This window comes from Rhinolophus sinicus, linkage group LG07, assembly GCF_036562045.2.
Source record: "Rhinolophus sinicus isolate RSC01 linkage group LG07, ASM3656204v1, whole genome shotgun sequence".
NCBI classification, from domain to species: Eukaryota; Metazoa; Chordata; class Mammalia; order Chiroptera; family Rhinolophidae; genus Rhinolophus; species Rhinolophus sinicus.
In genome coordinates this window covers 48,196,148-48,482,949 of record NC_133757.1, presented here as the reverse complement: position 1 = coordinate 48,482,949, position 286,802 = coordinate 48,196,148, and the positions used below count along the sequence as shown (strand labels likewise).

At 48.5% G+C, this 286,802-nt stretch overlaps 5 protein-coding genes, 1 long non-coding RNA gene and 1 pseudogene across 17 annotated transcripts; 5 read left to right on the top strand and 2 right to left on the bottom strand.

Annotated features, from left to right (window-relative positions):
* Window positions 1-62,425: 62,425 nt before the first annotated feature.
* PCBD1 (pterin-4 alpha-carbinolamine dehydratase 1) lies at window positions 62,426-67,732 on the top strand. 5 transcript variants are annotated; one of them, XM_074339556.1, is made up of 5 exons: window positions 63,385-64,525; window positions 64,616-64,706; window positions 65,400-65,531; window positions 66,068-66,148; window positions 67,131-67,732. In XM_074339556.1, the coding sequence occupies exons 2-5, from the start codon at window positions 64,677-64,679 to the stop codon at window positions 67,254-67,256; spliced, it is 369 nt and encodes a 122-aa protein (XP_074195657.1). In that variant the 5' UTR covers window positions 63,385-64,525; window positions 64,616-64,676; the 3' UTR covers window positions 67,257-67,732. The 5 variants fall into 5 exon arrangements, with proteins under 5 accessions (XP_074195659.1, XP_019568023.1, XP_074195656.1 ...); XM_074339558.1 differs by lacking the exons at window positions 63,385-64,525; window positions 64,616-64,706 and adding an exon at window positions 62,426-62,577; XM_019712464.2 differs by lacking the exons at window positions 63,385-64,525; window positions 64,616-64,706 and adding an exon at window positions 62,427-62,577 and having other exon boundaries at window positions 67,183-67,732.
* Window positions 67,733-69,975: 2,243 nt separating this feature from the next.
* On the bottom strand, window positions 69,976-121,564 carry SGPL1 (sphingosine-1-phosphate lyase 1). Of its 2 annotated transcripts, XM_019712448.2 has the most exons (15): window positions 121,426-121,564; window positions 120,537-120,598; window positions 99,677-99,842; window positions 94,391-94,458; window positions 91,105-91,252; window positions 88,693-88,769; window positions 87,153-87,281; window positions 80,606-80,694; window positions 79,150-79,255; window positions 77,618-77,716; window positions 76,799-76,948; window positions 75,570-75,808; window positions 74,230-74,376; window positions 73,134-73,254; window positions 69,976-72,595 (listed from the first exon to the last, which is right to left on the bottom strand). In XM_019712448.2, the coding sequence occupies exons 2-15, from the start codon at window positions 120,561-120,563 to the stop codon at window positions 72,455-72,457; spliced, it is 1,707 nt and encodes a 568-aa protein (XP_019568007.2). In that variant the 5' UTR covers window positions 120,564-120,598; window positions 121,426-121,564; the 3' UTR covers window positions 69,976-72,454. The 2 variants fall into 2 exon arrangements, with proteins under 2 accessions (XP_019568007.2, XP_019568008.2); XM_019712449.2 differs by lacking the exon at window positions 121,426-121,564 and having other exon boundaries at window positions 120,537-120,694.
* Window positions 121,565-140,980: 19,416 nt separating this feature from the next.
* Window positions 140,981-153,700, top strand: TBATA (thymus, brain and testes associated). Of its 2 annotated transcripts, none has more exons than XM_019712419.2 (10): window positions 140,981-141,027; window positions 142,361-142,596; window positions 144,521-144,676; window positions 145,668-145,747; window positions 146,681-146,686; window positions 147,061-147,237; window positions 149,139-149,220; window positions 150,027-150,171; window positions 151,656-151,708; window positions 152,749-153,700. In XM_019712419.2, the coding sequence occupies exons 1-10, from the start codon at window positions 140,981-140,983 to the stop codon at window positions 152,832-152,834; spliced, it is 1,068 nt and encodes a 355-aa protein (XP_019567978.2). In that variant the 3' UTR covers window positions 152,835-153,700. The 2 variants fall into 2 exon arrangements, with proteins under 2 accessions (XP_019567978.2, XP_019567977.2); XM_019712418.2 differs by lacking the exon at window positions 146,681-146,686 and adding an exon at window positions 146,268-146,276.
* A 3,303-nt stretch (window positions 153,701-157,003) lies between these two features.
* ADAMTS14 (ADAM metallopeptidase with thrombospondin type 1 motif 14) lies at window positions 157,004-240,299 on the bottom strand. Of its 4 annotated transcripts, none has more exons than XM_074339552.1 (22): window positions 239,966-240,299; window positions 237,865-238,307; window positions 212,930-213,086; window positions 206,793-206,983; window positions 190,173-190,256; window positions 189,281-189,437; window positions 187,124-187,229; window positions 185,229-185,372; window positions 184,452-184,584; window positions 183,235-183,348; window positions 180,956-181,104; window positions 178,769-178,944; window positions 176,228-176,361; window positions 175,734-175,857; window positions 174,633-174,713; window positions 170,610-170,773; window positions 168,976-169,144; window positions 168,379-168,511; window positions 166,491-166,698; window positions 163,606-163,735; window positions 163,364-163,471; window positions 157,004-161,283 (listed from the first exon to the last, which is right to left on the bottom strand). In XM_074339552.1, the coding sequence occupies exons 1-22, from the start codon at window positions 240,273-240,275 to the stop codon at window positions 160,787-160,789; spliced, it is 3,912 nt and encodes a 1,303-aa protein (XP_074195653.1). In that variant the 5' UTR covers window positions 240,276-240,299; the 3' UTR covers window positions 157,004-160,786. The 4 variants fall into 4 exon arrangements, with proteins under 4 accessions (XP_074195653.1, XP_019567973.2, XP_074195652.1 ...); XM_019712414.2 differs by having other exon boundaries at window positions 189,290-189,437; XM_074339551.1 differs by having other exon boundaries at window positions 237,865-238,310; window positions 239,966-240,275.
* Window positions 240,160-255,882, top strand: LOC141572940 (uncharacterized). The gene is made up of 4 exons (XR_012498521.1): window positions 240,160-240,300; window positions 240,737-240,855; window positions 243,117-243,217; window positions 252,288-255,882. It is a non-coding gene; the product is annotated as an uncharacterized LOC141572940 (long non-coding RNA).
* A 4,916-nt stretch (window positions 255,883-260,798) lies between these two features.
* Window positions 260,799-265,308, top strand: LOC109434947 (peptidyl-tRNA hydrolase; annotated as a pseudogene).
* A 9,918-nt stretch (window positions 265,309-275,226) lies between these two features.
* PRF1 (perforin 1) lies at window positions 275,227-279,874 on the top strand. 3 transcript variants are annotated; one of them, XM_074339550.1, is made up of 4 exons: window positions 275,240-275,361; window positions 276,607-276,639; window positions 276,796-277,338; window positions 278,230-279,874. In XM_074339550.1, the coding sequence occupies exons 2-4, from the start codon at window positions 276,620-276,622 to the stop codon at window positions 279,359-279,361; spliced, it is 1,695 nt and encodes a 564-aa protein (XP_074195651.1). In that variant the 5' UTR covers window positions 275,240-275,361; window positions 276,607-276,619; the 3' UTR covers window positions 279,362-279,874. The 3 variants fall into 3 exon arrangements, with proteins under 3 accessions (XP_019567976.2, XP_074195650.1, XP_074195651.1); XM_019712417.2 differs by lacking the exon at window positions 276,607-276,639 and having other exon boundaries at window positions 275,227-275,361; XM_074339549.1 differs by lacking the exon at window positions 276,607-276,639 and having other exon boundaries at window positions 275,239-275,361; window positions 276,723-277,338.
* Window positions 279,875-286,802: the final 6,928 nt, after the last annotated feature.

Below are 286,802 nucleotides of genomic sequence, written 5' to 3'. Positions count from 1 at the left end.
GTTATAAGAAGATCCCAGTGTATCTGGGGGAAAGGAAGTGCTCTGTAGCCCTCACCGTCTGTAGGACCTGAGTGCATGGCTCAGGTTTGTGAGCCACAACCAAAGCAGTTAATAAATGTGGCTCTCACTCTTTAAACCACTTCTTGAAAAATGCTCCCCATTTTGGAACTTCTAGTTAGCAGCTATGGCTTCAGGAGCTCTACCAAGCAGTGGGCAGAGGGCAGAGTTGAAGCCAAGGTATGCCTCGGTGTCTGGGCTGATAACAGGCCCAGGAAGGAGAGAAGTTTCTGCCCAAGGATTCTTCTAGGCCCCCAAGAAATGATCCTGCCGTCCCTGCTGAGATAGAGAGGGGACAGGTAACACCCACCTCTGAGCCATTTTGAGTTCCCTATGGGTTTAATAGAGAAAATAAAGTTACCGCCTCCCCCACTTCCTTGTTCACTCCAATAAATGCAGTTCAGAGAGCAGAGGGAGAAGCAACTCATCTGAATTGTAACAATGTGCAGGAAACTCTTCCGTGTCCATTAATAAAATCACGTTGGATCTTCTAAGGTTGAGGTCCAGAGAGAAAGCTCTCCAGAGAGCAGTCTGAGCTCCAAGAGGGTGAGTGGATGGGAAGCTCCCTGAAAGGTCCCTAAAATTGAAGCTGAGGCAGCCAGGTGACTATACAATGTGGGTGTTGGATCAACTCACAGAGGCTCTGAGGAAACAGGGAGATGGAAGCGTATATACCCATCTGGCCTGTCTCAGACACTCCAAAGGGAAGCGAGGCAGGGCTCTGTGTCTACATGAATGTGATGATGGCCACCAATTCCATCATGGAGTGGGAGCCCCAAAAGGATTCCGTCTCAGAGAAGGGGCCACAAGCCTCAGCTCAGCTCCTCTTGAAGTAATTCTTCCTTTACTGATAATCTTGAAAGAGCCAAAAGTGGTTGTATTATAAGAGCTAGATGGGTCAAAATACCACAGTACAATCCCATGTCCCATACATGCAGTCGTGAGAAACTGGCAAGCCACTGAGCCCTGAGTCAGCACCACCCAACCCTGCAAAGACATATAAGACTTAGGCCTGCTCTCAAAACACTGGCACAAGAAGCTGGAATCACACTGAGTATAAAACCATTGTTGTTCAAGGAGGGGCCCAGACAATCAGCTTTCTAAGAGATTAGAAATGAAGAGAGTCAGAGGAGAGTCAGGCAGTGAGAAGGTGGGGGAAAGTCTTAGGGGAGAAAAATAAGAATGTGTCTGGGACTGGAGAGAAGCTTCTTCTGGCTGGATGAGGATAGTGTGAGGAAGTGGAGAGGGATCAGAGGGTCTTCAGGGCCTGGTTAAGGAATTTAGAACTTGATCCTATAAGCAGAGAGAATCTATAAAAGCCTTTTGGTAACAGAAAGGGCTAGAGATGGGAGGGCCCTCAGAGAACATCTAATCCAACGCTTCATGTTGCAGGTGGGAAGCCTGAGACCCAGAAAGGGGAAGGGAAATGCCTAAAGTCATGCAGGGTTTTTAGAATCAGGGTCAGGTACAGTAAATTTAAGCCTCTCTTCACTCCATGGCTGAGTAATTGTGTTCTATGCAGTGGTACTTCTGCTACTCCAGTCCTGGGATCTCTGTTCCCTCTGGGGCCAGTAGATGCTTTCAACTGTACACAGGTTGTGTACAGATCAGAGCCACAAAGCTTCCCGCTTGGAGCCTGAGATAGGGTGTGGTGTCGTGGCTTTCAGCACCACTCAGGTCATGGACAGTTCCTACCTACGCAGCTTCCACTCCAAGGGGGTTTGTAGGTACTTTCAGCACCACACAAGCCAAGGACAGCTCCCGCTACCCAGTTTCCCTGCTGGGAAGCCTTAGGGAGGGGCTGAGGGAGCAACGCGGAGAGGAGTTGGTGTGTTGATTTCTATTATCAGGGGGCCCAGATGTAAAATGAATGCCTGTGATATTTATCCCTGTCATCACTAATAATAAATGGCCTGATTTGTCAAGCAGGGACAGATTCAAAGATGTCAATTAAGAAGAGAAAAAAGCCCAGCTGTACTGTATCTATCTGCTGTACAGATGCTTAGTGGAGGAAAGGACTCCAGAGCTTGGGGTCTCCACTCTGCTCCCAATTTCCATCCACCTCACCTCCCCTGCCTCAGCTTCCTCATCTACCTCCCTCTCTCTCATGTTTTGTCCCCGCCTCTTACTCAGGTATCTCCCTCCTTTCTCTTTTCTGCTCTTCCCTTTCTTTTCTCTTTTTCCTCTTGACTCTCACCTCTCCCTTCCTCCCGCCCGCTGGATGACCCAGCTTTCACTGTCTCTTACCAATACTTTGTTTGCCTCTCCTACTAAATTCCTGAATCTCCTCTCCCAGGTTTCCCTGCCCCCAATCTCTGGCTGTCATGACCTTTGTCTTTCTGAACTTGCCGCCTCAAAATATCTTAGTTAACAAAGCATATTTTGGATTCAGTGAATGTGAGCCATTGAAGGAAAACTGGAAAAGCCAAAAATCTAAAGATTTCTAGTTAAACCACAAACTAAACCAATCCTTTATCAATTAAGTTTTTGCTTTGAAAAATGAAGTGAGGCCCCAGCGAACCAGTTTTACTGGGTCCCAGAAAATAGATTAAAATTGAAACTAGCACTTGAACCTAAACAAGAACTTCTCAATACTGCCTTCCATGGCCCTGAACTAATTTTGTCTGAGACCTGGGATCCCCAGTGAAGGACTTTCCTGGGCAGCTGAAGGGTTCTAAATAGCACTTAAGATCTATATCTTGGATCTCTCCAATCAAGAAGTCACAAAGAAATGCCCCCCAAGGTAGAAACCAGCCCCACAAGGGCCATTGCTTTAAAGGCGGTCCAGGAAGGATGTGGGGATTTGTCCATTTTGGTACATTTTATGGAGCCGAGGGAGCTCACACTGGGTGACAATGGCATTGTGGGAAATTGTTGGCCTCCCTCTTCGAGAAAATACATCCCACCCAGACATCCCAAGCTGGGCTATGCACTCTTTCCTGTCTCTGCCCAATTAGGGCCATGATTTTTCTTCTCTGGGCAACACTGAAAATGGTTCCCTGAGTTAATGAGGTTCCAGATCCAGATCTCTGTTGTGAGCAGAGGTCCCTTTTCCTGGACCTTTTTGCATTGACGAATACCAAGCCCCGTGGGGATGGGATAGGTCTGGATTCACTCTGGCTGGAATCAAGAGCTAGATCCAAACTGATCCTAGAGTGGGTCAGTCTATAGTGAGGGGTAAGTGGAAGCTATATGGCCTCCGCAGACCACTGGTATTGCCAACCTGGTCAGCTTCCCAGGCTTCACCGACTGGATGTGGATAGGTTCTTTAGCTACATGCTTAAATGCCCCTGTATCCATAAGGAAATAAGGAAACCTGTCCCCAACTGGTTAGAATGCTTCTCAGATGACCACCCACCTCCTGGTTTTACATCTGCCAATCCCGTGCTCCTCTGCCTCTGCCTCTGCCTCTGCCACCTCCCAGGAGCCAGCTGAGAACCTCCCTTCCAAGGACCAGAGTTCCCCAGGTACCCTTTCTTCTTCTCAGGCTGCCTACCCCAGAGGCCCAGCTGAGTCATCCTTGATGTGACATAATGACATCTATGGCTTCTCCAGTGGCCACGATTACTTGGACCCTTGGAAAGAGCCATGGGGCCAGGAATCAAGCCACCTGGCTCTAGCCCCGGCTCTTTGCCACTGGTGGAGACTTTGGACGGTGATTTACAGTTTTCAAAGTAGTTCCACATTCATGAAGGTCCCCCCTCCCCCCCATGATTGTATTGGATTCGCAAACAATCCTAGGAGGAGACAGAGATGATGTGGTTGTATCCCCACATTCCATATGAGGAATCTGACGTGCATTCTGGAGCCTGATTTAGAATCCAGAGTCCTTGCCTAGTGTCCCTTCCTCTGCTCCACATCTTCAAAATCTGAATCAGGGACAGTCTGAGGATGGTAAAATAATGACAAGACAATGTCTGAAGCTGATCTTTGAGACCTTGGGGAGACAGGTGTCATAGACAAAGAAGTTATTGTCACAGGCAGTATCTACGCGAAGAGATATATAAAGTCACTTGTCGGTGGTTCGATTTGAGCTCACGAAGTCCAGAAATGTTACCAGTCTGTCCTTTAACTCTCAAGGACACCATGGGCCACTGAAAATTACTCTGGGCTGGTAAGATGTGTGTGTTTTCTGTAAGCCTATGTGTTGCTTCTCTCTTTTGTATATATCACTGGAATAATAATTATACTAAACATTTATTGGGCACATAACATAGTCAAGGCACTGAGCTAAACATTTCCCATGTGTTAGTTTGCTTATTGATAACAACAATCCCACGGTCTAGGTACTATTATTTCCCCTTTTTCAGAGCAGAAGAATGAAGTTCAAGGGTGTTAAGTAATTTGCCCAAGGACAGTTTGTAAGTAGCAATCAGCACTTGACCTCAGATCTGTATTTCCCTCCCTCCCGTCTTGAGGTCCAGCTCCCAGGTTGAGGCACACGGACAGCAGCTGACCCCAGGGTCTGTTCAACCAGGTGGTCGATGATGGAGGCTTAATGGGAACTGACCTCTGCTCTCCTTTCTGGGAAGCTCTTCCTGCTTAGTCACTGCCGCAGACGCTGTCGGTGCTCCGTTCATATCCCCCCACCCTTACCACGAGAGCACCCTGGCCCAACGGCCAGCACCTTCCTTTGTTTGCCTGAGGATTTTTTTCTGACTGCTGGTGTCCCCGTTGCTGACTTTGTAGGGAAGACCAGAAATGCCAATGAATTAACACCTCCTGGGAGCAGCCTTCAACTGAGGGCTAACGGGAGTTGGTGGACAAACACCCTAGCTCCCTCACTCGCGGGTGGTTCAGCACCAGAGCCTATTCTACTCCCGCTCTCAGAGCTCCCAGCAGGGCTCACCCCCTGTGATAACTGGCTTGATAATGGCCCCATTGCCTTTCTTTCCCCACTAGTGTTCCCACACTTACATACATTTCAGGCTCGGCTTCTGGAGGAATCATCCCCCTTTCAGCCGTGTCCTCAGTAGCCCAAGCAGGAAAGCGGCAGGGTGATCCAATCAGGGTGCAAATGCCATTTTCCTGTTCAAATCTCCTGATGGCTCCCCAGTGCCCTCCAGATGATACCCAGAGTCTCTAAGTTGGCGAAAAATGCACCCCTCTTCCCACTGGTCATGTGTGACTCCCTCCAGGGCCACAGTCCCATTGGGCTTCAGTGTAAGGTAGTTTCACACTCCAGGCCCGCCCACACAGCTTCCTCCACCTGCCAGGCCTACAGCACAGGCCCACCCCTCTACCTGGTGAACATCTATAACTCTTTCCAGACTACGCTCAAGGGTCACTTCCCCTGGGGAAGTCCTTCCCGAGCACCTCCTTCAGGGAAGGGACCCCTCCTGCCCAGGGAGCCTCACGGACTGAGCTTGTGCTTCATGGAGGGGCTTCTCTATCTATGAGGCCACCTCTTCCCTAAGTGCTGAGCTCCTTAAGAGTGAGGGCTGGTCTCACTCCTCTTTAGCTGTCAGGCCAGCCTCCTACTAAATGTGTGCTGAATGATGACAGTTGCCTGTGAGAGAAGAGGAGGAAGATCGGGGAGGAGACAGTTCAGGCTGCAGCTTCTGGACCCCCTGGTGCAGGCTGTGGGTGGTTCTGTGATGGTCTTCTAGCGTGTCCCTGCCACTCTCCCGTCGTCCAATAGCTGGGCCCAGTGAGTCATGTGGGGGGCTATGTCCCGCTTCCCTTCTGCCCTGGTCAGTCAGCCAACATCTAAACTACAGTCGCACCTGTACGCTCCCAGCCAGGCGATCTATGGAGAAGGCCTGATGTTCTGGAAAGAGCACCCCCTTAGATTTAGACCCACCTGGGACCTGGAGCAAGGTAGGCAGCCCCTGTTTCCCCATGTGAGCTTCAGTTTTCCCAACTGTAAGTGGGGGAGAAGATGACCAGCTCCCTCCCAGGGGCTCTGCAAGCATTCAATGATAACCACAAAAGAGCCCAGCGCATGCCGTGAATGTAGGTGGTGCTCTCCAGAAGTGATTGTGTGGCCTATGGGAGACACGGAACACACCGGGTGTTAGAGGGGACTTGTGTCTGTCCCCATGGTGGGTCCTTGTGCAGAGTTCACCAAAGGCTCCCCAACCACTACTACAGCCCTGGCAAGCCTCACCCATACCTGGCTGCCCATGCCTGCACATGTGCCCCCACCTTCAGCAGTAAAAGTCTATCCTGTCTCCAGGTGTGGGCTGCAAGGTTGAGGGACCCACGAGGGGCTGGGGGACTGGGGCAGTGTCTCTCCCACAGTCCCCTCCCCGGACCTCAAGGAGACTGGCTGGGGACAGGATAACCCCCCATTCATCCTACAAATGTCTACTGACCTCGCACCATGCCCCAGGCTCTGTGCTAGGTTTTGGGGATCCAGAGCTGACTTAGTCACTCTCTGGACCCCAAGATGCTCAGGGTTGGGAGAAAGGGCCAAGCAAGCAAAGAAAACCCCCCTTGTGTGAGAACAAACACTCCTCAAGGCAGATACTGGGCACGTGGGAACATGGGCTGCTGTGGGGTGGGAATGGGCACTGGTCATGTGGGACTGACTCCTCCCGGAACCACAATCCACACACCTTCTCAGTGTAAGTGTGTCTCCACCAACAGATCTGAACACAATAGGGCCTAGCAGAGAACCCCAGATCCCCAGAGAAGGTCTGCAATGGGATTGACTGCAGAGGGAGCCCACTAATGGAAAAGGAAGTAGGGGACCCTCCTCTCCCCTCTCCCAGCCTTCTCCCTAGCTCCTGCCCTCCCCTTCTAAAATCATCCTATTAATAACTTGTGATACCATTAGCTTTTGCTGTCACCAGCACTGACAACTCAGAAGCCCCCGAGAGCTGTCTGCAAAGACATAATAAATGAGAACTCTTAATTAACACCTTCCTTCACTAAATAAATTAATTTTATGTGGTCATGATGTCAGCCATGTGACTTGCTGATGACTGACGCAACTTGGACAGACTTGGCAATGGCTGCAGGGAAGGCTTGGCTTGGCTTGGAGAGCATCAATGGGCAGGGGTGCCATGGGTGTGTGTGCCTGGGGATGGGGGCACCCAGTACTGGACAGCAGTCAGGCAGCTATGTGGTGGCTCACCAGGTGGGGTCAGAGACTTTTCCCAACTTTGCCTCCTTGCCTCTACCTCCTGCGTGGTCATTGGCAAGCTTTTTAGCTTTCCTGGACCTCTGTTTTCCTCATCTATAAAATGGGCATCATCTCTTGCCATGCCTGTTTATTGATAGGCAGGGGTTTTATGAACTATAAGGTGCTGTACACATGTGAGAAATGAAGATGACACCCCCTTCGGTCACTAGGGAGTCAGCGTTAGCTGGGCATTCTCCTGAACGCCCCCTCACCACACACATAGAGGAAAATGGTCCGTGAGTCTCTTGGCAGCCCTGAGGTTCCTCGAGGACACTTTGGGACAAGGAGGATATCTCTAAGTTCGGCACCCTCAGAAAGCCTCCAGTATCCTCTCAGCTGAGTGGTACTTACAGCAAATGAGGCCAGGACAGCACAGCTGTTCCCACTGACTCCCATCAGAGGAAATTTCCCGGAGCCCCAGGCTGACCCTCACCTGAGGGAGCCTGTGATGCAGCCCTGGGTTGAAGTCCTGGGAGCAGACACATGCCGACCCCACCCCTCATCCTGTCTGAGAACTCGGCCCAGCTCCGCCTGGGCCCTAACCAAGGTTTTCATTCAGGATCCAGTGTGAGCCCCCAGCTATCACCAGAGCCAGCCCCTGACCCCAATCCTTAGCCAAGCCCCCAATCCAGCCCGCTCTGGTACCCTCGGTCTTTGTGCCAGACCTGCGACGTCCTCCTCCCCAGTCCCACAGGACCACCCTGCACCCCTCCCCCCGTGTCAGCGTCTCCTGGGGGGAAGCCGACAAGCCCCCACAGCCCCTGCGGTTCACACTGCAGGCACCTTCCACCAAAGGCAGCACCCTCCTACCCACTCTATCCCTCCCAACACTTGCATGGCATTAGTCATTCTCCCCAGTTAGCGCCATTCCCAGGGATCTAAGCACAGAGACATCAACCAACTCACCAAGGGCCACACAGCCCAGCTGTGGCCGAGCAAGGACTGAGACAGTCTCTCTCCGGGAGGACGAAGAGTTCACTGTCCTCGCTTTCTGAGCCAGGGGAGCAGGAGTTCTAACTTAGTCACTCAGCCATTCATTCACTCACCACATATTTACTGAGTACCCACCACATGCCAGGCCCACTGTGGGGGGTCAAAGCAGACATGGCCCCCGCTCTCCTGGGGATTCCAGGCTGGGCACAGGTAAGAGTTTTTTTCAGGAAACTGCATGAAACATTTCAGTTACTGCTTCATTTCCTCCCCAAACGCGCACGCACACACACGCACACCCCAGGCTGGCAAAGTGATGAAACATCACGAAAGGAGAACGTGGAGTGGGATGGGGGGAAGCTGACCTCAGGGAGCCCTCCTGCAATGGGCACGGGGTGAGGGGAGGCCCCCGGATCTCTCTTTCCGTCTGTGATGCTACGAGGAAAGAGGCCCTTGGTGGCTGTGGGAACAGAGCGCTGCGTTAGTCGTCAGGTGCACGTGGGGAGGGGCTGAGCAACAATGTCATCATGTCCCCAAGTACAAGGTTGCCCCACAGTGACCCTGCTCAGAGACCGCATCTCTAAAGCCATGAAGGAGTAGCTGTGAGCAGAAGCCGGCTGGGAACACAAAGGAACTGCCACCAGCCCACTCCCACCGCAGGGCTCTGAGCCCCAGCAGGACGCCAGGAAGGCCCAGGGCTGCGTCTACCTGGCCTGCTACATCAACGGGGCATAGAAACCTACTGCCTTGCCTCCTTGGCGTCCGGGGTGCCGGAGCTCAGGGTCCCCTTTCCTCAGGGCCCACCCTCCACATACACCCACTCCAGCTCTCCTGACTTCCTAGAAGCCTCCTCAAACGTGAAGCAATTCCAGTCAGAGCCTGGACCCTTCTGCCTGGAAGCAGCAGGACCCATAGTTGCGTCGCAGTTGTGTGTGAGCAGCTCGCAGACCTTGGACGAGTCATCCAACCTTGTGCGCTGCAGGGTCCCTGTCTAGGAAATGGAGTTCATAGTGCCCTCACAAGGCTGAAGTGATGTTAGAGACTGTGCTTGTTCTTGGCTCAGGGCTGGGGACACAGTGGGTGCTCAGCCATTGGTAATTCCCCCAGCTTTCCAGCCCAGAGTCCCTGAGACACAGCCTCCAGAGTGGGAAGTGAATTCAGGGTACCTGACGTTCCTCACCCAAACCCCTCCACAGCCTCCTCTTTAGCTGGTCCTCAACGTCGGCTTGTATGCTTCAAGGGATGGAGCACTACTCCACCCACGGCAGACATCGTGACATGGCTCCATCTGAGGAAGGGTTCTCCTCCCAAGTTGAAATGCGCCTCCTTGGCACATCCATCTGTCCCCAGTCACCTGTACTCGCCTGGTTCCTGGTGACCCCCTCTACCTGCGGCCATCAGCAGGGTCCAGGCCTGAGTGCAGCCTTCTCTGGGCTTTCCATCAGAGCGCCTTGGGAAAGTGAACCAAGGACCCAGTCAGCCGAGGCTGTCGCCCCCCTTGCCCTAGCCCTGGAACTTCCCCTCCTCCCCAGCCCTCACACAGGGCTCCCCTGATGTCCCGAGACCTCCAGTGCCTCCATTCACAGGGAACTGGAACATGACAGCCCTAACAAGTGTCCCTTCTCCTGTGCCTCCATATGGTGGAAGCTGGGATAGTAGACATCCAAAGAAATGACTTCCTAATGGTGGAATTACGAACGTCAGGGCATCTTGGTAGGAGGGAGATCTGGGAATAAGAGCCGTCTTAATAACTAACCCTCCAATCACACTTCCCTTCAGCCCACAGAGGGCCCTGGGCAGGCTTTGGAACCCGAAGCCTATTCTCCAACAAGAGGTTTAGCAAAGCAGCTGGGAGAGCTGCTGCGGCTTTAAGAATAACTCCTGAGTCGGAGCAGGGAAGAAGGGAGGGGAGGGGATTGATTTTTGGGTCCTCCTGGAGACTGCGATCTGAAATCAATCTGGTAATTAACAGGCAAAGTGTGAAATGGCTGCTGGATCTCAGGCTCCCCGAGACCCCCCAGGTTCCCATCTTCCTTTCTGGAGGAGGGGCTCTGTAGCCTCTGTGGTACCTCCCGTCCCCTGTCCTCTGGGGCCCTGCTGACAGTTCCTGAGGAGTTCAACTGGCTGCCCCTCTTCCAGGGTCTTGTCGCCTGGGCAGGACCACAGAGCAGGCTAGGAAGAGCGAGCCCGGCTGGCAGGGCTGGGAGAGGGAGCCGGAGGACCCTCCCCAGGTCACAGCACAGCAGGTAGGACAGCCTGGGCTCCTGGGAACCCTGGCCAGATAAGAGGCAGCCTCCAAGGGTCCTTTCTGCCTCCACCACTTCCACCTCCACAGCCTAGGTAGGAGGAGGATGTGTCAGGGGCTTCTAGGAAGCTGAGTTTCTTGAGGGCCAGCACAGTAGGAGCAGAGACCTGTCTGTCCTACATTCTCAAACTGCCTCCTGACCAAGCCTGGGGGACACTGGCAATTGGCACGATTTAGCTCAGCATCATCCTAACCAACCCCCACCCCACTCTCCCACCTATACTTGGAGAAGAGAGTGGCTCGTGGGGATTGCCTAAAGAGGAAGGGGACGGGGTTTTAGAGAAGTGAGGCTGTCCCAGGAGAGCCATGGCACTGCCTTGAAAAAAAACTCAAGATAGTGGCGGCTCTGTTTGTCCTTCCTGCCCCTCTCCTGTGCTGTGTGAACTTGGATAATTCCCCTCCCCTCTCTGGGCCTCCAGGCCTGGTCTACACCATGAGGGTGGGACCAGCGGCTCTGACTGGGTGGGTGGGGGCAGGGTGTGGGGACACTCAAGGCCTGGCCATGACACCATTTAGGCTTTTCCAAAGTGGGCATGCAAATGCAGCATCCCAGAGGCCCGAGCAGAGGCAGGCTGGGTGCTTGGGCAGGGCCTCTGCAGCCAGGGCCCTGTGGGTGAGAACTCATTTGGGGCCTTGCACCCCAGTTCCTGGGTTCCAGCTCTCTCCTCATCTTCCTAAGCCTGAGCTGAGGTGGGCGCCAGTACCTGGAGGGGCACAGTTCAGCTCTGAGCTGCCTCACACCAAGACCCACGGCCACAGCAGTGTTGGGCTGTGGAGCTTTTGGGGCTTTGGAGCCTGCTGGAGCCACAAGAGCAGGGTGCTTGGGACTTGAGACGACTCTGCCCCCCAGGGCTTCAGGGGCCTCTCCTCTGGGCTGAAGCACAGGATGGTGGCAGCAATCCCCACACAGGCAGCAGCACAGAAGCTCAGAGTTTCAGATGCAGGCCCTACCACCTCTTCTGACTCCAGACGGACTCCCTGAACCATCCCCACCACCACCACCAGATCTGGGGAACCCCTGGCTGAGAGCCCCACCTAAAAGTCTCACAGTTAGGTCCCCTCTTGGCCTCTGCTCCTAGAGCTCAGTCGCCTCCTGGCAAAAGCCAATGGCGAGAGCCAAGGGGCCTTGCCCTGGGAGGGGCAGAAAGGGCGTCTTCTTCATCAGTGACCCAACATCTCAGGTCTGAGCTTGAAGCATCAGATTCCTCTTCTGTTTCTTCCCGTATCTCTTCTGTCTCCCCCTTCTCCTCTTCCTCCACCTTCCCTACCCAGTGAAGGACAAAATTGTTCTACCACATCCACCTATGCCCTTTGCTGGATGACATACAAGTGGTCAGATAGAATAGATCCATCCATCCATCCAACCATCCATTCATCTACCCACCCACGCCGCTTTCCACCACCCACCCAGCCAGCCAGCCAGCATGCCCTCTGCCCATGGTGTCAGATCAGAATGGAATGCATCAGAGCCTCTTTCCTCAGGGAGCCCCAGGCCAGCCCAAGGGAGCAGGCACGGACACGGCCAACTGCCCTGGGGCAGAGCAGGGTGAGCAAGGCCTGGAGGCACCCAAGCACCAGCATCTACTCTTCCCAGACAGACATGGGTGAAGGCAACCAATCATCCTTGGGCTGATTCAGGCAGCCTCTATGCTCACATTCAAGGGGCCACAGAGTGTCTGAGCAGAAGGACACTTGGAGGTCATCTAGGACAAGAGCCCTATTGGAGAGGAGAAAAGTGGCATGCTGGGTGAAGAGAAGTGTGATCGGAGGCCGGGGGTAGGATAAGTTAGTGTATAAGCTAGTCAGGGACAGTGCGTAAGGGCAGGCAGGGGACAGAATGGCCCAGCTAACAGGCCAGCATAGAGAGCCTTCCAGGTGTGGGCAGGAGGTGGTCACCCCCCTTGCTGTCACCTACATTCTATCACCATCTCCTCTCTGCTCTGCATGACTTGTAGGGGTCACCTCAGACCCACTCATCTGCATCTCTTCCTTGCCCTCCATGAGACCCCTCTCCCTGACCAATTGGCTGGCACTCGATAGATGAATTCACAATCTCCATTATATACCACCATTGCCCACATTTCTTTTCCTCGTTTTTCTTGCTAAAAGACAGTTTTTAAAAATGAGTCCCTGAGCTCAGCCTTTTCCAGCCTCGTTAATTTCGTGCCCCACCTCATTTGTTCAGGGGACCTACTTTCCCTCGCCCGCTGCCACCTTCCTCCTGCCAGCTATATTGGGATCTCTGCTCCGTCCTCAGTAACCTTGTGTGCCGCTAAGAGTTCTGCGGGTTTTTCTCTGCCAAGGAACTCTGGACTCGAAGGAATCGCAGAGGTCATTTGTTCACACCCAACCCCTCCTCATACCAAACGCTGGAATCCTTTTTCCTGCACCCCTGCTCAAGGTTATCTGGTCTCAGTTGTATTCCTCCAAGGACAGGCTGCTCGTTGTCCCCGAAACAGCCTGTGCCACTGCAGGGTAGCTTCAACTGGGCCCAAGCTCTTCCAGAAAGGTGGAACTGCCCTAGGACGCCTTGTTCCCATGCCGTAGTTCCCTCTGTGTGCTTTGTTTGAGTCAAGTTTCCCAGATACTACCATCAGCCTCCAAGAGTAGGGATCGTGTCACACATTTGTTGGGAGTCCTTGGGACCATATGTGCTTTGGGTACCTTGGATATGCAAGACCTGTGACAAAGCACCATTTTTTGCTTGCATGACTGCCAGTGAGAGGGCTCTCTCACCTGTCCCTGCACCTCCAACAGCCATGGGGGTCAGCAGTGACCTAGAAACTTCTCCTCATTTGAGCTGAAAGTTGCCACTTGTGCCTCCCCATCTCTGGAGCTAGCTCTGTCTTCAGGAGTCACCCAGGGCAAGTAGAATTGTTCTTTCTAGGGACAGAACTTCAGACATTTAAGAACAACCAGCACATTCCCTCCAAGTCCAACTCCAGAATTCTTTCAGTCACCCTGCCCCTGGCCTGGTTCTTGTGGCCCAGCACCACCCACTCCTCTCCAGGAGACACATGGCAATTTATTGATGCCTGCCCAAGACCATGTCCCTTGGGCCATGGTCTGAGCAGAGTAGGACAGATGTCACCTGTTAACGCAGCGTGACCTTGCACAGAGCTGTGGTAGCAGCTGCTCACATTGTTGGCTCCTGTGTTGCCCCTGCTGCGTCCCCCAGGAGAGCCAGGCTGAGCAGCTCCACTGTCATTCATCGCAGGTACACAAAGCATGCGGGGGTAGGGCCCTTCTCCCCCATGACCCCTCAAAGAAGTCTCAGCCTGCTGTCTCCACACCTCACTTTCCCCTCACTCCTCACCCCTGCAATTGTGCCATGCCCACACACACCACAGAAGCTGCTTGACCAGGCTCACGACCAGCCTCCCATTTGTCACCCTGGGCCCCTTATAGAAGCTGATGTTGCCAGACACCCCTCTTTGCTTTGGGGAAGCACAGTCTATTCCAATCTTCCTTTAACTCCCAAGTGACTCTTCTCCCAGGCGGCAGCTCTGGCTCCCATTCCACTCTTCAGTGCAGACCTCCCGCTGATTTATTTGTACCCTCAACCCCTTCTCACCCTGCACTCACTCTGACGCATGCCATGGTTACAAAGACCCTCTAGGCAGGCCATTCTCCAATCTACATGTCTAGCAACCCCTGAGCCATGAACAGAATGAGCACCGCTCTTTGAAACCCTGTCTCTCCTTCAAGATCAACCCCTGACTGCCCTCTTCCTGGAAGCCTTGCACAATGTCCCCATGTACGGCCGTCACTCAGAGTCCTTGCCAGGCCCATGGCCCATCTAGCTGTAATGGTCCTACCACACCCTCCAGACAGTGCTGATTGGACCAGGATGAACACGTGACCCCCCAGGCAGCCTGGGGCAGAGCATGTGGCCTGGCAGCAAGGGCTCTGCCCAGTGGGGTGGAGGCCGCCAGACAGGCCTCTTTGGGATTTGGACGGAGGACATGGCCAGAACTGGAGCCAGAGTCTAGAGCGAGGAGGATGAGCAGGAAACAGAGGGAGAGGCAGACCCGGGAGACGGTGCAGGGGAGGAAGGCAGGCCCCCTCCCCTGAGCGGCAGGCCCCTGGCTCCACCTGACTTTCCTGCCAGTGAGCCCCTATATCTTATGGCCTTCATGAATAAAATATTCTAGTGCTTCAGGAGGAAGAAAAGCCTTCTTCCTACAGGTTCCTGTGGAACCTTTTTGTGCCATGGCCCTCTGGGGCCCTGAGTGCCTCATGGTGGCTTCCTCCCTCTGTGACCCAGGCCCTCTGTGGGGGAAGAGAACTGAGGAGACAGGCTGCCCAAGGAGACAAGACGGGCATTGGGGGGCCATGCAGCATGGGGACTCTCGGGGAGGGCCAGTCAGGATTACCTTCCGGTCCCCGTACGCAGGAGCCCGCCCAGCCCACACCCAAGTACAACACAGGCGTATGGGCCAGCTGGGGGTGAAGCTGAAGAAATCTCTGGGGGTGTGGGAAAAGGCTGAGAGGCATGGCTCGGCCAGGCTCCATTGTTGGCAAAGGAGGGAACCAAGGCCCAGCGAGGGTGGCTGAGGCCAAGGGTGGAAAGGGCCAGGCAGGGCAGGCACAAAGCCGGCTCCGGATGGAGGCTCGCTGTTTCTAGTGCATCTCACAGCCTCTCTGGGGAGATCTGGTTTCTTCCTGGTTTCTGCGTGACCTTGGGCCAATCACCTCCACTCTCTCCACCTCATTTCCTCCTGCATTTTATACAGGCCGAAAGCTCAGTGTCAGGGATGTGGAGCAGGGAGCACTGAGTCACTACCCAGAACCAAGCTGTGCAGGAGGAGAAGGCAGGTGACTGCCTGGGGCCGAGGCTGGAAGGATCCTCTCAGCTCCTCACCTATAGCACCGGTGCCCAGCTGACCTGCCTCCCCCACCTGCTACTCCCCAAAGTCTCGGAGTCTTGCCAGGGCTCCAGGGCAAGCCTCTCCAGCAATTTTCTGGAAGTAGAGGTGTGTGTACGTGTGTGCTTGAGGATGTGAAGGAATGGGGGGCATGAGGTGCATGGGATGTTTGAAGGTGTGTATGTGTGGATGAAGGTGTGGGGGGGGTGCGTTTGCACATGTGCACACTGGGCTGTAGAAGTCATGAGGAAATGTGTATATTGCTCAGGGAGTATATGAAAAATAGCAAGACTGGAGGCCCGGTCCCTTGGTAAACTGAGCAAGAACTAGCCCTGTGTTAGGGTTTTCATGGGAAGAGTCAGCCCCTGCTTTTGTCTGAGATGTCAGAGCTACACATTCTGCCATCTGAGCCACACAGCAAATGGCAGGAAGGGAGGGCCTGTGAGGTCCCCACGGCTCAGAGAGGGGCTGTGGTTTGCCCAAGGATAGCGGTACGGGTGGAACAGGACCTGAGTTTCCTGGCTCCTAAGCTTGATGCTGTGCCTTCCTTGGGCCATCTGCCCCTCACCCCAGCCCCAGCTCTGCTGAGCGACAGACAGCACCTGAGGCTGAAAACCAACAGTGATGAACCTTGGGAGCCCAGCCCTGCCCCTGTGAGGACCGATGCCTGTGCTTCAAAGGGGTGCAGGGGCTTCCACACTCTGTCTGCCCTTTCACTGTGAAGAGCAGCCTTGAGCAGGACGAGCCTCCCACTTTGGCACACCCCCCTCATCAGCCCTCTCCATCCCTCCGTGCTAAAGAGTGGGGAAGCTGAGGCGGGAAGAAGCACGCGAGGTGACAAAGCACAGCTGGGCCTGGCTGGGGCAGGCAACACGTGGGGAACTGGTGGAGGGCTGTCCCTTTGTCCCTCTGCCTACCCACCCAAGAAAGAGGGCTCTCCTTCCTGCCACCTCTGCCCCCTCCCCACCCTGCCCCCATAAGCAGTAAGAACAGGCTAGAAGCTGGCCTTGTGCCAGGGAGAAGAAAGCAGGGTTGAGGCTTCTATGTCAGAGGCTGGTAGAAAACTATAGGCACGGCCTCTCCAATCACCTATTGCACTCATGTTCCCAGAGAAGGGAAGCAAGTGAGAAAGGCCTCTAGCTGGCCTGGCCTGGCCTAACATCATGAGAATTCCTGGCCCAGGGGCTCCATGTCTGCTTCTCCCAACCAGGCAGGCTACATTCCCAGGGAGGGGGTGCTTCTAGAGCATTTCTGCCAGCCTTGGAGTTCATTGAGAGGACCAGAGCCATATTAGCTTGGGAGGGGTACATTCCTACAAGACACTCTTTAGTAGGACGACCATCTCATCCCAGTTTGCCCAAGACTTTCCTAGTTCTCAAACTGACATCCCACATCCTGGGAAACCCCTTTGTCCGGAGCAAACCAGGACAATTGGGCACCTTACTCTAACCCCCTGGCAGACTCTCCCGGTGGTCTCCTTGGCTGTCGGGGTCAGGCTTGAACCCAAGACGGTGAGGAAAAGTCTTAGAGACCATCCAGCTTCCCTGCCTCCCTCCGCAGCTCATTCTTACCAGCCTCTGCTTGAATGCCCCCACCTCCCGGGAGCTCACCACCACAGTTAGGCAGCTTGTTTGTTATGGAGCACGTCTAAGTGCTAGAAAGTTCTTAGAGCAGGCTGACAGCTGTCTTCCTGCGGCTGCTTCTACCCTGCCCCTTCCTCTGCCTTTATCCCACCCCAAGAGCATCCAGGACATGCAAGCCTCCTCTTTCTTCCAGGTCACTGCTCTTCAGACACTTGAAGACTGAGATCACACTCCCTGGGGCACCTTGGGCATGTCTTCTCCAGCAAGCGATTTCAAGGCCCCTCCTCTTTGTTCAGCCTGGAGGTGCTGATGACAAGCAGACAGTGGCCTGCAGGGTGCATGTCACAGCCCACTACCCTCCGCTGTCCTCACACCCCTCTCTGCTCCACACTCGCCCAGGGCTCCCGGTGACAGCCAGCCTCTCTGTCTGCAAGTCCCCTCACCGCAGCTGCCTCCTTCTGCAATCTCACATGTTAACTGAGCACCTACTGTGTGCTGAGCCTGTTCTGGACGCTGGGATACAGAGCTGCATCAGACAAGTACCATCCGTGACCTCACGGGGCTGCCAGTCTCCTGCACATACAACACAGTGTCACAAACTGCACTTTTGGAGATGAGGGGAGGTCTGGAGGCCGTGAGGCCCTCGTAGCATCTCTGGGCTCAGTGTCTCCCTAAATCAGGTAAAGGGGAAAGAGAGGCCTCAAGGGAAGGGAGAACCATGGGGGCTTGGAGGCAGGGTGGGTGGGGAGAGCACCTTCAAAGCAACAGAAAACTTTGGGGTTTGACAGGACCTGGTTTGGAGGAAAACACTCACTCTGGCCACTGTAGGGGGAAAAAGACAACATGGGGAGGCAGGGATAAAGATAGGGTCAGGGGGGCAACTGCGAGCATCCAGAGAGAGGTCACAGTGCCAAGAGAAGGGTCATGACAGAAGTCATGGAGAGAAGTACAGACTCGAGACTACCTAGGAGGTAAACCCTGTGGGACTTGGCAGTGGATTCAACTTGGGGAAAGAGGAAAAGGAGCTGGTTCCCGACCCCCCCCCCCCCCCCGCCCCCCCGCCCCCCCCCCCCCCCCCGTGCTGCCACACACTCAGCTGACAGCCTTTGATACTGAGCACACTTCTGTGTCTGTCACAATGCACCCAGAGGGCTGAACACACCTCCCTGCCCCCACTGTACCTGGGTCACAGGTGACTCTGGGAGCCAGATGTGTGGGGGTGGCACCCAGACGGCCCCGCAGTCCCCTGTACTCACAGCCCCCTGGGCCACAGCCCCCAGACATCCTCCAGGCTGCCCATCAAGGGCACAGTGGAACCCTCACCAGGCCCCACCCACATCCGGCCTCAGATCCCTGAGGGTCAGGGTGGACAGAGCTTTTGTTCAGAGCACCCTCATCTGTCCTGATGCTCCGTCAGGGTTGAGAACCACTGCCCTAATCCAGCCCTCTTGTAAGAAGGGCCAGCCACTGAGGAAAACCGAGGCCCAGAGCAGGGGAGTAATTTGTCTCAGGTCACACTGCATGTCTGCAGGGAAACCAGGACACAGACAGGGGTTTCTGGCCCCGCTCCTGCGACGCCCCCAGCCCTCAGCGGCCCCAGGTATGGGTAGGTGAGCTTGCATCCCCTGCAAGGAGGGCAGGGCTGTCCTCTGCAGGCTTCACCTGCCAGTCTGTCTTACTCCTGCCTGAGCCCTAGACAGAGGAGCCCTCCCCCTCCTGCCCTGCATCCCAGTCTCCTCCACGCTGTAAACCTGCCTTGTAAAAGCCGAGGAAAGGCCTGGCTGTCAGCCACAAAAACCTTCTTGGGCCTCCTCTCTATCACATGTGGCTCCTGGAGAAAGCAGGAGGGGGGCAAGATGCTGGCACTCAGCTGCTCGGTACATCTATAGGAGATTTTTTTTTTTTTTAATCACTTCCCGACATTCCTCTGTAAAAGCCACTCAGCTGCGTTTACAAATTATAGAATTCATTGGATGGCAGGGTCCTGGCTAATGGCCTGGGTAAATCCAGCAGGAGCAGATGGGGGCCCTCCCAGTTTGGCTCCTGTCTGGCTGTGCAACCTTTGGCGACCCAGCCACGGTGTTTCAGGCTCCCGCCTTCCCTGCCAGGCAGGTGGGATGCCTGGGAATAACATGGGAATGCAGGTGGCTGTGAGGATTAGTAAAATCACAGGTATGTACCCCGGCTCGAGGCCTGGCACAGAGGGAGTGTAGGGACAGAACCCCAAAAAGCAGTTTCCAGGCTCTCGGCCTCACATAGACAGGTGTTGGCTCAGGTAGTAAATGGCCATCAACTGTGATTGCATGGCCATCAGCTGTGGCTAGTTGGCCGTCAGCTGTAACCAGTGAGCCATTGGCCGCTAGTATAACTGCTGTGGCTACGCTAGCAGAGAAGAGGAAGAACGGGGGCTAGCAAGAAGATGGCGGCTGGGCTGGCAAGCGTGGATGGCGGTTTGCGGACAGTGTGGATCCAGCCTCCAGTGAGAGTATAGTGGTATGACTCCCCTACCTATGGCTCCGTGGGTGTTCCTTTTTGGCCTCGCCATGTCCTGCGTTCTTATGTGGGGAGCGGGAGCAGAGACCCCGCCTGACACCCCGCATGACAGGGATGCTCTGGAAACAAGGCTTATGCATCTGTGGTGATTATCGTCTTCCTCCTCCCCCTTCTCCTCCTCTTCCCCCTCCTCTTCCACGTCTCACACAGTAAGCTTTCGATCCTCTCCCCACGTAGAATCCTTGAGCCTTCCAACATCTAGACTGTTCTGGCCCTTAGAATCTCATCTGTTAGAAGTTCAAGACCTCCATGAACTGATTAATTGAGCTTCCCTAGATCTTGGGTTAAGAAGGATCCCGATGCTGCTTCCAGGTGATTAGTGATGTCTGCCATTGGCCTTGGGGAGTGTGGGGTGACCCCAAAGTACGGTCTCATGCTTTGCCATCCTTTCAAATTCTGACCCCCTCATCCTACAGATAAGGAAGCTGATATTCGAAAAGGGGAAGGCTTTGGACGGGGGAGTTATAAAAGGGGGGACGTGCTATTTCTTAAGCACCCACTGTGCGCTGCCTACCAGCCCTTATGTCCATCCATGGACCCTCCCAACAACCCCAGCCATTTGACAAAAGCTCTGAGGTTAGAGCAGTCACCCAGCAAGGTGGCAGCATCACGGCTTCCAGGAGCCATTGCACTGGATTCCAGGGTCTCAAAGGGCAAAGGACAACCAAAGAGCAGATCCTTGGCGCAGAGGGACCTGAAGTGCAGAGGCAATTGCAATGATGCCGTAGAGCCTGCAAGGACCTCACAGAGAGGAGATGAATCATTTCAGGCTGGATGCTTCCTCTGGCAGGAGTTTCTTCTTTATCACTTGAGAAGTAAAACAGAGTAAATTACTAATAGTCCTGGAAATGCTAGTCTTGCTCTGACTTGAGCATTGCCGGGAACTTTTCAGAGAGCTTTCACTTCTATGACATTGTCCGAGTGCTGGGAGGCCCTGGAATGGCGGACAACAGCAGCTCAGCTTGTCCCATTTCATAAAGCAGGAAAGTAAGGCTGAGGGAGGTGACCCGACTGAGGTCACACACCCTCCTCCCTAACTCCTGGTCTAGCACGTGACGCCAGAGGCCTCTGCCTCTAAGGTGGGAAAAATGGGACCCAAAGCTGTCAGGGCCCTTTCCCCATGCTTCTTAGGTTCTTTTCTGGAGAAAGGGAGAGGTCGTGTCTCCCCCAGTTCACTCTTCTCCTCGCTGTCACCTTTTACCCAGACCCACGCCGCGCTGGTGTCGTACCAGGGCTTTACACACACCATCTCACTTCGCCCTCGCAAGAACTATGGGAAGGAGCTCTCATTAGCTCATGTACAGATGAGGAAACAGAGGCTCAGAACAGCTGAGGCTTCAACGCCTAGACAATGACTCCCAAAGCTTGCTCTCCCAGCTACACGCCTCTGCTGCCTTTGCTTTCCTGCCCAGGTCAAGGACGCTTTGGCCAAATGTTGGCACAGAAACCCCCACAGGGCAGAGAAAGTCACAGCTCAGTCTCATCAGCTGACAATGGGAGAGAGAATAAAAGCACCTCCCTCCTAGAATCACGGAGTACAGTGGGGTCGCAGATATGAAACCGATTTTGTTGGGGTGGAGCCTGCAAGAGATGGCTCAGGGTTGGGACCAGATCAGGCTGGATTCCAAGCATCTCAGGGCAGCCCAAGTGGCTCTGCCTCCAAGCGTGGGTCCAGCTCGGCCCCCAGGATCCCATCCCCCGCATTGTCATCTCCTTGATTTGTTAACTCAGTCCATCTTCTGGCTCTTACCAAGCACTGGTAAGGTGCCCACCTCCGAACAGGAGAATGCAGGGCAAGGAAAAGCGTGCAACAGAGCAAAAGACCTGGTATAACCCCAGCTGGGGTGAGTTTCTGGCTGGCTCCCTCTCTTCCCCACACAGGCCCAGCACACAGTGGGCCCAACCATAAAGATTTTGATGAATACATGACTGAGTGAATGAAGCACCCTGGCCTTTGCTCCTTCATCTGTAAAATGGGAGAGTAACAATGACCTCCACACACATACAAGGTTGTTGCAAGGGTCAGAAGCAATGTACACATAACACTTTCCACAGAAGGCATGCTGAGTGCTCAATAAGCAGGAGCTCTTGGTGTAAGGAAAGACCTTTGCCCTCTCAGACATCACAAGTTAATTGCCTCTCTGTGGTCGGCTTTCACCCCCAGCTCCTGGATGAACCATAGGTCAGCCCATAGCCTCCAAAACTCAATAAAGTCCAGGGGCTTTTCGTACGCACATGCATGTTCTCTCTCTCTCTCTCTCTCTCTCTCTCTCTCTCTCTCTCTCTCTCTCTCTCTCTCTCTCGAGCAGATGTTACAAAAAATCAGCCTGACCTGGATTTGAAAAATTCTGAATGTATTTCTGAGTTTTGTTTCAGAAAACGAAGTCATCGTGTGTGACACAAATCAATACAAGTATAAATATCCGCTGGCCTGGCCAGCCTGTGCTGTAAAGGAGGTCACAGTTGTGCCAGCCCGCAGGTAGCACCACCTCACCTGCGTAACCATAGTCCCGCCCACCACAGGAAGATCTGGAGGCCCGGGAACAGAACGTGTCTCCCCCATAGCTTTGGGCCCAGTCTACTCCTGTGGCCCCATGAGAAAGGAGTTGGGGTGAGAGTCCCGATCCTTTCCTGGGGCCAATCTGGCTGCTCCTCTGCTCTGGCAGACACAGAGGGTTGGAGGGTGCGTGTCTCCCCAGGTCTGGGCCATGCTCGGGGACCAGGGACGTGAAGCAGGCCCTCTTGGGAGCGCCACGTCTCCAGTCCCTTCACTGCGGCCCATCATCCTTGTCTGAACTCGATTTTTCATTGAGTGTCTGCTTCCTGCCAGGCAGAGGGACCCAGCCGTGACCCAAAGCTACAGCCCTGACCTGGGCGCTGACAGCCCTGAAGGTGAGTCTGTCCCACCAAGTCACTGCCCAAATCAACTCCAGGAATCGTGCACGGTCCTGGGAGGGCATGGATAGGGACCTGGCCTCATGGGGCAATGTGGTATAAGCTGAGACGAGGGACGACTCCAGGCGATGTAGGGGTGGAGGGAGTCAGGAAACAGCCTGTGCGAAGGCACAGAGGTGGAAAAGAAGAAGACGCATTCAAGAAAAGGAAGGAAAGGCATGTGCTGGTGCAGAGTCATCTGCAGGCGCCACGCTAGGGGACAGGGGCCAAATCTCACTCCAGGTTCTCAGCTCCCAGGATCCCTTTACCCTATCTCTGTCCCCCCACAACCACGCGTGCAATTTCTTCTTCCCATACTCACTCCCCTTGCAGATCAACTCATGCCCATGGGTGCCTGGGACAGCTCCTGGCCTCACCATCCCATACGTGCAGTGCAATGCGGAGGCCCAGTTCAGACTCACCTGGGACCTCCCCATGAGCCTTCCCCGACGACATCCCCTGACTGCCCCCCATGTACACACATCAGCCGCAATCCGAGGGAGCCTGCTGGCCCTATCAGCACCTATGATGCAAAGCAACATGGCACAAACACAGTGACATCTCCAAAGCCACGGGCACTGTGGCAGTGAGCACAGGGTGTAGTTGGAAAGAGTCAAGTCAAGAGCTGAGTCACAGCACCTCCTATTTCACCCCAAAAAGAGATGAGACAGGCACTTGAGGTGTAGGGTTTAGTGCTTAGGAGCCAGAGCAGGGCACGTTACGCTCCAGGCCCAAGCTCTCTGCAGCCTGACCTGAATCCCCGTTGCTGCCTCCCCTGGGCAGGCCACACTCCTGTCCCTGCTCATCCTTGTCCCCATTAGAGGCTGAACTGGGGGCTTCATTAATCCTCAAGGGTTTGGGTGCCTGGATTGACACCACCCTGCACCCAAGGAATCTGGCCCCGGGGAGATTCACAGTGAACAATTCAAAGCCACTATCTCCAATAAGCAATCCCACCTCCCATTGAAATAGAAGGCCTTGCTTCTCTAATTTGAGACCCAGTGAAATACAGAGGGACAGAGAGGGGGAGGCAGAGATAAAAAAAAAATGGGAGAGAGAGAAATAAAAGTGGTATCATTGCTCACCACTTGTCTGTGATCCTAAAAGTCGTCTTGTCTGTCTTGCTCTGCCTGGCACCCAGAATAGAGAGTGACCCAGAGTAGGGGCCAATAAACACCTGAAAATGCAGGAAGGGACAAAACCATAAAGCAAAGGAAGCATAACAGAAAAACCAAGTAGCAGTTCTAGTGGGGAGCTGAGTCTCTGTCTGTCTCTCTCTCTCCCCCGCCCCCTTTCCTTTTGTATTTGTACTTTTTTTTTTGGTGAGCGTGGAGGGAGGGTATGTGACAGGCCTGGTCTTGCTAATCCAGGACATCAGGTGTCTCTGGTGAAAGGAGAAACCTGACGCTGGGTTCCTTCTCTCCCACGCCCCACTCACCCAGGCTACTCCAGCACCCACAGCTCTAGCCAAAGCTCCGCCCAGCCAGGAGTCCCGCCTGAAGACTGGCTCCTCCTCCAAGCCCAGGCAGCAGAGGGCCAGAGTGGCGAGTGGCGAGTGGCGACTGGCTGGCAAGGAGGCCAGAGCAGCGCAGTGGCTCTGCACCGCCCCTGTGCAGAGAAAACAAAGCGTCCACGTGGGCATGTATGACTTATGGCTTTAATCTCCCTGATAGAAGGCCCTTAAAGATTATTTCAGGGATGAAAAAAAATAATCCTGGGTAATGAATCACGGCCTTAAGAAGCTGATAAGCAGCGAGGAAGCTGGCGGGGCCTGAGTTCCTGATTTAATTAAAGTCTTACAGATAACTCCCAGAAACAAAACCCATTGTAGCCATCAAGGTGATAAAAAGACTGCAGGTTCCTTTAAAAGAACTCACCTGCCTCATGAATCTTCTACCTGGAGAAGAGGGCAGATGAGGCCGTATCTTCAGGCCCAGGGCTGTATCAGGCTGCAGCACTGCAGATAGCCCAGTTTAGGACCTGCTGAGGACCCTGCGGGACACGAGGTGCCTCACAGAGCGAAGGCAGACCAGAGCCTGGAGGACACAGGGCAATATGCTCACACAGAGAGTAGAATACTGTGTGTCCTTGGGTCATTCACTGTCACTCTCAGGGGCTCAGTTTCCAAGTCTAGTATCTGGGGAGTTAGAGATGAGGCTAGCTGGTCTCCAGAAGGCATCCCTGAGGTGGCCTTCTGGGTCCTGAGCCCCACGTGCCCTGAGCAGGTGAGGAAAGACGGGTGATGTCTCCACATGGAGAGCCCTCTCCTCTGGACCTTGCCCACAGTGCCGTTCTCTCTCAGCCCTTGTTTCTCTCTTCCTCTTCCCTGCCCTTCCTGCTCCCGCTCATGCAGACAACTACCTGGTAAAGGTGCAATTGCTGACACTCTTGGGGACACTGAGCCACCCTGGCCCTCTGGGCACCCCTGGCCCAGCAAGGGAGTGAGTAGACTGTATGTATCCACCACAAAGCACCATGGTGGGCACAGCCCTCAGAGCAGAAGGAGCTGTGGATTCCATCTGGCTCTCCTACCAGGCTCTGCAAAGGCTCCAGAGAGAAGCCAGGTGAGCTGGACCTGGAAGCATGAGAATGTGAGGACAGTGACTGGTGGTCTCTACAGAGCCTAGCTAGTCCTCAGGGAGTGAATCGGACAGATGGAAGGACGGACGGACGGATGGATGGACGGACAGTGTCCAGGGGAACTGGGTCCAGCCCTCAGCCCCGACAGCCTGGACCCGCACCTTGTGTTCAATGCAGATGTGTGAGGGACTGCTCTTGTCCCCCATGAGGGCAAACACCACAGGGTCAGGGTTGCCAGATAAAATTGAATTTCACATTAATGATGAATAATTGTTAGCATAATTATATCCCAAACGTTATATTTACTGCCATATCTAGTAACCCTACACAGGGTGTCCCCTGTGCCCCATGCCTGGCACAGACCTGTCCCAGAAGGAGGTCCCCACAGAGGCAGTGTGTATGGTGAGTTTCTCATTCATGGCCTCCCTTCTGGGCCCTGAGGCCCCTGAGATCTCTGCCTAGACTGGACCTAGTGGGTGGATAAGGAAAGAAGATTCCACCAAGAAACTGCAGGTTGTGATGGGGCAGCACTGAACCTCGTCCCCTCGTGGGAAATTCTGGAGCCCTGTCTGGGGCTATGGGTAGGGCTGCTGGGGGATGGCTGCCACCTAGCGGCCTGTATTAGAATGGCATCCTGTGGCTCGGAGAGAAGATGGGGCAGGTCAGTGCCCCCACAAAACAGCCTCCTTATGCAAGGTTAGGATTGTTACCCACTTGACAGGATAGGAAACTGAAACCAAAGGGCACCCAAAACCCTAAATCCATGTCTAGACCCCAGCATGGGTGTAGCCTAGTCCCCACCTCCAGGCCCCCTTCTATTCTATTCATAGCCAGGGGGCCCCTGAGGCCCGCCCTGTCATGTCTGTCTTTTGCTCACCAACCTTCAGTAGTTCCCTATTGTCCTGGGATGAAGCAAGTCCTCTCTGTGCTGACGTTCAGAGCCCTCTACCATACAACCCAAATTTCATTTCCCAGACTTTCTTCTGGAACCTTCCAGAACCCTCCTTCCCACCAGGCCCCTCAAGCTCTGGGGCCACTGTGCCTCCTGCCCTTGATCTGCCCTGAGGCTGCTCCCATCTCCTTGTGCCCTGGACTCCTAAAGTCAGTGGGCCTGGGGAGCCGGCCTTGAGAACTGCTTTGCCCACATGCATGGCCCTGATAAGCCCATCTATTTTCAGACCTTTAAATCCCATCTATCTACCACTGACCCCAAAATGTATCCTCTGGCGCAAGTCTCTCCCCTGAACTCCAGGTGCACACCTGCCACAGTCCACCAGACACCTGTACTTGGCGCCATGAGGAGACTCACACTGAAAATGGGTGGATCTGAGACCCCCGGCTGCCCTCCAAAACCTGCTCCTCCCTCACTTCCCAGCTCAGTGGTCTCTCCACCTCTCCATTTGTTCAGGCCAAAAATCTCTTTCTCACACACCCCACATCCAATCCACCAGCATAGACTTTTGGTGCTGCCTTCAATATCAGCCTGAAATTTCACCAATTCTCACAAGCCCCACTGCTGACCCCTAGCCCAAAAAGGGCCAACCATCCATGTTCACCATGTAAGGCCACCCAGCCCATTGCCACCCCACCTGGACAACTACACAGGCCTCCTGGTTGGCCTTCCTGCTTCCACTCTTGTCACCCCTTGCAGTCTCATCTCATTCATTCATTCATTCATTCATTCATTCATTCATGGATAGGCACCTACTGTGGTGTAGCTTCCATGGCAGGGGAGGGGACTGTGTATGGAGGCGGATATTGAACAGCCAACAAGACACCGCTCATTATTTCACTGGAATCAAGATTGCTGCTACACAGCAGAAGTGGAGGGAGTCACAAAAGCAAACAGCAGGTGGAACCAACGTGGTCTGAGGCGCAGAAAAGCCTCCCCTGAGGAAGGGGCATGCAATCAGCGCTCTCAAAGATGTGTCTGGGTTACCTGGATGAAGAGAGGGTGGGGGTGGGAGAGGTGGAGGGAAAAGACTCAGGGAGAGGGCAGTACTGGGAGCAGCCTGGGGGTGCAGGAGGGGCCCACAGGTGGGCGTGCAGTGGGAGCTGAGACTGAAGGGTCAGGCAGGGACAGACCCTTCCATCCTTGCAGCCCTAGGAAGCGGTCAGGGTTTTATCTGAGGTCCCTAGGAGCCCCTCCTCTGGGTGTAGAAGGGACTATGCCAGGCCCATCCTTCAGGACCCTGGGTCCTTCCATACATCTTACCCATCCATCCCGAATTCTGGCCAGACAGGCACAATGAGAGGCATGTGAGACACCAGAAATAGAAACACTAAGTCAGACTGGTGACTTGGGTGCAAAAATCCCAAAGCCCACCCATAAACCCGAGGCTCAGAGTCCCCAAGTGCCACCCCATCCTGTCCACATGGTGGGTATAGAGACCCCTGTGCCAGCCCCGGCCAGCCCAGGCAACACAAGAGAAGGGCTGTTGCTCTGGCCTTGATGGCAGCGCTGGCCTTCCCAGAGGCGGGATGGATCAAAGGCCCCAGCTGTCCTGCTAGGCAGAAGTGGGCCCGTCTCTTACGTGCACTAAAGTGGTCTGGGGTTGCTACAAGGGCACCCAGAGAGTGAGGGAGCAGGTTTCAAGGGGTCTGGGGTGTCCCAGGGGATTATAGGGAATCAGGGAGGACTCCCTGGAAGAGGGGATGGGGAGAGAGTCTTGCACATAGAGAGGATGGCAGGAGTAATGTTTGCCAGGTTCAGGAGGAGCAAGTTGCAGGAAGACAGGGATGCACCTGCCTGGCATGCTCAGCACCTTCCATCAGGAGAGGCTCAGGAACTGGTACTAAAAGACAGATGGAGTGAGTCAGGTTTGACTGCTGGGTGCGGAGCAAGATGGGAAGGCTAGATGTGGCCAGATGGGGAAGGGGCCTGGGGAGTGTCCCTAACTGAGGCTATGGGCAGGACGTTGAGGTCAGCACTGGCCATCTCAGTGGGAATGAGGCTAGTAATGCCACGGCCACTGCATCCATCCATCACGCTGTGGCTGCTCCCACAAGGCACACATTTTGGAGGAAACACTTTCCCCAGCAGGCCTAGCAGATCCCCAAGAAATCAGGCGTCTGGGCAGAGGGGAGGCTACCGGGGGTTAGGAGCAGTGGGAGATACAGTAGCTCTTGCCTCAGTGCGCCCTGGGGAGGCAGCAGATGATGGACCAAGGGCAGAGGAGGGCACTCGGATGGCGATTCTGAGAGCTGACATGGAGTCTGGGAAGCACTGGCATCAGAGCTGGGGTACCAGGGCTTCCATCATGGCCCTTCATCTCTCAGCGCCTCAGTTGCCTCATCTGCAAGCTAGATAGATGATCCTCCATCCCCCAAACACATGGGTGGATGGAGGTGACGTTGGCTGGCACGGGGGTGTGTACGAAGGCCAGGTCTGGTAGGGCTGTGTGTGGAGCCAAATCTTACACAAGCGCCCGCCTCCCTTCTGCAGGAAGAATCAGGAAGGGCAGGGAGCCTTCCTACTGTCTGGGCTCTTCCCCAGAATCCACAGTGACCCCCTTGCCCCTCACCTGCCCAGCCCAGCCCTGCCTGACCCGGGCAAGAGCTGGTTGGGTCCTCCTCCTCCCTGAGCCCAGGAGGAGGCTGGCTGCGAACGCACTGAGACCGTCCGAGGTGCTTGCTCCTGAAGGAGCTCCCAGTTGTCTGGTAGCTTCTGGCTGTTCTCGCTAATCAGAAGGGAACTGAGGGCGTCCTTCCTACCACCTACCACTGAAGAACTAGGAGGGCGCTAAGACCAGAGCTCTCCTCCATGTCCTTCTCTCCTGGGGAGGGGCAGGGGAGCTCCCCAGGTCTTTCAGATCAGCCTAGAACAGGGGCCTAGTGTAGTCTGGAACCTACACATTATCTCAGGATGGGTACATTAGCCCCGGCTAGCCTAGGACTAGCTCAGAGATTAGCCCAGACTCACCCATTAATCCAGAACACACACATTAGCCAAGGTTAGCCCAGAGCCCAGGTAGCCTAGAATACTTAGGTTAACGTGGAATTCCTGTCAGCTCAGGATAGCCCAGATCACAAAGGTAAGGCCGGGTGAGTCCACAAGACATAGGTTTGATGACTTGGTACACTCGAGATAGATTGAAACAAATAGATTGGTCCCAAACAATAATTTTTCAATAATTTTCAAGCAGTAGAACACTCCTTCAAATAAAATCCCCCAAGAACCCAACACATAAAACAGATGAGGTTAAGCTTCTGTGATTGAAGGGGGATGGGACCCAGCCACTGGTGTGCCAGTAAAGATTCAACACTCTGGGTCCAGGGAAAAGCTCTGCTTTGTGGCTTTTTCTGATTTCTGTGGTGTAAATACTCCCACCGGGCAGATTTCAGGCTACCAACTTCCAGTCACTGAACTTAGAGTTGGAAAGAGATGCACATAATTGACTCAATGAGCCAGGTAAGCCAGCTCAGCACCAGAGCTGCCCACTCAGCCTTCTGGGAGCTTCTGGGGACGCCCCAGGACTCCATGCTTGGAGCCCAGGTCCGAGACGCAGACATCAGCCCAAGCACGGGGGTTAACTAGGCAGCTTCAGGCTTCTGAAATATGAAGGGAACCCAGAAAAGTGCTTGCCGCCCCCTGGCCAGCATGGGACAAGTGGGAAGTGAAATCAGTGGGGAGATCTGGCCTCAAGAATTTTCTGCATGACTTTGACGGAGTCCTTTTTTTCTGCCCTCTGGGTGTCAGTTTCCCCATCTGTACCATGAGGGCGCTGAGGAGGCCAGTGTCACCTCTGGAAGTCAGCTCGCTCACTGTCATCACTCCCCACTTTCACCCCCTGCCCAGGCCTAGCACCCACCCCCAGCAAAGCCCCAGGCACTGAGTCACTCTTCCTCCATCCTTTGCACACCTGTCCCCAGCCAGCTGGTCGTGTGTCGTCCTTTGTCAATGCTGAGTCCTCCGTGCAGCCCAGCGTCAGCCCTCCACAGGGCCCAGCCGGATCATACAGGATGCCTGAAGGAGCAACCGGAGGGTGACTCCTCACAGGTAACTGGGAGCATCAGAAGAGCCCAATCTACACTTTTACTTCTTAATTAAAACATGTTAAATTATGAAATATTTTGAACATGCGGAAAAGGACATTTAGCCACCACCCGGGTTTAGCAGATGTTAGCATTCAGCCAGGTTTCCCCCATGGGGACATGCAGCTCCCTCCTCTGAGCATCCTCAGTGCCCCTCTCCCGGGGCCCTCTGTTCTCATACTGGACCTAGCGGGGCAAGTGTGCCTGACTTCTCCCCGACCACCACCCCCACCCCAGGCAGAGGCTCCCCAGTGGACAGGAGTGGCTTCTTTGTGTATCTGCGTCACGCTTCTGTCACATGCTCCTCTGCTATCTCATTTTTCCTTATAACACCTGGTGAGTGAGATGTGGGTGAAGAAAGATTTAGTGTCTCCATTTTACAGAAGAGGAAACTGAGGCATTAGAGAGGAGAGCACAGCATGTTGGAGGCGGGTCAGCCGTGGACCCAGGTCTGTCCCTGAAATGAATGCTCTCTTTCCAATGAGCCCCCTGGCACCCTCTCCTGCTTCCCTCCCCTCAGGGCCTCCAGGAGGGGCTATAAATAGTCATGCTGTGTCAGTAGGTGTAAATTGGGACTCTCCCAAGCAAGCTGGGCCACGCCTCAACCCTACCTTTGAAAATCCACCACAAGAGTGGGTTGAGAACCAGCAGTGTGTGAGGTACAGGGAAGCTGTGACAAAGAAGAGGCCATCTTCCCCAGAGGTGCTTTCAGAAGCCGAGGTGCCCCCTCAGCATACGTTTATTGCACCCAGTGGGCTAGGAGTGCTCTGACACATGCAAGACACACGGAATACTACTAACGCAGCAGGAAGCAGGAGGGAAGGTGGAGTTTGATTTTGGTCTTGAAAAGCAAACCCTGGTGAAATCGAGAAGAGAGGGAGATGCCACCTGCCAGAGGGCACCCCGTGTTCAAAGCCCCAGGGTGGGAAACCTTACTGTCCATTTAGGCAGTGAGAGGGTTGGAAAGTGAGTGATAAAGATTAAACACACACACACACACACACACACACACACACACTACCCATACATCAAGAGATGAATCGAATTCAGAATATGTAAAAAGGGAAAAAAGAAAAACAAACCCAAATCAAGAAGAAAACAGGCAACCCAATAAAAGGCAGTGGCACAAGGCCTGAATGCGCACTCTACGAAAGATGATCTCCAGCTGTCCAATAAGCTTGTGACAAGTTCTCAGCATCACCAGTTGCTATGGAAACAAACGCAAATGAAAACCCCAATGGGATACCATTAGATTCTCACCACAGGACTAAAATCAAGAAGCAATGCCGAGTCCCAGTGTTGACGAGACTGTGGAGCTACCAGCCGTCTCGCACGTTGCTGGTGCGAGTGTTAATTGGTTCAGCCACTTGGGAAACTGTTTCCCAGCATTTACTGAAACTCAACACATGCCTGTGTTGTGAGGCCGACATTCCGCTCACAGGTGTTATCCCACGAGAAATGAAAGCCAATGATCACCAAAGGACATGTACAAAAACGGTCATCACAGCTTTCTTCATAAGAACCCCAAACTGAAAAGAACTCTAATGCCCAGCTACTGTCGAGTGGATAAATAAACCATTCTTTCCATGAAATACTCCACAGCAGTGAAAAATAACAAACGACCGACCCATGCAAATGTGTGGATGATTCTCAAAGACATGATGCTCAATGAACAAAGCAGCAGAAATGAATATACTCGTATGCTGTTTGCCTCCACTTAAATGAAGCTCAAAGGTAGATGAAATTAACTTTGGGAATTAAAGTCTGAAGAGCAGTTACCTCGGGGAGATTATTGACTGGAAAGGGGCACAAGGGAATCTCCTGGACTGTGGGAATTGTTCTGTGTCTTGATCCATGAGGCATTTACATGGGTGGATATCCATGTAGAAATCCATTGAGCTACACACCTAAGATTTCAACACTTTATACTAAGAAATACTTCAACAAATACACGTTTGTAATCCCTTCAGAGAAGATGGAAAATGGAGTGGAGAGGGCAACGGAGGGGCAAGACAACCGCTCACTCGGAGGCTTTGCAACATCCCAGGTGAGCGAGAATGAGCAAACCAGCAGGAAACAGGTGCCAGGTGTGGGCTCAGCCAGTGACGCTGCAGGAAACCAGAGGAACGTGTCAGGGGTGTGGGCACGTGGGGGAGGCTTCGGGGAGGTGAAAGAAGGGGAGGAAGTGACACTCCAAGGTGTCATCTAGAATGGGCACCCCTGCGATTCCGTCCCAACACTGAGCAGCCCCAGAGGGGTGAGCTCCTGAGCCCGGCAGGGTTCAACCAGAATAGGCAGCCCCATTTGTTGAGCCCTCTGTCACCTGTGGAAGGCCCTGTGCCGAAGGATTTCCACGAGCTCGCTCCTCAAGCCTGTGAAGGAGGCCTATTTTTCCAATTTTACAGATGTGCAAACTAAGGCTTTGAGAGCTGAATGATAGTACCAGGACCCCAATCTGTCACCCCACCCTGTTATTAATCATGACACACCAGAGGTGGATGACCATTTAGCAGGGAAATCTTGGAAGGGATGCAGCATGGGTGAAGCCACCTGGGCAGAAGCACGCTGGGAAAATTGGGAATCTATACCTTCTCGGGGCTGCCCAGGAGCCCTGGGCGCATACAGGTTGGGAAGGGGTGGGTTGGATGAGGGTGGCAGTAATTCTGAACATGGGTATGGAACAGAGAGAGATTGGAAGTTGCCAAGCCCTGTCCTAGGCCCTTACTCCCCCCACAATGGTCCTCGAAGGGGACTGGTACTCCCATGTACAGATGAGGGGATGGGTGCTCACAGCGGTCAGCCAGGGATGGCAAAGGCCCAGAGTGCAGACCCTAAGCACAGCCTATCAACAGCCCTGGGTCCTGGGCATGGAGGGTTGGTACTGCCCAGTGGATGGGGCACAGACGACAAATTCTGAGAGTCCCAGAGAACGAGAGAAGGAGGGAAAAGGATCAGTAAGGAGGAGAGAGAGAGAGAGAGAGAGAGAGAGAGAGAGAGAGGTGGGGGTGGGGGCAGGGGCAGGGACAGGCGGAGAGGCAAGTGGTGCGGAAGTGGGCGACAGCAGATGTTTGCCAGCAGCTGTGAACTTACAAGATAGATGCTGCTGACAAGTTTGTGGGGCAGGTCCCTGTCCTCCTGCACCAGAGCAGTTCCACCTGAGTCCAGGCAGCTAGGAGTGTAAAGGGGGGAGGGTCAGCAGAAGGCCAGGCTGGACTCTCCCAGAGAGACCCCCACCCAGACTCTGTGACCCTGGGCCTCAGTGTTCTCATCTGGGCAATGGGCCTCACGGACTTGGCCAGCTCTGTCGGGCACTGAGCCACCAAGGTATGTCCCCTGCACCCAGCCCATCTGCAGTGTTACACCCTCCTCGCCCAGCCTCCTGGCTCCCTGTGGGAAGTGTGGTCAACTCCAGCTCAGCACCACTAACCTGGGCGTCCAATCTCCTCTCCAAAAGATGGGGCCAAAGACTGCCTGTCATCCCTCCAGGTCATCTTCATTACCCTGGAGGCAAACCTTTTCTTTTTTCTTTTTCTTTTTCTTTTTCCTTTTCCTTCCCCCCCACCCCCTCTCTCTGTCTCTCTTTCTTTCTTTCTTTCTTAGCTCTGGGGAGGAGGGAGGTGCCTTGTGGCTGACTGGAGAGGCTGACGTGCTGCTATTGTGGGGAGGAAACCAGAGAACTCCATCAACACCACTGTCAACTCTCCTAGAACCAGCTGGGCTCAAACCAAACTTTGCCACTTAAGAGCTGTGTGACCTGAGGCAGGTCACTCAAATTCTCTGAGTTGCTCATTTCTAAGGTAGAGATGAGATTGCCCTCTTTGCAGAGCTGACGTGAAGCCTGGCTGACCCTAGAGGTGTGAGAATCCCCCCAGCCCAGTGCCTAGCTCTCCATAGCATAAGAACATCTCCCCCCGGGCAGGAGAGGAACCAGCAACCAACTGTGGAACTAGAAGGGAACTTGGTGCTGACCCAACCCTTACTGATATCCAGAAAGACCAGAGAGGGCAGCTGGGAGGCAGGCCACACAGCCCATAGGGTGGTACGTAGCCCAAATCTCTATCTCCCAGGACAGTTCTCCCTGGTCTTGGAGGGGGCAGGGAGTGTGCAGCGATTACCCAAAGTCACCCCTGCCTCTTCTGCAGACACAGCAACTGCCGGCTCCACGATGGCATCTGGAGATGCCAGGCAAGAGTGGGCACGGAGAGCACGCCACAGGCCTCCTCAACTGCGGCTCTGTTGTTAAGGACAAAAGGACAGCCTTCCCTGAGCACCGCGACTTGGGGGGGGCGAGGGGGGCATGCACCTGTAGGAGGAGGTGTTGCTGAGGTGGGTTCCAGGCGAGCAGGGCCAGGTTTCCCTGTGCCCACAGTCCCCTGAAGCCCCCTCTCCTTGGCAGAGGCTCCGGGCTTAATTAAGCTGTCACTGCCACTTGCAATGTCACTTCTGATAGAGTCCAAGAGAGACGGAAGGATGAAGGTCACAGGAACCACAGATCCCTGAAACAGGGGGCCCCCATGTCAGCACCTCCTGGGTCTTTAATGCTAGCCAGCTGCCCTTTGAATGCCCGGCCCAGCCCCTCACACCAAGGAGGGGGCACTGTTCACAGCCCTGGCTTAATTAAATCAATAAACCACCAATGCAAATCTGGCTGAGGGCCAACTCTTTACGGTGCTCCATGCAGAGGGGGCTGAATTAACAGCTGCAGCAGGAAAACAAAAGGAGGGGAGAAGGAGAGACAGAGGGGAAGGAGAGAGAAGAGGAAAGCCAACCTGGCAGGGGCTCCGAAGCAGGCTGGGTGTCCCGACCCCCAGACCTCTCTCTAGACCACACCATGACTCTATCTGCAGCACCCCTGTTGTCCTGTTCCCATCTTCAGGCTCTCCTTCCCGCTTCCTGCCAACATGGCTTCAGGAAATGTTTTACTATCAGTCATTTACACCATAGTGAGAACTTGAAGCTGGACAGACTGTACTGATGCCCTGATCCCACTTCATTTTGGGAAGGAGGCAGCTGGGGCTCAAGGGGAAACTTCCAAGCCTCCCGCATCAGCCTGGAGCTCCTCCTGCAGGTCCCCAGGCCTGTACCAGGGCCCTCACGCTGCACAGCCTCCCACTCCGTGGTCTTGCTTTCCTTCCTCTCACAGGATGGGTGGGAAGTGAAAATGTCTGATTTGGTGGAAAAGAAAGGCATGTGCTAGTGCCATGCTGGCCAGGGCAGGCTACCAGAATAGAAGTCCTGCAGGGTCCCTTTCTTCAGGGTGGGGCCCCACAAGGGCCCAGAAAAGCAGCCCAGCTCACCCTCTGTTCTGCATTTTTTGGGAGACCTGGTTAACCGGAAGCTTGTCCACTGGGTAGGCTGTGTGGCCTGGGGCCAGCCCCTGGCCCTTTCTATGGCCTCTGGATCACAAAAGGCTCAGAATAAATAATGTGTAAGTGACTCTGTAGCTTAGATGCTCTCTGCACCAGGGTCTATAAGGGGAGACCTGACTCTTCGACAAGCCTAGAGCCAGGCCTGAGCTGCGACATCCTATGTTCAGAGCCAGAGATACCTGCTGGGTGAGCCCCAGGATCCCTGAGCTCCCTCCGTTTTCCCATCTGTAAAATGGAGGTAATGACAGATATGGATCCCACGTGTGGGAGGATGATGCATTAATGAATGCTCTCAGAGCCTCAGATGGGAAAACCAGGAGCCTTTGTGGGGCCAGAGGATATAGGGAGGCAGCATAGGGATGCTTGATGCCAGGCTGGATGCTGGCTCTGCTCCTCTGGTCTAAAAAATGCCCTTGAGCAACACAGCCACCTCTAGTCCCCTGGAGAGACCTTCCCAGGACTCACTCCCTCGGGACCTTGAGGAAATGCTTCCCTTTGGGTCCCCCAGTTCCCTCCTCCGTAAATGATTCTGAAGCCCTATGACCCAGGTTCCAAACTCCAGGGAAAGTGACAGCATTTTACCCACTGCCCCTCCATCTGACTAGGCTTCACACATGCCCAGTGTCATGAGGGGCACAGAGGAAACATGGACAGGGTGCCTGTCATCAGGAGGCTATGTCTCCCCTCAGCAGACAAGGGATAAAGAAATGAGAGAAGTTTAGCATCAACCCACATAAAGATGTTAAGATACATGGCCACATAGCCCAGATGCCTCAGCAGGGAAGGCAAACATAAGGCACTACAGTCTCCCCTTCCGTGACCCTGGCAGACATCACTAATCAATCATGCCATTCTTTCCAGCTGAGCTGGATGCAGCCTCCCTGGTCCTTCTGTCACTGTGCTCCAGGTGTCCCCCAGCCTGATCTCTGGAATTAGCAAGCAAAATGGGGCTCCCCTGCCCCCAGAGGTCTCAGGAGGCTTCCTGGGGGACAGAAATCTTCACCTTGGCTTTAAAAGAAGAAACTGGATAGTTGAAGAGAAAGGAGAGGGTGTTTCTGGTGGCAGGAGCAGTGTGAGTAGAGATCTGGAGAGGAAAATCCACACAGCATATTCCAGGACAGTGGGGTCAGCGGCCAGAGGGGAGGGATGTGAAGGGGAGGAGAGGGAGGCAGAGTGGAACGTGGGAGGGGTCCCCAAAGCCAGAGGCTAGCCCCCTCTTCTCCACAAGTTGGTTGATTGAGCCTATAGCCCCGTCGCCTTCTGCATTCTCTCCACAGCCTGGGGAAGACCTGGAGTGGCCTGAGGTGAGCAAGGTGGCTCTGGCCATACCCATTAACCTCCCAGGTGACAAGAAAATCTGCAACCTCGTTCTGCCCATGCTGGGTTGCAGAGTAGGTGCCTGGGATGCATAAACCATCTCTGTCAGCTCAACTTCGTGGGTGATTTATAGCCATGTCCAGCCCAGTCCAGCCACTTGCCCAGGGGTACCCCATGCCACAGAGAGAGGTGTCCTCCATCACTGCACAACAGGGACCAAGTGAAGATCAGCCAGCTCAGACACTGGCCTGTGCCCAGGCTTCGAGAGCTCCAGGATGCAGGAGGCACACAGGCCAAGGACAGGTGCACAATCTAACCCCTTTCTGTGCCCTGGAGTCTCCTCCCTGGAAGGCAATTCTCCACTCACACTTCCCTTCAGAGCCTACTTTAGCTCTCACCTTTACAAGGGAGCCCACCAGGATTTCCCCCCCAAGACCCAAACAGCTGCACAGAATGTCAGGAGACCTGTCTATAGTTCCTACCTAATGATAACCTGCTGAGGGACTCCGGCAAGCCATACCTCTACCCGGGCCTTGGTTTCTCCACTTGTCACCGAGGGAGCTGGACAAGAGAGTCTACAGGCGTCCAGCAATAAGAATTCTCCCATTATCTCCAGATGGAGGAGTCCAGCTGTCTGGCTGGCCTCGGGCCACTGGGTCATCTGGTGTCCATCGGCCTTGTCCTGCTGCCCTCCGAGTCTAGCCCGGGTGCTGATGGGCAACCTGAGGAGGGTCAAAGGCCCAGGACCTCAGACCAACACAGCTGGGGGACACCTCAAGGACCATATGGGCCAAACCTTACCTTTCCCAGATGGGTAATGGAGGCCCAGAGAGGGCAATGACTTACCCAAGGTTGCACAGCAAGCCACTCACAGCCAGGACTCATATCTTAGTTGGGTCTTGCTTGGTGATAAGGCTCATGGGTACAAAGGCTGTATTTACTGTTCCATCCCCGTCACTCATAGGCAAGGTGGGGTTGGGGGGTGTCACTGACCCCTGATTGGGGGTAACACAGAGGAAATGGCCCCCATCTGCCAAGAACCTCCAATTAAGACAAGACAAAGAGATTCTAGTGGGGAATGGGAGGCAGAGAGAGTTCCCTCCCCTCTAAATCTCTTCCTGCCAGCTCCCTGCTGCCTGTCATTCCACCATAAGTGATTTAGATTAAAAACTGCTCTCTTTAGAGAAAGTTATAAAGTAATTTCCTAGCATCTCAGTATGAATGAATTCATCAGAAGTCTCTGGGGAAGTAGGGCCTGAAAGCAAATAAGGGACTCAAAGAGAAACACCTTTACTCCCTTTCAGGGTGCAGAGAAAACTTTCTAGAATTCTCTCCCTACAGGCAACGCTGTGGCCTCACATGTGGCTTACAGCTTACCCCAGCACACGTGTGAGCGCACGTGTACACACACACACACACACACTCACACACACCACGGCCAAGGCCCGAGTGAAAGTGTCAGGCTGGCAAAGACTGAGCAACGGAGCAGACTTTCTCAGGGTGGGGAGCTGCCTGACCCTGGAGGCATCCAAACCAAAGCAGTGACATGATGAGGGGACATCCCAGAGACGCTCAGACATTTGGTCACATACCCTCCTCCTGCTACTTCATTAGCTCAAGGCCTATTGACCTGAATGCAAGTTCACAAATGTCCCTGCCCTGCCCTTCTGGGCCCTGCCACCAGGGCTCCAGCATCTGAGATGTTCTCTGAATGCCAGTGGACACGGCCCCAGCAGGGATGGTCCCCCTCAGGGGCTGGCAGCCCTGCTTGTCATGGAGATCGAGGGTCCTCAGAGCCCCCATAAGTGAGGCCACAGCCCACTCCTCGCCTGCTGGCTGTGAGCTGCAGGTCCTCTTGTCGTCACTCAGGAGGGTGACAAGTGGGCATGGCCTTTGACCAAGCAAACGACAGTCCCAAAGTCCCTCACTCAAAAGTAAGTTTCCCCACTTGCCCTGCAGAGTCACTCAAGTCAGGACACAGGGGGCCTGGCCTGCATACCTCTCACTCTCACTCTCACTCTCTTGCTCTCCCCCCACCCCCATTTCCTAAACTTGCTGTCTACTTCTCTAAACTCTCTGAATTTCCCTCTTTTTGTCTGTTTCATTCTCCATAGTCTCTCCTTCAGGTCTCTTTGTGTATGTCTGATCTCCTCTCCTTCCGTCTCTATCCCTCTTTGTCTCTGTCTTCTTTCCCTCATTCCCCCCACCGCCTCCCCCCTCCTCTCTGCACCCCCAGCCTCCCAGCCCTGCAGAGTTTCCCACTGGGAAGTGAGTGCTGAATCGGTGTTTCTGAGCGCAGTTGTGAGCTGACAAAAACTCTCCCTGTCTCCCCACAGAGACCGCCCAGGCAGCCTCCTCCCACTATTTCCCCACATTTCAACACCTGGGTTTTAAACATCTCCCAGCTGCTCAGCCCTGAGCCAGACTCTCCAGCAAGGAGGGGAGGGCAGAGGCAGCTCAGACGGTCAGTGAAAGCTGCTGATTCATGCATGTCCTGTCCCAGGCACTTTCCATATGTTATCCCAAGTCATCCTTAAATATCCACGGTAGCTTTTAATCATCTCATTTTACATGCAAGGAAACGGAGGCACAGAGAGACTACCCCAGCCAGGCTGCAGTTCAAACCCAAGTCTGCCTGATACCAAAACCCATGGGCTTTTTTATCTCCGTTGCACAGAGCCCAGAAAGCTGGGTGACCTAGGCTAGCAGTGCAGCCCGTGTTGGGAATCCATCCCTCAAGGTGCGTATGAACTAGTCCTGAGGTGGGGACATGCTCCCCAAGACCAAGGGCCACCCCACAACAGGCACCAAACGAGAAGTCAAAGGCGAGGACGAGGTCAGAAGGCAGCCTCGCGGGGTGGAGTCAGGGAAGGCTTTGCAGAGATGGCTGCCCCACCAGCAAGAGGAGAGGGCCCTCCAGGCAGGAGGAAGGGAGTCAAGGTTTGAGGTGGGCCTACGCGAATGGGGAGCATTAGCAGAGCTGGACGGGCAGATTAGGACCAGGCTGGGGAGACCCCAGCAGAGTCGGACAGAGGAGTCTAGAGCCTTGGGTTGGAGAGGTCCCACGGTCCACCCCTGCAGAACTCATGGGCCTTGGAGCCAGAGCTCTTTGATTTGATGTGAGGCCTCAGCCAGGTGAGAAGAACCCAGGAAAGGCCATCACAAAGCCATTGTCCTGGCCTAGCCTGCTTCAAACCTACTTTGTGGCTTCAAGCAAGTTGCTTAACCTCTCTGGGCTTCTCTGTAAGTTTAAATGGTAGAGCCAGAGAATCTCCAAAAGCCCTCCTGCCCTAGCATCCTGTCAATCCCACGAAGGACCAAGAAGTTCAGGGAGGTGAGGATCCAGGAAAACCAAGGTGGAGCTTTGGCCAGCAGAGGTCCCAGGCAGGGGCCCAGACAAGCACACGTTTGCCATTAGGGAAGCTGAGTAGGCCCAGGCTGACGGTGGGCGCTCAGGCTTTCCCAGAATGTCCCCTGGAACCCCCGAAATTCTAGACTAGGAGGTGCTGCTGAGGGCGGTTCCACCCACCTCCAGGCAGCATCTCCCACCACACACACACCTACAAGTGCTCTCTGGGTGGTGCTGGAGCCCCTGGGATCTGGGTCCGCCAAGAAATACCTCTGAAGAATGAAGGGGAGAGAAAATCCGCATGTTGGTAGCCAAAGAAGGTGGAAGGGGGCGGGGCCGACACCCCAGAGCTGCCTGCTTCCGGGGCTTTCACCAGTACCAATGGGAGAGATGGAGGGGCACCACAAAGGCTCGTCTAGAAAGAAGGGAGGAGACCCAGAAGAGGTCCACGTCTCAGACACCAAGAAAAGGTCAGGCTTCCAGAGAAGGGAGTGGTCACTGCGACCACAGAGAGTCCACTAGATTAGCCACCAGTGGTCAAGAAGGACGACTACCACAGAGTGAAACCATTCCGGACAGGGATGGGGGGGGGGCGCAGCACCTAGGAGAGGGCAGCAGTGAGAGAAGGAGACGAGGGACGAGGACAGAGAGCCGCAAGCAGGAAGATGAGAGGAGCAGGGGAGGAAAGGTGGGACAGGAGGGCTGCAGGGTGGGCGGAATGGACTAGCGATTCCCCAGAGGAGGGCCGGCAGAAATAAATGAGACAAAGGAAAAACCAACACCCGGCGCCTGTCCTCCCCTCCCCCAACACCAAAGTTAAAAATAGGTTGTGTGGTGAAAGGGAGACAGAATGAGAGCAGTCGTTTAAAGAGATGGAGGTAAAGGAGCTAGGGGGCAGGAGGACCGTCCCGCAGGCCTCAGCGAGGAGGAGAACAGGGACTGCACAGGGGCGGCTACATCTCTCCCCACCCAGGCAGTGACGCCAGGCTGAGGACCATCCTTCAGGCCGGCCCAGGGCCTGGAACGGCTTCCAGAAAATAACCCCCACCCACGCCATGCTCAGCTGGTTGACTGAGCCTGGGGTCTGGGCACCCGGACCTGGCAGGGTGGGGATTACAGTCCCACTGTACAGGTGAGGAAACTGAGGCTCAGAGTCCCTGACAGGCCTACTGACGACTCCTGGGCACCACAAGGGAATTTCACAACACAGGGGACGCCGTGGGCTTCCCTAGGCTCAGGATTAAAGACACAGGGGCACACTGAGTGCCCCACCTGTGCCAGCACCCAGCATCAAGGACAGCAGGAGGAAAGGGTGGGTGAACAAGCGAACAAGTGTGATCTGGCCACACATCCCATGACACTGCACCACCTTCCTGCACTGGCAGCTCTGGTAGGGAAACTGAGGCCCAAAGAGGGCAAGCTACCTGCCCCCCTGCTCACAGCAGCTGAAGTAGGTGCTGAGAACCAGGAGAGCTTTCTGTTCCCAGCCCAGCCCCACCCCAAACCGGCTGGGTGGCCAGGTAGACCCCCCTTCTCAGCTTCAGTTGTCTCATCACCCCATGTCCTTCCTGCCTACCTCCTGGGCACACCCATGCAGGAACTAATTAGTGGTTGGTTTGCAGAGGCAAAGCCCCATATTAACAAACATGGAGGGTTATTAGCCCTCAGAGCCTGAGAGGAAGCCCAGCTAGGGGCAGCCCCGTGCTGACAGGGCTGGTTTCCCTGCACAAACTTAGGGTGTCATTACTTTTGTTAGTAGGCAGCATGATTATTGGATGTTGTTAATAATCCCTTACGTTTATAGACAGCCTTTCTTCCAAGGATCTTAAAGCTTTTCCATTTAGCTTCCCCTTATTGCAGGAGGTCAATACCACAGCATGGAGAAGCATTTATCTCCATGTTTTTATGAGGCACAGAGAGGTTAGACCACTTGCCCAGGGCCACACAGCAAATCAGCAAGAGATTTGGAGTCAGTAGTCAAGCCTTCTGGGGCCCAGGAAGGACCCACACATGTTCTGGACACTCACTGATTCTCTTGGCCTCTCTCTGGCCATCTCAGGACAGGCCCACTCCTGACACTTGTCCAGTGTTTTCTTTCAGATTTAACCACATTTGACGAAGACGGGACGGATGGAATCGTTACCATTGAGCAGGTGAGGACATGGAGCCTCAGAGAAGTAAAGTGACTTACTCACGATCACACAGTAATGAGCAGGGAGAGAACTCAAATGCAGGTGTCCGGACTCCAGGGCCCCAACCAGGGCAGCACTAGCTAAGCTGTGGAGGCTCCTGTGGGAGAAGCACTGAGGTCGGTCTAATACGACAGAAGGAGGAAGGCCCTGTCCTGTTAGTCCTTCCGGCAGGGGCCAGGGTAGGGGACAGAGCCAGGAGCAGCAGGGGGAGCGTCTCCCTCCCTTGGCTCATGGGCGGTCCTGAAGGAGGGTGAGGAACAACAGGTGACCTGGACTGACAGGAGCTCCTCAGTGACTGAGTGACAGGGCAGATGGTGCCCCTCCCGTACCTCCATTTCCACAATTGCCAGATGAGGATGGGACTGGGCTGGGCGAGCCCTAAGCTTCCCTCTGGTTCTCAGGTTGCTGAGGTCTCTAAGAGCCTGAGGTCTGCCAGCAGGTCCAGCCCAGCAGAGCCCCTCTGGGACCTTTGGGTAAGGGGTGGGGGTGGGGACAGCCCTGCCCAGCCCCTCGCATGTCTAGGTGGCCTTCTGCCCAAGGAAGGACCCAGGGGTAAGGCAGGAAACCAGGGCCCTGGCCCACCATGCCACAGCTGGCAGTGACCTTGGGCAAGACCCTCACCTTGGGTCATCTGTCTACTCATCTGTCGAATAAAGGACTACGCTAATGTCCTCCCTGAAAGTCCCTCTGGCCCCAGGGCAGCCACAACCAAAGCTCCTGAAGGAGCAGCCGCCACCGCTCCAGCTGGTTTTGGTGTACAGGAGCCTGATTCAGACGTCAATAAACATTGATCGCCCAGCCTGCCCAGGTCACTGGGCTACAGAGAGACACCAATTAGGATGTGTTCATCTTCCTTCCAAGCTACTGGTCTCAGAGCTCCAGCCCAGGGTTCCTAGGCCTGGGGAGGCTCAGACGGGGAGGGCAGGCTCCTCCCAGGCCTCAGCTCCAGGCCGTGCTGGCAGCCAAAATCCCTGGTTAATGAAAACGGATGGGCTCACCTCGGAGGCAGCGGAGGCAGGGCAGGCCTGGGACTAGAGGGAACTGTTCCATGGGCGGGGCTGGAGGGGAAGAGTGATTCATTATTGAGAAAGATGAGGAGAGGGAGCTAATGCGGAGAGGAGGACCCCAAAGCCTCCTCCTGAGAAACATGCCCCAGAGGGCCACTATAGAGGATCTCCAGGGGGATGTGGCCCAACGTTGGGGGGAGAAGGAAGAACGGATTTGATCTCAGCCGTGATTCTCCCCATGTCCAGGCACAGCATTTCAGAGCTGCCCAGTGAGTTTGCAAAAAGGATCTCCCTGGAGACTCACAGCCACTCCATGAGGCAGATACTGCCACCTCGTTGCACAGCTGGAGAAACTGGGGCCCAGAAAGAGCCCCAAACCTTTACCACATCACCCAAACTGGGCCTGAGCTGGGCTGTGGGCTCACTGACTCCCAGCCCAGAAGCTCCCTCCTCCATGCCCAGCTCCTGACCTGTAATTTGAACAAGTAGAAGGTCTATGTTACTGGCCTAAACGGCAAACCCTTCCCAGGCCTGCTGCCTGGGAACAGGGAGGCTCCAGTGAGACATGACGAGCACTTGCCAGCCCTCTGTCACCCGTTCTGATTCCTCTGTCACACACAGGAGATTTGGTGGGGTAGGGAGCAGGGAAGTGAAGGATGGGGAAAGTTCAATCAGTTTCTATGGGCATATTACAAGATCAACCAAAAGCAGCTACTGTGTTTCCCCGAAAATAAGACCCAGCAGGACCATCAGCACTAATGTGTCTTTTGGAGCAATTAATATAAGACTTGGTATTGTATTGTATTATAATACAATTATAATACAATACAAGATACAATACAATACAAATATAATACAATACAAATATAATACAATACAATATTATAACACAATATAAGACCGGGTCTTATATTAATTTTTGCTCCAAAAGACGCATTAGAGCTGATGGTCTGGCTGGGTCTTATTTTCGGGGAAACACGGTATGTCTCTCTGAGCAATTCCACCTCGGGGCCAGTCTCAGCTGTAAACAGGGACATAACAAAGCCTCCTTCACAGGACCTTTGTGAGGTTTCATTAAGACGAGGTGTGTCATGTCTGGCACTTGGGAAGCTTTGCTCCTGCCTTCACAGCTCTGCCTTAGCCAAGTTCAAGTTCTGGCTACTCTTCTCCCAAAGCCTGGCCCCTCCATTTCTTCCTCTGCCTAGGTGGCCTTCCTGAAATGCTAATCTGATCCCGACATTCCTGGGCTTAAGAACCTGTCAGTCCTGGATATGGGTTGAAATCAAAGAAGAGCTGCTAACTTTGTTCAGGTGCTCATGCTAATGTGATTGCGTGTGTTTTTAAGAGTCCCTAACTTTTCAAGCTACATCTTAAAATATTTATATATGAACTGACATGTGACTTGCTTCCAAATAATCTGAGGGCGAGAGGAGGGGTCAGGCTGAAGCTGACACAAACTTGGCAAATTGTTCACTGTCGAGCTAAGTGGTGGGTCTGTGAGGGTCATTATATAGCTTCCGACTTGTGTGTGTGTGCGTATGTGCACGTGTGTGTGTGTGAGTGCGTGTATGTGTGCGTGCATGTGTGTGTGTGCGTGTGTGTGTGTGTGTGTGTGTGTGTGTGTGTGTGTGAAATCTGTAATAAGAAGTTTTTAAACTGTAGAGGGAGAATGGGTGAAAACACTGCAGAATCGGGTCATAGCTGGCGGGCACACGGGTTCGTTATACGGCATACTTTGGTGTACATTTGAAAATTTTCAAATGAACAATGAACAGTGTGTTTGGGTTTTTTTCTTTTTAAAGAACTCTGTCTGCTCGTGCTTCCCCAGGATGGAGCTCCTTAGCACCACGGGGTGGGGGGCCTCTGTGAGCCGAGCCCACAGCCCCACCGTACCTCTCACGGTCCCAGCAACCCTACCCTTATACCTGACGCTCGAAATCCGGGACTGCCGTGCAACCAGACTCTCCAGTCAGTGTCACTTCCCAGAGCCCAGCACGAAGCCTGAAGCTCAGGAAATATCCACTGAGTATTACAAGGTCTCACCTAACACAGGACTCCATCTGGCAGCCTAAGTCCCAAAAATGGGTATCGTTTCCTGAGGTTGCCCTGCCCCCTGTTGGTGGAAAGATGCATTGCAGGGAAGGCTGGAAGCAAAACTGGATCCCTCTGGGCATACCTCCATCCAAGTCCACCATTTCCCCATCCTCTCACCCAGGCTATTAGGCAGAGCTCCGAACTAGGCTCACTAGGGGAAGCTTGCCCCAGAAACATGCAGAGCCTGTCATCATCAGCCTCTCCCGACCCCTCCAGGCCCAGCTCTGACAAGGCTGCCATGGCAGCCCACTGAGGTCTTAGGAACAGGCCTCCTCACTCAGGCCACTTGACCTTTGCTCAGACCCCCTCTCTGCCTGGAGTGCTCATACCCCCACACATGCACCCTGTCTCTGTCTGGCCAGCTAGTGAATCTTCAAAGCATACACCAAACATCCCCTCCTTGTGGACACCACTGTCATCTGAATGTAGATTTACTCTGTGTCACACTGTTACAGCCCAGCCACATGCCTCTATGATATCATTTGTCACCTGTATCAGTGGTGTAAAAAATAATAATAATAACAAATGGAGCCACTTTAAAATGCAGCCAGAGCTGCGATCCCAAAGGCATTGCCTTGCATATCTCAAACCTTTGGAATGTCAAAACAGTGCAAAATAACCTTTGAACTGGGCCTAAAGCAACACTGCGTCCTAAACAACTGTTTGCAAGAATAACAAGAAAGCAGATATTATAACAACTGGACTGAGGACTTCCAGACTGAAAATTAAAAACATTCTTTAGAATTAGCATCACTGTGCTAGCTTATCTGCACCAGTAGAAATGCCTTCCTTCTATTGATGTCATTGTTCCCCTTTCCTTTCTCATAAATACCCCTTGCCTTTGTCTCCTCGTCCAAACGCTATTTGGGTTTTTGCCGGAATCAGTGGTTCCCCAATAGCTATTCTTTTTTTTATCTCAAATAAATGCTTGTTGCCTCTCACTTTGAAAGGCCTTTTATTTTTAGGTTAACAGTACTGTGCCCATCTCCTTCCCTAGACTAGAGGGTCCTTGAGAGAAGACATTGGGTCTCGGTATGGCAGAGACCCATTAAGAACTGCACTTGTGTGTTTGGTTTCTTCCACTGTTGCCAAATTTCCCTTCTATCCTTGGGAAGGAAGCCTGACTCATGAGAAAGGTAGAGATGGTCATTTTTGCTCCTCTAAGGAAGAAACTAGAATTTTCTATTTCTAATGTCCAGAGCTCTGCTGTCTGATACGGTAGCCACCCGTCACACGTGGTCTTCAGACAGCTGTATGTGTCTGACCTACCCCTCACCCATCACCTAGAACTTCTGTGCAGATGGCCAGAGCCGTCCCAGAATGCAGTGGACTTAAGGCAGTAAGTGCCCTGTGACTGGAGGCATTCCCCCTCAGGAGATACCTCCTCCTGAAAACCAGTGGCCACCGTCTAGTGTTCTCAGGGCCCTTGAGTGGGTCTTAAGCTGTCTTTCAGGCCTCGTTTCATTCAATAACATTTAGTGAGTGTCTGTCTGAGCCAGGCACTGAGTTAAGCCCCGGGGACGTGATGGTGAAAGACCAACTGTCCCCTGGGGGACAAAATCACTGCCATCACCACCACCCTGGGTGAGAACCACTGCTCCAGACCCTTGGTATCGGTGATCATGGTACTTTTGGAAAAGGCGGGTGGGAAAGAGCCATTTGTGTTGGGAGTGGAGGAGGGAAGCAGCAGTCTGGGATTGGGGGACACGGAAGAGGGCCAGAGGTGGGCAGTTTCACCGCCGGCTCTGGGGCCACGAGCCCTTGGAGACTGCTGCAAGGACCTGGGAGAAGCAGCGTTGGTTGCTGGGGGAAAGGGTCTCTCCTTTGGGGCAGCCTCAGAGAAGGCTGGTTGCTGGAGCAGAAGCATCGGCAGCAGAGCAAAGGCCAGGGCCCAGCAGGGGCACGCTCTGTGGGAAACGTAGGACAGCATCCAGGCGCAGAAGCAGGACTCTTGCCTCACTGAAATGGGAAGCCTTCCTGTGGGACTGTGCAAACTTTGGAGGTTCATGAACTGCCTAGGAAGGTGGGGTGGAGGATGAACCCCCAGAATATATATTGCCCGTCCAGCCATTTTGGGGGGAGGGTCTCTACCACATTCTAATTTAATTTGAGAATATTTTAAGGGACACTATTTCATCCCAAAGATGTGAAGCATTTATACCTGCAACTATCATCTCAATAGCTCTCTTTTCCTGCCTTCCTGGCACTTGGCACAGCACTTGGCATGTGGAAGTTAAACAAGTACAGATGAGGAAGGAAAGGAGGGAAGGGCAGTTGCCCTTGACTACACGCAATTGGGGAGAAAGTGCATGAAAACCGACACAGGAACCAGAATTATGAACTTGTAGAAGCTTCTACTTGGAAGGAATCAAAGGACCATCTGGTCAAAAGCTCAGCCCCACGCAGCAGTCCTACAGCAGGCTTACCGGGGTCGGTGCAATCACCTCCTGCCTCCCAGGGATCGCAGAGCTCCCTGCTTTTGAGGGGGGGCCCATCCTCTGTGGGACAGGCATGGCTGATTCAAAGTTCTTCTAATCCATGGAAAATATTAGAACTGAATAGAGAGTTTATCAACGTGACTGGAGACGAAGTACCATCAAAATTCACACCTCTCCTATATATTCAGCAATAGCCAATTAGAAATGTGATGGGGAAAATATTCCATTCACCATGGCCAACCTAGACTATAAAAGAATCGACTTAATGAGAAATGTCCAGGTCCTGTGTGAGGAACACAATAAACAAAACTTCGCTGAAGGACATAAAGGAGGCCTGAATAAATGGAGTGATATATCATGCCCCACGCTGGGAAGACTCAATAATGCAAAGGTGTCAATTCCTCCCAAATTACATCTATAAATTCAATGCATTCCCAATCAGAATCCTAAAGAGGTTTTTATAGAACTTGACAAGCTGATTTCAAAGCTCACCTGAAAGAGTAAACAAGCAAGAATAGCCAAGAACATTTTGAAAAAGAAGACAAATGAGATGAGACTTGACCTACCAGGTATTAAAACACACTATAAAGCTAGAGTAATTAAAGCAGGGTGGAGTTGATGGATCAAAGGGACAGAACAAAGAACGTAGAAAGCAAGCCATGGGGATTATGGGAATTTGGCGTAATACAAAAGTGGCACTCAGATTGGAGGGGGAAAGATGGACTAGCCAAGGTGTTTTTTAAAGTAGTGTGGGATGACTGTCTATCCACTTGGAAAATAAAATGCCAACTGTTGCTGTTTTATCGCATATGATGTCCAAAAGTAAATTCCAGAGCAAGTAATAATCGGAACTTTTTTACCAACTGTCAAAGTATTAGAAGGCAATAGACACCAATCTTTTTTCACCTTGGGGTGAGGAAGTCCTTTCTAAGCAAGACATGGAATCCGGAAACCATAAAGGAAAAGGCAGACGTATTTGACCATCTATAAATTAAACATGTCCCTATGCCACTAAGCTAAGAGGCAAATGAGATTCAAAGAAAATACTTACACATATGGAATAAATGAGGGGCTATTATCCTATAAATCAACAAGAAAAAGACAGCCTGAATTAAGAAAAATAGAGGAAGATAGCAGACAGGTTAGTGAGAGGAAAGCCAAGAACATGTGTGTTAGTGAGCAAGCCGTCACTGAGAGCAGCGCAGCTGGTCCCCCAGGGCTGGGGGCTGTGTAGAACACTCCAGAATCATTCCACAAGGGGCAAGGAAGCAGATATTTATCCGCTAAGCCCAGCTCTACTGGTTGAGTGTGGACTATTAACTCCCTCTCACTTGCAGTCCGTCTGGAACAGAGCTCATTTCTGTGGGCAGAGACAGCCCTCAGGCAGAGGCGGGCATCAAGTGGGAAGAGAAACTGTGTGCAGGTGACCTTCAGCGTGGGGCTGGAGGTCAAGGTATTAAATAGTATGAAATGATCGTTTATCCACTTGAAAAATAAAATAAGTGTTGTTGTTGTATTTCACCAGATGAGCCAAAGTAAACTCCTGAGAAATGAATAATCTGAACACTTTTTACCAACTGTCAAAATATTAGAAGGCAATAGAGACATGGAAACTCTCCCAAGCACTTAACATGGAACATCTCGTCCTTACATAAACCCTACAAGGCAACTATTATCCCCACTTTACAGTTGAGGAAATTGAGGCTCCAACAGGTTAAGTACCTGGCTCAAGATCCCACAATTAGGCAAGTGGAGCAGCTGGACCTCAGAGCAGCCTGCGTCCCATTCCTGTGGTCATGTCTGTGTGGTGACGAGGTGGCTGCAGACCAGGGTGGGGAAGGCGGTTATTTTAACATTTCGTGCCCAATCATTTCATCCTGCTCTTTGTTGTTGTTGTTATTTTTAACATTATTACTATGAGCATGAGTTCTTTCTATAATTTAGAAAAAGGTGCTTCCTTGTTGTTATTTTTTTGTGCTTTTTTTTTTTTTTTTTTTTTTTTTTTTGCTTTTTTCATTTTAGATCCTTAGCCTAGGATCTGGAAAAAAAAAAAAATGAGTGCTACATAAATGTAAGTCTCAGAGTTGTCACTGTTAGACAGTACTTCTAGAATACAATATATATTTTGTTCAGTAGCCATCTCAGCCACACACACACAAAAAAGAAAGAAAGGAAAAATAAAAAACTCAGTACATGAATTTAGGAAACATTTGCTGAGAGGCTATGAAGTACAGGGCAGAGTGCCAGATGCCCAGGGGATTCAGAGGTGCCATTTTTCATCCTTCAGGATCATGAGAAAGAAGAGAAATGAAGTACTGAGGAAAGAGAAACAGAAAGGGTGGTCAGGAACTGGGTGGGGTCCCTGGCCAGCAATAGGTTAAACCCTTGTCTTATGTCACTCCATCTTTCCCTACGTCACATCCCTCAGGTTGGTTTGTTAGAGTAAATTGTTGGGCAAGTTTGGGGATCAGGCTCCGGGCACGCTGAGTTGGGGATACTTAATTTGGATTTAGAGGGATACATGAACGTGATTCTTGGCCATATCCATGCCTAGGTTAATTATTACTAGCCATGGTGGTTATAAGAATCCCTTCCAGATATAGTTCCACCTCCCTCTGTACTGACTCACCCAGCATTGTGACCTAAAGGTGCAGGGCCAGAAGAAGTTGGAAGGGGTATGACTATGTCTTATGGTCCCTGGCAGAGAAGCAGGTGGGTAATGGAGGAGAAACAAAGCTCGATGTGTACAGAACCCATATCTACTCTGGAAAATTCTTCCAATCATCATATGTGTAATATTTGTAAGCAGACAATTTCATTTTTTTGAAAAAATCATTTTTGGAAAGCTTTTGAGTGTGGCTTTTGTCACTCGGCATGTGCTTTTGAGACTCCTCCATGTTGTTGCATGAGTCAGCAGTTCGTTTCTTTATGTTGCTGGGTATTATTCCAGTGTCTGAATGGACTACCTTTGTTTATTCATTCATCTATTGATGGATATTTTGATTATTTCCAAACACAGCTGTCATACATATTTGCATACAGGTTTTTGTGTGGACATGCTTTCGTTTCTCTTGGAGTGGGCTTGCTGATTCATAAGATAATTGTATGTTTAACTTCAAAAGAAATTGCCAAATTATTTTCCAAGGGGCTGACCCATTCTGTTTTTCCACCAGCAATGTATGAGAGTTCCAGGGATCCCACGTCCTCCTCAGCACATGGTATTGTCAGGTGGAATGTTTTTACAGTCCTTCCATACTCTTGCCCTTCTCTGTTGGTAAAAAGACTGCGATTGTTGCAGCTAAATGCTAGGTTGGAGGTGGTGGAGGGGTGGGCTCTCTGCTGGAGTTTGCTCAGTGCTTCTGCCCATCGCCCAGACTGCCTTCTATCTGTGGGGGGTCTTGTAAGGAGTTTCCCACTCCTCCCCAGAGGTAGCTGGCTTCTAATGATATTGGTATAGGCTCCCTGACCCAGAACTGGTTCCCACACCTCCCCCATGGCAGAGGGATTTTTTGCTCCTACCAGAAAAGATGGGTCTTGATCTGGGCCCTGGGAGTGACAGGTTTTGTTGGCCCTCTCCTAGTGACTTAGGGCTTTTGCTTCTTTAAGACAAGGGTCTAGAGTGGAAGGTGGGGTTTGGCACTTTTCCAGCAGCAGCAGCCAATCCCCGCCTACCCCTTCTTGGCTGAGGGGATCTCATTCCCATCTCTCTCCCTTATCCCACTCTTTTCTTCTGAGCACTCACTGTAGGTCCATAAATAAAAGCTGTTGGTATGTGCAAATGCTCCCAGCCATTCCAGACTGACGTGCCAGCACACACCTGGCTTCCAACAATGTGTTAACAACTTAGATTGCTTCTTACCCGCTCTGTGTGTCTTCCCCCTCCTTCCCTGAGCACTGGTGCAGGTGAACCAGTCTGAACATCTTGTCTCTCTTGGAGAGTCCTCCCTCCCTTCGAATTCAGGCTAGTTGGTTGCCCTGTGACCTCAGCGCATTGGCAAGATGAAGAAAGGTGGTGATTTTGTAGTATATCCAGGCTTTTCTCATTGTCAGTGCGGGAGCAACACTCTGCAGCTTTCTACATCCTGGACTGAAATCCTTCTTACTATGTTAAAACACTTCTGTCTTCTACCAGCTACCCACCACCATTCGCAAGCTAATACTATGTTTTAAGTTGGTCTTAACACTCCACTTCCAGGTACCAATTTTTGTTCAGGAATCTGTTTGTCCTATTATCTATTGCCACATAACAAACCAACTCAAAATGTGGTGGTTTAAAATTAAAGTGTACTGGGGCCAGCCCGGTGCCTCAGGCGGTTAGAGCTCCATGCTCCTAACTCCGAAGGCTGCCAGTTCGATTCCCATATGGGCCAGTGGGCTCTCAACCACAAGGTTGCCAGTTCAATTCCCGGAGTCCCGCAAGGGATGGTGGGCTCTGCCCCCTGAAACTAAGATTGAACACAGCACCTTGAGCTGAGCTGCCTCCCGGATGGCTCAGTTGGTTGGAGCACGTCCTCTCAACCACAAGGTTGCCAGTTTGACTCCTCGAGTTCCGCAAGGGATGGTGGGCAGCTCCCCCTGCAACTAAAATTGAACACGGCACCTTGAGCTGAGCTGCCGCTGAGCTCCTGGATGGCTCAGTTGGTTGGAGCATGTCCTCTCAACCACAAGGTTGCCAGTTCAATTCCTCGAGTCCCGCAAGGGATGGTGGGCTGTGCCCCCTGCAACTAGAAACGGCAACTGGACTTGGAGCTGAGCTGCGCCCTCCACAACTAAGACTGAAAGGACAACAACTTGAAGCTGACCTGCACCCTCCACAACTAAGATTGAAAGGACAACAACTTGACTTGGAAAAAAAGGCCTGAAGTACACACTGTTCCCCAATAAAGTCTTATTCCCCTTCCCCAATAAAATCTTATAAAAAAAAATTAAAGTGTACTATTTCTCAGCATTCCATGGGTTGCCTGGTCTCTGCAGGACTACGTTCTCCAAGAAACCCCACTTCCTTGCCTGGCAGATTAGCAGAAGCCATAACTTGAGTACTGGGAGTCAAGGTTCACTGGAGGGCCATCTTTTTTTTTTTTTTTTTTTTAAGATTTTATTGGGAAAGGAAACAGGACTTTATTGGGAAACAGCGTGCACTTCCAGGACTTTTTTTTTCCAAGTCAAGTTGTCGTTCCCTCAATCCCAGTCATGAAGGGTGCCATTCAGCCTCAAGTCCAGTTGCCGTTGCCAGCTGCAGGGGGCGCAGCCCACCATCCCTTGCGGGACTCAAGGAATTGAACTGGCAACCTTGTGGTTGAGAGCCTGTGCTCCAACCAACTGAGCCATCCAAGAGGCAGCTCAGCTCAAGGTGCCGTGTTCAATCTTAATTGCAGGGGGCGCTGCCCACCATCCCTTGCGGGACTCAAGGAGTTGAACTGGCAACCTTGTGGTGGGAGCCCACTGGCCCATGTGGCAATCGAACCAGCAGCCTTTGGAGTTAGAAGCATGGAGCTCCAACCGCCTGAGCCACTGGGCCGGCCCTGGAGGGCCATCTTTGGAGACCAGCTAACATCTTGGCTAACACTGAATACAAAAGGGGACCTTTCAACCAAAAAACGATTAGAACTGGTAAATGAATTTAGTAAAGTATCACAATACAAAATTAATATTCAGAAATCAGTTGCATTTGTATACACCAATAATAAACTATCAGAAGGAGAAATTAAGAAAACAGTCCCATTTACAATTGCTTCAAAAACTATGAAATACTTAGGAATAAATTTAACCAAAGAAGTAAAACACCTGCACTCAGAAAATTATTAGACACTGAAGAGAGAAATTAAAGAAGATACAAATAGATGGAAACACATACCATGTTCATGGATAGGAAGAAATAATACAGTTAAAATGTCAATACTGCCAAAGGCAACATACAGATTCAACTCAATTCCTATCAAACTACCAAGGACATTTTTCACAAAAATAGAACATATAATCCTAAAATTTATATGTAACCATAAAAAACCCCAGATAGCCTCAGCAAGCTTGAGAAATAAGAACAAAGTGAGAGGTATCACGATACCTGACATCAAATTATGCTACAAGCCTATAGTAATCAAAACAGCATGGTACTGGCATAAAAACAGACACATAGATCAATGAAACAGAATAGAGAGCCCAGAAATGAATTCATTCCTATGTGGTCATTTAATCTAGGACAACGGAAGCAAGAGTTTACATTGGGGTAAAGACAATCTATTCAATAAATGGTGCTGGGAAACTGGGACAGACACATGCAAAAACTGAAACTGTACCACCTCCTTACACCATATATAAAAATAAATTCAAAATGGCTTAAAGACTTAAATGTAAGATCTGAAACCATAAAACTCCTATCGGAAGAAAGTTTGCAGACATTACCCTTGGTAATATTTTTACTGATATATCCCCTCGGGCAAGGGAAGTAAGAGAAAAAAAAACATATGGGATTACATCAAACTAAAAAGTTTTTTCACAGCAAAAGAAACTATCAATGAAATAAAAAGGCATCCTACTGAATGGAAGAAGATATTTGTCAATGATATATCTGATAAGGGGTTAATATCCAAAATTTATAAAAAGCTCATTCAACTCAACACCAAAAAAACAAACAACCTAATTAAAAAATGGGCAGAGGACATGAAGAGACATTTTTCTGAAGAGGACATACAGATGGCAAACAGACATATGAAAAAATGCTCAACCTCACTAACCATCAGAGAAATGCAAATAAAAACCACAATGAGATACCACCTCACTCCAGTCAGAATCGCTATCATCAATAAATCAACAAACAACGAGTGCTGGCGCGGATGTGGAGAAAAGGGAATGCTTGTGCACTGTTGGTGGGAATGCAGATTGGTGCAGCCACTATGGAAAACAGTATGGAGGTATCTCAAAAAACTGGAAATTGAACTACCTTATGACCCAGCAATTCCACTCCTAGGTATCTATCCAGAGAAATCCAAAACACTAACTCGAAAAATGTATGCATCCCTATGTTTATTGCAGTGCTATATACAATAGCCAAGACATGGAAACAACCAAAATGCCCACTGGTAGACGACTGGATTAAGAAACTGTGGTACGTTTATACAAAGGAGTATTATGCAGCCATAAAGAAGAAAGAAATCATCATTTGCAACAACATGGATGGACCTAGAGAATATTATGTAAATTGAAATAAGTCAGATGGAGAAAGACAAATACCATATGATCTCACTTATATGTGGAATCTAAAGAATAGAATAAATGAACAGACTAATCAGAAACAGTATCAGAGATACAGAGGAAAAACTGAGGGTTGCTAGATGGGAGGGGGGGTAGGGATGAGGGAGAAGGTGAGGGGATTGGAAAGCACAATCAGTAACCACAATATAGCCACAGGGATATGAAGGACAGTGTGGGGAATATAATCAATAATGTTGTAAAGATTTTGTAGGGTATCCAATGGACACGTGTCTTATTAGGAGACCACTTCATGGACGGTATAGGTGCCTGACCTCTGCACTATACACCTGAAGCTGAAGCTGAATAATAATGAATGTCAATTATAATTTAATATATATATATATATATATATATATATATATATATATATATATATGTATATAGTCACAGGAAGTGGAGTACAGCATAAGGAATAGAGACAGTGGAAATGTAACGGCTATGTATTATACAATGTCAGAGGGGTAGTAGATTGGGGGAGGGGGTTATCACTTTGTGAGGGGTATAAATGTCTATTACATTGTTTTGTACACCTGAAACTAATTTTTAAAAAAAGATCTTTAAAAAAAGGGAGGTTGGGGGAACCTGTCACATATAAGTCTTAAATTTATCTAACTATAAATTTAGCAGAATAAAGGGGAGAATATTTTTGTGACAGGGGTGGGAGGGACTTATCAAATAAATCTTTAGCAGCACTAAATTACAAAGTAGAGAAAAAAATAAATCTTATTACACTAAAATATAAGATTTCTACCAACAAAGGACCCCATGAAAGAAGTTAGCATACAGATAGCTGAATGGAAGGAGATATTTGTAATATCTAAAACTGACAAGCAATTAATGTCTAGATATAAACTCCTGTAAGTCAACTATTAGGTTGGTGCAAAAGTAATTGTGGTTTTTTGCAATTATTTGTAACCTTTTAAACTGCAATTACTTTTGCACCAACCTAATAAAAAAGAGCACTGTAAATTCTAAAAAATTTGCAAAGGATATTAAAAAGCAATTTACAAACAGTAAGTCCCAAATGCCAAGGAGCATATGAAGAGGTGCTCAGGATGATTAGTAACCAGCAAAATGTAAAGTCAAACAGTGAGCTATCATTTTATACCTATTAACTGGGCAAATATTAAAAAGCTAGATAATGACAAGTGTGGCTGTCTATGTGTGAAGAATACAGGAAAACAAGAACCCTCACACATTGCAAGTAAGATGAGGATTGGTGCAGCCATTCTAAGCAGCGTCTGGAACTATTTAGGGATACATACCCATGAAGGAATTCCTGCATTTATAGGATATGCCTGTATCATCACAGTTGTTTAAGAAACTTCCCACAGGTCAGGGAGCTGAGTTGAGATGTTCACTGTAGCATCACTTGTGTGTGGGGGGGGTGGGGGGGGCGAGTGTCACACACACTTGGGGTTGTGCTTGGGGTGGTGGTGGTGATAGTATGGGAAGTTGGAAGCAACCCAAATGTCCATCACTGGGAGAACAACAAATTACAGTGGCTTCTTACCACAGAATGCTAAGCGAGAGTTAGAAGCTACAGAGGAAGGCTACATATAGCAATATGGATGAATATTAATTGTCCACTAACTTCTGTGTTGAAAGAAAGGGAATGAGATATGGCACACAGTACCATTTATTAAAAAAATAAAAATACATAGAGATGAAACAATGACATATTTTTGCAAGAACACATATAAAAAATACATATTAACACATGAGAAAGGTCATTACTGGAAGGAGAGGAATAAAAGTGGAGTATAGGGATAAAGGCTAATACAAAAACAAGTTGTTTTAATGTTACAAGACTTATATTATCTGACTTTCAGCCTTATAAACATACAGTAATCAAGACATCAGATGGAGAAATAGATCAATAGAACAGAATAGAGAATCCACAAATAAACCCACACATACACGGTGCACTGATATTTTTAAAATAAAAGTACAAGGGCAATTCAGTAGAGAAAAGAATAATTTAATATTTATGCAAAAAGTTAATTTGGATCCATAACTCAAAGCATGTAAAAAATTAACTATATGGATTGACCTAAATGTAAAACCAAAAACTATAAAATATAGGAAAAAACATAGTAAGAAAACATAAAAGGAAATCATTGTGACCTTGGGTCAGGCAAAGATTTCTTAGTTACAACACCAAAATATCAATCCATAAAAGAAATATTTGATGAATTGAGTTTCATCAAAATTAAGGTTTGCTCTTTGAAAGACTGAGAATGCAAAGAGATACTTGCAAATCATATATGTGATAAGGTGCTTGTATCCAAAATAAAGAGCTCTAAGAACTCAATAAGAGGGGGAAGATCCAAGATGGCAGAGTAGATAAACACTGTGCCTGCTTCCTTCTGTAAACAAATTAAAATTACAGCTAAATTATAGAACAATCAACCTGGAGAACCATCTGAATTCTGTCTGAACAGTAGTTTTATAACTAAGGATATAAAGAAGCCACGTCAAGACTGGCAAGAGGGGCGGAGACGCAGAACTAGCTAACCCCAAACCTCTGTGTGGCAGTTGAGAATCAGGAGAGATATCTTGGCCGTGGAGGTTCCCCCCAGAGGAGGGAGGGACCCCAGCCCCACACAAGTCTCCGCAGCCCAGAATACTCGTGCGGGGCAAAGGAGCCCCTACAACACCTGGCTGTGAAAAACAGTGGGGATTCTGATCATCTGTGTGGGATGAGATGGAAGGTGTTGGGAAACCCAGGCGTCCTCTTAAAGGGCCCATGCACAAACTTTCTCACTCCCAGGCACTCACCTTGGGCTCCAGCGAAGAGACAGTAACTCAGGGGTGTTTGAGACATACGACATACGTGGCTTCGAGCTGAGGGCCGGAGAACAATCACCATTTTCCCTGTGTGTGGTCCTTCTCCCATGCAGCCAGCAGGCAGGAACCATTTTTCCTGTGTTAAGCCCTCCCCCTACGCTTACGGCCAAACCTGAATCTGATTGGTCTGGTGAGCTCGGCAGTTCCACCCTGCTGACTCAGCTGGGACCCCACTCCACCCAACACCCCCAATGCTGAAGACACTTTTTCCAAGAGTGCACCCACATTGCACTCTTTCTTGGAAAACTATCAGAGTCTGACAGACCCGGGGCAGGCAGCAATTGGCCTCAATGTGCTCTGAGACCTTTTTTTTTAATGATTAAAATACAGTATTTTATTTTTAATTGGGGAATATTGGGGAACAGTGTATTTTTCCAGGACCCATCAGCTCCAAGTCAAGTCGTTGTTTTCAATCTAGTTGTGGAGGGCGTAGCTCACTGGCACATGTGGGAATCGAACCGGCGAGCTGGGTGTTATGAGCACTGTGTTCTAACCAACTGAGCCAATTGGCCGCCCTGCTCTGAGACTTTTGCTGAGAAGTTTCAGGTTAAGCACTGGCACCAAACCAGAATTTACACTAACCTGGTGACCACAACTCTTTCCACTCTTGTGAGTCCCTGAGACCCTGCCTCACCCAACTTGATTAGCACTTGAGGCTTTATCAGTGACTGAACCTTAAAGGAGCTGGCAGGTGGCAGCAGGCTCGGGGTGTCCTGACATTTTGTGGAGCTACCCCAGGCCTGGTACTGGTAGCAGACATCCTTCGTTAGAAGCATGACCTCTCCCATGCATCTCCAGGGTTAGCACAGGCAGCAAAAACCCACAGATCTCTTTGTAGCTCTTACCAAGTAGTCCTCAGCTGGTCACAGGCAGTAGATGATCTGGGCCTACATTGGAGCCCCTCACAAGAAGCCCCAGAACCAACATATTTGGAGGTTGGCTTCAGACCACAGCAGAACACCACCCATTTAGTCCCACAAGTGGTACACCCAAAGGGTGGTCTCAACAGGTACCAGAGCCCACTAGGGTGAATCCCACTTAGTGGGGTAAGCCTACCCCCACCCACAGCAGCCTGTAAGCTGTGGACATGGCAAAACTTCACAGCCAATCAGCCTGAGGGTCAATCCCAACCACTGGCATGCCAATAGCAACCAAACCTCAACTATAACAGGAGGGCACACACAACCCACACAAGGGACCCTCTTGGAGCACCTGGTACAGGTGACCAGGGAGACTGTGCCACTGGGCCCCACAGGAAACCTACTACACAAGGCCACCTGGCCAAGACTGGGGGACATAGCAGATCTACATAATACATAGAAACAAACAAAGAGAAGCAGCCAAACTGAGGAAACAAAGGAACACATCCCAAATGAAAGAGTAGGAGAAAAATCCAGAGAAAGAACTAATCAAAATGGAGACAAGCAGCCTACCAGATAGAGTTCAAAACAATGGTTATAACGATGCTCAAGGAACTTAGTGAGAACTTCAACAAACAGATTGCAAACATAAAAAAAAAAGACATAGAAACCATAAAAAAAAGAACCAGTCAGAAGTGAAGAATACAATAACTGAAATGAAGAATGTACTAGAAGGAATCACCAACAGACTAGATGAAGCAGAGGATCAAATCAGTGATTTGGAAGACAAGGTAGCAGAAAACACCCAATTGGAACAGCAAAAAGAATCCAAAAAAAATCAAGCATAACAACATTTGCATATTAGGGGCACCAGAAGAAGAAGAGCTAAAGCAAGGAATTGAGACCATATTTGAAGAAATAATGACTAAAAATTTTCCTAACATGGTGAAGAAAATAGACATACAAGTCCAGGAAGCACAGAGAGTCCCAAACAAGATGAACCCGAACAGGCCCACACCAAGGTACAGTATAATTAGAACGACAAAGGTTAAAGACAAAGAGAGAATCCTAAAAGCAGAAAGAGAAAGTCAACTAGTGACTTATGAGACTGTCAGCTGATTTCTCAACAGAAACTTTGCAGGCCAGAGGGATTGGCACAAAATGTTCAATGTGATGAAAAGTAAGGACCTACAACCAAGATTACTCTACCCAGCAAACCTATCATTTAGAATTGAAGGACAGATAAAGAACTTCCCAGACAAGAAAAAGCTAAAGGAGTTCATCACCACCAAACCAGTGTTACAAGGAATGTTAGAGGGACTTCTATAAGATGAAAAAAAATATATAAAAATTATGAATAATAAAAATAGCAATAGCTACATATTTATCAACAATTACTTTCAATGTAAATGGATTCAATGTTCCACTCAAAAGACACAGGAAGGCTGAATGGATAAGAAAACAAGAGCCTTATATATGCTGCCTACAAGAGACTCACTTCAGGTTGAAAGACACACATAAACTGAAACTGAAAAGATGGAAATAGGTATTCATGAAAATGGAAATGAAAAAAGCAAAACAAAAAGCTGGCGTAGCAATACTTACACCAGACAAAATAGGCTTTAAAACAAAGGCTATAAGAAGAGACAATGAAGGACCCAGTAATCTGACTTCAGGATATTTATCCAAAGAAACCCAAAAAGCTACTTCGAGGAGACATATGCATCCGTATGTTCATTGCAGCATTGTTTACAGAGGGCAAGATGTGGAGGCAGCCTGGGTGTCCACAGATGGAAGAATGGATAAAGAGGAGGTGGTACATATATATACAGTGGAATATTGCTCGGCCGGAGAAGGGAACGGGTTCTTGCCATCTGCAGTGGCATAGATGGATCTGGAGGGAATTGTGCTGAGTGGAGTGTCAGACAGATGCAATGAGATTTCACAATATGTGGAATCTAAAGTACAAAATAAACAAACAGAAACAAACTCATGATACAGAAAACATTTTGATAGTCGCCAGATGGGAAGGGGGTTGGGGGTGTGCGTGAAAAAGGGGAAGGGATTAAAAAGTACCAATTGGCTGTTAAAAAGTAGTTATGGGGATGTAGGGTACAGCATAAGGAGTATAGTCAATAACATTGTAATAACTATCTATGGTGTCAGATGGGTACTAGATTTGTTGGGGTGATAGATGGAAGCGGGGTTGGGGACAGGGTGAAAAACGTAAAGGGATTAAAAGGTACAAACTGGTAGTTACAAAATAGTCATGGGATGTAAAGTAAAGCACAGGGAATATAGTCAATAATATGATAATACATAGCATAGTGCTAGATGGGTACTAGTCAGGGGGATCACTTCTTAAATTACACAAATGTCTAACCACCATGCTTTACACCTGAAATTAATATAAAATAATATTGAATGTCAACTGTAATTCAAAAACTAATAAAGGGGGGGAAAGGTGAAGGGGAATAAGTGGTCCAAATTTCCAGGTATAAAACAAGTAAGTCATGGGGATGTAATGTACAGCATAGGGAATATAGTCAATAATATTGTGATAGCGTGGTACGGTGTCAGAAGGTTGTTGGACTTACCATGGTGATCACTTCTTTAGGTATGAAAATGTTGAATAACTATGGTGTAGACCTGAAACTAATATAACGTTGTATGTTAGCTATATTTTAATAAAAATCTTAAAAGAATAAAAAAATAAAAAAAATATGAAAACACTCAATTTTAAAAAAGTGGACAGGAAATTTGAACAGGCAATTTACCAGATTTACCAATGGCAAATAGTAAGCACATGAAAAGGTGTTTAATATCATCATTGATTAAGGAAATTCAAAATAAAACTACAATGAGACCACTACACACCAACGAAAACGACTAAAATTAAAAAGACTGACCCTACCAAGTATTGGTGTGTCTGTGAGAGTGGTGGGAACTGGAACTCCTACCCAAGGCTGGTGGGGATGTACAATGGTATGACCACTTTGGCAGTTTCCTAAGAAGTTAGAAACACACATCTACCATGTGACCTGGCCCAGCTACTCCTAGTTATTTATATACCCAAGAAAAATGAAAGCATCTATCCACGCAAAGACTTGTACGGGAAGTTCATAGCAGCTTAAAAACTGGGAACCACCCAATGTCCATTAACAAGTGAATAAACAAATTGTGATATGTATTATATCCAATACAATGTAATACTATCAAATAAGTTTTACTTAAGCCATGAAAGAACCATTGACACATGCAACGACCTGGCTCAACCTCAAAAAGTAATTATGCTGAGTGAAAGAAACCACAGCAAAGAGTATGTACTAAGCGATTTCCATTCACATAGAATTCTAGAAAATGCAATCTAATCTATGGTGATGGAAGCAGACCAATGGTTATCTGAGGAGGCAGATGGAAACTTTAGGGTGAGGGATAGTTCATGATCTTGATGGTGGTAATGGTTGCAGGGGGGCATACATATGTCAAAATGCATCCAATTGTACACTTTAAATATGTGCAGTTTATTGACGATCAATAATACCTCAATAGGTGTTTTTAACACAGATAGTCTCGCGACCAGGGTCACACAGCTGGAAGTGGCAGAGCACGATTCAAATGCATGTCTGCATTTGGATCCCGCGTACTTAACCCCTGAGCTCCCCATAACAAGGGCACCGAAGAAAGTGCTGGAAGGGAACAGCGGCCTAGCGCCCAAGTTAATGATTACAGGCGCAGCCCCTCCCCGGCCGCGCTCCCCGCCCCGGGGCGGCCCGAGCGCGGCCCCGCCCGACGGCCGCCCAGTGCACCCAGCGCCGAGCTCGCCCTCTCCGCCGCCACCTGCTGCTCGCCCGCGTCCGCACCGCGCCCCGACATGGTGAGGGGGGATCGCGCAGCGCGATCGCCGCAGAGCCGTTACGAACGGGCGCACAGTGGGGCCCCAGGAGAGGAAGGGGACAATGTGGGGTTCAGGCCAGGCCGGCTGCAAGGGCAGGGCTGGGTAGGGTGAAGCGGGAGCGAGAGGGAGGGTTCTTCCGAGCCCCTCTCAGACTAGCGCGCGCGGGATTCGGAGAATCGGGGTCTCCGCCCCGTTCCCACCCCAGGTTGTGCCCCAGGAGAAGCTGAGGCCGGGAGAGGGCGGTGGCAAGTCCAGGTAACAGCCAGGCTTGCCCGGGGTTCCCAGGCCCTCGCCCCCTCCGCGCCACAATGATTTGGGCGGGGCTTAGTGAACTCCCTATGGGAAGATGGGGCGGTGGGACCAAGGCCTGGGATGGTGAGGGACAGCATAGTGAGCCCGCAGATAATGACCCCTCGGTGGTACGGTTCTGTTCTGTATTGAGGGTGGGGGTCAACCTGTGTGTGCGCGCGCGCCCGCGGCGGGGAGTGAATCTGTGTGTTGTCTGTGTGCCTGTTTATCGCACTTCTGGGCACCGGCTGGCTAAGCCCTCTGTGCACCCTGTGCTGTCCCCAGCCTCCGAGCCAGCTCCTGGCGCCTAGTTTGAGGCCTGCGCCCAGCAGTGGGGACGTGATTGCTCAGGATCAGCCGTCCTCCAGGCTAAGTTGCCCCTGAAGAGGGTTTAAGGCCCTGTGCTTCAACACCGCACACACCCGCCCTCAGCCAGAGAGGTGAAAGTGAGCCCTGGGGGCAGCTGGGGAGGTAGGCTAGACCCGGGGAAGCTTGACCTAACAGCCCATTTCTGGCCCAAAAGCATTAGGAGCAGTCCAGACTGCAGTGCTATCTGGGAAGGCATTTTGAAGGCTGTAGCTTAGAGGGAGAAGAGGTGGTGAGTGAGGCTGGCTGTCAGGTGCCCTGAGGCCCCGAGATGCAGGGCGTGGGTAATCAGTAACCTCTCCATGCACACCCCCAGAGATCAAGGCCAGGCAGGCCTGACCTGTGACTTACTAAGCAAACACCACCCCTGCCCCCTCTCTGATCCTAGATCTCAGAGGGGCTTGTCAGTTCATCCCCAGGCAGAGAGACCTGGGGGGTTCCAGAAGATTCTAAAGAGAAAGGGTGGCTTCTCAGGAGCTCACCAGTACCCACCCACTCCTTTCCGAACCAAAGGACTAAACAGTGGGCTCTGTTCCTTGGCTGACATCTGGTCATCTGTTGCCTGGATACGTGGAGCAGGCTTATCAGCCACTGAGAAAAGGCCAGCTCTGGAATGGAGATGGGGTTGGGCGTGTGACACAGATCTCTATTGACATCTCTAGCCTTTGAGAGCCTAGGAAAGGAGACAGACCAAGTCAGATCTTCCAGAGAGAACACACGTTTTCAGGAAGGAGAAAAAGATTGACTTGTCAGAATGCTGCAATGCTTTTCCAATTCTACCCAAACCTGCAAGGCCCATATGCCTACTTGTCCCAGGAAGTCTCCTTTTAAAAATGCAGATAACATTCCCTTACTGAAGTGTCCCGTGAGCTCCTCTTGCTGATGCGAAGTGGAATTTCTTATCCCCTTTTACCATGAAGCCAAGGGAGACAAGTGCCCTGGGCCACCTGGCTGCAGCATGGCAGAACTGGGTTTGAACCAGATCTGGCCACTCAACCCATGGCACCCAGTCTGTGGGCTGCCTCATAAAAGCTTTAAAATTAACCTCCTTCTTGTCTCCCCAGACCTCGATTCATCTTCAACGGAGTACTTCACAGTTTCTGTCCGTGGGTAGTTCTATTTCAGGAGCCTCATTCTGGCAACCCTTAAGTACCTCCACTTGGATCCTCCCAGAGGATGGGACTGACTTTTGCTTCCTTCTGTTCTCTGATGGTTCCTCTTATGGCCTGAATTGTGCCAATTTGGACTACCCTGAGGGCACTTTGCACAATAGGTAAAAAAATAGATGGGGCACTACTTTGCCAGTCACCCTTGGCCAAGTTGCTTCCACTTTTAACAGAGCTCTGTGGCTTGGGCTTCCCAGGCTGACAGGAAAGGTGGAAGTCTGAGAAGCCTAAGTCTGGCATCTGGGAACCAGAGGCTGCATGGGAGCACCATGGAGTACCCACCGGGAGGTAGTGCCAGGGGCTGTCAACTGCAGTGTGGCTAAGAGTCGACTGGAACGTGTTTGAAGTGCTGGGTGCTTTGCTGGTCCCCACGAGGAGGCACAGACGCACTTTGAGAACAGTGCCTGTGCTCTCACTGACGAGGGGTGAGAGCAGTGGTCATTCCCCGCCCACCCCCGCCCCGGCTTCAGCTCACTTCAATACACCTGACCGTGAGTGGCGGTAGGGACACAGGAGTGGACTGCATAAGGTCCCTAACAGGAAAGGAAGGTTGGACAGTCAGGGGTACTCTTTCTGAAAGGTTGTGCTTTAATACATATTTAATACATACACAGCTGGGCTTGGTTTTACTTTTATTGCATTCATGTAAGAGAACTAGCTTTTGGGGAGAGAGGGCTCTGTAAGGCTTTGGGGGCAGCGGTGGGGGAGGACTGCTTCTCAGTCCTGATGAGGTGCATTACACCTCAGGATTTTGTTCTTTTGAGTGGAATGTAAAATCTCAGAACCTATCAGTGCATGAGCCAGGGCAGGGCGCCACCCTCCACACCTCCCAGTCTATAGCTTTGGGCCAGCTGCCCTTTGACTGTCACCCAGTCCAGAGGAGCCAGTGGCAGCTGGCTCAATTCCCCGAAAGGTCTGGGGCCCTCTTTTTTGTCCTGTACTAAGAAGTGCCCTTGGGCTTCTGTTTTTTCCCTCTCCTAGGCTGGCAAAGCACACAGGCTAAGTGCTGAGGAGAGGGACCAGCTGCTGCCAAACCTGAGGGCTGTGGGGTGGAACGAGGTGGAAGGCCGAGACGCCATCTTCAAGCAGTTCCATTTCAAAGACTTTAACAGGGTATGGCACCGGGGCGGGGGGGTGGGGGGGCAGTTTTCTGAGACTGGGCCTGAGGGGCTTCCATTCTAGAACTTGTTCTCTCCCTTAAAGTCCTGTTAGCCAAGACACTCAGACGCTACGCTAACCCAGCTTTCTCTGGACGTGTCATCCTTGGGGACTGGAGAGAAGAGATGGGTCTTGGGTTCTCCACACCTGGAACTTTGAGAAACAATCCTTAGAGACAGCTCGACTAGGAAGCAGATGTACTTCTGAAGACATTTTAGTAGATAGTGAAAAGACTGACCTAGACTAAACCTGTCTGGTGTTTCCACTTTGTTAGTGATGGCAGTAACAGGATTTTCTTCCTACTCCAGAAATCCTCCTCAAACTCCAGCCCCAGAACCAGTGGCAGGAGGCCAGGCGGAATGCGCAAAGCTAGAGGAGTCTCCTTACAGGATGTCTGTCCATCCTCCTGCATCAAGGCTTTCCACTGGCCATAAAAAGGTATCCACCCGTCTCTCTCAAAACACTAACCTGGGTCTCATTTCACTAAATAGGCTTTTGGCTTCATGACAAGAGTGGCCCTGCAGGCTGAGAAACTGGACCACCATCCCGAATGGTTTAACGTGTACAACAAGGTGAGTGAGCTGTGCCCATTGGGCTGGGCTCCGTCCAAGTTGTGAGAATGCCACCCCTTCCTTGGGTTTCCCTTGGGCCCTCCTCACCTGTGGGCTGACTGTCCACTCTTCCTGCTCCATTCATCTCCTTCCTGCAATCAACATAAACACCCTTGGAAAATATTAGGTCTCACGTAAAAAAAAAAAATGCAAATTAAAACATTGTGAGATAAATTGTAGTTAAACATTAAGTAGACGTCAAGAAGGCAAAACCCAAGGAAGGAAAGGCCTTGGGAATCAGACATATTCATCGTTACTAGCTCTACATGATTTAACTCTTTCTGGATGTATAGAACGAAAAAGTAATAAAACTGAACAGAGAATAGCCACGTACAGCAAACAAGTCAGATTGTCTGCTGGATCAACTGAAACAACCATTAAATGCCTGCCGTGTGCCAAGAGCTATCCTGGACTCTGTAAAAACATTAAGGCTGGATAAGGTGATTTGTAAATGGACAGTGTTTAGGAGTTGGAGTTTGTTTTGGTCTCGCTTTTCGCTTTTGGATTGCTTTTAATATTTGGGTATTTCATTTGCCCTATAGCTGAAGTCACCATCGTTTTTGGAGATGTAGTAGAAGACTGTTTGGCACTGTTGTTATGAAAACATGTCTGGAAGGCAGCCCCTCGGGGAGATTGTAGTGACTGGCTATTACAGGCATACCTCAGAGACCACCACAATAAAACCAGTCCCGCAGTACAGCCAGTCACACATATTTTTTGGTTTCCCCGCGCATGGTATGTTTACATGGTGCTATAATACTTTAATGAGAGAATATTGCTAAAAAGTGCTATCATCTGAGCCTTAGTGAGTCGTGCCTTTTTGCTAGTGGAGGGTCTTACTTTCAATTGCACTATGTGCACAGTGCAATGAAATGAGGTGTGCCTGTATCCCGGAGCCCTGGGTGTGGCTGCGCCCAGCGGCTGGTGCCTGTCCTGCTTGCAGGTTGGTTACGTCGGTGGAACCAGCTGGCCCCGAGCCTCCGCTTCTCTTTCAGGTCCACATCACCCTGAGCACCCACGAATGTGCAGGCCTTTCAGAACGGGACATAAACCTGGCCAGCTTCATTGAGCAAGTAGCCGTGTCCATGACATAGACCCAGCCTGTCCTCTTTGAATTCTTCAAGGAAAGGGGTGACTGAACTGGAAACCCAGAGAGGGAGCAGGGAAAGCCCCCAAATGCTGCTGCAGTCAAAATGGCCAAGTCCACCCTGCTGCCTCCATTAAGGGGTGAGTCCTTGCTGTGGAAAGAGATGCCAGCGTCACTGCCAACACCAGGAATGGACACCTTTTCCCCGCACCACACTCTCCATCCTTGGGGCTCTGTTAAATGTACACTAATTTGAAGATCTTCTTCTTTCCCAGCAACAGTGAATGATTTCCTTCCCAGGCTGTGTCTTGCTGCTTTTCTGTTTCCCAAGAAGCTGTGATAGAAGCTGTGTCTAAGACAAGACAAAATCTTATCTTAGACACCAGAACCCTAAAGCCAACCCCATCCTGTGATAAACATTTGTGCTTTTATTCCTCAAATAAAACTGTTTCCTTGGCTTTGGGCTCTAGAATCTTCTTTTCCACTGGCCAATCCAAATTGGAGTCAACAGGCATTTAAAGCACTCATTTAAAACACTTAACTCTGCGAGGCACTAGGGGGAAAAGGGACCAGACCACCCGCCTTCAAGGAGTACATTATCATCTAGCGGAATTAAAGAGGAAAACGCTTAACTATTACTAGGCAGGATGAACTGACGCTCGATGCAAGGATGAGAGATGAGCTAAGAGAACAGGACGTGATTAAGAAGGGTGAACCTGGAGGCTTCATTTGACTTGTGCCTCAAAGACCTGAAAAGCGTTCGAGGCACAGATGGCTGAGGGGGCCCGATGGACACAGATAAAAGTGTGCAGGGCACCTGTGTTACATGCATGGTGAGACCCACGACCAGGATGGCAGCCTGGGACCATATTACCTTCTTGGTCTACATCAGGTGGGGCGATTTCTAATCCTGATGGTTTGTGCACTCACAAACTTAGCCAGTCTCCAGGTTTGCCTGCTTTTACACTGTAAGGGTGACGACGGGCTATTTACCATCCGAGCAGTTGAGGCGATTCGCGGATCGGTCCTCCAACCCAGTAACTCTGGAGAACAGAATATTCCCACTGACGTGCCAAGGCTGGGAGAAGGGGACACGGAGAGCAGTCATCTCTCCCCCGGGTGCATGCCAGATAGCATTCCAGGTATGCCATTATGCAAGAGTGCTCACTTACGACCCCTCATCTGTAGCTGCCCGGCCACTAAGCTGACTTGCAAATGCCAGGGGCACTTGGCATCTGGCAATGTCATACCCCAGTCACCCTGCATGAGTTGGTCCTGTAACCAAGGCCAGAAAAGGGGCAGACGTTGGTGGCTGAGAAATAAGCATATTGTTTGTAGTTAAGAGGGACTAGAGCAGGACCCCTTCCACCCTACCTGCTAGTTAGGATTGTCACCACCTATGTGAGGAGCAAGTTCTCAGGAAGGCTGAATATGAAAACCAACAAGATTCAGAGTGCTGCCCCATCTGCTCCACTTCTGACTTCAATTTTCCTAAATGTGCTTTTGACCTGATGACTGTTTTAGGGCACAGAAGCCACCGGACATGGAAGTATGGACTATGTGTTATGTAACTGTTTACTCTCGTGGATCAAGGGTTGAAAAAGGCCAACCTAGAGGGCACTACAGTTATATGAAGCAACTTTACGTGGGACAGAGACACAAGCCACACTTTTTAGAAATGAATGTTTATTCTAAAATTAATTCAAACAATTGAAATTATAGGGGATATTGAGAGATTATGAAAAAAGACGAAAGCACAAGAAAAATGAAAGCAATTAAGACTCCAAGAAAAGGCTCTCTAACACCTGACTTGCTTACCCAGGCTCTAGCTGGTGGCTATCAAATTAGGCTTCCATCTTTACTTCTGTTGCTACGGGGTCTAGCTCTAAGTGGTCTGTCGCTGCCAAGAACCCACAGAGAAGGTAAAGGGGCTCACAGCGGTAAGGAGCACATATAAGCATCCAGACACCATTTATTGGATGGGCCAGGCCTCCTAACCAAGCATATCCTGGCCCCTCTTTCTCTAGGGTTTATCCCAAAGCAAGTAGTGCTCAGGAAACTAAGTCATTTGGCAGAAAACCATAGCAAAGACTGCATTTTTCAGGTTGATTCTGGCAAGTCTGAATGGGCTGCAAGCGAGAATGAAAAGCTTGGTTACCTGAAGGACAGCCTTTGGAACCTGAATAACCCTTTGGGAAGACTCCTCACTTCTTAAGTCATAATGGAACAAGACAAAGGCAGTAACAGGTGCGAAGATGCTCTGAGAGGTTCTATCAGGTCCCAAAACAAGTGCAGGGTTTGAAGTCAGTGCCCTTTGGTTAGAGCCACACTGCCCAGCTGGCTGGAAACTACCACAGATGGCTCAATCATCACTAAGGTGGAAGCAGAAATGGAGGATGAAGATGACAGAAAACATAAGGCAGGGCCCTGCCCCTGGGGAACTAAAGACCTGAGTTCCAGACCTCCTTAAAACAGGTGTGACATCAGTGGTGGTGGAGCTACAAAAGCGCTGGGAATTGGGCAGGAGACAGGCTCACCCACTCCTGTCCCACTATTGGCCCTAAGAGCAGTGGTCACACACAACCATTTCACCACAAGGGGGCGATCTCTCACCAGCAGCCAGTTCAAGAGCTGCCAGCACCCCATTTGGGATCGCACGTGTGGGCCTAAATAATCAAATGAATGCAACCATCCACAACTATTAAGATTTGGGACATTTAATTACTTAATTGCTTTTTAAGATATTATTGCTGCAATTAGGAAGGGAGCATTGAGATGGGAATGGGGTAGTTAAAGACAGAAAAGATTTAAAGGAGGCAAGTACCATTTTCCAAGTATAAAACTGGTAATATTAAAAGTGACACGGCAGTATATTCACGTGACTACTTACTTCTAATGCAGAAACAAGACAGTACAGGTTTTGCAGAGGCCAATGGGACACCTGCTAACATGATATCATTAAGATATTCAGCCCACCTCTGCCAGACTGGGTGTTACTACGTGCAGACACACACAGAATGGAAAGCTCACAAATGTTAGGTCAAACTAAGGCTCATGATCATAAATTAAAGTGGCTACAGTAGGTCCCTTTGAAAACCAGTCCCCACCACCACCAACCGGCAGCAATGTTGTTACAGCACAGGGGAAGGTCCTGGGCAACGCTGGAAGCAACAGAACACTGTAGGACACACGCTTCTCCACTTTAGCAGCTGACAAACCACAGTGGTGCCTGCTGGGTGGTTCTGGGTCTCTAGACTTCCTCCAACATAATGACTGCACTGGAGACGCAAGAGACAATCCATGCACAGCTCTGACCACAGCCCCCCTCAGGAGGTGCCCACCAGTTAAGCAGCTGGAGGGAACATATAACTCCCATGCCCAAAGGCTCTCAGCCTCCCCCTGTAACACACACACACACATACCAACCACTCTTGGAACCCACAACTGACAGGAGTAAACACACACACACATACACACACACCAGCCCTGCAATGACATGGCCAGTCACAGTTTTATGTAGCAAATACAGTGCTAAGAAACATTTCAGACAAAAGTGGTTAAGGAGCTTCGGGAAAAATCTGGTCGTCTTGGCTCTCCCAGCCCCCACCATACCCAGTGAGGGAGGCGAGAGGATACCAGCCTGAAGAGGCTTAATATTCAGGAGTCCCTGAGAAGGGTAATGGAACAGAGGCGTTTCTCCTGACTTACCCTAAGTATCCCCCTACTCAAATAAAAACCTCAGGGGCTGATCCCCTGGGCCTGGGTCAGGAATAGCCCCCCACTGCTCCCTGCGGAGGAAAAAGGCACACGCAGGATATGTCGTCATCAGGGCAGGACAGCGGCTCAACCTAGATCTGGGCCCCACGCGGGGAGAAGAGGGTCGGGAGTGGGCGCAGGGTTTGGTCTTGTCCCTGCACCACCCTGAGCAACTAGTCTTATGCAGAAAACCCAGGCCCTGGCCTCTGACTGAAACTTACCATCATGTTTCCCATTCCAAAATGTTTCTCTCATCCTAGCCAGGGCTGAGAAGCATCCAGTACCTGAGGCTAAATTGCCATAGTACCTTTGGGAGTTGAATAAAGGGGGGAGAGGCAGGAAGAACACACTCATGGAGAGAGAAAATTTTCCTTGCCTTGGGAGCTCTCTCACACCCTCCTTGCACCACTTAGGGTAAATCAAGGCAACTTGTGAAGGTGCTTTGAGTGGTTCCTTCAAGCAAACATATTTTCATACATGCTGGCTTAAAGCAGTGTGGGAAGGGAGGACCACCACCAACTTTTGGTGACAACTTTTTGAATCTGGGTGCTCATCCTACTCTGATACTCAGAAAAGTATAGTAAGAGGCTCTGGTTTCTGGTATCACCAGCCCAGGCGAGGGCTCAGTGTGCTCTGAATACTAGGGCCAGAAAGTCCTAGATCCTCTGGGAATCGCATTCCCTTCTGGTCCATGGTAACAATTATGCTCCAAGGGGAGCATAATTTCAAATAAGAATCCCCAAAGACGGTGGCAGCCAAGAATCAAATGGGGACTGTATGCAAGAAGAGGACAGTGGACCCCTCCACACCCGGCCTTGGTAAACAGACCACTCTACTCCTGCATAAGAGCAACAACGGCCTGGTCAATCTGTGTCCTGGAAAAGTCAAACAAACTGCAACAAAAGTGACCCTAAGAGAGACTACTAACCTACTCAAAGAGCAAGGGGCTGAAAAAGCCTCCTGCTTAGAGTATATCTAACACCCACCCAGGGAAACTTGTTACATGAATGCTTCCTATCTGATCAGCCAATCTGCCTGAGACAACAAAGAAAACCTTTTTCTATTTCATAAACTGTGTCCCAGCTTCCCTAAGGAATCAGGACAGGTCAGAGCTGCCACACAAGGATTAAGTGAAGTTGAAAGCTAGAGAGGTTAGAGAAGGAAATGGTTAAAACAATTCCTAGGATAACATTTAGAACAAGGGCAAAATAATAACGTAATGGAATCCTTCGGGGTCTTCGTACTGAAAACCACAAAAGGATGGTGAAAGGAGGAACGACAATCCTGAGGACCGAGTTGTCCTGTGGTCTGTCTCATCGTGCTCCGTGGAGCAAGACCAGATGCTGAAACTGTGGATGGCCTGTTCCACACTCCGAGAACCTTCTGAAGGCCAGAAGCCCCTCGGGGCTACAAAAGGTCCGGGCTCAGCGGGGTTTTGGAGAACCATTCATCTGGCTGCCCTGAGGTACACTGTCTGTGCTGAAAAGGCTGTCCAAGAAGACCGAGGACAATTCTGCGACCTGGTTCCTGTCGACGGTGGTCTGGGCCATGCCGTAGATAGCACCCTACAAATCCAGTCAAAGAATCGGTATTAGTGACGAGGGGTACAGGAGTGGAAATGACCTCCCTCTGCCCTGTCCTTGCCCTCCACGTGTCTTCCTCTCCTCCACTCCACTCCCACCCCAGGCTCCATTCTATCAGAAGGAGAGCTGACGTGGTCAGTTTTTCACAGGTACTTGCCAGTCTGCCTTTCTGCCCAAAGGAACTATCCTCTGGGATTTGCTGTAGGAAATTCCAGCAAAAACAGGTTTATTGCCTTTACTGTGTCAAATTTTTCTTTTCAAATAGACACTACTACTGCCTGGCCCTGTGGAGCACTTTCAAATTTACAAGATGCTTCATATATATAGTATATCTGATTCCAGACTAAAAAACTCTAGGAATGGGTGAGGCAGAGATCGTCCGCTCTAATTCACTAAGGAAACAGATTTGTGGCGAAGGGGCAGAGGCAGGAACAGACTCAGGGCCATCTGATTCTTTCAAATTGCCCCTCCCAACAACACTTAAACTTCCACAGGAAGGAAAAGCCCCACATGTGCCTACCATCCCTGTGGTCTTTGCTTTAGGGTTCTTCATGATCTGAGTGACAGATTCCCGGACGTCCTTTAGGAACTGTATGGCTACTCGCTTCCGGGTATGTACTAACGTGACGCAGAAGTGAATACTATGGGAGAAGAGAGAGACAAAGAGAGGTGAACCTTGGAAGAAGAAGAAAAAAAACCCCAAAATAAAGCAGCTCCAAACACAGGAATTCATCGGCTGCTTTTTCATGTTATTGTGACAAATACGTCATCTACGCTGTACCCAACCCTGGGAATCAAGGCTCTCAAATACACGGGTTGTGAAGCATGGGCTGGCAAAGGGCGTCTCGGCGTGATCGAGAACCCTCCTGACAGAAGGAGAACAACTGGCTGCTCTGTCCCACCCCTCCCCTCCAAAACTGTCCACCCCAAGTACTTCACCCATGTGACCACCAGCGGGATGCTTTTATCTTAGACGACAAACCCTCATGGGGATAAGGCCATCGGGGGCTTGAAGGATGTCAGAGCGAAAAAGAAACCCTCATTTCCCTTGGGGTAGATTGGGGTACAGAGGGATTGTGAAGAAAAAACTGTCCAGATGGGATTGCCAATGGTGCCAACACATGAAGGACACTGAAGAGACCTCTTCTATTGGGGTCGAGTGTTTATTTAAAGGCATCGTGGAATATCAGGTGAGAAAAGCATACTGAAGAAGACAGTAGCAGGCCTGAATGACCAGAAGCCCTCTAGAAGGTTTTAAGCTAAATGTCACTCCGGTAACGAGCCGGTTTATAAGACCAATCTGATGACGGGACAGACGGATCGGAGAGTACGGAGCCTAGAAAGATAGTGGAGATGGGGGAGCGGGGGGGTGGGGGGTGCAGAGGGTCTTATGACCGACCCCTGATCTCAAGAGGCTGCCACCTAATTTTGCCCGAGTTTAAAGCTAATGGTCCTGCTTTGATATTGAGTAACTCCAAGGCAGAAATCTTATAGCTACTATAGTTGCCACTATAGTGCTGGGATCGAGCAATCAATCACCATACTCGGTCACCTTGTTATCCGAGTTCTTCAAAAGTCATGGACAAAGGAAGGGAAAGATGCTTTTGCAAGCTTACCTGGATGGGAACTGCAGCTGGTTCAAGTTCCACCCCTTTGCAGTCATCAGGTTAAATAGTCGGTAGATGTCAAAATCATGGGAGCCCAGAGCAATGACTGACACTTGAGGATCCCCAAAAACAAAGATGCCTTTGATATTTTCCAGTCTTAAAACAAACAAGAAAAGGAACAAAAAGGAAATTCAGACATAGCTATTCCTCTGATCATGAATTCTCGTTGATCAACCAATGTCTCCCTTGTAATACAATCTGATCTTTTGGGGCTTTAGTGCTTTCATCTTCTAAAATGAGGTGGCTAGAGTGAGATCGGTGGTTCCTAAACATTACAAATATTCAAAGGCCCAAACCCCATGTAGACTCAATGACTCAGAATCACTGCTTCCTAACCTGTCTGCCCAACTCCAAATTATGATTTGACATGGAGGGGCACCTGAGGCATAAAAGATGTACTTTAAACAGAAAATACTGTAAAAATAATCCCTCCATCCTTTTTTTAAAAAAAAGCCATATAGGAAATCCCTAAAGTGAGAAATGGTACAGCAGTTCTCAACAGATGGGAATATCAGAACTATATTTCAAATGAGACATGCCCATGGTCACTTCCATTCACCTTCCATTCACCTTCCACCTTCCATTCACCTCATATTTCAAATGAGACATGCCTTTTTCAAATGAGACATGCCCATGGTCACTTCCATTCACCTTCAAGATTCTGAAAAAGCCTCCCCACTACTGGTGACACACAGAGAAACAAGTGGGTAATACGTGAATAGATAAGCTAGACAAAGCACGCAGCCCAGTTCTAGCCTTGTCATAAGGAGATTTCATCACCCCCACCCCCAATTCTTTTCTTGTTTCAGTGATGCTCCAAGTGTGATTCCTAGACTGACAGCATCAGTATGCACTGGGAGCACCCCAGAAATGCAAACCCCCAGACCCCCACTCCAGATCTACTGCATCAGAATTCTAGGAGTGGGGCCCAGCAATCAGCATTTTAACGAGCCCTCGAGGTGATCAGGACGCACGGTCAAGTTTGAGAACCACTGTCCTAACCATTGAACTGTGTGTTAGCACTTGGTAAGAGCTGCCAGTTGTTAAGACATCCTTGCAGACACGATGGCCTACAGGTGAAGGCCCGATGAGACCCTCCAAGTCACAGCAGAGCAAGGGCATTTATCCTCCCAGGCCAGCACCACAGTCCTAACCTGCTGCCCTAGGCCCCTGGTCTCTCAGGAGACAGCAAATGGGCTGTGGCTACGGGTGCTGGGCCGGGCAGGTGCCCTGAGCCCACCAGCAGACAAAGCAAGAGACAAGGCAGAATCCCAATCTCCCACACATACTCGGACTTGAGGAAGCGAGCAGTTTTGATGATCTGTTTGGTAGCTTCAACATAGCCGCTCTCACCGAAGTGCATCAGGGCGGCCCAGCAGGCTGCACTAATGCCACCGGGCCGTGAGCCCGCGATGGTCGGGGAAGCGTAGATGCCACCCTGCCAGTCTGGATCGACGAAGAACTGATAGCTCCTGTACTTCTTGTCACTGTACAACACCACGGAGGAGCCTTTGGGGGCGTAGCCATACTGGGGGGAAGAGGCAGACAGGTGAGTGTCCTGGCCCGAAACGCGCATCGTGCAAATTTCTCCTTCACGTGTCAGTTTCTCTATGACATGTTCCCCACTCACATTAAAAATTCACTCTTAGAATGTTAAATAAAGGCTAGAGGGAACTGACGGGATGATTCTGTTTCAGGGATGAGGAGTCTGAGGCCCAGGAAGAAGAGTGCCTACTTCTCCAGTTAATCGGTTTCCCTCCCCTCTCACCTAGCGTGTGGTTTTCCTGATTTAAAACATTAAGGGAGGGGTATCTGTCAGGATGGAAGCAAAGATAAATTTCCACTGGAAGCCAGGAAAGGATGGAATTCAAGCCACTTGGAACAACTAAAATCACGATCTGACTCCCTTCTCATCTTTTTCTGCTTAGTGTTAGACCTCCGTTTTAAGAACATTATGGTGCTCAGAATCTAGAAGCTACTTACTCCAGCTTTAAAATAAACTGACGTAGACTTTGCCTCAGTCCACAGCAGGTGACAGGCATGGACATTTCAAACATTACAGGCCGAGCATTCCTGAATTAAGTTCTTCCCTTTTTCAAAAGGAATCTCCTCTCCTGCCATTTGGGTGCAGGAGCCCCCATCGCATCGGGGCTGCAACATTAACATACCTCCTCTCTCAGGAATACCAGTATCAACCTCACCTCCACCCTCCCCCAAATAATCTCAAGGCTTTGGGGAACTCATTTTTATAAGGGTCACTATACTAGCAGGTCCCAGTTACATACAGAAATTCTCTCAGCCATAAGACACAAAGATAACAGGTTCCTTTCCACTATTGCTTGGCACCTATATCATTACACCTTGTCACCTCAATCAGCCGCCCTGGTGAGAACAAAGAGCCAGACTTAACTTTACATTTTAAGGGGAAGCTAATGCTTTAATCAATTTATTTTGCTGATAATCGTCAAAATAATCCACTGTCTACTTTGATTAACATTTGGCCTCTTCCTTAGCTCACCTTGTGGGTGTCCGCTGAAATGCTGGTCACACCTTTCACCCGGAAGTCAAATGGCTGCTCCAGTGGGTACCCTGCTTTCTCCATGAAGACGATGAGGAAGCCCCCCAGACAAGCGTCTACATGAAGAGGTATTTTGTATCTGACAGCCAGCTAGTTCCAAAAAATAAAGACCATGGGAAATTTCATTTGTAGCCCTAGAACAAGAACTTCACAAGGCATGGTCGGGAAGGTGGGCTGTAACCACCAGGCCATTACGTACTATGTCTCCCATGTTTTAAAAAACAGGCTATTTTCGACATTCCTAATAAAAAAAGCTCATCTTTCAAATGTACTCAGCCCTCACAATAATTCATCTGAAATGTGGGATCTATTTTATATTTAAATAGGCAGGGCCTCAAACTCATTGTAGAATTAAGCGGGAAATGAGTAGCCCTGACTGTGGCGGCCTCTGGAGAAAAGGAAAAGGTCCTGCTTTAGTAACCGTGGGTGGGGGCGTGGGGAGGGGTGCCACGGGGCAGCATGTTGAGGACCAGGCTGGCAGACACGCTCCAACATGCTGGTCGTGTCCCTATCTGAATCAAGATGTCAGCCCTACTTTAGAACATCCAACTTAAACAAAGCCTTCTTCTCCCTTCTATTACTCCTCCCCCATAGCAGAAGCTAACCATCAGGGGCTCCAAACACGGCTGATGAGAGCTAGCCATCACTACTGTGCTAAAATCCAAACTCAGAATCGCTCCTATTTACCCGGTACTGCACCATGAGGGTCTATTTTAAAACCTTAATTTGACTGCCAAGGAGTCCATTTCTCTCTCGTACCTTGGCCACTTCAGGGACAGGATCTATCACCCCGTGAGGAAACTGGGGCGTAGAGCAGACGAGCATGGCGGTGTTCCTGGAGATGGCTCTTCTCATTGCCTAGGGGTTTAAGGTTGAAGGGAAAATGAGCATCCACTCCGCACTTCTCTCTCCCACTGCCAAGATTAATCGAGACTGCTAACTTGGAATTCCGGCTCCACTAGTGCCCTCCTTCCCCTCTCCAACCTGGGAGAAGACCGCCTCCCAAACAAGGTGGCAGAATACAAACAAGGCCAGATGGGCCCATCTGAGGAACAGAGTGAGAGCACAACACAAAAACAGCAAAATCACTGTGGAGGTAAAAGAATACAGGGCCATGAGGCAAAACAGCCGAATGTGAGTCCCGCCCCACAGACCACAGAGAAACCTTGAGGAAACCAATGCACTGTTTGTTTCCTCATCTGGGAACTACTGTGATACTAATAGTTTCTACAACCTCCTTGGGCTGTCCTAAGGCTCAAATGTGACGTTGACAGCACTCCGAAAACTGGAAACTTCTTCTACACAAATGCGAGGCATAAAAATAATTACTGAAGGAATATTATTCAGCCTTAAAAAGAAGTGCCATGTGACAACATGGATGAACCTGGAGGACATTATGCTAAATGAAATAAGCCAGGGACAGAAAGACAAAGATTGCATGATCTCATTTATATGTGGAATCTAAAACAGTCAAACTCATAAAAGCAAGAGTAGAATGGCGGGTGCCAAGAACTAGAACATGAGGGAAAGGCGGACACGCTGGTCAAGAGGTACCAAGTTTCCGTTATGCAAGATAAGTTCTGGAGAGCTAACGTACTGCCATGGGACTATTTAACCAGTACGGTTAATACCGCATTGTATACTTGAAATTTGCTTAGAGATCTAGAGGCTGGTCTTCAGTATTTTAACCATGAAAAAAAAAAAAAAAAAGAAAATAGTGATATATGAGGTTGATGTGTATGTTAAAACATTGATTGTGATTATTTCACAATGTATACTTACAGAAAATACTAAGTTCTATACCTTAAATATATACAACTTTTTATTTGTCAATGAATTAATATGTTAGTTAATAAATACCTCAATAAAGATGGGAGGAATAATGCTAGTGTGAATAAATGGGAACAGTTCACCTCTGGAAAAAAAATTATTCTAATGGCAATGGTACTAATTCATGCCAGTCAGAACCACAGTGAGAGTCCTGGGGCAAGTTAGTCCATGCTCATTTTACAAACAGAGAAAAGAAAGGGATGGCGCTGAAACAAAGCCCAGGTCTTTCAAGGCTCCCGTTAGGAACTAGACCATCTTCCTATTAGAATTCATGAATCGACGAAAAGACTGAAGAAGCTGCAATCAATCACCACTGCCAGTGGTAGTTTTTGCAACTGTGGCTGCTACAAGCAAAGGCATTTCGAGCCTATTTGCACACAACACTAGAAAACCAGTCCATCAGGTGGTACTTCCTGCTTCTCGCAGCCCAAGGCAGAAAATGGCCCTTCAGAAGAACTCACCCGAACATCCACCTCCATCATTTTGTTCAGTGGAACTCGTATAATCTTCATCCCAAAATAATGGGCGGCTTTGTCAAACGCAGCATGGGCACTCTGAGGGGCCACACTAAGTGACAGGGAAGAAGAGAACAATGAAATTCAGATCAAAACGGGATTCTGGAGGGAGCACAGTTAGCAGCCAACTTAACTCATCAGGGGTAAAGCTCTAATTATTTTTCCTCAAATTTTAAAAAGTGTTTATATTTACTTTTTAAGCACAAAAAGAGGTCAACTGATATTCTAGAGAAACTTCCCTATTATTTAGGAGATTATTTTGGCAACAGAAAGAACTCGGAAATAATCGCACATCAAGGGATCCAAAGCATAAATTAGGGCTGACGTGTGAAAAGGACAGGAAACTTGGATCAGATCAACATAAAGTGGAGCCTTCTAGCGGCTGCCTATCCAAAGACAGGGTAGGTACCTCAGTGGGGAGAAAGCTTCCTGACATGACACATGTTCAAGGAGAAAACCTACGATTGCTTAGCAGGGATGTTAAAGCAGCAGCCGAGCATCAGCTCAGTGGTCCCTCCATCTATGAAAGACAATGATCCTGTGACAAACTAAAAAGTCCCCATTTTCACTACACACTTGGAAGCAGCATTTCAAATAGTACTGAAAAAGGAAACTGAGTCATAATTATTTGCTTCCAGACATCACTCATTTGCTCCACTTTTATAATTAATCTGTTCCCTTTTAAGGCAGAAAAATCTATTACTTAATAAGTACCAAGCACTAAAGATTTAGGTATGAAGAAAGATGGCGACCTGATTTATTTTCTTAGGCTAAGTATGAATCATAGCTTGAGAGCATGTGCAACAAAACCCTTAGTCACCAACACTTGCAGCAAAAACATTCACCCAAACGTCCTATAAACACACTGTACAAGGAGGGTCTAGAGAAAAAAATGCAACCAAGTATCAAAATTATGACCATGGGGTGGCAATGTGGGTAAATCTCAAAAAAGATTCTTAAAATTTTTCCTCCCAGAAAACAACCTTCAGGTTGAAATTTTCTTAGGGAGCACCCCAAGGCTGCCTGTTATAGTTAACAAACTTGCACTGAATTAAGATAAACAAAGGCTGAAAGTAATTTATAATATCACAGAATTCAAAGATAGAGTCCTGTCACTGTCACTTTGAGAAAAAGGTTCTCATTCTTACTTGCAGTATGTACCACGTATAAACTGGAAGTGTGTGTGGGGGACGGGGAGCAGGGAATGATCTTAAAAATTAACTCGCTGATCCACTCAGGAGTTTGCTGAATATGAAGTCATGGGTCAAGGGCACAGCACAGGAGGAAAGAGGGCTGGAATTGCCAAAAAAGACGCAGAAAACAGATTGTCAGGCTGTCTCATTCAGCGTATTCCAAACATACAAATCTAAGGCGGCCGGGGAACCCAGCCACTCACACATACATTTCTGGAATTTTGATCCCATTGTCTAAGGCCAGATCCCGGTAAGCTTTGCAGGCCATCAGTATGCTTTCTGTCCCCCCAGAGGTCACCTGTAAAAAAGAAGAGACACCATCTGTGAAAGGGAGTGAGAGAGCTATCATCACGTGTTTCCCATCCTCATGTCGCTGTGTCTGGTGCAGAAACAGACACGGTCTCACATGCCACAGAGGAGACAATGCTATGTCTTCCAGAGGAAAATTTCACTTTGTTGGCTAAGCCCAATCTTGGATCAGGAGAAGAGTAAAACCTACTAACTAAGAATGAGCAGACGCTCTGCACTGTCTGGACAAATGCACACCTTCCCAGATCTGTGCACAATCCATTTCCATATTAATTCATCCCATTGCAGATGCGATAGGATATTTTATTCCATTCAAAAGCATCAAGACTGACTTTGATTTAAGTGTTCAATGCCCACTGAAGAATGTAAAGTTGTGAAGTTACAAGTCGAGTAAACTATACATCAGATGACCGATTTAGGCATTCCCAAGTGACCCTGTGGCTTCTGACAAGTTTGAAAAAAGAAAGCAGAAGCCTCTACTTAGAGTCTGTTATCTTACTTGTCTGAAATGAAAACAAAAATCCTAGTTTTTTAAATGAAATAAAATGTTTTCCTGAAGCTAGATCTAGCCCCTCTGAAATTGATACAGGCCAATTTCTTTACCAGAGTTGAAACAAAAAGATGCAGAGGTTAGTTCATTCATCCTACTGTCCTCACTGGATTACAAACTCATGACGGTGAGTACCAGTCTCTTCGTGACAATATTCGTGGCACCTGTCCAGTAGCTGACACCTAACAGCCCCTCAATGAACATTTCTTAATGCCTGATTTGACTTTTAGTAAACTATGATTACTAACCCATCTAGCTATCTTTTGATAACATCTAAGAATGAATAATTTAAAAAAATGAACAGAAAAAAAGCCATAGCACTGAGGTAGGCAGGTATTTTCTTAGATTTATCATTTCTGAAGATTCATCCAATCTTATATAGCTTTTTCATTTTACAGGTGAGAAAACTGAGCCCCTAGGCTACTAAAGTGAGTCACCCAATGTCACCCTCTAGCATTGGTTGATAAGTAAAATTTTCTACATTTTCGTATTTAGTGTAGCTTAATATGAGATGGAACGAGAGAGGGTAGAAACTAAAATGTCCTAATATCCACATATAGGACAAAAATAGCATTAGCTACAAAATGCCAGTGGTCCAGAGTTATATGGAAGATCAGCTGAGAAAAGTTAGTCATTTTTTGATTCAGGAAGTCTTCGTGAAACATAGAACCATCATCCACAAAGTAAGGCATTACACATGGGCACAGAACACTTGTTTGTCGGTCTCCGCATTTCTATGCTGGAGAAGACGAAGCGTACAGTTGAGGTCAGCTCTGCAATCAGCAGCATGCTCTGTGGTCCAGCATAAAACCTCAGACTGTCACATGAGGAGCCAAACGCACTGTGAAGGAAGTCTGGAAAGAACCAGCAAACCCCAGTCTCCGGGGCGTCTATCTCTTACTAAGGTCCAATGATGACCTCAGCAAAAATATTTCCAAACCCTACTCACTCACTCACTTCACATGTCCTATTTTTAGTACAGTAAGTGCTCAAATCAACACGTTTGTTGGGCAAACCCCAGTGTACTTCTGACTGTAAAAGCAGGAACACGTAAATTCTACTTCTAATTTTTATTTCTGATCCCCAAATTCTGTGTTTAAATATGCTATTCTCCCATTTCCTTTCACCACACCCAAAGAAAAACAAAAATTTAGTTGTGAAGTAAGAAAATAGAGCCCTCAACAACTACCTGTTATGTTAGACAACTTCTTTCAACATTTATAAAAACTCTCACTCTGCTATGTAATAGGAATGTCAGAAAACAAGAGTAAGACCATGACCTATCTGGAAATTTGTTTTAAATGGTGTTTGGCCCTAACGGCATTTGCGTAAGCCAAGACTATTTTCCTTGGCAACCTAATCACTTTTGGTATATGAAGTCACCTCGCATCCATTCTGAGGCAAATGAAGTTAATAAAAGGAAAGAAAGTTGAAGGTTAAAGAACAAAGAACGAGAAGAGTTTAATACCTTAATTGGGAATAGTCTGAAAACAATACAGCCATTTGGCTTTGTCTTCATATTTCCCACCTCTGAACTCTGAACTTTCTTCACCAAAAGCAGCTCATCAAGAGAGACTCAGAGACAGAAAGAGATAGAGATAGAGACAGAGACAGAGAGAGAGAGAGAGAGAGAGAGACTGGGGAGAAACTCAAATCATCCCAGAAGTAATTAGTTACCTTATAAAAGTCTAAGTATTAGAAGAGACTGGGGCTCTTAGACTCTGTCCTCCAGATCCCTGACACACCCACTTAAAAAGATCCTAACGAGAGCAACATGTTTAAATGTACCAATGCAAAAGCAAACAGAAACACCCTTGTATGGGACTTCTGCATTAAGATAGAAGACTAAAACTACTTCACAGATTTTTCTCTCCCCCCAAACCAGTAAGAATGAAGAAAAAAATAGTAAAAACCTGCAATAACAGCTACCAAACAAGGAAAGAGAGATAATCTAATGCAATAAACTTCAACTAGTGGCAATGAAAACAAAAGAAACAGAAGTTTCCAAGCCATAGCAGAGAACAAAACATAGTTCCAAGCCCTGGAAACTGTCCGGGTGAGTCAGCGAAATCCTGAGACTTCTCATTAACTCCCCCCAAATCTTCAAAGGAGCAAGTGGAGGGGGTCTCCTTCTTTCCTGATCTTTAGATCAGTGAGTGGTGGACGTGATGGCTAAGGAGAAACAAGCAAAATGGGGAGCGAGAACATCTGGACTGACACTTGAAAGTATATACTTCAGGGATACAGGATGGGTTCAATAAATAATCAAAGCCCAAAGCGTATATTATTCTCTTCCAACTAGACAGTGAACTCTGGTAGATAGCTTTTAACAAATCTCAGAAGATGAGATCTAGATATATTCTAATACAGGTGGAACAAAGCTTTAGCTGAGCCCTGCCCCCAACCAAACACTCTCAGACAAGAAATCATCCACTCTGCATCAAGAACAAGAACAAAGAGAATGTCTAGAGAGAGCCACCACGCATGAGCCAAGAGGAAAGAAAAGGGCACGGTAACTATGTAGACATACACAAAGAAAAAAAGTAGTGTGCAAAATAAAAGCCCAGCTCTGAAGGTAACCACCCAAGGAACTAAAGGAAATTCCTCATAACCGTCACTACAGGACAATATCACAAGAACATGAATTCAAGAAAACAAGAGTTAAAAGACTAGACAATGAAACAACAAAATGAAACTGCAAACTTCAAAAAAAACAGAGTACCAAACAACACCAATACAGAACTAATAAATAATTAGAAACAACAAGGAACAGAACCAACACTGCTGAGAATAAAAAGACTGACTTAGAGGAAAGGTTTAAGGTAAGTTTAGTGAACCCATATAAATAAGACAGAGACTGAAAGATCAATGTCACGCCACACTTGGAGAACTGTGTCCATCTGGCTAGTTGTAGACAACCAAAAAGCATTCAGTGAATGACAGGAATGGTTGGCAATCTGTGAAATCACATTGTTTAAGGGAGCAGCTGGGTAACCTAGGAAAAACGAGAAGATTCAGGGGGAAAGAGGTTTTCAAGTATAAAAGCAATTACAGAACTTCTATTTCCAGAAATACAGATTATGTACCTTGGGCAACCCTCCTACCTGAAACAACTAAAACTCCTGATGAAACAAATATTTTTTTACCTCCACCACTGAGCTAACATAAAACAATATACTGAACCCCAAAACAAAGCAAAATCAAGGATCCTACAAGATAAGAGAGTGCCAAAGCTGGCTTTAACTCTGAGGGCTGCTATCAACCAACCCCCAGAGATCTCAAACTCCCGCTCTGACAAATGAACCGGAGATAAATTCAGGGCCTGCTCCAAGTAAGGAGTCTCATGGTAGATGGCTGAAAACCCACATTCTGGGTGGTACAAGAAATCAATCCCACTGGCACAAAAGGGGACAGCAAGAAAAATTGCTTTTCTCAACCCTGATGCTCAGGTAAAGAAAAATAAGATCTCTCAAGAATGTGTAACAGGACAGCTTTTATGTGAGTTTGTGGTCTGAATTCACATTACCTCTGTAGCACAAAACCACAAGCTGAGACTTGTACTTAAACGGGTTCCACTGTGGTAGCACTTCCCAGAAATTCCCCAACAGCTGGCTGAAGTAATTACAAATCTTCTCTGGAAGAACTTAACTTCAACCTAGGTCTCAAGGTTAAGTTCCCAGGAAAATGAGTGGCTCCCAGTTTAAAAAAAAAAAAAAAAAAAATCACAACTATAAGGATATAAGACAATATGAGTGAAACCAGCAGAAACAAAAAAGTCAGGCTCATGAGTAATGGACCTGTCAGACAGAGAATATAAAATAATGATGTGCAATATATTTAAATAAACAAAATACTAATATAAGCCAAAGAAAGGGACAATAAAGAACAACCAAGCAGGTTTTAAAAAACACACACACACACACACAAAAAACAATTCTTAAAAAAAAACCACAGTACATGAAATTTAAAAACCCAACAGAAAAACTAAATGTAGATTAGACACAACTAAAGAGGAAATTAATAAAACCCCTGTATTTATTACACAGCTTCAAGTTATCAACTAATAGCCAGTCTTCCATCTACCTCCAACTGCCCTACCATTGTTGCTGTTGAGACTGTCAGTTGTTCTAATAGTTACACCTTTATAGGTTATCTATGTTTTCTAACTGCTTTAAACACCAATTAAATGTGTGTTAGCCCTTCTCACTCTACCCTTTATGTTTCTTAACCTCTCTTTTGTCTTTCTATTTTTTGTCTCTCTGGATTTTTTCTGGTTAATTTTGTTTCTTCTGTCTTGTTCCATAAATTTGACTTAGGAACCGCGTAACTATTTTACACAGTTTTAAATGAACCAGGGCTCCTTGGACAAATGGCTGATTCTGGGTCTGGAACAGAAAATGTATGAGGTAAACACAGGATATTTCATCAAATAAAAAAAATTTTGTCAAAAAAAAAAGAGGAGGAGGAAGAAAGGAACCTTTCAAAGACTACACTGGGTCACACTAAAGGACCTAGGAGCCGAAATTAAGAAGCTCCCACTGGCCAGTACGGAAATTTGGGCATTAAGCTGGCTAACAACCGTGACGGATTGAAGCACACATAATATTCTACAATTTATCCACCCTACTGTTGATAGACATTTGAATTATTTCCAGTTTTTAGCTCTCATGAACAATGTTGCTATGAATACACATCTGTCCTGATACACAAATGTACTAGTTTTTCTGTGATATATCCTGAGTAGAAGAATTTCAGCGTCATAAAATGTGTACCTTCAACTTTACTGGATAAAGTCAAACTGTTTTGTGTTTAACTGTTTTGTGGTTGTGGTCTCTTAAAAGTTCATAGTCTAATGGCACAGGAGAATACCTATATGCTGTAAGTATATCATCATCTCCCGTCTCTATCATCCCGTTCATCTAAATGCCATCAAGGAACCCAATTGCTAGATTATGGTTGGTTCAGTTTTTAACAATTTTGGAATTATTTTTGGAAAATGAATGCCAGGAATACCAGTTTTGTTAGCTACTGAATATCTGAAATGGTGCCGACGTAAGAGTAAACCAACACTGCTTACTGGAAAAAACAAAAAAGTAACTATACAATATTTTTGACTTTGGATAGACCCTTCAATAAATCTGCGGACTTTATAACGATTATAAAAGTATCTGATAGGGTTAGCACCTCTAGTTACCATTACAGCATCCTGGGTTAAATCTATCGATCCTACATAAGCTAAGATTTAGTTTTTTTCTACAGAAGACAGTATCAGTTTGTAGTAACAACTCTAAACGGAAGTTTATTAATCACAGTTTAGGGAAACAAACAAACATCTACTGGAAATAGTTGAAACAAGGACTCCTCCTGTGTGTCTTTAAATACAATGATGTCCTTCCTCGCTCTTTATTCTTTGTTCTTAAACCCACTGAAATGAGATTTGACTTAAAGCAAAATTGGAAAGTAAACTTCCAGCTCAAGTAAAATGTGAGAAGTGTATCAACAAATTATGAGATGGTTCGACAGAATCATATAGATAAATGGGTAGGGAATGAGGGGATGACAGAGAGGGACAGGAAGAAAGGAGCAAAGAGAGATATGGCAAAATATTTACATTTAGTGACCCTAGGGTGTTGTTTAAACTATCCTAGCAACTTTATGTAGGTTTAAAGTTTTTCAAAATAAAAAATTAAAGAGAAAAAAATATCTAGAAGAACATATGCCAAAATGTTGATACTATATGGATTACAAAATTACTAGTATTTTAAAATTGCTATTAATCTGGATCTTTCTACAATAATCACATATCACTTGTGTAATTAAAAAAAGTAAAATGATTTGAATAAACTCTTACATTTTAAGCTAAAAAAAAATATAGGACGCCACTTGCATATACTTACACATCCACAGGAATCTGGTCCCCCATTAAACAGGGAACAAGCTATCCTCACAATCTCTGCCTCTATCTTCCGCAGTCCTGGGAAGATATCTGGATGCAGCGGATTGCTCCATGCAAAATCTCCATAAGCCTGCAAAGACATGTAAGCAGGTATGAAGTAAGACAACTGCACTGCATAGGACAAAGCATCATACACTAAACAAAAGTTTCTAGGTATTTGGTACAACATTAGAATCTGGAAAAATGGTAAGATATGTTCCCTAACCTAAAGAAGATCAAAATGTAGTGGAGGAGACATACATGCAAGTAAATTTTACAAGGTGGTAAGAAAAGAGGTATAAATGTGGTTAAAAGCACAGACTACAATGCTAATCAGATGCAGTTTGAAGTCTTAGCTTTGCCTGTCACTTCTAGCTGTGTAATCTTAGGTCAAATGACCTCTCTGAGGCTGTTTCCTCATATGCTACAGGAGATAATTACGGCACTGATCTGATAAGGGTTCTAGCGATAAGCAAACGCATGCAAAGCACTTAGAAGAGTGGCTGGCAAAGCCACTATTGAAAGTGCAACGCCAGATGTGTGTACATGAGGGAAGGGGCCTTCAAAGAGGGAATAATGAACATCCTGAGTGGTCTGGAGTTGTCTGCTTCATGGAACATTCATCATTCAGAATGGGAGGAATGAAGGAGAGAAAGGAAAACAACCTAACAGCAAGGTGTACTCTGTCAAGAGAAAAGACGGAAATCAATGTTTACATGGGAAAGTCATAATAGGAGTGATTGAAAAAAAAATTAGGTGGGAGCTGGGTCAGGAAGGGACTTGTATTTTCTGGTACACAAATAAGCAGCTTGCGTTTTATCCCGTACATAATGAATGGGAAGCCAGTGAAGGATTTTTAAGCACAGAAGTAAGATCGGAGCATTAAGTCAAAACACAGCTGAGCAAGACCTGGAATAGTTAGTAAGGTATGAGCAGTCTCATGATTATAATAATCGAACACAAAGACTTCAGAGACCATCAGTCAATGCTAATTTTATATGACAAAGTGGGACTCCAAAAATAAGTTTGACTAGAAATGAAAAGTGCTAAAGGCAATTCTAAAATCAATAAAAAATGAGAGTTATCTTAATTACAAGTGAGACCCCCACTCATTCTCAGATCATCTGATTTGAGACTCAGGCAGTACAGGAAATGATGGCCAAGTTTCTATCCCTTGTCTCTTCTTATCAAACAAAGTATGTCTCATCATTAATAATCTCAAATGATGGGACTATCTTCCCTGGTAACCTTCTTTCTACACAAGGTGCCTACAGCCTGGAAACATAAGTGGTATTTAACTTATTACAGATGGAAGATGTCTTTGACACTATTACACATATTCAGCTGCTTGGCTGAAGAGAAACTTTCTAGGCTTCTTTAGTTGTATTTTAACAGTAAGCATTTCTTAAGTAATTTTAAAATGACAAAAGTTAAGGAGAAACAACGAGGTACCCTAAACTGGCACAGACCACACACACCCCCTTCGAGCACTGCGCATTCACCTTCACGAGGAGCTCGGTGAGCTTCTCCTCCCCGCTGTACACCGCGCCGGAGGCTCGCCCTTCTTGCCACATGACATCTGTAGAGAGAGTTAAGGCCACTGGGTCAGTGAGCAGAGACTTGGGAAGGCAGGTTCTAGTATAGCAGAAATGTGAAGAAACCCCTCTGAATACAAAAGACAAAAAAAAGTTTGAGTGGAAATCCAAAGACGTCCTTATATTACATCAAGAAAGAAGGCGTTCCCATAGAGCTGTTGTAGCAAAATAAAGGTGAGAGGTGATCAACTACGATCAACAACAGTATGGAAAAGGTACCCACCGCAGCCAAATAGAATAAAGACAGTCCAATAATAATGCTGTCCTCATCCCCAGCTGCCTGCTAACAGCGGAAAAATTTCCCTCTATTTATATACTCATTTCCTGTTCTCTGTATGGTAGCTCGACCTTTTTCTTGCAATGCTTCCTTCGTCTCCCCCTTGCGATCCAGTCAGAATTAGTGTGGGAATTGTTATGAGCAGAGTTGGCAGAGAAGAGCAACACAAAAGTGAAATTTCAATATCAGGGCTGGAATCAGGGAACCGAATCCATGACTAGACAAGCCACAACGAGACATCGGAGTCTCAGGGGCCCCTCCTTCAGACGAGCCTGGAAACCCACACAGAATTAGTCACCTGCTTCCAACAACATACGCTGCAGCATTCCGGATCAGGTACACTGTCAGCACCAGGACAAAGCCCCGGGGAAAGGCTCCTGACTGGAATGTAAGGTCAGACTTTCTCCTTCCTGTCTGAGAGTCTATGTTACACCAACATATCTGAGAATGGGGGTATCTCAGGTCCTTTTGCTACCACGTGGCTGTGCCCTAATGAAAGTGGTAGTGAGAAAGCAAATGCAGGAACACACTGACTGAAAACTATAGCCCTGGCTCTGCAAAGCAAAGATCTTCAGCTCCAACAAGAGAGCAGGACTGAGTAGTGACTATCCAGACTCATCTCTCAATCTCTCACAATCTGCCAAACTCTGGCCTGCAGCCAGCTGACTTTCCCTCTTTCCTGAGAGGACACTGCTCTGTACCAGGCATGTCTTCAGACCAGAGATCACCACTCTCACAAGTAGAATACATGGTTTCATTTCCTGTTCTTTTACTGGTGCTACACAGTATGGCAATGGACAGTGACTTAAAAATGGAAGGGGAGGAAACATGGTGGCATAAGCCAGCGCTCAGAATCACAGAAATCCTTCATACAGGTCTCAGTACTAATCCCTGCTGTATACCACCTATAAAATCCTGGACTGTGTCTTTGTACCAGCCAATGTCAAAAACTCAACACTCAACACGTGTCAATCAGACATTTTAAAATGCATCTGTTGAAATGCAACGTAGTATCCTAGGTTGAATCCTAGAACATAAAAACGGACATGAGTGGAAAAACTGGTGAAATAGGAAAAGAATTTGTGCTTCAGTTAATAGTGCTGCACCAATGTTAATGTTTTAGTTTTTACAAAGGTACCATGGTTATTTTAGATGTCAATATCAGAAGCTGGGCAAGGGATATATGGGAAATCTCTGTATTATCTTTGCAAATTTTCTATAAATCTGAAATTATGCTAAACTAAAAAGCCTACTTTAAAAACATATTTGTAACATGACCTTAAGCTGTAACAAACATGCATCTGTGTTAATAGTTAACATTTATTGAGCACTTACTATATGCGTGGTCTTATACATTTACATGCATGATCTCATTTAATTTCTATAATCATCCTTTCAAGTTAAGTATTATTATTATCCTCATTGTAGAGAGACAAAAATTGAGGCATAGAGAAATTACGTAACTCACCCAAGGTCATATTTTAAGTGGACAAACCAGGATGTGAATCCAGGCTGATTCCATGGGCTGTACTCTTTAAACATTAAGCTACTTGGTGCATTTATCCTTCGTGTGTACGTGTGTGTGTGTGTGTGTGTGTGTTTGTGTATTATACAACACACTATTAACATTCTGATACACACACACACACAAATACACACACGTCATCATCTGTGTTTATCTTTTGATGAGGTAATTATAGTGACATTTTATTTTCTTCTGTGACTTTATGCAGGATCTCACAATTTCTGTAATGGAGCTATGCTTCATTTTTATTACACATATTCTCTTTTTAGAAAACAAATGTATCTGTTTTATTCAGGAAATGGAACCAAGTTCTACTGTCTGAGATATGTTTGCTTTATGAATGAAGGATGGATAAATCTAAATATAATTTTTAAAATATGAAATTCAGCCTTCGAGACAGGAAGTGGGCCCTGCAGAGTGTATGAGTACCAGTGACGGACTGTTCTTCACCCCCACAAACATTAAACGACAGCCCAGCCAGGTAATGAAGCAGGTAGCGTGTTGCCGAGAACCATACCCATCGAGCTGTACTCCTTGAGCTTCTCCAGAACTGCAGACGAGCTCAGACCTTGGGAGGGCAGAACTTTCACATACTCTTTGTCCACTTTCAGAAATGACAAGTTCTTGTTAATATCATCCTTGGCCTTGTTCAATGCATCTTGGATCTACAAAGATAAGACAGACAAAGTTAACAAAGAATGGAAGAATACAGTACAGACAGTAGACGAACCAGTTATGACACCAAGTCGGCTGCCAAAGCCTGAGCACCACCGTACAAGTGCGACAGAACAAGGGTGGTATTTTTCCTTAGAGAGACATGGTGACAGTTTGACTGTTCAGCTATTTCCCAGCATGTGCAACATTTTCTTAGAAGTCTGAAAAGTCAACTTGCTCTCTAAAGGTCAAAAATGCACTCAATTTTCCCCGCCCTTTCCTCTGCCATGTCGAGATCACCACTGCTTTACTTGGTTTGATTTGCTAATGTCAGCATTGCTCTGAGGGCAGTATTTGGACTTTGTTCCTGCCCTGGCAGCAGTTACAGTGTGTGTGCTACGAGACACACACTAGAGCCATGAACAATAGCCAGGCAGAAAACAGGCCAAGCAGCAGTAAAGGGGATTCTGGTGCTGTGCAAGTGATGAGCTCCTTCCGAAAGCATGCGCAGGAATCAGGACTCTGCACGGCTCCCCACATATAAGCTTGACACATCCTGGGAAGTGCCAGGAAGACTGCATTCTATCTCTGCAGGCTGTAGACAGCCTGAAGTGCTAGGAGGAGCTAAGATCCTTTCTGCTACATAATTTATCACAGAGAAATAACTAGTTATTTCTTTTCCAGCCTCATAGCAACAGCTTCTGAAGCATTTTCTTTCCTTCGTTCACTCACTCAATAAATATTTGTTGAACCACCTGTGGGCCAGGAATACATAGGGAACAACACAAACTGAGGCAGTACACAGTGAAAACAATTCCTGTTCTCATGAAGCTTTTCTTTAGTAGTAGAGACAGAAAATAAAAGTCAGGTAATGAAAAGTGCTGGGGGTGGAAACAGCAGAGTAAGGAGGTAGGGTGGCCGGGGCTGCTATTTGTAATGAGATGCTTGGCTGCTAGGTTTGGGGAAGAGTGGCTACATGTCAGTTTGTGTGTGTTATAGTGATATCTACACATGATCTCACTCCAGACATTTAGTTTCTCATCTCTAGCTGTGGATCTTAGATGTGGCCCTCGGTGAAACCACATGGAAAGCCACTCCTTTAAAACATGTTTCCAACGGGCTCACGGGAAGGCCCTGGCAGGTAGCAGAATCCACACTGTTGGGCAATGTCCGGGCATGTGATGAGCGTGACGATATTTCCCAAGTTGTAAATAAAGAATTACATTACATAAAGGGTGACCATGCAACAGGAACAAACTAGGAAAGCTGAGCTTCCATGCAGACTGAGCTGTTGTAATAAAATAAAACAGAAAAAAATGATAATGAGAGGGCTCTGAGAAAGCAGAGCCAAGTACTTCCCACCCTTAATTCTCACCTCGGCACTTCTATCACATTTTAATTTCTTCACAGCATTTATTTCAAAATGAAATTCTTATGTATTTGTTTAGTTGTTCATTTTCTGTCTGTCCTACTAAAATCTAAATGCCCCCGAGGAAGTACTTGGTCTTGGTCACCACTACATCCCCAGCACCCAGAATAGTACTTGACACTGAGCAAGTGCTCAAGAGAGCAGGGCTGCACAAGTGAATGTAAGTGAATGAATGAGAGAGGAGTGCACACATGCTCACGCAAAAACAAATAACTTTTTGTCGCTGAGCCTCAAAATCTGCTTCTAAAAAATTAAAGGTGATTATATCGTTTCTGAGTCCCTTCCAACTCTGTTATTTTATAATAAGAGAACAGAATGGGTTCTGGAACCCTAGCATTGTCTCGAAATCTGAAATCGAAGGAGCAAAGTGTGAAGAATAAGGGCAGAAAAAATACAGGGGCTGATAAGGGGAAATGCTATTATCCTCTGTGCTCCGGTCCATTCTTTCTATCTTCCCTATCCCCTACCCCTTACTCTATAAGGATTTCATTTTAGGGCTTAATATAATTTGGGGTCAAATAAAAGCCTACCTATCCACTCTCATGCACGCCTCTTCTCCACCCCAGTTATGACTTCCACTTCCCCAAAGGAAATGAACCCAAAAATACATAGTTTGGGAGAATTAGCGCAGTAGTCTAAATGGATTTCAGTTAAAGGCTGAAATATAACTGACATCTTTTCTGGTTTGGTCAGGAAAGGGGAAAGGGAATTGAAAGCCAAAAGTAAAAAAAAAAAAAAAAGCTTGAAGGAAAGCTGAGGGGTGGGGCAGGGTACTGGGGGAACTGAAGACACCCAGGGCTCATTTGCTGCCTGAAAGCTTGCAGTGGGGCCTGCCCTGTTTATCTTCATCTGCGATAAAGAATCTGTGGGAAGAGTACAGAGGTGACTGTCTTATCCTCAGCATGGGTGAGGGTCCAGAGGATACAGTGAATGGAACATACTAGACTATGGATAGGTACAAAGAGCAAGAGAATAGCTCTATTATCTAAGTGTCTAAACCTGAGATCAGCAAACTACAGCCCAAATCTGGCCTACACCTATTTTTAATTAAAAAGTTTCACTGGAACATAGCCAGGCTCACTCCTTTACCTATGGTCCCATCTCTGCAATCCCTCCTCAAGGGCAGAGCTGAGGAGTGACAGACACGGTATGGCCTACAAGGCCTAAAATGTTTCATATCCGGCCCTGCCCAGAAAAGGTTTGCCAGCCCTGTTCTAAGCCATGTAAGCGTGGTTTACATGGTTTATCCTGGATAAACATCTAAATTCAGCCCAGGCAAATACTGCTCCAAAGCACCGTGTTACTTCTGTCAGGTTTTCTAACTTCAAATTCTTTCTAACAGACATCTCCTTTCTCCTCTGCTCACCTGTGTTGGAAAAAGCCTTAAGTCAGGTTTCTCAGTCTTGGCGCTTCTGACATATTGAGCCAGATAATTCTCTGTTGTAGGGGGCACACCTGTACACTGTAGGATGTTTAGCAGTATCCCTGGCCACTATTCACTAGATGTCAACAGCATTCCCCTCCAGTTGTGATAACCAAAAACGTCTCCAAACATTGTCAAATGTTCCTAGGAGGTGGGGGACAAAAAAATCACACACACACACACACACACACACACACACACACACACACGACTTGAGAATAGTGAGTTCAGTAAATAGAAAGCGATATCACCATTGGGGTGCGATAGAGGAAGCAGATCTACACAGGTTCCACTTACCTTTCGACCAATAATTGGCATCTTCCGGATGAGCTTAAAGCATCTCTTTTTAAACCTTGACCATAAACCTAGAAGAAACAAATGGTTCTATTAACCAAATAAACATCCACGGATGTGACAAGCTAGTCATAATGTATGAACTATTCAAAAATGTCCTCCGCAATCTCAATTGCTTTCAGATCACAAAGGTAGAGTTTCTTTCCTTTAAAACAAACAAACAAACAAACAAACAAACAAACAAAAAACCTTTTAAATTTAATTTTTAAAATAAAGAATACATCATGGTTCAAAAAGTAAAACACACACACACACACACACACACACACACACAGAGTTAAAAGTTTCTCTCTCATCTAGCCCCAGACTCTCATCCTTCCCCCAGGTAAACTAACTACTGTAACAGCCTTCTAGAATCTCTTTATGCATATACACAAGAATAAAAATTTATTCTTATTTGTCTCTCCTTTCACGCACAAGTAGCATACCCTAACACTGTACTAGACCTTGCTTTTCTGTTTAGGAATATTCTCTTAAAGATCAGTGCTTCCTCATTCATTTTATAGCTACAGAGTATTTCATTACACGGATGTACCATAATCTATTTAACCTGCCCTTTCCTGATTGACACTTAGGTTGTCCCTAATATTTGAAATTACAAACCATGCTGAAATAAATAATCTTGCAACACACACCATACTGCATACATAAGAATACCTACAGGATAAATTCCCAGAAACAGAATTGCTAGGTCAAATGGCACACGTGTTTCAGAGTTCTTTACCTCTCCAAGGTTTCCAGATGCCCCACATTTCTCTTCCCTCCCCCAAAACAAATGAACAACCCGTGCTTTTTTTCAGGATCTAGGCTCTGGTCTCTCATCCTAACAACACTTTCTGGACCTAAAAAAGCCTTCAATATCACGGACACCCATCAGACGCCCGTCAGTCAGGCAGCCCACTGGACAAATACGGAATTCTGATCCTGTCAATTACAATAATTATAAATGCACGGCATCAAAATAGATTGTTCCATCTTTAATGAATTCACATTCAATATATTTCAACTGACACTGACAACAAGATTTTGAGGTTGGCATAGAAGGTACTACATACTATCCAAAGGCTACAAAGGACCAAAGCATTAACTTGTTCAAGACCACAGATCAAATCCGTGACGGAGCAGGGATTGAAATGAAGTCTCTGTTTTTTGAGTCCTCGGCTCCCAGGGCTACACGCTGCTTCAGGTACACAGCAGGAATTTCCAGCTATCCCAAATGTGTGTAAGACCTAGCTTTCAGCCAAGGCCTGAACTGAGTATGAATTTTTACTGCATTCCTGGGAGAGCTGGGCATCCGATGTCTCGGGCCACCAGGAGCATCTCCAAACAACCCCAGAACATGTCTGCACCTCCTGCTGGTGTTCATTACATGATGCTTTGCATCTTTCCTGGTGGTTTTTGCTTAGGCTGCATCCCTGCCTTTCTATCTCACCCGACAGTGCCCACCTGTAGTCAAGAATGTAAATGTCTGGGACAGACAAGGTAACTAAGACAGACTGAATATAAAGACAAAAGGATTGAAACCACTTGTTTGTGCTTACTTTTTTGTTTAAATTTTGGAGTATTTCCTTTCAGCCTTATGTTCTACACACTGTGATACATAGCTGAGATCTCATAGTATGTACAATATTGTACATTCTTCTCACATATTTTAACAGTTCATCAAATGAGTATAATGTAGTATTGGATAGTTAAGCTGCCTATTAGTTGACTAAAGTTGACCCTTGAACAACATGGGTTTGAGCTGTATAGGTCTGCTTATACGCGAATTTTTTTCAATAAATCTACAGCCTTCCATGTACCTGGTTTTTGCATCAGCGGATTCAACCAACCGCGGATCAAAAACAGTATTTTTGATCTGCAGTTGGGAATGTGCAGATGAAGAGGACCGACTGTACACATCATTCTATGCCATTTTACATAGGGACTTGAGCACCCACGGATTCTGCTAATCTGCGGTGGGTCCTGGAACCAATCTCCTGTGGATATCGAGGGACTGCAGTTAAGTTTTGAGGGAGTCAAAAGTTATACATGGATTTCCAACTGTGCTGGTGGTCAGCACCCCTAACCTCCATATTGTTCAAGAGTCAACTGCGTTTTTAACAATGTTAAAGCTGTAAAGATTCAGAACCACTTTCTTATTTAATAGGTGAAATAATTAATGAGGTAGAAAGAGATCTAAAAAAATCAGCAAGTTGAGTCAGGTCTCCAGAAGTGACCGGGTAGAGGACAAAAGAATAGACTAATTTGGTGAAAGTGGTGGGATAAAATTGTACAGGGTTAAAAGAACAGAATACAGGATCAGAGACGGAGAAATTAAAACTGATAAGATCATGTGGTCATGACCCAAAAAGATGATCTCAAAAGTAAAAGTTCCCAGAGGTACAGAAGGAAAAGTAATTAGGACGTGTTAAGGCAATCAAACAGGAAATGCCAGTGTAAGAACAACAATGCATGTTGTTCACAAATTCCTCTCAAATTATGCCACTTGATCCTCATATTACCCTATGACAAGGTAAGGCAGGTATTATTATGCCCATTGTATTAGGAGGAGGCAACATAAGCGTTTTGCTATGGCTGGAAACTGGGCGAGTTTATCATCCCCTCCTACCACGTAACTGATTTCTGTTGTGAACAATGGACAATACCAGTTAAAACCAACACCAAGTTGTAACGATTTGAGCTGATACAGAGCAGAGCAGAATTAAGGAAGAAAGAACACCTTACAGAGCAGCTCACCCCTGCCCATCCTCCCATCCCCATCTTTCTGCTTTTTCCAGTTCTTATTTACCCTGGAATCATCCCGTGTTCCAGAATTATCATCTTCCCTGAAGAGTATTCAGTTTCAAAATCAGCAAAATTTATCACTAGTCCATACTTTAGACTCCTCTAGAGCAATATACTAAAAGTAACTCAATTGTTCAGTGATATGTAGAATACCTCTACATGAGGGAGGTGCTGAAAAAAATGGCACTTCTGTCAAAATGACCCCCAATGTCTGGAGGGAAGACATTTTTATATGTGCCTAAAATTCAAGCTGGAAGTTACAAAATAAGGAGTGTGTTGTGTATATATGTGTTAAACTATACGAAACAATGTTTGACCTATAAAAACTACATTTGGTATGGTTCAGTCTGATTAGGATACAGAAAGGAATACAGACACATAAATAGTGGCTATCTCTAGGTAGCAAAATTTTAATTTTGTTCTTATGGCTTATCTATATGACTGACTTTCTATAATGAACATGTACTACTTTTGTAATAAGAAACTGTATGTTATTAGAAAGAAAACAACTGAAATGGCTTGGAGTTCAGCTCACAAAGATTTAGAAGGCACATCCCATTTACACACAGCTACTATTAATTTTCCCATAGGATGCTCAGAGGCCAGCACATTCTTTTTGGAACACGAAAGGCAGTCTAAGTACCAGACCAAGAGGGCTGTGCTTCTACCAATGGAGCAAAATGCACAAGGGCACCACGGGCTGCAGAACTGGAAACAGAAGTAAACACCTAAAGCTAATACTAATCATAGCAATGAAATATAAATCTCAAGATCTCTAACCTTAACCTGGTTTCACAAATGTACTACCTTAAAAGGAAAAGTCCATAGAATGGTGGCTGTCGGGAGAGGGGTGGTGGGGGCAATGGGGACTTACTGTTTAATGGGTACAGAGTTTCAGTTTAGGGTGATGAAAAAGCTCCAGAGATGGATGGTGGTGGTGGGTGCACAACAATGGGAATGTACTTAATGTCACTGACCTGTACACTTAAAATGGGTGAAATGGTAAATTGTGTTATATATCTTATCACAATAAATACAGAATGAAAAAAAGTGCATTTATTGCTACGCCTTAGAGTGCTCTGGATTAGGTCACTTCACCTGGAAGGAGAGGATGGTGGGCAGCATTGAATCTAAAGCTTCCCAGGAAAAGAACAAGCCTGAGCAGAAAGAGAAGGGTTGTGTCCATTTCTAAACCACAGAGCAGATGCAGCAGAAGTGTTAATTAGTCTAATTTGTTGGAGTTAATGAGGAAATCCTGCGCAGACTCAGAGCTGAAACCGAGGACAGGGTTTTGGAAGCTGGAGTGAACTGAAATTTAGACAGGGGCAGTCATGTCTCATTTCCACTTTAATTAAGTGCAATGTTTACTACATAGTGTTACTGGAATGGCTGGATGGCTATCTGGATGGTACAGATAAAATAGAATCTAGCTTCTAAGTTAACTTTCCTGGGGGAAGAGGAAGAAAAGCAGAAAAAAAAATAACAGTTAAAGAGATCCTTCAAACAGATGTTATCAGAGAAGCAAATAGTTATGGAAATTTTAAACAAATGAGAAACGACAAGCAAATCTCTTCAATGTTATTGGGTTTCTTATCCCAAGGAAGTTAAGTTGGATGCCCTACTAGTAAGAATGAAGAGGGAAGGGGTACAGGGGAGTGTTACAGAACACCCACCGCCACTCCTACCATTTACTTACCAAGCACAGCCTGCGGAGGGAAAGTAATTTACAGGGAGGTAACATGCAACTGGGTATGTGTGTGTGTGTGGGGGGGGGGGGCAGGATCTTAGGAAGGATGGAGGATTTACAAACTGATTGCTAATAGACTTCTCATCTAATGCACTCTTAGAAGTGGCCTCCTCTTCCCCATGTCACTCTAGCTCCCTGAGGCACTACCAAAAAAGCTCAAAGTATACTGTCCCCTGACATTGAAAGTTCAACTTCAAGAAGACAGGGACCTCTGTTGCTTGTATAGATATCCTAGGATGCCTACCACAGTGTCTGGCACGTGGCAGACATTTAAATGATCACTGTGTGAGTGCTGTTTCCATTTCACATAATCTTGAAAGGATGGCCAGAAATGAAAACAATAAATTCCTGCTTGGGGAACTTCAGGTGACACAATTACGTTCTAGGCAAGAAACTAAAACTGAAGAAGGTTTAAGCCACACTCAGAGATATCAGTGGATACTTAACAATGGCTAATTTCTTGGGAGTTTTTATGTAAGCTACAAATCCAGAAAAATCTGCATAAGCAGAGGTAGTTACACAAGAGTCCTAGTATAACTTTCCCAGTCAGAAGACAATGTCCCCGCTTCCATTTAAACAGATTTTTAAAAATCAGAACGAAACCAAAAGACAAGAAATTAGTCCAATCGGTCAACCACGAGTTCCAAAGCTAATGAACCTCCACTATACCTTTACAGAGGGGACAGTATACTTACTCTCTGGCTGGAAGACAAATTCATATACCCAGACTACCAGCAGCGTCGACAGGACACTCCATGCAATTAGCTGCCAGGGCTCATAGTTGGTGCAATGCCCATTTACGTAGTTCTTGGCCTTTGTAGAATATACTTCCAAAATCTCGAAGTAGGGCTCAAAGGTCTTCTAGAAATATAAGAGATAAAAGAAATGTTATAGTCAGAGAGAGAATGAAGTCCATTCTTAGTTTATTCTCCAAATTTCATTTCTCTAGGGCAAGGACGGTCATGATCTAGGCCTACCCCAGCAATAATCTCATCATCCTCTAAGGTCCTCAAAGCTTCTGTTCCAGTCATTCCAGGTACACTGCCCCTACTGAGTCACGTGGACTTTGACAAGATTTTTGATCATCTGCCTATTGTGTGAAACAAAAGGTTAAGCTACATCATCATTTCAGCTCTAAAGCTTCTATATGTACAGTATTCACTGTCGCACTCTCTTAACTCAAACTAAGCCTCTCAATAGGGTTTCCAGGCGGGACCGTTCTTGGGAAATTTTTTTCGCTTTCCCGTTCCCAAATCCCGAGATACAATCTGTTTTCCGTTCTCCACGATCAATCATTTCCACAACGTGACGGCCAATACTACCAATCATCTGGGTTCAAGGAGCCAATTTTCCCCATTTCCCGACCAACTTTTCTTGAGATTCAGGAATGGGAAAGTGGGAAAAAAATTCCCTAGAATGGGCAGGAATTCCCACCCGGAAACCCTACCTCTCAATATGTCTTTCTCTTCTCCCTGACTTTATTCGAATCTTTCCCATCCTCTAACCCAGGGGTCAGCAGACTGTTTCTGTAAAAGGCCAGAGAGTAAACACTTTAGGCCAAAGAGTCCCCATTACAACTACTCAACTGCTGTTGCAGCATAAACGTAGTCACAGATAGTGGGGAAAGAAACAGTGGCCGTGTTCCAACAAAATGTAGTTATAGGTACTAAAATTTGATATAATTTCACATATCCAAAATGTTATTTTTATAAAAACAACCTTTAAATTGTAAAACACCATTCTTAACTCCTGGGCTGCACAAAAGCCACAGCAGGACCGATCTGCCAATGACTGCTCTAAGGCCCTATTTAATATTTAACTACACAACTCTTAAAGCCAGGGACCACATCTTATCACTATGTGTGTCCCTGACAGTATCTGGCACCAGTAAGAAAAAAACCCTGTCCTCTGATAACCTACCAGAATACCCCACTCAGGAGAATTCATCTCTCTTATTAAATGCTCAAGCAATCATTGTACCTCTGCTCGGAGCTTATCACAATGCCCCTTGCAGTCTACTCATCTGTGTCTTATCTCCCTACCCACATGGTTAGTCCCTGAAGATAGATCTTAGTCATCTTTACAAGCCCCCAAAGTGCCCTGTACAGAATAATTTCATGCGCTAGTTATTCATTCACTTAGTCAACATTTATTAAGCATCTCCAGTGTTTAAGACATTAAGCAGGGGGAGCATTAAGGTAAATCGCATAAGCTCTTGCCCGTACTGGGCTTATAATCTAATGGGAGAGGTCTATGTGTGTATGTGTGCATGCATTACACACACATGCATACACAGACACACGTGTATGAACAAATCATTAAAACACTTCAGGATCAACGCTATAGAAAGGATGTGAATGAAGTGCTAAGAGAGACCAGTGAGAAAGGCCTAACTCTACCTACGAGGAGATGAGGGAGATACAACAGAGGAAAAATCTAAGCTGGTTAAAAGCGTAAAAGAATGATCAAAGAAAATTCTCCAGGCAGAAAAGTTAAAGGAAAAAGAGCCATTCCAGGAAGACAAGAGAAGTAGCTGCAAATGCACAGAAAGAGTCTGGGAATGGCAAAAAGTTCTGTGTGGTAAGAGGGTAAGCTAGACCAGGGCAGGGACCTTCTCTGTCTCACCGGTACCAAGTCTCAACAGGCAGGGGAGTGCTTAGCACACAATTTGTACTGAGTAAAAACATGGACAGTGATCAAGTCAATGAGCAAATACGTCAGTTAGAGCACTGAGGCTGGGAGAAGTTCACTAAGTCCAGCTTAAAAATGTCCTTGAGAAAAAAAGCATGGAGATAGGGAATATCAATCAATACGCACTTTTTGTAAAAGTGGTTTGTCCGAGTTCTTTGTATTTTAAATGACCCAGAAATTCCACTTTTTGGTATTTATATACTTGCATGTGTGTTCAGAGATATGTTCACTCCGGTATTCTTTGTATCAACAAAAGAAAAACATAAATAATAAAAATGTCCATGGAGGAGTGGTTACATAAACTGTAATACACACATTTTATGTACCCATACTATGCAGCACTGAAAAGAATATAAAGCTAAATGAACTACATGGGAAATTTTCCAGAATATAATGTTGAGTTAAAAAAAAGAAAAGCAAATTGCAAAGTAACAACAACAAAACGGGTGGGTTTTTCATTTGTTTTTAAAGATAAATTGGTGGGAGATGGCTAGAAGGAGGATGTAGATGAGAAACAAAAATTTTAATTAAGAGGATTGTTGAAACAGTCCAGGGGAGAAATAAACAGGGGTTGACCTCAGGCAGTATGACACTGGGGACAAAAAGCAGTATGGATTTGAAAACTTTCTGGGGAGTGGAATAAACAGGGTGTGATAACTTATTAGATATGGGAAGTATGCAGTCAGAAGAGTACAGATAATTCCAAATTTTCAAGTTCAAGCTTGAAAGACTAAGTAAGTGGTGTCACAATTAATCACAATAGAACAGAAGAGGAAGGTGAACAGAAGAAGGCAGAAGAGGTTCTGAGAAAAAGATAATGATACTGGTTTGAGTTATGCTCCTGTAGGACATCTACATGCAATGTTCTAGTAAGAGCATGAATGTTTAGGAGGAGGACAGGTGTTCGGCAAATGTTTGCTGAAAACATTTATCCTCTTAGCAATTAGGCTGCCGTATAAGGTAATTAACATTAGGCAAGCTCTGGGCTCCCTAGAGGGCTATTCATGGAAACGCAGCTCATCTACAACCCCTGCCTAGCGCTTGGTGGCCAGTCCCCAGAGCCCATGTTGCTATCAACAACCTCAACCCTGCACACCAGTGGCCATGGCAGTGGCCGTGGCTGTGGCAGTGCTGGTCAAGACTTGAAGAAAGACCAGAGGAATCTACCATCATCAAACATATGGCGTGATTTCCATCATTATAAAGAATTTTCTAGCATTTAAGTTGCGATCAAACCAAATGGTTAAGGAGTGTGTATGAATGAGATGACAGAACAATCATTCAGATCAGCTCTTCCTCTGGTGATTCTAACTCCCAATTCACCCAGAAAACAGAGGTTACTTTTACCAATGTCAAAAGATGACTGTAGATATTATCCACTCTTCACAGCACTGAACCAAAAGGTAATATAACCAGTATTAGGGAGAGAGCAAAGAATCAGCAAAGGCAAACTAATCTCATTGTTTAAAAGCCTATTAAGATATGAAGGCACTCCTTGCTAACATTTATAAAATTATACTCAGCAAGAATGTATTTTCTTGGTAATTGCCTCAAGAAGATAAGGGGAGCCCTTGAGTTCAAAGTCCCTGAAAATATTTCCTTAAGGAGATACAGTTCTATATTCTCTTCCTCCAAAGAATGATACTGTACTTAGATGGGTCCCAGCAAGCTTTTTGAGTAGGCAACTACTTGGTCACAGAACTAGTTCCTCCAAGGTCCTCCAAGGTTACTACAAACAATCTAGGCTCAGTCCCCAATGAAGCAGCACCTGACAACGCTGACAGCTCATTGCATTATAGGGCTCTGTGGGGTAACGTATGTTATCTCCTTGGAAAAAAAGAACGAAGCAGCTCCTTGGGGCCTTGCAAACAGCACAAACCCCAGGCCGGGTCCTGATGCAATACACCAGCCCATGGGAAACAGACAGCCTAAATGCTAAAGGGAACTTCAGAAATCAAGCCCACATTTTCACTTTACAGAGCCCCCAAAGTGAAATGGCCTGCCTCAGCTTATACACACAGGCTTGTGTCAAAGATGAGGAACCCAAGTCTTCTGACTCACTCAGTACTTAGTACTCTTCCAATTCTTCATTCTCAATGTTCATAGGCAGAGAATCACTTAACAGTGCCATCCTAAGAGTTTTCTTTTCACAATTTATGTTCTTGGCAGAATCTACTTTGAATATGTGGTACAATTCATAACAAACTAAATTATATAACTAGGTCATGACTCCTAATAAACATCTAGATAGAGACGGAACAAGAACTTAATTATATTTCCCACCATGCCTTTTTGTTCAGTGATACATTTTTGTCTACATACACCTGCATATATATTTATAATTACAATACTTAGGCTTCTGTTTATTTCAACTTAATCTACATATTGTGTCTCTCAAAATATAAGAACTATGAGTAGTCACCTTTGAAGGCTACTAACGTGTTTTCCCAAAACTAAGACCGGGTCTTATATTAATTTTTGCTCCATTAGGGCTTATTTTCAGGGGATGTCTTATTTTTTTCATGTACAACAATCCACATTTATTCAATTACAGTCATGTCATCTTCTTCTGGAACATCGTCATAACTTACTAAATGCGTCCATCTGGCTGAGATCTTAACTGGGGCTTATTTTCGGGCTAGGTCTTATTTTTGGGGAAACACGGTAGCTTACTGTGTAACTCCTGGCAAATTACTGCACCAATCTGTGCCACCAGTTCTTTATCTAGAAGGGACACAGAATAATAGGCACAAAATAAATTGTGTATATATGTCTGTTGGTGTGTGGGTGTTTATCTCTCTAGCCCTTGGTAAAATTTCTACAATTAAAGCATTCCTTCCTTCACACTTTGTTATGAAATTGGAAATGTATTCCTCTAGAGAAAAAACAAAAAAACAAAACACTTTGCCCAATTATGTATACAAAATGTTAGTAAAGAATACAATAAATCTTTTGAAAGTATATTACTAAATGAAAAAACAAGCTTATCCTTAGTATTATGAAGATTCAAAATAGTAATTACTTTAAGAAGCCACTGACAAATAATGGTGACTAAACTACCAGCATTTCTCTTCTTGTTCATTCCATTTCCAATCTAATGCTTTAGGTGTTAGCTGATGCCTAAAAGACATCAAAACTCAATAATCCTCATCAATATTAGACAAAAGGCAGCTGCTAGAATTGATAGGGGTTTGGTACCCAACTATTTTGAAACATAACTAACTCTTTTGGTGCCCAAATCACTCCAAGGGACCAAGACTCTTTCATGAATGTAACACAACAGCGAAGCCCACAAATTCTGCCAATTTGAGGCATGTAGCTCATTAGGCCCATGAGTTTCCAACTTCTCCAACCCAGTCCCATAGAAACGTATTTTACAGCACAATCTAGTAAACATAACAGAAAGATATGAATCCAAACCAAAAGTTACCAAAGTGATACTTGACACCTTACTACTTGTGATGCACTTATATTTCTTTTCTAGTCCCTCCTCCTTTTTGCAAATACTTGACCCCACTAAATTGATTCTGCGCCCTTCTAAAAGGACCATGACCTTCAGGTTTCAAACCAGTGCCTCAGAGTGAATTTACTCCTGGCTTCCTTCAATGTAGAATGTGGGTGTCTACTGCAGTGAAGGGGGTGAACACCAAGGTTATTGCCCACTTTATACAATCTCAGTGCTTTTTATACTTATGACTTATTCTCTTAACAATTTTGCGAGGCCAGGATTATGATGTGAGGAAGTATCTAAGTCAACAGAGATTCAGAATTCTTCAGTCCCAAGTTCCTTTCCTGTCGGTGCTAGCCCACAGCTACCTGCAATAATAAACTCAGTCCCTAAATCACTCCAAAAACAAGATTCTGTAAGCAAACTCCCAACAGCAGCACTCTTCACACCTCCTCTCCGCCCCCAATAAAAACTTCTTTGAGAACTAGAATTGCACTTCACCAACTGCCAGTTAGGCGGTGATATTTTTCCTCCATTAAATTTCTTAATGACCAATTTATACCAGAAGAAACAGTCTCAAAACGAGGATCACTAACAGAGAAAGCCATCTGGCAGACATTTCCAGCCCCACACTGGACGGTGCTCCTTTCCTTGGAGCTAATACAAATCCTAACAATCCTTTTTCCATTATGTAACAAGGGCTAACCATCTGTGTTTGTTTTCTTCAAGAACAATGGCATCTCCACTCAGGCAGCCCCTAGAGCTAAGAAGAGATCTGCCTACAATGCTGCCACTGCCACCGACAAGCTTAGTGAAATTAAGGGTTTCTGTCACTGACAGTTATTTCCTGAGTGCCCACAATATGCATGGCACTGTTTTCCGAAGATGAGAGTTCACCAGTTTGTTGCACTTAAAATGCTCTCTTGCCTTTAAAGCTCCAAGATTAGGTGACCACTTGGTATTACAGAGGGACTAGAACTCACTGAGCAAGAGAAGGCCAAAGGGTCCACAACACACATGCACGGGAAAAGGTGAAGAACGTAAAAGCCTTTTTTATTTTAGAGGATACATGGTAATATTTACAAAGCTTGAAATTTGAAACATCTTTCACGTTATTTTCTTTGTACTTTTATAACCTCACCAGGTTCTTAGTTAAGAATGAACATTCCCTTTATAGGTGGGAAAAACTGAAGTTAAGGTTAAGTGACAAGTTCCACGGCAAACTGAGCAGTAAGTGGCAGTTGGGATGAAAATCCAGAATTTCACACTCAGAGCTGAATTACAAGATGTCTGGAGCCATCTCTCAGGGCTTCAAGACATTATAAATATCTAAACATAACGGGAGGAGTAAGACCTAAAACAAGACTACCAAAGAGCTGTAAAGCCAAGCAGAGGAACCAACAAAGCAGCCCAAAGTACTTTCTCCTTCGTGCTCCTCTCACATTAAAAAACAAGCAGTCTCAATATCAAAGAAAAACATTCCCTCTGTAACTGATCCACTCTACTAATAATTTCTGAACTGCCACCAACACACAGATTCCCTGCCAAAGAAAAGGTAGTAAGTTTGCGCAGCTGCGTATTATACAGCACCACGTCTTCTAATGGCGTGTGGTCAAAAGTACAGTGCACACAAGCTAGTTCCCTTCAGCTGCAATAACAACTCATACCTCTCCAACTTCCTGTTTGGCGAGATGTGGACTGGTGGCCACAACACACACCTGGGTTCCGAGTGTAAGTCTGTTACTCATACAGGAAAAATTCAAAACAGTAATGCCAAATAACAGCACTGGAGAGTCCCTGAAAAGCAGGATTCTGGGAAAAGTTACTTCCTCACATAGAGCTCATCCTTCTATCATGGCACAAAGCCTGCAGAGTTATCTAGAATCAGACTCTGCACACATCGGCACCCCTCCGATGAGCTCACGAGACACATCACATCACAGGCCATCAGAGCTGAAAGGGAGGCTAAACGTCCGTTCATGACCACTCTCCATCCTTCACAGATACAGACACTCATGCTCAAAGGTCGCGCAGCCCAGACTTGGCAGAGCCAGGACTCAAACCTTCTGGTTCAAAATGCATTGTTTTTCCCACTACATGTTCCACGGCCCAGGATTCCCGAACCAAACTATCAGTGGCGCAAACAATCAAAACACCAACAGGTTCAAAACAGGCAATTCTCATAGTATGTCATCTAGTTTATTCCAGGAGCCAAATTAAGAGCCACAGGTTCACTACTCTTCCAACTAAGAAAGACGACATTGCCCAATTGTCTGAACACTGTCCTACAAATGACAAGCACTTCTGGGGTGTGAACTGCCATTCAATGCTATTTCTCAAACTGCAAACCTCATTCTTCTTTCAGCTGGAGACAGACATACACTATTACCAGCTTCCAAAAGAAAGGCTGAAAAGGAACTGGTTTGCAAAGTACTACAGGAGAGTTGTCTTCAAAATTGTAAAACCTTGCTGTTCCAGGGAACTGTAGAGACCACCTGGTCCAATCCTTTTCAATCATGAAGAAACTGAGGCTCAAAGACTAATACTAAAATGTGCCTTCCCTGGGTTCAAACGAGACGCAGTCTCCATCAGAATCTAACTTCTTGTTCAACGCTCTTTCCATTAAACCAGTGGAGTGCATCAAAATCATCCAAGGAGCTTTCCTGAGAATACCCTACCCAAAGGTTCCGTGAGTAAGGAGTGGAGTGCAGAAATGTTTTTGGAAAAGCGCCCCCACGTGATTCTGCTAGGCTTTCCTGGTTAAGAACCATTTCTCTACATTATAACGTGCCCCCTTTTCTCACCATCCCCTTCTTTTATAATCACCCAATAGCTGACTTAATATGCTACTGAAACCCAATCACCTAACTTAGTGGCTGTCCATCTTTGACAGGTGGGATAAAGACATCGCCAAGCTTTCCTAGAAGTGTTATGTTCAGGGCCCAGCCACATCCACCAACGAGATCAACTCATTGTTCCTGGCTAATATTTACCCTTTGGCCAGATACTAATGAAAACCAAATCTTCCCCCCTGCAATGCTGCAAAAAAGAGTTTGTTTTCCTCTTCCTTTCACTTTCTTCACCTCTAACACAACTGCATGATTCAACCCGCAGCTTTTCCAGAAGAGGCAGAAATCTGACCTTTAAAGCAGGACTGGGCTGTTGAGGAAAAGAAAAACCTGTTTTACGCAGCTCACCCATTACCTTACTGTAAAGACTCAGACTCAGCTTAGGGAGTAAAGTTAAAACACAGAAGTGATCCAAAGAGTTCATTATTTATTCTTACTCTACTTCTGCCCTGAAAACACAGAAAACAAAGCGAATTGAATCTGATTTTCTTTCATATCACAATCTGCAGAACTTCAAAGTACAAAGTAAACAGGTAAGAAAACACTATTGTCGTTAGAGCCCCAAAAGGCATTCAAGTTCATCAGCAAAAACAGATCACAAGCCCAAAGGCAAAACTCCCTTGGGTCACTGAAGTAAGAATTGAGCAACAAAACCAGACAGCCTTCCAACCAACCAGTAGAGACTATGACACAGAAATGTTTGAAGGGATGAATCATCACTTCTTAGGCACGATAAAGAGCAAACCATATACTTCCCCAAAATTCCACTGCATGAGTCAGGAGCTCCAGTGTCTGAGAAGTTCCTCTCAAAAAGCTCAACGGTCCCCAAGTTCCCTTCCAGCCAGGTCTCAAGCGTCAGACATACACACACTCAGTAGTATTCCAGAAGCACAGATCAGTCTAACTGCTCTACACTTGACATTGGACTACTCAGGCACAGCATCTTAGCATCACGGTGATAAAATTTTGGCTTCAGGAAGGAAACAGACATGCAATTCTCCTCCAGTCATTGGGAGTGCACTCATGGAAAATCAAAGCTTCTGAGCTTATAAAAGCTGGCAGTCCTAAACAATGCCAAACAATCATCTAAATTTTTATTTATTTATTTACTTGTGGTCAAGGCATCAAGTGAAGACGGATGCTGATTTTGTGAACTAGTAACTGTGAGTACCTCTCTTCTGAAATACGTCAAGAAAGGCACTACGGGGAGCTTTAACTAGTAGAGAAGACTAAAAAGCATAAAACTAAGTTCAATAAACAGAGGAACATGCTGAGGGATGTAGAAGTAAGGGCAATTATGGGTTTTCTTGGTAAATACTTTCTCAGCCTAAGGCAAATAGGTAAGATGTGTGGGAAAAGTTCTATGTAAACTTGAACATGTAATGTTGCCAAATTTGCTATGAACTCCCAGAGTCTCTAACAATAACTTGCTAAATGACTTACTGTGCATATGCACAGAGAAGTTCATTATACTGAAGACTAGAAATGAAAACTCCTTGGATAGTCAGCAAGGTCTAGCGGAAATAATCCCATATTCTTCTCGCATAAAGAATTCTGTCTTGACTTTTCTGAGCATACCACAATTAGGGAAGAAGTCATCTGAGCTTTTCGCTGTCCATCCTTATCTTAATAGGATTATCTACCTCTGTCACTGAGTTAAGATACGTAGACTTTCCAAATTATAAGTATTTTCTAGAAATTTCTTCTTCAGTAGTCATGCTGCTATTAGAGATGAGAACTATTGAATATATCCTGAGAAGTGTAACCTAAGTAAGTTGCAAAGGCTACTTCTCTGGCGATTTCTAACATGTAACCCTGTTCAAAAGTCTAAACTACAGACCTGTCTATCCCTGGTTCTCTGACTGACCCTCAACTGACATAAACACCCTTTGGAAATTCTACCTTCAAAATCTAGTCAAAAAGGACCTATTTTTTAAAACTGCAGTAAGACTCTAAATTTAAAACTAACGTTTGGAAGAGTTTCAGACTTTTTTGATAACCTGTTGAAAGTGCAAGAAAAAATGTGCACTTCCAATGGAAAATAATGCTTCATCTAGGACCTTCCTCTGGGTTATTTGATTATGATTATACAGAAGTTATTTTACAACTCTGAAAGTTATAATCGATAGCAATACAAACTAATCTTCACCTATAAAAAGGCAAAATCTGCCATGTCCAGTAGAGGTTCAAATGACGTCCCTCCTCCACTATGGAAACAACTAATGTTGCCTGCATTTCATATTCATTTTATATTCCTGATCTATAAATGTGTCTGTTCTTTGGACATCTCCTTTAAACCAATTATAACATCTTCCTGGATTCCTCACTCTGAGCAAAACAAAATCTTTAATGTGTGTACGTTTTAATCTGTATGATTGTCATGATTTTACCTTTATTTGAAAATTATCTTTCAACAAAAGCTACATCTTCTCAATCCCCTAAACGTCCGCACCAAAAAATACGCTTGGAAACATAAAATCTTGTAAATTAAAAAAGGTTCAAGACATCCTGAAGGCCAGTCATTGAGGTCCGTATTCCGCATAATAATCCCTTCCCTAAAACGAATCCTAGAGGTAGCCTTAGTATGGCAAACTGCTCTATTATTTGTAAAGTAAACCCAAGATCCCTGTGCTCCGTGTACCGTGTAGGTAAGAACAAAACAGAAACACTACTGGATATACCCACTCCTTAAAATTCTCCAGGAAAACCCTTATGACTGTAATAAAAGAAAGGAAGTCCTGATGTATGCTGCAACACGGATGAACCTTGAAAACACGATTAAAAAGCCAATCACAAAAACCACATACTCTATGATTCCAGTTATATGAAATGTTCTGAATAAGGAAATCTATAGACAAAAATTGTTTAATGTTTGCTAAGGGCTAGGGGATTGGGAGGACATAAGGAAGTGACTGCTAGTAAGTATGGGGCTTCTTCTGAAAATGCTCTAAAATTGACTGTGGTTGACAGTTGCACAACTCCGTGTATATACTAAAAAACACTGAATTGTATACTTTAAAAAACAAAAGCATTATGATGGAGCAATTCCATTTATGGGCACCAAGTATTCTCTCAGCGAATACCAACTACCTAGGGTTGTTTGGATTCACAGGCTTTCTTTAAAAAAATAAATAAATGCCTTTCTGAAAATAGTTTCCAAATGGGCCAGACAGCAGAAACTTTGCAATTCCAGAAAGTAAAGCTTTGGACTCAAATAAAGCAACCAAAAGTATCTAATAACGTAGAAATCTGAAGCACAATTATATATAATCTAGACAAAGAGCGTCTAGATTATTGTTTAAAGGCATGTATTTTGAGGAGTCTATACACAGAATAACTAAGTGCTAAAATGATGAAACTTTTTAAACACACTATGTTTTCCTCTGGCAATTCATAAGCACATACTCAAGCCACTACCCAGGATACGTGAAAAGGACAGTCATTTCTGAGTATTGTCCTGAACTGACAACTCATCACTACTCCTGGAGTAGTGTGAATGCTGTTCTATAGGCAGCTGTGGTGTCCGAGGAAGTCTGGACTGGTAATCAAAGGCTGAGAGTCTAATTTTAGCTCTCCTTTAGAAGCTGTGTGACCTTCACTAGTTATGGAACTTCTATGCAGCTGATTTTGCTCATCTGGAAAAACAGATACCATTGTTATCATTCAACAATAAGTTCACAAGATAAAAGACACCATCCACTCACAGGGTTGTTGTGAATATTAAATGAGGTAAGGTAACAAGGAAATGACAGCGTAAGATAAGAAACACTAAATAGTTAATGAATCTGAATTCTCTGATGAGAAACATTTTCCTTTCCTCTTCAATAAGCAGCGAGGGAAACAACCTTTGCAATGTCCCAGTCACAAAGGTAGAGCTGGGAGAGGTTTTCAGTAGTTTGATTTATGCCTATGTTGTATTTTCTTACAGATGATGGTAATAAAATACATGTCAAGTGGGAGCTGCTCCTGAGTTTTGTTAGACAGGTGTTAAGTCAATACTACCTTCAAAACTCTATCCCATCAGAAGGCTGTAAGTGACCCTTGACCTACCTACAAAACAGAGTACATCAGCTACCTACTTATAAATTACAGATCACAAACCTGATTTCAGTCACCCAGATAGATTGCTGTTGACTGCTATAGCCATGACTCTTGGGAAACCATTTGAAATCTTGAGTTGATCAAAAAGGGTTGGAGATTTCTAACACGTAATCCTAGGCTTTCTTCCACCCTAGCTACAAGGAGCAGGTACACCACGGCATTCTCATAGTTTTCTGAGATTCCTTCCTATTAGAGTTTGAAAACAGAATTTTCTATTTGCCTCAACTGTCAAAGACTCAGTACCATTAAGACTGGAACTCAAGACACGATCAATGCATTGCTTTTGGAAAAACTCTCCAGAGAGGGTCTCCAGAAAGCAAAGTGTTAGTTTACCACAATACCTACTTAGATTCCAAAGAGTTCCAGAAATTTATGATTTTAGTCTTGAAATTAACTGTTAAAAATGGCATTTTACAAATCTAAATTCTGCCCTTAACAGAGCCTTGAGAATACTCAAAAAGAACCAGGGTTGCTTTGTTTCCATCAAACGTTTATTAATGTGAGGAGGTATGATAAAAAAAATACGGTGAATGTTTAAATTAAAAAGAAATTGATTACAGTAAAAGACACATTGCCATTAATCCCCCTCAAAATACTCCCCCGTGCTTGGAACACACTTATCCCATCATTCTTGCCACTTCCTGACGCAGTTCTGGAAATCCTCTTTCATGAGTGTCTTTAGTTGCGCTGTTGTGGCTGCTTCCATGTCCTGAATCTATTCCAAAGGTTTACCTTTCATGGTCACTTTGACTTTGGGGAAGAGCCAGAAGCCACACGGTGCCACATCCAGTGAATAAGGTGGATGAGGACACACCGTAATGTTTTTATTTGACAGAAATTGCCATACCAGAAGCAATATGTGACATGGAGTGCTGTCATGATGGAGGATGAAGTAAAGACACTCACAAAAGAGGGCTTCCAGAGCTGCTTCAGAGAGTGGCAAGAACGATGGGATAAGTGTGTTTGAAGTGAGGGGGAGCATTTTGAGGGGGATTAATGGGCAATGTGTCTCTCATTGTAATACTTTTTTTTATTTAAACAGTCACTGTATTTTTCTATTAGACCTCATAGCTTAGACTAGATAAACAAGAATACAGGAGGTTCTTACTCTCCGGGGAAATTACAGGAAAAAAGGTCATTTCACATTTTAAAAGGGCCTGTGCTACTTCAGGAAAGAATTCTCAAAGCTCTCTCTCATGTTTGGTGTGCAGAAATTTAAGATTTGTTGCCCAAAGCTAAAAACCCTATGAGTGTAAATTGGTACAACCACTTGGAAACCTGTCTGGCAGTATGCCTTATGACTAGCAATCCTGTTTATAGTTACGAAAAGACATGTTCAAGAATGCAGGAGTGTCTTTCACAACAGCCAAACACTGGAAACAGAAATGTTCAACTATAGAATGAATAAGTTGTGATATTTTATGCATTGTAAAACTACACTGCAATAATTTAAAAAACTATTGCTACGTAAGAGCATGGCTGAATTTCACAGACAAAATGTTGAACACAAAAGGGACAGTCACATAAAAAATATACTGTATGTTTCCAGTTATAAAAAGTTCAAAAATCAGCAAAACTAGCTGACAATGAGATTGGTAACTTTTGGTGGTTATCAATTGGGAGGGATCTGAGGAGCTTGCTGGGACACGGCATTTTTCAGTCTTGACTGGGGCACTGGGTACCGTATATCCACATGCAAATATTTACTGACCCGTACAGTTAAGATTTGTGCCCTTTACTTTACACAAGTTATACCTCAAAAAAATGTTATTTTCTTTTATTCAAAAGTGATTTATTCACTTCATGGAATAACAGGACACATATAATAACAGTGCCCTGGAACAATGGGCTAGAACTGTTCTGCAGTTTCTGCCTGTGTAACAGGCAGGTCATTCACTCATCAAACAATTAGTTGGACTATTTCATAACAAAAAGCTCATGTAGCTGTATTATTTTAAGTCAAAAACCATTATTAGATAAAAAGCACAACTTACTAGGTAACATGTAACAATTTTAAACCTGTATGAACCTAGTAACAAAATCTCAGAATATATACAAAAAATTCAATAGAACTACCAGGAGAAACAGAAAAATATTTGATAAGGCATAAGACTTGAAGAGGAACCCACAAAACTGGAAATCCAAATAGTCAATAAACGTTTAAAAGGACACATCAGTAATCAGGGAAATGCACAGGGCAATTAGATTTCATTCCTACCAAACTGACAAAAAATAAAAAGCCTTATAAATATCAAGTTTGTCCAGCTGTGTAGGAACAAGAACTCTCATATACTGTTGCTAGGAGTATAAATTGCATCAACCTATTTAGAAAAGTTAGGCATTATCTAGTAATGTTAATTCCACTCCTAGGAATAAACCCCAGAAAAATTCTTATATTTGTGATCACCTGTCATATACAAGGAAGTTCATACTGGGTAATGTTCAAAATCGGAACAACCCAAATGTCCACCATCAGTGGAATGGAGAAATAAATCGTGGTAGTCATATAGTGCATCACCACACTGCCATGAAAATGAAAACGCTAAACTACATGCAGCAACACGAATGCATCTCACAAATATTCAGCAATAGGAAAATCACAAAAAAACTATACAAATCCATTTATACCAAGTTAAAAATAAATAAAAGTAAATTTAGGGTCGCATCCATAGGTGGTAACACATTTTTTTTCAAACAACAAAGGATAGCAGTTACCCCTAGAATGGAGGCAAGGAGATGTAATATGTGTGGAGCACAAGGGATGGGGGATAAATGTTCTATTTCTTACCCTGGGTGGTAGGTAGGTGACTGTTTTATTATTCTTTAAAATGTAGACACGTGCTTCATATACTTTCTGTATAATTTCATATGAAAACATTTTTAGCTAAGAAGGGGGGCAAGCCTGCCTTCTTTTCTTTCCGCTTCGCGATGAATGAAACATGAACCTGACAGCTCCAGCTCAAAGCAGCTAGCCTGGACCAGGCGGGGATGCACTACGAGTGGTGGAACGTCCTCGAAGACCTAGGAATGGCCATATCTGTCACAAACTGCCTACTCTGGATTTCGCTTACTTCAGACAAATAGATGTTCCTGTTTTAAAAATGTCTATTACTTTAAATTTCTCTTTTACATACAGCCAAACCTAATCAGAACTGATATATTCAGTGATCTGGACAAATAAAAAACTTTCTAACAATTAAAGCTGTCCAACAATGGAAAGAACTCCCTGAGAAAGTATTCCACACCCACTCCTGGCAGGGCACTGTAGCAGGGATCCCCACCGCACACAGCAAGGGAAGCCGGACTGCAGGGTTTCTAAAGGCAGGTCAGGCAATTATGATTCTGAGACTACAACAGGAACAAAGCAGCTCTGGGCTTGCCAAAGCTGTGGCAACACTGCCTCTGAAGCGAGCCTTCTGTTATCAGTGAGAACATTCCTTTTCTGTAATATTCCAGACCTGCTCAGATACTCTCTTCTCGCTGTGCCTTTCAGAACCAACGTGACCTTGACTTCAGCATGCTGAAGGACCTTCGCGCCTCTAGGGCCTCCACCAACCTTCTCTGCCTCTGCTGTGTGTCTCACGGGGCTACCTCCTATGAATTATCATCACCCAGGCTTCCTCTTCCTCTGCTTTCCAGTTGGGTTTGATCAATAAGAGGCTCTAGCATGAGAACAGAGGGTAGGAAAAGAAAGAGTCTGAGGCATTTATTCCTCTTGATTCCCTTCCTGCTAGACCACTGCTTGGCAGTGGCTACGTTTCTATAGGTTACCCTCTCCTTAAGCTAAGCTCTGTCAAGGTTCCAGAAATTACTCCCCTTACTGGTTCCTTCAGGCCTAAGAGCGATAATGGCTCTTAGCCCTGAGATGTTTCATCATCCCCTGTTGGTCTTCCTTAACCCTACCCAGCTTTGTAAAGAGCCCCTGCATCTCCTCAATCACACCGTTGGAGTGTGCCAGGAGATAACCGATAAACTCAACGAACCACTTTCTGCCTTCCCAGATGGCTCCTATCTCCCCTTACCCCACAGCTTGGTTTCTCTCTCAGTAATTGGGTTCTTCAGTACGTTTCCAAATATGGACTGATTCACTACAAATCAATTCCCTATGGAAAATTCTTAATCCCAGGCTGATTCCCACTTTCAAACTGTATGTAATATTAGATTGGACAAAGCCTAATTAAGAAGGTAAATGTTACTAAAAATTTCTGACACAAAGGCTGCTTGCTGCAAAGCCAAGCCAAATAGTGGGATTTGGGGGTTACCTATTTATAACTCCCATTTCCTTCAAACTAAAGGCTGCAGAAATTATCATACTTGTTATTATAGTTTTGCTTTATTTATAAGATTGAAACAATGCCAAAAACAGTGATTATCCTACAATGGCCACTCTAATTGTTAACAAAATTTTATACGCCCTATCAGTCCCAATGACAAGCCTACAAATAAGACACCAGATTCAAACAACAGAAGTGAGTTTTTCATGTCGATCTTTCAGTTTACTGCTTAAATTCCAGCTGAGATTCATAAAGAAAGCATCCCTAAAAAAGATTCAGGGGTCAAAGATAAAGTTCTAAGATCTGGAAAGATTCAAGTTTTGAACCTGAAAAACAAAACAGAGACAGGCTTACCATGTCCAAATCAAGAAGTGCTGCAGAAATGTTGCAAAGGAAAGTAAGAATGTTACTCTACTAGAAGACTATGCTGTACACTCTCCAATATATATTCCAAAGCAGCAGGACTTGATCCATGGGCAAAATAACCCCAAGTAACACTACAGCAGACCCATTAAACTCAAAGAAAAGACTCATTCCACCACCCATCTGACTGCCTGGGCTATACAGACACCATTATCTACTCCTAGGTTAAGGAACCCTACACCAGGGTTTCTCAACCTGGGCACTACTACCATTTTAGGCCAGAAAATTCTTCATTGTGGGACACTGCATGCCCGGTAGTGTTTAATTGCATCCCTGACCTGCAGCACTCCTCAAGTGTAGCAATCAAAAATATCTCCAGACATTGCCAAATGTCCCTGGGGGGCAAAATCACCCCTGGTGGAGAACCTCAGCCCTAGATAAACAATTATTACTGAAACCCCAACCATCCTACCATGGTGCAAATGGTAACCTTGATTCCCTCATTTGGATGGAAAAAAAGAAAAGCTGCCTAAGGAGTAGACTGAGCTTTATAAAGTACCCTCTTAATAGTTACAAGTATTGGGCCACTTGCAACCCCAGCTTAAGGAGGAAGAGACTACAGATGAAAAGAATGGTTATCAAAGTGGAGAAAGAGTGATGAAAACTTGCCTGACTTGAATTCCCTCAGAAAGCATGGCAATTCTCAGATGAATGCACGCACTCATTTTATTCTCTCTGAGACATAGGTGGAAAAATACTGCAGCCCATGACATGTCATGTGTGAGCAAATGGAAAAAGGCAGGCAAACCACCCTAATCAAATGAGGGCAAAATTAAGGGCAGTATCACACTAAGGGCTGATAGCCCAAGCCCCTGATTCTGGAACACAAGGTTTATCACATATGGACTCCAGTGGATCTTCAAGTTTTATTTTCTTAACATCCACACAAGTGGTTTTCAACCTTATCAACCCAATGCCCCCTTTTTATAATATTTTATAATGCCCCTTTATTATTCTAAAATGAAATTCAAAGATTATAACATTGTACCCATAGACGTAACTTAAAATTTCAATATAATGCCCTAAGTGCAATGTAAAAGAAAATAAACAAGAAGATTTGTATAATAAAATATGTTTTCAGACAAGACTATAGAAAACAAACATATGCACACATACAAACACACATTTCCAAAGTGTCCCCTAGAGGGTAGAGCTATCGTTAATACGTGGCTTCACCACTTCATGGCTGTGGTACCCTCTCTAACTAAGTCTAGTTTTTCAACTATAAAAGGAGGATGCCAGTATATTTTCCAAAGGATTTTTGTGAAAATTAACTAAGTATGTTGAGTATCTATTTCTGCTCCTAACATGTAATATATGCTCAATAAATGTTAGCTATCAGAATTATATTACTATTCCTGAATCCACCCTGTATTTTGTCTTAGCTTATGACCATCTTATTCCCCCAGCAGAGAGAATGGATGGCTGGATATCCATTTATCAGAAATACTCTAAAAAGCATTCATGTACAATATAAATAAGAAGTTGCATCATAGGATTTCTAAGATTGCTTCTAATTTTGAAACTCTACTATACACTTCCCTGCATGGAAGTTATTTTTTTATTCACTGGGATTCTTTTTTCCCAGTTCGAGGGCCAAGAACATATCTTACACATCATATAAATTAGATAGAGAAATACGTTGAACTCAGATCATAACAGTTGAGTGCCCCCACTGAAAACCCAGTTCTGGTTCACCGGTTTTTTTACCATTTAGCCTCAAATAGCACAGTACAGTCTGGGAAGGAATGCCAACTTTTCCAGTGAAAGCACCTCAACCAACATGTATGGTGTCTTCAGAGAGGGATGATTCTCGAGGACCAGTTCTTTGCCATGTGAATTAATTCCTTACACCAACAAAAAGCCAACACCCCTAAACATTCTAATCAAATGAGGAAGTGAAAAGTAGTGGCAACAGCTAGAGAAATACTGAGTTAAAGCACTCACTGCTCAGACTGTTAAAGGGAACCCACAAGCCCAAGAAGTACTAAGCACATCTCAGGGCACAGAGGTATATCCATCCTATTTACATACTGAAATCTTAATTTATAGAAACATACTGATCTATTAGAGAACACGGAAATTGCCAATTGCTACAAATCATTCTGCATTAACCCTCCAAGGTACTAACAGTGGTTATCCCTGAGTAGTGGAATTATTAGGGGGTTGCTTCCTTTTGCTTATTTATAATTTCCTATTTTTCTAACATATTACTCTTGTAGTAAGAATTTAAAATTACATAAAGCGAGGGCCAGCCCAGTGGCTCAGGTGGTTGGAGCTCCGTGCTCCTGACTCCAGGGGCTGCCGGCTCGATTGCCACGGGGGCCAGTGGGCTCTCAACCACAGATTGCTGGTTCAAAGTCCCGCAAGGGATGGTGGGCTCCGCCCCCTGCAACTAAGATTGAATAGGGTACCTTGAGCTGAGCTGCCTCCTGGATGGCTCAGTTGGTTGGAGCGTGGGCTCTCAACCACAAGGTTGCCAATTCGATTCCTCAAGTCCCTCAAGGGATGGTGGGCAGCACCCCCTGCAACTAGGACTGAAAGGACAACAACTTGAGGCTGGGTGGCGCCCTCCACAGCTGGGATTGAGGGGACAACAGCTTCACTTAGGAAGGAGTCTTGGAAGTCCACACTGTTCCCCAATAAAGTCCTGTTCCCCTTCCCCAATAAAATCTTTAAAAAAAAAAAATTACATAAAGCAATTTATTACCCATTGATAATACATGAAATTTGAGGCAAGAAACTATTGTAGGTAAAATCTTCATAAGGATCTGTGGATAAACCAAGTATTTATCTGTGTCTCTAAAATCATCCTTGCTCCCCACCTCAAACCAGAACTAATCACAACTTAAGTTTCCATCTTTATCCCTCCCGCAGGCCTTACAGGTTTTGCCACTGCAGGAAGTCAGCACCTAGTATAAGAAAACCTCACTATTATTAGTTTTTGCCAATTTCCCAGTGACAGCTACCAACTCTCTGGACTAGTGAGATAAAGGGAGGAAAATAAATTGGTTTTATATCAATGTTTTTGCACAAAGAAGACATCAGACTCAGAGAAGTTACTTCTAAAAAACTAAACGCGGACACTTTTTTATATAGCTATTTGAAAGCCCTGGGCTCCCCACAATTCTCACATGAAAGTGCCTCTATGGAATCATAAATGTCCCAAGAATAAAACATCACTTTGGTAAACACTCATGTAAATGCTATTCTCCCTGCTCGGTTGAAAAAAACATCACAGGAAGATCTCAGCAGGAGAGGGGAAAACAGCCTCTACCAAAGCAGGTATACTCCTCAGCACAACAAAAGAACTTTAATTCAAACTACTTCAATTCAACAAGCATTTGTTAATCACTTACTATATACAGAGCACCAGGGTAGATGTTTGTTCATCTCTATACAAATGAAACATGATATATGTCTTCCTGGGAATTTAGTCTGGGAGACAAACACTTATAAACTAAAATGTGATGGACTCAGACAAAATGTAACACAAGTTTTAAAACTGCTCTGGTAGTATGGGAAGTGAGAGATTAAAACCAACTGCAATAATTTTGAAAAAGATTCTTCTTCACGTATACTAAACATATATATTCATATATTTAACTCATGTATCCATTCTTAATCATTAAGCCCAAAGTAAAGGTGCCAGAAATGCTCAGCAGGCAAGCATCAGAGGTGAAATCTACACACTCAGATCCTTTGGACTAAAAATAAAACCTAAGGCACAAGTACCTTACAACAAGGAGGATGCGTGGAAAAGACTCACCAACATCAGAAGGTCCGTACTGGGCATCTTCCACTTCCAGCCGCACTTTCAGGGCCTCCCCTCTGAAAAACGGAACCAGGTTTGTTTACTTCTATTCTAAAACTATCGCGTTGGCCGCCTAGATTCGCCACAGAATCAAGAAATGGTTCTCTCCCTCTTTTGAGAGCTCGGATTTCACTCCCAGCTATCACACCCCACCCCCAGCACCCCAAACCAGCGAATCAGAACCCTGCTGGCATTACGCTTCCCTCCTACAGCAGACCGAATGAATCCAGACCCAGCCTCCCACAAAGCAATGCCCCCAGGTGAATACCAGCGGCGACGCCCAACCCTCCCCGGACGAGGGCCTGGAGCCCCGTAGCCCAGCCCATTCAATCCAACCCCGCGGAGAATCGAACGCTAAAGGCCGCCCACTGCCAGGGTCCAGCCTTCACTGGGCTCCCTTTAGAAACAGGCTGGCCTCGCTCTCGACTTCATCCCTCCCCCCCCTTTGGGGAAGGATCAGCAAATCCTGCCGGCCCCAACCCACTGCTACTCCGTCCGGGGAGTAGAGTTTCAGATCCCGCTCCCTCTCGGCCCGGGCGCCCCCCACCCCCATCCACTCGCGAACCTTGCACTCACTCAGACCTCGAGTGGTCAGCGCCCCCACCTTCTGCCCGAACCCGATCTTGCCCCGCATCTGCTAGCCCCCCAGTCCCGCCGGCCCTTCCTCCTCTCCTCACTCCTCCCACCCAGGACCACCCTCCCGCCCCCAGTCGGGACCCTCCTCTCGTTTCGCGCGCCAGGACCCGCTCCCCACTCAGTCCCCACTCTCCTCCCACCCGAAACCCGACGTCCTCCTCCCCAGCCCCGACCCTCCGCCCTCCTCCGTAGCCGTGACCCCCTCCACCTCCTCAGCCCGGAACCAGCTTCCCCGCTTCTCCCGTCGGACGCTCTCGCCCCGCCAGACTCCTCTTCACCACAAGACCCACTAGTGAGTGGCGGGGATCGGGCTCCCCCTGCCGCTGCCGCGGCTGAGATTAGAGGTCGGACCGCGGGCGGCCCCGCCCCTCCCGGGAGGTACCGCCCCTCCCCGCCCGGAAATGGCTCCCAGGCCCCTGCGTGCGCGGCCCCGCTGCCAGCCGCACGCACGCCTCTCCCTGGGGTCCATGGCGCGTGCGCGTCGCCTGCTGGCCAGGCAGGGGCCGGCACCCTGGCCTTCTTGGGAAGGTTTAACTGCCGTCCCAAGACAGCAGCTTCAGCTTGAGGCTGCCTTTTTAAAAACCAACTTACTGGCCACACATGGTCACTTGTAACCCCTGAGAGAGTTGGCCTGCAGAGCACTACAAACTGATCTAAATAAACTACCCAAGATGGGACTCTAGAGGAGGCCTTTGGGATTTTAATGAGTGACCCACGGATTTGTCCTTTGTCTTTTACCTGGAGACTTCCATCAAGGACAGTGATGCCCAAAGAAAAGGCACATGGAAATTCCCTTAATGGATCTACCACCCATCTCTCCCCTTCCCCCACAAAAATGGAGAATAGAGACTACAGGTTGTGGGGAGGAAGAAACTTTCTTCCACCCTCAAAGTTTTTTCAGCTGGTCTAATAATCTAATAAATATGAGACAGGTTAGCAAGAGAAAATGATCAAATACAGTTACATACATATGCATGGGAACCCCCCACACATGAGAGTCGGGGATCCCCACATTCATGAGAGGTTCAGGGACAGAAAGGGGGAAATGAGGTCTATGTGACATTCTGAGCTAAGGATGAGGTAAGCCACCTGGGGGCTTCAGGAAGTAACTGCAGGGAGAGCACAGGTTCAGCAATTAGAAGTTTGCCCTGCCATATAGGTAGGTCAGGAAAAGTTACTTCTGGTGATAACTCTTATCATGGGCCTGGCCCCTAATTTAAATTCTTTTAGATAGTGGGGGTGGGGAGGGGCAGATGTTTCTCTTGAGCTTGCAGAGCCTCAGTTGCTTTTAGCTCAAAATAATCCTCGTACCGCAGAGGCACATCTTGGGGTGACTTGTTCTGAAGCCCTACAAGGTGTTGGGCAAAAATGCTACCAAAACTGCTTTATTTTCATGAACAATGTTGGGAATCATCTCATAAATTTACGTGAAAGTGCCCACCAAGATCACAAAGCTCACCCTTCCTTTTCAGGTGAAATAAATCTCAAATACATTTTTCATGACTTGCCCGTGTCGTCATGTCACTAATTCAGTACAAGCAGAAAGCGGTGTAGTTACATGTAGCTGACCGGTGATCTGCACACAGAATGTTTTCAATAGATTTTTCAAAAATGATACCTAGATGGAATCTTGAAATCCTAACAAAAGTGACACTGATGAGGGTACCAATTCCATCCCCTTGCAAAATGTTGTCATGACACTAACCTAGGGTATCATCATTACTACCACAATTATCCTTATCTAGGATGAAATTCCTTCGGCACCTTCCAATTTCCCACCAGAATGCTTAAGACCCTGAAGGAGTCAAGCAGTTTATCTCTGGGCTTTCTCACCCTCACGCCCACCCCATCAAAAGTCCCAGACATCTCTATCCAGAGCCCCAGAACCAAGCACTGACATTCCATATTCTTAGTCCTCTTACTGCTGTTCCTCCAAAGGCGTGCATTCTCAGTATTGAAGAGTCAAAAAATATTCTGGGGCCACCTGCCAATGCCTACTCATCAAGAGAGACGTTGGGATTTCAGGCATGTCCTCCCCACTCTCCATCCTCCACCTCTGCTTTAGTTTTATTTCAGCTCCTAGTCGCTGCTCTCCCTAGTCTCCATGTTAGCTGCCACCTCCCCCCCTTTAATCTAGAATCTCTATGCCAGCTGACTAGAGAGCAGGGTCCATGTCTGAGTCCTCCCTACATTTCTGCAATACAACTTCACTGCTGCAAACACATGGCCGGCAGTCTGTTGATTCTTCCGAGATGAATGAAGCAATTCAGCCACACTGACTAATCCTTCCTGTGATGGACTGAATGTTTGTCCCTCCCCCACCTCCCTCAAATTCATATGGTGAGGCCCTAACTCCCAATATGATAGTGGGGTCTTTGGGAAGTAATTAGATTTAGATGAGGTCATGAAGATCGTGCACCCATAATGGGATTAGTGTCCTTACAAGAAAAGGAAGAGACACCATAGTAGCGCATGCGCTCTCTCGCTCTCTCTCTCTCTCTCTCCACACACACACACACACACACACACACACACACTCACACACTCAGAGGAGTCACATGAGCATGCAATGAAATGGGGACCCTTTGCAAGCCAGAAGGAGGTCCTTACTGAAAACCAAATCTGCCAACACCTGGATCTCGGACTTCCCAGGCTGCAGAACGGTGATGAATAAATGTCTGTTGTTTAAGCCACACGGTCTATGGTATTTTGTTATAGCACCCAAGCTGACTAAGACACTTACTTTGCCAAGAACTATGTCAGGCACCTTTATATCCAAGGCCCCATTTATGTCCCAACTTGCCCAGATCAGGTGACTCTCATCATCACTCAACTTGTAAACAAGGGCACTAAGGCCCAGAGAAGGTCAATGATCATCCCAAAGACACACAGGAGGATGGGGTGGAGTTTGGGTGGGTAATTAAGGCTTCAGATTTTGTACAGAGAACCTAAAATGTGCTGGTTGATTAATGAGAATCAAAGAATGTTAGACACAGAGGGGCCTTCAGCTCAACCCCATAGTATAAGCATAAAGAAATCCAGGCCCAGAGAGCGACGTGACTCCTGACAGTTTCTGGCAGAGCCCAGAAGCCATGTGGGGTGTGTGTGTGCCTTCAGGCTACGCTGCTCCTTTGGCCCACTCTCCCTCTGACTGCAGCATGATCAGGGATTAGAAGAGAAGTGGCCAGAGACAAAGGATGCACGAGGATTATGGGAGAAAACTTCAGCCTTCACAGAGGAATCACATTTTACCAAAATGAAACAAAATTCCCACTGCCTATGAGTCTTACATGTCCTAGCTGTATTGGTGGGCCCTTGGGAGAAAGCAAGAGAGAAGAGAGCAAAGGGGTTATAAATAAAAGAGAGACTTATATAGTTCAAAGAGAAGAGGGATTCGAAAAAGCAGGTGTTAGCTAAGGAGAGGGCACGTGTCAACATCCTTTCCCTGTCCTCCCAGAGATTCCTGCAGTAGGGACTTCAGAAGTTCTAAGAAGGAGGGGCTTAGCGGGTTGAGAGGAGGCAGAGACGGGGCTGCCTGGGCTTCCATGCTCAGAGTGTGGTTTCCTGGGGAGCAGTACTGCATCACCTGGGAGCTTGCTAGAAATGCGGGGTCTTGGAGCCCCATTCCAGACCTACTAAATCTGAATCTACGTTTTAACAAGATCCCTGGGTAATATTTATACACTGTAAAGTCTGAGAAGTATTTCCCTGGGCACCCCGCTTTCAGAGAGAAAGCTCAGTGTTTTTATTAAGATTGTGTGTTTGTTTGAGATGGTTTAAAGAAGCTGATGAAGAGAAGGCACGGGGGATGAGGAGAACTAATGCTCCCCAATTGGCCTTTGGTGCATTCCAGGATAACAAATGATTGGAAGGAACTGGAATACCTATGGGGAACCAGTGAGAGACTGAAATTCCTGCTGAAGACAGAAAGCTTGGGGGTTGTGAGGGGAGGCAGGCAGAGGAAGATGGTCTGGAATTTTTTCCCCTATGTGGCCTCTTTAATTTAGCCTGAAAGGGTCTCACTGCAGTGCTTGTTTCTACCAATTTTTAAAACAATTCATGCCGGCAAATCTTGTTCTGCTTCACATGGCAGCTATCCAGAGTGGAGTTAGTAACACACCTCCCCCATACATGAGAGCACACTCTTAAAAAGCCCGAGCACGCTACCCCCCATGCCTCCATTCCTATCCGTGACACCCCCTACTCAACTGGGGACCTTCATGGAAGTTCACCTCAGGGCAGGGCTATGGGCAGATCTTAGGTGGGGTTGCAGCTTCTGAACCCCTCCTGGAAAGGAATGGCCCACAGGAAAGCCCCCTGCAGGACTTCCACTCATGGAGCCTAGAATGCTCTGCCCAAGAGGGGCAGGAAACCAGCCAACAGCAGCAGGCTGGGTTGATCACAGTAGAACTGGCCACCCGGGAAAGAAGAAGCTGAGGGCCAGCCAGATATGGGAGCACCCACAGCAGGGAGTGTGTGCCCTGAGGTGGCCATCTGGGATGAATAGCAAGGTGCAGTGTGTCACTGAGGTGTATGTCTCCAGTGCCAACTCAGCCAAAGGTCAGAGTGGCCAAGTCCTCAGAGACCAAGGGTTATTTCCCAAGGAAGCCCCACCTTTCCCGAGGAAACCCCCATTGCTATCCAGGCTGCACAATCACTCCTAGCAAAGCATCAAAAACAGAGAGCCACTGCTTATCAAAAAACAAACAAATACAAACTTTCTTGCCCAGAAGGAACCCTGCTGGGGCCTGCGACCACAAAGCAGCTTTGAAGGCAGGTGGACAAGCCTCCACTCAGAGATCAGGCGACCTCAGGCAAGTTAGTTTAACTGTTAGAGCCTGGGTCTCCTTGGTTGTAAAACAAGGGCTAAGAGCATCCACCCTAGGACTGTGCTGGCAATTACAGGTTCCAATGTACAGTAGGCACTCAAGAACCTCCTCCCATGTCCAAGGTGAGTTCAGATGAGATTCCAAGCTGGGTTCTGTGACCTGCTCACCCAAGCCTAGCCCTCTCACCTTGTTTCTGTAGGTCTGATTTCATTCCCCTGATTCTGGGACCTGATTCTGACAAGTTGGTTCATCCTTCCAATGCGTCCCTTGCCCCATCTAAGGCACCCTAGCCCTTTGCAAGACTTGTTTGAGAGCTACAGCTCTACCTACTGTGTTTCCTGCAGGGTTTGTTGTTTGCTAATCAGTAAGTCCCAAACCAACCAGACCCAACACCCACTGTTTATGGAATTGCAACATATATTTGTTATAAACAGGGAGTGCACCTACCTACACGTATAATTCTTTTACAATGCAATAGAATGTCCTAACTTTAAAAGTGAAAGTCATGAAAATAAAATCTTACATGAAGTTGACAGATGCATGAACTTACGATGGATTGAAGAGATGGCAATATTTGAAAATTGCTGTCACTTTTCCTTTATATTTGACATTTTCAAATAAGGGCTAAATTAGGATCTTTACATATAATCACTATGAATGGGAAAGCTACATACGCAGCCCAGGAGAGAGGTGTTGTCTTGGTGACACAATTACTTTGTGAGCAGTATTGCCATGGGTGACGTGATTTTCCAAAATGGTGGATTAAGAGTTGATAAAATTCCAAACAAAATGAAGGACAACTTTAGACATGCAACTTTCAACATGGTAGTGGCACTCCAGGAAGAGTATATAAATAAAACCATGTTTTTAAAGAAATCTACTTCTTGTATGTAAAGTGAAATGGAGTTTTTGACTTGTGTAACTATGAACTGACCTTTCACCTACATGAATGTTCTGGCAGGACATTCAAAGATGTGCAGGACTCAGGACAATTCTTCATTATGAGGGGCTGCCCTTTCAATGTCGGCATTACCAGACATCTAGCATCCATCACTGAATGCCAGAGGAACTACTCCCATCGTCATGACAACCAAAACTTCAACTATTTTCAGGATGCCTCCCAGGGAGTCTAACTGCCCCCCTGAGACCTGCTGTTGTGGACTAATACTAAGAACACACTCTAGCACACGCCTCATTTTACCGTCTGCAGCTGACTATCTGTCAAGCTAGAAGGGACTTCAGTGTCATCCAGACCTGTACGTCCCATCTAGCATTGAGCATCAGAATCTCCAAAGAGCTTTTCAAAATCCACACGTCAGTGCTCTCCTACAGACCTAGTAAATGAGAAATGTGGCCCAGACATCTGTATTTTGTACACCCCCCAGGTAAAAGTCCATCCATTCTCACCAATGTCAATGTTTGGTCCCACAGCCAGTGCAGACTAAACCCAGAATTCCTGACATTCCAGCCCCAAAAGCCCAGGCCCAGAAAATGTAGGAAAAGCTATGGGTTCTTGTGCTGGTTTTGGGACTCATGTACTATGTCGTTTTTTCTTGTACCCTTTACCCTCTCTGGGTCTCACTTTCTTCACCTCAAAACTGGGTATAGAGAGAAAGCTGCTCTCCAGCTTTCTCTATGCCCCACTTGGGTCATACTTCTCAGAAGCCTGTTTGGAAACTTTACCTCTCTGCCCCCAGGTTCCCAGGAAGGGCCTTCTATCACGAGATTATTTGGTTGGGGAAGGCGTCATCCTGGCTCTGCTTGGAAGATGAGTGGTGTTGCCAGAACCCTGTAGGAGGCCAGGCTTCCTCACTCCCTCCCCTAGAAGTGTTGACACAGATGGGATGCAATAAAAAGGCCCAGTGCAATGTAAGTCCTGGGTAAACAGAGGACCAAGGGCGTAATTACAAACTTTGGCCCATGGCAATCCCTTGCCTGGCTCTGCAGAACTGGTTTCTGGACTGACTCACTCAGAGAGGCTGGGCTCTAGATAGCTGGGCACACCTTTATCCTGAGCTTGGGGGTCAGGGTAGGAGGAGTGGGCATTCATGTCTACAAGGGGATGAATACCTTTTATGTCTCTAAAAATATAATTAGAGGAATTTTCTCTAGTAGGTTTTGAAAAGGCTAAGAGCAGTTGTTCTCCATGCTCAGGGGAGGTGACCTAGGCAGAGAGACCAAGGACAGTTTGAGCTGAGAGTGCAGGATGAGCAGGAGTCAACCAGGCAGAGAGAGGCAGGAAGAGTGTTCTGGCTGAGGGAACGGTATATGTCAAGGCCCAGTGGTCGGCACAGAAAGGCCAGTGTGGCTTGAGAGAGAAGAGTAAAGGGGAGGGGAGAGAGAAGCTGGAGTGCAGGTTAGTAGGGACAGATGCGTAGGGCAGGTGTGCAAATGCACGTCCTTCAGGGGCCCAGGCAGGTAATGTGACTGCTATCATTTGGGAATGCAAGCATCAGGCTCATTCATTCATTCATTCATTCATTCAACTCTTGAATGCTAGGTTGCAATATCCTGGGAGGGGGATGTATCACTGAGCAAACAGATCCCTGCCCTCATACAATTTATATTCGAGTAGAAGGAGATAGATAAATATATTAAGTAAACTATATGGTAAATTAGAAGGTGCCAAGGGTTATGGAAGAAGCAGAAGCAGAGCGGAGTGTAGGAAATAGAAAGTATAGGCCTGGGGCAGGATGTCACAGGTGCTTCAATTTTAAATAGAATTGAAATAAGAGGGGTAGGCCCCACATTTCAAATTTTCAAACCAAGTCAAGTCCAGACTTTTTGGTAAAATCTCTCAAATTGTATAAAATTGCGATGTCCTAGGAGCCTGCCAGAGTCAGGGATTATTTTCATTCTCTTTGCTAGGACTACTTTAGTTCTTTATGTTAAACAATGGGAAGAGTTTTAGCACCCCAAGAGGCAGAACCCAGTGAATGTCTTGTCACTGTCCCATAGAAGCAACCTTCAGATATTGCCAACCATGCTTTCGACCATCGGCAGAGAACTCTCCCTTTCTTTCACACACCCAAGCTTGTCAGAATTCCTGTTTTCTTGGGGCAGACACAGAGGGGTTGCCCACAACCTCCTGCTTGCCCAAGCTCTGTTGAGAAGACAGCTGTTGCTTCAGAAAGGAATGAAGTTCTCTCAAGAGCAGAAATGACGCAGAGTGCTGACACCAGTCACACCTATTGACCTGGGCACTGAGTGGCAGAGGCAACATGTGGATCCCTCTTTATTCTTAGTTAGCCACAGGAAACAGCAAGTCGGCATAATTTCTGGACAAAAAAAGAGCAAAAAAAAACCAACAACAAAAAACTGTAGAATCATGTGGTTTTTTCTGTTGCAATCCGCATAATTTATCTTGTGACTGTGACATAACTTGCTGAATCGCCCCAATTTGTTGAATGCCATCTTTTTTCCCCAAGATAGAGGGAAAAAATAACTCTACTTGTATGGTGATTGTCAAGAGATCTAAAAGGTCAGAAACGGAAATATGATTAAGGTACTCTGGGCAACTCATTCAATTGTTTTGAAGTTTTCTTTCATACTGAAATATACCATAGACAAGCTTGATGAATATTCACGGAGTGAACGTCAGTATTCAGCACCCGGATCAAGAAACAGAGCATTGCCAGTTCAATTGTTTTTTAAACAAATGCAACTAAGGACTGGATGCAGATGGTAAGCTTCCTGTGTGAGACCTCAGGGTCTTGCAGGATGTAGTACTTTGATCTGTATCCAAAGAGCAGAAGCAGCCATGGAGCTTGTTTTCATCAAGGAGCCAATTGTATCACATTAATAAAACAATCCCTCTGTGTAGTATGGAGAATGGCTGGGAAAAGATCCAAGTGGGCAGACTAGTTACAAGGCTTTTATATTCATCTAGGCAAAGAATGAAGATAGTTGGTGCAAAGGTAGAATAATGGCATATGTTTAGAAGATGGACTCTTGGAAAGTGAGATAATAGATTAAAACAAGATTCCCAGAAGCACAGGCTACCTTGTACCCTGGCTAGCAGGCTTTCGTGTGTGCCTTCAAGCTAGGAGCCTCAGGGGAGACGTCACGTTCATAGCTAACCCATCCTAGTGGGCTGTACCTTTAACTGGTTATAGCAGGATTCGGACACCTCTGCTTTAATCATGGGATTCTTTCTGGCGTGATCGTTTCCCAAAAAGTAGAGCTGGTTGCAATACTAACCAAAAGAGCAGTTGCATGCACGCTGATGCTATTTCTATCTACCCTCATGTTATGGGTTGAATTGTGTCCCCCAACAATTCTTATGTTGAAGTGCTAACCCCCCAGCATCTCAGAATGTGGCCTTATTTGGAAATGGGGTCACTAGAGATACAGTTAGTTAAGATGGGGCCATCCAGGAGTAGAGCAGGCTCCTAATCCGGTATACCTGCTGTCCTTGTAAAAAGGGGAAATTTGGACACAGCCAGAAACGCAGAGAGAAGTCCCTCCAATACATAAATCATTCCAGTCCTAGCAAGGAAGTTGTTTATTCTAGCTAGTAGCCCTCATTCTGACCCCAGCTACCCTCCTCCAGGGAAGCTTTACAAAGCCATGCGAAGATGAAGGCAGAGATGGGGGGTTGCTTTTACAAGTCAAAGAGCACCAAAGACTTCCAAGAAACCACCAGTCTAGGGAAGAGGCATGGAACAGCTTCTCCCTCTCAGCCCTCAGAAAGAACCAGTCCTGCCAACACCTTGACCTCTGACTCCTAGCCTCCAGAACCGAGAGGCTGTCCCTTGCTGTAGTTCAAGCTACCTACTTTATGGTACTTCATTACAACAGCCTTGGCAAACTAATACACTTAGAGCCCCAAATTAGCCCCAAACTGCAGTAGGCTGACAAAGGAGGAACAGGAAGGGCAGGGTGACGTGACTATTCCTCAGCAGCCTCATGTCTCCTCTGAGCAGTCAGAGCAGTGGTTGGGATGGGGGAGCCTCCAGAAGCCCTAGGGTCCATTGCCAAGTGGCTTCCCGGTGGGCAAAAGCAGTCTGAATCTAGTTCTTGTGGCTTTGTTTGAGGGGACTGCCACATTCAGTTTTGGGGTACAAGCCAACACCTACCACTTAGGGACAGAGGTTGTAGGGGGCCCTGGAGAGGAACTACTCACTCAGACATATTTTAAATGTAATTCAAGTATTTCAAATATTTAAACCATTTCCACTGGCTGTCCATTCAAACATCTAACTCGACATTCCCAGGTTATCGCATCATCATAGAGCTCGTTAAACTCACTTCATTTGAATATTCTCCCAAGTCCCTCCAACACACAAGTCATTCCAGTCCTATAAAGCAAGTTGTTTATAACTAGTAGGCCTACTCCTGACCCCAGCTGTCCTCCTCCACATGAAGCTTTACAAAGTGTCTAGTTGGGAACAGGAGGCCCCGAGGGGATTGCTCAAGGTTGTCTGAGGATACAACCTGACAACCGTAAAAACAAGTCAAATCCAAGGCCTGGTGGCAGATAGTACAGGACACGCGTGAATGAGGGTCTGCAGAGATTGTCTGGGCTGCTCCCCAGGCTATGTGGAAAGCACTTCCCTGGTAAGTCTTCTGTACATGATAAGCCATAGCACCAATCCTCTATCAATAGATGACTGACCTATGAATTAGATTGTATCTGAAGAAGATGACCTCAAAGGGAAGACACCATACAAAGCCTGGTTAACTGAATGCTCTTCTTGAACTTGGCCCACAAGGCTCCTCATGATCTGCCCCTGCCTCTCTCCACCTTCATCTCTCCCATTTCCACAGCACCCTAAGACTTTATGCCCCAGGCTTACTTAGAGTGACCGTATAATTTATCATCTAACCTGGGACACTTTTGAGGCTGAGGATGTAATACATTTTCTGGACACCAGACATAAACTGAAGTGTTCTGAGCCACCTGGGACTTCCTGTCTCCCCAGCCATTTGGAGTTACTTACGCTCCCATAACATGTATGGCCTCTTATATCCTCAGACCTTTGCATGTGCTCTCCCTTCTTCTTGGAACATACTCTCTTCCCTGGTCTGCTTAGAGCCCACTCCTTTGTGGATCCTTCCCCAAGACTCTCAGCTGTGCTAGGTCACTCCTTCCCCTGGGTCTCCACCGTCCCTGGCACTTACCACATTCTATCTTGATTTCTTTGGATCCCCACAAGACCAGTAACCTCTTGAAGACAGGTATTGTTTTTTCATCTCTGTGTTCTCTAGCCTACTTCATGTTGTAGGTACTCAACAAGTACGTGTCTAATCAATGATTTTGCGATTAGCTTGGAAAAGAGGTAGACATGAGAACTGATTTCAAATGTCTAAAGGGTTGTCATCACAAAGAGGGCATAGGCTTGATTTATTTGACCATAAGGATAGAACAAGAATGCTGACTGGAAGCCTCAAGGAGATTTATTTCGGCTCCATACCAAGAAAAACTTTCTAGCCAACAAGACTATACAGAAAACAAACAGGCAGCCTTAGGCAGTAGAGGGCGCTTTGCCACTAGAGCTATGTTGGTGACTGCCATACACTTGGTAGGAATTTTGAGGATTTAGGCATGTAGTGGGTGACTGGCCTGGATAACTACCTAAGACTCGTCATTCATTCATTCATTCATTCAATGGTTATTTACTGGACACCAGGCATTGCACCAGGACCTCAATGAATTAGCACAAAACAAACACACCCATGTAACCACCATGCAGAGCAAGGCCCTGTGCTTGGTAATGAACAAGTCTGTGTAGCTTTTGACCTCTTGGAGCTTACAGGCTTGCAGGAGAGATACATGTACTTGTAAGAATGATTGGGTGTTAAAAAAGAGTGTGAGGGGAGAAATTGGGGTGGGGGTCAGAGAAGAGATGCTTAAGCCAAAAAGTCATGAATGTAGGAAGCTTGTTTGGTTCTATACCGTAGACCTTCCTGGAGAACCCAGGGTTCTTTTCCCTTGTCTGATGCCTGCTCTTCCAGTTGGACAACCTTCTTGAGTGCTGGCTTAGTCGACCAGTCTATACCTGTCAGCTACAGAGCTATGATTCCTTCTCAGATGACATGTAACCAGGTAACTTTGATCATCCAAGGGGAGACAGGTGGGTGGGCCACATGGGGTCTTTAGTCACCCCCCTTTCTTTCTTCTTCTCTTCTCTGAAAGACCATCAGAAAACTGGTTACACAGACTATGGGACAATAGAGGCACAGGCAAAGCCATGGTAGGTGTACCCAGGAGCCTGGCAGAGACTCAAACTCTCAGAGCAGCTAACTTTCATCAAAGCACCCAATGGTACTGGCCTCAATCCAGAGCTCCATGCATGAAACACAAAAGACATCAGTGAGCCAAGGGGCATGTGATCATAGGATTTTCTCCTCTACACTGGTGAGGAGCAGCACCAGGATAATACAGCAGCCATTCAATAAATGTTTGCTTGATTTTGGTAAACAAATAAAAAATAATACCATGCATCAAAGCCTTCATTATGGGCCAGGCACTGTGCTGGATTAATATATATGTACGATCTTATTTAACCATCATAAGGTTGGCAGAATTATTATTCCTACTTTACAGATGAGGAAACTGAGGCTTAGAAGTTATCAAAAGTTATCCAAGGTCATATATCTAAAGAATGGCAGGCCTGAGTGTCTTCAGAGCCTATGTTTCTAGCCTCTGTTCTACAGAAATTTTCATGCCCCAATAAAGCAAAGTGGGTCAAAATGAGCTACCCTCTCTGAACTCCAAAAGTAGATGGGGAAGCCCTCAACAGAGCAGCATTTTAACAGGAAAGGAATCTAAAACCTGAGTTTACAGCATAGGCAAAGTAAAAAGAAAAACAATGATGTGGAAAAAAAATTATATTACTCACATTACAAAAGGATAATCTAACATATAATTCATATGCCCATATAAGGACTAACAAGCCAACAGAAAAATGGGCAAAAGATATGAACAGAGATCACAAGAAATATATACAAACAGCAATTCAACAAACGAAAAGATGTTCAACCTCGCTCATTTAAGAAACACAAATTAAAGGTAAACAAAGGTCGCATGTATCTCATGTAAATTTGAAAAACTTGTAGGATGCGGCTACTATGGCCTTAAATGTATACTATATTTGAAAAGAAGGAAACTGAAAGTCATGACTTAAGTACCCATTTCAAGAAATTATTAGAAAACAGCAACTTAAACCCAAAGAAAGTGGAAGAAAGGAAATAAGAGGACCAAAATACTAAAAATTGTTTCTTTGAAAAAAAATCTAATAAAAATAATAACCCTTGGTAAGATTAATCAAGGAGAGAGAAAGAATCAATGAACAAATTTAGTCCAATATCCCAATGAAAAGGAAGATATCACTATAGTCGCCAGAGATAATACAGACATATGGCCTATGGTATAAATTTGTAAATACAGATGACATGGAAAAATTCCCAGAAAATCACAATAGATGCCAACAGCAAAATGACAGAGATGTTATAATTATTTGACAAAGATGTTATAGCATTCATGATTAAAAAAAAATGTCTCAATGAGCAATTAGGAGCACATTTGAAATAAGTGGGAGAAAACTCTACACACATAAATTTAGAAGAAATGGACCGATTTCTTAAAAACACAAACCACTACAACTCACCCAATATGAAAAGGATCACTTGAATAATCCTATAAGTATTAAGGAAATTGTCTTCATAATTTAGAAACTCCCCAAAACCAAATCTCCAGGTCCAGATGGTTTCACTGGAAAAGTCTAGCAAACATTTAAAGAAAAATCACATAAATTTCATACAGTCTTTTCCAAAAAATAGAAGAGAACACTTTCCAATTCATTTTATGAAGCTGGTATTAACCTGATACCAAAAGCAAACAATGACAGTACAAAAACAGAAACTACAGACTAAAATAGGGATATAATAATTCTTAACAAAACATTATAATTCAGCAATACATAAAAAGAATTATACACTATTACCAAGTGAGGTTTATTCCAGAAATGTAAGGTTGTTTCAAGATTCGAAATTAATCAATGTAATCCACCATGTTAGCAAGCTAAAGAAGAAAAAATTATATCAATTGATGCAAAAAAAAGTACTTGACAAAATTCAACACACATTTATGATAAAAACTCTCAGAAAAGTAACAATAAAGGGGAAGTTCCTCAACTTGATAAAGGACATCTGCAAAAACCCTACAACTAACATTATATTTAATGGTTAAAGACTGTATGCTTGTCCCCTAAGGTCAGAAACAAAGCAAGGATGTCCTCTCTCACCACTCTTTATTCAACATAGCATTAGAAGTTCTAGCCAGTGCAACAAGACAAGAAAAGGAAATAAAAGAGAGAAAGACTGGAAAGAGAGAAAGGAAGGGAGGGGGGGAGGGAGGGAGGGAGGGAGGAAGGAAGCTGTCCCTATTTATAGATGATATTATTTTCTACATAGAAAATTCAAAGAAATCTACAACATATCTCCTAGAAGTGAGTTCAGCAAGGTAGAAGGATGCAAAACTAACATACAAAAACCAATATACCAGTAATGCACATATCAACACTGAAATTAAAAATACAAAACCATTCACAATTGCTCAAAAAAAACCTTAAATACTTAGGTTTAAATCTAACAAAACATGTACAGGGTTCGTATGCTAAAAATTGCATAATGCTGATAAAAGAAGTCAAAGAAAATCTAAATATATGGAGAGACATACCATATTCATGGACTAGAAGACTCAACATAGCAAAAATATCAATTCTCCTTAAATAGATACCCAGGTTTTACTTGATTCCTATTAAAATCTCAGCAAAAAATTCTGTAGATACAGATGTTTTTCTAAAATGTATATGGAAAGACAAAGCAACTAGAATAACAAAGACAATCTTTAAAAACAAAGCTGGAAGTCTGTGCTTTACAATAACAAATATATAGCTGGCCTTCATTCCTATTCCTAGCATAGAGTTCCTAAAACCCTTGGAATTTCCTAAGTGATTAGAGAGATAAATGTCTCTTTTGTTATTCATAATAAGCCCCTTTCAACTATATCTGGATTTACATTAATGAGGTGGCTTTTAGTTAGTTGGCAGGGGAACCTTTCAACCCCCTCCCACACACACATCCAGGGAGGGGAGAGGGGCTGGAGGTTGAATCAATAACCAATGATTAATGATTTAATCCATCATCTACATAATGAAGCCTACATAAAAACCCAGAAGGATGGGGCTTGGAGAGCTTTCAGACTGGTGAATGCAGCCATGTGCTAGAAGAGTGCACCCAGTTCCACAGGGACAGAGAAGCTCTTGCACTTGCAACCTTTCTGGACCTTGCCCTATGTACCTCTTCATCTGTATCCTTTATTATAGCCTTTGTAACAAACTGAGCTTTGTGAGCCATTTTAGCAAATTATTGAACCCGAGGAGGGGGTCATGGGAACCTGATTTATAACTGGTCAGTCAGAAGTACAGGTGCCAACCTGAACTTAGAGCTGGTGTTTGAAGTAGGGGCCGTCTTGTGGGACTGGGCCCTTAACCTCTGAGATGTGATGCCATCTCCAGGTAGATAGAGTTAGAATTGAGTTAAATTTATAGGACACCCAGTTGGTGAAATGGAGAATTGCTGGGTATGGAAAAATCTCCCATGTATCTGGTGTCAGAAATATTGATAGTGGAGGAGAAAATGAGTTTTTCTGGACAAAGTCTTACACCGCTTGATGTCAAAACGTTTTTAAAATGAAGGTTATTAAGATGGTGTGTTACTGGTGGAACGGTAAACAAAAGAGCACTGGAAAAGCACAGAGAGTCCAGAGACAGGCCCACACATATATGGACTCCTGAATTTTGATTAAGATAACCCTTCAGAGAAGCAGCATGCAGATAGAGTTTTAAATAATGGTAGTGGGTCAAATGGATATTTGTATGAGAAAAAACTATGGCTCTTGACCCCCGTTTTACACCACACACAAAAATCAATTCCAGATTGATCCTTTCTACATATGACAAGTAAAACAGTAAATCTTCTACAAAATAATATAAGCGATAACCTCGGGTAAGCAAAGATCTCTTAAATAAGACACAAACACCACTAATCTTTAAGGGCAAGATTAATAAATGGGGCTGTGTTAAAAGCAGGGATTTCTCTCCAGCAAAAGACTGCATTTGGATGCAGAAGAGCAAGCCACAAAGATGAGAACATATTTGCAACACACATAACTGAGGACTTCTCTGATCATCAGTTCCCTCGTCTGTAGGGTTAAATGAGATAACATAGCACAGAGCCTGGCACGCAGGAAGTGCTCCATAACTTTTTATATAGCTTCTCTTATAACTGAGGGACCCAGGCAGCAGGACTGTACTTCAAATCATTTCCAGGCAAACAGAATCTCTCTGCTCTTTTTGACGCTCCACCAAAAAAGATTTCAAAAGGGTATCCTCAGCAATTCTTTGACAAACCTTACAAACCACTGTCGAGGGCATTCCCTAAGGTATCCCCCACACGTAGACCTGGTGTCCCGTCTAAGTAATATAGTGGAAGGGTTAAGAGGTGCAATGGGGAAAGTGAAAGTGGCTTTTGCTCTCAGCTGTGTCAGCTGGAACAGTGGGAGCTCCCCAAGTGAGCTCAAAGCAGCAGGAGGGGCTGGTCAGGAGGGAAGAAAGCCCTCTCTTCTTTCAAACATAGTGTTATTTATCATAATAGTCACCAGGATTCCCAGAAGCATGGAAAAAGGGGTTTTCAGAATGGCTTCAAAGGGGTCACCTCCTTCCTGCTGAGAAGCCCAGGAGAAGCCAGAGCTTAAATGGGGAACATTCTGACATGTATGGATGGAGAAGCATTTAGGGCAAGGCCAAGATCACAGACCACTCCCCAGTGAGTCGCCACCGTGGTTTGACTCCTCACCCCTCAGTGAAGGACTGGGTTTGCCTCTAGCTGCCCTCCTTTTCCTTTCTCCCCAGAGGGAGGACACAGTGTCAAGAAGCATCATACCACTAATATGAAGCCGGGGGTTCTGAGGACAAAGACCTTTGAATAGGCCCACCCCCATCAGTCTTGAGACCAGAGGACTCATTCCATGACAGCATCAAGCACCAGGTTATGTGCAAACCTTTCCGTAGCTTACAGAACCTGGTAGCTCCCTCGCAGCCCTGATCTCACTGCAGCTGTGTGTACAGAGCATCATCCTTAGCCCCATTTTACAGGTGTCCATGTTGAGTCTCAGACAAATAAAGTTAACTACCCAAAGCAGTTCTCAGGCTATGGACCTATCCCTCTTGATAATCCTACCTCCATCAAGATACCAGTAATAATTATTAGTATTATCATTTTGGAGCATCTTTCGTGTGCCAGGCATATGACTAGGTGCTTCACTTCCATTAGCTCATTTGTCCTTCAGAAGGACCCCAGTAGTAAGTGAGGGCACCTCATTTTACAGGCTCAGGGAAGGTAATAACAATAAGAGATCGTACTCGATGCCACGCACTGTTCTAAACAGTTTCATCCAAATCAAGCCACTCAATCTTCCCAGCAATCCTGTGAGACTAAATGGCAAGTATCATCTCCATTTCGGAGATACAGGAACTGGGGCTCAGAGGCATCAGGTGCATGATTGAAGCTAGGAATTAGCAGATCTGGGATTTGAATGAAGCATTCTTACCACTGTTACACACCTCTGGCGGTACAGGCCACTTACCCAAGGGGACACATCTAGAGAATGTCAGCATTCATTTGAATCCCCTGCCCCAGTGAAAACCCAGGATCTTCCCATCCAGCCATCACCTAGAGTAGGGCTGGAGGCAGGCTGTGGGTCATGTTGGCGGCCCCTTCCCCTCCTTCTAAGAGACAGCGCTCGGTGAATCAATCCCCAGAAACAGGCTGCCCAGAGGCAGAGCCCTCCACGATGCTCCATGGTGGCTTCCTGCCCGCGGGGGCTGACAAAGATGGGACCCAGCCCGACCAACCTTCTTTGCCAGTTTTTCCCTCACTGCCTGCTGCTCGCTGCCTGTCTGAAACTGGCCCCTGACTCTCATACTCTCCTTTGCTCCCCATTGAAAGCCCTGAATGGGAGGCAGGGAGGGAGCTTGGAGGGAGAGCCTGTCTCCAGGGAGCCCTGCCTGCCCCTCCAGGAGGGGTAAGAGGAGCTGGGTGGGGGTAAGGAGAGGGGTTTTGGGGAGTGGTTCTGGAATTGTGGGGAAGGGGTAACCTAGCAACCACTGGCTCGTGCAGTCACAAAGCAGACAGGCTTGCCCACAGAAGTGACAAGACTTCTCTTTGACTGTCCTCGTCCTCCTTCCTGCTCGGGCAGCAGCGGCTTCTCAGCCACATGCTATAGTGGGCACTTGCCTCGGTGAGTACAGGGATCTTTCCAGGGGAGGAAATGGACACTAGAGCCAGTCCCGGGCCAGGGGAGAGCCCAGAGGGGCTGAGATGGAGAAAAGAAAGTTCTGTCCCAGGACTGGTGTGTGTTCAGACCCCTTGTGCCTGGCTGGCTGAGGAGATGGAAGTGGGGCTAAAGGCAGGCCGGGGCCACTAGAGTCGCTGCTGACATCTCTACAGCAGCTGTGGGGTGTGACCCATTAGTGGCTTATAAAATCAATTTAATGGTTACGTCTAACATTTACAAAAAGAAAACAAGTGGAATGAAAATATCAGTGTGCATCCTAGGTAGCAAGGGTAAATATTGCTTCAGGATATTCTTGCTTCAGTTTCACACACATATACAAGCACGTTCACATGCATGTGTGAATTGGGTCATGATGTAAAGATGAGTTTCTTACTGTGGTCACAGTCAAAAGCATTTGAAAGTCTCTGTTATAAAGGTACCTTTTCCTGTAGACTGATGGTTCGGGGCTGCCAAATGCCCTGTTCTCAAGCCTGCAGTGCTCTAGAGCCCAGTCGCCGTCATCAGGGATGTCCCCGTCATCCGGGACGTCCAGAGCTTCTGCCAACTGTTTTTCTCTTTAGAGAAAATGTCAGGCGTCTTTAAGTCAGGCTGCCTGGTTCCTCGCTGTGTGACCTCAAAGTCTGTCCCCTTCCCTGACCTCCATACTGCCCCCACCCACTCTAACCTGATGAAAGGCTTGTCCTGGAGGTCTTGGGGTCCCTAGCAGAGTCTGTGACTCGCAGGGTTAATTCTCAGCATGCACTGATTTCCTGTTCCAAACCCATTTCTGCCTCCTGCAACCTCCAATATTTTGGCTATATGTATATGTATATATATCCAGGCCCATAGATTTAATTACCATTCTTGGTTTTGACACCTATCATCTTTCATCTGTGTCATTTAATTAGTTTATTAACATAATGGACACCAAACCAAGAATTAGGATAACACCACTAACATATCTTAAGCGGTCCTCTCCCACCCTCTAGCCCCCCACCTCCCAGGGATTCCCACCTGCCCTCAGAAATAGCCACTGGCTGAGTTTTGTGTATAGATGTCCTTGCTTCTTTTTTTCATTTCATCACATTTATGATAATTTTACTTGCTTTTGAACTTTATTTTTAAAAAGGATCTCAGGCTATATGGTCTTCTGCAACTTGCTTTCCTTGACTTAGCATTATATTTATAAAATGTATCTATGTTGCTGCATGTAGCCCTGGTACATTGATTTTCATTGCAATCCAATGTTCAATTGTATGAATGTGCTAGAACTTATTTATCCATTCTTCTGCCATTGGACGTTTGGGTTGTCCCCAGGTTTTTGCTCATTTGAACCATGTCAATTTGAATATTCTTACAGATAGCCCAGCTGCACATCTGTAAGAGTTGCTCTTGGGTGTATGTACCTGGGAGAGGAACTGCTGGGTATTAATGGCAGGCAATGTTCAATTTTACAAAATATTCCCAATCTTTTCCCCCCAAAATGTCTGTTCCACTTTATATTCCCACCACCAGTCTATGAAAAGGTCCTGATATCCAATTTCAACACTAGTATTAAGCACACTGGTATTTATTCTGTTAGAAACCCTACAATGGCTGCAGAGGTGAGGACCCAATTGGCTAAACATCCACGGATGAGGTGAGGCCCCAAATGCCTACCCTGCTGATGGAGGAGGTGGGGGCGGGGGCAGGGTGAAAGGCAAAGATGGTTTCAGGGAAACTCAACAGAATGGAGGTCCAATAAAAGCCGTCCTTCCTCAACTTGCACCGCCATCAGTCAGGCCCCCAATAGGTTCTCAGGCCTGAGCTAGCAGAGGTCACAGGCTGGTCCCCTCCCTGGGTGGGGAGAAGGTACAGGGGCAAGGGCCAGGAGCATGAACACAGAAGTTCCAGGGGTTTTCAGGGGTGACTTCCTCTGTTAGTTGGGTCAGAGGAAGCCAGCTAACGTTGATTTTCAGAGAAAGTTTGCTTTATTTCTTTAAGTCCCAGATCCCTTAGAGACGAATCGAGGATGGAACAGGAAACTCGGGGGCCTGATCAGCGGAATCTTCAGAGGGTCCTGGGGCCGAACACCTTGCTTAGCATATCCAGAGCCCAACTATACTCCTCCAGAGGGACTCCCTCCAGCCAGGGCCACCAGGAGACGGGAAAGCAGACAGCGAGCAGGCACGTGGTCCCGCCAGGCACCAGGCAGAGAGCAGCCCATCTTTGGATCCTTGCTGGACCGGCCTCGACATTTTCCTTCAAGGGCAGAGGCACATCATCCTCACAGGAGGGCAAGGGTGCAGAGTAGAGGACATAGAACCTGAGACAGCTTGCTGCCAGTGAAGCGAAGCAAGAGCTTGAAGCTTTCCCGCAGCGTCCCAGCCCTGAGAGCTGCCCTATCAGCTCTGCATCTCCTGGGAGGGGGGCCCACAGGGAAAGGACTTGCTGATGTGTTCTGGCCTGGGAAGCCGGCTTCGGCCCCGACGCTTAGTCTAAGCCAAACCTGCCCTTGAAGGCATGGGGGGAGGATGACAGCCTATAGATGGCTTCTTCTGGGCTGCCAACTGTTTAGCTTAGGGAGAGGCCCTTGCTGGGGTCAGCCCTCTGGCCCTGGAGGTGTATATAACGTGCATTTGCTCCGACTCAGGTATTTGGATGAGTAGGTGGGTCTATGGCTTCTTTCTCTGGCTTTTAGAGACAGTTTCTGGGAGAAAACTGAGGTCCTGGGAGATTCCATCTGAGTCCTCTCAAATGGATCCTAGCTCCCTGCTAGGGCATTTTAGGAAGATAGAAGGCTCACTGAGCCTGAATTGTCCCCACTGGGCAAGGACCCTGGGGGAGGCCCAGCACTGGGGGCAGGGGTGGTGGAGAAATCCTGGAAACCCCATTTCAGAATATCTCAGGAATGGACTCTGTAATCAGCACTGACTCAGGTGGGCATGGTTGCTAGGAGGCTCCATCAGCTTCCCCTTGATCCTCTCCTTCAGTCCAAGGGCTGAGCTGAAGCCTGAGAAGAAGTCAGGGCACAGGCCAAGAGGCCATGAGGACAACAGGCCACAGAAAGAACTGATGGTCCCAGGGATCGTGGATTTCGAGGTGATCAGAGAGGCACTGAGGACCCCCAAGGCCCCAGACCCTGGCACCTACCGCTTTGGCCGCCTCAGCCACCATTCCTTCTTCTCCCGGCACCACCCCCACCCCCAGCACGTGGCCCACATCCAAGGTAGGACTGGGGTTGGCCAGGGCCTGGCTGGAGGTGTGGGGAGGTCTTGAACACCGGAAAGGGAGGATCCAGCCTTTGTTTGCAGTCTGAGGCCCAGAGAGGTTGGGGATTTGGCCAAGGTCACAGAACTGCTTGGCCACTTGCAAGTACTTCGCCCCAAGACGTGAGGGGCAGGCTACAAGAGCAGATTGCATATCCCTACAGGGTTTCCCTCATTGACAATTCTCCCATCTTCTCAATCAGAGAAAGGGATAAATGTTCTGCCTCAGAGATGCGCTGTGTTCTCTAACTCAGATCATTTCATCCATCAGATAGTTACTAACTATGAACTATTTATGGGTTAGACACTTTTTCAGACCCTGAGAAGAGGAGAATGAACAAGACAGTCCCTGCCCTCATGGAGCTGACTCTCTGGTGGGGAAGGCTAGGAAATAGATAAGGTGTCAGAGTGCAGTAACTCCCAAGGTTATAAAGGGGAAACCTGGCCAAGAGCATGACATTTGAGCAAAGACATTAAGGAAGAGAGGGCATGAACCAACCAGGGGGGCAGGGGGGATGTCCCAGCAGAGGGAACAGCAAATACAAAGGCTCTGAGGCAAACATCCTAGCTCTGCTGGAGAAACAGCAAGCCGGCCAATGTGGCTGGAGCAGAGTAAGAAAGGAGATGCGGCAGAGAGGCAATGGGGGCCCTGGTCATGGGGACCTTGGAGGTCACTGCAGTCGCCAGCAAGCCACCTCACTGAGTCAGCTGGGAACCATCGGAGAGTTGAGAGCAAAGAAATGATAGAAGTGATCTATTGGCCTCTGTCTAGATGGTGGCTTGTACCAGGGAGGTAGCAGTGGAAGAGTGAGTGGCCCTGCTCTAGAGAGATACAGAAGGTAAAGCCAACAGGATTTGGGATTAAAAATGGAGTACGAGAGGAAGACGGGAATCGAGGCTGACTCCCAGGTTTTGGGCCTGAGTAACTGGGAAGCTGGAGTTGCATTGGCTGAGACAGAGAAGCGTGCAAAAGGGGCCAGTGCAGGGTAGGGGAGGAGTCAGGAGTTTGGTCTGTGACCCAGGAGATAAAAATAAAAATGTAAGATGTCTTGTAGACATCCAGGCGGAGGTGCAGAGGAGGCAGGTGGGTGTGGAGTTCAGGGGAGAGAGGCAAACATGAGCACGAATCAAGTAGGGATGGTGTTTGAAGTGCTGTGTCTGAATGGGATCCCCCCGGAGACTGTGTAGATACAGGAGACGAGAACCTGGGGACTGAGTCCCAAGGACCCCAAGGCTAAGAGGTTGAGATGGGGAGAAAGCAGCAGAGTAAATGAGGAGTGGTTGGCAAGCGAGGAGGAATCAGGAGAGGGAGGGGTCCTGGCACCCAAGGAAAGTATTTTAGGAAGAGTGAGCAACCACGCTAAGTCCTTAAAGCCTAACTATCTAATGATATCACCTAGGCCAGAAGCATCGTCATGTGTAAAATGGCTGCCACCACCTGCAGGCTGCCCTGCCCTCAGCCCTGCACAGGCTGACAGATGGCAAGAAGTTTCATCCAGGAGGTCTAGCTAAATCTCACTCCCTGTGGTTTGAGCCCAGGTCCCTCTTGTCACTATGGCTTATTGCCAGCACCCCAGGTTCCCCTCTGAATGCTCACACCTGCAATCATTGCTCTGTCACAGAAAGCCAGAACACCTCAGGATTAGGGTCTTAGGAAGCCTGCCTGTCTGCGTGAGCCTGAGCGTGTCTTTCTGCTGCCCATTGTAAATGCCCACAGGGTAAAGACTGGGCGGTGGCAGAGACCCTCCGGGAGGTAAAGATCGATAGACTGTGGGTACCAGAAGTGGGGCCAGCGCCCTCCCTGCCCACCCGCCTCCTCCTGGCCTCCTGGAGCTCTTGCTGTCCACCCAGACCCCCCTTCCCACAGCCTCTACCCCTTCACAGATCTCACCGGGAAGCCAGTCTGTGTTGTCAAGGACGAGTTCTCTCTGGCCGCCTTGCCTCAAGCCTCACTCTTATCTGGCTGTCTGAGGGGGATGCCCACCATCTCTGTCCCCATCGGAGACCCGCAGTCCAATCGGGACCCCCGGCTTTCTTCTGGTGGGTATTTGGGCCACAGACCTTCTACCATGGGGTGACATCTCTCTCCAAAGGCTTCCCCACTTGGGCAGGAAGGCCGATTGAGAAGGAATAGGCCTTTGGTCTTACTGTGTTTCCCCGGAAATAAGCCCTAACTAGAAAATAAGCCCTAGCATGATTTTTCAGGAGGACATCCCCTGAACAAAAAAGCCCGAATGCGTCTTTTGGAGCAAAAATTAATACAAGACCGGGTCTCATTTTCGGGGAAACATGGTAGGTTGGTGGAATCCGGTGGTGTATCCAACTTTTTTCCTCTGGGCATCTGCACGATTCCCTACCCCCCAGGTCCTCAGAAATGTACTCCTGCTTGGATTTGAGGTGTTTGAGGAGTAATAACAAGCAGAGGACATGCAGATTTGGGGAACAGTCACGTGACTCACAGCTATAGACAGGAATGATATTGGAAATATTTAGTACTTGTATGTTCAGGCACCAGCCATCAGAACCATCAGACATAGACAGCACTGCAGCCATGTTCTGGACACCTCTACTCTGCCAGGCCTTACCCTTTTCTTGGGGGGTCTCGGGGGTGGGGCTGGGACAGCCTGCAGGGAGAGAGGTTTGGAAGGCTTGTTCAGTGCTCTTTAGCAACCTCTCCAGGAGTAGTTCAATAGTTTAGTAACTGGTACCACATATCCATGGAATTGCAGTCCTGGCTTCAGTTTCTTACAAGAGGCAAAGGTATGAGCACACATAGCCAAAGTCTCCCCAGCGTCTCGCAGTAAAGCCACAGGCTAGGACATCAGCACTAGCCCCTCCACACCCACCAATGGTGTGATTCTTAATCCGCCCCCAAGGGGGCCGCTGCCTCCTTTCCCTTTAAGATGCCAGTGAAGGGCTGGGAGGAGAGGAGGCCCTTCTACCTACCGCTCTCCCAACACCTAGTGCTACAGGGAGGGCCAGGAGGAGGGGCCCGGACGTCAGTCAGCGGGATCCGCTGCTCTCCTCCCAGAGGCCTGGAAGAAGGAGTTGAAGGACCTGGCTGCGCAGGTGGCCGTCTGCACCCAGGAGAATGAGCTGACGAACAAGGAGGTGGGTGCAGAACAAAGGAGCTGTGTGAGAGGAGCTGAAGTGGACCCATCCCTCTGTAAGGACATCCCGCCTCAGTCAGGTCAACCTGAGCAGCCGAAGAGCAAGCCTTCCTGGCGGCGCTGCTGTTGGCACTGGGGAGGAGGGGCCCACGGATACCAACCGAAGGGACAGGGCCACAGGGAGGGTTCAGAGGAGCAGAGAACCCATCCAGGGGGAGAAATCCAAGAAGGGTTCCTAGTTTACAAGTTGACTGGGGAGGCATCTAGTGGAGACCGGCAGCTCAAAAGCGCAGAGGCTGTGAGACGCAGGATATCTTCAGAGAGCAGAGGACTGAAGTTCAGGGCATAGTGGGCAGCCGAGAGGGAGAAGGCGGGAAGGGGCCGACTTAGAACGTGGGCAAGACCAGCTCATTCTCATTTCTGAACTGAGAGCAGTGTCATCTCATAAGGAGTGGAGAATAACTGATGGTGTTTGAACACAAGAAGCGTGGCCTCACGGGTATTATTTGCTGGCAAACCAGCAAAGAAGGGTGGGAGGCAGCTTCTAGGTAGTTGGAAGTGGTCCCAGGACAGGCCTGGCTCTTCTTGGCCGAGTCTCGTCCTGCCCTTTTATTGGGCAGCAGAGTTCTCATCCCTGCTTTGCAGCTAACTCTCTGCGGTACTAAGGCAACTCAGCTAAAGTGTCTGGGGCTGTTTTCTTATCTTTGAAATGGGAAGAAAGACACTACCAGTCTTAACGGGAGTTGCAGGGGCTTGTGCCCACAGGCCTGGATTAGGAAGGTTTCCTAGGGTTAAGAAAGGATGCCACGCGTGGGGGACAGACGTGAGGGCAGCTGCCCTAGGAATGAAGGTAAGCTGTGGGGCCTTGGCACAGGGTACTGTTTTCAAATCTCTGATGGGCTGGGGGGAGGGGCAGCAGGGAGGGCCTGTCCAGGAGGAAGTACGGACCATCTGAGGACCATCAAGGGTGGCCAGCATTCAACAAAGTTCCAGGAGGAAGAGCTTTGGCTGTAATGGAAGGGCCCACACTGGGGAGAGGGGAGAGGGGTCTAGAAAAGGGTGGGGCTCGCCTGGTCAACATCCCAGCTCCCTGCCATGCTGTGATGCTAGTATTTCAGGAGAGGAAATCAAGAGGCAGGAGATGTGACCCAGCCTTCCTCTCCCCTCCCCTCCCCTCTTCTCCCTCCCTTTCTCATCCCCTCTGCCTTCTCCCTCCTCTCTCTCTCTCTCTCTCTCTCTCTCTCTCTCTCTCTCTCTCTCTCATCTCTCCCCTTCTCTCTCCCTTCCTGGCATCTCTGGCCACTTTTCTCTCAGCAGAAGGAGGAGCCTCAGCGGGAGCAGGGGGCAAAGTACTCGGCGGAGACTGGGAGGCTCATCCCTGCTTCCACCCGAGCGCTCGGCCGTCACCACTCCCGCCAGGGCCGATGGAACGACCCTTCAGGCAGAGATGGAGGAGTCCAGACCTTCATTCTGCAGGACCAGGAGCTGCTGGTGAGACCCCGGGAAGGCTGGTGGCTGCAGCCCTACAGAGGTGGGGGCAGACACAGGGAGGTACTGCTCCCAGGCTCGCAGCAATCCCAACCTTGACTCTTACAAACTGCTGTACAGTGTGGCCTCTCCCATGGATACTGGCATCTAAGACTGTAAGACTTGCAAACCCCAGACCTGGGAGTCAGGAGCCTGAATTCTAACCCCCTGCTTCCTCCAGGTTTGTGTGTAAGCCTTTCCCTCTCTGTTAAGTCCTTTCCCTTCTTGGGGCTTTAGTTCCATCATCTAGCCAAACTGGGAACATGAACGCGTAGTCACGAAGGTCTGTTCCAGCTGTGGCCCTTGGTGAGTTAATGAAGGGAGCTCCAGTGGTGGAATGAAAAGCAGGGAGACAAAGGTCTGCCTAGCGTGTCCTCAGACCACACACCAATATGCTGCACCTTGCAGCCTACAAGGCTGGTCCCAGCCTGGTCTCCCCACACTCTGAGAGGGGTCTGGTCTGTGCTACAAAAAAGCACAAAGCCCACCTCCTCTATGTTCAAGTTTCCTCAAGGCCTGAGATGGGTCCATGACTCATTCCAGTGGGTTAAGGCATTGCAAGTCCCTGTTAAAATGCACATATGTTCTCCAGGAAAGGCCAGACAACGAGCCAGCATCTTGACACTTTCCCTGTGACCAGTGCTTTCAAGCATGCAGTCCCTTTGGAGCCTTACAACAGTCCAGTCAAGTGAATAGAGCAGACAGAGCCCAGGATCCCCATTCCACAGATGGGCTAGGCTGACGCCCTGCCAGGTGCCATTCTGTGGCCCAGGTCCCGAGAGGGAGCAGCACAGCTGGGACTAGACCACAGTACTTTCTTCACCATAGGGCGGCCTCGCCTTGCCTGGAAGTAGGTTCTCGGGTTCCGTGGGGAGGGGGCACAGGGCAGGTAAGTTGGATTCAGGGAATGGAGAAGGACGCCGGGGCATAGCGGGTGGGATCACCACAGTGAGTGGGTACCTGGGGGCAATGCTGAGCGCCCTAGCAGGCAAAGGCCTGGGGAGAGGCTGGGCCCAGGTCCCCTCTGATCTCCACAGATTCCAGTGGAGTCTCCTGAAAGAGGCCTCCCCCTTTCCCAGGACGCCAGGTGCTCCACCTCCCATCAAGGGCTCCAGCTCCAGCCAACCATAGCCACCGCCACCATCGGCACCCCGGCCTAGGGAGCCCCCATAGCCCATCCAAGACAGAGCTGGATCTTTTCCCAACAATCCTTGACTGGAGAGCGCGGGGGGGAAAGGGCCTTGAAGCAGCAATGGCAGAGGCTGAGGATGCAGCTGGAAGCACAGCAGTCAGGCTGCTCGGTGGGAAGGAGCCCCACGCTGAGCGGTTTGCAGACACTGCCAGCCCCAGCCCTCAGGCGGCCCACTGGGATCATTCCACTGCTTTGCCTAATGTCTCCAGACTCTGAACTTGGGGACTTTAGGGTGGGGAGGCCCACGGGGTCCCTGAAATCCCCACACCAAGGACTTGGGCATTCGGGACTGGCCAGCTTTGACTTTCCTTCCCCGTGGGGGACTTTGGGGTACAACAAGCCCAGGCAGAGCTCGGGGATGAGGGGTCCACATATCGATTCTGAGGGTTAGTTCTGCTGCAATCTCCCTGCCAGGTGTCCTGCTCTCTCCAGGCCTCCTATTCCTCCGCTGTCCAGCGAGGAGGTTAAGAATCTTCTTGCAAGGCCACTGGGAGAGAAAGCCCTCTACACGTACTATGCCAAGTCCCACACAGAGAGAAGCCAGGGACCATTGTGGGGACCAGTTGAGCCAAGCATGTGGCACTGGGAGTCCCCTTTGGGGGGCAGGCACCTGTGCTGCTGGCTGGAACGTGCCGTCCAGCACACTGACCCAGGCCGGTCCTCCTGCCCACAGGTCTTGGAGCTCCTTTGTCAGATCCTGCAAACAGACTCCTTGAGCACCATCCAGTTCTGGCTACTCTACGCTTCCCCAAAGGGTGAGACACAGCCCCTGCTCGGATCGTCCTCTGAGTGGAGGCCGCTGAGGGCCCTGTCCTCTGGTTGTGCAGTACGCAGATGCCACTTGGCTCCCACCCCAGGGCCTTCTCCCTGGGCCTCTTCTCCTTTTGGAGCCCCCAAACTAACCTTTTCCAGCTGGATGACGTCACTACTCCCTCCTCCTAGTCCTTAGCCGGATTCCACGACCCCGTTCCTCAGAGGGGACCCCTCTTCCGGGCTAACCGCAGGTCTCAGCACCTGGGAGGGAGAAGCCCAAAGAGCAGCCTCAGCAGACACAGCCCCTCACTCACTACTGTGGGAAACGCAAACACACAGTCACACACAGATGTGAATATGCGCACATAGCACACAGGTCCATGAACACATGAATGGACATACATGTACACACTGGGACAGTGGGTAGAGGGGATGTCTAAGAGGGAGGGTGAGGAGTGATGAGAGCTGAGTGGAGAAGGTTTCCTGATGGAGAGGATGAAGGGGGAGAAAAAAGGGGTGGGTGTCCTCCAGGTTTCCCACAGAGCGCCTCGGGGTATGGTTGGCAGGTGGGCCAAGAACAAGGTCCACACGTGGGAGGTATGGAAGGGCTGGGCTCCCTGCACACACAGAGGCCAGGGGCGAAGTGGGATCTCCCCATGGGGCCCTGTGGGCAGAATGTGAGATGGTTAGAGAAAGCTGCCCTGGGCCAGCGTTTGGCCAAACAGCTGGAGGTCCTGCTTTCTGACTGTCCCATCTAAGGGGCTGGGGTCATGTCCCTGAGGGCCTTGCCCCCTGGCTATGCTTACAGAGAAAGACTTGGCACTGAGGCTCCTGCAGACAGCAGTGGATCAGCTCCTACCCCAGGCTCTAGTCTCCATCCCGACAGAACAACTGTTGAACCAGCTCCAGGAAATCCAAGAACCACCTCAAGAAAGGGAACAACTACCCTACAGGTAAGCATCGCACCCCTCCCTGCCCCTCTGCTCCCAGAACTGTTCCCTTGTGTTCAGCACCTGGGCTCCCAGATGAGACTCCTGGGGTCCAGAGAGGGGAGCCCGTTGTTGGCCAGAGCCTGGGCTGACTAAGCCTGTCCTGGACGCGAGGTCGGCCCCTCCCCTGGGACCTTCCAGTGCTATTCATGCTGCTCGAAGGTCCACTCTGCCTGAGGGGGTGGCCTGTGTCAGCTGTAGCAAGACAGGGCTGGAGAAGCCACAGCTCGCCCTCCAGAAGCTCTTGGTGTCTGGGGAGACACAAATACCATAGAGAAGTGGTGCTAACACAAGGCAGGCAGCCGTACCTTATGCCAATATCAAGGGCCCTGGTGTCTAGAGAGAAAGAAATTCTTTTCAAATTGGGGAAAGGAAAGGTGAGGTGACGCCTCCTGAAGCAGGTGAGTAGGGCCTTACAGCCAACACTGGACCCTGCAGTAATGAGCGCCCACTATGTGCTTGATACTTCAGGGTGCTTTACGTAGTTCAAGTCCATTCAACCATCCACAGATTACCTCCATCTTACAGATGAGAAAACTGAGGCTCAGAAACAGTGGAATGACCCAAAGTCACCTGGCTGGTCAGCAGAAGAGCTGGGATCAGACTTGGGCCTGATTCATACACCCAGTGGTGCTCAGATTCACAGGGAGCTTGTTAAAAGTGCCAATTCCATGAGAGTCTATCACAGCAAGTGGGGTGCGTGGGGGCAGGCACAGAGGAGATACGTGTTTAACAATCACACAAGTATTTCTGATTGAGCTTGGGGAGCACTGCTGGGGAGGATAGGATTTGAATGAGCAAAGGAGAGCATTGGGGAGTGTCATGAATGGAAGTCAGGAATGTGCACACTTTAGGGGATGTTAAGTTTTGGGGTGGTTGGAGCCTGGTGGGCTCAGTGGGAAGGGGGCAGGGTGCTTGTGCTTGCTTCGATTTGTTGCAGGCATGGGTGCGTGCTCTGGCCTTGTATTTGTTTTTTGTTTGTTTTTCCACTTCTGACGGCCAGAGCGGGCACAGGAGGGGGGCACGCTTTACTGCGACCTTGGTCAAGCCGCCTCCATTTGTGAGCCTCAGTGTTACCTCTCAAAAGCTCCCCTCCCAGAGCTGTAGGCAGGAAAAATTTACCTCTGGAGCATAAAAAGGCTTGCTGAAGCATAAAGCCAATACAAGATCATGTAGGAGCATTACTCATGCCTGTAATTCATTAGGGAAGTAGGGTTCTTGTCTTCCCGGATCACAGGGGAAGGTTTCCGGTCTGAGAGGAAGCAGGAGGCCAAGAGAATGGCTGGGGGTAGGCCGGTGTAGTCACCTTCCTTACAGCACCCGGGATAGGAGGGCCTTGGTTCCCTGTGGCCACAGCAGGCAATGGAGTCACAGTTGTTGAGGTCTTGCTGGGCGTGGTGCCAGCTGTGGACAGATGCTCGACCTTCTCTCCTCTGTGTTGGTTACAGCCGATCCCTGAAGAAAACAAAGACACCACCTCTACCGAAAAGCGAAAAACCAGGTAAGATTCCATTGAGCAGGTCACTGAGGGCTGGATTCCTCGGGGGATCCAAGGCTCCTTGGAGATGGGTTTCTGCCCAAGGAAGTTGCTCGTGTCATCCACTCATCCCTTCACTCATTCAGTCGTTCAGCAGAAATTTATTTAGCACCTATGTGCCAGGCTGTGGGGAATCACTGTGGAAGAATTCCAGCACGTTCTTGCTGTCATGGAGCTTGTGTGCTAGGAAGGAGGAGTGCAGACAACAGATAAAAACATCTGAGGAGGATGGATGCTGTAAGGAAAATAAAGCAGAGTGATGTCATAGACAGAAGAACTGGCAAGGAGGGGAGAGGACTCCTTGAGCTGAATGACAGGGAGCATGCAGCACTACGCAGGCTCCCACCGGCCTGTGGGCGAAAGAGCAAGCAGGCCAGGATGACCTGGGCCTGTGGGTTGGGACAGTGTTAAAAAATAAGATGAGACAGGTGGACAGGGCTGGCCTGTCAGGAAGGCCAGGTGTGTGGTTTCATGCAGAGTGCATGGGGGTGCCCTGGAGGGTTACAAGCAGGGTGTGGCAGGACCCCTCTGGCTGTTGTGTGGAGAATGGACTCTTGGGGGAGAGAGGGGATGAGGGAGATGAGGGAGGATGCTGCTGCAGTCATCCCGGTGCCTTAGACCAGGGCAAGGGGAAGAGGGGAGGTTGGAGGGGAGAGGAAGACGGGAATCCACCATGTACACTATTCTCCCCCCGCTGGACTGTAAAGGGTCCTGAGGGGCTGGCGGAGTGTTTCCATAGAGTAGGCACTTCATAGGTATTTGTTACCTGGATGTAGAAAGAGGGTGGTGGTGAGGCTCAGAGAAGGGAGTCAGCCCCTGCCAGTCACCAGAACCCAGAGCAGAAGCTGGGTTGACTCAGGCTCTCACACATCTCCCTCTGCTCTTGCACGTACACCTGGGGCCTTTCAGGGAGAGGGGTTCACCCAGGTCTCCTGGGCAGCTCCCAGGTAACGGCCCGGCCCCTCACCACCCTCTCCTGCCTGCTATGTGTCCCCTCCTCTCAGAGCACATTGGAAAGGCACAAGTCCTCCGGATGCATTCAAGCCAGAACACAGAAGAGAAAGTGCCAGAGCCAAAGGCAGAGTGCTGAGGCGTCAGCGCCGCTCTGCCCATCTTGCTCAAGAGCCTGCCCGGAGCTCAGGCTTATTTCCACCCCTACCACCTCAACAGCAATACGTACTTTCCTATCACAGAGAATCTATTAAAATACCGACTTCCCGTTAAGAGGACAGTTCCACTCTCCTGTCAACAGCAGTCTGTGCCTGGGTTGTTTATTGCTGGACGGGATGAGCTGCACCAAACCATCCACACTCCCTTGCAGCACACCTAAGTGTCACCACCCACTTGGGGCTTACCTGGTTCTTTTATGACCCAGGGAACTGAAGAGCAGATGGTGGTTGGGGTGGCCTGAGAAAGGGCTCTGCCCCTCCTTGAGCCAAGACACGCAGGGCTCTGGGTAGGTTAGGGCAGAGGTCAGGAACTCACAGGTCTCCTTAAAATCATCATGGGTACCAATTATTGAGTTCTTACCAGGCACTGAGGCAGGGTTACAGCTAATGATGAACATTATTAATTGGCTCAAGAGAGTCAGGAAGCTTTGGCTAGAAATAAATGACAAGGATTTACTCAAGGGTCTTATGGTTTGCGAAGTGGAAACACAACTAAGCAATGCCCAGAATATTCCCAAGGAGAAAGAAAAGCTGAAGGTTCTTCTTATAGTGAGAAGCACTTTCATTTCTTCATTCTTAGTCCCTGGATTGGTCCAAGATGGTATTCTCCAGATGTCTGGTGGTCTAGACAATGGAACATTTTCTTTTGAGGTCACTCAGATGGTTAACTAAAGGCTTGATGTATGTTCAGGCATTAACACACAATGCATTGATGTGTATCCAAGTGTTGACACAGGACTAGAAAGTTCAAGTTCTCAGAGTCAATTAAACCAAGAATAATCATTTCCTCATGCCTCAGACTACTTAATTTTAATAATTTAGCAGCTTGACTATAATGTCTCCATTTTATTTCTTCTCTCTATTCTTCAAACATTGTGAATTTTTCTACATGCTTTTTATGTGGTACTATATTTGAGTCTCCCAAAAGCTCTATGAAGTAAAGTATTAATATTATAACTCCCATTTTATAAATCAATAAACAGGCTCAGAAAGGTGAAATAACTTGTCCAAAGCCACATAACAAGTGGCAGAGCCTGGATCCAAACCCCACATGTCTGGTTCTAGAATCCCCACTGTACTCTATTGTCCGTGGGCAGGGGGAGAAGTGCGTATTAGCAGTTCTTCCATCTCCATCTGAGATGCTCTTTGTCCCTAATGGGAGATAAATACCAGATGTTATAGTGCCCATTTGGGTACCTCCAAACCCACAATCCCTTTCCCAATAGATTGTGGGGAACCTGTGAGGTTTTTAGACTTCTCTTTGCCCAACTTCTGTCATTGTACCACTTTCAGGGAACAAAGCCCATGTTCATCCCTGGAGCCTTCATTCAGTTTGGCCTAAATTGTTGCATCTCTAGGTGAATGTTCCCGAGCCTTCCCAGGTTTCTATATTAGTGACCCATTCCTTGCTCTTTTTATTTCCTTTGGGCCATTGCGATATGCAAAAGGAAATAAAAATAACAACAAAGATGCTGTGGTAATAATTGTGTTTTAATTTTTGTTGACTTGGTTGTGAAGGAGTAAAGACCTGAACAGGATAAAAGCATGAAAATCAACCCAGATTTAAAAACTCATATGCAGCCCTGCCATTCATCTGCCTGGGGGACAGACACAGGCAAAGACAGCTGCAAAGTTAGCAGGACATGCTCTTTATCCCCAGGTCATCCAACAGTTATAAAATGCCATAATCACCCCCTCTTTGAGTGACAGTTGCTTTCTTACCAATGAGACCCCCACAGCCATGTTGCTTTTGATTTATTCCTCAGGATATCCAATAGCTAAGCCATCCTCGCCTCCTGACAGCACCTGATCTCTTCTTTATCCCCACTTCCCCTAATCCTGTCTCAGAAACAGTTGCCAATCCAGACTGACCCCTGCTTCCCTTGGGCCCTTCCAGAACCCTTCATTAGGAACCCAGACCTTAGAAAAGACACCCCCTTTTCCCCCCATCCACCAGCATTCTATGCCTCTGCACTACACCAAGTCAATAAATTTGATTTTGTTAGAAATCAAGGCTTATTCTCTGTGATCTTTGGCTGTTTAGCCTTTAAGAGCTGGTATGAAATTAATGCAGCCCTGCTCTATTTTTCCCATTCAGCTCAGCTTTTGTTTGCCATCAGAGATAGTTAATCCAGGGCAGTTATTCCTTGGGTGCTTTCTTCCAGCCAGCAGGAAAGGTGAAAAAATAGTGCCTGTTAGCAGCTCTCCCGGGTCTGCCCACCTCTTCTAAGATAGGGGTGGGCCCCCAAACATGGCTGCTCATGCAGGAAGGTGGGCGATCGTCCAGTCCCAACCATGGACAGCACTTGGGTGAAGGGCCACTCATCAGTGTGCACATCCCACGGTCTCTCCCCAATCCCTGCCAGGGAACAGCCATGGTGGCATTTGGCCCTGCCCCCAGTGAGCTATCTGTCCCTGGGCAAGTGCCTGCTCTCTTCAGGTGTAGGGTCAGCTCTCAGCTCACTCAGACCCCTTCTCCCTACTTGGATAGTCTGCAAGTCTACGTTCAAACTATAGAACAGGTGGGCTTCCCAAAACAAAAATCACTAATATTGGTTAAATTGACGTCGTAGGCACTATGCTTAGCACATCACACATATTCCATTTAGGTGAAGAAACTGAGGCGGAAAGAGGTTAACTTGTTATAGCTAGTAAGGGGCAACCCATGCATTTAATCAGCATCGCATACTTTCCCTAAGTATCGTGGAGATGTCAGAAAGAGATTGAGACACACAGAGAGAGGTGACTCCCCTCAGTCACACAGCCAGAACTCAGTTCCCCTGACTCCCAGGCCAGTACCCTCTCCTGGCTTCTCTTTCTGGAGCTCCTGACAGTGCCCCCTCAAAACTTGTCTAGCCAGGGCAAATGGAGGGCTCTCCTTGCAGGGTCCTAGCCTTTTAAAGTAACCTGACCTGGAACCGCACAGCCCAGACTTGAAGAGAAAGGGGAAGGAGGAGGAGAGAAAGAGCTCCAAGAAAGATGCTTGTGCTGGCGGCTCTGGGAGGGTCCAGACCATCCCACTCTGGTCCAGCTCAGCGCACTAGCCATGGCATGCGGCCAGAGGACAAAACCAGACCCTTGATAAATTTTATTTGAGCTTTGCCGTATTTATTTTTGTTAACATATAAAATTCAGGATTTCAGGTTTCTTTTGAAATATCAGAAGCTATGGAAACCCTGGATCCTGTTCTGCCTGGCGTAAGCTCGCATTCACCATAGTCTCCACCTTCATTTACAAGATTTGCTCGGAGTCTAGGAGCCCGACTCTGGACACACACGCTGTCCATTTGTGGCATGCCTCGCTTGCCCGTGTCCACTCCCTCAGCTCTCTAGCTCCCAAGCCCCTTAAGCTCTGCATCCACGTAACAAGGGCCTCAAGGCCCGGAGACAATCTGACTGGGCTCTTGGGTGGAACAATTGCCCAATGAGCAGTTCGCTCAGTTGCCTATTCAACAGAAGCTGAGCCCTGGAGAGGGGAAGGTTTTGTTCACAGTCACGGATCAGAGACAGTTCTGTGTGAAGTAAATTTTATTGCATTCCAAATGACAGAAAGTTAGCAGTAGGAGATCCAATTCCATTCACTGTAAAAGGTGTTGATTGACAGTTTTATCTAGTAGCCAGGACTATTGTGTTCTGACCACAGTCTAATCTGAAGTTACTTGGCGGAGTAAATGGATAGACTTGTGGCTTTAGAACCAGGTTTGGCCACTCCCTGTGTGACCTTCTGCGGTGACTTCATTATTCTGAGCCTTGGCTTCTGCTTTTGTATGATAACTGTTCCCAGCTAGAGATTAGATTTAATCAGTCAGAGGATTACCTGGGCTGTTACTTCAATATTAGAACTTCAAGCACTTTTCTTTTTACAAACACTGTCACTTACTAGATAACAGAGGCTGTCCTATATACAGAATTCTAGGCACCGTGTTTCCCCGAAAATAAGACCTAGCCGGACAATCAGCTCTAATGCATCTTTTGGAGCAAAAATTAATATAAGACCCGGTCTTATTTAATATAATATAATACCGAGTCTTTTATTAATTTTTGCTCCAAAAGATGCATTAGTGCTGATTGTCCGGCTAGGTCTTATTTTGAGGGAAATGCGGTATGTGTTTTGTCAACTGCATAATCTCCTCTTAGCTGCCTAGAGATTGTCTCTGCCCTTTGCTAGCTGTGTGACCTCAGGCAAGTGACTCAATCTCTCTGAGCCTCCGTTTATCTGTGATTTGGGGATAATAATAGCACCAACTCCATGGGGTGGTTGTAAGGATTTAGTGAGATATTAGGTGAAGGGCATAACACAGTGCCTGACACATAGTATGTGATCAATAAAGGTCAGCAATATATTCTCTTACACTCAAGCACCCATTTCCAGAAATTAATCTGGAATGAAAGCCACATTACTATTACCACACCTACTTTCTTAACCCCTTTTTTACAAGGGACAGGCTAATACAAAGGGGTCTCATGACCTCTCTCCCTTACTATCTTCACAACTGCCTGCGCTGCCTCCCGGCCCCCGCCTCCCACCACAAAAAGATCAGGCCAGAGGTGGTCTTCCCTATCTTGCAGGTGACAGGTAAGGTGAGGCACTAATAGTCAGACACGAAGACAGATGGGCAAAGTTGGGCCAGAAACTGGGTCTCCCACCTCCCAGACCGGTGCTCTATCCCCCAACACCCTGCTGACCACGTTAGAAGGGTGACCAACTGAGATGATGATTTAGAAGGCCCCTGGAATGTCCGAGGCTTTGGGGGACATCATTAAGAAGGCCAATTCTTGCCACACAGACAGCAAATTCAAAAAGTTCTGGTAATGTCTGTTTGGATGCCCAAGACTTCTTCTGTAAGTGTTTTGAGAGAAGATGAAAACCCAAGTTTTTAATATTTGACCTGTAATATTATCACACCACTGCAGAGACTAAAGTCTGAACAACTTTTCTGAAAGGCCATTGGGGAATATATATCAAGTGCCTTCAAAATGTGGTTTTGGTACATTTTTCACTCTGACTTCTGAAAAGGTCTCCTAAGAAAAATCAGGTAAGCATGAAAAGATTTACCTCACGTCATTGTTTATGATGTCAAATTTTAGAAACATGCTGAATTTATAGTGCAAGAGGATTTGGTAAAATAAATGACCATCTAGCCATATAATGTATACTACGTGCCATTAGAAATGAAGATGTAGCTGACAGGTTTCAGGGTGGAAAGATATCCTTATATTGTTGCCCCAGCAGTGGGGGATGGGAGCCATGGCATGTGTTTTCATGTGTTATCCCTGCCCCAAGCAATGTGCCAGGACTGCCGTTATAGCCGGTGTGCTGGGGCTCTTAGAGGTCGCATTCTGCCCATATGACCCACCCTGGCAAGGACTGCACTGCATTAAGGGCATGTGTCCACCTGTGGCCCACAATACCCGTCTTTCCAGACCACCCTCCGAGCACAGGGGTCCACAGAATTTCCTGCCTGCGCACTCCTGAGGGCTAGCATCTCCCTCGGTTAGTCCCCCTAAGGTGTGACTGGATTACTGTGTGTGCACCTGTAGGCCTAAGTGGTAGGTGTTTAAAAGGGGTAGTTCCCAAGGAGAAGCTCTTTGTAGAGGAATGTAAATGGAGCTTGGATTGCCCTCACATCCATGTGAGGTCCCTGGAAGGGCTCTCTGTGCCCTTGTCCTGAGCCCCACAAATGTTAGACGGGGGCCTGTGATACACTAACTCATACGCTCGGTAGTAGATTAGTGATGGCTGACAGAGCAAGGGGTGAGGTGTGGATGCATGTTTTTAAATTACACAGCACATGTCAGCCCTCCCTCAGTAAGAAGCATCACATTCCTTCCACTGCCTGTCCCGCATCCACATTCCATTCAGACATTTCCAGGGAAGGAGTGCTCACCACCTTCCAAGGAAGTTACCCCTTGCATGTTCAAACAGCTTTGCTAATAAGAAAGGTTCTTTGCTATGCAGACCCCAAAACTATATCCCAGGCACTTCCAACCTTTGCACCAAATTCCGGATGGTGACTTGCCCAAGGCCCCAAAGCCACACAGCTACTTGGTGGTGAAGGCTGAGTGAGAGCCCCTAACCCTCCCAGCCCTGTCCTTACCTCTCCACCCTGAGATGCTGCTCAGAGGAGCCCTAGAACCAGTGCAGCGAAGGCAGGGAGACTGAGGGTCAAGTCCTCTTGTGGTTCCAGCCTCTCCCCGTCCACTCCCCACCCCCAATCATCTTGTGACAGCCCAGCCCAGCACCTTAGAGTTCGGCCTTCATTGTCCCTGTCCTCTAAAATAGAAAAGAAAAACACAACACAACATTTGGGGGTCCCAAACAAAGCACCAAGGACAATGTTAATAAATACATAAACATTTAAAGATCTGGATCTCAAAGGCACGGAGTTTACACCCCTTAACACAGGCAGGCTGGGTGTCAGGGATGATTCAGTGTGTGCCCCAGCATCCGGGGAGGGGTGGGCAGCAGGTGGAGAGGGCACCTGGGAGCTCCCTCTAGGGCTCTCTTCTCCAGGTGCGTGCAGGCTGGCCCACTGCTCCTGCTCCTCTAGCCTGGCTCAGAACAGCCCCTGGCCCCTGGGAAGGAAGAACTGGCAAGCACCTATGTCACCTGCTGAGGACTCTGGGAGACCCTCCGCACGACTTGGAGCGAGGAGCCCTGGGAGGGATCTTGGGAACTCAGACGGCTTCCAGAGAGCCAGAGGGTCTAAGGAAATTCCCGGGCCTTGGAGCTAACGAGGAGGAAACCCACAGCGCTCTGAGTCCGTGTCTCCTCCCCACCCCAGAACGGGGCAGAGGCTCACATCCTATCCTGGGGGGCCATTGTCATCTCCAGGGCCTGATTATACATGGACTCTGGTCCTCAGCCCTCGGGCCCGAACACCCCCCCCCCCACCCCACCACCATCAGCACCACAGACCTCTGGCCCAACTCAAGTCACGTGTGGAAAGAAGACCCCTGACTCCAGCAGGAATGGTCTTTGATGGAGGGCAATGACTGACAGGGTACAACCTGAGAACTCACGTCTCCTGTGGCTCCCAAAGCCCCCTTCCAGTCTGTCTCCTTCCCTGCCCCCGAGTGGTGACAAAGTTGCCATGTCTGGTCCAGCGAGGGCTCTAGCACCAGTTGGGAAACCCCTGGATGAGGAGGATACATGTCCTAGAGTGTCCAGAGCTCCCTTCTTGGATGGGCTGGGGTGAAGCTGGGAGGCCCATATGTAATCTGGAGGCCCCAGAAGTAACAGCAAGTGCTGTCTGCAGGGGCCGAGGTGGCTACCAACACGGCCCTCCAGCCAGTGAAAGCGAGCTGGACTCTGCTCCTTGGCCTTGGCTGGCAGAGCTGCATGGAACTCTCGCTACGAAGAGCTGGGCCTGAGGTGAACTTGCCTCCTACTCACCTCTGCCCTGCAGCTGAAGCCTCAGGCCCACACTTCCCCCCAGCTCCCTTCCTCTTGGCCACTCTGTAGGCACCCCCCTCACCGTTCCTGGCTCTGCTTTACCTCTCTGGGCAGAGGAGCCAGGTAGACAAGGCCTCCACAGGGATCCCACAAGTTCTGGTGAAGGCAGACAGCCAGACAGATCTAGTGTGGGACTCAGTGGCTGTGAGCAGGGGTTGTTAGACAGACAGGAGCCCTGAGAGGTTCAGCTCGGTCTCCTTGCTGAGGTATCTTGGGTTAAGGCTTTCCCTGATCATTTTCTTCCTCGTACACCCACTTCACGGGTGAAAAGTATCACAGCCCCAAACTAGAACAACAAGAAGGCAAGTAATTTAGAAGGAAGTCTGTGCTTGCCCCTGCCCCACAGTGTGTCCTCTGAGCTGGGGGTCTTGAGGTGCACAGAGTGTAAACTTGACTGGCAGGATTGGCAAGGTGGGGCTCATGTCACCGGGGAGGTGGCAGGAAGGCTGGTGCCTGAATGTTGCAGGTCTTCCCTGAGCTGCCCTTTATCCTCTGAGGCTGGCATAGGTGCACCAGTGGTCCAGCCCCAAGGCAGCCACTGGGTGGTGCCAGCAGACGTGCTCTGGACAGCTCCAGGGCTGAGTTTCTGGGGAGCAAAACGGCGCTGGGTCACCGGGGGGCGGGAGCCCAGAGGTCCTGGGAGCTGTATGGGTCGGCCATGTGGATGGTTGGTTGAGCCCATTGGCCCTACAGTAGGTTCAACAGCACCTTTGGGGGCCTTGGAGCCTGGTAAGGGGCTCCCAGGAGTAGAGAAGGGTGATGGTGAGGCCAGACGGGGGTCCGGGCTGGCGTCGGGGCCTGAGGACTTCTTGGTGCAGGACTCACAGCACAGCCGGTGGTAGCCGGGGATGGAGCAGTAGCGGTCAAGCACTTCCATCTGGCAGAAGATGGACCTGTCCCCCACGCAGGGCTCGGCTGCACACACAGCACAAGGGCCAATGCTGGGAGGGTGGCACCAGGACACAGCCCCCACCTCCCACTCAGCCCACCAGTGGCAGGCCCTTCATCTCCTGCCCTGGCTGAACTCCCTATAAAGCTTTTTCCCAGAGGGAGCCACAGGGTTGCCTGACAGGAGAGACAGGACGAAGTAACAGCTGTTTTTATGTGGAAGAGGGATGAAAATCCCCCAGAGCAGTGATTCATGAGGCAGCGTCCTCACAGAGCAGCAGGGGCACCACCTGAAGCTTCTTGGCAATGCCAATTCTCAGGCCCCATGAGGCCTCCTGGATCAGAAACTCTGGGGTGGGCCCCAGCCCTGTGTTCTAACAAGACCTTCGAGGTGATGCCACTGCCGGGGAAACCCTGAGAACCATGGCTCTCCATCATTAGCCTTCAGACTGGGCTGCCAACTGGAATCACCTAGGGAGCGTTACGTAGTCACCTAGTAGCAGCTGCCTAGCTCCTATACCCAGGGAGACTGAGTGTGGCCTGGGTACGGGGTGATTCTGAGCTGCAGCAGAGTTTAAGAACCCTCGCCTGCTCCCAAGCAACCCAAAGCAGTCTGATCCACTACACTCAGGGCCAGGCAAATGTCCAGGTAAGTCACACTTGTGACAAGCAGATCAAATATCCTGCCACAGGCTGCACACATTTGGAACACTAAGCCGTCCACCAATAAATTTGGAATCAATCAGATCTAGGTTACAATCAAGGCTCTACCACTTAAACATGAGGCATGTCAATCTCTCCAACCCTCCGTCAGTTTCTTCACCTGTAAAATGGGGATAATGCTGACATTTACCAATGAATAATAACATTATAAATAACATTGATAAAGTTCCTGGCATAGAGGGGTGCTCACTATACTAGTTTTGTTTGCTTTGGTTAAACTATCATCTAAAAATGTTTTTCTGTTTCTGGGCTAACTCCACGTAGGTCTCTCCAGACAGAACATGAAGGTAGGAGCTTTGTGGCCTCTAGATGGTGCCAGAATTCTAGGACCAGAATCAGAATGCCACTCTGCTCCTGGGAGGAAAAGGGAAGGGTTACTTGTATAGCCTGAGCCTCAGCACTAGAGCAGAGAAGCAGCAGAGTTAGAGCCAGAAAATGCTCTGAGGACATCTAGTTAGATCCCTTTATTTTACAGATGACGTTCCTGAGCTCAGAGGTTCAAGGATTTGCACAAGTTCACAAAGCCAATTCATTGGTCCTCTAACTAGAAATCAGAGCCTGCGATCTTTCTGCTCCTCATTTTGTCAGACCCTGGTCCTTGGGAAGGTGAGCAAGGGAACGAAAGAAGGAATCTAGAAAGGGCACATAGAACAGTGAGCCTGGTACATAGCAGGTGCTCAGTCAATATTGATGGGTAGGTGGATGGGCAGGTGGATGGATGGATGGGTGAGTGAGCGAGTGAATGGATGGGTAGATGGGTGGGTGGATGGATGGATGGATGGATGGATGGATGGGTGGATGGATGGGTTGGAGAGTGAACTGATGGGCTCCTAATCATGAGGCAGAGAGAAATAACTATTTTGGTTGTTGTTAGCTGACAGCTGGACAGAAGTGCATGCATTATCTCATTTAATTCTCTCAACAGCTCTATGAAGGCAGCTCAGATCTACAATTGCTTATCCAAAAATCTTGGAACCAGATATGATACATAATTCAGAATTTTTGAGGTTAAAAAAGTAATATTTGGTATATTCATATTATATAACATCCCCAGTAAGTGCTCATAACCAAATATAGCAATGTTTCTGCAGCGGACTGGCAGGATTGATCTCTAACTGATCTCTTATTAGTTCAGGTCAGATTTTTGCTGCCAAATGAGTCTGCACCAAATTTAGGGAAACACAGCTTTCAGCATTTTGGAATTGTCGACAAGGGGTCATGGACCAGTACAAGCATTATTCCCACCTCACAGCTGAGGAATCGGAGGCTCTGGGAGGCTAAGGTCACGTGGACAGACTAGACGCTGGATCTGCTTCACTGCATGGCCTGTGCTTCTTACAGCGTAAAGGTTTGGGGAGGGGGTGAGGGCCAGAGATACACTTACTTGATATTTTGTTAATAGGCTGTAGGGGCCCAGATTGTGGCATCCACGGCCCCTCTGAAGTCACGAGTTCCCGAACATCAGCCCTCACTGTAGAGTTCTGGAGACTTCCTGTGAACAGGGAGAAGCAGCTCCAGTACTTGGGGTTTCTAGGGGGCCAGGATGCGAGCCTGGCTGGGTCTCAGATCTAGGCCAGAGGACCTGGGCCTGACTGTTCTCCCTCCCCCTCATCCCATCCGGCTCACCTCCGCAGGCAGGCAGGCTGCAGACCTGGATGGTGTCTGGCTTGTCCCCCTCGCACTGCCGGAGACTGTTGGCATTGGTCCGGCACACCACCTGTCGCTGCTGGATGCCCTCTCCGCAGGTGGCAGAGCACTGCCATGGGAGGGTCAGGACCAGGTCAGGCCACAGCAGCCAGGGAGGGACAGGTAGAGAGAGGCAGGGGGCAGTGAGCTCTAACCCAGCCAATGCCCAGGACGGAAAGGGTACAGAAGAGAGTGCCAGGTCTCCACTTGACCAGAGGGAAGGGCAAGGCCTACTTCTAAATAGCTTCACTAGGACAGCACATCAGTTGTCAAAATACTCCCATCCTGGGTGGTAAATAGCCGCTGCCCTGAGCTTACAACCCCATGAACCCTTCCACCATCTACTACTGGCTCAGGACGCCACTCTGCACTACTTTCTATGTCCACTCTGGTCTGTGCCTGGGTCCTTAAATATTTTGTGTATCTCCCTAGCCAACTCCCCTGTTACGATCCACCAGCCCTTGGGACCTGGGGCAGGTCTGTTTACTTGCTGATGTCTCGGTAATGAGATGTAGGGAGCTGGATTGTGGCATCTGCTAAACAGAGAGCTGGGTGACACAGTCACCGTGCTCCCTTCTAGCTCTGACATTCAGTGATTTTGTGACTACATTGACCAAAACTCAGCTTGCAGAGACATGTTCAAAGTGTCTTCTTTCCCGAGAAGAAAAGGTGTTGTGCAAGGAGCAGAGGACAAATAGATGACAACAGTTTGCAAGGGCTGCCACACACAGCATCCCAGAACCTCACACACTTCTTCCCCTGATAAATGGGTGGTGGTGGGTGGGGGCTCCTGGAAAAGCAAGGCTGCCTAATGTGACCAGGTCCCTGGATTCTAGGCACTGACCACAGCCCTGCCAAGTGGAACAGGGAAGAACTTGCAGAGGTCCACTGCTCGGGCTGGCCATGCAATGACCCGCAGGAGACAGAGGGTCAAGGGTCACACAGAACCATGGGACAAAAAGGGCTCATCCTCTTGGGATGAGTAATTACAAACAATAGCTCTCGAGTGGTTGTCAGTCTTATAAGGGGCAACCGTCTCCCACCATCTGTCATTTCTCTGTTAGATTTATCTATGGGTCCTTTGTGGGACCAGCAATCTGTTTTATATTAAAACAAATAAATCTTTATATTATGGAGAAGAACATAATATCCACATGAACTGTATGGGGATTTTGCTTATTTAAAAATACTCTTTATGATGCAATACTTCAAGCATACAGAAAAGTAGGAGGAAGTTGCTCAGGAAAACCTGTTTGAATGCCACCAGCAGCTTTAATAAACTCAGCATTCTGGCACATTTCCAAATATTATGTTGTGCCTTTTTAGGCTTTAAGTAAATGGTGTCTCATTGGAAGCGCTTTTCTCTTCATACTTCAGGGCTTTTTCTACCTGAATTTATTTTTCTGAGGTTTATCTATGCTGATGAGTACAGTTCGAGCTTGTTTGGTTTTCTTGTTATATAGTATTTTATTGTATGAACAGACCATGATTTTTTGCCCAATCTCTGATAGATGCACATTTTAAGATATTTCCTAATATTTTGCTTTTAATATTACGATAAGCATCACTGTGCTTATCTCCTTGATCAAATGAGGTTTTTAAAATTGTGGTAAAATATACATAACATAAAATTTACCATTTTAGTCATTTTTAAGTGTACAGTTCAGCGGCATCAAGTTCATTCCCATTGTTGTGCAACCATCACCACCATCCATCTCCGCCCTGTCTCCATGAAACACTAACTCCCTATTCCTCCCTCCCCCGAACCCCTGGAAACCACCCTCCTACCTTCTTTATGAATTTAACTACTCCAGCACCTCATATACGTGGAATCACACAGTATTTGTCATGTTGTGTCTGGCTTATTTCACTGAGTATAATGTCCTCAAGGTTCATATCAAATGAATTTTTAAAAGAAAACCCAAGACATCGAAAACTGTCCCTGTGGCCACTTCCAGGGCTAAGCCACAGCCCCACAGGCTTCTGACTATGTTTCTTTTTCTACGCTGGCCTCCCAACAATGAACTTCCTACAGAGCTGCCAGATGACCCTTTAATCCTGAAATCAGAGCTTCTAACACCCATGTTAAAACCCTTCAGTATTTTCCCATTGTTCTGACATGTTCTAACTCCTTATAAAGCCCTGTCATCCTCTCCAATGCCCTGCCACAGCCTCTGCCCTTTCATTAAGCTCCAGTCTCATTGTCCTTTTGGCTTCTGGAACAAGGCAAGGTTGTTCCTGCCTCATCCCTCAGGTCTCAACTCAAAGGTCACCTCCTCAGAGAGGCCCTCCCTGATTCATTAAATCATTCACTTCCCACACAGCTCCAACTGCAACCTGTAAGTGCTTTTGTTACTGGTTTACTTTTCCCTTATGTCTTTCTCACTGGACGGTAAGCTCTACAAGCACAAGAATCAGCTCTGTCTGTGGCTGATGCTGGGTTCCTGACATTCCTCGTTCAGTGTGCCTGGCATGTAGTTGGCAGTCAGTAACTATATCGTGACTGGAAGAATGTGCTTCAATTTGCTCATCTGTAACATGGAGCTATCACCCACATCTCCTAGCACTGCGTGAAGGTCAACGCAAACGGTGAATGAATGTAAAGGCCCAGCCCAGAGCCATGGCCCAGTGTACATGGGACTTGTTCCACTTAGTTTTGAGAAAAACCAGATCCGATAAGGGGAGAAAAAGTCAGCCAGTAACTGTCTGCAGGGAGCACCAGAAGATCTCTCTACGGTTTCCCCATCCAAACCCACCTTCTACCTGACTCCCCAGAGTAGGTGCCCCATTGGCCCAGCCCCTCCCACCCTCTAAGGACAGCTCACCTGGGACCAGGCTCCCGTCCGCCACTGTGCTGGGCAGGGCACTCGGAGGCAGGGCCGCCGGGCCTCGGGCCGATCCCCAGGGCAGGCTTTGGCTGGCATGGTCTTGTGGGTACCATTGGAGAGAGGCAGCAGGCATTGTACCCCCCGAGTCTGCACCCCCAGTTTCCCGCAGCTCCGGCTGCAGGTACCCCACTCCTCCAACACCCACCTAAAGAAAGATAAGGCAGAAGGTGGAGGGGAGGTGGGACCATAGGGACACTTTCTCCCAGGGTCACTCACACCCACTGAACCACTGCAGGCAGGAGCCAGAGAATAGATTTGGGCTTCAGAATGCTTGGGGGCCAAGACAACCGTCTACCTGGCTCTGCAGCTAGCTGCCAGGCTGTGTGGCCTCAGGAAAGTCACTTAATGTCTCCTCTGTCTCTTCATCTGAAAAATGGGTCTAATGCATTTTTAAATCCTAGCACCCTGCATATCCTTGGGCTGGCTCTTAAACCCTGGAAGCCTCAGTGACCTCGACCTTACATCAGGAGTCTCTCTACACCTCATAGATATATATTTGAATGTCTACTGTGCGCAGGCACTGTCCTAGGTGCTGAGATATGGCAATGCACAAAAAGATGAGAGCCACAGCTTGTATAACAGAACCCCCTGCCATGGAGATCTGGGGGCAATTAAAGGACTTCATATACATAAAGCAATTGGCAGAGTGCATAGCATGAAGTAGGCATGTAATAAATGAAGGCACCCTTACGATCCCTGTCAGTACCTACATAGCATTGGGGCTGGTCAGCTAAGTAGGTGGTAAACCAGGGCTCTTTCAGCCGACCTCTTCCTTTAAAACACAAAACCAAACCACCCCCAAACTTCACTGGGCCATTTTACAGACAAGCCAGGGTGAGTGACCTCTTAGCCTTGCATGCTCTTTGATCATAGACATTTGCAGGGGACGTGGTCCGAATAACAGCGTAAGTAAGACATAAAAGGGAAGCATGGAGGGCCAAGGGGCTGGGGATTACGGCCTGTGCTGGGCACCGGGTGGCTGTGGTGGGCTCTAGAGCTGGTCATCAGTTCCTGTCCTGGCCCTGGAGCTACCCCAGCATGAGGGAGTAGGAGCTGCTGTGGGTCATCGAGGCCAGTCAACACCCGCCTCCCCCTCTGCCCCCACCCCGGGAGGACTCCTAGACAGACAGGAGGGTGGATCTGGCTCTCTGAGGTTTCCTACTGGCCAGTTACCCTGCCTGGGGGCTCAGGGACGAGCTCAGAGGCCTCCTGTTGAATCCTCCACAAGTCACAGCTTTTTCCTCTTCCCAAAGCCCCCTGTAAACAACCCCAAGAACATGACCCTGGGCTCAAAAGAGCCTGTATCCTCAGGCCAGGGAACTCCAATCAGGGGCTAGACCACCGCTGGGGGGGCCAGTAGGCCAGGCTGAGTCTGTAGCCCAGACGATCAGGCTGGAAAGAGCTGGTGGACAGCGCTCTGCCCTGGGGCCTGGAGCTTGGAAGCACTGAAATCTGCTTCACCTCCACGGACCCCACAAATCACTGAGGGAAAGCTGTGTCCCCAGATAGTTTCCCCATCTGTAAAAGAATGCTGGGAGTGACAGAACAAAGGAAGCATCTTCCTTCTGGGAGAAGAAGTTCATCCAGAAACCCAGAGGAACTGAATGGACAGGAGGGCAGCCCTGGCTGTGGGCAGAGCCTGGCATGGGCTACCCTCTGCTCAGGAAGCCCTGCCTGCAGGGGCTGTGTCTCTAGACTGCAGGCGGGAGGAAGCAGGCTCTGCAGGCCCTCCTCTGGGGCCAGGGCTGACAGAAGGTCTGCAACACCCAGTCTGCAACCCCCCGGGCATGGGATCAGGCTCCTTCTTCCTCCCCCAGGCACTCACTCTGGCTGGGGGCACTGGTGCTGGTTGCAGCGCCGGCGGATGGGCTTGGGCCTCTTCTTGTGATCACAGAGGTGCCGCTGTACCATGTGGTGGTCTCGTCGGCGCCGACAGCCATATTTTGTGAACTGGATACCTGTGGAGAAGGCAGGCTGCTGTGGCCTGGTCCTGCCAGACGCCCACTGCCCTGCCCAGGGCCTGGGGGGCACTAAGCTCTGGAGAGCCTGGAGGGCCAATGCCACCCCGTGTGCCTTTGCACTCCCTCCTGCCCAAGTCACTTCCTGAGGAAGCCTTCCTTGATCAGCCTATTTCATATGTCCCAGGTGTAGTGGCTGGGGATAGGCTCTGGATGGCGGCCTCTCTGCACAGCTGATGAGCTTTTGTAGTGAATAGGCCCTGCCCTGGATATTGCTCTAGCACTTCAGCTCCACCCCAAAGGCCCTACCCGGACAGGCTTCCACACCCCAGAGTTCTTCCAGGAGAAACTGAGGCATGAGCTGGGGACACGTCCAATGGAGTCAATGTCAGCCCTCTGGCCACTCCTTCTGAGAGGCCCTGGGCGGCCCCCACAAGGCAGCTGCATGTTGGGGCAGCTCGTACCTCCTCCGCAGGCCTTGGTGCAGGGGGCCCAGCTCTTGAGCGCCCACTCGTAGGTGTCCGTCTCCTCCAGGAGCACGTTGTTGCTCCCGATAAGGGGCAGCAGGTCCTCATGGATGACGTACTTGTAGGCCAGACTGCCACGGGGGCCTCCCTCAGCGGACGGGAGCATCTGGGGGGAGATGGAGGAGATGGCACAGGACTGGGGAGCAGAGAAGCAAGGCCAGCTTCGGGGAGCCGGGGTGGCGGGTCAAAGGGAAGGATGTGGGGTCAGAAGCAGAACCAGTGAACACCAGGAGAAGGACAGCACCAAGTGTGACCTAGGGAGGTCTTTCAGACCAGCAGCCACAAGGCAAACTCAGGCGAAGCACCTACTGTGTGCCAGGCCCGAGCACAGCCTGTGTGCTCTCCCGTCCCACAGACCGAAGCTCTAACATGGGCAGGAACCACGTCTGTTGGTCTGTCCAGCTCACCAGAGTATCCACACTGCCTGACTCTAGAAGAGCAGACTGGATACTAGACTCTTACCAGATATGATTACAAATCTTTTCTCCCATTCTGTAGGGTGTCTTCTCACTCTTGATAATGTCCTTTGATGTATAAAAGTTTTCAATTTCCCTGAAGACCAATTTATCTATTTTTTCTTTTGTTGCTCATGCTTTTGGTGTCATATCTAAGAATTCCATGTCATGAGATTTATCCCTGTTTTCTCTCAGAGTTCTATGGTTTAAGCTCTTGTACTTAGGTCTTTGATCTATTTTGAGCTAATTTTTGTGTATGATGTCAGGTAAGGGTCCAACTCCACTCTTTTACATGTGGAGATCCCTTTGTCCCAGTACCACTAGTTTAAGAGATTAAATTTTTCCCATTGAATGGTCTTGGTAGCCTTGTTGAAAATCAATTGGCCATCGATGTATGGTGGTCAGTAACCATAGGTGCATAGAAAATACAGGTTGGATTGAAGAAATATGCTGGCACCAACAGGTCTTAGACCCTGCCCTCCAGAATCTCCCTAATTAGAGAGGGTAGCCTCAGGAACAAACTCTGTCCAAGGTCTCCTGCCACCAACCAGCACCAAGGGCACTAAAGACAGAGCCTCTTCTGGTCTGCTTTCCTGGGTTAACAATCCCTACTCCAGAAGCCTTGGCCTACGGTCTACAAAGAGGAGCTGGGCAGCAGTGGACCCCAGCCAGGACAGTGGCCCTGTACCCCTCTCAGGAAGCCAGCAGTGCCAGACAACACCCCGGCTTCCATTGCCGACTGACTTTTGGCAATGCTGATTCTGGATGATGCCAGGACAACACAGGGAACGAATGCCAGTCCCTCCCGCTCCTTCCAGGCCCCCTTCCTGAACCTACATTAAGGAGAACAGACTCCCTGTGTGTGGCATCTCTAGCCTGACAGCAAGACAACTTCCTTTTTCCTTCCTCATGTGCCATCCTGCCAGCCTGTAAAGCACAGATGAGGAGCTAGCCTGGGACGAGGACACCTTGGCTTTGCCCAGGCTTCTGAAGACAGTGGAACAGGAGAATTTCCATCAGGCTTGTGCTGGCTTGGCAGCAGAGTCGGTGAGCTAGGGTGACCAGGCTGGGCAGCAGGGGCATGAGCAGGAGACACGGTGCAGGCTGGGGACTCACCAGGACGGCAATGGCTTCGGGCAGGGGCCCACTGGTCTTGAGGCTTTCCTTGGCATCCTCTACTGCGAACTCCCACTCCAGGCCCATCGCCGTGAAGGTCCGGCTTGTAGCTTCCTTGCCCTTGGGGTTGAGGATGAAGCTGTCTGTGACCTGGTTCTTCACAGCTGGCCAGGGAGAGAGGGGCACACAGATTTCTGGTCCGCTCCACAGGAGCACGAGCCAGACTTCCTCGAGGATTTCAAGGCCTTCCCAGCGGGCGCCATGGGGCCCCCTATCTACCTGTCACTCCTTCCCACCTAAACGTCTCTCCAGTCAGACGGGCCACCACATGCCCCATACAGCATCCCTGCCTCTGGACCCTGGCTCATACCATTCCTCCTACCCTCACTGTTTTCCCTTCTTCCTGCCTGCCTAATATCCACCCATATTTAAGGCTCAGCATAATTCTCCCCTCCTCTAGGAAGCCCTTTTTGATTGCCCAGTCTTCAGGGATTTACTCTCCCTAAAACTTCTACAGCAGAGCATAGAAGTTAAGTGCACAGGTGCTGAAGTCAGATCTTGATCATGGGGAAGATCCTTAGCCTCCCTGTGCTGCCTCAGTTTCACCATCTGTAAAATGGGAATAATTGTACCTAGATAAGGATAATTGCAGTACTCCCCCCTAGGTGCTCTTGGGACATTTAAAGGAGTTCATATGTGTAAAAAACTAGGCAGAGAGCATAGTATGTAGTAGGTACTTAACAAATGGTAGGCACTATTACCATCATCAGAAGTGTCTGACTCTTAGCACTGTACCAATTATACAAGTCTCGTCTCTCCCACAGCCTGTCAACTCATCATCTTCTCAGCGTCCTTGGCCCAGCACAGAGCCTGGCATGAAGTGGGAGTTTGTTCAACATCTGTAAATTTCTACCCCCTAAAAGTCCCAGTTAGTGAGTAGCTAAAAGATGTCAGGTGGGAGTTTTGTAGGTGCAGACACCTGGCAAAGTCCTGAGTTGCAACCTTGGCTGCCCTGGAAGCAGCAGGGGTTGGGGAAGGGTTGCAGCCTGGGACCTGAGCCCCTCAGCCAGGTGGGGTGGGCAAGACTCCAAAGCCCTGGAGAGGCCCTTCCTGGTGCAGATAAAACCATCAGTGTAACTGTAATACAGGAGCCAATATCCAGAGCACTAACCATGGATTGGTCCCTTTGCTAACTGCCTCAGTGGAATCCTGACACACATCCTGAAGTTGGTGCTATTATTAATTCAGATGGGGAATGAGAGGCTCTAAGAGGGGCAGGGGTTTGTCCTGGACACACAGTGGGCTGGTGGCCCAGTTCTCTGGAGAACCAACGTCTCTGCTGAGTGGGAAGAGGAGAGCGGACCCCTCATCTCTAATGTCTCTCAACCCTCAAAGTTGCCAGACCCTCTAGGCTGCAGCTGGGCAGCTCCTCAGGCTGGGCCCAGCCTCAAATCTTCCCATCACCCTTGTCTGCTCCCATACTTCACAGCAGCCATCATCCCCACCCCCTGCTGTACACCCCTCATTCCAAGAGGTGGCGGGCTGGACACAACATGGACTCTACCATCCAGGCCTAGCTCTGAGTCCTGGCACTACCACTGACCCACTCTGTACCGTAGGCAACTATCTTAACCTCCCAGTGCTTCTTTCCCCAACTACAAAATGGGATATAACAAGAGCCTTCATGGATCGTCGTGAGGCTTCAATGAGATAATGTACAAAAAGTGCCAGCTCAAGGCCCAACACGTGGGAGACATGAACTGTGTGACTTCTCTTCCTTTTAAAGAGCCGATGTCCCCAAACGAGTTTGGATATGGCTTTGGCCTTCATTGCCAAGACTGCCACCTGTCCTGGGCTTGCCCAGAACGTGTGTACGCGTGCACGCACACACACACACGGGTACATGTGCATACACGCACACACTCATACATACATAGTTCGCACATTTTTACTGAAGTCCTGTATGTACCTGACACATGTATAGTCATACAACCTGTGCAAATGTCAGGTTCCACTCCCTTCCCTGTCCCAGTTCTTGCAGAGCTCCAACCCTTTTAGGGAACTCACCCAGGAAACACACAGGCGAGTGTGCCCACACTGAGTCTACCCCAAGTGCTAGGAGCCAATGCCCGACCTCCACAGAAGCTACGTGAATCACTCCCTACCTGCTGAAGATCCAGGCCTAGACTTCTGGTGACAGGGAAATGGCAGGGGCTAGCCGAGGCCCACGGGCTGCTGATATTATGAAATCATCCACAGGGGTGCAGTAATAGCCTGTGAGCTCCATCCTCTTCTGGAATAAATGACGCTTCTCTCCTTGACCCCACCTCTCCCCGGCCCCTGTTCTGGTACAATCCCCAGAGCCAGATTGACTAGTGGGCAGGGAGTTGCCCAAGACAAAGCCCTCCAAACTCATCCTCCTCATGCAGAAAGGCGTGGCTGAGAGGGCAAGAGACAGAAAACCGGGGCCCAGACTGGCTCACCTCATAGATGAATCGGGGCACACAGAGGGCCCCCCAGCTACTTTGGGCCTCAGTTTCCCCTTGTGCCCCGTGCCTGCTTAGACTACACCCTCTCAGGTGCCTACCATATCAACAACAGCTGTGCTAAGATAGATCTATTTTCCAAGGCAGGACAAGTTCTCCAGGAGACTTCAAAAAAATGTTTGTATTATTTTGAGGATAATCTAACAATATAAATATCAGCATTCTTGTAATATATGAACCCTCCCAGAGATGATATATTTTGTGTTCATGTTTATGCCAAGCAGTGTGACTCAGTGGGCATAACAGGTAGGAGGGGCCTCTGTGACATGCCAAGGCTGGGTGACATTGTAGCCCCTGTGTACTCTGCAAGAGGTCTGAACACAGACAAGTATGAGAGAACCCAGCCAATGCCCAAAGTGCAGGCTCCAACCTGCTGCACTCCTGTCTGCCAGGATTCTGCTCCAAACCATGTTTATGTGCTTTAAATTCAGATACAATTCACACACCATACAATCCACCCTTTTAAAGTGTGCGCTTCAGTGATTTTTAGTGTATTCACAAAGTTGTGCAATCATCTCCACTATCTAATTCCATAACACTTTCATCATCCCCCAAAGAAATCTGAGACCCATTAGCAGTCACTCCCCCCTCTCCCCAGCCCCTGACAACCACTAATCTATTTTCTGTCTCTATGGATTTGCCTGTTCTGGACATGCTCATTTTTTGACTGTCAATTTAGTTTCAGCAAAAACAAAACAAAGCAAACGAACCAACAAAACACATCTCTCCCATTACATTAATGTTCTTCATTTGAATTTTATTGATTTACTTGGGGGTCCTAATTTTTCATCTGTCTGGGCTATACAGTAGTATATCTGTTGTAAGTATTAAGGGTGGGCATCTAGTTTGGTGCCTGTGTGTCTGTCTTTATAATGAGAATAATTTAAGCACCCACGTGGTAGGATGCAAAAATGGCTACCAATTCCTCCTATTCCTGTACCCACGCCCCACTGCACTGTGACTCTACCACGTTTCCCATCAAGACATGGTCTGTTTTTACCCCCATGCGTCTGGGTTTGGCCACAAGACGTGCTAGGGCCAGTTGGACCTTAAAAAGCTCGATGCAAGCACAGACTTGAAAAGTACTTGAACGCTGGGCTTGCCCGCTCTCACCACTCCTGAGGACCATGTGACAGACGTCACATATATAACCCTGGGCTAGCCGGCTGGGGACTGGCACTGTCACCCCCGTAACCCCAACAGACAGCCAGTACCAACCAGGTCACTACAGACCCATCAGCCGACTGCCCTTGCATGAGTGAGTCCAGGCCATCAGGGGGAAACAGCACCCACCTAAGCCCAGTCCAAACTGCTGAACCACAGAAAAATAAAAGAAAAAGGGCTTCTCTGCCATGATTCAAATTTATGCAATCCCCCTTGCATTAGAACCCTCTCCCCTGCTCTCCCAGCTCACTCAAACCTGGAGGCAGGTCCTGGGGCCTGACTGCCCCTCCCCCAGCAGCACCCTGGCACTCACCAATGTGGTGGGAGGCCTTCTCCAGCTCCTCAATCTGGATGTGCCTGGCACCCGCTGGGATCTGTACCAGCTTGAGAGCTCCTGCCACAGAGGATCCAGAAAAGCCGTGAGCACTGTGAACTGGCGATCCCACTGCCCAGCATCCCCCATTCCCCTCTAGCCCTGCAGGTACCCAGGAACCTCAGTTTCCTGATCTGTAAAAACGGTGTGGGCCCTTCCCCACAAAGTGCTAAAAGGATCAAATGAGCTGCTGTAACTGAAAATGCTCTGTGAATTCTAAGGGGCTCTCTGTGTGTGTGAGTTGCTATTATTTCCCACTTGCTTAACTCTCCTCTTCTCTACTGATTTTTCCCTCCCCACTTTCTTCTCACACCTTAAGCCATTGCAGGGATTTAGGTGAAACAGGCCATGAATATCTAACATGGCTGCCCTGGGCCGCCATGGCCCTGCCAACCCAAGACATGGAAACAAACCTCTCTCAGAGCCACCAATCCCCTACAACAAGGAGAGGTGAGGCAAAGCTGTAACATCCCCAGAGGAGAAACGAATCTAGTGTATACTAAAGTGTAAAGGACCGATATCTGGCCTTTTCAACAGCAACTTTGGCCAGATTGAAGGTGGGAAGGGAAGGGAAGGAACTCAAAGGTACCAGGAGTTTCAAAGCAGGAGGTACCACAGGTTTTGTTTTGTTTTGTTAAATGTGAGAGGAGAAAAGAAAAGCACATTGCCAGTTCAGACTGGGCCATACTTTTAAACGTGTATGAACCCTCACTCCCACCAATAGCCCCAGAGCCCAAGAGATGGCTGAGCTCCTGACACAACACATCGCCTCGTAGGAAAATGCTTCTGACCTGCTGACCCCAAAGACTGGCAGCACATCACCTAGAAAATGAGGTGACCAGGTGTAGCTTCCTGACTCACCAGCCCTGGGAAGCCAGGGAAGGTTTGGAGACAGGCTCTAAGGCCCCTCCTCCCCACTGTGCACTGTGGCCCAGCTCAAGGAGCGGGTGCCCACCTGAGGGATGGCTCCAGCTCTAGGAACCCTGGCTGGGCCACAACCCCAGTCAGTCCCCATCACCCCCTCTGCCCCAGCCTGCTCACCTGCTTGCTTAGAGGCCTTGCCCAGCGTCCCCTTCACAGTCCTGCAGTGGGAGTTGTCGCCGCCACAGACCCCGCACTTGTCATCTGCCTTCATGGAACCCACCTCCTTGTCACAGCCAACGGGCTGAGGCCAAAGGTGGGGTCAGTGGGAGGAGGCTCCCATGCCCCTATCGCCACCCTGGGGTCAGCAGCCTGTGGCTCCCTCCCTGGTCCCCAGGCCCAAGAACCAGAGGACCCTGTACCAAGCGGTCTTCCCAGATGGGCTCTGCCACAAACACGCATGCGACATGGGAAAGGTCTTAACACTGGCCCACTCCTCCCCTCGTGCATGGGGCTGAGCGCTACTTTCCAGCATCCCAGGGCTATGCTGAGGACCAAGGGGTGTCACGGGTGGGGACAGTGAGGCAATGCTTGTCTTCATAAGGGGCAGGCAGTGTAGCCCTCCAGGTTCCCGGGGATGGCAGAGGGTGGGTGGTCTGGAGGGGGGCACCTACCACACACTCGCCACGGGCACAGACGCTGTAGGGGTCCCGGTAACTGCATCGTGTCCCATCGTGTACCACCTGGTTCATGAAGACCACGTCCCCTGTGTCCTCCGACTGGCAAATCAGCTCACACTTCTGGGCGTCTGTAGGGAGAGGCACCATATGAGCCCCCAGCTGGGCTAGGAGAAAGTGAGCTGGCCCAGGACATCAGCACATGGCCCAAGCAGGAAGCTTCGGGGGCCAGCTCGGTGCAGTGCAGGGGGCACTGGGGCTGGGGCTTCAAATTCCTGTTTTGTCATTTATTAGCCATGTGACCTTGGGCACATTATCTGACCTTTCCAGGCCTCAGTTCCCTTTTTATTATCCTTGCTCAGTGAAGTGCCACATCAGGTTGTTGAGGAAAAAATCAAGTGATAAAATAATAATAGTAACAATAATCGCAAGCCAACATTCAGTGAATGTTCCCTATGTGCCAGATGCTCCCAAAACCTTTACACACTCTGCATGTATAACTTTAAGTGCTTTTCGTGAATTAACTCATTTAAAACTCTCAATAGCCCCAAGGGAGTTGTTCCTAACACTACAGAGGAGAGAACTGAGAACCAGAGAGGTTAAGGAATTTGCTCAAGGCCACACAGCGACATAAGCTGTGAGTGGAAGAGGCAGGATTCTAACCCAGGCAGTCTGCCTTGAGTCCTGCTCTCTATGTACATGTCACCAGTCACATGTATGAGGGTGTATCTTAACATGTGTATAAACATTAGAAGGCTGCTTGAAAGGCAGGCAGAACAGTGGTCTGTGTTTGGGTCTGTAAAATAGAGCAGCAGTCAGGGAGGAAAGGGGGTCCTTTCTAGGACTAACAATTAAATGTTCTCTTCTTTATCTTGGTTATTGATGTCCTCAAAAGGAGGTATCAGAGAACGTATATTAACCCTCGCTGAGTTTCTTAGAAAAAGAAAGGTTGGGGCTTAGCTAACTTCCTGGAATTTGTCTAAAAGTCCTGGGAAAACTCAACGTCCAGCCACCCCATCAGCCTCACCACCCCTCACAGTCCCCCCCCCCCCATCCCACCCTCATCCCATGCTGCGGTGGCTTGTCTGGGTTCTGAATGCATCTGCGAGCCACTCCCTCAGCCACATTTCTAAGGAACCTGTCCTGGTCTGGCTCCTGTCCCGGTCCCTGGGCTCCCCTCAATACCTAGTGACATCCTTCCCCAGCACTCAGGACTTGAGTCCGGAGCCACAACATCCCATACCTCTGTGGATTTCACACATGGGAGCCAGATTCCTGGTGGGACCTGGGCCTGGGCCGAGGGGTTGGGCTCCAACCACCCAAAGACAGGAAGGACCCTGACCACCAGGCCCCGGGGCAGGCGGGTCTTGGGGCAGCCACGGAAGCCAGCCCGCAGTGGCGAGGGGGTGGTAAGCTCCCCAGAGCAAAACGAATCCAAGCAGAGGGAAGAGGCTCCCTGTAAGCATGTTCCAGAGGGGTCTGTGCATTGGCCGGCAATGGACAGGCCTCCGAGGTCCCTTCTAACTCAAAGACTGACATTCTAAACATGAGCTGAAGAGCTGAGGGTACTACAATTGATCCTCTGCAACCAGGGCTAAAAAGAGGTGACCAGGGCTTAGGAGAGGAAAAGTGGTTCTAATTGGCCCTGGCTGTGTGGTAGGATGAGCATCCATCTGTAGAAGGACCATGAAGAGACCAGCAGGGGGAGGTGGGCTCAGAGGGCTGTCAAGGCCCTTTCAGCCTGAGGGTTCGAAGGCACTGTGAATCCCTGCCCTTCGCTGGCTTCTCTCTGCCACTACAAGAGCCGTCACTGGAAATGTGCCACAACAGACAGGCACTGGCACTGGCTTGGTCCCCTGTGTGGCTTGGTCCCAAGACCTGCGTCTTTCCCAGAGAAGCCTGGAGGGAGTCCTGTAGGCTCCCATCTGCTCACCTTTCATATTACTTTCATTAATTGCTAAAATGGTAGCACAATCATAAAATCTAAAACCATGGCATGTGACAGGACTGAGCTTTTCAGGACACTGGTTTTGCAAAGCGAGGGGAGACTACACCTGTACAGTGCCTTCCTCGACAGGTAAGAACATGTGTGAAAGGCACCAACCCCAATACCATATTTCCGCGAAAATAAGACCGTGTCTTATATTAATTTTTGCTCCAAAAGACGCATTAGGGTTTATGTTCAGGGGATGTCATCCTGAAAAATCATGCTAGGGCTTGTTTTCCAGTTAGGTCTTATTTTCGGCGAAACACAGTAGCCAGCACGGCCGCTGGTATCACAGCACCTCTGGGTGAAATGCCCTTGCTCCAGACGTGTCCTTGCATCTCCAGAAACAGTCGTTGTAAGTATAGAAACCAGGGCTGGCTTTGATGAGGACACCTCAGGCACACAATGGAAAGGCTTGCACAGACGACTGCAATGTCCCTTGGGTACCCTCACTGTCCCTCCACCCACACTGGTGGGCCCAGGCATGGGACGCCCTGCCTAGCAGATGCCCAAGGACACGTGGGGTCAGAGGAAGAGCAGGGCCTGCTCACCGTCATCAGGTTCATAGGGCAGCCAGCTGTGCTTGGTGTTCTGATGGATGTAGTAGGAGTTGCGCTTGGCACACTGCTGGGCCCGGAAGTCCTCGTAGGGCCCCGGACACTCCTCGCTGTTGCAGACCTGGTACTGGAACATGGGTCCTGAGCACAGGCGGCCTCCGTAGGCTGGGCTGGGGCAGGCAAAGGGCAACTCAGTGACTTTGCTGGCTAGGAAGGCTGGGGAGGGCCAGGCCTCCCACACGGCCAGCAGGGGCAGCTCCGCTGTTTAGGATACCACTAACTTATAAACTAGAGAGGGACCCCAACTATGGGGCTGCTGAGCTCAGAGCCTGCTGAATCCCTCCGGTCCACCCTTCAGACATATGTCACCTATTCCACTGTGTGTGTGTGTGTGTGTGTGTGTGTGTGTGTGTGTGTGTGTGGTGTAGGAAGAGGAGGAGAAAGGGGTAAAAAGGGCTGGGCAAGAGACGGGGAAGATGGGAATGACTAACCATCCCAAGTGGGCTGAAGAGAAATCAGCCTTATTCATCTTCATTCTATATTCTTTCAATTGTTACACAGGGCCTGACAGACCACAGGCATTTAATAAATGACTCAACTATTCCTATTTGCATCCACTTCCATTTAATATCGTAACAGACAAAGGGGTGGTAGAGGAGACTTGGATTTGAAATCAGAAGGTCTGGTGAAATCTAACCCCAAGTCCTGACTGCAGTCTTGGGTAAGTCACTTAGTCTTGCTGTGCTTTAATTTCCCCTTTAAAGGAAGGAACATAATACCTCTTATTTTACCTACTTCCTGGTGCGTCTGTGAACAATAAGTAAACGGTATTTTAAAGCAACCTGTAGTCTCTTCTCCATGAAATTCAGAGGATAGGGAAGATTGTTGATACTACGTATCCAAGTGCAGGAGGTACTCTGCTCAGAGGTACTGCGAGAAGTAATGGGTTTGTGCAGGAAAGTGTTTAGTGCTCACTTGGCACAAAGAAAGTGCTTGATACACCATAACAAATGTAACAGCAGCTGTCATTTATTAGTGCTTCACCTGGGCCGGGCATAGTGCTGAGAGTACACATATTATTTCATTTAAGTCTCACAAAATAAAAACTTATTATTGCAGAGAAATTCAATAAGTGGTAACTTTGACCAAGGGGATAATCATCTGTCACGAGTGGAAGGTGGTTTGTTCAGAGTGGGTGTTAATGAGTTTCTCTAACCCCACCTTTCATACCCCTAACTGGTGGAAGTTACAAGGCAGTTCATTTTGGCTCAGATGTGTGAAAGGCCTGTATAGTCATCCAACATAGGAGCATAAGGTAGTGAGCTTCCCATCCCTGGAGGTAAACAACAGAGTATGAAGGACTTGTCCTGAGAATGCTAGAAGGGGGAAGACCACTACTGAGCCACTGCGATGCTAGGACTCTTGTCCTGCAGTCCTCCCCCCATCTGAGTGCATACGGGTGGGCCAGCCCCTGCCCCTCGGAGGTTCAGAGCCCCTGGTTCCTGGAGCCAGCAGGCCTACATGCTGGCCCTGGCCAGGCCCCATCTCTCATGAGCCTGCTCTAAGCATGCTGCTTCAGCTTGGGAGATAGAGTCAATGCAGAGCGACACTCAGAAGCTCCAAAACCATGGGAGGGGCCCCTACAGGTGGGATTAAAAAGGGGAAAATAGAATGCTCCCCCAGAATACTGAAAGTTGGGTGGGAGGGTGAAAGGGGGGATTTGATATTAGAAAGAGATAAGTTAAGAAAAATTAAAAAAAGGTTTGCTTCACGTGGTAGAAAACAAACTTGGGGAATTTATTCTCTCAAGACATGGCTGCGAAGCAATTTAGATCAGTGTTTCCTCAAAGGTGAGCAAGAGGATCAGGGTCACAAAAGGGCCTGTTAAACTGGCAGAGTCTTGGGCCCCCCAGACTCTCTGGGAAAACTTTGGCACACAAGTTTGAAAACCACTGGTTCAAACCCATTTGCCGATGTCAGACCCAATGGGAGATGTCAGACCCAGGTGGGAAAGATCTGCGTCCCACCCCTCACAATTTTGGGTACTCAGGCATTAGAATATGCAGCCACCTGCAAAGGTCCCTCGATCTTGTGCCCTGCCCCCCAGGGCCTTCCCATTCAAGCCCTTGAGGCCTAAGGAGGGGGGCCCCCTGCCCTGCCGCCCCAGCCAAGCATACTCACAAGGGATTGTCACAGTTTCTGCTACGGGATCGCACTCCACCCCCGCACGACCGTGAACATGACCCGAAGTTGGTCCACGAACTCCAGCCTCCGTCCTGACCGTAAGTCTGCTCCGGTGACTTCCAGATGCAGTGACCTTTGAAGCACCACTGGGATGGAACAGAGGATGTGAGGTCACCCTGGGGCCACTGCTGCCTAGCACACAGGGTGCCTAACGAGGCAATGACACAGCTGGTAGGCACCACAGATGAACCCAAAGAAAGGGTCACAAGCCTCGGGTTACACATAAGCCCACTGTTGCCATGAATTGAGTGACCTTCAGCAAAGAGCTCCCCTCGGTGAGCCTATTCCTCAACTGTGCAACATGGATAATAGCAGAGGGCTAATAGCAATGAGCATTCAATGAGATAAGGCCTGGCCCGCGCAGCCCTCCGGAAATGCCAGATAGTATTACCAATGGTGGTGATAACTATGTAATTATTTGTTCCCCACCCTGGGAGAAATAAAGCGCTGATAGGGAAGAGAAGAACAATCTTCCCACGCTATCTAGAGTCAATCTTGGCTCCGTACCTTGAAATTACCATCTAGGGGCCACAAGCAGATGTGTTCATGGAAGGCAAGCCAGCCCCACGGGGAGGCCTATCCAGGCACTCCAGGCACGGAGTCCGAGAGGCTTGGGTTTGAATCCCAGCTCAGTCATTACTAGCTGTGTGTGGCTTTGGCATAACTTAACTTTGCTGAGCCTCAGTTTACTCACCTGCTAAATGGGACTCTTCTAAGAACTGAAGGCAGTAACGCTTACAAAAGCCTTAGCACAGGGCCAGGGACAAAGGAGAGTTCAGCTAAAGTTAACTCCCTTTCTTTTTCCTATAGGGCAACAGGAAAGAAACACAGCATAGCTCTTCGGGTCTTTTTAGAGAGATAATGCAATGGTTGTCAGCCGTGGTGTCACCTGGGGAACTTCTAGAACTCCAGATGCCTTGGCTCCATCCCAGACCAACTGACTCAGCATCTCTAGGGGAAGGGATTTTTTTTAAAGAAGCTATAATGAGAGATATATTTTACATACCATAAAATTCACTCATTTCAAGTATATAATTCAATGCTGTTGTTTTTTTTTCATAAGTTTATAGCGTTGTGCAACCATCACCACAATTCAATTTTAGAACATTTCTATCATCCCAAAGAGAGAGCTCATCTCTCTATGCAGTCACTCCCTGTTCTGGGGGTGGGGACTTTTGAAGCTCCCCAGATGGTTCCAATATGCAGCCAAAATTGAGAGCCACTTCTGAACTGTTATGTGAACTTGTGACAGGAGAGGGCCTGGAACTTTGATATATATGGAGTCGGCATATTCAGTCTCCACAATAGTAGCCTGCCAAGGTTGGAGCCCAGTCGGCCTATATAGGCCATGGGCAGCCCCATCTCTGTGAAGGACAGATGGTTCACCACTGCGAGTGGGAGGAGCCTAGGGAGGGCAGAGGACAGGCTGTGGGGGCAGGTCCCCTGCGGCTGGGCTCACAGCGGAGACTGAGTAATCATCAGCCTCTCTGAACACCCCGCCTCTTCCGAGCGCTCTCATTTGCTTTGACGTGACTCAGTGACTTCAGAACCACATGGGATGGGAAGGACACTTGGTCAGGGTCAGCAGGGCTAGAGAAGTTCAATGAATGGCCCAAGGTCACCACACAGTGATCGGAGCCGGGCCAGCAACAGAACAGAGGTAGGTTTCAGACCCCAGCGCACGGCTCTCACACCTGACCACGAGTTCCCCCTGACAAAGGAACCCCTGCCCCCACACATGCACGAGGGAGCAAACACACACCAGGAAGATATGTGAAAAGTCAAGTTTGGGGGTGGTGGTGTGAGGGGTGAACATGTGTGTGGGAAAAACAGCATATGGGGGGCAGGCAGCAGGCAGGACACATGGAGTCCTCTCTTTATCCCTTCTCTGCTACTCACTGTCTGTGTGACCTCCACAAGTTCCTTAGCCTGACTAGGCCTCATTCTCCTCATCTGTGAAATGGGAGTAAGCATATGAGGTGATGCCAAACTCTGAAAACTACAGAAGCAAAGGCTATGGTGTGGGAGAGAAGAAAAGGTGTGAATGTGTGTGAGTCCATGTGAGGCCTCCATGCACACAGGGCTCACACCTGTACTTTAGCAGCCCCCCTCCCCTCACACACACATTCATTACACAGTTGGTGGGGAGGCAGGGGTTCCCCTGGAACCTACACCCAGGAGGGTAACTCCTGCTGTAGATGCCAGTCCTCAGGTACCTTGCCTGGTGCACACTCAGTCCCGTCCAGCGGGGGCCCCTTCTTGGTCTTGCAGAAGTATGGATTGTCAGGGTGGCTGCACCATAGCTGCTTGCAGGGCTCAAAGGTCGTGAACTGCATGGGAAGGGGAATGGAGTCACCAGGCTGGATTAGCTCTCCAGCTCTGACACAGGGTCCAGGGGGCAAAGAGCAGTGACAGAGAGAGAGGAGGGAGTGATGGAAGCTGGGCCCCAAACACTGCAAGGGAGGCGGGGGTGTGGGCATCCATCCAGAGCCCCATACACCCTCAAGCTTGATCCTAGCCACTTGCCTCCAGCGACCCCTCCTCTCTCCAACAGGGCACCACGAAAAAGGGGCCAGCCGTAGCCCACACTCCCCTAGTCTCCTTTTCCAGGCCTCCCTCCCTGCCTTTGCAGAAGCCACTGGGTCACTGAGCAGGGACTAGGGTTTGAGACTGTATGCAGGCTGCGACCACTGATGCCCCTAAGCCCTGTGCACATGGCGAGCATCGAGGGGGTTGCTGGTCTAGCCCAGACCCCGCAGCACCCAGACAAGGTCAGGACTCCCATGTCCCTCTAATCTCACCCAGACATGCCAAAGGTTGGTAACTGTTATAGATTGTCTGGGAAGCCCTAATTTGCTTTTCTTTCCTATCATCCCCTGGCATCTAGACAACTATCCTTACAAATACAGCATTTGGGCATTGAAATCCCATAACCCAGGCTGTTTCTCCACACTCCAAAGCAGGCCACGTGTCCCATTGTGGCCTGGGCAGTGGGGAAGATGACTATGCACAGGGCTTCCTGGTCCTGCAGAGCTGGGTTTGGGGGGGGCTGCATTCCTGGATGGGGGGTTTGAAGCACTCAAGTCACCAAAGCCTGCCCCTTCAGAAAGTCCCCTGCTCTGGAATGACCCTTTCCTGAGCCTCTGCCTGGGCCCTGGTGAACAGCTGTTCCCATCTTTCCCAGGGCTAAAACATTCTCCAGCCACTGCACATGCCTGCCCCCATTGGAGGGACTTGGCAGGGCAGGTAGGTAGCAGAAAGTGGCAGGGCCTGGGCCCTGGTCACCCTGCATCCCCATAATGGCACCGAGCCTGTGGGCCCATCTCCTGACCACCAGCCTGGCTGGGCAGAAGGTGTTCTGTGAATGCCCAGCCTGGGTCACAGCAAGACATGGCTCTGGTGCCCTGGCTGGCAGAGACCAGCGGGAACTCACCGCAGAGCAGGTGTGGTACCCAGTGCCAAAGTCAAAGCGACACTGCTCATCCATTGAGTAATCGATGCCAGGCAGCTCCGGGGGCTGGGGCCAGGCGGGCGCGAAGGGGTCATCGAGGAGGCAGTCATAGGAGCTGCCAGTGGAGACAAGAGGTGAGCCAGGCTGAGGCTGGAATTCCCAAGGGTTAATGAGCAAGGAAGGTCTGCAGGAATCCACCCAGCTGCCCTCGGCTGTCTTTCAGGGAGGGTACTGCCCTGAGCCCCCGTGACACAGGACTTCACATCCCCCAATGACCATGTCTGGAGGGCTCCAGGGAAAGGGCATCCAGGGCTGGGGTTAGCAGCTCAGCTTGTAGCTATCTGACAGGGTCCGTTTTGCCCATGTTAGAGAGACATGCTATGGCCAAGATTAAAGGTTGGTTCATGGACAATTTGAGGGCTCACTGTACTGAGGGTAGAAGAAAGGTCAGCCTGCCATTCAGGACACAGGATGCTGGGCCATGGCCATCTGCCATGTGAGGTTAGTGACAGTATCCCTACCTGTATCTGTGCCCATTGGGTGGGGCAGGTCCAGGCAGAGATACTGTGCCTTATGTTCTCAAGCCTAAAAGTTGACCTGGGCCTCCAGGGACACGGAGGCCCAGTTGCTAACCAGCAAAGCTTGGAATTGAGCATGGGTCAGCAGCAGGATGGTGTCAGGGGTGGAGATACTTAGGGGATATGGAATGGCAGGCCACATGCTCCCCCATCCTGGGACCCAGAGTCGGAGGTGACCTACGGCAGGTAGCGGCTGAGCTCCAGCTTGCTGCAGCGGGACCAGTGAAAGCGGTGGAAGGCAGCCTGCACCAGGGGTGCCATGACGCTGCCCAGGCTGGTCTCATCGGCACAGCTGTTCCCCTGACCGTCATGCTCCATGCCGAGCCTAAAGGGTGGGGGGAGGACAGAGGGGCACGCTGAGTCATGCCCAGGGAGCCCACCACTGGGAAGACAGGCAGGTGGGCCAGCAATGGGAGACCCTGCCCTGACCACGGTTCTGACTGCTTCCTGGCCACAGTTTCCCCACCATGCCATGCGGAGGACCACCCCTTTGGATGAAAGCTAAGTCCCCACTCTGCCCTCAATAGGGCCAGACTCATTCTTCCCTAAAAGCCTTTGCCCCTGCTGTTCTCCACTCCCAGAGGCCCTGCACCTCCTCAAACCCCACCCCCATCCTCACAGCTTCCAAGGCTAGCTCAAGCCCCATTCCTGCCCCAGGACACCCTTCCTGGCCGCCCGGCGCATGGGCTGACCTCCCATAGCAGGAGCCGCCTCTACTACCATTAACAACTCATATACCATGAGCTGTCTTCCCACCAGACGCAAGGCCTCCCAATGGAAGGCCAGGTATCATTCAGCTCAGTTCAACCTCATTTACTGGGCCAGCCTCTTAAGCTTCTCCAAGACCCCACGGGACTTAGCACAGAGCTTTGCATGTGGCATGCACCTACCATATTGTGAGTTTAAATTTTAAAGTTTGCTGTTTATACTTAATATTTAATGCCAAAGCCCAGAGGTTCTAAATGCTTCAATGCTTCCAGGTGGCTGCAACTAGACAGACACATGAGCCGCTAAGCTTGACTTTGTCTCTCCACAGAGAGGGGCCTCAGCTCAGTGAAGAGTAGACATCCCCTGCCCCCCACAAACAGGATGGCAGACTCCTGACTCCGAGTAGTAAGGGACCCGAAGGTGGAGGGCAGGAAGGGACCTCAGAGGGGGCCCTGATATCAGCTTTCATGTTGCAGATGAGGAAGCCAACAGCCAGAGAGGAAGTGTCACCTGCCCAGCGAGGGGCAGAGCTGGGATGAAATCCACACGGGCCTCTTGTGCTGACAGAGCTGATGTGGAGAGGTACACAGGGACCCATCCTCAGGGACCGGCCCACTGTGCTCCTTCCCATGTCCCGCACACTACAGAGAACAGCCCTCATTCTGTGTGTGGGCTGGCAAGCGTGTCCCTTAGCTCTGTCCCTATGGACAGACAAGGCGGGGATGTATGATGGTGGCATGTGTGCATCACCATCTGACACATCGAATGGAGGCTTATTGGCTTTCGCCCAGCACGTAGCTTTGCATGTGATTCTCTGTCCTGTTCTCCACCGCAGCCCCCTTCCTAGAACTGGGCATGGTGCATGGTCGGTGCTCAAGAAATACTGGTAGAACGAACGAATGAGTATGCTCTAAACAAAATCTAGGCCCGAGGATCGAGCCAGCCAGCCGCCAGCCTGGCGGGTGGCCTGAGTCTAAGTACGCCTGTTTATGACGAGCTCAGCTGCTGCGCCAGTGTGTGCTGGAACAAATCTCAAAGCTCCCCGAGTAGGACAGGACGGAGGGAGAGAGACCACCCAGACAGCCAACCACTGCCTATGATGGGACACTGCCACTGAACTGCTGAAAGGCAGGGTCATATTTGGTCCTCCTTGGCCCTGGGATATGGGGGCTGGGTCCAAGGCAGCCCCAGAATTGATGTCTGGCCCCTGGGCTCCCTCCCTGTCAGGGCAGGGCCTCACCATGTGGGCAGCTCCTCTGGCATCTCCTGAGACACTGGGACTGGAGCCTGGTCTGGGAGAACAAAGACCCCCACACCCACAGACTGCCTCAGAGCTCATGGCACAGCCTCCCTTTCAGTGCCACTTACACGTGACCAGTCTCATGGGCCACCACAAAGGCCGAGGAGAAGCCGTCCTCGTGGTTGAGGGCACAGCTTCTCAGGGGGTGGCACATGCCAGTGACAGGCGCATAACCTGTGGAGAGAGGGAGAGAAGGCAAAGAGAAGTCATGCACAGGTAGACATGACACAGCGAGGTCTGTGCCCAGCGGCCGCCCAGGGACATCCTGACCTGGTCACTGCTGGAGGATCCCTGGAGGAAGATGGATCCCTGCAGGGGAGCAACCTGGGCCAAGCTGCCCTACATCCTAAAGCCGTATGGTTTCCCTCTTGGCCTGCAGCCTCCCTGCAACTGTCGGCCTCTCCTCTAAACCAGGCAGTGGGTTTCCAGACAGACCCCGAGCCTGCGCACACTGCACTTCCAGCCAGCCCGCCAGTGGGTCAGTCAACAGACAAACATTTATTTATACGGAGGTAGGGGTGGCACTGTGTTAGAGACTATGGGGAGAATCGAAGAATCAGGTCCAAACCCCGACCCCCTCCCTGCCACACACCCACACATTAAGGAGCAGATGGCTTAGCAGGGAGACTTGGGGTTAGGAGGTTAGCTGAGGTGTGGCCTGCAGGGCCAGAGTTCAAGGAGCACAGAGGGGAATGCAGAGGTGATCTGAAAGAAGAGAATGGTTTCGGTTGAAGGGGTTGGGAGGACCAGGGAATGACTTACAGGGAGCACAGAGCTGGGCCTGGAGGACAGGTGAGACAAATCTCCAGAGGGAGGAGAGAAGGCAAAGGTGTAGACATGGCCGCGCAGGCCTGGGGAGCCATGGACAGTGCAGCAGGGCTGGCATGGACCAGCAACAGCCAGGTCAACATTCACTAAGCAGCTATTGTGGCCGAGGCCTGTATTCTCAGGGCTCTGCTTCCAAGCCTCCCTCGGGCCCCAGTTGTGGGCTGGGGGGACAAACTGGGCTGGGAAAGGCTTCTAAGGAAGGAGTGTCAGGAGAGTGCTCCCTGCCTATAGAAGACCAGACAGCAAGGTCCTGTCTTCAGAACTGCTGAAGATGGTTTTGAGAACTGTTTGAGATGGTTTTGGGGGGCGATGAGAGGCTGCTGTGGAGAGGTTCCAGGGACCTCTGTAATCCTGGAGGTCTGAGATGGGTTCTGTAAGGGGTGCACATACACACATGTACGTGTGTATATGTGTGTCTGTGTCTGTGTACGAGTCTGTATGTGTAGTGTGTGTGCCTGAGTGTACACATGGGGCAGTGTGCACATGTGTGTATGTGTCTGAGTATGCACGTATCTGTGTATATGTGTGTCTGTTTTGTTTGTGTATGTGTTTACACGTGTGCGTGTACATGTACCACATGTATGTGTACAAGCCCACATTTGGGTCTTCAGGGATTCATACAAAGAGCCATTTGGGTAGAGGCCTAGCTGGCTGACTCACTTCCAGCATCAAACCAGAAGAAACCAGAAAGCCCTTAACTCAAAGCGTGGAGATCCAGTCTGAGATTCAGATCTGTCTCCTCTCTGCTGTGGGACATGGGCAAGCCTCTTCACCACTCTGTGCCTCAGTTTCTCCATATGGAAAAATGGGGGTAGTCAAAGCTCCATGTGTTTGCAGAGCGTTTACAGTCATACTCTGTCACAAATACTTCATGTACCCCCTTGGCCCTTTTAGCAGCCCTGTAATGGAGAAAGGCAAGTACTATCATGCTCCCCATTCGACAGGCCAGAGAACCCCTGGGAGAAGTGAGTTGGCTCTGGGCTAGAGAAGCATGGAACTGTGGGTAGAATGTGGACTTCGCAACGTCCATATGAGCTCCGCTAGGTGCCCCATGGCTTGTGGTGAGGACAGACGAATACTGTGAGGGAAGAAGCAGCTTGAAGATCACTGAAGGTCTTCAAGCAGCCGGGCTCTAAGACAGCAAGCAGAGAGCCACCTGCAGACCCAGCCAAGAAGGCAGGGACCAGAGTGGAGACCCCTTCACTTCTCCTGCTCCCCAAGAAATCTTTGCAAAGCTGCCCACCTATCCAGCCAGGTCTTGTCTCAAAAGTCCCGTGGACCTCTTTGCCGACAGGGACCCTGGCCCCTCCAGCCTCCCTGGGGTGGCCCCAGAGCTCCAGTCCTGAGCCTCAGCCTCTGCTCTGCAGCTATACATCGGGCCACGGCAAGTACAGTACCTTGCATACCTGAGGGCCCAAAGTCCTGCCGGGTGAGAAAGACGACGTGGTCATGGTGCTCTGCATGGCTGGGGTCCTGGCGCTGCTGAGAGTGTGCCCAGCGGCACACCTGCTCCAGGCTGCGAGAGGGGTTCCCACGCTCGATCAGGCTCAGGGACTGCGGGACCGGAGAGCAGCAACAGCAGAGCGGTTGGTCGGAGCCGCCAGCCCACAGTGGGCACCCGGCGCTCCCCTCCCACTGGCAATGGAGAATATGGAGGCCCACAGGACTGGAGTGCGGGTCCCAAGGTCACCAGCTATCCCAAGGTCACTGACTCCAGCTGCTGCTGGCACATAGCCCTTCCGCTTTATGGAATGTTCACGTGTCAAGCCCTGTGCAGCGACACCTGTCTGCTGAGAACTCAACACACACTACCTCTAATCTCTCAACTAATCTACAAGGTAGGTGTGGTTCTGAGAATTTCCTCTATACTACATGTGCTGTCTTATTTACTCTTCACAATAGTCCCTGGAGGAAAGTTGTTTCGTTAGCCCCATCCTGGGGAGAATAAGTAACTGGTCTAAGATGGCAGAGCCCAGGGCCCCAGGGCCCAACCACAGATGGACTTGTGTTGGTCACTGCCCCTCTCTAAGCCCCCCTTCCCTATCGATTCCTGAGGAGAGGGCTCTCCAGTGGTTAGGGTACAGGACCATCTGTGTATCAGATGGGAGAGAACCCAGAAGTCCCCGCTTACCATCCCCAAATGCCTCTGCCACGGAAGCCCTAATTCTAATGGTCTCCGAGTTCTGATTCTGGATGCTGTCCTACCCCCCCACACCGCAGCTGGCTCCAATATGCTGGCCCCGTACCCCTTCTGCCTCCCAACCCTGCCTGCTAACAAGGGGTGCTTACCTGTCGATAGCCCACCATGATTAAGCGGACAAGGGCAATGTTTATGTGGGTCCCCAGGGACTCATCATGGTAAATCTCATCCACCTGCCAGGAGAGACGCGCAGGCAGCGTTAAGAGAAGCAAACGCTCATTAAAGAACATAGTGGTATGTTCACAGGTACCTGACATAGGTTATTCCATTTCATCCTCACCATGGCCTTACGGGGTCGGCATGCTTATCCCTACTTTACAGATAAAGAAACTGAGGCAGAGAGAAGCAAAATAACCCGACCAAACCATGCAACCAATGAGCTGCGGAGCCGGGATTCAAATCCTGGCCCGCCTAATTCCAGCTCTGAGCTCTCTCCACACAGGCAAGTTGTAAGGGGCCTGGTCCCAAACTCAGCCACTCTGATGAAGGCTCGCATCTTTCCTCATATCTGAAGAGCCCTTCAGAGATGTCACGTAGGTCAGGTCGCTCATCCTCCCATGCTGTGTACCTTTCCAGTTGCCACTGGAATCGTCTGTCTGCCCTGCAGTGTCTGGGCCCTCCTCCGGGGCAAGTCCGGGAGACGTGCTCTAGGACCTTGGATCAGCAACATCACCATTGCCTGGGAGCTCATTAAAAATGCAGAGTCTCGGGCCGCCTCCCAAGTCAGAGTCTGCATTTGAACATGATCCCCAGTGCTTCTTAGGCACAGTGAGCTTTGAGGAGCACTGCCTTGGATACGTCCCTTCTCCTACAGCCCAGGGACCTATGGGAAAATCCTTGCACACAGTTCATCCAAGAATGCAGTCCCCTGTTCTCACTGCTTCCACCTCTCCATGCCGTTCAGCTCCTGGAAGTAACCAGCCTACAACCCACAAGGGACTGCTGTCCACCAAATGGAGTGGAATAGCGAGGCTAGCTACATGTGTGAGTCTCTCAGGGCGGGGAAAGCTGGGAGGGGGACGGGAGCCTGCTCCGGTGCTGACAACCCCTTCTGGGCCAGCCCAGGACAGAGCCAGGCTGTGGGTACAGAGGTGCAGCAGCAGCAGCTGGTGAGCCACGGAGCCCCCCTCACAGCACCCCAACTGGCAGCTGCCCCAACCATCAGCATGCAGACTTGCAAGTAGCCAGCGTCAGGCTTCCACCAGGGTCCGCCTGGCACCCATGTCTGGACCCAACTGAGACCAAGACCAGCGCCCACTAGGGGACGGCAGTCCCCCCAAAATCCTACCATAGGGAATGACGGGAAGTCCGATGGGTGGTGGCGCTTCCTTCTACCCTCTTCTCCTCCCCAGCAGAAGCACAGACATCATGGGAGCAAAGTGCTCAAATGCATAAAGAGATGATGTCCTTCTCAACCCACATGCCCCGGATTTATCTTAGAACTGCCGGGTAGAGCGCGTGGGGGTGCAGTGCAATCAGTCATACACACATTGTCTCCCTAACAGAATTCTAACCTAACGATTCTTTGCTGATCTGCAGAAATGATCATCCATCTGCAATAGGATCTCTTAAATACCCCACCCACACCAGAACATAGCCTTCCTGCTACATGGGGGTGGGGTCAGTTTTGGACCTCCCTGACATTCTCTGTGGGCATGCAGACCAAGGATGGGTCATGGACAACACACGCTGTACACAGCCACACCGGTGCCCCGTGTATACACATGTAAACCCATCGGTTACTCAGAAGCAGGGGAAGCGAGTGCTCACTGGGATACCCTGGGGGGATGTGGTTATCTGCAGGACCTCTGGCCTTTGGAAATACCCAGGACCACTGCCTTCCTGCCTTTGTTTCTCTCCAAAACAGACCAGGCAAATTGCTGGCAGAATCCTGACATGTGACTTATTTCTGTCCCCATATTCAGCAGGCCGAACCCACCCATCAGACAGTCCAGTGACCTTGCTCTAAAGGTTGCCATCCCCACCCCAGGACACAAGGAGGTCCTCACAGTGGGATTGGGGAGGGGGCTGCTGCCCTCTGAGCAGGAGATAGAATCAGAACCCGAGTTTCCAAGACTGGTGGGGGGTGAGTGGGGCTTCTAGACACCGCCTCCCACTGCCAGGTACCTGGCCTAAATGTAAATCCTGAACAAGCAGAAAAGGATATGCCGCCTGCAGAGACCACTGAGCACTCTGAAATAACCTAGAGACCAAAGGCTTTTGGTGACTGGTGTACTGAGCTCTGTGACACAGACCCACGTGCCATGCCCCAGGAGCTGGGGAAACAACATGGTGGTGCATGGCCAGCGGGGATCAGGTAGGTCTCGCTGGAGGAGCCAGAATGACCATGAATTGAGAAGGTAAGAGACCCTTCAGAGGAGATGGGCAGCGGCCTGGTACAGGGGAGAGGAAGGCAGAAGAGCCACTAAAGAGTCCCAGGGTCATTGGCCATCAAGGTAACTGAGGCCAACCCCCATGTTATGGGGAATTTCTCTCCAGCCTATGCTCACACAATTCCAGTAATGGGGTGCTCTCTGTGGCGTGAACCCCATTCAGCCTTCCCGTCCACCTCTTCCACTGGCCTCCGTCTTCCTCTTGAAGTTTCATCTGCTCTATTCCTGTGGACAGATGGTGACCAGTCTCTCAGGAACTTCTCCCCACACTCACATTAGTCAAAGAGAAAATCTTACAAGCAGCAAGAGAGAAGACAGATCACTCACCGAGGGAGAACCATTGGGTGGGGAATAGGCTTTCAACAAGGGGAGACACTGAAATAACACCACCAAACCCTAAGATAAAGAAACTGTCGACCTAGAATCCCGGATCCAGCAAAACATCTTTCAAGAACCGTGATGAAATGAAGGCATTATCAAATAAACAAAAACTGAGACAGTTACACAGACTCCACTAAAGGATCTGCAGGAAAGGAAGATAGAAAATTATCCCCCAAAGGAGGCCGAAGGCCTGAGAACAGATGAATAGTTTTGAGGCTGTTACAGGAGCAAGGCTCAGCGATGGATTTTTCTTATGCTAAATAAGGATAATAAAAATAAAGCAGTTCTATTTCACTCCCTTTCCCCCCCCCCCCTTTACAAAAGGGTGGGATTGGCTCTGCCATTCCAATCCCCTGGTCCGGTCTGTGTCTGGGGCCCTGGGACACTCAACTGCACACACCCCTCTCAGTGCTAGCCCTTGAGTAGGGACCTCAGGGCTTTGATTCAGCTGAAGCTGCCCTGAGGCTTTGCACGGGCCAAGGAGGAGGCTGGCCAGGGCTGCCATGTCTAGTTGAAACTGCAGAGACCGCCTGGCACAGGGGTTCCAACTGCAGGACCAAGCCAGTGTTGGAGCCACAGCCAAGAAGTGCGGCTACCTGAAAGGCCCAGGACCCCGGCCCTCTGGAACCTATACCAGGCAGCACCCTGACAGGCTCCAGCCTGTCTATGCACCCAAGGCCTGGCTCTGTCAGCCTCTGTCCTCCACGGCTGCTTCCCACATGCCAGAGGTGAGGCCAGTGAAGTAGCTCAGGGGGAACAGGGATTGCTTCCCAGGGCAGTGGGCACAAGCATGACAGACACGACACACCCGCCGAGCAGAAAAGAACAGTGTGTCTGGTCTCTCTGCGGCCACACCTCGGCCAAGTTCACAGTTGTCTGCCAAGGCCCCCAGGTTAGGGCTCAACATCATACACTGGCCTAGGTTGGCCACTGGGTGTGTACCAGAATAACAAGCAAAGGTCAGGACTCTGGTCAGGGGGAGACCAAACAGGAGAAGGAAGCGGGTGGCTAGAGAGCTCTGGGGTTGAAGGGACGAGCTGCTATTCACTGAACACCTATGTGCCAGGCTTTGCTGTGCTGAAGGCTTTGCATACGGTCTCCCGACAACCGTATGAAGAGAGGAATTATTCTCTTTCATAGGTGACAAATCCAAGGCTCAGAGAGGCTAAGCAATTTGCCCAAGGCCACCCAGCGGGAAAGTGGAAGGTCAGGAATTAAACTCAGATCTCTGACAGCTACTACACACAGCTGCTCTCCAGAACCAGCTTCGCTGGCAGGTTGGCTGGGGTAGGCTTTCTCTGGTCTGGGAGAGAAGATGAAGGAATTTATAAGGCAGGCCTTCAGGCACCCTGGTCACCTGAGCCCATAAGCTAGGCTCAGCTCTGACCATGGCATCAGTGGGCAACAGACAGAAGCAGCGCCTGGGGGCTGTTTGCCAGGCAGCCCTAATCGTGGACACTCTGTCTCCATCAGCCTACGTGTGCCCTTCAATCCATATTTCCTCATCCTTACTTCAGAAAGTGCCATCTCCTTTGTTAGGGTGGGGAGATGGAAAGAGGCCTTGCCCTCAAATAATACACAGTCTCACCGAGAAGATGTGAGCTGCACTGTGAGATTAGAAGAGGACGTGCAATGGAGGTGAGACGAGGGCAGGCCAAAGGAGCCAGGGTTGGTGAACCGTACGCTCCCAGGCCCTGAACTCGAGGCAGGCCATGGAAGGGCAGGAGGCAGGGGAGTACCTTCTAAGTCAGGGATGGAGAAGGAGAGAACCCGCCAGGGGCCAGGCGACAGCTCAGCGGGAGAACGGGCAGGAAAAGCGTGGGCCCTCCTGATGCCTCAACCACATTCTCTGCACTTTCTAGAACCTACATACAAATATTCTCTCCTATGTGCACCCTAACTTCTCGATCACACAAAGGCTTTCTTGGGACCAAATGCGGGGTGGAGGTGGATTTCCACATCCTGTAAATAGCAATATAGCCAGCCAGAGAGTCGTTGCAAGAACCCCTTCCCTGTTCTCCTGTAACCCTGCATGGCCAGCCCTCCTGAGGACCTTGTTTGGTCAAGCCCAGGGAGCAGGAAGAAGGAAAGGGGGGTCAATGGGGGTGTGAACTCCAAATTTGTTCTTCTGCCCCAAGGGGGTCAGACTCTGGGTACATAACCTACACTCCAGGAATGGGGAGTAAAATCTATCTTCTGAAGGACAGAGTTCCTCCACCAATGATTTGGAATTCTGCACAAAAGATTTGTTTCTTCTCTCCCATCTACTTATTTATTCAGTATTTATTTATTGGTTTGTACCCATGGATATTTATTTTACACTCTGGGTTATAATTTGCTCCATTATTTCTTTTGTTGCTCAAATTGTCCCAGCTTTGGCCATTGAGATCTCTTTCAGTTGGCTCTTGTGTCCTTTTAACACACCCCATCATTTTGGGTTTGGGTTTTTTTGGGGGTTGTTGAGCACTTCCTTACTTTCTGGCACTACAAGATGCTCCTCTGGGACACGCCCCGCCCCAGTTCTAGAGTCAGTTGTTCCTCCAAGGAGCTCCAAGGAGTACAACCTGTGATCTCTATTCTCCTGGTGAGAAAAGTGGCCTAAAGTGATGCAGGAGCTCTGTAAGGACAGCCAACACTGTTCACGAGTTCAAGCCCAGCCTCTGCTCGTGTACCTTCCTCAGTCACCCCCTGCCTCTGGACCTGGACAGAACGGGCAGCACTGCCCGAAAGCAGGGAAGCAGCCACAGTAACTTTCTCTGCCCCTTTTCAGTCCCAGGCCCTGGGACCAGCCCTTTGTCTCTCCAGCCCTGACACTTCTAACAGGGCACGTGGTGACTGCCCTCTGGGTGCTCCAGCGCCCACGTACCTGAGACACATACTGCGTTTCATGAGCCTAAGGTGCCCTCCTCGTCTCTGTTTGCGATCACAGGGGACCAGGTGGCAGTTATGGTGTGCTGCTTCTCCCTGTGCAAGCAAGAACCTTCCCAGGACAACCGCCACCACTCGACATTTCAGGCAATGAGGGATTTAGGGACTATCTGAGGGAGAATGCGAGTCTAAAAACCTCCGTTGCCATTTTCCAGTAACATAAAAAAGGCACCCAGAGCAAAGCTTGCAGAATGGGTGTCCATGGTAAGGATGAAATCCCAGAGATAAGAGTGGACCATTACCCACGCTCTTGGTGGCACAGGAGACAATACTGTGCAGAAAAACACAGACTTTGATGGCTCTATGCTGAAAGTGACTTGGGCGAATTAATACTCTGAATATGAAGAAGTCATGGGAATACCTTCCTTTCTCATGTTGTCATAGGTATGTATGTACAAAAGTGGTAGCTGAGAAAAATCAAAGTTTAAATAAGGCAAAAAGGGCTCTTGTAATAAGTACAAATAAAAATGGAAGTGATAAGAAAACATCACATCAGAATTTAATTGGTAGCACTTTTTCTCAAGTACACATAAAGCAATAGAGCATCTGACAATCGATGGAGTCTTAGATTTGATGAAATATGGTTAAGTACGTGTTCACACATATGTGTGAACTCTGTGTACACACCTGATTTGGTGTGGTACATGGAGCTGTGTGTATCTACACACAAACATCTGTGTTACACATATGGGTGGCTAGATGTGTGTGCATGTTCACACACATGTACTATATATGGGTATGCATGCACTGTGTGGGGGGGTGCATATCAGCAATATACATCTGTCTGAAGCCTGGAATCCCTGCCTCCCCGGACCCTCAGAGGCTGACCTATGCAGTAGCCAGAGCTGAACCCTGGTTTCCTCTGGGTTGGGACAATGAGACGACGCTAGGGTACCACTCTCACTCCACACTGTCAGGCCCTGCCTCTGAGGTCCCCAGCGAGATCCTGGAGACTGAGGCTGCTCTCTGGGTGGTGCAAGGAGGGTACTGAATCTCTTAATTCCTTTCTCAGTTGCCACAGGCTCAGCTGCTCCATTCTCTCCCCACAAGTTCACGATCATGGCCTCTTATTTCAAAGGGCTGGTGTGGGCTACTGGCAGGCTCTTCAAGCTGCCTTCTAACCAGCACACCTCTTCAAGGTGTGACTATCACCCAGGCTCCCTGGAGGCGGCAGGCTGGCCTGGGTGGTTCTGCTGGGCCCCAGCCACTCAGCCATCTAACTAACCCCCAGGCTGTTTGTGCAGGGTGGGTCCACAGTGCACAGTGACGGACCACCCAGCCCAACAGAGTGCCTTTCACGACTTCAAAATGCTCATGACCCACTTCCAAAATGCAGCGGCCTTGATATCCCAGGTCGGCCTGCTTGTGTGAAAAGAGAGGCAGTGTGGAGGCCTAGAAAGACTCGAGCTCTGCCATGTCACCGCACCCCCACCCCACTGAGCCCGACTCTCCTCTTCTGAGGGGGGGCATACAAACCTTGCAGAGGCCTGAGGGTAGAAGGTGAGCAAGTGTCAATCAATGGCATCTGTTCGTTTAGAACTTCTCCTTCCCACTTTGGGAGCTGAGAAACGGCCCCTCAGATCACCCCAGGGATAGCACTGAGAGTCTGACCAAAATGTCTAGTGAGCTGCTGGGTACAAAAGTGCTTTCTGAACTGTAAAGCGCTCTTCACATAGGAGGGGTACACATTATTATTATGTCTCTCCTGACAGAAATCCCAGCGTGCATCATTTTGTGTTTAGACATTGTTCTCTCCCAGTGGGCTTGCTCTGAAAATGTAAATACGGGCATCTGGCCACTGGGGCTAACACCTTAGGGCAGGGTTCTCAACCTGGCCCCAAGGGACACTGTTGTTAATTCTCTGCTATGGGGACTGACTGGTGCCCTGTAGGATGTTTAGCAGCACCCCTGGCCTCCCCCCACCCCGCACCCCATGAGATGAAAGTAACACTATACCTCCTCCAGCTGTGATAACCAGAAAATATCTCCAAACCTTTCCAAATGTCCCCTGGGGGGCAAAATTGCTCCTAGTTAAGAACCACTGCCTTAAAGTAAGTGAATTTTTGCTTGTAGTTTTGGGGTGGGGGGTCTCTGAGTGCCCTAAAAGCAGTGGAGAGCTTTTTAGGGGAATAAAAAAGAAGAAGAGAAAGGCCCAAAAAGAGAGGGGGGAGGAGGCTGCGTCCATCCAGTGAGCAGGGCGGATACGCTGCGTGGAGACTCGCGTGGCCCCGAAAGGAAAAGGTGGCAAAGCAGCTCTGTCAGCAGGAAAGCAGTCGCAGTGGGATTCCAAGCAGCCTTTACCAGGAATATGTGACACACGCTATGTGCCAACAGAACGCCACTCACCCAGGCTGAGGCCACCAACACCCTTGTCTAACAGCCATCTGCACCCAAATCTCTGGGTCTAGAAGGGGCACCGTGCTTTTCCACGCAGGGCATCTGAGAGGCCTCAGTGCTTGGAAAGAGGCTCTGAGATGGGTCAGAGCTGGTAGGACCCTCGCAGAGGCAGCAGCCAATGTCTCCCCGACAACCAAGCCCAACACCTTTGTAGTGTCAGCCTGACTGAGTGGGGTGGGGAGCAGGGTGGGCAGGGAGCCCACCATCCAGACACCCAGGCTGCCAAGAGGGGTCCAGCTGCAGACTGGCTCTGAGGACTGCTGAAAGGGGCTCTTTGTCTCTTCTCACCCTCCCTCTGCTGCCACCACAGGCCCTAGGAGGATCCCCATATCCTCACATCCAAGGGACTCCTCGCCCCAGAGATTTGGTGCATTACCCCCAGGCTAAGTCCCTGAGAGTTCTCTGCAAGCGTCCATCACCTCCCCACACACCTCGCACACTTTCCGTTCCTGCTTCCACAACACTGCCATGCCGCCCCACCATCACCACACTCCCCCTGCCCGTTCTTCACCTTCCCAAATGCCCCTCCCCACAAGGGGGGCTCATCGGCAACCGCCACCAGAAAGCCTTCCTCTCTCCCCCAGTCCACAGGGATAGCCGTCTCTTCTGAGCTCCTTCAGCTCTGCTCTCAGTGGTTCCTGAATTATTCCATGGGACCGAAGCCTGTTTTTGCAGTCAGACCAAAGCTTCTAGAACAGGAGTCTGCCTTTCATACTAGGCACACACCAGGCACTCCCTGAATGCTGAACACAGCTGCCCTTATGTTTCAAAGTTCTCAAATGGTTCCCTAGTCCGGAGATTTGAAGAAGCCTTAAGGAAAGTGACCCAGATGGGTAAACCGAGGCACAGAGAAAGACAAGTCCATGCAGGGCCTACCAGCATGTGAGGGAGGGGTGAGGAGAGAGTCCTTGCCCACCCAGCATCTGGAGCTGCATGAATATTTATAGCACATTCCAAGGTTAATGCAAAAGAAAAAGGAGAGGCAGGACAGCCCTGAGAGCTGCAGAAATGAGGGCCTGATCAGATCGTTTTAAGTCTTTCACGAATGGCTTCTGCCCCCTTCTCCCCAGGTTAGCACAATGGGACCATCCATCTTGGGAACCAGATCTCTTCTCTCCGATCCCAGGCCAGCCCTGGTCCCAGAAATCAGAATCAGAAAAGGTCACAGGTAGGCAGGCAATGGAGGGGAGAGTAAAGGGACACGCTTTTTACTGGCTTCATGAAATCCCTAAGGATATTAGTGCTTTAAACATCTCAGCCAAACAAAAGTCCCCACACAATGCTCAGGATGAGCTGCTGGTCCCCTGAGAGGAAGTGGCTGTGGGTCACCCATCCGCTCATCTCCACGGGCCGGAACTCGGGCTGGGAAGTCAGAGCCCACCTGTCTGCTTCCCCCTGTGGCAGCAACATGTTTGCCAGGCAACAGCTCCCTAAGCGCAGCCCATCTCAGTGCTGTGAGCCTCTCTCCCAGAGGAACAGGAACCTCTCATGGGAAGCTCTGCCTCAACTGTACCCCTCACACATCCAAGGCCCTTTCTGTTCCCACATTCACAGGGGTAAGCCAGCAATGAGCAGAAGACCAGCCTCAAAGAGACTTCCAGAACCTGAGAAGGCACTTACTCTCCTCCTTACCTACTTGCTGGTAGGTTGTGAGAAAGAAGGTGGAACCAAGACTACGGAAACAGCAGTCCCCAAGGCAGGCCCTCCTGGCACCGTGTTTGGGGAGGACAAAGTGGAAGATCTCCCTGGCCAAGGCTGTGAGTCACAGGTTAGAGGTCAAGGTTCAGAAGTCAGAATGTGTTAATTTTCCTAAGAGAGCTGAATGGGTCACAGGCTTAACTGCCTCCAACGGTAAAGTTTCAGGGACCTGAGGAGACACAGCAGGGGGACCACTGGTGTCTGCATCACGAACCTCGAGAACTTAGTAGAAGTTCCCACCAGCTCCCCACCACCACCCACATGGTCTCTTCTAGCTCCAGATCTGAAGTTCATTTTCACCCCACGCAGTGACTTCAGGGACAGGGATAGTGTCACGGCCCCTCTAGGACACGCACACACACAATCACTCATTTCCTGGGTGGCTCCTGAGGTCTTGCTCCTGGCCTGCCTGGGAAATCACAGAGTTCGTATAAGGATTATTTTAAGCTGAAGTCATTTGAGATTCCACAGATGCAGAAAGAACTCTTCTCAGAAATTCCTTCATCTGACAAAGCAGCAACTTCTGGGAAATGAACTATCATAAATCCCCTCCCCTGGGGAATTTCATGGCCATACAAAATGACAGAAAGACTACTTGCACCTGCATACACAAATATTATCACAAACTTTCTTATTTTCCATTTGTTCTCCTAAAAACCCATTTGTCTTTCCTAAAGGAACTGATTTGTCCTTATCATAGAAACCTTTTCTCCCCCTCTTCTTCCCCTATCAAGTTAGATAAATGAGCCCCAAATTCTAACCACTCCTTTGAGTTACTCATCACTGATCATTCCCATGGGCATGTACATTACACATGTAAATAAACTCTTTTCTCTTGCTAATTTGTCTTTTGTCAGTTTAAATTGCAGGTCCCAGACATGGAACCTAAGAGGGTAGAGAAAAAGTAGTTTTTCTTCCCTCTCCCCTGAATCACCAGCCATGGACAGCACCACCACCTGGTGTAAGGTTACAGACCTCTGTGCAGAGGCTGTGGGAAGAGGGTGAAGCTGACAGCAGCACTCGGATCCCAGCACCATGGCTGACCACATGGGAGACCAGCATGTTACAGCCCCTCTCTGTGCCCCAGTTTCTGTGTAAGGATATTGGGATACTCAGACGTCTCACAGGATTATTAGGAAACTTGAGTAAATGAAGTCATGTCCAGAAAGAGAATGGCTTCCAATCATTGTTCACAAACAATTCTAACGATTTCTACAGTGATGTCATTTGCAATTGTCTGTGGACACACAGCAGTGCACGTGCTCAGAGGGCAGGGACTACTTTTTCTACTTCTTCTGAGCCCTTCACTGTGGATGCTATTCTTTTGTCTGCAAGCTTCACTGCCTGCTTTCCCGGAACAGATCCTACTCTACCTCGCCCCCACACATCAGTAGGCTCCACCTGGGGCCCCCAAGACAACCGTCCAATCACTGCAATTAGTCCAGGATGGCCACATGACCCAACCCAGGCCAATCCTCCACAGGAGGGCAGGAAGGATCCCTTGGCCTTTGAGTTCTGAGAGCAGAAATGTTGGAGCTTGGGGTTCCCAGTGTCCCACTTCCTACCATAGAGAGAAAGCCTGGCTCCTGTCAGTTTATATCACCAAATAGAGACAAGTGCATGTATGGGGGGGGGGAGTTGGGGGTGTCCTGAAGGGCCTGAGTCCCCAGTCCCTGTGGTCCCTGGAGCTGCCCTGTCCTGCAGCTCTTGTACTAACTCTGTGGCCACTGTCAGAGCTTCCTTCCAATAGACTCCTTCTTTGGTTTAAGCGAACGTGAGCTGGGTCTCTGTCACTTGCATCCTCAGAGCCTTGCCTAACAATCACCCACCTCCTGCCCAATGCCTAGCACCAGGGAGGGCCCACTGAGGCAGCACAGTACCTGGCTCTGAACTCATGAATAAATAATAGCCAAGACTGGGGGTTGAGGCCAGCTGAGGAGTGGGGCTCAAGGAAGCTCGTTCCACTCTTCCAGAATGTGCAGACCTGCTCACACTTCAGTCCAACCAAGAGATATTAAAGGAGGAAGTAAGCAACAGAATGCTCAGTGGAGATGCTCAGACAGGAGGGTTTCTCTAAAAGAACGGAGCATATGGCCCAAGGGAATTTGGTTGTTCCTCAGACTGCCCACCCTCAAGCACCCAACCCTAGGTCTTCTCTCCACACCCCTACTCCCCAGGCAGAACCCAGAAAGAGAGAGGCAGTGGTGAGGCCAGCTCTTGGGAAGGGGAGGAAAGGTGGGGAGGTCCCACAACTTAGGACTATTACACAACTAGAATCCGGGGTGTGTCCTGAGTGAGGCTGCCACCCCTCCAGCTCCAGGAGCAAGATGGAGCCCATAAGTCAGATGGGCAGCCAGACGCCCTGCCATCCATGGAAAGGGCTCTCTATCGGGACCAAGTCCAGGCCTCACATTCAGAGAATAAAAATGTGTACTTTCCTGGGAACTATGCATTGTCCACCGCACACCTTTCAGCCTCATCTGGATCTGATTCTAGGAAGCCATTTACAACTGAGAACGTTGTAGGTAACTAATAGCAATGCGACATTCTTGTGTATAGATATGTACATTCTGTCTTTCCTTCCACCCTGGGCAAAAGCAATTATTGCCTCCATTTACACATTCATTTCAACATTTCTGGTCTATAAATGCTCCTGTTCTTCGGGTTTTATTTTGAACAGGTTATAATATCCACATGCTTCCTTCATTGATTAGCTGATGGGAAACTGACCTTAAAATGGTTCCCTGCCATGTGGAACTGGGCTAAAATGGTGGCCCCAGTGGAGAGAGAAGTCCCCAGCCTAAGCCCACTTCCGCATAACCCCCTCCAAGCCACACCTTGAGCCAATCACCAGATGACACCTACAACTTCCCCGACTCAAGGAAGTCCCCAACCCATAAAAACCTGCTCAAAACCTTGCTCAGGGCTCAGTCTTTTGGGAAGGATCCCGCCGAGCCCGCCAGCGTAATAAAGCTGTGTTCTCCCTGATCTCTGCGTGCCGCTTGAGTTTCTCGGTCCTTGCCATTTTTCTGCAACATAGCGAGTAGAGCAAAATCTTGAACACACACCCATTTTTATTTCTGTATGAGAGTCATGACTTTACCTTTTTGTGAAAATTATCTTTCAGCAAACTGAACGACTCTCGGGCTGTGAACCGGGCCCAGCTCACACTCTCAGGGTCTTCAGCCCCAGCTCTGGACCCAGGATCCAGGCTCCCAGCACCCAAGGGCCTCTTTACCCCCTTCCCCTCTCCTGCTTCTCCTTCTCCACCTGCTGGCTCCTGGGGCCAACCTGGCTTTCCCACTAATGGGATGAGTGCTCAGCTGTGTGGTCAGCTGTGCAGTCTTAGGCTGGGCCACTATTTATAGAGCCTGGGTGGGTGGTCAAGTGCTCCATGGAGGTGGGTGTGTTCATAGCACAGTTATCCTCTCTCAAACAGCCCCACATGTAGCCTTTGCTCTTTGAGTCCGAAACCACATGCTACGTAAGAGATAAAGGAATTAATATCCAAACAAAGAGGTGGACGAGGGCAGACTATCTGGCAGCCCCTCCTGTCCCTATGGTTCCTGTAATTGGATCTGATTTCTACTCCTGCCCTCTTCTTCCTTTTGGCATTGCAGACAGAAATCTGCTGCCTTCCCCTTTCCTGTCTCAGTGGATGCTGGCTCCCTGCTTCTCCCAAAGACATCATTCACTTCCATATTGGTCGATCACCTATCAGGTGTTGGGCAATGTGCTGTGTGCTGTCAGGGTTCAAAACAGTAGGAGATAAAGTCCCCACCTTCAAGGACCTGACCCTCAGAGACTCAGACAAAGAACCACTTATATACACATACTAAGACAAATAACATGGCCAGAAGAATCACAGAACACATCACTGAAATATTCACGATGTGCCAGGACTGTACTAAATACTGTATACATATTAAACCTTCACCACAAATCCAACTGCAGATACTATTATGAAAAAATAGAGGCTCTCAGGGGTTAAATATTACACCACACACAAACTGGGGTGTCAGGCCAGCTCAGAGCAATCTCTCCTGTGGCCATGCCTGTGTCCAGCCCCTCTCTTCCTTTGGGAAACTCTACCTCCTTCTCTAACACATAGTGATTGGTCCAAATGGTAGTCATGTGACCCGAAGTTAGCCCAATCAGAGTCCTGCCACAGGAATTTTTACCTGGGAACTGGAAGAGAAATGTCTTTTGTCTCTGGCCACAGAGCTATAGGGATAGGAGTCTGCCTCATGCTGCTAATGGCCCAAATCTGTCTTGTAGAAAAGTTGGTCAGAGAGAATTATAATAGGATGTCACAGAGAGAAGGGAACCTAAAAACAGAGTCCATTTTAGCCTCTAGTACCAATTGCACTTACAACCAGTTCCATCCTGTCCTTCCCAGTTTGGCCCATCAGCCTTTGGACGAAAAAGGGGTTCTACAGAAAGTAACCTCAGGGTGATCTGCTCATAAATTCCTAACTGGGCAGGTCATGGTGGGTAGTCACTCCCCAAGCACATAATTTTTTTAGTAAAAGGTTTATCTTAGTCTTAAGCAAGCTCTTCCATTGTTTCTTATGCATCTAGGTTAAAACACCTTTGAAATAAGTGCATCCACCCTGACACAGCACATAATCTTGTTAACGATCATATAATCCAATCCCCGCCTTGCTTTCTCCCACCTTCCTGTTATCTTCTTTAGGTCCTACCTTCATCTCAAATGCAGAAAAGAAACTTCAAAACTGTCGTTCTCTGGAGCATTTTAGATCTTGCTCCCTGGCAAGTGTCATCAGTTTGCCTCAAATAAAATCCTATAAAAATTATTTGCAAGTTTGGACATTTCTTGTGTCAAAAAGCCCATAAATTACCCCGTTTTTCTTAATCATCATTTATAAACCTACAGAGTCCTAAGCAACGCAGGCGCCTTGGGTAAGGTCACACAGCTACCCAGGGGCTGGCTGCAGGCCCTCCTGGCAGCCCCCTGGCCGACCATGTGGCAGGATTATGGACCTCAGACAGCACAGGCAGCGTTGCTCTGTTTCATTATCCTGCAAATGTTTCCAGGGTGATTGGCATGATCGTGGGGTTGACACTTCTGCTCATCAGCTGTTGACTTCCCAGAAATGTATTACCAGTCCTCTCCTAAAAGTCATATCATTACTGCCACCAACGCCATACTGAGAGCTTATGCTATGCCAGGTACCATGCTATGTGCTAGTTAATCCTCCCTAGAACCTTGGTAAATATTGTTAACACTATTTTAAAAGTGGGGAAAAGGACACTTGAGACACTTTCGCCCAAGGTCAAAAAACAGGAAGTGCTAGAACCAGACAGTGCGACCCCAAAGCCACGCTCTTAGCCAATTCACTAATGTTTTCTCCGTGCAGTATTGTGATCAGCGGCATGTCCATCACAGCCTACGAGAGCTGTCCATGTTAGACTGAGTGTATGGTGATTCCATCCCAGTCCCAGCGCACCTACAGTTATCTTCCAGCCTGCATGAGAATTCAGCCAGTCCACTTCCTCCCAAGGCCTCGGGTCAGAGGACCCTAACCGTAAGGCCAGTGTAGGCCCATACAGGGGCTGGAAACTTTGGCCTTCAAAAGAGGCCCGATTCTTCAGGACACACCCTGTACATACACCTTCCTTCTCAGCGCTTGTGTCCCAGAGAAACATGTGTGATGAGCATTAAGCTGAGTCACTTGGAAACTCAGAGGCGAAGGCCCTGGCCTGTTGTCTCCTGTTGTTGTGGCATTTGCCCACATTCCACTCCCTGCCTCCTCCTGCCTGGACTCCACAGGGCCTCAGCATGCTAGGCCTGACCCCCATGTGTCACCCCCTCACCCAGCTTTGTGGGGGCATCCTGCCCACTTTCCCCAGCATCTGACTGTGGCCCGCACAATTTCCACTGTAGGTCCTACTTGCACCTCGACTGCTCCCCGTCCTTCCCAGAACCGCAGCCGCAGGCACCTGTGACAAAGGACTCATGCCAGAAGAGAAACAGTGCAGGGCCCACCTCTGACACGTTTACCCGCCTCCCCTTACTGGTCTCGTCGTGTCTGCCCCTTTATCTCAGAGGTGTCCTTGAAGCCCGCAGGCTAAATGTGGCACGTCAATATGCTCTGGTCAGCCTTCACCGTGGTTTAGCTTTTTTCATTTTAACATTTAAAAACTGGCAGTTTCACTTAGATAACTGGATGTAAATTTTCTATAAAAGGTTTTAAAAAAAAAACACACAAACAACTGCATTTCTGATTTTTCTTGAAATACTGACCTTTCTGTGACAAGAGCCTTATATCTCTATGTGAGAGTCACCAGTAGTAGCTGAATAGCCACCACACACTTTGGACAGACAGGGCATGGCTCTCTGCTTCACCAGTCTCAAATTTGCCTGTGACCCTCATTTTCCCTGCCTGTCAGGTTTCTATGAATACCTGAGGCCCACACTGGGGCCTGGGTCCGATGCCCCCCTCTCTCCCCGGCCCCACCACCACCACCACCACCAGCAGGCTGATAGCACTTAGCCAGGCTCTCAGCCTGGGACTGTGCATTTTCTCCACATGAGAAATCTCTTTCAAGTCCCAGCCATGCCTGACCCAGGCTCTGAATGTGTCCAAGCCCAGAACCCACTGTCCGAGGGCTCCAGCTTGCCAGGGGCTAATGCAGCTCGCCTGCAGGCACCCCAACACAGGCATATACAGCTGAGGTGAAGCTGCAGTCTGGGACGGAAGTCAGGCCAACTCAGGACCGTTTCACCACAGAACCCGCTATCCAACTGGACTAAAGAGCAAATAGAGATTCTCCTGAATCCACTAATAAAACACCAGGCCGAGAGAAACCGAGCCTTCAGACCAATCCCGGTGGTTCCAGCCCACCTCCTGCCCAGCACCCCCAGTCCCAGGATGCGGGGACACTCACAATATTCATGAGGGTGAGGACGTAGTTCTGCACGTGCTCCTTGCCGTGGAAGCGTACCACCGAGTCGTCCACCACCAGAAGCACCTCGATACTGTAGCTGCCCGGCTTGGCATGGCGCCGTTTCCGCTCTGCTTCGCCCAGCTGGTCTCCCACCAGGCCCAGCAGGTTGGGAAGGTCACCCAGGCCAAAGGCTGGAACCAGGATGGGAAGAGATGGAGATCAAATCCACATAACGGGCTGTCACTGTGACACTGCCAGTGAACCCACCCCTCCCCCTATCACATGTGCCCCTTTACCTGCCTCTGTAAGCCAAGGTAGCGTGAGGGTTTGTTCCATATCAGGTAATTCATGAGTAGGAGCCCTTTTCCTGGCACAAGGGCATGGCTAAGTCTTTGAGGCAATGGGTAGCAGAGAAGTGAGAACTGGACCGGGTTCCAGTTCTTACTTGGTCCTATCTCACTGTGCATCCTAGCCCAAGCCCCTTGACTTCTCTGAGCCTCCATCTCCCCTCCTGTGACATGAGGATGAATAATCCTTGATCTCTTGTCCTACAAACTTGTTGTAAAAACAAAGGGTGGCAGTGGGTGGAAACATCCCGATAAAGGAAAAAACTGTGATATTACTGTGACCTACGCAGGACATTTTAGGCACCTCTGGAGTACGTCCCATGCCTCCCTCCTGATCACTGCCATCGACCCAAAAGTTCACCATCACTGCTTTGGCCTTTCAGCTAAAAGCAAAATATTTACCTAACTAGAATTTATTAACTTACGTCATGTAGGAGTTGTCAAACTTGTTCTGTAAAGGACCAAATAGTGAATATTTTAGGCTATGTGGATTATATGGTCTCTGTCTTAGCTATTCAGTTTGGCTGTTGAAGCATAAAAGTAGCGACAAACAATATATAAACAAATAAGTGTATCTGTGTTCCAATAAAACTTTATTAACAAAAACAAGCGGTAGGCCATGTTTGGTACGTAGACCTTCATTTGCTGATTTCTAATCTAATCTAATCTAATCTAATCCAAGCCTTACAACAATTTATCAGGTTATTGTCCTCATTATACAGATGAACTGAGGTTCAAAGCAGCTTGTCCAGGTTTGTCTGAATCAAAAAAAAAAAACAATACTTTGAAACAGACCATCTATACTGCTACTTAGAAAGGTAACACTATAAGCAGTGATCAGTCTTTTACACCATAGCATGAATGAAGATTGGAGCCACATGTGTTGGGGCAATGGAATGAGGGTACATGAGGACACTGAAAGGAAAGCTAAGAAAGCCAGATAGGAGGCTGGAGTCTCTCAAAAAAGTTTCAAAGCCTTAAATGACTTTCCTACCACTCTACCCTGAAGTTCTGATACTTGTAGCATTGATTCCTATGAATGTTACATTATTCACAGCTATTTGAGAACGACCCCCCACCCCAGAGAGTAGGCCAGGAGCTGAAGCTGTAAAGATGCTACCACTACAATCCAAGCACGGCTGCAGAAAGGGGTCCCATACTTATGAGTGGGTGGTGGGTGGGTGACTCAGGCGGGGCCCTGCCCTCAAGCCCACCACCTAGTGCAGGTGGCAGATAAAATACCAGACTGTAACAACACAGTAATGGAAAGGGCTAAGTAGACGGACTAGGAAAAGCTTCTGCACTGAGACCCAAACCAGGACCGAGGAGCTGGGGGAGGCTTCTGGAGGAGGGGACATCTAGGCTGGGCCAGACAGAGAGCAGGAGACAACGTGCTGGAGCATGGGGAACAAGGGGCCCCGAGCAGAGGGAACTGCACCTGCAAAAGCCACAGTGAGCGACTATGTGGAGGCCCCATCCACAGTGTGGGTGAGCTTCAGGGACGAATCCGTGGGCACCACGGCAGAGACCCACGTTCTGCCTCTAAGCTTCTATTGACATAGTACTTCAGGACAGGACAGCAGGGAACCATGGGACTCAGTGCTTTTTATTTTCCCTTTGGGTTAGTGGCATTATGGTGCAAAGGAAAAAAAAAAAGTGTGCTCACTGGCCTACTAGGGAAACCAGAAAGGGTGGCTGGCCCTCTGGTCCATCACAGCCAATGTGTCTCTCTCTGCAGGTCACGCTGTATAAGAGCTCTGGGCAGCCCTGGCTCCAGAGCCCAATAGTGAGTACAGCTGCCCACAGACAAGTTCTAGTAGAGAGGAGGTAAGACCCCCAGAAGGGGAGGAGAAGGGGCAAAGGCTCTCTCCATGGAATGGGGAGAACAAATAATAGTCACTCCCAACTCATGACGAGTACCCAGAGGTTTACATACTGCAAGTGAAATGTGGAATTTGACCCCTCACAGTTCTCCTTGCCAGGTCTGTCAAAGGAGGTCCAGAGAGGTTATGTGACCCATCCCAGGTCACACAGCAAGTTAATGGCAAAGTCCAAAATGCAAACCCACATCTTTCACTCTCCCATTATCACACCCTATCAGGGCCCACCCTGATTTCTCTCTCTGCTAAAACAGGGAAGGGAACTGGGGAGAGTCTGCTGACATTAGCTATAGACCCTGGAGATATTCCAACCACACCCTCTTCTATGTGCCTCTTATCCTTCAGGCCAGAAATAGGTAACCCTAAAAGCAGGGAGAGGTGGGGGCAGCAGGCCCCTGGGAAGTTCTCAATGAGCCCACCCAAGAAGCCCCAAGAAAATATAAAATGATACAGCTGCTTTGAAAAACAGTTTGGCAATTCCCCGAAAAAGTTAAACATAGAATTACCATAGGACCCAGAAATCCCACTCCTAGGTATAGACCCCAAAGAAGTGAAAACATATGTTCCCACAAAAACGTATACAGGAATGTTCATAGCAGCACGATCGTAATAGCGAAAAATGGAAACGACCAAATGTCCATCAACAGATGCCTAGACAAACAAATGTGGCATAGCCACACACTGGAATATTACCCTGCCGTGAAAAGGAGTGAAGCTGCGATACATGCTCCAACATGGATGAACCTTAAATGCTGAGTGAAAGAAGCCAGTCACAGAAGGGGCCACATATTGTATGATTGCATTTATAGGAGATGTCCAGGCGAATCTACAGAGATAGAAGGTAGATTAATGATTGCCCGGGGGATTGAGGAGGGGGAAAATGGGAGGGACCACTAATTAACGGGTACAGAGCATTTTATGGGAATGATGGAAATGTTCTAGAATTAGATGGTGGTGGTGGTTGCACAACATAGTGAATATAGCAAAAATCCACTGAATTGTATATTTTAAAATGGTGAATTTTATCTCAATTGAGAAAAACAAACAAAACAAAAAGCAGCAGCCCTAAACCCCAGGCTGCTGGCGGCCCCTGAAGGGATGAGAGGCCCTGGCACCTAGCAGCCTGGCTCCCCGCCGAGGAGCCGGAACTCTGGCCACCGGCGCACATGGCCCATTGGCATCCCTCCTAAGGAGAGACTCAGAGGATAGGAAGGAAGTGACAGAGAACAGGAATGCAGGTTAGGAAAGGAAAGGGCAGCGTTAGGCGTATGGGAGTGTCCAGCGCAGCCTCGAAGGCCAAGGCAGGGTCCACAGGGGAGTCCCTGAGCAGATGTGATGAGGGCCAGTCTGCACCCGGAAATTCAGCCAAGGGAATTTTTATCCCCTGACTCGGAACGGTTTAGATGTCTCACCAGAGCCCTCGAGGAAAGAATCACTTAACTCTTCTTTGGGGGCAATCAAGGGTCTGTGTGTGGGGGGGGAATGAGTGTGTGAATGTGGGGTTTATGTGAGTGGGTGTCAGTATGTGAGGTGTGTGACTGTGTGTGGGTGTGTGAGTGGATGTTAGTGTGTGTAAATGAGTGTGACTATGTGAGTGTGTGATCTGTGTGACTATAAATTTGTGAGGTGTGTAACTGAGTGTGTGGGTGAATATGTGGGTATGTTATAGGTGAGTGAACAAATGTGTGTGAGTGTGTATGTGTGGTACGTGAATCAATGTTGTATGTACGTGAGGGTGTGATTATGTGTGGGTGCTTGTGTGCTCTCTTCAGAAAGTAGCAACGAAGGCCATTCCCTGAGAGCCAAGGGGAAGAGTCCCCTTCGCCCTCCAAGTTCACTGGTACACGTCAGATACCTCTACAGTGGAGCCGAGGTGGCAGGAAGCCCCTCCACAGGCAATAGTTCAGCTATAAAATCAGTCTGATGGCTCCTCTGATGCTTCTTTTCCTTCCTCGAGGAAAGCTAGACACATGCTACAGGACAGCACAACTCATGTGAGTGACAGAAACTCATTAAGACTTGGTATCTGTCCTCCAGGACCCCCTAGTCAACTTGGGAGAAAGGGACAGTCCCAGGAGAAATCCAGGGGGATGAGGGATCCAGGAGAGAGGACATCTGAGCTGAGCTGACACCTGGGCAGGACCGGGATGAACAGAGATGGGGAAAGTCCTCAAGCTGGGGGAGAGTCCTCAAAAGCCTATTTACTGTGGCTCAGCAGACACTGACCAGCTGGCCCAGGCCTCTCAGGCGTTTATTTCTCTGTGTGCCAAAGAGCATACCGAAAGACGTGAGGTAAAACCTTGTGTCTTCTTCAAGAATGTAAAATGGAGACAGGCGCTACAAGAACCGCTTCTCTACACACTGGGCTGGTCTTAAAATAACAGAGTGAGTCACAGGTTTCCAAGGAAGTCTTCCACTGCCCCTCATCTTTCTGGGGAAGGCCCCAGAATACGCCCAGGGCATGGCATCGCCCACCAGCCTGCAGGAGTTCCAGTGGCAGCGTGATGAGAGGAGTCGCGCCCACGTGCCCAGGCCTGAACTCACATTCCACCAACTCAGCAGTCTCGGCTTCCAAGCCATCATGGTGGCGGGTGGTGCGATTGGCTCCAGGCGCAGAGCCGGGAGCAGGACTTCCCCGGGTCTCTCCCCGAAAGGGGATTTATGGTCTTTTGACTCAGAAGCAGCCTCAAATCAAATGGAGCCTGGGGATCCTTGTTGTTCTTCCCAGCTGTGTTGGAGGGAATGGTGCTGGTCACCATCCTGCCCTGAATCCTCCCCAGTCTTCAAGGCTCCGCCCAGCTCCTTGCCCCCCACCCTACACCCCAGGCTTGCAGAGTCCTCTACCTCTCAGCTAGTCCTGGTGCTGCGGCGTGTCTTAGGAGCGCCATGGAGAGCAGCTGGAGCTTCAAAGGAGGCACTCACTGATGTGGGGACAACTGGCTTTCAGGCATTCCTTCACACTAAGCTCAACCCCACCAGGGCCCTGGCTGGAGGATGTGCTCACTCATGGCCAGATTCCACCCAGGACCCTCTCATGTGCTTTTGGCCAAAGGCTTCATGACAAGGCAAAGTTGGACTACGAAGCTGGCCACAGGCCCAGGACCAGCACACATCGCATCCACTGCTTCCTTCACTCACTCAGCCACAGGTCCTGAGTGCTGCTGGGGTACAGATTCCTGTGCTGGTCACCGGGGCACAGGGATGACCGTGCTCTCAGGGGCTCTCACCCTAACAGGTCAGTAGTCCACCTAACGACAATACTGGAATAAGAGCAACCCTTCATCAAGCACCTACTATGTGCCAAGTTCCATGTTAGGATTTTTATACACACTATCACTAATAAACACAACCTTAGAGGTGAACAACAGTCAATCCCACTTTACAGATTATAAAATGAGGCTCAGAGACATTAAGTAACTTGCCTAGGGTCACACAGTAGACAGCATTGGAGACAGGATTTTAAAATGGTCTAGTAGACACCATGCTGACCCCAACGTCCTGACACCAGGCAGTCTCCCTACAAGTGCTCTAAGAACTTCCTTCCTATTGCTCCCAGGGGTTGAGTTGATTTTTAGGTAGAAAGAGATTAACTGTAGCCATTCCACCTGTGGCCTTGGCAGAGAAATAGCCTCACAAAGCAATGCTGAGCCCCTCGGAGACCTCCGGCGTCCCAAGGGCCACAATTCAGGGGGGCTCAAGTAACTCTTCTGACCCCCAACTACAGCCAGTTATAGTAGCCCCTAAAATCCATTGGGGTTTCTCTGCAGGTACAGTAGTTCTGCATGGCCCAGTCCCATTTTACAGATGAGAAGACTGAGGCCAGACATTGCGAGATTAAGGCCAGAAGTTACCTAAGAATACCTCAGAGGTATAGACAGAAGCAGAGCTTGAGGCCTTGCCCACAGCCTACCTTCATTGTAAAGGTCCCCGTCAGGCTCTGTCCACTTCTGCTGGATGACTTCCCGGCGGTACACCACGTGTGTCCTCCCGCTGGCCTCCTTCTCCTGCTGGCCCCGCTCCAGTGGCTCAATGAAGTAGTCAGTGCTCTCTGTACGGATGAGGCCCGCCTAAACCAGGGACACGGAGCAGGGGGAAAGAGGGAGAGAAAAGAGGCATGAATACACGGCCCAGCACAGGTAAGCATTTGTGAATGTACATGTGTGCGTCCACATGTATGTGACCACACATATGCAGTCTCTTCTTCCAGGATCTTAGGGAGTTCTGGGATCCAGCAGGCAACTGCGTGGGGGTGGTGTAAGGGGCCCCTGTCCATTTCACGCAAAGCAGATCCACTTTTACTGTGTTGTGCACTCATGGGGTCCCACATAACATTTCATGTAAACAAAGGGTTCCAGTGCTTAAAAGGGGGTGTGGGTGGGGGGAGCCACTGCCCTGAGGGCTATGCACACACACCAGGCCACCATATTCCACCCCAAAACACTACCACTATCACATGCATTTGCCTTTACCTGCAGGCAGACAAGAGGGGAAAGTCCAATCAGCAAAGTTTAATTGTTTCAAAGGTGGGAGCTGGTCCCCCCCCCCCAGTACAGTGCTATTATTTCAGATTTAAAGCATGTGTATGTGCAAGCCAGAAAGAGCAGCTGTGTGCTGATGATAAACAAGGCAGAATAGTGCCCCAGGAGCATGTGCTCTGTTTTTAATCTAATTTTTGCCTGCATCAAAATATTCCCTTAAAAAAATCAGGTGTTGGCCTTGGAAATAAAAACATATAACCTTGGCCAAATCCAACCAAGACGTTATTAGGCCCCAATGAAGGTAGTAATCCCAGGGGCAATGAAACCTATAGCTAGATGTGTGTAAACGTATGTGTCTCTGCACAGCAAACCCCCACGCCCCCCAGACACACACGTCAGCTCTATAAAGTAGTAAGACCAGCCCACCTACCACAGTGCCTGGAAAATAGTAGGCAATCCTTAATAAATATACATTTGTTGAATTTCTTCAACAAATATCTATTAAGTGCCTACTGTTTACCAGCACCGTTCCAGACGCTGGCAATATAGCTGTGAACACAAGGCAGTGAATGAAGGAGCCATTTTTATAAATCCATTGGAATTTCCCCGTCCAAACAGAAGCCACTTCTTTTTAAAGCAGCCACTTGATGAAACTAAATCCCACCAATCTTCCCACCTCAGCCTGTTTTGAGATTGCTTAGGGAACCCCCTCCAAGACCTACTGAGTATTCACCAACAGTCCTCCTAGCAGCATTCAGTCTTTTTCGTGTCCCTTCCAGCTAGATGTGTTGATCAAATGTCAAACACCATTATGGACCAAAACCAAGATGGCTGGCTTCTGTGCCTCGTAAACAGACACAATCAGGAGGCCAGAAACATTCCAGGGAAAATTAGTAGCATTATACTGTAATAAGTTTGGGGCTTCCCAACGTGACCATTTTATGAAACAATACTCCATTGTCTGCAAAAGTTCAGGTCTGCTTATTAAAATGCCAATATCAGACCTTATGTTGTGCACAACACCTTTCGTTCAAAGCACTTTTACTTGTTATACTTTTGCACCTGCTATGTGCCCAGGGCAAGAAGAAACAGATAAATAAGGCCCAGCCTTTGGCTGTGAGTTGCTCATCATCTGGAAGGAGGGCCAGAGAGGAGCAGAGAGGGTGGCTACATGTACCCCTGACGGATGGGTATCTATTGGGCTCTCAGTTGCAACGGACAAACACTCTAGGGCAATATACTGGCCACTGACAAACTATGGCAGGGGCAGTCACTGGAAGTGAGGAACTGTTACGGTGGCAGAAGAGACCCACCTGAGCCAGAAAGGGCACTGGGCAAGGATGTGGAAGCCTGAAGGGCAGTGCGAAGACCAGAAAGGCATTCAGGCTCACAGGCAGAGGCTGAACGTGAACCTAGATGGCCAAATCAAAGGGCCTCTGCCCCTACAGCCCAGCAGAGCCCACAAAGGAAAGCTGTCTTCCAGGGAACGCAAAGGCTGTGAGATGGGAGGGCCAGAGCATTTCCCCTGAAAACTATTGCAGCTCTGCTGCCATCAGAGCTTGCGAGGGGACTCTCAGCCAAGCTCCATGCCCATCCCATCCCTTTTTCTACACCCGTCTCCGATACCCAGGGGGACTGTCCCTGCCCCATTCAAGGCCAAGCAAAGCAAGAGACACTCACAGCACGAATCAGAAACCCTGTTCTTCATCATCCAGGCCAAAGTCACACAAGCTCAGGCTCACCACGGGCGGCATCCTTTGCTGTGTCTGCCCACCACACCTCTGGAAGCAGCCTGGCAGGATAATTCTCCAGACCAGGGGCAGAAGACCCCACTCAGCCATCCTCGCACCCTGAGCCACCTCACACAGCCCTCTCCCCTTCTGAGACTTGCTTAACCAACTGCACAAGGAGGATTCTTCAAAATCTGGCATTTTATGACTCATTGCCCAGTGACTTGATGTGGCCACCAGATTTCAGTGTCTCATATGAGGGATGCAGGTTCCAGAATGATCTGTACAACATAGGGCTGGGATGCAAGGTACTGTCTTCCAGCCCACCCACCCCTCCCTGCCCACAATCATGGACCACATAGACCTTTCAAGGTCACCATGTCTACCCCAGTTGGAGGCTTCACTACCTTGACAACAGCCCCAGTCAGGGGACCTCTAACTTTTGCTTGGATGCCTCCAATGACAGAGAGTTCCCTCCCTCAAGATATAACCTATTTTGCGTAGGGACATTCGTAATAATTTATTGACCTGAAACACACTTCCCTACATTCCACCCTTTATAAACAGTCTTATTATCACTGATATTAATAACAATATCTGCTACTTTCATATCTTATTTCATCTTTACAACAACTCTATGAGGTATCCACAAACATTAGACCTATTTCATGGATGAGGAAACAGAGGCTCAGAATGGTTAAGTAACTTGCTCAATGTCACCCAGCAGGTAAGTAACCACACTAGAACAAGAACCCTGCTCTGTATGGCTCTTAACCACTAGGCTACATTACCTCAGGCCATGCCTGGGCCCCCTTCTGCCCTTGGAGCCACTTGGAGCAAGGAAACTTTCCTTACATAGTCCCATTGCAAATCCCTGGGCCTATGGTCCGGTCTGACCTTGTAGACAGCAAGCAGGATGTTCGCTTCCCACCTCTGGGCAAAATGCCCCATGGAAGCCAGTCCACCTCCCACTATGGTGTGAAAAGGAGGAAACATTTCGGCACAGGGCCCTAAAATGAGCAGAGCCCACCCACTCCCCAGATGACCAGCCCCCAGCCTGAAAGGATTCTTACCCCACACACCATGCTTATCACACCCTTAGCCCTCCTCCACGTGGAAGTCCCAGGATTCTTGAGTCTGGTCCAGCCCCCACGCCCACAGGCCTCTCTCCAGGGATGTGTTAAAGAACCCTATTTCCCCACCCCAGTTAACTGTTTAGGGCAAAGATTCAAGCTCCGTCATATGTAACCTGACAAATAAGTTTCAAGCCTCTGTGACTGCAGGTCGCACCAGCCCCTACCCTGGGATCAAGGGCAGAACTTCCACAGTGATTTTCTTGTGCGTTTTGTGCATCATGTCCGGCCTTCACAGGCAGTGCTTGTCCAGGCTGGGGCACCCCCTCAGCCTCTGAGACCCTCCTCCTGGAGAAGGGATGGGAAGGCAGGCTCAGCCACCAGAGCAGGGAGCAAGCTGGACAGTCCCTCCCACATAGCCCTCGGTTACCCCATGTGCATCATGAGGGGTTTGGCCCATAATCCCCTCCAGCTCTACCCTGGCCAGGAAACCAGGCCCCCCACACAGGGCAGACTGACTGGCAACAGGAGATTTCTGGCTCTCCGCCTCCTCTCCAAATTACTCCCATCTCTCAGTTTATGAGATGTTTATGTTACTGAAAAGTGGTAGCTCATTTTAAAGCTCTAAAATCAAATCAGATTTCTGCATAAGAAATCAAGAAAAAGGTGGGAAATAAGTTCTGGTCAGCTGGAAAAGAAATGTTAGCCCTGTCTGTTTTTGCCCTAACTTTATTCTTTTGGAAACAATAAGTAAGTGGGAAATATATACTAGAAAGATTCTTCATGCAATAACAACAAGAAAAATAGCTGATCACATCCAACTGAGCCACATACTATATGGGCCCTCATGCAACTTCTCCAAGTGGAAACTCTCCAGTGGGCAGGCCTGGCCCCCCTCAGCCGAGCTCCAGACACTTTAAAACAACTGTTTTTGAGGGGCCTTTCCTGGGAAGTGAGCGGCTGATGGGGGAGCCTGTTTGACTTTTTCAACATGGCTGTGACATTGTTTGAGTTGCAAAGGTAAGACCTTCTGCTGCCTCTTCATGCAGAGGCCTCCAGGCCATGCTAACGGTTTTCCAGTCCTGCTTCTCCTCAGGGGAAGTCCCCAAATTCAGAGTGTAATTCCAAGGAAAATGAAGGAATCAGAGTCACATGGTGACAAGGAAGGAAAGTGCTGGCTTAGAAACCACCTTGTGTCCTGCCGTGGGTCATAACTGAGCAAGTTCAGTTGGTCACTGGTAACTATTATGAGGGTGAGGTCCCAAATATTTTAGCAGATACTTGAAGCCATATTTTTTTGGAATTAGTAAGTATGTGTGAGTATGTGCCTAAAAATGTTTATTCTAAAATTGCATGTACTTGCATGTAAATTGGGAGGTGAGGGTACAGTGAGTCAACAAGAGGAGATCCCCAAAGTCTGGAACATGTGTCCTCAAATAGTATAGACACCCAGGCTTGGACAAGGGCAGGGCTCCATCTGTCCTAAGTCAGATGCAGAGACAATGGGCAAGGACTCAGCCTGGGGTCCAGGCAGGAGCAAGTGGCTTGGCTCTGAGAAGACAGCTGCAGGCCCTCTGGGAAAGGGGGATCCTGAACCATGTTGCTGTGCCCTCAGATTCACCAACCTTTGTCAAATGCCCAGAAGGAAGGAGCATTTCAATATGGCGGCTCCAGTGGAACCAGATGAGGGGTAAGCCAGGTCTCCTCTTCCTTCTCCTTCCAAGGCCGGCCTATGTGGGGCCTCCCAGGGGAAAAAGAAGCAAAGCAAGCTGCCTCTAACCCAATCATCCTGCTACCTCCCAAGGAGAGTGCATTCTTGGGCCTGAATTTATTCTGGAAATTCCATTACGAGGGTGTTACTGCCAGCTGTGCTGTCTCCGGTTCTAGGCTTCCAAAAAATTCAGCTTAAAACTGTTCCACTGTTGGAAATGAAAGAAAACCCAGCAAACGGAGGCTGGGAAGATACATCCAACTGGGAGTGGCATGAGAATCAGAAATGGCTTCCACCAGGTTCACCTCAACCCAGCAACCTGCTTCTATCCCCAGCCATTGCCATCCACCCCCGCCCCGAGACTGAATTATCTGTTCCAACCTCAGAAACCCTGACTGCAGCCTTCTCCTATCTCTCCATCACCATCCTGCTCACCAACTCTATCATGCTGGCTCCAGCTATTATTCAACTTCATCAAGACCTCCAACGTGTGACCCCACCCTTTATAATCATCAATCCCCACCCCAACAAGTCTTCATGTCCCTGCCCATCACCTTGCATTTCCTGGTGTAGCTACATAACAATTCTCCTGCAAACACATATAACTGTATCCCCACCTTCCTCTCCATCCTACTCTCCCATAGAAGCCCCTGCCCCAGTTCAACCCAACCAGCCAACCACTCCATGTCCACACACTGATGGAGAAAACACACACGGTGCCCACTGGTCTAATTTGAAATCGCTCGCACGTGAGGGTAATGCTGGCTGGGGATTCTGTTGTACTTCTCTGTTACATCTGTGTTCCAGTTCTCCCAACAGCTTAGATTCCCAATACTGCCCCCACCCCTCGCCCTTTCTCGTTTTCAAGGAGAAAACAGACACCATCGGGCAGGCTCTACCACCCCATGACCTCCCAGCTATGTCCTCCCACTCCTTCCACCACACCTGGTGCTCAGAATTACCTCCCTCTCACCTCCGCAAGGACTTAGCTCCAGCAAGTAGTACCCCTCTTTCCGGCCTCACCATGCTCTTTCTCCTAGACCAGGGGTGTCCAAACTTTTTTCAACGTTTTTCACCAAGGGCCACATGCGGTAAAATACACAAACAGCCAGGCCACTCACTCGAGGTGAAGTACGTATTGCCTCACCTGGTTTATTTAAGTAAACTAAATACATATTTGGACTTTGCTGCGGGCCAATTAAAAATGGATCGCGGGCCGCAGTTGGCCCGCAGGCCACAGTTTGGACACCCCTGTCCTAGACCATTCTTGTTGACACAAAAATATACTCAGGGACCACCTCCCATCTGTGAAACTCCCTCCCTGTCTCCCAGCCCAGGCCAGCTATTGCCAGGTCTCTGCTTCCCTCCACAGCAGAACGAGTTTCCATACTCACTGTCTCCACCTCTAAGCCTCATGCCTCTCCTCTCCCCACACAACAGGGGTTTCTAGAGCCACCACTTCCCAGGCGCTGCTCTCATCAGGGCCACCTGTGACCTCGTGTGGCCAGAGCCAGCGATCACTTCTGTCCTGGTCTCACTCAGCTCCTCCGGAGACATGTGCTCCCTGGGGATTTCCCCTGATCTCATGGCTTCAAATACAATGTATTTGCAGATGATTCCCAAATTATATCCCCAGCCCTGACCCCCAGACTTCCATGTAGGATTGTCCAACAGCCTCCTTGATAGAGACCTGAGCTTTGGCGGGGCATCTCAACTTTAAAGTGGGCCTACTCCTGCCCTGCCGTCCCCATCCCAGCAAATGGCACCATCATGTTCCCAGTTGCTCAGGCCAAAAATCAAGGAGAGGGGTGGACCCAGGGATTGGGTTTTTCAAAACCCCTTCGCTCCCACTATGATTCTGTTGAAATCAGTTCAACTGGGTTATTGTTTCTGATTCATAACAAGTGTGAGGGGGCCAGCCCTCTACCCCACACACACACACCCTGGGACCAACACTCCTGCCAAGACTCTTCGAGGTAGCCCAGATCCCTTATGTCTTCATGAAGCATCTACTGCAAGCCAGGCTTGATGGGGTTAGGGGTGTACAAAGAGACATGAGAGACCAGTGTCTGCTCTCCTGATAAGGGACTTGTATTTAGAATATATAAAGAACTCAACAATAAGAAGACAAACAACCCAATATTAACATGGGAAAAGAATCTGAGTAAACATTTCTTCAAGGAAGACATATGAATGGCCAATAAACACGTGACAAGATGCTCAAAATCATCCCTCCTTAGGGAAATGCAAATCAAAACCACAATGAGATAGATACCCCTTCACACCCCCTGGGATGGCTAGAATCAAAAAGTCAGATAATAACAAGTGTTGACAAGGATGTGGAGAAATGGGAACGCTTGTGCCCTGCTAGTAGGAATGTAAAGTGATGCAGCTTTGGAAAATGGCCTGGCAGTTCCTCAAAATATTAAACAGAGTTACCATATGACCTAGCAATTTCACTCCTTAGTATATACTCAAGAGAAATGAAAACCTACGTTCACACAAAAACTTTAACACAAATGTTCACTGCAGCACTACTCACAAAAGCCAAAAAGTGGAAACAACCCAAATGTCCATCGACCGCTAAATGGATAAACAAAATGGGGCATATCATACAATGAAATATGATTCAGCCATAAAAAGGATGAGTCTTGAAAACACTATGCTAAATGAAAGAAGCCAGTCACCAAAAGCCACGCCACATATTATATGATTCCATTTATATGAAATGTCCAGAATAGGGAAATCTATAAAGACAGAAAGTAGATTAGTGGTTGCTGAGGGATGGGGTAATAGATGGGGGGTGGTGATAGTTAACAGGTACAGGGCTTCTTTTTGAGATAGTTTAAATGTTATAAAATTGAATGTGGCAATAATTACACAGCTCTGTACATATGATAAAACTCCACTGAATCATATACGTTAAATGGGTGAATTGCATAGCGTACGAATTATATCTCAACAAAAAAAGATGAAAAGAAAAAGACGACACATATACATGGACATGTGATCTGCCTGCACCAAGGTGACACACACCTGAAGACAATACACACATATGCACTAAGACAACATGTGCACAGAAACAACACGTGTGCAGGCAGCTCACACACACACACTCACACACGGAGCACAGGCTGCCCATTACCAGGAAAGCATGAGTCAGCACGGCTGAGATGAACGTCTGTAGATGCCGAGATTCCATATAATCCAAACCTCATGTGGAAGCCCCAAGCCTCAGGAGCTGTGCTGGAGGCTGGCCTGCCCAGGCCTGGGTCCAAGCCAACAGAAGTCACAAAGCTGATTCATCCCAAGCTGCAGCCCTGGGGACAGGCAGGAGGAAGAGCCCTCATAGTATGGAGCCGAGAACTGTCAGGCTTGTCCCCAACGGGCAGGCCCTGCCATGCCCCACACAGGCAGCATCAGAACTCCCTGAACAGGCCACAGACTCACAAGAAACACCAGCAGTGGAGAGCCTCCACCAGCTGGCGGAAGTTATCTGGGATGAGCACTCAGCCTCACTTTCCAGGGTCATGACCCACACGCTGGGAGGCGCTGTGTAAAAGGTTACTGAGGTCTTGCTGGGCCCTGTCCATTGGCAGCCAGACTCCTTCTCCAGGGAGATGCAATGTGGTGGACATGGTGGGTAAACACACACAGACCCTAGAGCCAGAATCTGGACTCTGCTGCTCTCACACCGCGTCATCTTGGCAAGTTAACATCCCTTTGCTTCAGGATTCCAATACACCCAGCTCGTGGGGTTGCTCTGAGAAATATATTAACATATAGAGCACTTAGGTCTGACCTGGCAGCGCATGTGTTCGCGTTTGCTGGCACGATTATTACGACCATTGTTCAAAGTGTGCCTGGGAGCCCCGGTGGCTCATGAAGGGAGCCTGTGGGCTGAGTGCTGAGATCAGCATCTGGGAGCCACAGGATGGTTTGTCTCTAACTCCTGACTCCACTGTGACCTGGCTTTGATCTGCTCAGATCCCCTGCCTGTAAACAGGAAGAAATCCCTAAGAAAAAATACCAGTGGTTGAACATCCCTTAAGGGGAAAAGTCCTCACCAAGAGAACAACCAAGAGAACAGGCTGGCTCGGGGTGATTTTCAAGGTGAGAAGGAACATGTGCAGACAAATATCCACCAACTGATGACAGCATAAACAAACTGTGGTCTATCATAGGATGGAATATTATTCAGTCGTCAAAAGGAATAAAGTGCTGATACATGCTCCAACATGGATGAGCCTTGAAAACATTACGTTAAATGAAAGAAGCCAGTCACCCAGCTGTTAAAGAGTTGTTGCTGGGGGGTGAAACTGTAGGCAATTCCTTCTCTTGAAACTTTCAGGTCTTGTCTAACTTGTCTCTAATTCTCCTATCTGAAAAGCAAAGCCAGTCCTGCACAGAATGTCTGCCTGCTGCAACGAGCAAGTCATAATTGTATAACAACTATTTTTAAGCAAAGTTTAAAAAAAGGAAACAAACAACATGTAACTCCTTTTCTGTCGTCCAACCTCTCCGCAAAGTGGTACAGAGGCTATTTAGGCTCCACCCCAGTCCAGGCCTTCTCACCTGGCACCACAGACCCTCTCCAGGCCTCATTTTCCACATCTGAAGCCAAAGGGTTTGTCTTGTGGGAGACCCTGCTCGCTGCGCCATTTGTCGTGCAGGGCGGCCTGCGGGGCATCAGCTCCGGCTCTCCACATAAGAACGCAGGATATGGCTAGCCCAAAAAGGAACACCCAGGGAGCCATAGGTAGGGGAGTCATACCACTATAGTCTCACTGGAGGCTGGATCCACACAACCTGCAACCTGCCGTCGGCTTCTCTGCCTGCCAACCAACCAACTGACCAACCAACGCAGCTGCAGCAGTTATATCAGTGGCTAATTGGCTAACTGGTAACAGCTGATGGCCAACTACTACCCGAGCCAACACCTTTCCACGTGAGGCCGAGAGCCTGGAAACTGCTCTCTGGGACTCTGTCCCCACAGGGTTGTTGGGAGGATGGAATGAAACGATGAAGGGGAAGGCCTCCACTGAGGCCCAGCCCATAGCAGGGTGGAGGCCTTTTCCTTTCTTTCCTTCTTCGACCTGCCTCTCCTTGTCTCCCATGACATAACCCCAACTTTTCCGTCCAACTCAAAATAGGCTTTTCGAGGAGGCTACAGCAGTGGGTCTCACCTCTAGATGCCCGTTAGGATCACCGGGGGCATTTGCAGAACAACTGGCACTCAGGCCAAAGAATCAAATTTCCATGAGTGGAGCCCAAGCATCAGGATTTTCTCAAAGCTGCCCAGGTGATTCTAAAGTCCATCCAAAGCAGGGAACTGATGATTTAGACTCTTGAAGCGTCCAAACAATGGAATGGTACTCAAAGGAAGTGACCATCCATTTTCACAGACAGTAGTAGAGTGTCGGACCAGAATGAGTTTGTCCTAATGCAGGAAATGGGCAAGAAAGACAGAGGGGGAATGAGAGCACAGTGAGTGTGTTCCCTGACCGAGGTGGGAGGTGTCGGACAGGCCCGTTACTGTGTACCTCTTCCGACGTGAAGATCTCCCCAGGCTGAGCAGGACCAAGAAGCATCTGGACTATACGTGATCTGTGCCTTAGGTGCTGCCTTAGAACCTAACTACCTCCTCCCTTCAAGGAGTGACTCCACTGTGAGTGAAAAATAATTCAGCAAAATAGCCCTGAACAGGGTCGGAGTTTAGGAGTTGGGGAAGGGTGGTTGTGATCTGCTTATTGGTCAGTGTCAAGTCACTGATGTCACGGCCACTCTAGCTGGGGAGTCCCCAGGTCAGTACCTCTCTGATGACGCTGACGATGAAGAAGATGAAGGCAGTGATTGATTCTGTCCTGTGGCCCATGGAGAATACAGTTGCTTAGGTCTTCAAGCACTTGGTAAATGTTATTAAAGGAAAAGTGCTCACATTTTATGACAACCCCCCCACCCACCCACCCATGGGCGACAGGGATGCTGGCCCAGGGGCAGGGCCTCACACCGCACGTGTCAGAGATTCCTCTTCTGCTGCAAACCCCCACCCTGGAGCCCAACCAAAGTCAAAGGCAAGCCTTGCCGGGTTGGCAGCCAGCCCCACTTTCCATTCCCTATGCCCAGCAGCCACGTGGCTCTGAGGCTTCCCCCTCTGTCACCACCACAGCCCACCAAGCTTGGGCTGGGAGCTCTGCCTGGCCCCCTGCTTGGCCGGGAATCCTGGCTACTTCAGAACAAGGAGACAGGAAGCAGTTCTCCCACGCTAGAAGGTGGTGTGTCTGCCAGGCTCTGAGCTGAGAAGCGGCCCCCTGCATCGAGGCCCTGCAGTCTGAACCCTATGGCTCAGAAACAAGACAGCTGGTGGTGGGGCAGCTCTAGAGAAAAGATGCAGCCAGTCCCTCCCACAGCGGAGGGAAGGCCCCTAGCAGGTCACTCATCCCAGCCAGGTCTCCCCTCAGATCCATTCCCTACATCAGCCTGGCCCGGGGGGGTACTGACTTGGTTTTAAACCATGCCTCCCCCACACGAGATCATGCATGCAAACTGTTTCCCACTGAGTCTGACACCTGGCAGAGTGATAAATGAGGAATGCGGTGGTGGCAGGGGGAAGGTTCCCTATAGCGGGTGGGTGAGCATGGGAGGATGGAAAAGAGTGGACCTGGCCCCCTGAATTCCTGTGCCATGCCCAGCTGACAACACATCCCCTCCAGGCATCTCTGCCTCCTCTGTGCAGCACGGAAGAGCCCACCAATATCTAGAAAGCACCAACAAATGAGGTCTAGACTGTCCTTAATCCTGCTCAGGGCCCAGGACCATTAGCATGTTTTCCAGATTTCTTAGAACTCAGATACATCACCAAACCTGTGTGTACTAAGCCCTGTCCGTTACCAACAATGCCCACATCCCAGCCATTCTGGCCATTCACCAGGTCCCCAACTCACTTTTCGTGTTTACATGCATCTCTGCTAAACCCCTGTCCTAAACCTATGTCTGCGATACTATTCGTCTTCCCATTCATTCATTCAGCAGCTAGTTACTGAGCAGGCCCTGTTCTAGCTGCTGGGGACACAGCCCAAAATTCTTCCTCACCTAGAGCTAACATTCTACGGGGGAATGCGACAGGAGTCAATTAGTAAAAATAGGGCATACCAAATGGAAATAGCCATGGAGAAAAGTTAAGCAGAAGAGAGCACTGGGTGTTGACATTTTAAACAAGGGAGGCAGGGACGATGTTACTAAGAAATGACATCTGAGCTAAGGCCTGAGATGGGGGGGCTGCTGGCAGTATCTGGGAAGGGGTGACTCTGCAAGGAGGGCATCAGGAGGAGCTGGGGGGGGCAGAGGAAGTCCCAGGAGGACCAAGAGGAGGGACGATGCCCAGTGCCTGCGTGGCTGCTCCCCGAGGAACATTATGGGAGGACTATGAGTAAGACTACTGTGGCTGCGGTTGGGGAAGAGATGGTAGAGGGCAAGGAAGGAAGCAGGGAGACCAGTTAGGAAGGCTAGAACCATCACCCCAGAGAGAGAGGAGGCCACCCCAGCATTTGCTTTTCTCGTCAAGTTCTGTTTTCCTTTTGGAATTATTAACAACAACCAAAAACCCAACATGGCCACATGGGACCTGTTCCGTGCCTGGTACTGCAGGTGATAACACAGCCCCCCAGGCCTTTGCCCCTGCTGTGAGCTCTGCCAGGAATGCCCTTCCAGCCCAGCTCAAAGGACACCCCATCATTACTCCCTCTTCCGTGCCCTCAGGGACTCTTCGCAGGTGATCTATCCCCATCCAGAAATGTCTGTCTGTCCCTGTTCTAGACATGAGCTTTAGGAGGACAATTAGTGAGCCACAACACATGACCAACTTCAGAACAAAACCACATTAAATAAGCATCCTTGGGGCCAAGCCTCCGAAACAAACTCCCTTGAGCATATGGTCCTTCATGAGAGATGTGCTTTCCCACAAAATGTGGCCAGGGCTTAGTGGACGGCATGTTTTACCTAGAGCCTCCCCATGCAGGGATTGTGAATTATGAGGTGACAAAGTATCAAGCACTCAACGCAGCCAGGCCAGCAGACTGCTGGGCTACAAAGCACAAGGCCTCTTTGGGCTGTAGGAACTAATTCGCAGTGTGGGCTCCTGCCAGCCTCAAGGGGCGGAAATGAACCTCTGCTGTGGGCCAGGGGTGGCTTGAGGGTACGGTGTTTTCTGGACAGATCAAAGGTAAAAATGTTTGGTTGGCTTAAAAGCAAAGGCTGACAAAGGCTTCAAGCAGCCCATTGGGAACAGGGTTTGCATTCAGACAACCGTGTCCTGACAAACGCTCCCACCTTCAGAGGTTTCTCTAAAAGGGGCCTGTTCAGCTGTGTTCCAGAAAGCAGAAGAAAAGGAGACTGCGGGGGTTTTTAATGTCCCATGACAAGTAATGTGTACATAACAGTAGCCCAGTGCCCTGCAATATTTTGAAAATGGATAAAACAGCGGCAATGCTAACTCAGCACTAAGCAACATTAGAAGGTTCCTTTTGAGCTTCGAATCCCACTAACTGGGCTGTTGACATTTGTTTCTTCTTAGTTGGCTTTCCTGTTTCAGGAAAACAATGACTCCCATAGTGGGAGCCTCGTAAACACCTCTACCTGGGACCCAGGCCCAAGGACTCCCAGGATACCCCCACAGGACAACCACTGGACCAATCGCTTCAGCATTAGTGCTTTGAAGCTGTTGCCAGACCATCACCCGCTTTATGACCTGGGTCACTGTTCATATTTACTCGGTCCTCTTCCATTGGGATGGTGGGGGGAGCAGTGGACTGGGAGTCAGGCACGGGGAGCCCATCGGCCCCGACATTCACCCACTGCACGACCCTGGGTGAGGCTCTTCCCTTCCCTGAGCCTCACCTTCCTTTTCTGGACAGTGAAGAGGGGACCGAGAGGCCTCCCCTGCCTCTTCCGGCCAGCGCTATGCACACACAGGCCAAAGTCAAGGCAAACCGTGGAAATGACGCCGAGCTGAGATTTACCACTGGAGGTTACGATAACACGATGATCTTCTATGCTGACGAGGAGCTCCTTGCCTTGGAGCTGCCAGGGATGCGATGGCCTGCAAGTGTTATTATCATTGTTGTTACTGTGGTTGTTTCTAAAGCTTTGAAGGCAGAGCAAGACACACATGCTAAAAGCGGAGTGCTGGGACTGGCAGATGATGGGGAACTTCCCCCTGCATGGTCGGAGGAATGCAGAAATTCCCTGAGTCCTCACCAAGGGCCCACCCTGCAGCTGGAAGGCAGACGGAAGGAAGTGCAGCCCCTACCATACTTGCCAGCCCTCCAGCTAGCCTGAAGAGGCCAGGGAAGAAAAATAAAACGTGCTCCCAGACGAGCCCTCACTAGAATGGGAGGCCTGCTCTGCTCGGGAGGATTGGCAATGAGGTGATATCTGGCTTTTATTCCATATCACAAATAAGTTACTCATGCAGAGCAGTGAAACACAGCCATGGGGAGATTAAAGAGGTCAAACTCAGAAGGATCAGACCACCCTGAGGACTGGAAAAACCACCAGGAAGAAAACCAGGAAGTCCGCTCAGACAGAGGCCCAGACAGGGATGGGACCTTCTGAGAAGCAAGAAAAGCACTGGACTGGGTGACCAGGGGTCTGGAAATGGACCTACTGTGGGTCCTGCCTCAGTTTCCATATTTATCCTATGAGATCAACAATAATAAAAGCTACCACTTACGATGTTATTCTAGGTACTGTGGCAGCACGTTAAATGCTTGATTTCTGATCAATAAAACTACAAGATAGCGACAGTCACTTTACAGATTCCAAAACTGAGGCTCAGAGACGTCAAGTCACTTGCCTAGAGTCAGTATGGAAGGACAATCGCAAAGATGGCTGCAACACTCCTGGCCCTGTCCAAGCGACTCTTTGCAGTGAGACTGTGCCACCCCTCCCCTCAACAGGTGGAGTCCATTTCCCCACTCTTGGAAAATCCAGCCCGACTTGCGGCTCCCTTTCACTACCGTGTTTCCCCGAAAATAAGACCCAGCCGGACAATCAGTTCTAATGCGTCTTTTGGAACAAAAATTAATATAAGACCGAGTCTTATTTTACTGTAATATAAAATTATTTTACCATAATATAAAATAATACAAAAATTAATATAAGACCCAGTCTTATTTTACTATAATATAAAATTATTTTACCATAATATAAAATAATAAAAAATTAATATAAGACCCAGTCTTATATTAATTTTTGCTCCAAAAGACGCATTAGAGCTGATTGTCCGGCTGGGTCTTATTTTCGGGGAAACACAGTAATAGAATGCACAGAAGCAACATTATTCAACTTCCAACGCTAGGCCTTCAGAGGTATTAGAGTTTTTGTCTTTGTCCTCTTGGAATGCTACCCTGAGACTACGTGAACGAAGCAGCCTTGCCTACTAGAGAATAAGAGGCCACTTATTCTCTAGGAGCATTGCGACTGCCCAGCCAGCAGCCAGAAGCCAGTACCAACAATGGACATGTGAATGAGGCCAGCTTGGACCAGTGAGCCCAGCCCACCCTCTGGCTACACACAGCTACATGATGGCCCAGGAGGAACCAGCAGAGGAACCAACTAGCCCACCGACAAATGTGAGAAAGACGTTTTAAGTACTTCAGTTTTAGGCTGGTTTGTTACACAGCAGTGGATAGCTGATACAGTCACTCAGTTTCCCTACAGCTGCCCATCTCCCAGGAAAACCTGTGCTGCCTGCCTCCCAGGATTTGGCTAGGCTCAAGACACCTCATGCTGACCAACCACTGTCCCAGCCTGCAGCCCCCAGGCCCTCACGCCCCCCCTCACACAATTAGAAGGGGTCACAGAGGAAGCACTCTACAAAGAATGAGAAGGGCTGCAGGCCATTTTCCACCTGAAGAACGATGGTCACCCTGCTGGAATGGATCATAAGAAGTTCCCTTTCTCTCCAAAGAGACAGTTTGTTGTTTTTGTTATACAAATATCAATTCTAAAAAGCAGACCCAGAGTTTCTCAGGGAGCTGGGTTATGTGAACAGCAAACGTGATAAACCAGACTGTACCCTCAGAAAGGGTATGAGCCCTGGAGATAGAAACTCACTGGTGAAGGGAGTGCCAAGGGCAGGAAAGCAAACAGGTTTCACCTCACACTTCCACTCAGGCCGACAGGACGTGGCTGCATGGAACATAGGCTGGGGACACATACTCGGGGGACAGCGTGCCACAGCTGACCTGCAATGTCTGCCAGGGATGCAGGAGGGCAAATGGCAGGGCGTGTGCCGCATTTCTCACTGCTGGCCTAGGGAAAGATGGGCAGTCAGCCACATAGAGAATGAGACTTGTGGTCCCTTAGCTAAGTGGAGTGAGAAGAGGCAAACGTGAGCTTTATGCCACCTCTGTAACCTTTGTGCCACCGGCACATTCTTTCACCCAGTTAGCTCACCCAGCATCCACTGAGAGCCTGCCCTGTGGCAGGCCCTGCACTACGGTCTTAGGAACACAGTGGTGACTAAGTTCAGACCTGCCCTTCAGGAACCCGGTGGGAATGTTCTGGCTGAGAATGCAAACTGGGGCAAGGAGCAAGTTGCACCCTGAGAAAAATGAATAGGCCTGGGGGACGTTGGGATCGGATGGGCTCTGCCTACCCAGCTAAAGCCCCAGAGGCATCTCTGGGGGTGTCAAATAAACAAATGGGGTGCTCTTGACTCTTCTTCTTTCCTGCCACCCGTCCCCTCAGACCCAGTGGACTCAAACAATAAATCCACACGATTTAATGGCAATAGCTGAAGCTGTTGTATCAATCAAGGACTGAGCTCAGTTAGCCCTTTGCATGTGACAATTCTATGAAATGACTACTATTACAATCCTCTCTTTATAAATGAGGAAACTGAGGCACAGAGAGGTTTGGAAATTGTCCAAGGCCACACAGCATGTAAAAGTCAGAGCTGGGATTTCAACCCAGGTGGTCTGGTTCCAGGGATCATGCTATCATCCCCTGCACATACTGGAAATCCATGGCCTGCAGCTAACAACCCTGCTGTGTTAAGTCCACACACACTGTCTTAAAAAACAGAACACTTTGCTTAAAAATCCATGTTTCTGATTTCACCTTAAAATACTCAAAAATCTTGCAACGCCAATTCGGCACTCCCTTCTGACAGGGCATGTCCTCTCCAGTTTGCGCAATCCCACCTCTCCCTGCTAGTACTTGACCCACTTCTCTTTCCCCTATTACTTCCCACTCCTGGAGGTACCTGAAAATCATAACCTCCTGTGTACCATGAGCCCAGCCCTGTGCTCAGTACTCAGGGAAATGCAAAAGTTTAAGACACGGTCTCTGATTTGGAGGAAGCAGATGGGCAAGATGGGGGTGCATCAAGTGGAGAGAAGGGGAAGGCCCTTGGGAGGTACAACAGCATGACAAAGGCAGAGAGGGTCTGCAAAGTGAGGTGTGAACACGGCACCTGCCTGGGGTAGGGGCGGGTGTCTGCAGAACAGGAGCCACCATCGAGGCTGGAGACGCAGGTGGAGGAAGGAGGTGAGGCCTCCACGTACCTCCCAGGGTTCTCCACACAGACATGTGAGAGAGGAGGCCCTCAGTCCAAGCTGTATGTGGACAGGCCAGCTGGGAGGTTGGGTGAGGGCATTGCCTAAACTCTAGGCTTCATACTCCACAGCCCCAGGGCAGGGGTGGGCAGTGGGGCAGGGCAGAGCTGGGCTATTCAAGGAGTTTCTAGGACAGCCCGCTCACCATCCAGCCAGCAGGAAGTAGCTCCCAGAGCGAGGACAGGTGTTGGCCCAGGGACACCAATAAGCCACAGCAAATCTGCTGCACCAGCACTGTACCAGCACTCAGCAGGAAAGATACTTCCCCAAATGCTAATGTGACCTGCTTACAGACCGCCCGAGGCTCCTTCTGGCCACTGGGACAAGGCTAAACTCCATGGTGAGGTAGAGATTTTCCAAACTATCTTTTTACCACTTGCCCTCTCCCGTGGACAGCTGGGATGGCTTGCCATTTCCTGAATCCCGTGAAGACACAGGATTTCCTTCACTGCAGAATGCCTATAATGCCTACCTCTTGGCTTTAAAAACTCCTACTGATGCTTAAAACCCCCGGCCCAAATGCCCCCACCCTTAGGAAGCCTTCCTGCTCAGGAAGCATCTCTCCTCACTATTCGTCTCCAGGCCACCCACTGAGCTCATTATGCTTCCCTGCAGGACACAAGACACTGAAGCTTAGAGTTGTCTGTCTCATTTCCCACTGTCTACTGCACATGCGGGCCTTGTCTTTAAACTGTGGGCTTCTGGAGTACAGAGGGCCTGAGTTTAATCCTGCGCTCCCAGGACCTGGGCAAAGGCCTGCTCCTGAGCTGGGGCTCACAGATCATTAATGGAAGGCTCCACTTAGCACCTCTCAGTATCCCCTGTCCTGGAAAGCATCTGGGGTATTACAGACCAATCGTAAAATTCACACTCCCCTGCACTGCACAAGTGCTACTTGACTCATTCTGCAGAGAAAGCTGCTGCAGCTGAGAAGAAACAGGCCTCGGACAACCTGGGAACCAGAAGTGGCCTCAGACTCGTATCAAGAACACTGATATGGTTCTTGACTTTTTCTGTCTGACTTATTTCACTCAGCATAATAATCTCAAGATCCATCCATATTGTCGCAAATGGCACTATTTCATCTTTTCTTATGGCCGAGTAGTATTCCATCGTGTATATATACCACATCTTCTTTATCCGTTCATCTATCGAAGGACACTTTGGTTGCTTCCATATCTTAGCCACTGTAAATAAAGCTGCAACAGATGATGTATTATAGAATTGTACTCTAGAAACCTATGTAACTTTATTAACAATTGTCATCCCAATAATCTTTAATTTAAAAAAGTCACTAAGGGGTGGCCAGTTAGCTCAGTTGGTTAGAGCGTGGTGCTGGTAGCACCAAGGTTGCCAGTTCAATCCCTGCATGGGCCACTGTGAGCTGCACCCTCCTTAAAATAAATAAGTAAATAAATAAATAAATAAATAAATAAATAAATAAATAAATTTTTTAAAAAACACCAATAATCTATGTACTGTTGCAATGCAAGAGACTAACAATATTTATAATTTTAACAATATTTATAATTTGTAATTTTTTACTATTAACAATAACTGTAATTACTGTAAAAAATAATATTACTATTAATAATCACAGAAATAATCCCCATTTTTAAGGCTCCACAATATACCAGACCCCTCGTTTTTTTATATATATTATCTTATTTAATCCTCTGAACAACCCTATAGATGGTTGCTCTTCTCCACTCCTTAAAGATGAGGAATGTAAGCATAGAGAGATTTAGACTCTTAGTCAAGGTCACACAGCTCATCTGTATCAGAGCAAAGAGACCCCACACTTTCCACCACCTCAGACTGTCTCCTCATAATTACTACTAACAATTATTGTCACAGGCCTTTCTATGGGTCAGGCACTTTTTAATAACAGTTTTATGGAGATATAATTCCCATAACATACAATTCAGCCATTTACAGTATAGAATTCAATGGCTTTTTGTTATATGTGTAGAGTTGTGCAACCATTACCACAATCAATTTTAGAAAATTTCATCACCCCATAAAGACACCCCAGACTTTTTATCCATCAACCCCGAACCCCACCCCCGGCCCCCGGCCATTGTAATCCCATTTTAAAGACAAAAGGACTGAGGCTCAGAGAGATTCTGTGAGTTGTACAACACTGGGCAGAGGTAAGAAGCGGGGCTGAGATTCAGTCTTCCCTGGCCCCTCCCCATGCCGCCTGTCAGGGGGTCTACTCAGTGTAACTTGTTAAAAATGCACCACTGGCAGAGGGTGGAAAATGGAACCAGATGGTCACAAACCTACACGTGCAGCTGCTTCTGTGCCAGGCCCATGACTCACAGAGATGGCACCGCCAAGCCCCCATCACCAGCACAGAGCAGCAAAGCCCAGGACCCAGGCAGGCAGAGAAGCAGCCCTTTAGGAGGCTGGCAGTCTGGGTTCTAGGTGGGCACAAGGAGCACACAGCCCCAGCAAGAAGCAGGAACCCCACTCTACTAACTGCATTCCTGCACTCCACATCCCCTCCAGGACCCACAAAGAACCGGCCCCACCCCAGGCCTCTATGTTCCTTCCAGGAATTTAGAGGCACAATCGCTAGCAGAGGGTCTATTCTGTCCCCAGCCAGGAGTCCTCCCCAGGGCCTCTCTGCCCACAGGCCCTCAGTGGATGGGCGTCATGGAAGCATTGGGAGAACTGCCAGGGTCCCCCAGGGAGGCTCTGAAGAGTGCTCCATTGGGTTGCTACTGCTGCCTGGGCACATTCTCAATCTGGAACCCTAGGGTCTGACAGTCACCCCCAAACCCAGAAGAAACACTGCAGGTAGGACAGAACCTGCCCACGTCCCTTATTTCCCTCTCCCAAACTTCTTCAAGCCTGCCTGAGGCAGTCATTCGCTCTGTTGGGCAGTGGCTCAGCATTTTCTTTCTTGTTTATAATGTTTGAGCAGTCTGGAGCCAATGCCACCGCCTCCAGGGAGCCCTCCTGAATGCCCTAAACAAAATAAATGGGTCCTTCTGCTGCTGCCTCACACAGGATTTTAATATGTCGGCTTTTATGTGTGGGTCCCCATTAGTCTACAAACTCATCCAAAGCAGGGGCCCTGGATTCCTCAATCCTGAGTCCCTCCCGACCCTCTCCCAAGCTGTGACACACGAGGCCCTCCAGAAGAGCATGTGGGAAGCGAGGTAAAATGCCCATTGCTCAGTTTTAGGCATGTATTAACCCCAATGCATAGAACCCTTCCAGTGTTTGTCCCAGGTGCCCAATGGTGAGTAACTCTGGATAGCAGGAGAATTGGAAAAGGGTGACAGTCAATGCCCCCATTGAGGGTTCCAACTAGGAATGAGGATTGAGCCACCAGTTTAGACATGGGACTTCTCACCAGAGCGGCTAAGATGCCAAATGGCTGCAAGGCTGGGTCTACACAGAGGGGGTTTTGTTCAGACCGTCTTACAACTGGCAGGTTTGTTCAGCCATGAGGGCCAAACTCAGGACTGGTGTCTTTCCTCTCTGCACCTGCAGCCCAGCCCAGGCCTGGCACGGAGCAGGCCCCGGGACCCACCAGGAAGGGAAGAGTCAACTATGGGTTTACAGGGGCCTGGCTTCAAATTTCTCCAGCAAGGCCTGTCCTGTGTCACAAAGTGCCGGTGAGAGAACTGGAAGGGGCTCTGAGCTCATCCATTTCAGCCTCTGCAATACACCAAGGAGGCAAGTGAGGTCCTGAGAATGAACCGCTCACTCAGGGTCACACAGCCATATCTCCCAACACCCAGCCCAGATTCTTTTCAGATAGCAGGCTGCCATGTCCCTGCCCTGGGCCCCCTCTCCAATCCTGCCCTTCCTTCAAAGTCAGACGAGGCCTGTCCAGTGCCACCTTCTCAGACCCCCTCCCCAGCTGCCCCATCAGGCATGATGCTCCCTCACTCAATTTCTCAGCTCTTCCCTCTCCCCAGAATGCCTGCCCCACCCTTTGGCCCTAGCAAACTTCTACTCATCCTTCAAGGCCCAATTCAAATATCATCTTCTCTGACACCACAGATAATCATCACTCCTGTTTACTGAGTACTCATCCCCACTGTGTTCTAGAAAACCAACAAGGTAATGTTAAAACTACTTGTGGGGTCCCCTCAAGGTCCTAGGGGTCAGGGACCTGACTCTCTGCAAAGCAGAGTAATAACAATATCTGCCTACACAGAGCACATGACTGAAGGGCTTTGCAAACTATCATAGAAAGTCTTGTGCTACTAGAAACGATCTGCATTATCTTCAGATCTATTCTCCAAGACTCGGTTTCCTCACCTACACAATGGGCAAAGTTAATGAATGCATACGACTGTGTGCGTGCTGTGTCCGTGTGCGCACTGTGACTGTGCGTGCTGTGGCAGTGTGTGTGCTGTGACAGTGTGCGCGCTGTGACTGTGTGCGCGCTGTGGCTGTGTGCGCGCTGTGTCCGTGTGCGCGCTGTGACCATGTGCGCGCTGTGATTCTGTGCGTGATGTGTCTGTGTGCGTGCTGTGACTGTGTGCGCGCTGTCTGTGTGCGCGCTGTGACTGTGTGCGTGATGTGTCTGTGTGCGCGCTGTGTCTGTGTGCGTGCTGTGACTGTGTGCGCGTTGTGACTGTGTGCGCGCTGTGACGGTGTGCGCGCTGTGACGGTGTGCGTGATGTGTCTGTGTGCGCGCTGTGACTGTGTGTGTGCTGTGACTGTGTGTGTGCTGTGACAGTGTGCGTGCTGTGACTGTGTGCGCACTGTGACAGTGTGCGTGCTGTGACTGTGTGTGTGCTGTGACAGTGTACACACTGTGACAGTGTGCGTGCTGTGACAGTGTGCGTGCTGTGACTGTGTGCGTGCTGTGACAGTGTGCATGCTGTGACAGTGTGCGTGTTGTGACTGTGTGCGTGCTGTGACAGTGTGCGTGCTGTGACAGTGTGCGTGTTGTGACTGTGTGCGTGCTGTGACAGTGTGCGTGCTGTGACAGTGTGCGTGTTGTGACTGTGTGCGTGCTGTGACTGTGTGCGTGCTGTGACAGTGTGCGTGTTGTGACTGTGTGCGTGCTGTGACTGTGTGCGTGCTGTGACAGTGTGCGCGCTGTGACTGTGTGCGCGTTGTGACTGTGTGCGCGCTGTGACAGTGTGCGCGCTGTGACAGTGTGCGCGCTGTGACAGTGTGCGTGCTGTGACAGTGTGCGTGCTGTGACTGTGTGCGTGCTGTGACAGTGTGCGTGCTGTGACTGTGTGCGTGCTGTGGCAGTGTGCGTGCTGTGACAGTGTGCGTGCTGTGACTGTGTGCGTGCTGTGGCAGTATGCGTGTTGTGCCTGGGCTGTGGGAAGTGCTCATTCCTGTTGCTGTTATAACTTGTGTCATTTTCATTTTCTTACATCTCCCTGTGGACCTTGCTTATTTATATATACACCAGGGGTGCCAAAAACATATATACAAGTGGACACTTTCATCAACGTTGCTCAAGCAGTAGTTCGTCATCATCAGAAGGGTACAAAGTGCGGGGATAATTACTTATTAATGGTAACGATCACCCACTGACACCTTTGGTTAGGTCCGTGGTGTACATTTATGGAGGCAGTCGAAGTGGGAGGCCCAGCCCTGCTGCTGCACAGCTGACAGTCTACCTGGCTGATGACTTTAAAAGGAGTTTACCATGTCATTCAGCCACGCCACCGGTTTGCACCAGCACTTCCTATCTCTCCATCAGCACAGACGCTGCATCCCTGGGTGATTCCAAATATCACCTTGGATTTTCAACCAAAACTTGTGGTCACAGCACAGTGTCAGCAGGAGACTGACGGAGGCTCCTGCTGCGGAGAACTGCTGAGCCAGGGTGGGCTGGCAGCCAAGGCTCACCCTGGCATCAGGACAAGGTCTTAGCCTTCTCCAGCTGTCCTTACAATCGGGGTTTCTCAAAGTCTGCTCCACAGAACCTTGCATTTCAGGGGATTCCAGTGCGCTCTCCACTTTGAGAACCAACCACTGCCTAGACCACGCCTCTCAGTGGGGGCCCTGTCACCTCCAATGGGGCAAAAACTGGTTCTTTGGAAGGCAAAATAATTAGTATTTTTTATATATAAAGCACTGATATACATACAGTTTATAAACAGATATTCAATAGATCTGTGGTATTAAAATTTCATGGGAGGTAGCGATTAGGGGTAAAAATGTTTAAATAGTGGGGATGATAATGAAAAAAAAGATTGAGAAACACCAGCCTAGACAAATGTAGCCACGGCATTCAGCAGGAAGACAGTGAGAAGTGCTCTCAGCCCTGCCAGTGAGGAAAGTCCCTCCCCTTTCCATGCCCTCACCTGACTCACCGCCCTCTTATAGCTGAAGGGCAGAGGGGCAAGTGGGTCCTCTAACGAAACACATCAGCTCATACCTGACAGAGCAGAGACCACAGAAGAGCGCCCGTCATGTTTCCGGGGCTGTCACGCAGGTTCCCGAGGGCCTGACACACCGAGGATAGAGTCGTGAGGGTACAGAGTGTGGGAAAGAGAGGAGCCAATCAAGGCTTTCTGCTTTGCAACTTGGTGCCTGGGAGAAGAGCAGAGCACCGGGAAAGAGCAGGCTGGCTTCGGGACTAGAGACAATAGCGGATGTAACCGTAAAAAATAACAATGGCTAACACCAACAGTGCCTTGACTATGTGCCAGGCAGGTACCAACCACCACCCGTGCTGCCAGGTGAGGTAGGTCATATGAGGACAGCTCCATGAGGACAAGGGTTGTGTCTGCCTCAGGTGCTGCGGTAGCCCCCGGAGCCAGAACAGTGCTAGGCATACGGGACACACACAGTAAATATGTGCAGAATGAATGTGGTCTCACTTCACGCCTACAGGAAAGAACCACAGGGAGGGTAAGTAACTTGTCCAAAGCCTCATGGCGGGTGAGCTGCACAGCCAGGATTCAATCCCAGCAGAACCCGCTTCCTTACCCCTGCATGTATCTGGGCTTAGAGATCCCTGCCAGGTAAGTTGTGGTCCTGGTGTGTCCACAGATGGTGAGGAAATGCCCAAGCAATCCTAACTTGGTCGCTTTGCACCTGACAGAGCAGGGCAGCAGAATGGGGTTCTCTATTGAAAGCAGCACAGCCCCTGACTTGGGCCAGACCCCACAACGTGCCCACAGGAGTCCCAAACACGGGGGAGCCAAGGAGAAAAACAGGTCGGCCTAGCTCAAGTAGCCAGGGACTGGGGCAAGGGGCAAAACACGGCTTGAGGAAGGGCTTGTCCCTTACCAATCCGTCACAGTTGCTGATGGCGACAGCTGCTCCTGGCATGCCTGTGACACCCCCAGTGTAGACACACTCCCGCTGCAAGGGCTGTCGGAAGACCTCCTCAAAGTCCTCCTGCCACTCTGCAGAGGCTCCTGGCACCACCAGCCGCCGGTTGGGCTGCAGGCGCAAGTGTAGTTCCTCCCCAAACACAGTAATGTTGAAGTAGAGGGAGTAGCGCCCTGCGCGGCCAGGCGGCCGGGTCGCTCCTTCTGGGCGCAGGGGGCTGCGGGCCACCCGGAGGTGACCAGGGTGTGATGGTGGTGCAGGTGGCCTGGCCACTGCCACATTCCCCGCAGAGGCTGCTGCTGGGCCAGACACAACATGGGAGAGGAAGCGTCCCCGAAAGTCTGTACTGCAGGGCACTGTCACACCGTAGTCACCGAGCTTTCTGGAGAAGTGCAGCTCTGCTAGAGGTAAACAAAGAGTTACTTTAGTACAGGCTGTGCGGAGGTGAGAGGGACCCAGAAATCCCGTGGGGGCAGAGAGGTATGTGCAACCCTGAGGGTCACCTTGGAGGGACCCTTTAGCCCAAGTTCATCCATTTCCCATCCATTGCTTCCTGAGCCCCTGGATTTCTGTACTCGGACTGAACAGGGTTCAAGTACTTTGTGGACATAAATTGTTCCCTGGAGTTCTCGGGTCCTTTTAAACTTAGCAGAGAAAAACAAATGATGCCAAACAGTTCTGTCACTCTAGCAACAAGCTTTCTAACCTTGGGCACTGCCGAGGAAAGGATTGAAATTCCCCAAAAGCCCCCAGGGTAAATAGAGGGAAGGCTGGATTCTGCCCACATGTCCCCAATGCACTGAAGTCACCAGCCCAGCCTGGGGTAGGGCCCTCCTCACCAAGCTCCCAGAGCACAGCTGGCAAAACAAACACACCTAGAAACCCAGGGGATCCTGGGCATGTGTCAAGGAGAAAGGAGGAGCTGGAGAGGGAAGGGAGGGAATACAGGTTCTATATTTTCCCAAGTTTAGAAAGAAAACTTTTTTAAGCAGCACAGTGGCTACTGAGATTTCTACATGTCCCAGCCCCAAGCCAGGTAAATATAGATCTTCAAAAATAAAAAAATTAAAAGACCCACGGGGTGACCTGCCCACTCTGACTGAATTAAGTGTGAGGTCATGGCCCCATGCTCCAGGCTGCATGCCAGAGGCCCAGTCCTCAAGCCAGACTAGGCAGGAATGACAGCTCCCTGGCCTCCAGGCCTGGTGATTCATAGATATGAGTTTGGGAGGAATTTTCATTTCCACAAGGCTCTATCTCTTGCCTCACCAGGCCCCTTCACAGCACTGATAAAACCTGGAAAACGATGTGTCCTGAAAATCCCCCTTGCCCAAGGCAGTTATGGGTGGAAGAGTACTAACTCTCCTCTGGTTTACCCATAACGCAGAGGAACCCCAAGATTTCAGCTAGAGGGATCCGTTTTAGTACATGTACAGAGCTCACAGACAAGCAGCCACCCTAACTAGAAATGACTGGAGCCCCCTCCCCACGCTCAGAGCCAGCAGGAGAGCACCCCACACTGCAAAGTGAGGGTACAGTATGTCTGGTCTGTGTGTGACGGGGGTGTCTGCACAGAGCGCGGGAAAGGGATGTAAGTGTGTTTCTGTGCTGGAATGTGACTGCCCGGTGTTTGCTGGGGTGTGAGGAAACCACCTGCCGCCTCATTCTGTGTGTCACAGTCAGAGACATACACACACATACACACATGCATACAAGTTGGAGACAGAGAAGACACTGAAAGAGAAAAACACAGGGGAGAGAGAGAGAGAGAGAGAGAGAGAGAGAGAGAGGACACAGACAAAGAGACAGATGAACAGCTCCTAAGAGGAGGCTCTGTATCCCCAGATCCTCTCCTGGGACCTCTCTGTACATCTTGTGCCAGAAAGAGAAAGAAAACGAGGGACAGCTTCGGTGGCACAAGGGGAAGAAAAGAGAGCTCAGCCCCAGTGTTGCACTGCCTCCCACCCGCTCGAACGCTGCCCGGCTCCTAGGGCACCTTTAGCCCACTCTGACCCGCGGGCACCCGGGACCCCATGCGTCCCCGACCCGCACGCACCTGGGGTCCGGGGGCTGCCCGCGGCGGCGCAGAGCGCACAGTGCAGGGGCAGCAAGCAAGACAGCAGCGCGCGGAGCGGAGCCATGTGGCCAGGCGGGGGTGCGAGCCGGGCGGGCGCCCGAGCCCCGAGCTCCGGGCTGCGGGAGAGGCTGGGGCGCGCCCGGGGCTGCCCAAGCGCTGGCCAGTCGGGAGCCGCCGCCTCCTCCCGCCCTCCCGTTCCCGGTCCCCCGCGTGGCGCCGCCGCCTGCACCGCAGGCTCCAGGCACCGGAGGCTGCCGGCGGCGGGAGAGTGGCGAAGCCGACGTGCCATCGTCCCCCGTGCCAACTGTCGGCGGGTCGGTTCTCCTGAGCGGTGACGCTCCGAGAGGCGCGGGAGCCGGGCGAGGGGGCGGTGGGACGGGCCGGGGGTGGGCACACTGGCGGGGCGGGGCCCGGCACGGGTAGGAGCTGGGGGCGCAGCGTGCTCGGGGGCGGGGCGCGGGGCTGGGGAGTGCAGCAGCGTGCTGCCGGGCGGGATCGGAAGTGCCACGCGGAGCCACAGCTGGGGCTCGGAACGCCCTGGGCCAGGGTACCCCCAGTCGCCTGGGCTGCCCGAGAGTGACAGCTCTTAGCCGCTTTCCTTGGCTCCTCCACTCCCCTTGCCTGACCTCAGGGTGCCTCTCCACAGCTACTGGGCAGAGGGATGTCTGACTGCATTTGAGGGGGGAGACGGGGAGCACCCCCTCTACCCCCCCACACACACACAGCGTGTCTCCTTTCTCTCATTAACAGACGTGATGACCCCACTAACCTTCGGGCTCCTTGGATCTACCCATTTTGCAGACTACAGCTCCCTGGGCTCCAAGTGCAGTGACTGGCCTGTGTCCCGGTCAAGAGCAGGGCTGGGCAAGGTGAGCAGAGAACCCTGGCTTTACAGTCAGACAGCCCTGATTGAAACCCTAGCTCTGTGCCTCATTTCCTGAAATGTGAAATGGGTGTTCATTATAGCACATAGTAGGTGTTCAGTAAATGGTAACTGTCCTCTATGTTCACCCCTGGCACCAATAGCACTTGCCACATAGCCCAAGGTGGGAAAAACCAAGAGTCTGAGCAATGAGTGTAGATGCTGGTTTGGCAATGTTGCCAAGACTAGTAGTCAGGCAAACAGCCCAACTCCTGCTCTGCTCTCCTGCTTTACTCTATAAATATGTTCCTAATGATTTGCAAATGAACTCTATTTCAAGCAATCCAGAGGTGGGAATTGGAGAAAGACTTTTTTTTTTTTTTTTAAGAACTGTGGAATAAAGAATCTTTGTGTCAAGTGTATAAGGAGCCCTAATCTTTCTGCTTTTGAGTTCAGACGTGTTGCAGGGCTTTCTTAAAGAGAGGCCAACTTGTGGATGGAAATTCTCTGATCAGACTTCTCTTGGGAATCGCTGGGTCACCTGAGAGAAGAGTTGGGTTCTTGCCCTCTTCTCCCCATGAGAGGTGCCCAGTCCATACCCCTGCTGGGCTCCGCATATGCTCCTGCCTGTGGGCAGAGAGCGGCAGCCCTCACCGTCGTGGCCCCAGAAGCTGGTGCAAGGCCTCCTGAGAGGCAGTGCTTGTGGAATGAACGAAATGACCCTAAGGGTTTGGAGGCCAGTGCACGTATGAACCAGGGTCAGAGAGCTAACGTGAGGTGGGCCACGCCAAGCAGCTCATTCATAGCAGAGCTGGGATCAGAGCCCATGGTCTAGTACTGAGTGTGAGAAAGAGACAAGATCAAGAGTCAGGTGACTGTTCTAGCTGGACTTTGCCAAGTACAGGCCACGTGAACCAAGGGCAAATCACTTCCCTCTTTGGGCTGCAGTACCTCATCTGTCAGAGGGGAAATCATGAGGATCACAGAGGTAACATCTAGAGTCCTGTGGAAATGCGGACTGTATTCTGTGCCAAGCAACATCAGAGCGTCCAGCTACAGTCTTCCCTCTGTATCCTCAGGGGCTGGTTCCAGGACCCTCACAGACACCAACATCGTGGCTGCTCAGGTCCCTTATATAAAATGGCGTAGTATTTGCATATAACCTATAGGCTATATGCATATAGGCTACCGCAGGTATGCCTACACATCACTTCATTGCCATTCAACATCGTGCTTGGTATGTGGCAAGTTCAGGGTTTGCTTTTTGGAACTTTCTGGGATTTTTTCCCCAAAATATTTTCAATCTGCAGTTGGTTGAATCCTCAAATGTGAAACCTGCAGATACAAAAAGCCAACTGTATTGGGAAATGGCACCACCAAACCGATCTGTATTAAGCTCAGGAAGAATAGAGTTCCCCTTTTCCTCTTTCTGTCCCTTTAAGATCTGTGAAGTCAAGAGCCAGACTGTGGTTTTGTGTGTGAAGGCTGATGGCGCAAGCATGTGAGGGGTATGTGTGTGTCAGTGGGAACGTGGACGAGAGGCTGTGAGATGACCAGGCTGGAAATACCACCATTCTGGCCCTCCAGGAACCCACTAAATGAGCTCAGGATAAAATGGCCGCCATGCTCAGGGTCTCAATTTTCCCAGCTGCAGAGTGGAGGCCCTGTAGGGATAGTAGGGAAAAGTCATGGTATGTGATTGCTAATTTCCTCCCTATGGCAGGGCCATCCCAGAGAAGTTTGCCTAGAAAACTCAGAGGCCTGAGCCCCCTCCACAGACTCCACCCCATTCTTCCTACCTTCGACTTGATAAGTCAAGGGGGACAGATCACAGCTGGGACCCCAGCAGCCTGACTCATGAGCGGCAGACTGGGGCCTTCCCTGGAGCCAGTCTTGGCAAGCAAAGAGCAAAACCTCACCCTGGTTCTCTACCCCAACCCCCTTGCCTGGGGCTACAATGGCTGCTTTTGTTGGCAAGTATTGTATGTTGGCAAGTATACTCTTTTCTACTGAGGAAGGCTTTGTTAGGAAGAGGGGACATGGGAGCATAGTTCAGAGTCTGGGCCAGAAGGTGGGGGAAACGGCTGGGTGGCCGGCCCATTTCTGCAGAGGAACAGGGCCAAAGCAAAGAAATCTATGGGCATCAGCACCCTTCTAGGAAGACAAGTTCTGAGTCCCAGTGTCTCGCCTTGGGATTTTGCACAGGGGAGAATGGTTTGGTGTTTCTCTTGCTGACGGTTCTCCAACACTTATCCAACACTCTTTCAGTCCACAGCCCTGGCAGGAGAGGGAGAGATGCAGTTTGCACTTCAGAGAGTCAGCAACCAATCGGACGTCATGACAGGTGCATGAGAAAGCCTGAAAACCAGGTAAGGCAGGGAGAGAAAAGCGTGCTCTAGATGAAGGCACAGAGTCACCAGTAAGGGCTATGGGGATTCGGAAGGAGAGGGGCTCAGGGGAAAGTTCCATAGAAGACATGAATCTGAGCTGAGCCTTCCACAGGAGAGGTGGAGAGAGGAAGTACTCCTGCTGCAGGGACTGGCTTGAGCATAGGTATGGAGGTGGGAAAAGTCCACGGTGAGTGAGGGCCCCCTTGATGAGGAAGGCTGTCCTGGCCTCTGGCCCATTCTCCTTTGAGTACCAGCAAAACCCCAGAGTTGGAACCAAAGATGCTGTGAAACAATCTCCAATCTGATGCCCACCCCCATTTTACAAGTTAGGTAAACTGAGGTCTAGAGAGGGAAAGGGACTTGCCCATGGTCGCACCACTGGTTTAGAGCAGGGCCAGAACCCTTGGCTTCAAAACCCAGGCACCTGCCCTTCACTGGCAGAAGCACGGCCTCTCCCCAAGCACCAGCTCTTTTTCTCCCTTGCTCCCTATGGCTTCCAAGGAGGACGTGGTTTGAGGTTGAGACAATAAAATCTCCCCACAGGGGGAGGCACAGATGCTCCCAAGGAGATAAGAATGTCAGCGTGAGACAGGTCTCTGCAGCAAGGGGCACATGGGTGACACAGTAGGAGGTAGTGTTGTCATAGCTCAGGGGACCCAGCAGGTGGCTGTCATTTGTTGAGTGCCAGCTGCTGTGCTAAGCTCTTTATGTATCACCCTGAAACACACACAGAGGGTCCCTTTCTTATAACCTCTGGTGTGACCAGTGACCAGCTGGGTTCCGACATACTAAGGAAATAGAAGCCACCACCATCCACACGGTTAGGAACCCAGACAGCCAGAGCCACCCTCGTCACCTCTCTCACCAGCCAATCACCTCCAAGCCCTATGGCATCAACTCCAAAGGATCCCCCAAATACGGCTACTTCCTTCCGTCTCAAATGCACTCCCCGCCCCATCCAGGCCCCAGCATCCCTTCTCTAGACACTGCCATAAGTTTGTCCTAACAGATCTCCCGCTCCTTTCCGGCCTGACAGCTCCTCTCCAACTACATGTGGTAGGAGAGATCGGAAACACACCTCAGATCATGAACCCACTTCCACTATAAAATCTATAAAGGTTCTGTTGCCCGAACTCAGCCTCCGAGGCTCGCACAGGGTAGTCCTGCCTCCACAGCCCTCCAGCTAGCTGCTTGTAAGCACGTATTCACAGTGCCTCAGGGCCTTTGAACAGGCTGGTCCTCTGCCCTGAAGCCTCTGTCCTCTCTCCTTACCCAGTCAATCCCTGCTCACCTTTTGGATGTCCTTCCAGGCGTCACTTCCTAAAGCCTGCCCTGCCACACCAAGTCGGTCAAATCCCCCTCTTGTTGCACCATTTCCGTCTCCTTCACAGTACTTCTCCTTGTTGAGTTTCACCTGATTCTGTCCGATTCACAAATTAACATCTGCTTCCCCTCCCAGACCATGAGTTCCACAGGGAGCAGGATGCTTGTCTGGTTTTCATCCTCCTTGTATCCCCAGTGCCTGTCCTGTGTTTGGCACCTAGTGGGCCCTCTATCAATATTAAATTAATAATCCAAGGAATGGGCATTGGCAAAGGATGAGTTCATGGGAAATGTGGGGAGTTAACCATTTCCCAGAATCATCATTCCAGGGGAAAACTTGAGACACACACTTGCAAGTTTGATTCTACCAACAACATAAAGGTCAGCAGCCTCCACAGTCAGGCAGGATGTGTGCCCCCCAAGCCTTGACAAGGTATTCAAAACAGCAAAACCAATCATCATAGCCACCACTTGTTGGCCATGCCCTTTACATATTTACCTCAGTTCTCCCAACAGCCTCGCAAGTTGGTCGCCTTATCCTGTTTACAGGCACTGCGAGGTGAGGCCATTCGCCTCAGGACCCACAGCTGGTTAATATCCTATTGACACCCACGTCGGATTCCAACCTACAGGTTTCAGAGGACAGCACGGTACCCGCACAAGGTCCTCCCGCCCTCACCCCCTTGGAGGTCGAGTAGTTCATCTTCTCTTCCTTTTGTATTTTAAAAAACCTTCTGGTTGTGAAACCTGTAACGCATACCGAAAAGGGCCCATTTTACAAAGGGATAAACTGAAGCCCAGAGAGCAGGGGTGAGTTCCTTGAGGCCACTCAGTGCGAGTGTTCAGGGGCAGGATAACACCCCAAGGCCCGGTTCCTGGGCAGATGACCTTAGAGCATCACCACTCGTGGTCCCTCCAACCCAGGACCACAGGCCCTTTGGCCATTCATCGTTGGTTCCCACCTCAGCCCAAAGAGGAGAAGAACTTTGCATCTCTTCCTCCTGACATGTGAGAACCACAGTCCTGCTAAGAAGTTCTAGGCTAGGAGTCCTCAAATCAGCGTCCACCAGATTAACAGAATCAGCACTACGCGGGTGTCGGTTAAACTTGTACATTCTCAGGCCCCACACCTACTCAATCAGAAACTCAGGGCGTGGGGCCCAGCAATCTGTGTTTTAAACCCTCCAGGGGATTCTCATGCATCCTCATATTTACGAATCGTTGTTCTGAACAAAGCCTTCAAAGTCAGGGCCAAATTAGGACTGAGAACAAACTCACTGAGGACCCGCAACCTGTTCCAAATTAAAGGCTGCCACCCTCACCTCCTATCCCAGTCTCCTCAGCCTGGGCTCGAGCTGTATCTGAACTCCAGGTCTAGGCAGAGCTCCAGGAACGTCCAGAGGAACCAGAGCCCATGCCTTGTGGTCCGTCTCCACAGCACCCTTCTTTCCCACCCCGCCGCCCCCACCCCCACCCCCCAGCATTCCCTCTGCACATTTTTTGGCAAGTGCCTAATGACCATATCTAGGCGACTGGGACTGGTTAAGTTAACCACAGTGATTTGTCATGCATTACAGAACAGCCGATAGCCCTGAGACCAGCTGAACCATGAGATCAGTGAGAAACAATGCTATTTGTGCCCTGTGTGTAGACATTGTATGGTTGTGGTTATGGTTCAGGGAGAGGAGGTCTCCTTGTCCTCCTAAGGAGGGACGCCAGAAAGGTCAGCTGTCCTTCGGGAACTCTGTTTCTGCCATTTCCTCTTCCAAAACTGTAAGTCCGTGATTGCAACATCAGCATCTTTCTAACCAAAGTCCAATAGAGCCTCTGACATTGGCCCTGCGGGGTTCAACAGAAGTAGGCAGAAAGCAGAGACCTCTCCCATTTCCTCAAGCCCCTGGGGTGTGATAGAAGGACTCAGAGAGATTTGGGAAGGACCCATTTCTCACAAGCCTTTCTTCTAATCCTGGTGTCCTCTTAGATGCCATGGGTGGCATCCTGCAGCAAAGGGGGACCAGGCTTCCATTCTGTCAGTTGGGTTACATGTAACCAAAAAAAAAAAAGTATATATATATATATATATATATATATATATATATATATATATGGCTTAATTTATTACCCACATAACACAGAATACTGAAGCAGGCCTGTTCCAGCCTGGTTAATTTGGCAACCCAACAGAATCATTCAGCACCCCAGTTTCTTCCTTGTTCCACTCTGCCATGTTTGGTGGTTAGTCTCATCCTTAAGCCTGTCCCCTCTTAGTCAAAAAATGGCTGCATTCGCGCCAGGCCACATATGTTCACCAGATGCAACGGTGACCAGAGGCAATGGAAAAGGAATTCTTTCTGGTCCCCTTGTTTTGAAAATTTTATAATGCAAATTTATAAACGTACACAAAAGAAGACAGAACAGTATGAAGACCCCCATGTACCCACAGCCCGTTATCAGCACACAACCAGTCTCATTCCCTTTTTATTCCCTCCCTTCCGCAACCTGGGTTATTTTCAAGCAAATCTCAGACATCATTTCCCATTTAGTATCAGTAGCTAATAAAGCCTCTCTTCTTTAACACAAAAACAAAACCACATCAACAACAAAAACCACACATTTTTGTCACAGCTAACAAAATTAACCATAATCCTTAAAGTCATTTTACATCCAATCGTTGTTCAAATTTCCCCAGCTGTCACAAACATTTTTGTTTAGTTTTGTTTTGAAGACATGGTTTGTTCAAATCAGGGTCCAAACAAAGTCCATACATTGCACTCAGCTGACGTGTCTCAGACTGTTTTCATCTAAGCCATGGGTGGGCAAACCCACTCCTAGGGCTGAGTTCAGTCCACCGCCTGCTTTTGTCCACACACCCAGCCACTTCCCCTTGTTTACATATTCTTTGGCTCATTTTGTGCTACACAGGCAGAGTGGAGTGGTTTCTGCAAAGCCAGGATGGCCCACAAAAACGAAAATATTTATTACTTGGTCTTTACAGAAAAGGTTTGCCAACCCCCAACCTAAACAATTTCCACCACCACCCCTTTTTTTTCTGGTTGGGAAACCAGAACATTTATCCTACAGAATTCTGCATTTTCTTGGGCCCCTTTTGAAGAACATGACAGAGGCTTCCAGAGGCCCTCTGGCAGCAATTCGCCCTCAAGCCTCAGTATCCAGAATTGCCCTCAGCCCCTTTTTTAGCCAGTCTCCGACAGGGCGGAGGCCTCCTCGGAAGCACATGGCTGCTCAGAAGATGAACCATATCGGGTTTCTGTCAGAAAAGATGGAGGAGAGGGAATGGTGACTAGGTGGGAAACCAAGGATTATTTCAACCTTCCAAAATGGGCCAGGCCAGCAAAATTCTGGAGGTTGTCACATCTCCCTCTGCTGGCTTTAACCAGTCAAGTGCCCCCCGCACCCCCAGGACACAGATTTTCCCTGTTCCATCTTCCAACTTGTGGTCAATATCCAACAAACCCTTGGCATGCCCCCTTTCCCAGCTCTGTGCTGGACACCAGGCGTCCAGTAGTGGCCATGGCAGACCAGCCTGCATGTTCTGAGCTCAGCGCCTAGTGAGGGCCACACACAAGGGGTTAGCCTTCCAGGGTGGAGGTATCCTGCTGGGGTGGGGGTAGGCGCAAGTGCAGTGAGAGCACAAAGCAGGGATGCTAAACCCGCGTTTGAGCAGTTGGGAAATGCTTCCTAGAGGAAGTGTCCAGGGTGTAGAGGAAAGAGCTGAACAGGGATTTGACCCCTAAGGTCACCTTCTTCTCGTAGGGCCTGGAAGGCTGTGTTAGGGGCTCCCGGCAGTGACTGGAACGTTCTATGAGGGGCAGGAGCAGCATTAGGATTTAGAAAGCTAGTGAGACGTAAAACCTCCTCTCAAATTTCTCACTCACACCACAGAATTAGAGTCAATCATGGCTGTGTACTGGGGTCTGCAGAGCCAAAAGTGATGAGAACGTTAAGATATAGTGGGAGGGGTGCTGATAATAATATTCTCTGCCTTTTTGAAATACGTCAAACATGTATATGGTAAGCAATGTGTATCTTTGTTATAGTTTGTATTAAAATATATAACTTATATAACATATACTATAAAATGTATATTATATATTATGATATATAAAATGAATAACTTATATTTAATATATAATATAAAATATAATTCAATAACTATATAATATATTGCATAATTATATATAAATAAAAATTATATAGCAACATAAACTATAATATAAAGATATATATCTTAATATATATATTTGACATATTTCAGAAAGACAGAGCATACTACATATTTTCAACGTAATGGAGCAGCAGTCTTATGGTGGAATTGAGTCTCTAAAACACTACACAGGTGGTGACTTTTCCCTCTCCGCCCAAGGCCAACTTTGCTCCAATAGGTTACCCTGGGCTACGAGCCCTCTCTGAGCCTCAGTTTTCTAAATCTGGAAAACGAGAATAGAAATAACTATTTCCCATGACGAATGGACACACAACATTGGTTGTATATATCTGGAAGCTCTTTAAGAACCAGGTGCAGAGAAGGCATATTATTGGCATTTCTGCTTCCTTCTTAGCCCCTTGAACTTGAATGCTCTGAATGACTGAGAAGGCCTCACTCTCTGCGCCCACTCACAGGGCAGAGTGGATAGAAGTGAATCCACGCCTACTCATTTTCAGGATAACCTGCCCCCTTTCAAACTGGGGGCAACACAGGTCCCCATTCTGTGCCTGGGCAATTCCTGCCTTCCATTTGTGCAGAGCGTTCACAAGTCCCAGCTTCAAACAGTCATTGGAAATTGTCGCCCATCTATCCTCCAAAAGAGGGAGCGGCCTTTCCCCACCACCCAGCCGTGGAGAAGGCTGCAAATATCTATTGAACACCAGCTATGTACCTGGCACTATGGCAAGCACGGCACAGACACCAGTGAGCTTCAGCCTCTCCAGTTCCGCTCTCCACCAACTAACTTCAAAATCAATTCAGATGACTTGACTGTATACCTGCTTGTGACTCAAGTGATGAAGATGATGTTTTGTATGATGCGGAGCATTTGCCAGCATGAGAAGAGTCTCAGCTGGGAAGTTAGGAGGCCAGGGCTCCTGTCAAAACTCTGCTGGTAACTGGCTGGGCAGCTGGAGCCAGTCGCTCCCGCCCTCTGCACCATGAGTGGGTGGGTGTGATCACTTCTGCGGTCCCTCTGAGCCCCGACTGTCCATGACTCAGCCCTCAGGCCTTTGCACAGTCTGTGTCCTCAGCCTGGGATGTCTTTCCCCCACGTCTCCACCTGGCAAACGATGACTCTTCCTTCAAATCCTTTTTCAGTGGTCGTCTTCTTGAAACACTCCCAGATGTCGAACTACCCCCACTGTCCCACCAGCAAATCATTCAATCCTTCCCTCTTCTGCTCCACATCTGTATCTTGGAAGAAAACCTGCATCATTCCCTGTGCTGAAATTATTTATTGGCTTAATAACTGAACTACTGTCTAGCATACAGCCTGGAACATAGTAGATGCTTTATAAATGTTTGATGAATCAATGAATGAAGGCACGAATTAGTTGTTTGTGCTTTCTTACATCTGATGCAGTATTAGGAGATTGCTATTATGGTCTGTAGAAAGACACATACTTCTTGTTGAAGCATTTCTTATAAATTTCTTAAGGGCGGGCCATTCTTTGCTCATTCTTTGTCTCTCTGAGGTTTGGCACCTGGTAGGTGTCTAAAAAAAGTGTGTTGCATTAAATAGCATTAAGGTCCCCTCCCTGCAGCCCTCCACACTGGGTGAACAGCTCTCTCCAGGGAGCTAAACGATTCCTCTAAGATTTTCAACATATTGCCATAAAGGGTGTGGGTTAGGGATGTGGTTAGGATAGAAAATATCTACACTGGCACCAGTGAGGGAGCTGCAGGGCTTTGCAAAGAAAACCCCGATGGCTTCAATAGCACACCCAAAAGGACCATCACCATGGTTTATGGGCCCAGATTTAAGTCAAAAGGTCCCCCAGGAGAGAACCTCTCCGATCAACATAATAATAGTAACAATGATATGTTTGTGGAGCAAAGTGTGGGTCTTGCAAGCTGCTGTTAAGAGCTGGGCTGGATCAGCTCAGCCTTCAGCCAGGGGGTCTGGACCTTCTGAGTGTGACCACCACTCCTCCTTCCCTTAGGACCCAATGTCAGGTTAAAACTGATTTTACTATCTTTATCCATGTAACCCCTATGGGGTAGGTATTGTCCCCATTTACAGAAGAGACTCCAACTGAGGTCCAGAGAAGTTAAGTAACCAGCCCAAAGTCACACAGCTATTAAGTGGCAGAGTTGGGACTTGGAGTCAGCTTTTCTGACCCCAAAGTCCATGCTTCCCATGCTCCTCTAGAGTCGGTAAGCATGTCATGTCTCACCAAATAACTAGCTTCATAATGGTTCCTCATAGTACATGGCTCCCTAGGATGGCCAGAACCAGGACGGACCCCACAGCTACCTGTCAGTAGACTGTGGGCAGCTGATTAAGTCCTGCGTCCTGTGTTTCTGGTAGAGTTGGCCCCTGCAGCCCCAACTAGAAGGTGACAAAGGAGACCAGCCTGCAGACTCTCAGGCCTTGGGAACTGAATGAGGCTTGATATAATCATCTCACCCACCAAGTGAGGATGATACCTCAGTGGTCACTGTTCGTCACACACCCACCACAGGCTCTACTGATCTTTTCATGGCTCCAAGCAGCTGCCGCTGGGCCCTAGAGCCGCCTCACATTGAAGCTCCACAGGCCTCCAAGACATACTTTTTGGCAAGGCCTCCAGATCAATTAGCCAAGTCAGTGCTGGGAAGTTTGTGGGACGGGAACCAGATCAGAAATCCCTCCCCGGGCCCCTGACTCAGTCACCGGATGGCTACTTAGGGCAAGTGGAGCTGAGCCTTGGGCTGAGGAGTACAGAGAGCCACCGAAGACAAGGTCACAGAGAGAGCAAAGCGCGCAAAGAACTAAAGTACAGTGTGAAGACCCAAATCCGGAATGAGCTAAAAAAAGGACTCTAGATTGCATGTTGCAAGCTGCAAAACCAGAGCTCCTGAGCTGCGTGCTTCCCGAAGTCCACTCCAGCTGGCCAGGGAAGTGTCCTTCCTCTCAGAAGTGACTGACCTTTACCAAATGTTCAAACTATGTCCGCATACCGCTGCAGCTCCACAGTCCTGAGAACAGCTGAGAGGAGATGAGCCCTCTCTGGAGGCAGCCACACCCAGTGACCTAACTGCCTTTCTGAAGGGTGAACACCAGGGGGAAGCAGCGAGGCAGGGTCTCCATCAGTCCCTGGGGAATGGCTTTTGGCAGATTCAGCGCTGTCAAAGTGCAAATGCCTGACAACCAAACACAAGACACCGATTAGCATCCAGGGCCATGTGAGTTTATCAGTCAATAGCTGGGGTCCATCCTCTGCTTTGGGTTTCAAGCAGCTGTTTAGCAGCCTGGGCTCAGACTGGATCTACCCAGAGCTGTCTATCAGCTTTGGGGACTCCTGGATGCAGGAGCTCGTGAACAACAGCCAAAGTGACAGGCAGGCAGCTTGTTTCCCTCCTCCCTCCTGCCCCACAGCCTCATTAACAGAAAGGAGAGAGAGGGTCCCTTACTTCTCACCGCTTGGGTGGGAGCATTTGTTATCACATCCATGGGGTCTTCTTATATTCCCACTATGGAGGGCCTCCACTGACTCTTGTCCCTTCCTCTTCCAGAAAGCCATGTCTCCATCAGCACCCATCCTTATCGCAAAACTGAATTGCTACGAAGGGTCTGAGATGTTACCTACTTGCCAGCGAATCCCGTTTCCTGGCAGAAGGCTCAAAACTCCGTGTGGCACAGCAGGCAGCATGAACTTCACGTTTCCTTGCTCAAGTCCCATGGGGCCAAGTTGGAGACAGGCCTGGGTGGATGCTCTGCCCACAGTGGGTTTATGTCACAGCTGAGGAACCCTGAGTTGAGGAAATTTCAATCCTATAAGGGGGCTGCTAGCAAACCTGCCCCATCATTTCCCTTGGGGGACAGCAAATAAATCTGCTCTCTGCTCTGGAGAAAGACAAGCTCTTTATCTTTCACGGCCATTTGCTATGCAAAAATCCTCAAAAAGATAGTCCAGAACAAAAGCTACAAGGAGACATCCAGAGACCCACAGGAATGATCTCCCAGCAGATACTGGGGGAGCCATGCAAGCCTGTGAGATGAATGGCGAGAGGCCACCTGTACAAGGACGAGTGGTGAGCCACACCTTTCCTTGCCTTGGTGAGCCCTGCCTTGGAATAGAACATCTGGAATTAGGGTCTGGGATAATCTAGGTGAGGGCTGGTGGGGAGAACCAGGTACATGGCGTCCAGGAGAGGGAAGGAGGCTGGGAAAGGGGTGGGCACTTCCAGAACCATATCAAACTGGTAAGGGGGTCCCCTGGGGTGCAGCCCCTGACTCCATGGGAAGTGCTAAGCTAACACGACGTAGCAGCATGATGAATGATGACCACTAGTCTCCCAACAATTTTTCTCGTGGGAAAACTGAAGGCAGAAAATGCTGGTGAATTGGCCAAGGTCACACTGCGGGACGACATAAGCTCTCACATTCCAGCCCAGTTTCCACAACATCCTGTCCAGGGCACACACACCAAATGGGAGAGCTCTATCAGCCAACTCCAGCTCCTTCTTTCCATCATCTCCAGAGCCTCAGCAGCCTAGTACACCCCCCTCTCCCTAATTGGGGCACTGGATACCTTGGCAGGAGGGCTCCATGCACTGCCCTGCTTTGTCCCTGTGAGATGCAGGATCCAGAAGGGCTTAAGGAGAGTAAGCAATGCTGGTCACCACTAAGCAGCTGTGTGACTTAGGGAACATTTCTTTTTTGGGAGAGCGGGGAAGGGGAACAGGACTTTATTGGGGAACAGTGTGTACTTCCAGGCCTTTTTTCCAAGTCAAGTTGTTGTCCTTTCAGTCTTAATTGTGGAGGGTGCCATTCAGCTTCAAGTTGCTATCTTTTCAGTCTTAGTTGTGTCGGGCGCAGCTCAGCTCCAGGTCCAGTTGCTGTTTTCTAGTTGCAGGGGGCACAGCCCACCATCCCTTGCGGGAGTCAAGCTGGCAACCTTGTGGTTGAGAGGATGCACTCCAACCAACTGAGCCATCCAGGAGCTCAGCGGCAGCTCAGCTCAAGATGCCATGTTCAATCTTAGTTGCAGGGGGCACAGCCCACCATCCCTTGCGGGACTCGAGGAATTGAACTGGCAACCTTGTTGTTGAGAGCCCACTGGCCCATGTAGGAATCGAACCGGCAGCCTTCGGAGTTAGGAGCATGGAGCTCTTAACCGCCTGAGCCACCGGGCCGGCCCTAGGGAACATATCTTAACCTCCCTGAGCTATGGCTTCCCCATCTGTAAAACAAGAAAGCCACAGAGCTAGTTTATCGAACTGTGGTGAGGGTTACTGCATACAAGGTACTTAGCAGAATGCCTGGCATATTGTAAGGACGCAGCAAATGCCAGCTGTTATTCTGATTACATGTAGTATTATTGCTCTAAGTGAAGATTATAAGATACTCAGATATCCAGGTCTAGGGGGTTTGGTAGATTCTGTGCTCTGTAAATGAGAAATTGTGAAGTAACCAAATAAGATCATGGGTCACGGTGAGAGACCTTTGTAAATCGTACAAAGCTATTCAGGTGAGCGAGGTAATGCTGACCATGAATAACTGGCCACAAATGCGCTCCTGTAAGAATGGCCTGGAAGCAGAGCACACAAATAGAGCTGGAACAGAGTAAGGACATGGTAACTACAGGCTGGAGTGAGAATAAGGTGAATAGGACCATAATGCCAGCAGCCACCTGTCTTAGGTTCTTTTATAGCAACAGTGACCCTGTGTGATTTGCTGAGCAGCTGGATATTAATTCTCCTGCTTATAGATGTGGAAACGGAAATGGGAGTGGAGGCTCAGGCCCGTGGTCACAGAGCCAGAACTGGAACTCATTCAGCAGAACCCCCCAAGTCCCAGACAGGTAGGGGCCACACGGCCAGAGCCAGGTGGGTCTGCAGCATCTAGAGGACCTCTGTCTTACTTCTCACAGATCAGATTAAGCAGTGGTTGGGTGTGTGACTGGGGTGACCAACTTGTCCTGGTTTGCCCAGGACTTTTCTGGTTTTAGCATTACGATTCCCTGTCCTGAGCAAACTGGGATAATTGCTCATGCACCGTGACCAATACCCACTGGCTTCAGAATGGGGCCTATTTCCTTCCAGAGGGCCCCAGAGTACCTCCAGTTGAGCCAGTCTCAGCTCCTGCTCTGTACTCCACACTAGCTCCACTGTTGCCAGGGAGACCTGCCCCGTGCAGGAGATAGAGGTACTACCGTGTTTCCCTGCAAATAAAACCTAACTGGAAAATAAGCCCTAGCATGATTTTTCAGGATGACATCCCCTGAACATAAGCTGTAATGCGTCTTTTGGAGCAAAAATTAATATAAGACCTGGTTTTATTTTCAGGGAAACACGGTAGTAAAGGGGCTGCATGTGGCTGTGTCTGCAGTGGAGGGGTCGAGAAGAGGGAAGGAGGTGAGATGCTGTAGAGCCATCTCTCACACTCCCTTCTCAGGCTCAGCTCCACATGAGCCAGTGTCCATCTCTGCTACTCCCTGGTGACGCACGTGCTCCTCCCGGGCATCCTCCTCCTGCTGCTGCCTCTGCCCACCACGGTCCCTAGCCATACAGCTATGCTTCAAGTGCCACTGCATCTGCCAGTTGTATGCAGCCCGTAGCTGGCAGGGGAGGGCAGATATGTGACCAGCCTCCTGCACTTGGGCTCCTTCCCAGTGACACCCAGTGCTGTGGCCTCTGCACCTGCACCCTCTGCCACAATGCCCTGCACCCCCCAGCACCTGCCCCGGTGCTCATTGACTGGCTAGCCCAGGGTTCTGGCTGCCAGCATTACCTCACCCCTAATCCTTCTTCACAAAATAACCTCTATTCTGACCTCTGTCACCATTGATTAGTGTTGCCTATTTGGAACTTCATACACATGGAATCACGGATGGTTTCCTTCACTCAACATTTTACATGTGAGACTCATGCATAATGGTTCTTGTATCGGTTGTTCACCATTTTTTGTTGCTGTGTAGAATTCCATCGCGTGAATATACTACTGTTTATTCACCCATCCTATTGTTAATGCACGTTTGGGTTGTACTCCTCAGTGGGGAGAATGGTCAGCGATTTCTTGGCCAAGATTCATAACCCCAGGGCTCCCTCTCCTGTTGTACTAATAAACGTCTCTAAGTGTGGCTTCAGAGGAGTTTGAGACATGTTTCTTCTGTTAACCCTCCCCAACCTTTAGCTGGATCTTCTCTTGGCTCCTCACTGTCCTGTTCAGTTTGGATTCTACTCCAAGTCATTTCTCCTCAGTGTGGGGCTTTGTCCTCGAAGGATATTTGGCTGGTGAATTTCAACATTGCATGGTGAGATTTTATGTGCTATTGGGAGGATTAATTTGCATCATAATTTCTCAACGTGCCTGGCAGATAGTGAATGTTAAATATGGGATATTTATAATAATTATAATTATTAATGCCTACCCATTTGTACCCTACGTACTAGTCCTACCCATAAACACAAGCCATTTCCTTGATGTGGGTCCCTCTTTCTTGCCTCCCTGCCTTTGCTCCTGCTATTCCTCTCCCTGAAACCCTCTGCACAAACTCTGCCACCTGCCAATCCTTCCAGAGCATCCCATTCTGGTGACCAAACCCAAAACCACCATGATGGACCCCTGTACCCCTTCATTTCTAAGCCATACACCCCAAACCTCCTTTAAGATTAGCTGGTGGAAGGTAGACAGGCAAACAGGCCAGAACATCATGAGGAGACAGAAGGAGAAAGGAAAACCAGATAAGAGGAACGCCATGGTTTTTTTCCCCAAGGAATAACATGGAAAAACGTGTGGACGCAAGAACTCAGATTCAAGGGAGAACTGGAAGAAAGATTAGCATGCTTCATTTCTAGAATGTTTCTGCAATGATTCAGGATGATTCTGCAATGTAAGGATACAGACTGTTATATGTCTCATCTTAAAGGCAGAGAACAGGGCATATAGTGATTTCAGGGCAGGGAGAAAAGGAGAGCCAAGCAAAAGATGACATGTAAAAAAAAAAAAAAAAAAAAGGCTGCACTAAAAATAAAGCACCTACTCTCTATTGGGTTCATTCTAAAATGCCTCTTCAAGAGATCCAAGATGGCAGAGTAGATAAACACTGTGCCTGCCTCCTTCCATGAACATGTTAAAATTACAACTAAATCACAGAACAATCAACCAGGAGAACCATCTGAAGTCTAGCCAAACAGAAATCCTATAACTGAAAATATAAAGAAGCCACGACAAGACTAGTAGGAGGGGCAGAGACGCAGAACGGGTCCCAAAACTTCCTGTGACGGTTGAGAATCAGGAGTGATACCTCGGCCACGTAGATTTCCCCCCAGAGGAGCAAGGGATCCCAGCCTCCCACACCAGGCTACCCAGCCCGGAATACTGGTGCCAGGAAAGGTGCCCCCACAACATCTGGCTGTGAAAAACAGTGGTGACTCTGACCATCTGAGTGGGACGGAAGGCTGTGGGAAACCCAGCTGTCCTCTTAAAACAGCCCACGCACAGCCTCACTCACTCACAGGCACTCACCTTGGGCTCCAGCAGAAGCACAGTGACTTGGGGGGCCTTGGAGATATACAGGGGGCAGACTGAGGTGTGTGGCTTCAGGAGGAGGACTGGAGAACAGTCAGCATTTTCCCAGAGAGGAGTCCTCCTCCTCCCATGCAGCCAGCAGGCAGGAGCCATTTTTTCTATGTTGAGCACCGCCCCCTCCCCCAGGCCAAATCTGAATCTGATTGTCCTCATGAGCTCTGATGCTCCACCCTGCTGACTCAGCTGGGACCCTGCCCCACTCAACTCTCACACCTGAAGGCACTTTCTCTGTGAGCAGTCAGCACAGCCTGAACTGCACTCTTTCTTGGAAAACAATTGGAGTCCATGGGCCCCAGGTGGGCAGCAACTGGCCTGCGTGTACTCTGAGACTTTTGCTGGATTGCTACAGACTCAGCACTGGCACCAAACCAGAACCTACATTAATTTAGTGACCACAACTCTTCCTACTCTAGTGACTTCCTGAGGCCCTGCCTCACCCAACTCTCATACCACACAAGGCTTTATCAGTGGTGGAACCTTAAGGGGGCCAGCAGGTGGCGGCAGTCTCCCGGGTGTCCTGGCTTTTTGCAGAGTTACCCCAGGCCTGGTACTGATGGAGCTGTCCTCCGTTTGCAACATGGGCTCTCTCACGTGCCTCCGGGTTTAGCACAGGCAGCAAAACAACCATGGATCACTTTGTAGCTCCTGCCAGGTAGCCACCAGTCAGTCACAGGCAGTGGTTGACCTGGGCCTGTACCGGAGCCCCTCACAAGAGTCCCCAGAACCACTATACTTGGAGGTTGGCTTCAGACCACAGCAGAGCACCACCCCATCAGCCCCACAAGTGGCACACACAAAGAGTGGTCTCAACAGGCACCAGAGCCCACTGGAGCGAATCCCACTCAGTGGGGTAAGCCTCCTGCATAGCAGCCAATAAGCTCTGGACATGGCCAAACCCCATAGCCAGTAAACCTGAGGGTCAATCCCACCCACTGATATGCCAATAGCAATCAAACCTCAACTATAACAGGAGGGCACATGCAACCCACACAAGGGACACTCCTGGAGCACCCAGAGTAGGTGACCAGGGAGACTGTCCCTCTGGGCCCCACAGGACACCTACTACATAAAGCTACCTGGCTAAGACTGAAAGATACAGCAGATCTGCCAAATACATAGAGACAAACATAGAGAGGCAGCCAAATGATGAAACAAAGAAATGTGTCCCAAATGAAAGAACAGGAGAAAGATCCATAAAAAGAACTAAATGAAATGGAAGCAAGCAACCTATGAGATAGAGTTCAAAACAGTGGTTCTAAGGATGCTCACTAAGGACCTCAGTGAGAACTTCAACAAAGAGATAGCAATCATAAAAAACGACATAGAAACCATAAAAAAGAACCAGTCAAAAGTGAAGAATACAATAAACAAAATGAAGAATGCACTAGAAGGAATCACCAGCAGACTAGATAAAGCAGAGGATCGAATCTGCGATTTGGAAGACAAGGTAGCAGAAAATACCCAATTGGAACAGCAAAAAGAAAAAATAATCCAAAAGAATGAGGATAGTTTAAGAGACCTCTAGGACTACATCAAGCATAACAACATTTGCATCATAGGGGTGCCAGAACAGAAAAGAGAAAGCTAGAGATTGAGACCCTATTTGAAGAAATGACTGAAAACTTTTCTAACCTGGTGAAGAAATAGATATACAAGTCCAGGAAGCACAGAGAGTCCCAAACAGGATGAACCCAAACAGGCCCATACCTAGACGCATTATAATTAAAATGGCAAAGTTTAAAGACAAGAGAGAATCCTAAAAGCAGTAAGAGAAAGGCAACTAGTAACTTATAAGGGAGCTCCCATAAGATGGTCAGCTGATTTCTCAACAGAAACATTGCAGGACAGAAGGGATTGGCAAGAAATATTCAAAGTGATGAAAAGTAAGGACATACAACTAAGATTACTGTACCCAGCAAGGCTATAATTTAAATTTGAAGGACTGATAAAGAGCTTCCTAGACAAGAAAAAGCTAAAGGAGTTCATCACCACCAAACCAGTATTACAAGGAATGTTACAGGGACTTCTTTAAGACAGAACAAAACAAAAAAATATGAATAATAAAATAGCGATAGCTACATATCTATCAACAATTACTGTCAATGTAAATGGATTAAATTCTCCAATCAAAAGACATAGGGTGGCTGAATTGATAAGAAAACAAAACCCTTACATATGATGCCTATAAGAGACTCACTTTAGATTGAAAGACACACACAGACAGAAAGTAAAGGGATGGAAAAAGATATTTCATGAAAATGGAAATGAAAAAACAAAAAAGCTGGGATAGGAATCCCATCCCAACCAAATAGACTTTAAAACAAAGACTATAAGAGGAGACAATGAAGGACCCAGTAATCCCACTTCAGAGTATTTATCTGAAGAAACCCAAAATGCTACTTCGAGGGGACGTGTGCTTGTAGCATTGTTTACAGAGGCGAAGATGTGGAGGCAGCCTGGGTGTCTGTTGATGAAAGAATGGATAAAGAGGAGGTGGTACATATATACAATGGAATATTTCTCGGCCATGGAAGAGAATTGGTTCCTGCCATCTGCGGCGGCATGGATGCACCTAGAGGGTGCTGTGCTGAGTGGAAAATGTCAGACACAGAAAGACAGATGCAATGAGATTTCACTTATATGTGGAATCTAAGAACAAAATTAACAAACAAAACAGAAATAAACTCATAGATACAGAGAACATTTTGATGGTTGGCAGATGGGAGGGGGTTTGGGGGTGTGGGTGAAAGATGGGTAAGGGATTAAGAAACACAAATTGGTTGTTACAAAGTAGTTATGGGGATGTAGGGTATAGCATAAGGGATATAGTCAATAACATTGTAATACTGTGTGGCATCAGATCGGTACTAGATTTGTTGGGGTGATAGGTGGGAGCGGGGTTGGGGACAGGGTGAAAAACGTAAAGGGATTAAGAAGTACAAAGTGGTAGTTACAAAATAGTCATGGGGATGTGAATTAAAGCACAGGGAATATAGGCAATGATATGGTAATAACTATGCATAGTGCCAGGTGGGTACTAGACTAGTCAGGGGGATCACTTCTTAAACTACATAAAAGTCTAACCATTAGTCTAACCTGAAATTAATATAAAATAATATTGAATATCAACTGTAATTGATAAATTTAAAAGGGGGGGAGGGGAATAAGAGGTCCAAATTTCCAGGTATAAAACAAATAAGCCATGGGGATGTAATGTACAGCACAGGGAATATAGTCAATAATATTGTGATAACGTGGTACGGTGTCAGAAGGTTGCTGGACTTATCATGGTGATCACTTCTTTAGCTATATAAACATTGAATAACTATGGTGTAGGCCTGAAACTAATATAATATTGTATGTTAGCTATATTTTTAATAAAGAACACTGAGGCGTAAAGAGATGAGACACTTACCCAAGGTTGATTGTTAGTTGTGATACAGCTAGGATTTTGAGCAGGCAGCTTAGCTCCCAAGACTGTAAGATCAGCCATGGTACTAAAACTCCTCTACATTGCAGTCCTTTTAAGGATAGGATACTGTCTTGTGTACTTCTGTAACTCCCTCGACAATCACCAGTACCCACCAGCACCTGGTACGTGGTAAGTGTTCATTAAAGACTTCATCAATGAGTTACAAAATGGATGAATGTGCACAGTGCATTGTGCTGGTCAAATGCATGGGGCGGAGGGCTTCTGGAAGAAAATTTTCTAGCCGAAAGGCAGATGGGAAAGTCTCAGACACTGCTCAATTTCTTCCAAAGAGTCATTAGTCAGACTCTTACTCAGAACTCTTTTTTTTTTTTCCCATTCAGGTTTGAGCTCAGTGAGACATTTATGTTTTCACAAGCCCTTGGCGACTAGTAACCAATCACAAAACTCCCAGACATGACCAAGCATGGCCTTCGGGACATTCACAAAACCAACACCAATTTTTTTTTTTTTAACTCTAGAATCCAAGCCACCACTCTCACAGAGAAACCCCAGACCTACTTTATAGAAACATCAGAAAATTGGGAGCTCATTGATTACTTCAAAATCCAATTTTTCCAGACATTGGAATTCCACCTGGATGTGACTCCAGTAGGCAGTTGTATGTGAGCTGACCTCATGAGAAAGCGCTGGTTTCGAGCCAGAAAATCTGGGTTTAGTCCCTGCTCTGCCACTGGTTGGCTGTATTATGTTGGGCACATACTTCTTGCTGGATCTCAGTTTTTTCATTAAAAATATAATTAGGGATAACAACATTCTGCTTATGTCATAACATTGTTAGACATAAATGAAATAATGTGTGTGGAGGTCTTTGTAAACTTTAAAGTTTTTGCTCTGCAAAATCAGGAGAGTGAGCCCTGGGAGCCAGTTGGGAAGGGTGGGCTGCCATCTTTCAATAGCCACGATGGGACCATAGAAGCAGATCAGTGAGCTCTGAAGGTGGCCCAGTGAAAGCGAAGAATGGAGCAGAGAAAGAAGAGGAGATGAAAGACTATGAAGTCTGAAAGAAAAATGCAGAGGGACAAGAGAGAGTGAGGAGTCTGATGTCTTTCTAGTTTCTATAAGTATAAGCATTCTGGGAGATTCCCACAGTAAGTTATCCTTATAGCAACTCTCATTATTGAAAATGATTTTTTAAAAAGCAAGTGATTCTACTGCTACTGCTCATTTTCATGATATGCACATTAGAAATCTAGATTCCTGTTTTATTAATCAGTCAAGATTAATGTGTGTGGGGGCAGGTGGTGAGCCTCAAATCAAGGGTATTACAAATGCCCTCTCAGTGCTACTTATGTTGGGTCGATCTCATAAAAATGTTGTCAGTGTGGATTTGTAACCACAATAAACCTGTTCACAGCCATCATCCACCAGGGGCTTAGATCGCTTTGTTAAAACCAGAAACAAATTTCCTTCATCTAATACTGTGTGAATTAACTGGTGGTTGCTATACTTATCAGAGTCTTTGAATCTTTTGGAATAAAATAGAAGGAATAAAATGGACTAGTCTGGCTCATGGCAGGCAATCAATAAATATTTATTTCATTCCATATTTATTAAATGAGTATTTATTGAAAGAATAATATTTGTGAGTTCACATAGTACAGATGAATTATCCTTAAAATCTCTCCTGCTGCAAAACACCTAAAAAGCTTGGATTAAATATAATAATACGTATCAGGAAGCATAGATGAAACTGAAAATAAGTAAGAGCAATACCAAGGAGCCAAAAACCAAAGAAGTAAGAACTAGAAAGCAAAACAGACTGACTAGCCATGGATGCCCTGAGGACATTTGCCTCAGGAAAACCAGAACCCAAGTTATAATGACCACAGAAGTAAAAGGCAATGATATCAGGGGGTTGGGGAGGGGCGTAGGGAGGTGGGAGTAGGCGAATTAAAACTGAGATCATCCCACATAAAACCTAAATAAATTCTCAAAGGGCTAATAATGTCAACGAAAGGGTAGACTAGAAAAAGGACCTATTTACTGCGAAAGGGAGTCAAGAAAGACACTTGTTTGTCTCAGTCTCAAATCTGAAAGGAAAGACAGAGTGTCTCCTAAAACATCATAACCACAGACCTACCTTCCTTATATTTGAGGCTCAAATTTACACTACTTGTATGGGTCAGAATATGCCAAGTCAAAAAATAAACATAAATAGATGGGTGAGTAAAACTGGGAGGTGCCTCACAAAAGCAAATGCAAACCTGTTTCGGAGGAATATTCTCAACCAAGCCTTTGTTGGATTCCCACAGATAAGAGCAGCCAAGCCTGAGCTCACAATCTAAACTTACAAGCAAAACCCTCAAGGATACAAATCACCAAGAGGGGCGATTCAGCTGGTATAACAAGATAAAGAATTAGATGTACCAAATGCTTCAGATATTGGCACCACGAGATGTAAAATTTTGAGTAAAAAATGAGTATGTGTGAATGTTTTCTTTTTAATTTTAAAGAAATAGAAAACATGATCATGAAATATGAAACAGAATGAAACAAAGAGTATATAAATAAAAATATAAATCATTAAAAGTAAAAATTAAATGAACAAAAATGTGAAGACCACTCACGCTGTAGGTGACTGAGGGAAATAGGCCCACTCATTCATCTCTGATAAGAGTGAAAACTGATGCCAACCCTATGGATGGCATACACACACATACACACACAGACGCACACGCACACAAACACGTATGTATATATACATACGAGGTCAGACAATTAAGTTCGCAAACATCCTAGAGAAAGTGCTACATATCTCATTTCTGAACATCACTATAGTCACCTTCAATGTACTCCCCTTGGGAAGCTATGCACCAATGCCAGCGCCTAGTCCACCCTTCAAAGCAATTTTGGAACTCTTTTTCTGGAATGGCCATCAGAGCTGTCATCATATTACACTTGATGTCCTGAATGTCATCAAAATGTCTTCCTTTCAATATTTCCTTTATCTTCAGGTAAAGAAAGAAGTCACTGGGGGCCAGATCAGGTGAGTAGGGAGGGTGTTCCAATAGTTATTTGTTTACTGGCTAAAAACTCCCTCACAGACAGCGCCGTGTAAGCTGGTGCTTTGTCGTGATGCAAGAGCCATGAATTGTTGGTGAAAAGTTCAGCTCATCTAACTTTTTCACGCAGTCTTTTCAGCACTTCTAAATAGGAAACTTGGTTAACTGTTTGTTCTGTTGGTACAAATTCATAATGAATAATCCCTCTGATATCAAAAAAGTTTAGCAACATTGCTACAATAATTTTGCAAACTTAATTGTCAGACTTCGTACATTACACATATACATACGTATATATATGTAATTTATAACAAAATTGAACATGCATAAGATTCTGATCTAGCAAATGAGTTACGTACAAGATTATTCAATTGCAAATTTTTTGTGAGAGCAAAACAATATAAATAACTCAAATGTCCATCAATAAAAGGGAGACCAAGAAAAAGTAGAAAATAAAATAAAGAGTATAACTGACATGGAGTGAACAGGTCTATTATATTTCTAATTGGCATTCCAAAAAGCAAAACTAGAGAGAATAAGGGAGACAGAATACATGAAGGGATAATGGCCAAGATGTTTTCTAGAATGATGAGAGATGTGAATACACAGACTCAGAAAGAACAAATCCCAAAAAGGATACATTAAAAAGAAATTCATATCTAGATACACTGCTTATAGTAAAATTTCAGAAAATCAAAAATGAAAAGATCGTAAAAAAAAAACAACGGTCCCTCCCCGCAGAAGAAGACAAATTCTCTATAAAGGAATGACAAACAACAGCAACAATGGAAGCTAGAAACAGTAAACTAACTTCAAAGTTACTTTAAAAGGTATCAACTAGCAATAACTTCAAAGTGTCAACCCGCTAAAATTATGACTCAGAAACAAAGATGAAAACCTCTTGCGTACCGGACTGTGGCTGAGTCACCCCCAAGAGCCGGGGACCCCAAGTGTTTTGGGAAACCGGCCCTCCAGGAAGCGGTGGCTGGTGATGGGCTTAGAGAACCCTGGACTGCCCAGCACACAGTCTAGCGTGGGCATGGCGGTGATGGGGCAACTGGGGCACCACCTCAGCTGCACCGCCGCCCTCGTCCGGGCCTCACCTGGGTGTGCCCAGCTGGTCCTGCTCTGGCTGAGGCAGCTCACGAATGCCAATGGGCACAGTATGGCCAGGCCGGTGGAGCTGTTCCGGCTGACTACTGAGAAGGTCTACCGGGTGCATGATGAGCTGGACGAGGCCCTGGGGAAACTGGCTCTGAAGCTGTGGGGAAGTGCGAAGGACCACAATGGAGTCCATTCCTGCATTACCTGCCTCATTGCAATGCAATGTCGCAGCTGCAGGTGGGCATAGGACACCCTTCTCACCCTGAGGCAGCGAAAGTGCACGTGCTGGGATGCTTCTCCTCCACAGAGCAGGAGCTGCTGCCCCCATTGCTGGAGCAAGCCACTGACCTGCTCCTGGACCACACCCGTGAGCAAGGCCAAGGGTCCTGGTCGGGCACCTGACACCAGTGGCACGGCTGCCTGCTTGCTGCCATGCCCACACACCCAGCCACAGAGGTGCCACACCAACCTGTGGCATTCACTTTTTATATAACTCTTCTCTGGGCTTCTCCAGGCTTCCTATAGATTAAAGGGGATAGCTGGATAGGCCAGTTTCTGGGATAGGGAGTTGGTCTTCTCTCTGTGTCTTGGAAAGTAGGGAAATTTCAAGACTAAACTTTTTGAACTTTAAAAAAAGAGGGGTAAAATAAAAATGTTTCAGGCAAACAGAAACTGAGAGTGTGTGCTACCAGAGCACTTCTAATGGGTATACTTGAAGAAACAGGAAAATTATCCCCTAAGGCAACTCAGAGATGAAAGAATGAGCAAAGAAATTGAAAAACACATAGGTAAATATAAATGAATGTTGACTATATTAAGTAATAGTACCAATGACTAATTTAGTAGAGGAAAAGGAAGATAGAAGTAAAATATTGGACAAAAATAACACTAAGAATGTCAAAAGGTGATGTCAGGTAACAAAATTTTCAATATCCCTGGAAAGGAGAATAATAGTAAGCAACTTTAGATCTTGCTAAGAATGCATTTTGGCATTTTTATGAGTAATCACTAAAGAATCAGAAAGATTTTTAAGACCAAAACCATTAGAGAGAAAAAAACAGTTTTTAAAAACTTCAATCTATACAGGCAACAGTATGGTGGTTATCAGAGGGGAAGCAGGGTGAGTGGAGGTTGAAGAGGGTAAAGGGGTCAAATATATGATGACAGAAGGAGACTAGACTCTTTGAAGGTTTGGTATTGAGCACACAATGCAATATACATATGATGTATTATAGAATTGTACACTTGAAACTTATATCAGTAAACATTCTCAAGGATAGACCATATATTGGGACATAACACTAGCCTCAGCAAATTTAAGAAGATTGAAATCATATCAAGCATATTCTCTGATCACAAGGCTTTGAAATTGGATACCAACTGCAAAAAGAAAGCAGGATAAAACACAAATATGTGGAGATTTAACAACATACTTTTAAAGAACGACCCTGATCAAAGAAGAAATAAGAGGAGAGATCAAAAGATACATAGAAACAAATGAGAATAAAAATACATCCTATCAAAATTTTGGGGATGCAGCAAAAGCAGTTTTAAGAGGGAAATTTATATCATTACAGGCCTATCTCAAAAAACAAGAAAAATAACCTCATGTTACACCTTAAAGAACTATAAAAACAAATGAAACCCAACATCAGCAGAAGAAAGGAAATAACAAAAATCAGAGCAGAACTAAATGAAATAGAGAACAAAAAGACAATAGAAAAAAATAATGTGACAAATAGCGGCTTCTTTGAAAAGATTAACAAAATTGACAAATCCTTCTCTAGACTCACTAAGATAAAACGAGAAAAGACACTAATAAACAAAATCAGAAATGAAAGAGGGGAAGTTATCACGGATGCCACAGAAATACAAAGGATCATCCAAGAATACTATGAAGGACTATATGCCACCAAATTCAATAACCTAGAAGAAATGGGCAAGTTCTTAGAAACATATAGCCTTTCTGGGCTGAATCATGAAGAACTGAAAAATCTAAACAGACTGATCACCAGTAAGGAAATTGAATCAGTCATCTAAAACCTTCCCAAAAGCAAAAGTCTGGGACCAGATGGCTTCACTAGTGAATTCTACCAAACCTTCAAAGAGTAATACCTGTCCTACTCAAACGCTTCCAAAATTGAAGTGACAGTACTCCCTAACTCATTTTGTGAGGCCAACATACCCTGATACAAAAACCTAGTAAGGATAACACAAAAAAGAAAACTACAGACCAATCTCTGATGAATACCGATGCAAAAATCCTAAACAAAATTCTAGCAAATCGAATACAACAATGCATTAAAAAGATTATTCATCACGACCAAGTGGGGTTCATCGGAGGGGCACAAGAATGGTTCAACATCCACAAATCCATCAATGTGATACATCACATAAACAAAATAAAGGATAAAAGTCTTATGATTATATCAATTAATGCAGAAAAAGCATTTGACAAGATGCAACATCATTTATGATTAAAACACTTAATAAAATAGATATAGAAGGAAAGTAACTTAAAATAATAAAGGCTATATATGACAAGCCCTCAGCTAAGCTCATAATTAATGGTGAAAAACTGAAGCCCTTTGCTCTATGTTCAGGAACAGGACAGGGCTGTCCCCTATCACCTCTGCTTTTCAATATAGTGTTGGAAGTCCTTGCCAGAGCAATCAGGCAAGAGAAAGAAATATAAGGCATCCAAATTGGGAAAGAAGAAGCTAAATTGTCACTCTTTGCAGATGACATGATGCTATATATAGAAAATCCTAGAGATTCCACCAAAAGCTATTAGAAACAATAAACAAAAATGGGTATAAAATCAACATGCAAAAGTCCATGACATTCCTATATACTAACAATGAAATCTCAGAAAAAGAAATTTAAAAATTCCTTTTGCAATTGCAACAAAAAGAGTAAAATACTTAGAAATAAACTTAACCAAGGACGTTGAAAGACCTATACGCTGAAAATTATAAGACATTTTTAAAAGAAATTGAAGAAGACACAAAGAAATGGAAAGACATTCCGTGCTCATGGATTGGAAGAATCAACATAGTTAAAATGGCCATATTACCAAAAGCAATATACAGATTTAATGCAATCCCCGTCAAAATCCCAATGGCATTTTTTAAAGAAATAGAACAAAAAATCATCAGATTTGTATAGAACCACAAAAGGCCCTGAATAACCAAAGCAATCTTAAGAAAAAAGAACAATAATGGAGGTATCACACTCCCTGACTTTAGCTTGTACTACAGGGAAACAATAATCAAAACAGCATGGTATTGGCAGAAAAACAAACACACAGACCAATGGAATGGAATAGAATTGAGCCCAGAAATAAACCCACATAAATACGGACAGATAATTTTGGACAAAGAAGCAAAAAATATACAATGGAGAAAAGAAGCCTCTTCAATAAATGGTTCTGGGAGAATTGGAAAGCCACGTGCAAAAGAATGAAACTGGACTGCTATCTGTCACCATGCACCAAAATTAATTCAAAATGGATCAAAGACTTAAACATAAGACCCAAAACAATAAACTGCATAGAAGAAAACATAGGTACTAAACTTATGGACCTTGGGTTCAAAGAGCATTTTATGAATTTGACTCCAAAGGCAAGAGAAGTAACAGCTAAAATAAATAAATGGGACTCTATCAAACTTAAAAGCTTCTGCACAGCAAAAGAAACCATCGACAAAATAAAGAGGCAACCAACTGAATGGGAGAAGATTTTTGCAAAGAGCGCCTCCGATAAGGGGCTAATATGCAAAATATACAAGGAACTCATTCAACTCAATAACAAAAAAACAAACAACCCGATTGAAAAATGGGCAGAGGATCTGAAGAGACATTTCTCCAAAGAAGACATACAAATGACAAATAGACATATGAAAAAATGTTCAACATCACTAATCATCAGAGAAATGCAAATAAAAACCACAATGAGATATCACCTCATCCCAGTTAGAATGGCTATCATCAACAAGACAAATAGTAACAAGTGTTGGAGAGGCTGTGGAGAAAAAGGAACCCTCATACACTGTTGGTGGGAATGCAGACTGGTGCAGCCATTATGGAAGGCAGTGTGGAGGTTCCTCAAAAAATTAAGAATAGGGCCACCCTGGTGGCTTAGGCAGTTAAAGCTCCATGCTCCTAACTCCGAAGGCTGCTGGTTCGATTCCCACATGGGCCAGTGGGCTCTCAACCACAAGGTTGCCAGTTCGATTCCTCGACTCCCACAAAGGATGGTGGGCAGCGCCCCCTGCAACTAAGATTGAACACAGCACCTTGAGCTGAGCTGCCACTGAGCTCCCGGATGGCTCAGTTGGTTGGAGCGTGTCCTCTCAACCACAGGGTTGCCGGTTCGACTCCCGCAAGGGATGGTGGGCTGTGCCCCCTGCAACTATAAACGGTAACTGGACCTGGAGCTGAGCTGCACCCTCCACAACTAAGATTGAAAGGACAACAACTTGACTTGGAAAAAAAAAAAAAGAGGCCTGGAACTACACACTGTTCCCCAATAAAGTCTTGTTTCCCTTCCTCGATAAAATCTTTAAAAAAAAAAAATTAAGAATAGAATTACCATATAATCAAGCAATCCCTCTCCTGGGTATCTATCAAAAAAATCTGAAAACATTTATCCATAAAGACACATGTGCTCCAATGTTCTTTGCAGCTTTATTCATGGTGGCCAAGACATGGAAAAAACCCAAATGTCCTTTGATAGATGAATGGATAAGGAAGTTGTGGTATATATACACAATGGAATACTATTCGGCAGTAAGAAAAGATGAAATAATACCATTTGTGACAACATGGATGGATCTTGAGATTATAATGCTAAGCGAAATAAGTCAGACAGAAAGAAGTAGAGAACCATATGATTTCACTGATATGTGGTATATAAAACTGAAAACAACAAAAGAACAAGACAAACAAATGAAGAAAAAAAACCTCATAGACACAGACAATAGTTTAGGGGTTACCAGCGGGTAATGGGGGAGGGGGCACCAGAAGAGGGTAAATGGGGTCTAATATATGGTGATGGTAAGAAAACTGACTCTGGGCAGTGAACACACAATTGTGAAATATAGATAATGTATTACAGAATTGTACATCTGATATCTATGTAACGTTACTAACAATTGTCACTGCAATGAACTAAAAAAAAAATGTGAATAGGCAATGCACGGTTATATAAATAGATTGGATGACAAAACAAAATCTAACTAATTATGTTTAACAGAGGCCCACCTAAAACATAAAAACAGAGAGTTTGAAAGTAAGATAGAAGATCACCAAGGTATACTAATCAAAAGAAAGTCCATACATTTAAAAACGATTAAGATGGTAAATTTTATGGTATGTGTATTTTACCACAATTAAAAAATAATAGTAACAATAAGAAAAAGTTGGGATAGCTCTACTAATATGAGACAAAATTGCATTATTTTGGATTAAAAGTGTTACTACATAGAGTTCAATTCACCAGGAAGACAAAACAATATTAAACTTAATAAAACAGCCTCAAAATATAAAGCAAAAGTTGACAGAACTCTAGCTGTAGGAAGAAATCTATAGATCTTCAATAATCTATCTTCACAATGGGAGATTTTAACATCATTCTCTCAGTAATTAATATATTAAGAAACCATAGATTTGACCATAGAAAAATGCACCCAAAATTTAGCAAATTAGATATTCTTCTCAAGTACACAGGAACATTTACAAAACAAACATTTAGTAAATCATAGAGAAAATTTCGGCATACATCAAAGAATGGTTGTCACACAGACAGCATGTTCTGACTACAATGCAGCTATGGTAGAAAATCAATAACCAACAGATAGTATTTAAAACTCCATTTCCTATGTAAAAACCATACTTAAAAAGATAACTCACAGGTTAAAGAAAAATCATAAGGAAATTTAGAAAATACTAAGAAACTAAGCAACAATGAACTACTTTATACCAAAACTTTAGAGATGCAGTTTATAATATTTAGAAAAATGTAGAGTCTTAAATATTCACATTAAAAAAGAAAGACTGATCCAGCAATTCTACTTCTGAGTATTTAGTGAAAGAAAATGAAAACATTAACTCGAAAAGATATATACACCCCCATGTTCACTGCAGCATTACTTATAAGAGTCAAGATATGGAAACAACCTAAGTGTCCACCAATGGATGAATACATAAAGAAAATGTGAACACACACACACACACACACACACACACACACACATTATTCAGCCATAGAAAAGGAAATCTTGCTATTTGTGACAACATACATGGGACTTGAGGGCACTATGCTAAGTGAAATAACTCAGACAGAAAAAAACAAATACTGTATGATTTCCATTATATGTGAAATCTTAAAACAAAAAAACAGAAGATAAAAAAAAAAAACAAGCTCATTGATACAGAGAACAGATTGGTGGTTGCCAGAGGTGGGAAATAGGGGTGGGTGAAATGGGTGAAGGAATTCAAAAGACACAATTATAAATCAATTAAAAAAACTAAAAGAATGAATGACTGAAAATTACTTGAGCTAAGGATTCAACTCAAGAAGTTAGAAAAACAATAGAAGAAACCCAAAGAACACAAAAAGAAGGAAATGAAAAGATAAGAATGAAATTAATAAAATGGAAAATAATGATACAATAAAGAGGATCAATAAAGCCAAGAGCATGTTTCTTGAGAAAATTAATAAAATATACAAAATTTTTTAGCAAGACTGATCTAGAATAAAGAGAAAAGCATAATTTAAAAGTCTGTAAAGAAGGGGATTTCACTACCGATTGATTCAGAAAGATTATTTTTAAAAGAGAAAGAGAGAGACTGTTACAAATAACTTCATGCCGACATGTGTGAAATTTTAGACAGACTGGAAGACTCCCTAGAAAAATATAATTTGCCAAAAACTGATACCAGAAAACAAGCCAGAAAACCTGCATAGAGCTATAACATGGACTCAGTAGTTAAAAATCTACCCAACTACAAAAACTGACTGCCAACTTTCTACAAACTCTGCCACAAAATGGAAAAAGAGGGAAAACTCTTCAACTCATTTCATGAGACTAAATGTGAAAACTCAAGCATAACGCTGGGTAACACATTGGAGGGGTGAAGAACTCCAAAGATTCACAAATCTGTAAAGAATGGGGACAAAGAATGATCACAGGATGAAGGGGACAACAGCTGTGACTGCATTTTGGCTCTCTAAAATATACACGATAATTACAATCTAAACACTTGTTTTGTTAAAGGACCTCTGATTACAGTTCATGTCTGCAGTTTATGTAGTAGGTATAGAGTGTACTAAGTGGATGCAGTCAGGATTTTCCTCATGTATTCTACATAGGGTATCCATGGAGCTTTTCTGTCAAGAGTAAAGATTTCACAACCTTAAATGTATATATATATATATATATATATATATATATATATATATATATATATATATAAATGAGTGTGTGTGTATGTGTGTATATATATATATAAATTACTCACATACAAAAGAATTAAGTTGGATCCCTTTCCATACACAAAAGTAAACTTCAAGTGGATGATAGACCTAAATGTAAGAGCTAAAACTATTAATACCCTTAGAAGAAATTATAGGAGTAAATCTTCATGATCTTAGGTTAGGTAAAGACTTTTTAGAAAAGCAAAAACAATAAAAGAAAAAATAGATAAATTGGACTTCTTCAAAATTAAAAACTTTTGTGCTTCAAAGGATACCATCAAGAGAGTAAAAGACAACTCACCGGATAGGAGAAAATATGTGCAATTGTATATCTGATAAGGGTGTAGAATCCAAAATATATAAAGATCTATTATAAATCAACAATAAAAAGACAAATAACACAATTCAAAAATAGGCAAAGGACTTGAATAGACATTTCTCCAAAGAAGATACACAAATGACTGATATACAATGACAAGAAGCTCACCATGATTAGCCACTAAGGAAATCCAAATCAAAACCACAATGAGATAGTACTTCACACACACACGAGAATGGCTATAATCAAAAAGTCAGGTAATATGTAGGATATGGGGAAACTGGAACCCTCATATACTGCTAGTGGGCATGTAAAATGGTGCAGCCACATAGGAAAGCAGTTCCTAAAAATGTTACCATATGACCTAGTACTTCCACTCTTTAGTATATACCCAAGACAAATAATAGCCAGAAAGTGAAAACAACTGAAAAGTACATCAACTGATAAATAGATAAATAAAATGTGGTGTATCCATACAATGGAACATTATTCAGTCACGAAAAGGAATGAAGTACTGATACATGCTCCAATGTGGATGAACCTTGAAAATATTTACGTTATGTGGAATAAGCCAGACATAAAACGTCACATCTTGTATGATTCAATTAATATGAAATGTCCAAAATAGGAAAACCCATAGAGACAGAGAATAGATTAGTGTTGGGAGAAATGAGCAGTGACTGCTAATGAGTACAGGGTTTCTTTGGTGAGTGATGCAATTGTTTTAAAATTGGTTGTGGTGATGGGTGCATAACTCTGAATATACTAAAAACCACTGAATTGTACACGTTAAATGTATGAATTGCATTTCAACAAAGTTGTTAGTAATAAACCATATAGATGGTATCTGGCAATTGAAACTATGTCTCTGAGGAAAAACTGTGTTTAAAGTACATTTCAAGCTCTAAGTTTCAACTAGAGAAGACAGCTGTCATCGGTTACAGAGGCCAAAAACTGTCCTTGCAAACCTCGATATCATCACAGCTCCTTAAGGACCACTCTCCAGCAGCGTCCCCTGGACACTAGCCAGGAGCGTCTCACTTCACACATCCCACAAAACCTGCTAACTGCATTTTTCATCATTCAGAATCTAAGGATTCTTAGAAATCCTAAAGTCCTCCCTTCGATTTCACAGAGGAGGAAACTCACTTAGAAAGGGGTTTAAACTCGACTGCCAAGAGTCACACAACTTCCCAGGAAAGCTGGCATTAGAACCTGCTCCCGCTACCTCACCTTTCTCTTCCTACAGATTTTTCGCAGTTTCCAAGCACCTTACACGGGTCTTCTGAGTACGGTCAGAACTAAACTCTCACGGCCTGGGCTTATGAGTCAAGCCACGAGCAGGAGCTAGAAGAGGGTCAGGAAGCTGCAATTTCTGGGAGAGAACGGGGACTCTGCGGGGAGGAGTTGGGGTCAGTTCTGAGAAGGCAATGTAAGCCCCTCTTCCCGTAAGAGCAGGGGATACAAGAGGGGACATAAACTCAAGAGATGAGCCATCCCATGGTGTCACACGTGGTCTAGGGTCTGCGGCTATTTGTTCCCGTCACCTAGCCAGTAGGAGGGTAACATCATGAAAACAGTGACCCACTTACCCAGCTCTCTCCACCTCAGCCCAGTGTGACCCCACTTCAGACAAGTGTGACCCCACCTCAGACCAGAGTTTGCCGTGTGAGTCAATCAACCCATGGAAAACTCACCTACCCTGACCTCAGTAAGACAAAGGGTGAAGACCCTGGGCCTCTGGTCCCACCCAAATCTCTCTCCCCAGCAGGGTCCCATAGATGCCCACCCTCCCACCCTGTGGCTGCAAACACAGGCCAGGGCCGAGGAGGAGACGGGACCAACGTGACCACTGGTTCTCCTCACAAAGGGGGGAGCAGGAGACCCTGTCCTGGGGTACGTTTGGGGTTCAGAGCCTGGGCTTGGCTGGGATATAGGTGTGGGCACAGAGGTTTGAACAACATTGATTTTCCCCCCACTGCTCGAGGAGGTATTAACACTGGCTGAGGGCCAAGAATGTCACACATAGTAACTCCCCAAATCTTCACAACCTATGGGATCTACACTATTGTTATCCTCATTTTTAGTTGAGGAAACTGAGGCACAGCGAGGCTGAAGAAGGTTCGGGGCCACACAGCCAGTATACAAGCAAGGTGGCCCAAACCCAGACCGCCTGGCTCCCAAGCCTGTGCTGGAAGCTCCTCCTCTGTGCGGCTCTTCTGTCTCACAAATGTGATGCTGTGGGTCAGAAGTAAGGAAATTGCCCCTGCTGGTGTGTTTATCATACCAAAGGTGAATCTCAAAGTTTTCAGGACCCTGTGCCTTGTCCGCATTAAGCCTCACTGTTTGCCTCAGGCCTCCACAGCTCAGTCTACTCTACTTGAAGGGTGAGCTGCTGGCCCTCGTGGTTTGTTTCCTGAGGGCTGTCAGCAGGGCCGGATGAAGAGGTGAGGACAGGGTGGGTGCTAGGGGAGGAGGGAGGGTGAAGGGGACCTGTGACCACAATTTGGGGGCAGGGCAGGAAACAGAAGTGACATGAACGGTGGCCTGGTAATAAGCTGTGTGGTGAGCCTGCCTGGAGGGCTCACACCACCATTTCAGGAGCCTTCCATGGGGAGAGAGGGTGTCTGTATAGGAGCATCTCAACATAGGACTTCAGGTACGGAGGAAACAGGGGTCAGGGAGGGTGTCAGGGAGGCTGGGAGTGCCTGGGCGGGAGTGCCGCTGCTCCTTCGGAAGAAGAGACTGACAGAGCAGGAAGTGCTGTGACCCGAAAGACAAGCGACTTAGGTCCCACACTGTGCTCCGTCACTAACTCGCTGGGCCACCTCAGGCTGACTCCGAGCTTAAGTTTCCTCATATGCAGAATGAAGAGGTTAGAATACAGCCCTGAGCCCCCTTCAAACACTGACAGTGAAAGCCTCTAAGAAAGCTGGAAACAGGCTTCCAGAGAGATAACAGGCTGAGGGCCACGATGAAGGCTGAGCTCCTTAGATTAAGGATATAAACTGTGCTGGCCTCCTACGTGGGATCATCTGACGGCCTTTGAAAGACTCCCTTTCTCCTATTTACCTCCCTGGGGCCTGCCCTCTTGCCTGGAACTCCACCACTCAAGTCACTCCTGTGGGTAGAGCACGGAAGGCTCCCGCAGGGGAAGTTCCTGCTCCCATAATCCCCTGTGTCTCAGAGAAGCTGCGGGCCCTGGCAGGAGGGGAAAGGCCTCCAAGAAGCTCAGTTTGGATAAGGGTAGAGAGGAGATTCCAGATCATAAGCAGGCCAGGTGAGACTCCAGAGCCACCTCAGAATGAGGAAGACCCTTCTAATTGTTGTCCAATAGTAGGCAATAGGTAGCTTGCAGTCATGCCAGAATTCCACAGAGCATGGCAGAGGATGCCATAGAGGAGAGTTGGGCATCAGGGGACCTGGAGAGCAAACTCAAAGGCCCCTCCCACACAGGATCTAAGGACATAAGCATGTGGACAGCTTTTACTCTAGAATTCAGGCTGATGTTCTTCCCTGAGGCTCACAAAGAGGGCCCCAAAGGGAAAATGGGGAGAATAAGGGTGCTGCACAGCCTCATTTCTTTTCCATTTCTCTTAACTGCTTAGTGGGCGGGGGAAGAGGGACAAGAGAAAGAATGAGAGAGGTAGGGAGGGGAAAGCTTGTGCTGGGGTCACGAATGGCACTTCTATAGAATCCAGCCTTCTCTAGAGTCCCGAGTTCCCTTCCCAAATCTATGGCTACTCTCCCTTCCCCTCCTCTGTGCACAGAGTCCCCTCCCCACCAGCAGCCACTGTGGTCCCAGGATTGATCCTCGATCTCCATTAGGCCTTAAATAGCAAAATCCTAGCAAGGGGCTCCTCGTGGCTGTGTGACCTGAGGCTATGTCACTTCCCCTCTCTAGGTCCATCTGTACAATGTGGAGGGAGTGGATCAGGTTTGTAGGCGCCATTTCATCTCTAATATTCAATGACAAGAGCTGTCTCATTTCTCCCTATTCTATGCCCTGATCATCCACAGCTGGGGGAGGGGTCGGCCACCCTCCGCCTCTGCCCCCTGCTTCCCAGAGCCCACACGCCGGTTGTCTCCACAGCTCCATGGCCACTCGTGTGCTCCTCTTCGGCATCCTCCTCCTGCTGTTACCCACGCCCGCCCCTGCCCCCTGCTACACTGCTGCACGCTCCGAGTGCCGACGTGTTCGCAAGTTCGTGCCGGGCTCAGGGTTGGCAGGGGAAGGTGTGGATGTGACCAGTCTCAAGCGCTCAGGCTATTTCCTAGTGGACACACTGCGCTACCTGAGGCCGGACGGCACCTGCACCCTCTGCCGCAATGCCCTGCAAGGGGGTGCCCCCCAGCGCTTACCCCTGGCACTTACTGACTGGCGTGCCCAGGGCTCAGGCTGCCAGCGTCATGTGGCCAGTGCCAAGGCCAGCTCCACAGAGGCCGTGGCTGGGCAGGCGGCCAGCAGCATCCGCAATGACTGGCGTGTGGGACTGGAAGTAAATCCCCATCCCAGCACCAGTCAGCGTGTAGCAGTGGCCGGCTCGCACTCCAAGGTAGCCAACTTTGCAGCCGATAAAACCCACCAGGACAAATACAGCTTCAATACTGACGTGGTGGAGTGTCGTTTCTACCGGTAAGCACTGGGGGCGGGGGCAGAGGGATATTGAAAAAGGGGGTCTTGAACTCAGGGTGGTCTGGAAGCTGTGGAATGGCAGGATGGGGATGCAGAGGCTGCTTCGATCCAAGGAAACTTCAGTCCTGGTTCTCACACACCAGGAGGTCCAGTGCCCTATGGCCGATCTCGAGCCCATAGAGCGAACAGGTGGAGGGGAAGCGAGCAAGGGCATGCTGAGAGACCGTCATGGTACTTTCAAGCTTACTGATTGCCCAATCCCCTCTTTCCTGGGCATTGCCAGTCTTCTGTGGGCAGGAGACCTGGCTGCATCCTTCCCATCCCTGGGCCTCTTTCATCCACTCAGCCACTATTTGTGCCTGCCTTGACAAGCTCTGTGCGGGGAATTAGTCCTACAGTGTGGAGCAGGAGTCGTCACGCCCCCAGCTCTCAAGGATCTAGGTCGCCCACCTGAGAAATGCGTGGTCTCCATGACCTGCCCTGATTTCTCACACTGGGAGGCCACGTTGCCTCTATAGGGAGACAGGGCGCTTCCTGCCTGCGTGACCAGAGCTGTCAGGGGCCCACATATATAGGTCCAATCCAGGAGACAGACAGACGAAAGCCACAGGACTAGGTTCCAAAGCTAGAGGGATACCACCAGTTCAGAATCATCGCTTTTATCATTATAAAGCGAAAAAGAGAGAAAAAACTTTTATTTTGAAAAGGAAAAGCAAAAATGCCTATCCAAAGTAGCTAGGTCACTGAGGGGCTACAGATAGAGTGGGTTTCCTGGGTTTAGCTTCTAGTTCTGCCGGTTACATGTGACGTTGGGCAATCTTGAGGGAGTTATGGAGTGAGGGAAAGATCACCCACTGCTGGGCCCACTGATGTTTTTACTTTCCCCCACAGTTTTCACCTGATACACTCTCCCCCACTGAACCCCGATTTCAAGAGGGCCATCAGGGCCCTGCCCCCCCACTTCAACACCTCCACAGAGCCCAGCTACCTCAGGCTCATCAGCCACTACGGCACTCACTTTATCCGCTCCATGGAGCTTGGCGGCCGGATCTCGGTCCTCACCGCCCTGCGCACCTGTGAGCTGGCCTTGGAAGGGCTCACAACGGATGAAGTAGCAGACTGCCTGGAGGTCGAGGCTGAGGTCAGCATAGGCAGCCATGCCAGCATCTCAGCTCAACGCAAGGCCTGTGAGGAGAAGATGAAGCAGCACAAGTTGGGGACTTCCTTCCACCAGGCCTACAGGGAACGCTATTCTGAAGTAGTAGGCGGCCACCACACCTCCACGCACGACCTGCTGTTTGGGAACCACGCTGGGCCCGAGCAGTTCTCAACCTGGGTAGCCTCACTGCAGGACAGCCCCGACCTGGTGGACTATACCCTGGAGCCTCTGCATGTGCTCTTGGAGAGCCAGGACCCACGGCAGGAGGCACTGAGGCTGGCCGTGAGCAAGTATGTGACACACAGGGCACGCTGGAGGGACTGCAGCCGACCCTGCCCCCCGGGGCAGCAGAAGAGCCCCCGTGACCCCTGTCGGTGTATGTGCCACAGCTCAGCGGTCACCAACCAGGACTGCTGTCCCCGGCAGAGGGGCCTGGCCCATCTGGAGGTTATGAACTTCCAGGCAAAAGGTCTGTGGGGAGACGTAATCACTTCCACAGATGCCTATTTGAAGATCTTCTTTGCAGGCCGGGAGCGGAGCACAGGTACAGTGTGGAACAATAACAATCCCCAGTGGATGACACGACTGGATTTTGGGGATGTGCTTCTGCCCACAGCGAGGCCCCTGAGAGTGCAGGTCTGGGATGCAGACAATGGTCAGGACGATGACCTCCTCGGCACCTGTGACGAGACTGTAATATCTGGCTTCCATCAGGTGACGTACTGTCCGCTGAATCATGGTCACCTTAACTTCTCCTACCATGCTAAATGTTTGCCTCACCTGACTGGGAAAACCTGTCTGGAGTACGCCCCCCAAGGGCTTCTGGGGGAGCCTCCAGGAAACCGGAGTGGAGCAGTGTGGTGAAAACAGTGGGCCTTGAGAGGACCAGTATGTCCACACTGAAGGAGTTCTCACAGAGGTAGCCAGGGCCTATCTATCTTCACATCCCCATTAGACAGATGGAAAACTGAGGCTTTTTTTTTCCAATGAGGCAGGCTGAATTTATAGGCCAGCCCTGAATCTCTTCATCCAAACTGCCTTGGTTCTCAGCTATTCTTGAGCCCAGGAAATGAGCTGGAACTGAGTCATGATGTACAGTCACTGCTACACAGGCCTCAGCTTAGCTCAGGAGCTGGGCAGAAGGCCAGGAGGCCGTTCCCAGCCTCCTGGGATACTTGGTGTCATTTAAGACCCTCCCTTGCAGCCCTTTCTAGCATGGTGAATTCATCGTATTAGATATTTCTGCCCCCAGCTGCTCTGTTTGCTCTGTCTTCTTTGCCCAAGTTGTGCCCCTCAGATAAACTAAGGGCTATCTTGCGTCTCTCACTGTGTACACAACCGGACAGAGGACCAATAAATGTGATGTGATGGTAACTACGATGGTGGTTGTTGTGGCAGAGGAGAGGCTGGGACCAAATACAGCCCTGGAAATAAACTGCTACTCTAGCAACCCTATACAACAGGACAGGTGGTTCACCCCAGGGACAGGCAGGCAATAGAAATAAACCACTTTTGTTGGAAATGGGGGGACCCAAAATATTTTACTTTGCTCATAACCCTCTGATTCAAGAACCATAAATTCGGTGATAAATGGCAACGGACATTCAGCTCCCAGCTAGGGGACAATGGAGAGTGGGGACAATGGTGGACTGAAGGCCGCATGTCTTACCTACAGGGTCTGTAGCTGTGCACCAGCCAAACATTTCCAGGCAAGACTGTGAGCCCAGGGCTGCCAGGTCTCCCAGATTCTTAAAGTAACCAGAAATCCAAGCTTGACTTCTAGCAATTCATTTCACCTTGTAAAAATAAACCGATGTGGGAAGACATGGTACAAGCTGAAGAGAAAACGTATGTGGGCCATAATCTGAAGCAATCAGTTTGGAAACTAACTTCAACAGACCTATTTGGCAGGCGGAACAGCTCTCCCCGGTCCCGCAATTTAAGGGAAGAGGGCAGTGGTTCCAACAAGTGGTGACGGAGGGTCTCCTAGCCTTGGTGTGCAGTAAACCCCAGAGCCTTGGGGTCTGATATAAAATGAAATGGTTTTTGTTTCACGTGCCTCAGATACAGACCTCAAAGCAGTCCCACTGAGTGGGTGGCAGATTCAGGGCGGCCTCCGATGTCATGGGTTTTGGATGTGCAGGACTATTGTCAGGGGCTCAGCATAGCCCTCCTGACTCAAATTAAGCCCCATGAGGTTTGTGTGGACCTCTAGGCTCAAAAGTCCTGAAGTAATATTACATGGACCTTGACTCCCCAAGTGGGGCGAAAGCACCAGCTGAACCCTAAAAGCCAGCTTGAAACCACCATTCTTACATGTTTCCGTTCACAGCCACACACACAAACAAGAGCACAAGAGAAATCATGAAACTTCACCCTGGCTGCTGCACTAACTGGAAATAAACATGGGTGGGGGCTATACCATCCGGGGAAAGCAGGGGCAGTGCAGGCTTGGCTAAGAGGACAGCTCCGGCAAGAGGTGGGACGGAGACTTGATCAAGTAGCCACATGGTCAGGGTCCAGCAAGTCCCTTTGCTCCGTGGGCCTTGGTTTCTCCAAAAGGACAATTTATTATTATTATTATTATTTTTTACGCCCTTCTCAGAACTGTTTGGAAGGAGGCCATGAGCCTTTCTACAACGTCCGTGCTATGGAAGGGGTGCTGAAAGGTCATCTCCTTTCCAGATGACTGAAAGTAAAACCTTTCCAGTTTTACTTATAGGAAAAGTGAGGCCCTTTGGGGGAAGGAATTTAAGTGTGGTTACAGCAGTCGATGGCAGAGCCAGGTCTCTTCAAGTCCTGGGCACTCAACTCCAAGCACAGCTTTGGAGAGGCCAGTAGGTCTCCAAAAGTGGGCTCTTGGGAGAAAAGATGGGCTATGACCAAGGAGAAGGAATGGCCCACACTTGATGAGGGGCCGCTATGGAGCCCCCAGCCCAAACTCAAGACCCAACATGACGTTCTTCTTGTCACTCCATGTGGACATTGGGGTACTTTGTCACACGTGAGGCCCCTGGTTTGTTTGGGAAATTCCACACTTTATCAGATATCTGCCATTGGCCCTCCAGGGCTTGCCTTCACTCTGCTGGCCCTGCACTGGCCCAGGACGCTGATCTGTCTGAGCATGTCCGTCAGTGGGCAGGAGATTCGTGGGGGGTGGGGAGGGGAGAGAGCAGAGATTAGGCGTTTCCTCCCCTCTGTGTCTCTCAGTGAGGTGACCGTGGGCTGGCTGTGTCCCTGTTCCTCTCCCGGCGAATTCTGTGTGGCTCTTTCTTTCTTTCTGGATTCCAGCAACTGCCCCCTCCCCTCATCCCTTCAGACCTAAGGGTGGCAACAGCTCTGCCATTGTTCATTTTGAGTTATTTCACTCCCCCTGGTGCCACCCTACAGACCCTACTCCTTTGTAAATAAGCCCTTCATAGACACGCCCCCTCAAATTGTTATAATTTGAATACGCCATTGGCTTCTGCTATGGTTTGATGGTTGGTATCCCCCCAAAATTCCTATGTTGAAATCATAGTCCCCAAGAGGGTGGTGGTAGGAGTTGTGGCCTTTGAGAAGTGACTGTGGGATTACTGCCCCTATGAAAGAGGCCCTGGAGAGACCCGTCACCCCTTCCACCATGGAGGACACAGCAAGAAGGCACCATCTATGAACCAGAAAGTAGGCCCACTGAATATGTTGGTACCTTCACCTTGGACTTCCAGCCTCGACATAGGAGGAATAACTGTCTGTTTTCTATAAGCCACCCCGTCCTCTACAGTTTATAGCAGCCTGAATGGACTGAGGCAGCTTCCTACTGGGACCCTGGAAACACCTCATCTATGAGTCCTGGTGGGAAGCAGACCAACCTCCCCAACCCAGCAGCTGAAAATGCCCAATTCTTGCTTCCCCAACCTCTCCTGTAACTAGGAAAGCACATATGGCCAGGTCTGCTTGCTGGTCGGATGCACCTGCCGCAGGTGTGGGGTCCCTTCAGAAGCAGACACTGAGCAGGAGCTGAGTGCACGTAATTTATGTGGGAGGTGATCCCAGGAAACTCGAGTAGGGAAGAGGGGAAGGGAGCCAGGGAAGGGAGGGTGTCCCATGAAAGACCCATTATCTGGAGAGTCACCACTGTGGGCAGCCAGAGCCCACGAAGGACTCGGACCTCAGAGTGCTTGAAGCTGGGCATGGAAGGATCTGGGGATCAATACACAATCTGCCATTGTTCATTGGTTTCGTTTTCTACTCATTTCATTCAGACTTGGCTTCTATTGCTGACAACTACACACGCTGGTTGATGACACCATTCCGTTTTCATTTCCTTCACTGCTTCAACAACACCATGCCCTTTTCCAGCAATTCTCCCACCCCACCCTTGTGGGCCCATGTAGTTAGAACCACCACTCAACTACCCCCAGCGCCTCTCTTGTCCTCCCTAAGGACAAGGAGCACAGAATAGCAGGGAGCAGTCATGGCTCCATTGTGCCACAGACTGAGCACCCTTGGCTCCCTCCAAACACACTTCATGCTGTGAGCCAGTTGGGGCGGGCGGTGAACAGGCCTGCAGAGCCTCTGTCCTCACAAGGCCCGTGTGTGACAGGAGACAGATGCGGGCATGGCGGAATACATGAGGAGTGAGGTGACATTCAGGGTAGGGGTAGGGTAGGGGGTTCGACTGGATTGCTTTTCTCTCATTTTCACACACCCACACACTTGGGGCTGGGGCTAACGGCAGCCTGGTGTGTTTTTTTTAAGCGGTTGCCCCAGTATCTTCATCTCCCTCCAAACATACTTCGTGGTCTGTGGGGTGTGCCCCCAAGCTGCCCCGGGGGCTGTGTCAGTGTCTTTGACCTATGTAAGCCGAGGAGGACCTGAGAAAGGACAGCAGTATGGGGATGAGGCAGGGCCCTAGGGAGGTGCAGGAGCCCCTTGCAGCTTTGAGAGTCTGTGAGTCCTCTACAGTGTTCTTCATTCCCTCATATCTGTCACCAGGCCAGCCATGTCTGCATCCTGACATTGTCCCCTTCTGCCCATAACCCCACCCTGTCCAGCCGGAGTCGCAAACATCTCTTGCTTGGACCAGTCTCCTGTGCCTCCTCACTGATCTCCAGGCTCCTGTCTGCCCCTCCCTGCCTCTCCACCCCACAGCCACAGTGGTGCTAACCTGTGTCCCCTTGGGCCCTGCTCCAAGCCAGCCCCAGCATCTCTGCCCGAGGGCCACGATGCAGCCCACTCTATCTGCCCCATTGAAAGACCACAGAGTTGGGGAAGTGTCTATGCCCCACCCAGCCCAGAAAAGCCTTCAGTGGCCAACGGAGGGGGTGTGTAAATACTCCAGCTCCCTCCCCTCAGGGGGAGTAACTCTAAAGGATACTACTATCCTGGCTCCCAGAGTTCTGGCTAAGCTCCAGTACTCACCGTGTGTACTTGCTTCACAGCACAAGCTTCTTGGCTGTCTCCCTTCCCTGTCTCAATTCCCCACTCCCCTACTGGTATTTTCTGGAATCACCTCCCACATAAACTACCTGCGCAGGAATCCCTGTCTCCAGGTCTGCCTCTGGGGAAACCCGCTGAGAAGCACATTTCACCACATGGTTGCCTTGATTAAATCCTTCATTAATTCCTTGTGGCTCTTAGGCTAAAGCTCAAACCTCCTAATGCGACACACATGCTGGTCTGCTCTCAACTCTGTCACCACTCAGTAAACCCCGTCTCACCGAGCTTATTGGTTCCTCTGTTAGCCATGCTCTCTCTAGCCCTTCACACGCGCTGCCTCCTCTTTCTGGAACTTTTCTCCTCTATCCTAAGTCCTCCTCAGGTTTCAGGCTTCAGCTTCACATACGGCTTTCTCCAGGAAGCCTTCACTGACTTCCAGGTCTAGGGCATGGCCTCCTGTGCCCTGTTGCTATAGTTCTCATTATTTCCCAAGGGCCAAGGCCATTTCTATCTTATTCATAGTTAAATCAATTAGTCCAGCACCTGGCATAAGTGTGATACTTGAAAAATATCGGATGGATGATTAGACGGGTGGATGAATGCATGAAATCCACCAAAGAATCTTCCAGCCTCTGTTCAAACGCTCTTAGAGGCAGAGTCCATTACCTCCAGAGGTACTTGCTCTACATATGGAAGATTCTAACCATGAGACGTTGGTTACACAGAAAACTGCCTCTTTCTATAACGTCCAGCCCTGGCTGTGGCTCAGGTATTCTGTGTATGTAAATCTCTGGTCCCATCTCCGACTTGGTTGGGCAGAGGAACCCCTGGGCGGATTCCAGCCCAGGCAGCCACTGCCCCTCACTCCTCCTGTGTAAGGGCCACACAGGGGCCACACACTGCCCTGGTGGAGGTGGAAGTGGGACTGGGCCGGCCCCCTCCTCTCCATTACTGACCACAGAAACAAGACCCTCTCGTGGAAGGTGAGGAATGCCTCTTTACTCTTTCCTACCCAGACCTCTTATTTCTCAATGGACCCACTCACGCACTGAGTCAGTCCAGCTGGGGCAGCTTTCTCTGGCCACAGCTGATGCTCACTTGGCCTCGGCAGGTTGTGGCCCCAGAAGCACCAGACCCACCATCTTAACCTGCTCATGGACTTCTGCCCCCACCCTCCTCTTCTGCCTGATGAGGTCCTTTCCTGTCAAGACTTCCACAGCCCAGGCAGCCACACACACAGGCAGGGCAGACAGGGTCTGCCTCGCTTTCCACTATTCAGGATGGGGGGTAGGTCTGGTGCAGCTGAGACCAGGTCACAGGTGAGATTCTCATGGGGTGGTTAAGGTTAGTATTGCACAGAGAGAGATCAATACCCCTCCCACACAGAACCCTCAAGAGCAGCCAAGGACGGATGTCCAACCCACAAATGAAATGACCCAACCACACCTTTACCCCAGGCTAGCCATGGAGACCTATCATGTGAAACTTGACTTTGATGTGAGACTGAGCCCCAACCTCAATCAGTTCTCTTAGCACGTTGTAATCACATAAAATTCCCCGTGCAGACCCTAGGGTCCCCAGCTGTGAAACGAGGGGCTAGAACAATGATTTCTGCATCACCTTCCAGCTCAGAGGGGCTGGGCCCGGATTCCACAAGTTGTCAAGTCCCTGGCACTCAGTGGGCATGACCAAATGGACCCGACAGTTCCATCACCCAGAATCTGCTCAGTGGGCGTATCCCAGGAACACCATTTTCCTGATGCTTGAAGAAGCCCCTCTCCATTTGCCTTTCTCTTCCCAAAGGCCCAGATACGCAATCCTGGAGGCCAGAACCAGAACAGCTATTGTTGTTTTGCAGGGTATAATCGGAATTTGTTTACTGTGGGGCTCCAACTGCACTTCTGGGCTCACAGTTCATCTCCACAACAGCTGGTTCCTGGTTTCATTTCAAAAAGGCAGTGACATCAGCTTGCTGGCAGGACACCGACTATTCCCCCTGGGAAATCCAAATTCCCAGTGAGACTCACCAGTCGTGCACTGAGGCTGGCTTCCAGGCGAATGTCTTTGTCTCCCATTCCTCTTTATTCACAGGAATCGTCACCTTTACGACTGGGACTTTCACCCAACGTCCTCTACCCATGGAAGGCAGTAATTAAGTTAGGACATCGTTTCTACCCACCCCGCTCCCTCTCAGGGGTAACGTGGGACTTCACGTGATTTCATTTGGTAAAGCATTTTTCCAAGTGGGAGTAATTGAGAGAGACCTTCCTCCCTTTCCTTGTCTCTTCACTTCCATTGTTTCCTCTCACTAACACCACAAATGAAGTACTCAGAAATAACATTTCTTGAGCGCTTACTGCAGTGTTTTAAGGACGGCACCTGTACGAGTGCATTTCATCTTCCCAGCAACCCTGTGCAGTGGAGGCACTCATGCCCATTTCAGAAATGAGGTATAGCAGACAACTGAGGGTCTTCCCACCTTGGTTCTGAACCTTGTCCACCAGCCCCGCTGTCTGACCCCTGAAGGTCGAGGGTGTACTGTGCACTGTCTCTCCACCATAGGCCTCGCAATCATCTTCAACACAATCCCTACGGTGGCTGACAAGGCCCCACTGTGGGGGGATGCTCTCGGGGGAGCCTCCCCATTGCCCCCTGCCACTCGCTTTAAAAAGGCGATAAAATATACATGGCATAGGACTATCGTTGTAACCACCTGTGAGTGTACCGTTCAGTGTTGTGTAATTACAATACGTTCGCGGTGTGTAATCATCATCCCTGAGATTTTTTCATCACCTCCAACAAAACCTCTGTATCTTTTAAACCACAACTTCCCTGCCATCAGCCTCTGGTAAGGTCTACTCTATTTTCCATCCTTACAAAGTTG

Coding starts and splice junctions, on each gene's coding strand:
- PCBD1 (XM_074339555.1), top strand. CDS start 64,677: ATGGGAGCACCATGGAGTACCCACCGGGAG. Junction 64,707..65,399: donor CATGGAGTACCCACCGGGAG/GTAGTGCCAGGG, acceptor TCCCTCTCCTAG/GCTGGCAAAGCACACAGGCT. Junction 66,149..67,130: donor GGTTTAACGTGTACAACAAG/GTGAGTGAGCTG, acceptor TCCTGCTTGCAG/GTTGGTTACGTCGGTGGAAC.
- SGPL1 (XM_019712448.2), bottom strand. CDS start 120,563: ATGCCCAGTACGGACCTTCTGATGTTG. Junction 94,459..99,676: donor ATTTGTCTTCCAGCCAGAGA/GTAAGTATACTG, acceptor TGTTTCTTCTAG/GTTTATGGTCAAGGTTTAAA. Junction 76,949..77,617: donor CTGTCCCTGAAGTGGCCAAG/GTACGAGAGAGA, acceptor TTTTGGAACTAG/CTGGCTGTCAGATACAAAAT.
- ADAMTS14 (XM_074339551.1), bottom strand. CDS start 240,275: ATGGCACGTCGGCTTCGCCACTCTCCCGCCGCCGGCAGCCTCCGGTGC. Junction 238,311..239,965: donor GGGCAGCCCCCGGACCCCAG/GTGCGTGCGGGT, acceptor GTTTACCTCTAG/CAGAGCTGCACTTCTCCAGA. Junction 161,284..163,363: donor GCCTATTAACAAAATATCAA/GTAAGTGTATCT, acceptor CTGTGTGTGCAG/CCGAGCCCTGCGTGGGGGAC.
- TBATA (XM_019712418.2), top strand. CDS start 140,981: ATGGCTGCAGAGGTGAGGACCCAATTGGCTAAACATCCACGGATGAG. Junction 144,677..145,667: donor GGACCCCCGGCTTTCTTCTG/GTGGGTATTTGG, acceptor CTCTCCTCCCAG/AGGCCTGGAAGAAGGAGTTG. Junction 150,172..151,655: donor AGGGAACAACTACCCTACAG/GTAAGCATCGCA, acceptor TGTTGGTTACAG/CCGATCCCTGAAGAAAACAA.
- PRF1 (XM_074339549.1), top strand. CDS start 275,313: ATGGGGAGAGAGGGTGTCTGTATAGGAGCATCTCAACATAGGACTTCA. Junction 275,362..276,722: donor ATCTCAACATAGGACTTCAG/GTACGGAGGAAA, acceptor GATCATCCACAG/CTGGGGGAGGGGTCGGCCAC. Junction 277,339..278,229: donor GTGGAGTGTCGTTTCTACCG/GTAAGCACTGGG, acceptor TTTCCCCCACAG/TTTTCACCTGATACACTCTC.